The following is a 288,358-nucleotide window of genomic DNA, read 5'->3' on the forward strand; positions in this document are numbered from 1 at the left end:
AAAAATACATTTTAAGAATATTTTTACACTTACCTGTAATACTTACTTCTTAGTATGTCTAATACATGATTTTATTTAAAATGAAATATTTTAATATTGTTTCACTTATGTATAAATATTTTTTTTCTACCAATAAAATCGTAGAATGGTAAGAAATACTTAATATTATTTTTAACATTTTCTCGAACATTTCCTGTAAATTGAACTAATTTTTTTTAAAACTAAGAATCACTTTATAACCTTCCTGGACCATACGTTTTCCCTTCTTTATTTACATTTTCGTTTAGTTACTTTACACAGTTTTTTAAAAATTTTTTTTTTTATTATTCAGTGGAACATCTTTTTTTTTTTTTTGCTTTGGTATATACGATGTTTATCTTTCCTCTGTCCAATATATACAGAACATGAATTCATAGCTTCCTGTTTCATACCTAAAATATTTAATCATTCAAAATTAAAGTCACTAATTGCTGTATCAATAGCCATTCTGAGGCTCGTTTTTAGATAAAAATGTTTCTCTGGCGCATTTCTTTCAAATGATGTTATGTAAACTCCCGTTAGTGATTTGCGTTTTTCCAGATAAGCACCTTGCTAGTATTTTGGATAAAACATCTACTGTTAATTTATTTTTCAGCAGCTCTCAATCAGATTTAGGTTTATTATTTTTGGCAATGCTATGTTGAAAAAAAAAAAAACACCTGATATGAATCCATTGGACATTTATTGTTTCTGTGAGATTCATCCGTGTAAGAACAGTGAAACAAACTTACATAAATTGTAATATTCATATCTTGGGCATTCATATCTTACTAATAGTAAAAAGTATTAGTTGCGAAAATTAAAATAAGGTTTCTTAAATGTTTATTTACTTTTTCGCAGACATTTAAAGGATACAAGCGTATTCAAATGCTTATAACTTCTTTAAAAATAATTTTTCACACAAGCGCCTTTTGTAGGTGATAGAGGGGTCTAGTCTGGACACCGGTCGAGATCGATGTTGGAAAACCAGTCGGGATTCACTTTCCACTTGACAACAGACAGGAGAGCGAGTTTGATCCTTTCAAATTCCGTCGGCGGAAAATGAAGCGGAAATTCCGTGTGGAAGAACCGTTTATTGCATAGCGATCAGTCTGTCTCCCATCTACATTGATCGAGGATCAGGGGAAGTGGGTAGTTTGTTGTCAAAAGTGCTGCTTCGCAAGTGCTTATCACTGAAGATGACAGTAGCCAAAAAAAAAAAAAAAAAAAAAAAAAAAAAAAAAAAAAAAAAAACCCTCACTAGCAACCAGTTCTAGTTAATGGTGACATTTTTCGAAAAATATCCTTAGCTGCACATTTAGTAAAGAGAACAGAAAAAGAAATGGGAAGAGTTAATAGATATTTTAAACGTAGAAGGGAACCGACCTTTCCACAACTGCAGATATGTGAAGAAAAGTAAGGATAATTTTACATAAGATCTTTTGCAAAATGTAAATTTTCTAAAAGGTTACATGTTTGTAATTTATTCGTTAACAGGAATTTTATGTTAAAAATATTTTGACTTAAAAGGTTATGTAACAATGTCAGAAGTAAAATAATTGAAGTATAGCATCGCGTACGCGTGTTTGATATTCCTACTGAATTTGAATAACAAAATTTATAATTTTTAGCAACTGAGGATGATATTAGTGATTTTATTTATTCATGAATTATACCTACCACGTAACTGCAGGTAACCTACGTATTGTAGATATCAATAAGCTGCAAACGTTTGAAATGATGCATTAAGGAACGATTACTAGTGAGTAAAAATATAACAAATTTCTAACAAAAGCAATAGAAAGAATTTTTTTTTAAATTATGTAAGTGTAGGTTAAATAACAAAACATATCATCTCGCATATAAACACATACGCACACACACAAGCACATATATATATATATATATATATTATATAAAATGGAAGAAAAAATTACTTACCAACTGCACGTATGCGAATGGAAGGATTTTCTATTTATGTTATAAGGTATTTTCTCCCTTCTTTATGCATGCTTTCGTGGTGTAACGGTAACACATTCGATGCGTATTGGGGACGTCCAGGTTCGAGTCCCGGGATTGCTCATTTTTCATGTCCCTTGCTTCAAAAGTCCTAATGAACCTACAATAAAAATGAACATTTGGCATTCTACCGTGTCATTAAATGCAATTGTATATACCTGGGTACCATCTACAGCCCCGATGACACCAAAAGATCCAAACTTTCAATTGAATCCTAATTTGATCTTTGTTTTATTGAAAACTACTTGTTGGTAATATAAACTTATGCAGTGAAAGAAATTGCAGTACATATTCCTATTTGTATCCTTTTTAAATCTGAATAAAAAATACACAAAACTGATGTAATATCTAAAAGCAGACTTTATAAAAAAATCTGGTAACTAATTATAAATCATGAATTTATATAATTACAAGTATTTAATTTAACTTGAAATACAATAATTTAACTTGAATTATGCAGGAGATTCTGAAAATTACTGGAAATTGACATTCATATCGGTACAATTCAAACTACTTGAATATTTTTTTTTTTAACTCAAAGCAATTTAATATGAATGTTGAATTTAGGATGTGCATATTTTGATTATATATTATATGTTCTTTAATGTATTTTTATACACAATAAATTAAAATAAAAGTAGAGGGAAGTACATATAGATTTAAAATATAAAATTTAAAAATTGCTCATCAAATCATGAAATTAAGTAAATTAATATAGACATTAGTTTAAAAATTACACTTTTAAATTAAAAATATGCACTCCTACGTGCTACTTCTCCTATGTGAAATAGGAAAACCCCAAATAGATTATTTTCAAAAATTAAATCAAAGAATCGTTTATCTGATAAATCTAAAGCCAGAAGCCTATGTCATACAAATATGAAAATAAGCGAATTATTCCTTATTGCTGTCTTTGATGTGGATGCTCCGGTAAAGCATGGCCTTAATTTACTGATAAGAGTTCATGCTATAGGTTTGGTAAACCGAAATAATCCGATAAAAGTAGAATCGTCAGTATCAAATTTGTTATTTATACCGCGAAACAGTCGAGTTTATCTCAAATCTTGAGAAATTAAAGTATCCATGAAGTGCACTTCCAAAAAAGTATATGTCACCTCCAACATCTGCAATAGATCTAAAACGACAGTCAGAAAGTTAAACGGGAACTACACAGCTAACGGAAAATTTTCCGACGCGTCGAACTCTGTAATGATCGAGACGATGACATGAAACTCGCTCTTTGTCGAGTAGATCACAGAAAACAGCCCGTTCTTCCATCTCGACGATGTCCAGATTAGGACCAGAGTTAAAAACCGTAGAATATTATCATATGAAATTTTTCTTTTCCCAATTTTTGGTCGATTTTTGTAAAAACAGCGTCTGCTGTCCCCTTAAAGAACTCGTCATACATCTGGTGCATTCGGTCAGGGGACCAGCATAAAAATCTTGAATTGTAACGTAGTTGAATATACCTGATAGATGAGTTCAAAAGTTCCCTGAAATAAAAAAAAAGAAAATGTAAAAGGGCAAAAAAACTGAGCAGTTTTGCTATTTCTTTTCTTTTTCTCCTTCTTATATAAACAGCAGTGCACTTTCTCCACAGTTATTCCTTATATTATTTTTCCATAGTTATCTTATATTTTGAAATACTGTTAACTCTCATCTAACAGTTGCGTCAAAACTTTCACAGGTTTATCTTTTGGACAGTTATTTTTTCGTTTCATTCGTTTTTGTAAATATCCAAATATTACCGAAAAAAAAAAAAAAAAAAAAAAAAGCTTTATAAATATTTTTACTTTTCTCTTTGCTATAATTTATCATTAAAAAGTGGCAATAGCATTAAACTTTTATTTTGTACCTGATTTCCAGAAAATTTTACAATTTATTTATAAGAACTAAATTCACTTGAGATTGACATTTACTTCGGAAGTTCTTACTTACCACTTTTATACAACATTTAATGTGTAACTGTTAATATAAGTAGCACTGACTGTGTTTTATTCGGTAAAATTTATGCTTGGATTGTAAGCCTAAATTGTGAAAAGCTTTACTGTAGTTTTAAAATGTTGATATCAGTCAAAATACTAAAAGGAGGAGAGTGTGACATCGAGGTGAGTATTAATTATAAAGGGAAGTTATCTTTTTTTACATGTTTTAATTTTGTGTGTGATGTTTAATGTATTATTTGTACATTAAAGAAATTGCACTTTTGTACTGACATTGAACTACGAAAACAGTTGGGTTTTTTAAGGAGTTGTTGCAGTGAAAATAGTAACTTTTGTATTTTAAACCTGTTAATAAACTGTTGATCTATTAATTAGTTGAATCAGTGGTATAAAATGATTGTGTATGAGTACGCAAAACCGTTAATGTAATAATTCAGTTTTGAATTGTGACCTCGTAAGGGAAGGAAATTAAAATCGTATTGTGAATAATTAATTCATTTTATTAAAAATGCCTTGAAGGAATTATGTGTTTAATTTCATTTTAAAATGTAAAGGCATTGTTGATGTTTTAGCAGTGTTCGCTCGAATTTTTCAGGTTTCTGCCTCTGCTTCAATTAATAGCGTGAAGCAAATAGTTGCTCAACAGCTAAGAATCCCAGTTGATCAGCAAAGACTTGTTTTCAAGGGAAAAACACTTTTAGGTAAGTAATTTTAATCCGAGTTTAAATAATGCTTGTAATAATTATTTTAATTACATGCATGTCCTCCCTTACTTTTTTTAAACCTCTTTCTTGAAAACCAAGAAGGCAAAATTTCTATATATATTTTATTTCTGAAGGGAAGGGCTTGAATGAAGAACATAATATATTAAAAAGCATTACTGTTATTGCATTCTTTATTTCAAAGAATTTATTAATTTCATTAATAATCATCATTCTTACACTGTAGGCTTTCCTATCTGTGCATATATTTTGCATTATTATAAATCAGAGGTTTCCTAAGTAATGTAAACATTGAACAGCCAATAGAAGAAATAATACAAGTGAATGTAAAATTTACTGAAAATAAATAATACCAACCTGTAGTTGTTATACATCTTCCTTTGAGTATAAAAATTAGAAAAGAAATAAAACTAAATCTTGGAGCTGTTTTTGTATTCGTATATATTTTAAAAGATTTAATCCCAAGCTGCCATAAATTATATTGCAGTATATAAATATTTTGTGTATTATCTGTATTTTAGTTACTTTTGGCTGTGAAATATAGTCTTAAGTATGGTTTATAGTTACAAAATAAAAATATGCGAAGTTAAAATATAGTTTTAACTATGTGATATGTAATTGGGCGAGACTGGAGATTATGGTCCAGTCACCAAGTGAAGCGAAATCGCACCAAATCTGGTAACTTCTTGGCTTAAATATGAATTGATGCTTTCTGATCATTTATTGCTCATTCACTGCTTATTACAATTTCTTAAATTTCGTGATAAAATGCTTTACTCCATTTTGCTGCTGTCTTAAAAATGGTATGCGATATGAAAACTTTTAATATTTTTGATCCTATAAAATACATAGTTATTAACTTTCAAATACTTTAGGTAAAGTACAGAATCACCCGCTTATTTGTTTGGTACATTTTACGAGAGTAACAAGAATTGGATTTTTGTCTTTGAAGTCATAAATAATATTTAAAACTTGGAATTTATGCATAATAAAACACATTATTTTTTAAATAAAATGGCAACTTGGCAAGTATCGGTTACCATAAACAACTTGTCTAGCAATGGGTTTACCATAAGTCGTATCGCTCGCAAAAAAAAAAAAAAAAAAAAAAAAAATGCCAAAATCTGTGCAATTGTCTACCAAAGTAGCACCGACCTTTTAAAGTGAAAATAGGTCAACGTGTACATGTATAAAGTCAAGGAAGGCCGCAATGCCATTTTTGTGCAATTCTGGGGTGTTTTTTTGAAGTGAAAATCTGTCAATGTGTACATGGGTACCGAGTTTGCGCAATTCTTAAAAATGCACCAAGCAGTGAGTGATTTTGCTTTTTTCCCTTTTTCGTTGTTTTTCTTGAAGTCCTGTTTTAGATATTTTTGCATGTTTACAGAATTAATTCAAATTTGCAACCATCTAATATGGCGATATGATGAGTTGGCGATTTTCTAAAACGCGCGAAAACAACCAATTTGGCGAGTTGGCAATTTTTAGAAAACGCGCCAAACTGGACCGTAATATCCAGTTTTACCTGTAATTGATTTTTCATCAATAAGTAAATTTTCATGTTTTAATTTCTAAAATTTACTGGAAAAAAATTGAGTGCAGGAATAATTTACATTTGTATGAAATGATTTTATAACGCATTCATTGATGATGATAAACTGAAAAGTGGCTTAACCCATTAACCGCCAAAACTACAAGGAATGTTTCTTTTCTCATGAAAGTAATAACAAATCTTAAATTAAGCATTTATAACATAAATTTATATTGAAAATTTAAAAAAAAAAAAATGCTCTTACTTGTGGAAAAAGTGAGTATTGCTTTCGCGCAACGTCAGCAGAATAAGACTACAGTGAGTAGGATTGTACTCGTGTGATGTTTCTGATGCTAAAGCAAAGTTTAAAGTTTATAAAATGAAACATTTAGCAGTAGTAGCAATAAAAGCTCCCTGAGATTATATGTTGTGCAGACATTGAAGACAATAAAGAGGTTTCAATCTTAACCAATTTATTAACAATATATAAAAAAATAAAAACACAAAGAATAAATTTAAACAATATCAGAGTCTTAGAAAAAATATAATATAACCATCATTTTTAAACTTTCATTCATCAAATAATATTTTACCTGGTCTCCAAAAATACTGGCATTCAATACAAACAAAATGTCCTAAACAGAAATTATGCGGTCTCAAATGAAATTGGCTACACATTTAATAAGTCCATGATCAATGGTCAAGAAAGCGCCTGAAATTTAAATTACGTACTTGAAAGCACTTAAATCCGGCCTAATTCTGCTTACAGTAGTTGAACACGAGGAATCACCGCTAACTTATTTTAAATGCCGCCTTCATGAAGAACATGGATGCCGCCCACGGCAATCACTCACATTGTAGCCTCTGGAACCAAGGAACTTATTCTGGAAAGGTCATCTTGTATACAGGAACCAAGGAACTTATTCAGGAATAGTCATCTTGTGGACAGGAACCAAGGAACTTATTCATGGGACCGCATGCATCCTCCAAAAGGGGGTGGAAACGGCACACGAAAGAGCTAGGAAAGAAGGAAGTAGAAGGGCTGAGCCAGAGCGACGTGAGATACTTATACCAGAAATAGGCATGACGTCATCTCACGGCAACCAATCGGCTATCCGCACGATTCGGCTTTCCAGATGACGTAACATCATGTTTCGTTTTTGCATCTTAATTAGGTTGAAACAGTCCGTTCTCAACACAAACAGTGGCAGTGAAAAAAAGAAGTAGAAGTAACTATTATATCCCATTAAAATAAGAACATTTCAAGGAGGAGAGATGATGCAGTAAAAGGGTTACAATAAGTCATATTTTCCAACAAATGCCCCCCACATCATCATCTCCGACCTGAAATAAAACTGAACACCAGTATCTTTACGAAATTCAAAACAAGAATAAATAAATATCACAATTTCGTTCAATTCAAAAAATTTTAAGAAAATTTTCCTTTGGGAACCTCTTATCCCATTATTCAAAATTTTACCATAACAAGAAAGTCCAACATGTTACAAAACAATACAAAGACATATGTATGATCATACACTCAATACTTTTACCCAGAGCCCTGGTCAATCATACAACATTCTACACTATACAGTTTTACATTTACCGAATATTTATCATAATATGACTTATAACATATTTTCAACTAAACAAAACTCTTAATTTAAATGCACACAAAAACAAGTTTCATAAGAAAATTGTTCCACAAAATCTCATCAGGTTATGCTTTGTCAGCGGTTTTGTCATGGGATCAGCCAGATTATCTTTACTTGGAACATATTTTAAATAAAAAATTTCCCTGTTCAATAGATCACGAATGAAAAATAGTTTTACATCTATATGTTTTGTCCTTGAGTTTTCAATGGCTGATTTTGTAAAACATATAGCAGCCATGTTATCTGCAAACAATATTGGTTATGAAACATAGTTACTTGCAATTCTAAACCAAATGCATTCATCCAAAATGTTTTTAAACCAAACTAATTCTTTTGCTGATTCAGTCATGGAGATAAATTCAGCCTCCATAGTAGACAAACTCAACCCCTTTCTTTAAATGTACGCCAAGATACAGGTGATTCTCCCAACAAAGCTATTTGTCCACCAATAGACACCATATCATCCCTGCTTGAAGCAAAATCCGAATCTGAATATATATTGAGCTTCATTTCCAATCATACCAGTTTAAGTTTGTGTTGTCTGGTATTGGAAACGTATCATGAAAGTTTAAGTAATCCTTCCCAGTGAAACTTACCAGGATTGCTTTGGAACTGAGAAAATATATTAACAGCATAAGCTATATCCGGACGAGTACGATTGCAAAGAAATGAGAGACATCGCAAAACATTTCTATAAGGATAATTCATCAGTTCAGTCGTTTCTTCTTGTGTACTGGGACTTTGAGACTTTGAGTATTTCACACCTTTAACTATTGGAAGGGAAGTAATTTGTATTTTAAAAGACTTGAAACGATCAACTATGTCTTCTATATATAATTGCTGATGAATCAAAACACTATTGTTCTCATATTCAAATTCCACACCCAAAAGCTTTCTTGTTTTACCTAAAATTTTCAAATCAAAATGTGAATTCAGGACTTTTAATATCCTTTTAGCCTGAACTTCACTTTTTCCAAACACAACAATATCATCAACATAAACCAACAGAATGACAAAATCTTTGAAACGATAGACTTAATTACACAACTCAAACTTGATAAACCCTTGGTTACATAGTGTTCTATTCAGCTCGTAGTACCATAATCGCCCACTCTGATGCAGACTATACAAGGCTCTATCTAAACGACACACAAAAGTTTCTTTATCTCGCTCTACAAAACCCTGAGGTTGGGACATGTAAATTTCCTCTGATAAAGGAGCGTAGAGATAGGCACTTTTTTACGTCGCATTGTATATTTGCCCATCCAAGGTGTGCAACTAAAAGAGAGAAAAAGAGCCTTATTACTGAAAAGTTAACTACAGGAGAGTAGGTTTCATCATAGGTATTGTATTTAATTTGCCGATAACCCTGAGCCACTAAACGAGCTTTAAAATGAACAATGTTTCCAAATTCGTCACGTTTAATGTTGAAAATCCACCTGCAACTTAGTGGAGTCTTGTCTTTAGGAACAAGATGCCATACCTTATACTTTCGCATATTGGCCATTTCCTCTTCCATGCCTCTATCCATTTAAGCTTTTCTGTGGATTTCATTGCCTGGTTATAAGTGTTTGGAATTGAAACCTCTAGTCAGCTATCTCGGGTATATGATGTTGAAGGAGTGCCAGTTGGGTCGATTTCACCACTATAAGTATTGCTTCCCTTGAAATCAAACAAGGTAGAATCATACTGAATATTATGTTCAGTGCAATACCTTTCTACATCATTTGGTGATCGTAGTCTTTGATTAGACCCCCTCAAAATAATACACATCCGTACGAGTGCCGTCTGGCCTTGAAACAGGTTTAGGAAGCCAAGTTACTTGTCTCAATGTAGATTGAGTGTCAATGCCAGTTGTAGAAGAAGGTACATTGGTATCGGTTCTTTCCTCTATTTCAGGAAAATAGCCAACTGGAGTATCAGTAGATTGGAACTGTATCCTTTCTTCAGATTCCAAATCAGGAAGGGTGCCCAGTGCAGCTCCACTGCCACTTTTCTGCATTCCAAGTAATTCTTTAAAAGTAGCATTTAAGGTTTCTACTACCTTTTGCTCATTTTCCAACCAAATCTTGTACTCTTTTGTTCGTACACTGTACCCAATCAATCGGCCCTTCGTTGCCTTTGGATCAAGCTTAGAATTTCTTTTAGCCTTTGGAATTCCCACATAGGCAATCGTTCCAAATGCCTTAAGGTGACGTACTGATGGTTTCCGCTTAGTGTACAATTCGAATGGGGTTCTATCTTGGCCCTTATGACAAATTCTATTAAATGAATATGCAAAATACATTATTGCATCTGACCAAAATTCAGGACTCATTCCACTATCATGTAAGATTGCACGTACATTGTTGAGAGCTGTTTGATTGAATCTCTCACAAACTCCATTCTGTTCTGGAGTATATACGTCTGTAAATTCGTGCTTTACACCATTTTTATTACAATATGGCCTGAATTGTTCATTATCATATTCTCGTCCATTATCAGTCCTAAAGTATTTCAACTTAAGGTTCAAAGATCTTTCAGCACGTGCTATATACCTTTCAAATACTTCAAACACCTGACTTTTCTCTACAATGGGGTACACTACTACATAACGAGAATATTCGTCAATAAAGGAAACGAAATAACGTTCACTATTCCTACCTGGAATGTTAATACGGGGTTCGTACGGTCCTTAAAAGTCCTTAATTTTGGCCAAAATGAATATATGGTCCTTAATTTTGCTCATTTGACATTTCTTATCATTTCTAATAATTGCCATTCTATGTGTGAATTGCGATTTCTCATGAATATGGAATTAAAATTGCACGGCTCTTAACCAATCTGTTGGCGGATTTGCGTTGCAAACGATAAAAAAAAAAAAAAAAAAATTAGCTACCCGAACGAAAGTATCGGTGTCTGATTGGCTATTCACCCAATCTTTCGAAACAGGTGTTATCTATAAATTTAGGCAGATTGTGATGAAAGCGTGAAGCCAGAAGTTCTTTAAGAGGCGAAAGTTATGATGAAGGAACTTAATATCTGTGTTTGTTTCAATTAAGCCATAAATTAATTTATCACCTTCTACGGAGTTTATTCTCTTTTGCACATACTATATGTATGGGATATCGGGATTATGAGTTTATTTCTGCAGAGGGTCTGTTATCGATTTCACGAGAAATCTGTTGGCTCCATTTCGATTTTAGGTCACCAAGGGCAAATTCAGTAACGATAGCCGAGAAAAAGTGAAGTTCGGAAATACGTTTAGAAGCTTCAATAGACAATTAAGTATTTGGTTTAAACCTATGTTGTTGATAGTAATGCATAATTTTTGCTAATGGCGATACAATTATTAGTTGAAAATAACTAATTAAAAATTTTTTAATATTTTTAAAGCTGAAAACAACAACTAAAACTAATTTTCCTGAATTAACTAGACGCAAAATTAACTTTCATGAATTATTAAAGTTGGGTAGAAGTTTAACTGAAAATATACATTCCGTATTATATATATATATATATATATATATATATAATATAACAAGCAAGGTAGTACAATACTGCAAGACCAATTTGGTCTGGATAACATTTTGTGCAATATGCTGCAAAATAAGTAAATTAGAAATTGTAGTAAGCTTGCCTAAAGGTTACCAGGAGCTGTGGCTCCAAAAAGTTCAACACGTTTTAAGAAACAATGTCAATTAAGGGTGAGATATATATATATTTATACAGTACAAAGTCCGAGGTCTGGACTCGTCGGGACTTCGGCGATCCCAGATTTGAGATTTTTCCGGATATTGGATTATTTTAAATCTACTAAGATGGCACATAGAAATTATAAAATTGAAAATATGAAATCGTGATTTATGAAATGAAGCATTTATGATTTAAAGGGTATCAAAATTTACAAAAGAAAAGAGCTTAATATTTATATGTTTACTTTATTAAACATTTCTTTCAATGTGAGTTGTTTGATTTGTTTTCTCTGCTAATACTTTAGACTAATACTATAGACATATAATTTCTTGTTCAGTTATTAAGTTCCATCGTTCAAGTCCTGTAATTGCTGTGTCGAGAATTCCAAATAACTTGTCAATCAAAATTTTTTTCTCGTTCAGTAACATCTCTGTTACTTTCTTCACTATCGGTAGCTGTATTTTCTGGATTTAGAACCATACTACAGATTTTGCCCTCCGTTAATTGATTGATGATTGGGCATTGTCATCGCAATGAAAAACTTCTGTTTAACTTCGCTAAATTCTGCCGCCTGTTGCGGCCATGCGAGCTCTGGCGCTGGTTCTGGCTTTATGTGAATAACAAATCAGTTATTCTTAATTCAAATAGCACTAAATATAATCATTTGTCCTATGAGTATCATTAACAAAATCTATTTTTAGCATAAGGAAAGAAATTTCTGCTAAATCTCCCCTTGTCAACATTTTAGCGCATTAAACTTAAATCTGTAATCGGATAATACTCTGTTATTTGACGTCGCTGCATGATTCATCACTCAACTTGTCATCCGTTGATAAACATTCAGTGATGAAAGCAAAATACAATAAATAATGATTCGCGATTTCGGCATCAAGGATATAAAATATTAGTTGGTGTAAAATTAACAAATGTTTCGGTTTGAGATTATGCCAAGCAGATATGCAGCTATGGAGTCAAGTTACTAATCACACAAATTTATGCTAAAATAATTATTTCTTCAATAATGAGATATTTTATTTAGCGCCAAATTGAGATTAAGAATCGGGATTTCCGACATGTTTTTTTATGATGAGGAAAAAATCTAATGCGCGTGCGTAAAGCATACCCCTTCCCTTCAAAAAAGCCCTAAAAAATTGGTTGGTGGTGGCTTTGAGGTCCGGATTTTAGATCATTCCAGATATTGGATGTCCTGATCTCAGACTTTGTACTGTATATATATATATATATATATAATGTTGTATGAACTTAAATCCATTTAGTGCGAATACAAGTTATTATTACTTGCGCAATTGCTGCAAAGTTAGTTAATAATAATTTATTTCCTAAACAGTATTGATTAATTGATTATATTATCTCCTAAGTTTAATTAAAGTAGAATTATTTTAAAAGTGTGCATCCATACTGGTAAGTTATATTTTGAAAGATGTTTTGAAGTAATTTGAAAGCAAAATGTTAATAATGTTTTAACGGGGACTGGAGTTAAATCATCACGAAGAATAATATTACAATTGTAAAAGTAAAAATTAAAACATGTAATTATTGTCATTGATCGGAAATTAGTTGACTTTTCAAGGGGAACAAACCAACTCCCGTTCAATGATCAATAATTGATAAAAATACGTAAATATGAAAGTGTTTCGTCTTTACTCGAGTTATAAGTTAAAGCCAAACCGGCAATTCTAGTCAGGCCAAATATTTCCGCGAATAGTTGTTACTCAAAGAACTTATTCTCATGAAGCATTTTAGTCAATTCAATTTGGAGTAAAAATCAATTACTGTAGAGAAATCCTGTAAAACTCGAGTAACCGTCCCCGACACTATCATCTTTATGTATTTGAGTACTATATTATTTGTAGAAATTAAACATTGGAAATTGTCATTATGAAATCGAAATCAAAGTAAAGTTGAAATAAACATAGAAGATTATAAAAAAGATAAATAATGCAAACTTTGTAAAAACAAATCAAAGAGAACATAAAAATAATATAAAAATAAAATAGAAAATAATATAAATAAGATCAGTGAATGTACATGAAGATATAAAGGCCAGAAAGGTATTAAGTAACTTACATTCTTTCTAGTGGGGGAGTTGGCAATGTGTTCTCTTCGTGTCTGACTCAGAAGTGTAGGGTGTCCGAAAATTCTTAGCGGCAGTAGGGGCTTTGAATTATATCAGTCGGTAAGACTTGGGTGAAGAAATTTATGGTAGTGGGTGGGACTTGGAATTCTTGAGGGATGTATTTTGTGGAGTTCTTATCTGAGAGAGACCGTCTGTTAAGATTTTTTTAAAAATACTAGTGAATGGAAATTAATTAATTTCTGGCTAATTGTCGTGTCGCAATGATTAAGAATTTAAGAAAGGAAAAAGGCATTTTCGCTGTCCAAGAGCTAGTAGACAGTCTAAAGGCAGGAAATAGGCCCATTTTTTTAGTAACAGTATATGTCTGAAGACAATTAGCTTTTTACAATATATACAATTGAGTAATTACACTATATACAAATCTTTCAACTGACAGTCATCCAACTTATACCGCCTTCTCAGGTTTAGGAATAAATTATCATATCCCTATCAGTTAAATGATTTAGAGTGAGTATTTAACGCCTGCTCTTTTAAGGCAATGGTTGATAAATTGAAAGGGAATTAGATTATTTTTGAGAATTTTGATAAGGATCAAAATTTCGCGTTGTAAATCTATTGTATCTGTGCATATAGTTTTAATTCGTTGTATTTGATTAATTATAGTATTGTTAATTACTTTTTTGGATATGTTGGAGTTCCAATTTATTAATTTGTTAGTATTGAAATTGAAGTTTCTTGTTTTGTCAAAAAGTAAAATTTTTTTGTAGTTAATGATTTGAAGATCTAGAAAGTCTATGCTATTTTGTGAATTATTAGTTTTATTAAGTTTAAGACAATTCGGATAAATGTCGGAGTTTTTAATTTTACCAAAATTATTAATTGTAATAAGGTCATCAATAAATCTGTAGGTGTGTTTGTAGTAATTTAACTCTTGTGGTTGTAGATTTTTTTGGAAGTTAAATTCTTTGACAAATAAAAAGATATTACAGATCGAGGTGCTGGAATGTAAGCCCATTGGCAATCCTCTGACTTGTTTGAAAAGTTGATTTTGAAACTTGATGTAGTTATGAAAAAGTGTGCATTTTAGGTAGGTTTTCCATTTGTCAAGAGTCATGATATTGAGTATATTAGGGAAAAGTTTTGGTAGATCAAGTAGACTGGTATAGATTTCTTCTAGAGGAAGTGAGGTATATAAGTTTTCAAAATCATAGCAGTTAATGTTTTGGATGTTAATGGTATGAATGGTATTAATGACAGGAGTGTTATTATGAATGATCCAGCAATAGTTATGATTAGTGTTACAATCATTGAAAATAAATTTACAGATTTTATTAAGTTGAATTGAAAAATAATAGTCTATATTTTTCTTGTAATTATTAGTTCCATTAGCTATAAATCTAAATTTTAATGGTGTTTTATGGAATTTGGGAATCGCATAAAGATTAGTATATATACACATCTTTCAAAATATAACTACCAGTATGGATTCACTCTTTTAAAATAATTCTACTTTAATTAAACTTAGGAGATAATATAATCAATTAATCAATATTGTTTAGGAAATAAATTATATATATATATATATAGTAAAAAATTTATATTTTCACTATTCAAGTATTCACTGTGACAAGTATTCTTATCTTGTCACATGAACAGGCCTCTGTGGAAAGGGGCTTCTCTGTAAATAAAGCAATTGAAATTTAAAATTTAAGTGACTCATCATACATTTTTCAACGCACAGTATTTGATTACATAAAATTTTTTGGAGGTGATCTTAATATCGAAATTAATAAAGAAATGAGATCAGCAGCAGCTTCTGCAAGAAGTGGAGTTTGTTATTTAGAAGTTCAGTATTTAGAAGAACGTTCAGTATTTAGAAGAACAAAAATCTTTAACTAAATCTGAAAATTCAAAGAGGAAAAGAAATATTATTGACGAAGAAATTGATTATATGAAGCAGAAGAAAATTTCTTCAAAGGGACATTAAAGATGTTAATGAAGAAGTAGATGCTTTAGCAGATGAAGCTGAGACCAGCAGGAACATTGATTTGTTTATCAAAGCAAATGAACTTAGAAGAATAGTTAAAGAAAAGGAAATAGACATAAATAAATTAGATGTTAAAATAGCTGAAAAGATTTCAGATTTAAAAAATAGCACAAATATTTTGTATCTTTTATTGTACAGTTTATTATTCTAGTACCTTTCAAAAAACCAAGGAAATAAATTGTATGTTTACAAATCAGTTATTTTAATCTGAAAAATATTTTTACATTGTGATTATAATAGTAGTTGACTGTGTTTAAATAAATATCAAATAAGCTAAATAATAACCATGTTAATTTCTAAAATAGTGACTGTTATTAATGTAAAATACACTTATACATGTTTTTCAAGAGATTATGTTCCTAATTTAATATTATCTACTTCATAACTCGTAGGGAGTTAGTTTAATTTTCAAAATTGTTTTATGGTAAGTATTAAATTGAATTTAATAATAGTGCATAATACACACTTCTGTTAGTTTCTTAAAGTGAAATTACAAGCATGAAGTCGGTTGTATGGATAATTGCTTTATTCTATTCATTTTTTTGTTTGCTGATAGGTCCTTAATTTTTTCTTTGATGGTCCTTAAAAGTCCTTAATTTTCATGTAAGGAAATGTGTACAAACCCTGTAGGTCCCCATACATCAGAAAAAACCCTTTCAAGCAGCCTCTTTACTTGAATACCATTTAAGGGTCTATAGGAGATTCGTTTTTGCTTATTGATTTGGCAATGTTCACAAAACAAATTAGGGGAGTGCTTTAACACAGGAAGACCTTGAACTGAATGTCTCTTACTAGTCCTGACAATAGCACCATAATTTATATGACCAAACCGACCATGCCATAATTCACTATTGTTATGCTGAACTGTGGATGCCTCAAATTTTACAGATTTGCCCCCCTTTTTCACTATTTTCGAGAATATATGATAGTTACTTCCTATCAACTTAGCTTTGTACAAGGTTTCATTTTCATCATCAGTAACTTTAATTTGCCCATTTTTACCATAAAATCTTGCCTCATTGATATCCACCTTAGGTCCAGGTATTAAATTTCGTCTCAGTTCAGATGAGTATAAAACATCTTTAAGCAAAATAACTGTATCCCCAAATTTCATTTTAACAGTACCCTTCCCATGAATTGGAAAAGTTACCCCATCAATAGCTACTAGCATATTCTCATTTTTCACAGGAGAAAAAGTATCGTACAATTCACGATTTTTACAAAAATGATGAGATGCAGCAGTATCAAAAATCCAACTATCATCATTTTCCTCCAAGTTGTTAACATTAGCTTGAGCTATAAAATGGGATTGAGCATGGGAATTATTTTTACCTTTACACAACTTGGGTTTATTCTTACACTTAGGAGATGTTTTATTACTACTAGATACAGCTGAAGAAACAGAAGAAGCAGGCGAGGGTGATCTGGAAAAATTACCTTTCATTCTACAGTATTTTTGAATATGACCTGGACGGCCACATTTATAACACTTTGAGCCCTTTAATCTGCTTAAATTTGGGTTCGCAGTGAGTACTTTGGACTTCTATAGTCTTATTGGAATTTTTATCTATCTCTCTTAAACCAAGACGCATTTCCTCTGCTAGTATTTCAAGTTCAACATTTTTAAATATGAACTTTTCATCTGGCCACCTCAAAACATTCTGAACTACTTGATCATATTTATCTGGAAGGAACCTAAGAAACTGAAAACATATGTATACATCTCTTACAGCCTGATTAATATCAGCTAACTGTGCAGTTACGCGTTTTAATCTAGAAGAAAAGAAACTAATACTTTCATTTGGCTTAATTTTACAATTTAAGAACTCTGAAAACAAGGACATATGTCTAGATCGATAATCTGGCTGGAAGTATTTGGCAAGCGTATTCCATGCCACTACCGGGTCATCAATTTCACTTATCAAGTTTCTATATTCAGGGCTTACATTCATATAAATTAAAGATAATGCCAAATGACTTCTATTTTGATAGTCGGCAATAATTTCTTTTGTAATACCCTTAACATCATTTAAATCAGGACATTTTTCAATACCTTTGATCAAAAGTCATGCATTTTTCTCATTTAAAACAAACTTCATATCTTTAGACCATGTAAAGTAATTACATGCCTCAAGTTTAGCAATATTATGCATAACATTAACTATGCCATATTTGAATTTCAACAAAAACCGCCCCCCCCAATCTCTTAAATTAACTTTAAACTTAAGTTAAATTAACTTTAAACTTCAAAAGTCTTCACTAAAGATAACTCAGGGGCTGGGCCCATAACCAAAATGATGCTAAAGCAAAGTTTAAAGTTTATAAAATGAAACATTTAGCAGTAGTAGCAATAAAAGCTCCCTGAGATTATATGTTGTGCAGACATTGAATACAATAAAGAGGTTTCAAACTTAACCAATTTATTAACAATATATAAAAAAATAAAAACACAAAAAATAAATTTAAACAATATCAGAGTCTTAGAAAAAATATAATATAACCATCATTTTTAAACTTTCATTCATCAAACAATATTTTACCTGGTCTCCAAAAATACTGGCATTCAATACAAACAAAATGTCCTAAACGGAAATTATGCGGTCTCAAATGAAATTGGCTACACATTCAATAAGTCCATGATCAATGGTCAAGAAAGCGTCTGAAATTTAAATTAAGTCCTTGAAAGCACTTAAATCTGGCCTAACTCCGCTTACAGTAGTTGAACACGAGGAATCGCCGCTAACTTATTTTAAATGCCGCCTTCATGAAGAACATGGATGCCGCCCACGGCAATCACTCACATTGTAGCCTCTGGAACCAAGGAACTTATTCTGGAAGGGTCATCTTGTATACAGGAACCAAGGAACTTATTCAGGAATAGTCATCTTGTGGACAGGAACCAAGGAACTTATTCACCGGACTGCATGCATCCTTCAAAAGGGGCTGGAAACCGTACACCCAAGAGCCAGGAAAGCAGGAACTAGAAGGGCTGAGCCAGAGCGACGCGAGATACTTATACCAGAAGTAGGCATGACATCATCTCACGGCAACCAATCGGCTATCGGCTTTCCAGATGACGTAACATCACGTTTCGTTTTTGCATCTTAATTAGGTTGAAACAGTCCGTTTTCAACACAAACAGTGGCAGTGAAGAAAAGTAGTAGAAGTAACTACTATATCCCATTAAAATAAGAACTAAGCCTAGCATTTCAAGGAGAGATGATGCAGTAAAAGTGTTACAATAAGTCATATTTTCCAACAGTTTCTTTTTAATGGAGTGCAGGATTACTTTTTAGCTGTATAACGTTTTATAAATCTACAAATTACTTTACTTGTAATTAATTTAATATTAAAATATACATTGTATTTCGTCTAATTTTTGGAATATGGTATCAAGTAGTTTGACGACATTTTGGTAAGGCGATAAAAGTTACTAGTTAGGACTTTAGTAGTGTACATGGATAAAGTCAGGAGTGTGTGCAATGCCATTTTTGTGCAATTCTGGGATATTTTTTGTAAGTGAAAATAGGTCGACATGTACATGGATGATACTGTGTATGTGCAATTCTTAAAAATGCGGCAAGCAGTTTGCGATTCTGCATTTTCTCCCAATTTCGCACCCAATCTTCGTCATGATTAAGCATTTTTGTTCCATAAAAGTTCTAGTATAAGCGTAATTCGGCTAGCAGATCGTTGGAAAAAATATTTACTTCGTGAAAACAAAATGGCGTCAAAAACAAAACTAGCAGATTGCTGTAGCAGGGTTGGTTGCCAAATTTTCACCAAAAAGTCGCCAAGTTACCATAATCCAAAGATTAACCTGTATTTCTTTTACAAATACAGATTATTTCAACTGAAAGATTCAAGCATGAAGAGCTTGATTACAATCATGATGTAAAGCTACATTACATACTTTGCATCTTTAAACAGTCTGGCTATGATACTCTTTACAACAAAGTCTTTTGTTAGCAACAGACTTTACAATAAAATGTCTACCATCTCCATGCAATGGTTTTTGAATGCTGAATTTACTAGGTCTTTCTGTTGCTGATCTATTTCTGGCTAATTCTGCACTCTCAATAGGAGTTTGCGAAAGGAATAATGCATTCTCGTGTCTGAAATCTAAAAGAGACTTTATATTTCCAGTAGTAAAAAGTGGTGATATTTAGTAAGTTTAGATACGGTATCACCTCATATAATTTATCAGTATTGTCAATTTGACTATTGTCAAATGCAAATTCTGCTTCATATTCCTGTATTGCAAACATGATATCAATTCTCATACAACAGGAACAGAAATGTCCTTATCAAAAGGCCAATATATTTTTTCTTGAGGTAAAGAATGATATCCTGTAAGCAATAATATTCCAATAAATCTTCTCATATAGGCTTCAGATGCAATAAATTTTGGGCTTTTTTTGTTTTTGTTTTTTGCTGAGTGCATATATTTGTCTGTTCAGCGAGAAGAGAGTAAATGTCTAAACCAAAAAGAAAATCGAAAATCTGCGCACTAGTTTTACCTTGTATTTTGCCTTTTATAATTTCTCTTCTATCTTTTTCTTCATGTTCTTCCTAAGACATAACTAACAGTTCCTTTTTTATCCACTTCAAGATTTCAGTCTTCTACTTTTTAAACTTTTTAATATGACTGTAACTGCTTTTAGAAGGCTGAAACTTACTTTTTACTTGAATTTCAACTTCCCCAGCAGTATCATTTGGTAAAATATCATTATAATTATTTAAAACATTGCCATTCCTTTCTTCTTTGTCACTAGCTTCTGCAATTTCTGGGGGAACAACAACAATATCAGTTTCATTCTGGTCATTATTAACATTATCATCATCTGTTTCTTCATCAAAAAAATCTTCTTTTAATGTAAGATACCTCATTCTAGGCAGTTTTAAATAACCAGAGCATCAAAAGGAATGAGTGAAAAAGGAGATTGAGTACTCGTTTCCTGCTGATGTTGCGTCAGCGCAACACCTGTTTTCCCTTCCTTCCCAACACAAATATAAACATCTGACTGATGTAATGTTCTGATAAACGGTGACCTTGACTAAAAATAGATCACTCATAAAGACGGTGATTCTTTCGTTAAATATTTTCAGCAAAAATACCTGGTCGAAAATTTTTCTTAAATTTTGCTTAAAGTATGAGATTAATTGTTATAAACAAAATGATTGTTTAAGGCAAATATTTTTTTACAGAAATAATCTTCATAATATTCCCTACACGAAATCATCTGCTGGTGTAAAATATCTTAGGTAGTTATATTTATATACCCATTTATTTTGACCATTGCATCAACGCAACATCAGCGGCTAATGGGTTAAAATACTGGTGAAGTGCAGAATCGCCCACGTATTGTTTGGCACTTTTTACAAGAGTAAGAAGAATTGGATTTTTGTCAATTTTCTTTGACTTTTTAAGTAAAAATAGGTTGATGTGTACATGGATAAAGTCAAGGGAGTGTGCAATGCCATTTTTTTGCAATTCTGGGATGTTTTTTAAGTGAAAATAGGTCGATGTGTACATGGATACCGAATTTGTGCAATTCTTAAAAACGTTCCAAGCAGTGGGTGATTCTGCACTTAACCCTAAAATACTTCATTATGTGTAGGACGATGCATGCAAGTGTTGTAAATATAAAAGGCAAGTGAATTTGTGCATTTCAAAACAAATCATTTTATTTCTTGCATGTATTCGAAAAGCATTCTAATATAATGTAAATCTTCAGTAGAGGAAAATTCGCATAACATGTGCAAATGTAACAAATACTTTGACTTTCATGATTTAGCATTGAGAAAAGTACAGAGTCATTTTAAAAAATCCAAAGGAATATTTGTATTTTTTTCCATTAAAAAAGATGTGTAACTGCATTTGTACTCTATTAACTTTCATTATAAAGAAAATGAAATTGTATCTGTATGTGCAGATATGGGTACTGCTGCGTTTCTGGCGGCGTTAAAAAAATTGCCAAACTATTGTTGATGCCAGTGATGCGGTAAACCTAACACAATTTACAATTTTGATTTTACACAGTTCACAAGTTCATTTAACACAATTCTCAAGCTCAATTTCTTTTTCACCTGTGAATGTTTTGCAAGAAGGGTTTTTTTTTTTCCCCCCCCCCTATTTACTTGCTATGGATTTCACAATTTGAGGATTGCCCATGGATGGTATGTGATTGATTTATTTCAAACAAGAGGCATCATTCATAGTAAACAGTTGGGCTCGAAAGATCACAATATAAGATTTTGAACAAAATTTTGTTGCAGTGAGATAAAGGATTGCAAAAGCAAAATTGATTCGAAGGCTCCAAAATACCTTTCCTCGCAATCATAGGATTCATTTATTTCTAGTGCCAGGAGATGACATCAATTGAATTTCACAAATTAAAACCTAGCCATAATAATACGACTGTTTGATCGGAATGGTTACATATGGGAGGTTTGTGCAGCAACTTTAATAGCCCGGCCAGCAGTGAAAATCAGCGAAAACGTCAAGCTTGCTAAAGTAGATGAAAGCTTTTTCTCAAGGAAACAGAGTAATGTTGGTCAGGTTCATCCACAACAGTGGGTTTTCAGAAGATTGTATAGAGAGTTCAGTGAATGCTTTTTAGTTGCAGTTCTTGATCAATCGGCAAGAACTGTATTGGCAGTCATTAAGGAAAATGTCATGGAAGGAACAGGTATTTATATGGATTCTTGGAAGGCATACCATTCTTGGAAAACTTGGGCTAGACTGGCGATTACGGTCCAGTTGCCAAGTGAAGCGAAATAATGCCAAATCTGACTTAAATGCGAATTAATGCTTTCCGATTATTTAATGCTCATTTATTGCTTATTGCAATTTCTTAAATTTCGTGATAAAACACTTTACTCCATTTTGCTACTGTCTTAAAAATGGTATATGATATTATGAAAACTTTTAATATTGTTGTCTTATAAAATACATAGTTATTAACTTTCAAATACTTTGGGTAAAGTGCACAATCGCCCACTTATTTGTTTGGCGCTTTTTACAAGAGTAAGGAGAATTGGATTTTTGTCAATTTTCTTTGCCTTTTTAAGTGAAAATAGGTTTGTGTACATATGGATACCGAGTATGTGCAATTCTTAAAAACTCAACAAGCAGTGGTGATTCTGCACTTCCCCCTTTTTCGTTGTTTTTCTTGAAGTACTGTTTTAGATATTTTTGCATGTTTGTTTGCAGGTTGTTTAGATATTTTTGCATGTTTACAGAATTAATTCAAATTCGCAACCATCTAATATGGCGATATGATGAGTTAGCAATTTTCTAAAACGTGCGAAAACAACCGATTTGGTGACTTGGCAATTTTTTGAAAATGCAATAAACTGGACCATAATATCCAGTTTTATCATAAATTGGGTAAATTGTGAGATGTCAGCTTTGAATATTCCATTGTGAACCACAAAATTTACTTTGTTGGTCCAGAAAGCAGATGTCAAGGTCTGTGAAGAAGTGCAAAATCATGCTAGAAATGGCATCGAGGCATGGCTGAACAACACCTTGAATCGTACTGAGTTTTATTTGGTGATAAGTGCATAAAATAACTAACATTTTTTTCTTCAATGTTGGAAGCTATTAAAATTTTTATTTAGCTATCGTTAGTGGCTCCTTGAAACAGATTAAGTACCCATATATGTGTGTATGTATGTGGGATGAGGTTAGGATTAAAATAGAGGAAGGCAGTGGCATTTTAAAGGTATTTAATGTTGAAAGAATAAACATGATTATGGTATGTACAGACTGAAAGGAAGTAAGATAAAAAGTTCTATTCATCATGAAATGGAATTATATCATCAATCAACATCGTCGAGCAGCATAGTTCAGTTACATCCAACGCCACGTCATAACCTCATCGGAATGCAAGACTGTCCATTTCCTCACGCAGCTTGAGGAAGTATCTCGCTACTGTAGCTGTTGCCAGATTTAGGAAGGTGGATGCGTTGTAAGATCGAATGTCCACACGGCCATTCTGCTTTGCCGGGCGTCCTCGCCTGGGGGTTGATCTGAAAAGAAAGAAAAAAAACGAAAAGCAGAGAAAGTGAAAGAAAAATCAATGTCCAGGTGGTGAATGTTAGCTTTGTGCACCACCAGTTCATCTTATCAGTACAGGTTGACGTCATAATGGTGTCTTCATAGCGTATCTTTTGTACTTCGTAATAATCAGAGGGATGAACTGTCTCATAAAGACTGAAGAATTTGGGACGAAGTTTAAGTCCAAGTTTCAGTTCAAGTCGAAGATTCAGTCCAAGTGGAAGTTTCAGTTCAGGCTGGTTTGGCATTTGGTGTCCAAGTTTGTATTTGCAGGCAGGTTTGCGACGTTTCTTATACTGTCGTATATGTGCGTGCTGTAAATGGAGGGAGTTCCGTTGGGCTTCAATACATAATGCAGGCTTTTCATCATCTTGCTGTGTCAGAAATTTCATTGTCTTTGAAGTTCGTTTAAATTTTCTTCGTTTATACTTCCAGGCTTTCTTCTTGCATTTCTTTGGGCGTGAAGCAGATAAAGTGTATGAAACAGTAATTTTTCTTCCAAATATTTCAGCATTCTTTTTTTGTCTCAAAAGCTTCAACTGGAATGTCAGAGACAAGTTGTTTCCTTAGATTATTTTTCTGTTCTTTGGGAATTTCTGAACTGTTAGCAGGTGTTTTCTCGTTTGCTAGATCAGCACATGCTTGTTCAAATTGATTCAGTTTATTTTTCACAGTTTCTTCGGTATTCTGCACGTTTGGATCATTATCGACATCATCATCATCCATCTTCATCAACAACAGCAACATCACCTTGATCAGCATTATTATCACCATCTTCATTAGCTTCATGAGTGCCATCATCATCATCAGCACCATTAGCATTATGAGTGTCGTCATCATCAATATCATGATCTTGATCCATGTTGTCGTCTACGTCATCACCATCTTCATCAACATCATCATCATCATCATGAGCTCCATGATTGTTATCAGCATCATCTTTGTCATCGTCATCAGCCAAATCCAAAGTGTTATCATCTAAATCCAATTCTGAATCTTCATGTGCATCATCATTATTTTTCTTACTTGTTTTCTTCAACAGATTTTCACTTTCTGTCATTTTCTGAAAATCTTCCATAATAGTGTTAACTTCGTGTGATTTGTGAGGAGTAATGATATGTTGAACTTCTTGAAAAATTTCCAATTTTGAGATGTGTGAAAGATCAGGTGGAAATGTGTGATCATGAGTAACATTAGCAACATTAACAAAAAATTGATCATTATTATTGTTGCATAAATGAATACAATCTTTATCAAATGTAAATCGAGTTTGTTGCAAAAAGTCTATTCCAATAATGGAATCATATAGTCTTTCACTACATGGATTTTAGCAGGTAAAATAGTGTTTTGAATTTGAATGTAGTCCTGAAAAAATCCAATGCTTTGAACTGTGTCTCAGCCAAGTCCTGAGAATGTAATTCTGGAAGGATGTAATGGTGGAGAACCAATTTTGCGGTATGCTTGCTCATTAATTAGCGTTGCCTGTGATCCAGTGTCATAGAGAGCAGTTAACCGAGTTCCTTTAAGTTGAATATCAACATGCATAGGATTTTTAGAAAAATTTTGAGCAGAAAGTGTATTTACAGTACTATCAGGTGTAGAACAATTACAGGATTCCATGGTAGAACTACCAGAACGTTTAGGACAGTTGGAATGAATGTGACCGTAATTTTATCAGCTATAACAGAATTTGCCATTAGATTTATTAGGACAAGTATTGCTTTTGTGGCCTTTTAAACCACAGGAATAACATACTAGTTGAGTATCTGATGTACGTTTAGCATCAATTTTAGCATTGGGAAAGGAATTTGTAAATTTCTTTGGGGTATTTTGCTTCGAATATCTTGAATTGTTAAAGAGTTTTTCATAAATCTTCAGTTTTTCTTTAAATTCAGGAATGGATTTACAACCATATAAAATTATTTTTTATTGTTTGGTGAATCAGGAATACCATTTATAACATACTCAATCAAAGAAGAATCATCCATAGAACCTTTGTGTGCAAGGTCTCTCATAGCTAAAAAATATTGTTGGAAGGTTTCAAATTGTTTCATGCAACGAGACTCCATTATTTTATGTAATTGAAGGCTATTAATTTTTTCCGAAAATTCATCTAATAAATGGTGTTTTAATTGTTCCCAATTAGTAATTCCATGAATTGATCTTATTAAAGTTAAAGCTGGACCTGTAAGACATTTTTTAACAAAAATTACTTGGTGTACAGGATTCGTGATCTCATAGAGATTAAAAATATCTTCTATGTCAGAAATAAAAGTTTCAACACTGTAATTATCCCGAGAAGAAAAGGGTTTGATCAAATCAACAATGTCTTTTAAGCCAAAACATTGAAATGGAACAGTCTGTGTTTGCAGGTTAGTTGATACCAATAAATTTGTAGGCGTGCTTTCAAGAGAGATTTTTGCCTCCATTTGTTTACATAAAGATTCATCTGGAGTGTGATTAATAGCTGTTTGGGCGACGCTATGCGTCGAAAGTGAACTTTACACCAAAGTTTCATCTTCACGGTCACTGTAGTCAGCGGAATCTGATTTAATAACGATACATCAGCAAGAATATTGTTAGCACAGTTTTCAGTATCGGTGGAAAATTCTAAATGCAGTACGCTACATATGGCAATTAAATCTGCGAGAGAAAATTCTTTGATAATGTTTTGTTTCGTATCTGCAAAGTTAAATGGTTTGGGAAAACCAGAAAATTGCGTAACCTAGCATGATTCTGACGATCACCATCTGAGCCAAAAACTAAACGATGTAAAAGCTTGATATGCTTTGTACTGGCAGTTTTTAATCACTGTGCGATATTGGGATAATCGTTAAGTGTAGCCATTAGTTATCAGTTTTGTTTTAACCAAATAAGAAATTCCACAAAATATATGTGTTTCGATTTCATCAAATATTATTTATCTGGTTTCAGAAATTATCACAACAAAATATATTCGTAATTTTTCTTATTATTCACAATAATATTAATTCTTCTTAGTATATTACACAATAACTATGAAGCTAAAATGCTAAAAAATCATAAATGAACTTGTGAACATATGATTCAAACAAATGGTAAAATATATTGTCAAACAAATCTTCTTATAAGACTATGTTAAGAATGAAAAATAGAATTTTATGTTCAGATATGATATAAAAATTAATAACTTCTAATAATATTGTACAGTTCTTGGAAAATATAGGCATCACAAGAAATAAGAAGTTTATGCACCAAATTCAAAAACGAAAGTAATTCTTCAAAGTAACTTTTTTAATACATCACAATTCTGTAAATAGTCAGTTATGTATTTTCATCAAAATCAAATAACTTTAGTTTATTCAATTAAATTTCATCAAAACTGTTTAATTAATTATCATCCACATCAAATTCGAAAACGGAAGTGTTAATTCTTCAAAGTAATAATCAATCAAAAATAAAATGAATTTTCATCAAAATCAAATGCCTTTCGTTTCTTCAAATAAAGTTCATAAAAATACGTCATCAAATATTCATAATTTGAAAGAATATTACTTCCTGATTAGCATTACTTCATCAAATAAAATTAGCTCTACTTTATTGTGCTAATTTTATTTGATGAATAATTTGTGCTGACAAATCACAACAACTGAGATCTTGTGATATTATTCCACAGGTATCCAAAGTAGTCCATCATTTATAATTATCCTCGGTATGTTATATGGTAGTCTAGGGGATTTAAAAAGTTGAAGGGAAGAACAGATTTTAGTTCAAGGGGTCGAAAGAGTTCGCGGGGCCGAGCCCCCATGTGGGATGAGGTTAGAATTAAAATAGAGGAAGGCAGTGGCATTTTAAAGGTATTTAATGTTGAAAGAATAAACATGATTATGGTATTACAGAGTGAAAGGAAGTAAAATAAAAAGTTCTATTCATCATGAAACGGAATTATATCATCAATCAACATCGTCGAGCAGCATAGTTCAGTTACATCCAATGCAACGTCATAACCTCATCGGAATGCAAGTATGTCCATTTCCTCACTCAGCTTGAAGAAGTATCTCGCTACTGTAGCTGTTGCCAGATTTAGGAAGGAGGAAGGTGGATGCGTTGTAAGATCGAATGTCATCGCTAGTGGCTCCTTAAAACAGATTAAGTACCCATATATGTGTGTATGTATACACACACATCCATACAACATGAACACATACATTTCTGAATTCGATCCCGATAACAGAAGAGTACCATAATCTGAGTAAGTAAAGGGTTATTACAGTTGCTGGACCTCCATAGCTATCAAGTACAAAACTAGAAATACACTGGTGGGCAAAAATTAAGGACGAGACGGTTTTTTCAATATAACTTTTTACAAAAGCTTTCCAAATCAACACATTTAATACCGTAAGATCCCCAATACGTAAGGACATGAGTAATGTAAGCAACACTTACTAAAAGAGAAATCAGAGGGATAAAAAGAAGCTTTATTGAAAAAGTAGCATGGAGCGCAATGCGACTGAAGGCCGAAACATCCCTGTGATGCGTGTCCAGCAAGAAACATCCGGTCTTTAATAGGGGATATGATCTCCCCTGACTGGCTAGGCAGGTTTCACAGCGTCTGCCCATGCTGAGAATGAGGGTGTCAGTGAGTTGTTGAGGCATTGTTGCCCATTCGTCTTGCAGCGCCAATCGAAGCTCCGGAATCGTTACTGGTGGTAAGGTACGAGCTGCCAAGCATCTGCCTAGAAAATCCCATACATGCTCGATGGGATTGAGATCCGGAGATCGTGCCGGCCAATCCATACGTTCAATATCCTCACTCTCTAAGAGCTGTTCGGCAGCTACTGTGTGATGACGTGCATTGTCTTCCATGAAAAGGAACTGTGGACCCATAGCGCCTCTAAAAAGACGCACATATGGAAGAAGAATCTTGTTACAATAACGGATCCCGTTGACTGAACCTGCGTCGAAGATGTGAAGGTCTGTACGACTACCAAGCATGATGCCTCCCCAAATGAGAACACCGCCACCTCCATACCTGTCCCTTTCAATGATGTTCGAGGGAGGATTGTGGCTTCCCCACTCTCTCCAGATGAGTATGCGATGAGAATCGCTACTCAGACTGAATCTGCTCTCATCTTTAAAGAGTACTCGTCCCCATTCATTGTCTCTCCAATTCCGGTGTTCCCGGCACCACAGAGAACGCCTTCTCCGATGGGCAGGCGTTAGAGGTACACACCGTACAGGGAGTCGTGCAAACAGACCACCACCGTGCAGTCTTCTGGCCACGGTAAAACGCGATATCGGTCGTCCAGTTGTCTGTGTCGTGTGTCTAGCGATTTCTCCCGCTGTCTGCCGTCTGTTTCTTCTGGCCTGTAAGGCAATATACCAGTCATCTGTGGGTGTGGTTCCTCGTGGACGACCACTACTAAACCCCCGGATAGCTGTTCCTGTAGTTTGAAATTGTCTTCAAAGTCGTGAAACGATGCTGTGAGCAATTCCGAACTCTGCAGCCACACATGTCACACTGCGGCCTTCCTCCAACTTCCCAATGATTTGACCTCGGGTAAAAGCATCCAGATGTCATCTAACAGATTGATTATTCGCCATTTCTCGCTGAGGCAGCAACTCAGTGTGATTTTAACTGCTATACGGCGTGCAATCTCTTTGCCAGAAATACTGATCTTACACCGACAACATGCTTTATACTACTCAGACACTCCCCCATTACGTCTACCTGCATATCTGCACATGTGCTACCGTACATCACCTTACTTAATCTCCTGATTGGTCTTTCTGTCCGCTCTGCTTCTTCGTTCAGCTGATATGCTAATTTTTCGACTTCATCCTTAATTTTTGCACACCAGTGTATTTCAAAAATTTTGAAGATTATTGGTCTTATGAGCTGGAGTTTTTCAAATAAAATAAAAAAAAGTCTAATGGAAAAATTAAGTAAGTATATTTTCCAAATTTTTAAATAAATGGTGAGGGATTTTTTTGTAGTTTAGTTCTAATAGAGGATTTAATTATGAATTAAATGACATGTATATAATTTTTTCCATCATTTTTCAATATATTCTGGTCATCAATTCAAAAAAGTAATTGTATCAAAAATATTTTTAATTGTTTCATGGTAATAAACAAAACTCTGTGTTTAAATGAATGTGTACTGAAATAGGTACAAATTAACTTAGCCTGTATTTGTAATTTCTGCTCTGAAGAACACAAACAAATCCTAATTGCAAAGTGGGATTTTTCCTCAAGGGTATGCACCTAAGCTAACCTCATCTTTGAAAATATTTTAAGTTCTTCAAATATAAATCATAGAAATTAACTTACCGTACTGAAACATGGGTAATGTTGCAGATACTGTAACCAGTAAAGAGAAGTTACTTCTTTCTGAAAATGGCTACCATGCGTAATCCCCAAACTGGCAATCAAATATGTAAATTTCAGATGTCACCAAAGGCTTATATGTAGAGGTCACTTTGAGGAAAAAAATACTGAATTTGTTTAATCATACATCTCAGCATTACCAGGGCTTATACAATTAATCCTTAAAAGGTCCTTACGTCTTTTGGAAGTGAGTTTTGGTCCATAAAAATCTTTAATTTCAACGCAAACTGGCAAAAGATTTTACATTCCTGTCTTTTTTTTTTCCTTCTGCCTTTTTGAGTGTGAATTAACATTTTGAAGGAATATTTATGGCAATGCATGGCCAAGTATGTATCTGATATGTTAACTTTTGAATTCTTTCTTATAAATGGTGGATGCTTGAGTTTTAGGCATGAGACCCTGCCTTGATTAAAGCATAAACATTTCAAAATATTTACTTATTTATTTTTTTTGGGTGAATTAAGTGTTCATAAAATTTCTGAAACACTAAAATGCTACTGTAATCATTTAAAAATGAGGTGTTTTATATTTATAAATTGTCTTCTTTTATATTTTTTCATAATAAGAGTTTGTTCCAATGAAATTGTGTCAGAATATTAAAATTTGTATCAGTTTTCTCTTGAAAATTAACTTCTCTTTTCTGATTCCCCCCCCCCCCACGAAAATCGTCTGGCTTTTTGCTTTTACAGTGTTGGTAGGGATATTTTTTCTTTCAGATTTTAGACCTTTTACCTCGGTCTCAAACCAAGAAGGATTATTATTTTGAATGTAAAATTTATAGGCGTACAGTTTCCAGAACAGAGTGATGAAATGGAAGTTGTATTCATGGTATTAAGACATAATGGATATGTAAGAAATTTATGATAAATTTCTCATATTTTGGAGAATTTTTGGAAGAATAGTAAAAGTAAAATTAGCTGAATTTTTGGTAAAAATATATTTATGGGTGCCTCTTCGCGAAAATTGGCAATTTTTGGTGGCACATGGACTCTGAGTTTGCAATTCTTTGACCTTTTTACTTTTCCTTTCCCGCTACATGAAGCCAAAATAACAAGTCGAGGAATTGCCCAAACTCGGTATCTATGTTCATATCAACCTATTTTCATCTTAAAAAAACTTGGAGCATTCCACAAACTTGGCATAGTGCATTCCCTTGACTTTGTCCATGTATATTTTCACTTAAAAAGTCAAAGGAGCAGCCAACAAAAAATATATATAATCTCAATAAACTATGTTTTAAATCAAACAATCAAATAACGTGCAAAAGGAAATTCATCTTAGCACTATACAAAGGAAATAAATATCCACTTACCTTATTTAGAAATTTGCCTATCTTCAGTCAAACAAAATTCTTTAACAGCATCAAAAAACTTCTTAAAATTATCGGAACTAGAATGCGTATACTGGCGTCACCACATAAATTCACAAAGATAAAAGTAAAAAATATCATCTGTAGTGTCAGTATCCTCCGATGTTTGACCGTACATATTTCCTTCCTACAAACAGGACACTTACTACACATAAGTTAATTAATGCTCTTTTCCCCTTTCATTCCAAATTGCACAGAAACTTCAAATTAAGCTTACCACATTCAGCCATTTTACCACCTAAACCGCAAAACAAGCAACGAACTTCCTAACCAGCACAAACCACAAGCCCTTACAAATATTTTCCCATCATTCAAAATTCATCGCAATCATGCAACCAATTACATCATAATAGGATTTCCATAACATCCAACTACTTGGGTTACTATAAATGAAACAACAACTTGGCAACAAATGAAATAACTTTGCGATAATACAAGGAGCACCCTTAAATCTACTCTAACCGAATTTTCTCCTCTTGATCCCAGAAGTCTCTCTCGTAACATGTTTATCTTTCCTTTATTTTATTATCTTTCCACTAGATACAAGCATTGAAGAAATCAAAGAAAGCAAATAATTTGAAAACTATGCCAATTTATTAAATGTTCATCATGTATATCTCAGTATACCATACATACCTCAATGCCTGCACTGAATTTTAAAAATTTCGTCCTAAATTATGTTGTTTGGTGCTTCACTAAATTCTAAAAATTCTACCACACTGGCTCTGATACCTGCCTTGACCTTGCATCATTTCATATTTATTTTTGGGACTCATTTTATTAAAGAAATATAATTAGCAGCTTCTTGTAGTAACTCTAGAATAACAGAAATCTTTAATTAGATTTGAAAATTCTAAAATGAAGAGGAATCCATTGAAAAGAAAATTGATTTTAATGAAGAGAAAGAAAATTTTTCTTCAAAGGTACATTGTTGAAACATTGACAAATTAGTTGATGAAGTAGAGACTAGTGGGAACAAACTAAAAATGCTAGAGCAAAGGAAAATGTAAAGATATTAAAGAGAAGGAAATTGATGTAAATTAGCTAAAATATCTGGAAATATTTCAAATTTAAAAAGAGCCATTACCATTTTGTTATTTTTTCCTTTAATGTATAGTTATACTAGTATTTTAGAACTAGAATCATAAATTATAACTGCTGTAAAATGTTTTTAGTGCTTTTTAATGAATATTTTTTTAGACATTAAAAAACAATTGCAGTGGTAACCATGTAAATCTATTATGACTAAGTGTAGCTAAACTACATAATTTAATTATTTGTATCTAACTGCTTCTTAGATAATTCCTTAGAAGTTATCTCTACATGTTAAAATTAGTTATCTTATTCATTGATCCTTAATGTGGATGTAAGAAAGATACAACACAAAAATCTAAAAACTTGCGTAAAATATTATTCCTTACAACTAATGAAACTTGAAATAATACAAAACAACCTATCACATCTGGTGCTTCGGTGACTTATTGGAACTGTGTATTGAATGCTGTATATTAGCTGGGTTACAACTCCAGCAAATCAGCCTGAAGCTATGACACTAACTGGATCAGACAAAGTGTGGTTAACTTTAAACACTTAACGACCATACAAACATCAGACATGCATGTCTGTTCTGATCAGCGACTGCTTCTAAGCAAGCAGCTGCAGTGGCAACACTGTTATGAGTAACGCTGATTATTATTTTACTTCGCAATTTAACTTATGCTACTTGACATAAAATTTGCGTAAATCTGTGGACTGAGAGGGTATGTGACAAAATAAGGCATAAAAGAAAGAATCAGTGTAAAGCTAACTAATAAGGTTCTTATTTAACACAATAAAGTCTCCCACATTAATAGTAGTAATACTGTAAGTGTTTAGAAGCTGCTAATATGATAGTGCCAAGAGATTTAATAACTTATTTTCACTGCCTTTTACAAAACAATATAGCTGTATGTTGGTGTTCTCAAACTGGAATTGCACGCAGACCGCATGAACAATCTCAAAGCAGTTGATGGGCTAGAAATATTTTTTTAATGAAAAGATATTTTTAACAAATTTGTTAAATAAAAAAAAAAAAAAATACAGATTTGTCAAAACATCCATAAACAGTAATAATAATTACACCAAGAAAAAAAAAATTGTACTATATTTTCTGTCTGAAGGACTAGTATCTAAAGGTCGGTATCTGCAAGAAATTTCTATTGGTTATTCTTGTAATTCAAACATATTGACAGCTAAATATTAAATTTTCAAACTGACATTTATTCAGATAATTTGAATATAGTGAATTAACATTAAATAACTTAAAACTAAAATAAAATACATTACAAAAACTTCTTCAAAGGCATAAAACTTGGAAATAACAACCTATTCTGTTTCTTTTATTTATTATGTTTTTCTTTGATACATGCAGAAAAAAATCATATTTCTATTTAAATAATTATAAACTTTATCTTTTATTACAACTCTCAGCTACAACATCTCATGACATTTTGATCTTGATAAAATTTGGAACTTCAGAGAAAAATTACCAGAAAATAACATTAGTATTTACATAAATTATAAATACTAATTGGCAGTCTTGATTTTATTCCAGGATTCATCAACTTTTGATTACTGAGGAGAAAAAACTGTTCACATGTAAATCTACTCCCAAACAAAGCAATTATTAACTGATGTGAATTTGTTAAGAGTATATTTATCTTTTGATGAGTACAAATAAACATTAATCAAATTTATTCTTTGGATAAGATTTATATCAAAATGTAAACTAATTAGCTCCATTTGTAGGTTTCTTGGGGTATTATACACATTCAGTTTTGGTATTGAAAATAATGCAAAATTGAACTCTAAATCAGCGGTTCTCAACTTTTTGATTAATGCATACCATCTAAACAAAAATTGAAAACTTTTAGTACCACCACTACAAAGTAGTACTACCACCACTCTAGAACAAAGCTCAGATCACATAAATTTACAAGTGTTGGAGAAAAAACTCAATCAGGATGTTGGGGTTTTAATTCTTGAATTTAATAGTTAAAAATATCTTGCTTCTTTACATACCATCTATTCTTCTCTTGTGTACCACCAGTTGATAATCCCTGCTCTAAATCATTAAAATTGTGAACTTCATCAAATTTGCATAATAATAATGCTAATTAATTTATGGGAAATATATTCACAGGCTATGTAAAATTGTTTTGGGGACCACATATGCCTCACAGACCACCAAGTATGAGGTTACTGTGGTATAAGAAGTCTTATTTTATCATTTTCACTAGTCTTTTGCAGCTTAAATTAAAATATTAGAAACTTATTTTCAGAGGCACAGAAAAAAATTAATATGTTTGGATGCAATGCATTTTATATTTTTTAATTAATAGTGCAGTATATAATGTATTGTAATATATAGAATACTTTCTTATTATGTATTTAATTAATTTACTTATTTATTAATTTCTTCTTATTTATTTCATGTTAGAAATGTTGTATGTACTTGCATAAATAATAATTAAACTTAACCATATTTATATTAGTCCATGAATATCATATTTTACTTAATATTTACTATTGTCATGGTTTCACATATTCAATGTGAAACATTGGAACATATTAATTATAAATACTGAGGTAATACTGTAATGCAATTGGGTGCTTTTCTACTTGTAAGTAATATAAATTCCTTTTATAACTAGTAGTAGTAATATTGTGGCATTCAAACTTATCACATATAATGATTACATGTAAATGGAACATGTAAAGCTGATTTTATTGTATGTAAACATTTTTAAAATGTGAGAGTAATTTACCTGAAGGTTTAATTGCTTTAATTTTAGATTCTGAGTTGCTATGTGATTATAACATTGTAGAAGGAAATAAACTGCACTTGTTTATCCGAGAAGATGCTTCAAACACAACTCAACAGCCACCTGCAGATTTTTATGAACAGTTGCAGAAATTTTTAGAAAAACATTTTGCTCCTCAGGACGTTGAAAAAGTTTTAGAAGAATTCCGTAAGGTGAGTTGCTTTCATTTGCTTATTTACTGTATGTGAAATGGCATTTTTATCATTTATAATATTCAGGAATTGCTAAATTAGATTTATTATTTTCTAATATAATGAGACTTTTATTTTATGTTCTAATCAGATATTAAATGACTAAGAGTAGTTTTCACCTATAAGAAATTATATATCCATAATTTATAAAAATAAATCTTTCTTTTAACATAAGAAGTAGTAAGATGCACTGTGCTTGCAAAAGTCATTATCCGGCCTTTATTTTCGCAACAGTTGTTTGTAGGGACATACTAGTTCCAATTAACGAATGTTTTCAATGATGTAAATATTCATATATAAACATTTTAAATTTAGAAATATCAATGTTATAAAAATTACAAAATTTAATCTGTATACCATTTCCCAGTTTATGTATTTATATTTCAGAAATTTTCATAATCACCTGTTAAAAAATTTTAATTTATGCATATTCCATTTCAAAATGGTGAATAATTGATGTCAGTTTTAACTTGCTTTGAAGGGTTGGTTAATAAATAAACTGGAATAATTAGAGAATTAATTTTTTCTCTTTAAATGCTACTGGTTGATATTCCTTTGTGGTTTACAAAGTGTATGTAACAATCTTTAATTTATAACTTTCTTGAAATTGGTAAGCTGACAGAATTTTTACAAGTAATTTATATGTTAGTATTCTCACAAAATTTTAGTGTTTCAGATCAATAGAAAAATATATTAAATTAGAAATATTTTTAATTTTTAATGTTACAAATTCGCCATGTACCAGTGCTAAATGCCAGTCTAGAACAGGGCTATTGTATAAAAGATTCTTACTATTATCATTTTAACTGTGAAATCTGGCTACCATTGAATCATAAAATTTGAGGGAGATCCCACCAAAGCTTCACCAGTGGCTTCGCCGGTATTTTGAAGGAACTGACGTCTCATTTTTTTAAATACAAAATCAGTATTCAACACAGTTTGTTTTTCCACTGCCTGAAAAGACCACCACCAATTTCTGCTCGGCCTACCAATTTTACGAAAAGCTTTGTTTAAAAAATCTGATGTGTATACGCCATGACTTCCTTGTATGAAATACTAAATTATATGCAATTTTCCCTGCATTTCGTTTAAACTTATTTCCTCAAATTTTATTAGAGATATATTTTTCATTCAATTAATTCAGTTCTCACTTCGTGACAAGGCAAAAATACATGAAACCTCAAAATATCATTATTAAAAATTGAAAAATATAAGACACGAATTCAAAGAACAATTTTTACAATTAAAATTAGAGTTTCTACACAAAAACAAGCAATTGGGCCACCGGGCAAGAAGGTAGATTTTTTGGTGCAAAAAGCTGAAACGTTTACTTTTAGTCTCACTCAGCAAAAAGACACTGAAGGTGTAGAAACTGACTTAATTTGTTTTCGATGCTATGCTGAGTCAATATATGGGAAATTTAATACCTTAAATGGTAATTCCAGAATGGATTAAATATCTGTTTCTTGTTCTGTTTTGTTGAGTATAGTTGACCATAGTGTCCATTAATATACATTTGGTTCATGGTAAATTTTTTGTAAATTTGAAAATAATCCACGTTTTCCATTCTGTAATAGGCAAGTCTCAAATTGTAATCATTTCTTTCAAAATGCAGTAGTAACAGTTAAGTTATATCCTTGTTCATAAAAACAAGCTGGCTTTCTGACAATCGATAAAGTTTATATCAGATGAAATGAAGTTATGAGTTTGGTGTTATTCATTTATCCATAATTAATGCTAAATTAATCCGCTTGGTGACAATTTCATGGCCGATGGCATAATACATGAGTACCTATATAATTTAGCAAATAAAATTTCCATTTTGAAAAAAATTACATTGATCAATACTTTTCATGGCAATCTGGATAAATGTTCATCACTGAATTTGATACTGCATTTTTAATTATGTGCAGTATTACGTACAATATTTCGCTCTTCAATTTGTGCAGTTACCCTGAATATGATTTGTAATTTCAAATTGAATGAATATGTATAAAGTTTGTAGGAACATAATAAAAAAGTTATTTTCATAATGTTTATAAAACTGTTTTCTTTTAAATTAAAAAATGAGAAAATGTAAAATCATTTGAATCAAGAAGAAAGGGCAATAATTTATCCTTTTTTCTTGACCTGCTTTTATCTTTACTTGGCTCATTTTGCATCATTTGAAATAGCTATGTAACTGGAAGTATAAGTCTGTGACCAATGGTTGCAAAAATACAGGGCTTGGTAAGGATTTTTAGGGACACCATACATAGCTTATTCTTATTTCTATTATATTAATGAACATGGAAAACTCATTTTAAATTTGTGCTTGATAGTCATAGAAATTGCACTATTCTTACGTGCGTATAGGTTCATAATAGATTGAATGCACATGGAACTGATGATAGCTTGATAAAATATATTTTTTCAAAAGAAAGACTTTACAGTTCTGGAACTTTTCACAGAAGCACTCTTACAGCTCTTCTTAGTATGATCTGCACAATCAGTAATTATCATTTCAAACAACTAAGAACATTAAACACGAAAGAATGCGTATCTTGCCTAGTGATCTCTCAGTACTCTTGAGCTAAACTAAGCTGATGCTCTCTCCGGTCTTGCATAGTTTGCAACTGGCTGCCGATAAATCTCCAGTACTTTCTCGAATTGTTGGAAGGCATATATAGTTACAGTTATGCAGGTATCAGACCAAAATATTGACCAATGGTTGCTAAGTTTGGTAACAAAATTGCCACCTAGCCATTGCCACCTTGGCACTATCTCACCAATTTACCGATATAGCCATTTAGTCAGCGTTAAATGAACCTGCACCTGTAATCTAGATTTTCTGGCTGAGCTTCACATTTTTAAGGCCTGTCATGTTACATATACTTAAATTAACCAATAACTTCACTAAAATTATTTACATATATACGGAATTCACAATATTGCCTCCTTCCAAAGGACTGCATGTTCGGAACGGTATAGTCCCTAACATAGGAAACCATAATTGCAACTAAAAATCAATGCAATAATAGTTTCAATAAATAACATACAACAAATCAAATACTAAATCAGTAAAGAAATGCATGAATTTATTAACTCATTGAAACATGGTCTTAATATATACTATTTCATGTTATACGAGTACTGTCTACTGTGGGCATAGTAAGGAGCTAGCCTGTCATAATGAATAACTTTAAGCTTAGAATTTGATGACTATGGATCTGAGCTATAACTTTGTTCAACCTGTTTAGGACTTTGTATGGACCATCCCAGAGTGACTATAGTTTAGGAGCAAGTCCTTTCTGTCAAGTTAGATTCCATAACCATACCCTGATACCTTCATTGAATTGATGTCCTGTAGCTCTCATGCTGTAAAAAGTTCTGTTCTTCCTGGGACTCTGATTTTGCCTTGAGCTGTGACTTAGTACACGGATTTATCCATCTTTTTATTTGAAACAGAGTTATGTACTCAATGGCAGAATTCAGTTTATTTTCTTTTAAATTGTAATCCAAGTATGCAAGGGTCTGTAATATCTGCTGCATGTGATGCTAGGTGACACTTCAAACATAATGTTTGTTTACATTTTCATCAATGTCAATCTTATCTCCAGTCTAGAGCAGGGGTTCCCAACCCTGTGCCCATAGGAACTATGCCTGCTGATCGTTTAACATGTACCCGCCACTGTACGATCACAATAAAAGTGTTTTAGTTTTGAATAAAATTTTACATGAAAGTTTTCATATTTTTAATGAAAAAGAAATTGTGTCCAACACAGATATCAGCACAAAGCAAAATGCAAAATATTTCCTTTTTTTTATGTGCATGTATTTATTAACTCTATTTAACTATAAATTCATTTTGAAAAAGTAAATGGTAGTTGCTAACCCACAGATATTCTAGAATGTGCTCTTGGAGACAAAGAGGTTGGGGGCCCCTGGTCTAGAGGGTAATGCAGGGCTGCATCCGGGTAAGTTTACCTTGCAGTTGTTGAGCCACATATCTTTATAGCATCGTAACATTGGCTCCATTGTATCGATAGTCATATTGCAAGCAACTGCATTGATATATCCCATGATAATAAGTCCATTACTGCCATCACTTACTGCAGAAATGTGATATACTTTAAAATGGAGCTTATGAATATATGGTAGCCTCTGCCCTCTTCCATGGCCATTAATTAGTTTCCCTTCTCTTTCTTGGAAGCAGCTTTAGTTCCCATGTCTTGGGATATTCTGTAATTTTATTCAGCAGCTGATAGTTTTAAAGGTGGAACAGTTGCTCATCTTATTGTCTCCTGGTCTTCAGCACAGCAGCACTGGTTGCAGCTCTTTAGGGTCAGTTTGTAACCATTGGTATTTTGCCTCAATGAATTGACTTGACTGTTTAAAATGTCTAGACAAGAAGTCAGATGTACTAGTTTGTGGACATGAGCAGCTGTGATTGGGTGGTGAAGAAAAGAAGATAGAAAAAGAAAAAAATAAACAAAGAAGTCTTACATATTTTCCCAGGATTACTTTCCATCATATGTGAAAAGTTTCAGAGAGAACTGAAAATACAAAAGTAGGAAGTTAAAGGTGTCGGAATTGTGTCCAGCTGTCACTATGGATTTTGTCAAGCTGCTAACTTCATTGGCGACAGTGGCAGAAATTGTCATTGATTTGTTGTTTGACAACAGAAACTCTTCAATTTGTTGTTCGACAGCAGAAAATTCTCTTCAGTTGCTCTAGCTTTATTTTCAACCAAGTCTGTTCTTTCCACAGCCTCAAATGTGTTTTCTATTATGGCAATAATTTACCCTTTCTTCTTGACCTGCTTTAATCTTTACTTGGCCCATTTTCATTTCTTCTTTAAATACAGCAAAGACTGTCATCAGTTGTCTTAGTTACTCATCCATCACTCTTGTCACCACCATTCAGTCTCATTTTTGACACAAAAAATTTTTACATGCATAGTGGATTGAATGCACGCAGAACTGATGATAGCAAATTTATTTTCCCAAAAGAAACACTTTACAGTTCCCGAACTTTTCACAAAAGTACTCGTACAGCTGCTCTCAGTGCGACAGAGCGTAGTCAGTAGTTACCATTTTAAACTACTATGTTTAAATACAAGGCAATGCAAAAGCCTCAGCTCGTAAGCCTGCACTGTGATCTCTTAATACTCTCAATACTGTGTGCTAAACTCTGAACTAAACTAATGCTGTCTTTGGTGTTTAGTTCCCCCAGCCTCTGAGAAATTTCCAGTGTCTTCAGTTTCTCGAAATTACTTTAAGACGTACATGGTTATATTTATATAGGGCTGGATATAATTGCAGATATGCAGGGATTGGACCTAAATATCTGCAAGTTCATGATTTTTGGCTATTTCTCATGAAATTTGGCAGCAAAAATCAGTAGTCAAAACCTTTATCAGCTTACCGTTATCTTGCCAATTTGGCAAGATAGCCATTTACCTCATTTTTTCATTCATTCAGTCATTCACCAAACTCTTCATGTTTCATTATACTAGAGATACTCATATTTATGTATAATTTCATTAATTTTATTTACATAATACAAAATTTGTAACACTAGAGATGTCAGCTAACAAAACCATCTTTGTATAAATATGCTTCATAGCTGTAGTTGCTGGTATATAGCCAATATGGAAAGAATTCTTAAATGTAAAATGTAAATTTATAGATCTTAAATGCTTAAAAATTGATATCATTGGGCAATCAAAACGAGCTGTGGTCGAGGCTTTTGTCTGACTTGAAAACATAGCCAGAAAGATGGGCATAATCAGTAATAAGACAAAACAAAATTTATATTTGCATCTAATAAAACTGTTGATTTATCTCCCTTGAAGATAAACAGTTATACCTTTGAAACCGTAAAACAATTTAAATATCTGGACACATTAATCGCTAGTTGCAATGATATAAAAATTGAAACAAAGAATGATATTTATGTCTAATAGATGTTGCTATGGCCTTAAAAAAACAACGTAAAACCAAACTAATCAATGTAAAATCTAAAATAAATTTAATTTAGATTTTAAGTTAGATAAGGCCTTAGAGATTACAATGAAGCCTATTGCCATTTACAGAAGTGAATGTTGGATACTTAACAGAGCAGAGAAAGACCCGATATCAACATTTGAAAGAAAAATCCTAAGAAAGATCTTTGGACCGGTACAACAAAATGGCATGTGTAGAATTCTCTATAATCATGAAGTATATGGAAAGTATGGCACAACTGATGATATTTTGAGAATTATAAAGGCATCTCATATCAGATGGCTGGGCCATGTGTTTAGATATGATGATGCATTCCCAACCAAAAAGATAACCTTTTCGAGAATTGAGGGAGTAAGATGAAAAGGAAGACCACTCTCTAGATGGATAGATGATGTCGAGCAAGATTTAAGAGTAATTGGAGTTAGCCGATGGAAGGTTATTGCACAAAATGGGGTCAGGTGGAGGAAACTTAGAGAGACAGGCTTGGCCTGTGAAATGGCTGTGGAGCTTATGAAGAAGAAGAAATACTTAAAAGGTTTTTATCCGGAAATCTCTTCTCATAAATAATTGCGCTAACAGCAGTTGTGAGGAAAGTTCGCAGTAGTACGAGGGTAAGTTGTAAAATAAGTTTCCTCTGACGACTGTGGTCAGAGTTGTGTATGAAAGTCAAAAAATAGAATGACACATTAAAGTTATGACATACCTTTATTTTTCCACATAGGTACCAAGTACATTGAGACATTTGTCATATCGCTTGATAAGCTTAAAAATGCCCTCCAGGAAAAAATCAGGGCTTTGCATATGGAAGAAGCGTTGAACGGCTATGGGCAAAAGACGACATAGCAGGAAAACGCGCAAGTCACCGATACACCATTGGGTAGAGGTCGCTGCAAATCAAGCAGATGGCGTTGTTGCAGTGCCTGCGCAAAGTGGAGACTAGCCTCTCATTTGAGCCCCGTTAGGTATGGAGAGAAGGTGCATTTTGAATTCGTGGTCAAAGGAGGAAGTGAGAGCGGTTATCCGCTATGAATGGGCATGTGGAGTATCAGGAACAGAAATTCATAACCGCCTCGTGGAAGTCTATGGGCCAGGTGTGATGTTGAAGCAAATGGTGCGGAGATGGTGTCGCACATTCATTGATGGACATCAGCAAGTGGAGGACATACCGAGAGCTGGAGGGACGCACATGTCTACTACAGATGCAAATGTCAGGAAGGTGGATGACATGATTAGAGCGAATCAGCGTATCACCATCGATGAAGTAGCGGAAGAACTTGGAATCTCACATGAGCGAGCTCAAAACATCATCCACGACATTCTTTGATACAGAAAAGTGTCAGCACGATGGGTGCCCTGACAATTGACCTCGACACACAAGGAACAATGCATGGGGGTCAGCCTGGAACATCTTGTGCGTTACCATGAAGATGGCAATGACTTTCTGTTTCGGATTGTGACAGGGGATGAAACGAGGGTCCACCATTTCATGCCAGAATCGAAGGCCGCATCTATGGAGTGGAAACATCCATCATCACCTGTCCGAAAGAAGTTCAAGACAATTCCCTCGGCAGGTAAAGTGCTCCTCACAGTTTTCTGGATTCCCAAGGAGTTTTGTTGCTGGACTTTTTGGAGGTTGGAACCATCAATGCTACACGCTATTGTGACACCCTGTCGAAATTGAAAGAGGCAATTCGGAAAAAGGCGGCCTGCCCTTCTCACATCTGGCGTTCTGCAGTTGGATGACAATGCCAGGCCACATTCGGCGACGGCAACGCAAAACCATATTGCAACTCTTGGTTGGGAGTGCCTACACCATCTGCCATACAGTCCTGATCTTGCACCAAGGGACTTCCATCTGTTTCTGGCTTTGAATAAAAATCTCGGGGGAAGGCACTTTGGAAGCAATACTGAAGTGAAACAAGCCGTTCAAAGCTTCTTCCATATGCAAAGCCCTGATTTTTTCCTGGAGGGCTTTTTGAAGCTTATCAAGCAATATGAAAAATGTCTCAATGTACTTGGTACCTATGTGGAAAAATAAAGGTATGTCATATCTTTAATGTCTCATTCTATTTTTTGACTTTCATACACAACTTTGACCACAGTCGACAGGGGAAACTTATTTTTCAACTTACCTATGTATTAAAATGTTTGGAATTTTATTCTGCTGATTATATTTTAAAATAAACTGCTATAGTTTTAAAAGACCACCCTTCTGTGTCCCAGTTTTGTTTTTCATAATAATATAACAATTCTTTCTTATTAATGTCATCATAATCATAATTTATTTGACATTCGTATATTTTCTTTGAAAAGTTTCAAAACTGTAGAAGATAAACAAGTGTGTAGCTATTGAAATCTCAGTGATTTGTTTGATTACTTTATCCAGTATAAAAAATTTTTTCTTCTGAATTTAGTATCTTTTTATTTTCTCCTGTATCAGTGATCCATTTAAACAGTGTGTTTTTTGTATGTAGCAAAAATATATTGTTATTTAGTAAAAGACAGTGTCATCTTTAATACTTTCAACTTGAAGCAGTATTAAAGTAACTATCTGATCAAAGATCTTAAGTATACTTTTTTAAAATGTTACACACACACGTATATATGTATGAAATAAAAGTAAGTAATATCCAAAGAAAGTGAGTCTTTCATATTTGAATGGTTCTATTAAAGGATTTAGGACTTGTTTAAAATTTAAAAGTTTGATCTATTATGAAGTCATTTCCTTTGCAACCTAAGCAATTTTTGTCTGAATGGCTTGCTTGTAATCATATTTGCAGAATTAATCAAAAAATACTGTAGCATACCCCCTTCCCTCCCCCACGTTCTTGCATTGCTGAACGTGCAAAAGCAATCTGAATTCTATAATTCTGCAGAGATTTTTGTTTATAGCTTTATTTTCTAATATCCTGAATAAGAATATTTATGCATATAATTTCCTAAATATGTATTGGAGGGTTTCATCAGATTGTCTATAATTTTTATTAGAGTAAAGCTAATGACCGTAGATAATTAGCTGAAACGCTTGACATTTTCAATATTAAAAAAAAACTTTTTTATTCTGTTTCAGAATCTTTCTGATCAGTTGAGACATCTCAGTTTGGATGATATTGAACGTATTGCAACCTTCCATTTGGACTCTGACAAAGACCAACATTCTCAGCCATGTGCCGCAGAACCCACCCCGATGCACAACTAGAATATTACACTAAACGATGGCGATTTGGCTATTAAAATTCCATTTTCCATTAGAATTATAGTCTGAAGTATGCTGCTGCTGATTTTTATGTACAAGACTGTTTCCTTTGTCTAGAAATCTAAGACTTTATATATATATGCCTTCTCAGAGTACCTTTTACTAAACTCATTATGTTAGGCGTGTGAAAAGTTTGGTATTCTTGTTCTTCAAAATACTATACTTAAGCTATCATTGTTCTAAGTTTTTGTATTTTTAATGGTGGGATAGTGTATTTATTGTCTGTGTTTGAAAAGAATATAATGATACCATTCAGTGCTAACTCTTTGTGTAATCATTTATAAATATTTTGTTTAAAGATTTTTCCCACCAGGAGAATTGTCTTGTTGCTGTCATTTTATATAGTTATTATTTGCTTGATTTAAAGTTGATTGATGAAGGCATTATAAATTGTTCTAAAGCAAAGTAATACAATGGTAAAAAGTTCTTTATTCTGTGCTTTTTAAAGTTGTATTCAAAATAATAACATTAACGAATGACAGTATTTGTGAAGTAAGTATGTACATATTTGTGTCCTTCAATCCCTGCTGTATTATACCTTAAATTCGTCAGCACATTAAAGATGTCTTAACTTAAATATGTATATGTATATTCTTCTGTTACTTATGCACCTGTCCTGCAGCTGAAAAAGAACACCAACTCAAATACAAATCAGCTTTATTAATTTTAAACAATATATACAATAGTACAGTTTACTGAATTTTTGATACATGCATTATAAAAAACTTGATGATAATGCTAAAATGCTTTAAATATTTAAATTAACTCGTCGACATCTGTAGCATGTTTGCATTTGGTATCTGGAAGGAAATTTTCAGAATTCTTGAAATATCTGAATAGCATTAGTTATCCCTTCTTCATAAATATAAATTTCTTTCTCATTTTTAAAAAATTCTCAAGTTTCTGAATCAAGCTTAGTGAATTTCGTATAGAGCATTACAATATTTTTTCACTGAAGGAAGGATAACATTATATATACAATTCTTGAAAACAGATAACTGCTTTTAAAAGTGGCTTTAAAATCATTATTATCCATATAATGACTGATGATAATGAATTTATTGTTCATTGTTTTCTGATTTTTTAACTTCATTGTCAAAACAGTTTATAAAAAACCAAGTTGAAGTGCATGACGTACAGGAATGTTAGCTACACTGCATACACCATCTTGTGATTAGCACTATTTACAAATGTAAAAACTTGAATGCTTATTTTTCATCACAGTTTCGCACTTAAAGTAAGGTACATTCTTGCAAAAAGTAATCTTTGGCTTTAAGTAAATAATTTCTTGGAAGTTTTTATTATACACTTTCTTTTTCATTCATTTGTAAATTTTCTGTTCTGTCAACTGCATTTTCTTTGTCCAGAACTGGTGTCACACCAACTCTAAGTCTCTGTAAGTAATTATGTGTAACATAAAAATAAGTATATCATCCATAAGGATTTTAATTTATATATATGAAAAAAACTGTGCATGTTATACAAGCTGAAAGACAAATTGGGAGTTATAAAAAGTCATAGGCGATCAAAATATTTGAGGATTCAATAAATTTAACATTTGAAAAGAAAAGAAAAAAAGTTTTTTCTAAGTAAATAAATCTCAAGTTTTTTAAAAAATTAATGCATCATACAATGTTTGCTTTCATAAATTATTAATCTAGGAATGCAAAAAGAATTATAAAGTTAGGACTTTAAAGGTAATTAGCGTTGATATGAACTTTAAGATGCAGAAATTTGGCATTTTTTAAAAATCAATTTATATTCAAAACATTGATTTTGGCTGTGAGTAATGCAATATTAATCAAATATTATAATTACAATTTAAAAATGCATTTATCTGTGTAATGGTAAATCTAAAAAAATAAAACTTGAATGTATAATAAAATTGGATTTCTTTATTAATCACTTTTATCATTTCACTAACATTTCCGAAGCAGCAGTACCATAATGTGTGTTAGATTTTTAGTTATACAAAATGTTATAATGTAATTATAAGAAATGTGCATATTTTTAAAGTGCTAAAGTTTCTTCATTGATAAAGTAGTGTGATTTATAATTTGAAAGATAAAAGATCTTGCATCGCAGGGCAACCACTGTCATTTATATTACATTTCAGATCGTATGAATGATTATGATAACTCGAATTTTTTTAGCATACCTTATCATTTTATTCATAGATCCATACTTTTCAAAATTTAACAAATTTTCTTACTATTATTAAAATTAGTTCATTTCAAAATAGTTGTTTATGGGAGTTATTTATATAAAAATGGGAATTAATGTATGGCTTCTACTCAAACGAAATATTGAATCAACATACTAAATAATGCATTTTAGAAATTTGTTTTCCTGAAAAGCAACGGCATATATGAAATGCAGAAAAAAATTCAGTACTCTTCCTGTTATCGGGACCAGATTTATATTGTGTGTATATACAGGTGCATCAAAAACATGCATACACATTTTAAGCTGTCATAGAAAATATACTTACAAGGTTAAATTTCTGGGAAAAGCAAGGAAAAATCCAGTTAAAAAAAAAAAAAAAAAAAAAAAAAACGTACTTTCTGTTCAAACTGTATGTTCTAAAGTAAATGTTCAAAATGGTAGCCTTTAACAATGATATATTTCTGAGTACGTGTCACAACTGATTCCGTTACATCGCACCGAAGTGTCCAATGGGATTTCTGCTCACACCACTTGAATCTCATCCAAAAGTGTATCAAGGTTACGACACTATACCTCATCTTTTACTGCATCCCATAAAAAAAAAATCGAGTGACCTGAGGTCTGGAGAGAGTGCAGAAAACTCGATTGGTCCCCTCAGTCTTATCTACTGGTCTGGTACATTAGCACTTGCACCACTATCATGCGACTGTTGCTTTGAAATATTTTGTGGTGAACATTGTAACACTTCCATCATTGGAATTGAGAATTCATCACATGTAACCTCGTGAGGTTGTCCTGATCGGCCGTATTGTACGTCACACATTGTTCCATGAACTTCAAATTTTTCTCGTAGACAAATAATTGTTAACCTTGGAGGTGGATCAGTCCTATACTCGTATCTCTATTGTCTTTGAACCACAGCAACATTCTCAAATTTCTGATACTACTTGTTAACATTTAGCCTTGTAAATGTTTCTGTGATAGTTCAAAGTGTGTATAAATTTTTGACGTACCCTTTGCATGCATATATATGTCCATCCATCCATGCATGCATACATGCATATATATATCCAGTCCTGACAAAAGAAGAGCACTAAAAATTCTTAATGTGTGTAACAGTTTTCTGCAAGAGAAATCTGGACAAATTCGGAACCATCTAAAACTGTTTTTCTAGTTACTAAATTTATTTGTTGTGAAACAATACAGGATGAAAATTAAGTTTAAATTTTATGGTTATGTTTCAGTGTTTGAACGAATTGCTCTCTCTTTTATACAAGACAGACTAAAGAATATGGTTTCTGACTGTGTGATGATTATTTTAGGAATGAAAAATCTGATGATGATCTTAATGATCTTTCGCAGTTGAAATAAGAGTCTACATAATTTGCATCACTGCCTTTTCTTCGCCATGAAGGTTCCAAAAATTAATTTTTTGCACTTTTAACACACCGATGCATACTCTTTTTTACTTGGGACAAGCACAGCATCCAGCATGTTTTATTTTGCATAATCTTGATCTGCTGAATGCATGCTTTATCTGCATACCATTTTTAGGCATATTGGAAAAAAAAAAGAAGTGAATAATGACATTGCATAAATTAATCATTAATGATTTTAAGAATGACAAAAATTTGCTTGAAAGCTGTGTGTAAAGTAAAACTTTTATTAATTGTAATGCTTACTGATTAATTATGAGTAATAATATTAGAATAGCTTTTCAAGATATGTGACCACTGCATCACAGTAAAGTGCTCAAGTGACATCACAAAACACTTTAATTTTCACCATTAAGCTGTTTTCCAAAGAATTATATTTGTTTCACAGTGTGGCCTGTTAGCCCTTAAGTATTACGAGAACATCCTGTTTACGAGTAGGCATGTAGGATGAGGCAAAAGTCTCCACACAAATATACAAGCTGTAAACATCTCTAAATGTGTTTAATATAGTTGCCCTGATGAATTCACATATCATCAGAGCAATTGCCAGATATTGACATCACAGCCAATAATATATAATATTGCCCAACATTTCATATATTTTAGCACATGTGTTAGGTATGTAAGAGATTTTTGTTCCACTCTGAATAAAATGCATTTTGGAAGCTCACATATTCATATTTTTATTCTTTGAAATATTAATTTCCTGTTCTTATATATTTATACAAGTCATTTTATTAGAAAAACTAGTATTAATAATAATATTTTAAAAATAATGTAAATTGCAAAATTAAGTAGCAAGCTATTCTTAGATATTTTAATGTTAAGTAGTATAAACAGTAAATTTGTTAATAATATGATTACCTGTTTGAATGTGCCTTCAGTGGTAATCAAGTAGTAAACTGCATAGCAAGGAATCCATACCATCGAACATAAAGCTATGCCCCAGCCCATCATTTGTCCCCACAAAGGATAAGTGTAGACTTTTGCATACACTAATGGTTTGTAATCAATTATTGAGAAAAGGAATATTCCCTGTAATAAAAAAAATATTAATTGCATTCACGAAAAATATCAAAAATGTCCTCCAGAGAAATAGGAAATCATTTGTTCACATGTTTATTGTTGCTTATTCAATATATTTTTTATTAAAGTTTTAAAAATACTGCTTCTTTTTGTATGAAAATTTAAATTCAAAATTTTTCTGTAGAAATTAAGTGATTAAAGATAGATTACAGTAATGAATTTAATACAGTCAAAAGTCTTTAATCTGGACTCGTCGGGACTTCGGCGATTCTGGATTATAGATCATCAATTTAAATCTGGTAAGATGGCATGCAGAAATTATAAAATTAAAAATATGAAACCGGAATTTATGAAATAAAGAGCAATTATGATCTAAAGGTATCAAATGAATTACAAAAAAAAAAAAAAAAAAAAAAAAAAGCTTAATATTTATTTGTTTACTTTATTAACCATTTCTTTCAACCAGAAAACTATTTGATGTGTTTTCATGATATTTATAATGACGAGGAATTTGATTTAAATCATACCAAAGACGGAGTACATTGAGATGAAATACTATATTTAGTAAGGAATTATAAGCCAAATAAAATAAAAACATCTGCCTTGAAGATAAGGATAGTCCTGACAGATCAACTTCCAGTTCATTGCGCGCCACGACGTTCTACTGTACCTGTATTATAGTAATAGATAGATATTATAATAAGTAATTTTCTGAAGAAATATGTTAGAGTAATTTAGTGCTAAGCTTTTTGACAGTACTTTATTTATGGTGGGGAAAACTGGCTAAATGAAACATTACATGGTTTCCCTATCTTTAATTTAAATATGAAACAATTCCTTTATAACATTTTTCATTGTCTGTCATTTAAGGATAAGATATTTTGATACCCTAATCTCATTAGAAATGTTTAAGTGTAGTATAATAAATCAGTCTTAAGTTATAACTGAATGGTGACATACAAAATACGTGAATACGGATATTAATGAAGAGAACATAAGTTTAGTACTTACCATGGTTACAAAAGGAATAAGCACAGTCCATCCAATCTTTAAATACCAGCCTGGTTGGAATCCAAGCATTGCCTGAATATTCTTTGACAGTCGTCCAACACCTGAAACAATGCATATGTTTAAATTATATGTTTTTGATTTCAAATAAGTTTAAAACTTTTGGTTACATTATGCAGACTATTACACATTATATAAGAGAGTTTTATAAAATATACTAAGATCTCATTAATCCCTTGATTCATCAATAAAAATTCAAAAACATATTTTTTATTCTTTATTTTAACTCAGAACTGTAGCGGATGTATTCTGTCGTATTCATATCTGGAAAGAAAAAATCTTGAATGTATTTACTTGGGTGCATGCAATAATTTAGTTCAGTCTTTCGCAGTTAATTGAGTGCATTTAAGAGGTTAAATTATATTTCATTTACAACTGATTCAATATAATATCCATATTACCTAAAGAAAATGCACTGAATTTTTTACGATTACTTATATTAGGGTCATGTTGAAATCCCGAAAGGCTCTAAATATCCTGGTTTTCGTTTGTTTGATTCTGGTAACATAAATATCCAAATAAAGTGGAAAAGCCTTTAAGGGGACTTTCTATGGAAAACTGGTTCATATCCACATATCACACAGCAAAAAATGCCATGATGACAATCCATTCACTAGGATTTAAACCCTGATTGAACTAACAGTGTTAAGCAACTTTAGTAAACTTTAGATCAACCATTAGTAAATCATCTAAATCCTGAACCGTCACTCACTACAATTTGAATGAATTCAACTGTTGATAAATAGTTATTTATAATTTGAATGTATTGAAGAGAATATGAGTACATTTAGTGATTCGTTTAACTGAATATTTCCAATTTTCTAACTGGATAGTAATTTTTATTATCTATACATTGATATCAAAGTTAACTGGAATATAGAAGAAATAATTACATCAAGTATTCATTCTACAAATATATTTTAACAAAACACATTAGTTATTCATAGGTGTTCAAGAAAATTTTATTAGAATACAGCAATTAATAAACTAAAGGAGAAGTTTATTGTTCAGTTTTGATATAAATTCTTCATTAACTATTTTTTTTATTTCACAATAGACTCTAACAATGAATCTCCTTAATCGACAAATTTGGGTATTAATGAATAACATGATGATCCTGTTAGAAAATTATTTTTATTCTTCAGTATTAATCTGAATTTTAATATTTGGAAATTTTTGTTGGTAAAAAATCCCATATGTTATAAAGGATTAATTTTTTATCTAAATGTATTTGTTCTAATCCTTTTAGACATGAAATTGCGCATAAAATTTTTAAATAAATAAGTCAAAGTCAAGTGGTTAAAAAAAACTTCCTTTCTTGTCTAATAAGTGGCATCCTACTGAATGACCCCATTTAATGCTGTTCTGGCTGGTTTTGTAGAGTTTACACAAAATCAATACTAGAAATGTGTATTTCTAATATTGGCTCTAAGAAATAATTCTATGAGAAGAATTAAAATTTAGTTATACTCATTGGTTAGTTTATGTCCTTAATCTCTCAGGCAAACTAGAGATGAAATGCTAAAGTCATGAAATACTGGTACTTCTTCCTGAGCTGTATTTCTGGAGCTGAAAAAGCTCACTGCATGTTAATTTTGTGGAAAATGCATACCAGTTTCTGTCCCCATTGCCAGATGCTGTCACTTACTGTACATTAATTAACAAATGTAATTATGGTGTCAGTTATTGTACATTAATTAGCAGATGTAATTTTATCATTAATGTTTAGCTTCAGAAGGAAGTAAAAAGTCAAAATTAAATTACAGTCAAACCAGATTATGACTTTAAAGTTGTAGAACTCTAAAGGTGCTAACTATGATGCTTTTAAAGAAATTAATTATTATTCTGGTTGCTTAATTCAGTGCAGAGCACATCTAAAACTTTTTTACTGCTATCAAAACTAAAAGTTATTCTTAAACTCCAGAATTTGTTACACCTGAATTGACTGTACCATATGACAAATCATGAGGATTTTTTGCTGTTCTGTAGAGTGCACTCATGGCGATGTAGTGTATGTATGTTTGCCTTGATAATACTATGAAGAAAAAAAAAATTATTTTCTCTACTCTAAGAAATGTTCGGAGGTCACCACTGCTCTGCAATATTCCTAATTCAATTTTTTTCAATATTCTTAATTTAACAATATTCTGAAATTTAATTTTAATATAATTTTTTGCTATGTTTTTGCTAATTTTATAGTGTTTGAAGAATAAAATGACGTCTTCCATATAAATGACAAACATTTATTTAAGCTATGAAGACGTTGAACAACAGAGTAGAAACATGATATTACGCAGCACTTAGCACTTCTCGCTTACACGTGATACTCACCATTGACGTTGGCTAACTACATAGAAAAGTATTACGCAGCAGAGAACTTGCTTATCATGCGCATGCGCTAGGGGAATCAATGGTGGTTGCCAACAGTGTTTCAGTGTTTTTGTTAATTTTTATTCCTAATTAAGAATCAAAAAACATTTTCAACAACTCTCTTGCATTGTAGTCTGATTTCTATGATCTTACTAAAATGCCAACTGTTAAATAAGTTTTTATCCATTTAAGTATTCACACAGTATTTTTTATATGTCACAGTTATATAGTTAATGAAATATTTCCGCTATAATTTATATCAGATCAGGAAAATTGTAACTTTCCAAGTAGAAAAGCTGAAACAAAATTGAATGGATTGGCAATTATCTTTTTCATCAAGTTTAATATATTTTTACAATTTAAAAATGAAATCATTAAAATAATTTTTAAAAACTATAAAAATTTATGACATTTTACTTCTTAATAGTTGAAATAAGCATGTAAATTCATGAAGTCATTTTTGAATAAAATTAAAATTTTCAGTGCTAAAATATAATATAAAACGTAAGCTATATTAATTTAATGAAAATAGTGAACATTATAAGAACAAATAAATGCACATATTATTTCTTACTTCCTAACAAAGATTAATGTTTATATATAATGAATGAATACAACTGGTCACTTACCATATACCCAGGCAATTGCAATAACTTGAAAGAACACTGTAAACAAAAGGGGTATACCACTAGCAGCATAAAAGTCCATTAACTGGAATATGTACATTCCACCCTAGATTTATAATAAAATACATTTTTTAGATGCATTCCAGTGTTAACTGATAAGCAACAGATATGTAAATATTTTTAGTGAATGTATTTAATGCTGATAAATTTCAAATATTAAATTTGAAAAGATAAATTTATACTGTAGCTTATAATTAACAGGTAAAAATATTGCTTCCCTGTATTCAAATATGATGATTGCCTTTACAGAAATACTTGTTTTGGAAGATGCTTCTTTTAGTATATATTAGAACTTTTCAAAATGTTTAATATTTATATAAAAAAATAAAAGTTTGAAAAATAAAGACCTACATACTTAAAATGTATTTCATGTTTTATGGGATATTTTTTATAATAATTAAAAAGAAATAATGTTTCCTATATCATATTTAGAATTTTTACACTTTTCTTTAGACCTGCACATATATATTATTTAATTGAATTGTTAGTTTAGTCAGTCTCAGGAAATAAAGATTACTAATTAATACTAATAAAGTTATAAGCTGTTGAAAATCTTTTATATATATTTTTCAACTGGAATACAGGAAGCTCTTAATTCGAAGGGCCAAAAGAGGTATTTGTGTTAGTGTCATGCATAAAAATTCATAATCACCAAAATTGGCAAAGCCAGTAATAATTTCAGCATTATTTGAAAAAAATTTTATGTCTCACTAGTTGATACTGAACTGAATAATGATCATTGCTTACAACCTCACCAACACACAAAAAAATGTCATAAAAAAAAGCTTAAAGCAATTCATAAGAAACTACTAATTACACAACCACTTAACTACAATAGATTAGCAAATCTTTATGCTCTTCCAAAATTCCATAAATCATCACTCAAATTTAGATTTATAGCAAATGGTACAAATAATTAAAAAAAAGAACATAGATTACATATTTGCAATTAAACTTCAAAAAATCTGTATTTTAATTCATCAACTAGTTAACAAGCAGCACAACTATTGTTAGATTATTTATAATAATGTTCCAGTTCTCAACAAATTTAAAAGTTTTGAAATCAAGAACATTAAGTGCTATGACTTTGAAAACCTTTATACCATTGGGAAAAATTTATACTAGCAGGTGAAAGGAATTCCAATGGGAGTGAACAGTTCTACACAAATATGTCACCTATTTCTTTTTTCTAATAAATATAAATTCCAACTTAGTTTGAATTAGAATGAATTAAAGTTATTTGCAAATACATTCAGATACATTGATGATATTATAACTTTCAATAATAATTCTGCTTTTGAACAATTCAAAATTTAACCAGATAGTTTAACACTTAATAGAACTAATACGAATCAACGTAATATTGAATACCTAGACCTGCTCATAATTAAACACAACAGAATTAAATTATATGATAAAAGGAGGACATTCCAGTTTGAAACTATTAAACTAATAAATTGGAACTCTAATATCTCTAAAAAAGTAGTAGGTAACACTTTTTATAGCCGAATAATTAGAATTAAAAATATATGTACTGAGAAGATTTTAAAAGAAGAAATAAAAAAACTAATTAATGTTCAAGTTAATAATCAGGTCCCAAAAATTTTATTAAATTCTATATTAAAAAGGCAGGCATTAACATTTCTTTTTAATTTTTTAACTCTTTATGGTATGATAATATTACCTTAAACCTTAACTTGAGGGTAATGGAGGATTTTGAAGAGTTAAGGGATTACTTGTAAATATATTTTGTAAAAATGTATATATTATCAATACTGGATTCTTTCCTTTTACTAATAAAGGGCCAATTCTTTTCAAAAGTCTCAATTATACAAAAAATTTCTTACAATAATTCTCTATTTCAATTCATAATTTTCTTTATTTTCCAATTCTAATTCAATTTAAATTTATTCAATTAAATTAAATTATTTGAATTTTTATTTGTTTTGCAAATTCTACTTTCACAACAGTAGCGGTGCATATTTTTTACTTTTTACACTTTTTTACAATGAGTCAAAGTTGGCAACATTTTTGCACACTTATAAGCATTTTACATTTTTGGAATTTACAACATAGGTTTTTACAATAGCTCTCACAGGTAGCAGCTTTACACTCAATATTGTACCAGAGATCTCTATTTTTACAGTTAGCAGTACAATCTACTCAACACAACTAGTTTAGCAAATGCTGGTACAGCTCAGAAATTCAGATATGTATGTAGGACTAGCCTTCTTATTATTTTTATTTTTATATTTAAATTGTTGTATATAGTTTATTTTAGGTTTACATGCATAATTCGTGTTGAGGAAGTTTCCTGTAGGCAAAAGTTTCTAAATTACTTTGGTTTTCTAAAAAAATTGGTTTTCTTTGCAATTAAAATTTCTTAATTAAATTTTAAATTTTAATTTTATTTGCTTTATACAAATAGAAAATTTTATATTTGCTTTATACGAATATAGAATATTTGTTAAATTTAAATGAAATTACAATATACAAGTTCCAATATTTAGTCTTGATTAAGCAATCTGGTGAAATAATATTGAAGAAAAGACTTAAAATGATACTAGTACATATTTTATTATGTACAGCATTTAAACTGAATTGGATTAAGAAACTGGAGAAAATGAACAATGATGTACTTGTATGATGTAGATTCAGTTTTCTAATAATAAATTCAATTTTTGCTCTCTGCTCGTTCTGAACAAACATGTTAATATTCTATTTTTATTGCTGGTAGGAATTCAGTCAAAATCCATCCAAACTCATTTATTTGAAAGCAGATCTCGCAGCAAATACATAAACATACATATATATACAAATATACATGTTATGGAAGAAAGTTATTTTAGGCATAAGGATGAAGCTAAATTTATGATGCATGTCTTTTGTAGCATCTCTGGTGTGTAGGTGGTTTGTTGAAAACTGAAAGATCAGTATTTAAGAGATTCACTAGATTTGTGTTCTTGACTGTTTTCCTGTATTTTATAATACAAATTGATGAGCAATCATTTACACTGCATTTTAATGTTTATGTTTATGTTTTTTTTTTTTTTTTAAATCTGAGCACACTAAAAGTTGTTTTAGATTTTAAGAATCATGTACACATGCTCAACAGATACAAGCATGTATGAATTAGCTGTTATTTTTATTTGTATGTTTAACTCTTTTGTCCCTCTATGCTGATAACGTTATAAGCTGCTTACAGTGAGGAATGAGGTCCCTAAAATATTAATTATTGAATTAGTCTATTTAAGTCATAAATAACATACCTCTGTTACCATCGGTAAGCCTAAAAGGCACAGAATAATGCATACGAAGAGAGAGAACAGCTTCCTTCTTGCCATGAGAAATTTGGGCCATTCGTCTACAATACTGGACACTAAGGCTTCGACAGTACAAAACTGAAATAAAATTAGGTGACATATAATTCTTTTCGTACCTTACACATTACTTAATAACATTTCTGTAAATTCAGTTCTTTTTTGTTAAGGCGATATTTGAAATTTACACATTATAGATTAAGCCAGTGGTATTCAAACTATGGGTGCGACCCTTTGATATTTGGACGGTATATTGGCCTGCATTAGTGTTCCCTACTCTTGCCAGTTATTGAAAGAGTTCCATTTGGGCTTGACCTGTGATGCAACCGTAAAGATTATCCTCTAAAAGAGATAAGCACCTGATGGGGAGAGAACAGACTGAATCGCTTTGCTTCTTGAAGACCAGGGAAGGGGGTTCTGGAGACTGGTCAGTGTCGATGCTAGTAGTCTCTCAGAATTCACGCATTTGCAAAAACACAATATCAAACTGAATAGTAAAAGCACAAGGGAATTCTGCCTTCGTATTGGTCATCCTGATTGTTCAGTGTAGTACGCAACAAATGACGGTGCGACCCTAAATGGATCGCGAAAATTTATAGTGGGATCGCAGAGTGGATAAAAATCATAAAAAATCGAAATTTATGATATATTACTCAGATTGGGGCCGCGATTTTATATATATATTTATTTATTCATTTTTGAGGTGTTTGCATTCTTATGGGGGCGCACTGGCATAAAGTCTGAATATCACTGGCTTAAGCTATTATGTTTGCCAATTTTAACAATTAAGCGCGATGGCCGCTTTGCAAGGAATGCGTTATGCTTTATGTCGTACTTTCTTGTGTTATTCAGAAAAACTGGGATAGGAATTTCACGTTAATTCCCTCTAAAACTGAATCTAAAATTCCCTTATAATTTTCACCACCTGAAAAAATTACTAAAATTTTAAATAGAATTTATAATTTCAAAGTGCTAACATTTGAAAAATGTTACTATTTTGAAATTACTTGACACCTTTTGCCTCTAGCATTACTCTTCATCAAAAATTGCTTTTTGTTCTCTGTTTAGATGTCTAGATGAGTGAAAACTGAAAGATCAGTATTTAAGCAGAGTTTTAGCAAGTTAAATTTTTTTTTGCGTCCATTGTGAGAAAAAGTGCTTACGTCGCGGGAAAAACCAGCTTTTTTGGGAGATATTGAAATCTGAATCATTTTAAACTTCTTTTTTAATGATGATGAATGATTAAATGATGAAGATTAAGCACCTGAACTATTTCGCAAAGATCAGTGCGCGAAGCTAAAGCTGAATCCACAGTGGTTCGAAAAGCGAAAATGCGAGAAGGACAAAATTTCTGCGAACATCAGTTCACACCGGAATAGAAAAGTTTGCTTTAAAAGCTGTCATCTGCGTATCCCAGACGCTGTATCGAAATGGGGAAAAAAAAAAAAAAAAAAACCTACTCGTTTCTCGTTCTCGCTTTGATTTTCAAGCTATCAACGTCACTAAAGTGTTTCCGAAGATCGACAGTCTAACCGTCGCCTTCAACTTGGAAGTCCTTTGTGCTGAAGTGAATTCGTCCAAGGAACGCTTTGGTTTTTACGCCAATATCTGTTTGCAGTGTTTTCCACTTCCTCCGCCTTTACTTTTTTCGTTAAAATGGATCCAGTTTGATCTTATATGTATGCTTACGTGAATATTAAAGTTGATGTCATTTCAAGCACCTGAAATTTACCTAACTAAGATTGCATTACAATGAAGAAATCATAATTGTCAGTTCCATAGTGGAGGAAATAGGAAAAAGAAACATTAAATAATAAAATGCAAACAAATAAACAAGAATAAATATAAACACGGAATTTCAAAAGTACATATAAAAATAAAAATATGAATAAAATAATGAAATAAAATTAAAGATAGAAGAGTTTTTCCTCTCCTGCAGTTCCAGCATTCTCTGATCTTCTGATCAGAGAAATAGCTGTTTCATTTTATTCGAATCGGCACAAAACATATCCACCAGAAATGAATATAGCACCAGATATCTTATTTTTAATTTCAGTTTTCATAATGTCATCGCAATAGCAAGCTATAGATTTTACGATATTGCAATGCATACAGCAATCGTGCAACTAAGCTATATAAATATTCATTTTGACATTCGAGTTTTTAAGATACTTTCCTTTTGGTTTTGTTATGCAACATTTGGGCTTTCCTTACTGCAGTTTTTGAAAAATTTTTAATTGGTGAAGGACAAAATATTTCGCGAAAATTATTAAATACCAATTAAAACATATATGCCTTAACAGAGTATTAATGTTTTTACGAAGATATTTTTGTTGCCACACTCTATTAAGAGAATAAAAGAAACAAATCCGTATTTACCTGACTGTTTATTCCCAGCACTCCTAGCATCAGGAAAAACAATATAGCCCAAACTGGCGATAATGGCAGATGAACAACGACTTCAGGATACGTCAGAAAAGCCAATCCAGGACCTATTGAAATTTAACGTATTTTATTGCATTAGAAATTTAGCTATCTGAATCGTTTAATAAGCTTGAATTAACAACAAGCTTAATGTTACCTAGGTAATATTAAGCTTGTTATTAATTTTCTTGTTTTGAACCTTTTTCATCAATTTAAATAATAAGATAATACAATATGGTATATAAATTTAAGAAACTGTTAAGAACGGCATTGGGATTTATCTATACTATTCAGGAAATATGTAACGTTAATAGAAAGACATATAAATATTAATGAACAGACAACTATGCTCAAAAACTGGTATTCTTTTGTTATCGGGACCGGATTCAGAAATGTATATATGTGAACATATGTATGTGCGTATATGTGTATGAACATACATGCATACATATACACATACATCCATATGTACGTACACACATACATACATTTCTGAATCCGGTCCCGATAACAGTAGAGTACCCCAAAATCTCCCTTTTACTGCAATAAATTCACAAATCTGTAACAACGGGAAGAAAAATTAAAGGCGGTAAGCCACATGGAATGGTTCGACTTCTTAGAGCCAGGGCAATGAGCTGAGCAGCATAGATGATATGTTAAAGAAAGATATTATACCGCGTGGAATGGCAATGCACGCTGAACTGGCAACTCTCTATGCCACGTGGATGATAAACACCTTAATAGCTTAATATGATATAAAAAGAATGAACTATAATTATCTCAAAAGTTCATTACTTAATTTTGGCAAACGTGTGTTTTAAGCTGTATTTTACGAAAATAGTTTTATAAATTTGTTAAATGAAACAGATAATTGCAAATAAAAAAATTAATTAAATGAAATGAAAAGGGGGCAAGCCAATTTTTGAAAGTCCGGTTAGATTGCAGTTCACTTGATGAGGATAGTTGGAGGTTTCCAAAATTAGATTTCTTTTTCTTGAAACAAAACGCTAGCGTGCCGTTTACTCTCTTTCGCTTAATCTTCATGAAAATATCTCAGACGTCACAACACTAACGTCGTTAAAAATAACTACTAACTTAATTTGCCCAACTAAAAACGCTTCTGCCGAAATGTATGCTGCAACTACTAGGAGTACAAATTCTCAGTTACGGCACGCCTGTCTCGTAATATATAGCTTACAGCTAGTATAGTTTGTAACGCACCACTTGGCGACTTGTCAACCAGACGCTATGCATGATTTTGCGTGTGTACAGCATGGAGGTAGGAAAGGGCCTCCATGGTGTACAGAGGTGGTCATTACCTTGTCATTCAACATTTTGCGTTATCGCCCAATGCGTGATTCATAACAAAGGCTCACATCTTCTCACCTGAACTTCTGGAATCAATGTCTGGCAGTGCGTTCATTTATAGCATCCTCCCCAAGTACTTGACATATTCGATGACCTGATGCGTCTGCTGACAAGCCCATGATGTAGGGTTATGCATCAAAAACAATGAAAGAGTTGCTTAGATACTTCCATTTATCTTCGGCTTATCGGACAAGTTGTGATTGCTATGCGCCTAACATGTCTCTATTGTACAAGCTAATTGCACTCACCCATTTGTGAAAGCTAATTGCACTAATCCTCGATTGTTTTTTCGGGACGTTAATTGCTTCGTTTTCCCTCTGTGAGCGCTTCATCAAATGGAGCACCAAAAACGGCAAGTTTTTTTGGGTAATATTATATAACTTCATAGCGAAAACACGTCAGTTGTCTTTTGTAATATTTAAAAAAATAATACAGTAAATTTTAAAAAATGTGTAAAATTCTTTTTGGATGTCACTAATTAAAATTTTCGGGAACGATATAATTAAAAATAACTAAACATGTTACATTTTCGTTTCATTAAGTGAATAAAAGAAATTAAAAAAGTAAATTATACAAGTAGCAGAGTTTAGAAACATGAATTTCAAATCTCTATTTGCTGCTAAAACATGAAATTAATATTTACCGAAATTAAGTTTTATATGCCTCTTAAAACTGATATTCTTTTTTACGGGGGGCAATAATTTCAGTTATAAATTTCAAAAAAAGCTCTTGTAGGAGGAAGATCACTTTGATGAACTGAAACATTCTACATAGAAGCTAAAAAATTACAGTTTGATATACTTTTTCTCCAAAAATTATCACGTTATCAAGATCGTTGCAGCTAGTCAAGCAACTTATTTCAACATCTTCATTACCATAATTCACTAACAAGCTAAACTACATCTAAGTAAAATGTAAATGTTAGTTTCGGATCAATTGCTTCACTACATAATATTTAGTGACTAATGAAAATAACATTACGGATAAAAAATTTCAAGAGAATTTTGATAAAGGATATTTAGCCTAACAGTCTTTTTGAACCACCCAGCATAGGTATGAGACATAAGACAAAAATGTCTGATGTGAATACCACGTGACTTCCTTGTACGGCCTATTAAATTATGTATATTTTAATAGGCCGTACAAGGAATTTCATTAGAGATACATTTCTGATTCAGACAGTTCAGTTTTCACTTCGCGGCAGGGCCAAAATACATAAAAACTCAATTTTCGTTAAAAATTTTAATATACAGAAAAATCTAAAACATCAAATACGGTTAAAAACAGTTTAAAAAAAGCAATTTTTACGCTTAAAATTAGTTTCTACGCAAAACGAGCAATTCGGCCAGCAGACAGAAAGGAAAAATTTTCGGTGCACAAAATTGAAAATTTCTCGTCACACTGTGTAAAAAGACACTGAACATGGTGCACCAGCTGACTTAATTCACTGTTCTGCTTAGAATTTCAAATGTAACGGCCTTTTTAGGCTGATAATTTTACAACTAGTGCATGCAGATTAACTAAAGGCATAAAAACTTTGACCGGGACATAACAACAAAATAATTCAATCTTTTTTAAAGCAAAAAATACACAATTTGCTAATATATAAGAATAAAAAACTAAGCTCACCGAGCCGTGTAACTGAGTGGCAATATATTAATTTATTTATTTATATACGACTGGTGCGGCCGATTGTAATGAAGAAGCGAAGTGCGCAACTACATATTGTAGTAGTTGTAGCAGTCCAATATCAAAATTTCAACGTTCTACGGCTACTCGCTTTTGAGTTATGGGAGATATATACATAGGGAGAAACGTCACGAATAAGTCTCTATTGAACCCATTTTAAAAAAGAGAAACGTCACGAATAAGTCTCTATTAAACCCATTAAAAAAAAAAAAAAAAAGAGAGAGAGAGAGAGAGAGAGAGGGGAAAAAGAGTTCTTTATTCCGTCCATACAGATGTCACGTAAAAATACCGTGCAAATGGATTATAGAGTGGTCAAAATGGATATGTTTGTTTAAATGTGATTCCCGAAATTTTTCGCAAATACAAAACTTCCTTTATTTTGCAAGGAAGTAAAAAAAAGGCCTGTGGAAAGAAAAATACAGCTAAAATTGAATAAGTAAATGTGACGGTTGTACAGACATTTGGTATTTTTGGAAGCAGGCAAGATGACAAATTAACGAAGCCTTCGCCGGGAATCGAACCACGGATCTCTGGAATACCGGCCCAGTGTGCAGAACCACTACACCACGAAGGCACGCTAGGAAAGCGGGAGAAATACCTTATATACTCCCCCTTTTAAAGGGCGACCTGGGGATTTTAGGGCACCCAATCGCCAAATCCTGGATGAGAATCATCATCCAACACCCTTTTATTTCGGGCGGCACTGTAGAGACATTAGGGTTTTTTGGAAGCCGGAGAGATGAAAACGTAACAAAGCCTTCGCCGGGAATGGAATACCGGCCCAGCGTGCAGAACCACTACATCATGAAGGCATGCTAGGAAGGCGGGAGAAATATCTTATACGGTAAAAGAATAAAAATCACTAAAGTTAAATATCTGTTTCTGATGCTAATAATGTTAAGATTCATGTACAATTTTACTCAGAATCAATATAGCTTTTTTTTTTGCAATCTTAGGTATATACTATACATTAAAATTGACAACGGTGTATGATTCAGGAGGAAAACAATATAGGCCTTCGGTCAAACTAAAATAATTATTAAAAAAATGTGCAATCGGTATTCCAGAACATCGACCTTGTCATACGATATTTGTATCCATGATCTGAAAAGTTTCCAGTCTCTTTCAAATTACATAATTAGAATGAGCGAAAGCACGAAAGACAATTTTTCAATATTTTATATTAGCTTTTTTTGCAATCTTAGGTATATACTATACATTAAAATTGACAACTGTATTCAGGAGGGAAAAAATATAGGCCTTCGGTCAAACTAAAATAATTATTAAAAAAATGTGCAATCGGTATTCCAGAACATCGACCTTGTCATACGATATTTGTATCCATGATCTGAAAAGATTCCAGTCTCTTTCATATTACATAATTAGAATGAGCGAAAGCACGAAAGACAATTTTTCAATATTTTATAATCGCTTAGATTTCCTCAAAGAGAGAGACAGCTGCTAGCAAAATGACGTCAAACGGAAATCATACATTTTGACAACTAGCTCAAATAAAGAGGTTATATTACGTCAGACATAGATGAGCAGAGGAACTTGCAATTTCAAGCATAACTGACCTTAATTTAATTTTATTTGAAAAGTGCATAAATAGAAAATGTAAGTGAAAAATGTCTGAATTAATATCCTGAGTATAATCGCAGCACACTCGCTGTTTCGCTTGAAAACATTCACTCATTCGGCATGAAACAGGTTCGCTGACATTTTCTCAGTTCGCTGACACTCGTTTCATTAAACGTTATATATTCAAATAATTATCGCAATGTTATGATGTTATGTTATAATATCTATTTGCGTCATATGGAAAGTAAAATTAGAATTTTTGGCAGAATTATTTATTTAATGGATTAATATTAATATTAACTGAATATGCTTTGTGAAAATGGCTGTAAGAGAAAAGAAAGTAATCCTATTTAAAAATCGTTAATATTTAAAGTAGCAATTTATAAACTTTAAAACTATAGAAAAAGTGCCAATTTCCAAAACAAGTAACAGGAGGAAAGCCTTCTTTAATTATATAGAAATATTCTTTTATTACATATCACTTTTCATTTGAAAGCAAAACATATATAGTTATTCTACTTGAAAAAGTCGGTTAATGAGGGATTCGGGTTGAGTATACGACAACTTTCATTTCCTAATAAATGTTGTCCAATACTCTTCATTTTCTAAAAAGTGTTGTCCAATATTCTTAGCCCCTACACTGATAGATTGCCAATCAGTTTTCTCCGGTATTCATAAATAAATGTTACTTTATCAAGTTTTATTCAATTATGATAGCGATTTTTTCCTTCAGAAGAATGAAAGGTTTAAGAAATAAATTATTAAAAAAAATTTAGGAATGAAGAAATAAATAATTTAAGAAAGTTCTGCAAGTCATCATAGTAATAAAACTGAATATTGATATAATAAATGGATGATGAAAATAAACCACAAAGTCTTAAAAGGTTAAGCTTTTAACGTTCGCCCAAAAAGGCTCTTTTAAGGTTTAGTATGGTTTATCACCAGACTTTATTAATAGAGATGGTCCAGGTGGAACAGCGAAACATAATATAGAATACTAGATGAATATCTATTTACACCAATATGGAAATGTTATATATCTTCTGTGTATTTGCAAAATGGAAAATATATGTAACGCAATTTTCTAAAAATTTTTAATCTTTTAAATTAGCTATATCGTGAATTTATTGCATTTTTATTTAACTAAAACCTATTCAAACATTAAAAAAAAAAAAAAAATCTAAGAGCTGCATCTGCTGAATTTAAACAGTCTGTTTATTAATAGCAGACATTAAATTTGAAACATAAATATTTTACATTTTAACGAATGGCAACAGGTTTGGTTTGGTTTATTTAGTTATGGCAAAACACTTGAAGGATATCTGCCTAAGGAAAGGTATGCGTTCGTGGAGGACATTTTAAGGGAAACTGGCTCGTAAACACGTTACATACAGAGAAAACTACGAAAACGCCCGTGCAGCCAGTCTGTTCTCCAGGATTCGAACCCCGGACTGAACTACCAGTGTTTACCGACTTTACCGTTCGGCCGCTGGTGGGCCCGAATGGCAACAGACTCGGATGAAAAGGACATAATCAAAGCAATTCTTGTATTAAAAATTGTAAAAAAAAATTATTGTATAAAAAAGGTATCGGTTTAGCCTTTTATAATTAATGAAGATTCCTCTTTCACTCTTCAAATACAAACTCTTCTTCAAGTTTTGCATTTTAATAACATTCTTCCAAGCACAAAACAGATACTTTCACGAAAAGGTTCTTTAACGTAGATTATTAATACACTTGAAAAATTTACTCTTGATAGCTAAGAGTAGGTCAGCAATCAACATTCGTAAGAATGAAAAAAAATCAATGAATTTTTATAAAGAATTAAAACAGAATGGGCTGATTTTTAGTTACGTTAACAAAACAATCTTTAATTGTCGAAAATGCTTTTGATTCATGTATCATGCTAAATTTAAGATGTATAAAACTAACCGCAGGTTAAAAAATACAGTATTAAAATTTCAAATATCCGGACTAACTGGGAATCCCACTATACTTGATTATTAAAAAAAAAACCTTATAATGTGGTTTTCTTTGTTTCTAGTAGAAATAAATGTAAATGAGGAAATTTTATATATTTAAAATTAATAACGATTGTAATATTTAAAAAATATTTTCCTAAAGCACAATGTAAAAAAATACTTTTCCGAGAAATAAAAAAATGAGATAAATATTTTAATAAAAAAAATCACAATTTTTCAGATTATCAAATTTTTGCAGTGCTTGTCAGCAGTCAATTTATAACTTTAATGATAAATGTCAAAATGGTCATTTGGTTTGTCGAAATGCATTTTTGATAGGCATGTCATTTGATTTAAGCAGTTGAAGACTATATGTTATATACATTCATGTAAATTAATTTAATATTTTTTTAATATCAACATGTTATTCCATTATCGAAGGAATTTAGAATACATAAATAAATTAAAGATAAGGTTTTTAGTTGGATTGGAAAAGAAAGTAAGCTATTTGGATAACTAGAGTTCCACTGCATTTAAAAATGCACACATATATATAATTTTAGAATGGTGCATAAGTTAAGCCAGCTTAAAGTTTACTGTTTGGCATTAACCAATCTTTAAAGCGCGAAACTACCAAGGATCAACTTAAAAAATTTTCCTTGTTATTCCTCTACATCTGCGGTGGCGACAGTCGTCTGCGCAAAGGACACGAAAGCAGTTGATGGTTCCGATAGCAGCTTGATCTCAAAATAGGATGTCGAAGAATGTGAACGGAAGCATGATAAACTAAAACTCTGAATCTAAATGTATAAAGCACATGTATTTTTTAAATATGAATTCTTCGAAGATGTGTTTTTAATATATACTATTATTTCAACAAGTTAAAATATTCAGAAAATAATGTTTCTTTATTTTTAGTTTTCGTTTGTTTGCTTATTTATGACATCAGATAAAAAAAACTTTCTACAGCTGCCAAAAGTTAAAAAAAGAAGCAATAAAGTGTGTTATGAAAAAAACCCCTACCATTCTCATGTTTAACTTACTTTTAACACGGTGAAGCTGTTATTTTAAATACAGTGGCAAAACAGTGAGTGGAACTGCGTTCACATTGAATTTTATGGTAAAAATTGTGTAAACAGGCTAACTTTGTTATGCCCCGTGCGACACATAAATCTTTTCGGTTATGATTATTGTCTCTACCTAAGGAATGTTACGTACTTTAAAATGTTATGCCAGCACAAAAATGCATATTGTTAACTTATATGTACAGAATGGCTGTTGATGACAATCCTTTGGAAAAATCACATGTAGATCCACAGCTTTATTTGACTAAATCATGAAAATTTTCAAAATTTTTTAAGTTCTTCTCAGCAATGAAAACGAGAAACAAATAAATAAGTGAAGCTTCACCTACACGTTATGTGAGTAAAACTCTCTTTTAAACAGAAACTGGAATGATAACATTCGAGATCAATTAATTTTTAATTACGAAGAATGTCTTATATTTTACGAATAACTGTTTGGTAATGTTTTAATAATATTAAATTTATTCAGTAATAATTGTTTTGACTGAATGCATAAAATGTTAGCATCGAAAAACGAGGCAGATGATTTGCATTATTGTTTCATATGAATAATCATCTTCACGCGGAGTTTTATTATTCATATATTAAAAAAGATATTTAATTCACAATTAAATCCGATTTTCCTGTTGGAGCTGAAGAAAACGAAGGAAGGACGTGCAATTCATGGACTCAACAATATGTTAAGTGTTAATGTCAAGATCGAGAAGTTTGCCCCGAAAAAACGCGTAATTCAATGCTATAGATGTCAAGAATATATGGACATTCGCAACATCTTTGCTCAAATCCTGAGCGATGCTGCAAGTGTGGACAGCACCACAGAAGTAAAGAATGCCCTCTAAAGCCAGAAGAAAATCCTAAGTGCATCTTCTGCTCACTACCGCATGTAAGTTCATACAAGGGTTGCCCCGTGTACAAGAAGCGATATGAAGCAAAGAAGCAGCAGGCGAAGCCAGCAGCTAAGATCCCTACGCCGGCAGATTTTCCGAAATTCATCGAAACAGAGGAAGACAGCAGTAAAACCCAGATGAAACCTCTCTACAGTGATAGAGTAAAGAAAAAATTGGAAAACCCACCCACAGAGTACAAGGATATCATAAACTGGATCCAAGATCCTAAAATCAAAAAATTTCTGAACAGTATGGTCAGTGGCGTAGCTAGGGTGGGGCAAGGGGGACATCTGTCCCCGGGCGCAGCATCCAAGGGGCGCCAAATTGATACTACGAAATTTTTTAATGAAATGTTTTCCATTCTAGGCACATAGAAAGGGGCGCAAATTCTTCAGTTGTCCCCGGGCGCTGGAAACTCTAGCTACGCCGCTGAGTATGGTTGAGCACGTTGAGAAGATCCGCGCTGCAAAAACCACGGCTGAGAAGTTTACTGCCGGGTTCAAAGCAGCCATGACACTGATGAGATTTGCTGAAAGTGAAGAGTAATCACCAGCTTAGAAGCATTTGAGGGAATTTCACTATGTTTATGATTTCTTTTCACTTTTTCAACACACAGGTTTCCCTGTTTACAGCAACAGAGCTCGGGGTCAATACTTGGGTGGGTGACCACCCACGTGACTGGCCTCGACGTATCATCTTTCTTCAACTAGTGAAGATACATCACAGCTTGTACGGCGGCCAGATGCTTGAACCCTCCTTCTCCAAAGTCTACTTGACCAACTCACGTGCATTAGCACATGTTCCTGCTTCACCTTTGTCGGTGCGGTGAGTGAGTGAGTGAGTGAGCGCCACCAAGGAAGACCACTGACCTGGCCTTAGCCTCACAGTGTGTTATCTTCCTGGCAGAAACCATCTACTCTCTGCTCCATCCTGCTCCGGGAACGCAGCCGAATAGACGGCTAAGAGCCTCATATAGTCTACATATAAGCTTGGATGTTGTTGTACGGGGAAAGAGTATCCTGTTAGGAACTACTTAAAATTAAGCAAAGAAGCAATCAAAAGACTGTTAAGAATCGCTGTTAGAATAGACAGAAACTTGTGTTAGATAAAGTAAAGATAGAAGGACTTTGCCTGAAAAATTAACTGCTGTGGATTTTCTGGACTTGCTAAATGTCTACATGCGGGTGCTTATCGTGACACAACCGTCATATCTTTATGGGGCTTCTGTGAAATCGTTGGTCCTGCATGGAGGAAAGTTGTAACCTATTAAATTATTGCACATAGTAAACTTAAAAAAAATAAATAAAAAATAAATAAATAATAAAGAGAGAGATTAAAAGATGATTAAAAAAATCCTAGCGCCCAAACATAATTTAACGCAGTTTACTTTCCATGTGCCTGACTCTTATGTAAGAACATTTAAAAGATTGTGTACCTGTTATCACTAAGATAACAAATTCCTGCATAATTTAGTTCTTTGTGCATACTTAACCTGTAGTTGTTTTACAAATTGAACCATTCACCTACATTTTCTTTCGTAGTACTTGCAGACAGGATAATACATACATAAGTACAAAACTGAATATTAAAGTGAAAAACTAACATGATACTGAGTACAGAAATACAGAAAGCTGATCCCTAATGCCTGCATACATAACACTTAAAATGCATACATAATACATGAAAATTAAAAATAAAACTGATAAGCATAATACATAAAACTGATCATTAAGTACTGCTATGTAGTCTAAATCCTAGCCAAGTACGAACTGACCTTCATAGTACATGCTGAGAAGGAATAAATACAGACTTGAGTACTTTAAAGTGAACATAAACAGAAAAGTACAGCACAATACTCAGTAAAACTGATATCTGATTCCAAACACTTGAATACATAATGCTGATACATAATTACAAAGAGAAACTTACCTACATTAATTCCATAGTTAGTTTTATCACCTTAGAACATGCACATAATTTATACAAAACATAATTAAGCACGTAATGCTGATCACTAGGGAAGAGATTCAAGCATGCAATTGATCACATAAATACAGATATTTCTTCCCTAAGATTTGCATAAAAAGTTGAATATTTATTAAAATTAAGAAGGCAAAAATGCCATACCAATAATAATATCATTCATAAACTTGAGGTGATAACATAAGTTGACCTTGCCCTTCTTGAACCTATTTATCACAAACTTGTAATTTAAATACACGATTAGTAAGTGTAGGAAAAACTCATTGCTGTTGAAGATTTTACTGGCACGATCTGGTCTTGCGAGTCCTAGAGCTGTACATTAATTGCAAAAGTAAACATTATAAAGAATATAGGCAGGTTGTTGCCATAGTCCTAATTATCTAAGTTAGTCTTGGGTTGAGAGGTTCGAGGTGTGTGCCCAGATTGATTTAGTGTGATTTATACATTTTATGATTCAGAGCGCTAAGCACTTGATTATTTCTATTTGGGGACACTTATCGTCGTATTAGAGAATACTTTCTCTGACAATGGCTGATTACCGCTTGTAGCTTTGTATTTGCTGTTTTGTTTGTTCTCATATTTGCCGCCCATTGTGGCCAATAAGCTTGACTTGGCTTTCTTATATGGTACTGTGCCGTGTTTGTGCAGTGGAAGACGTAGTGGTCTGGATCCCCCACCTCTCCACATTGACATCTTTCTGTGTCACTCAGGCTGAATCTATGCAGATAGGTCAGGAATGGGCCATGACCTGTATAAAACTGTGTCTGACTACCACTATTGCAGTTTAACTCTAGCGTTGTTTTTGGGAAGAACATATACGTTCTCCTTCCTGTATCTGCTGTGTCCCATCTGGCTTGCCACCTGTCTATCAGTTGTTTTAGAGTGATCTTTTTGAGATGAGACCTAGGTAATTTATCTGGCAGTTCTGTTCTTGAGACCTCCTTTGCCGCTTCTTTTGCCAGGGTGTCTGCTTCCTCATTGCCTTTAATGCCCACGTGAGCCGGAACCCACGTGAGGCATGGCCTTTCTGATTGTGGAAGACTGAGGAGGATTTTTCTAATTTCTTGGACATACTGGCTTCTACTTTTGTAACCTTTGATTGCGTCAAGGCTAGAGGCAGAATCACTGTAAATAGTAATGTGGAGAAGTCTGTTCCTCTTCACATAATTAATTGCTGCTTTAAGTGCTGCCAGCTCAGCTTGGAATACTGAGTTCCTACTGCCAAGTCTTCTTTTCCATTTATACACAGCTGTATTACGTTTTAGAACGCAGAAGGCACTGCCAGTACCCGTCTCGGTTTTTGAGCCATCTGTAAATATAGCTGTGTGGTTATCTTTTGGTGTCACATAGTGGCCTAGAATACACTTTTTTAGATGTGTTTCAGCCGGATGTCCTTGAGTCACTGGCTTGTGTTTTTCAAAGTCTTCAGCAAAGTGGTGTTGTTCCCATAGAACTCCATCCTCACCTAGCCTTAACACTCTTGCAATTAACGACTCCCTTTCCGCTTGCAGGTCTAGCGGAGGAATTCCTGCTAGAACCTGCAGAGCTGTCGTTGAAGTAGTTCTGTAGCCCTTGCAGATGAGCAAGAGTTGCAGTCTTTGCATGGACAGAAGTAATCTACGCATGCTTACGTTGAGTGTATTTCCCCAGATCGCTACGCCGTAGAGAACAATTCTTTCTGTTATTGCTTGGTACCACCTCTTAAGCACCCATGGTGGTGCTCCCCACTGCAGTCCTGTTGTGCGTAGCATTGTGTTTGTGAGTGCGATACATCTTTTCCTGAGTTCTTTTAAGTGGGGAATCCAAGAGAGATTATTGTTGAGGATAAATCCTAGGTATTTTATGTTTGAAGAGCATTTTATTGAGCTACCGTTGAGTCTAATGGTAGGATTTCTTTTCATTACTCTTTTACGCCCTATAAATAGCATGGTAGTTTTTTCTGCTGAGATCGTAAGTTTATGTGTTTGTGCCCACTCTAAGAACCTATTTAGTGCATTTTGTGTAATTTTCTCGATATTCTTTCTTCCCGAAGTTACTAGAAGGAAATCATCCGCAAAAGCCTGCAGATGTATTTCGCTCTCCATCTCAAAAATTTGGAACGCTGAATTAGCTACTAGGTTCCACAGGGTTGGCCCTAGACAGGAACCCTGTGGACAGCCTTTCTCCAGTTTATGCTGGATTATTCCATCGTTTGTAGTTACTTGGACTTGTCTGTCTTCAAGGTAGCTCCTTATCAACTTTAAGATCTGAATTGGGCAGTTGATTGAATCTAATTCTTTTGTTACATCAGGCCACCAGACATTATCGAAGGCTCCCTTTATGTCAATAGATATTACTATTGAGTGATTGTCTTCCTCTCTGTTCTTTTTCAGCACTTTCAGGAGATCTGCTACTGCCTGTTCCGTAGATATTCCTTCACGGAAGCCATACTGTTTTTTATTAATTACTGAACTTTTATTCAGGAAATAATTTAGCCTCATTAGAATGATTTTTTCTAGAACTTTGCTAATTGTGGGAAGGAGACTTACCGGGCGGTAGGAGGTCGGATCCGAGGGATCTTTCCCCTTTTTGTGAAACAGAGCGATCTCTGCCAGCTTCATATCTTTCGGAAAGTGTCCTACTTTCCAGCATGCTTTGCAGACTGAGTGGATCAGCTCTGGAAACTCATTATGCAATGCCTTGAGTATTATATTGTCTAGGCCATCCGGCCCCGGTGCCTTTTTCCTTGCCAAACCATTTATGACTAGGTCTATCTCCTCTATTGTTGGTGGGAGATAGTCTCCATTTATGGAAGACCAGAATTTTTCCTGAAATTGCGTCCTTATTAATGTATGCGTTTCTGAGTCATTGGCGGGATCATCTGAAGGAAAAACCGTTTTCAGTATTACCGAAAGAATATTTCTTGTATTTGGTGCGTCAGGGGCCACATTCGCAGTCAATTGAGTCGGTCTAAAGACCTTACCTGCGGCGATTTTTTGTATTTTCCCAAAAATTTCCGGTATTCTACTACAGTGTTCCTGCCAGGAGTCGGATTTGGCCTTTATTATCTGTAGTTTGTATTGCGCAAGTGCCTTCTTGTACGTCTGCATTTTTTGGTCCCTTTGTATGGAATCTGTTTCTGACTGTGCCAGTCTTCTGAGCGCCCGAACTCTGCTTCTGTTTGCCGTTAGTTTGTCATTCCACCAGGAAAGTTCTTTCTTCTGGCTGGGTGTTTTTTTCTTATACGTTTGTTTTGCTGCACTTGTTAAGGTTCCAATTAAATGCCTGTAGGCATCATCCAGTCCGTCTATGGTGTTGCTTGCTTGGAAGTTGAAAATCAATTGACCTACATAAGGACGAAGCAAATTAAGGAACTTCTGATGTCCTCCATAAGCTGTCTTGAACCTCTGTTTCAGAGTATAAGTTAACTGAGCGCCCATTAGATAGCTGATTATTCTGTGGTCGCTCAGAGAGGGAATGTCCATAACATGCCATTCCGACATTTGATTTGCTAATTGGGAAGATACCATGGTTAAATCCGGCCAACCTTCCGCCCTTATAGTGCGAAAGGTGGGCGGTGAGTCTGACGTGTTTATGATGCTTAATCTGTTTGTCATTGCATATTCTAAAACCATTTTGCCTCTTACGTTTTCCACTCGCGCCCCCCATAAGGGACTTGAAGCATTGAAATCACCTGCTAATAAGATTTGGTTGTTCCCTTTTCTGACGACAGTGCTGATTTCTATTAATAGTGGATCTAATTCCTCACTTGGTGGAAAGTACACATTAGTAATTTGAAGGTGTCCCGTAGTTGTCTCTAGTTTAATGGTAACTGAGTGTTGCGTCTGAGATGTAAGGAGGGGAGATAGCGGACCATTATAAATTATGACAGCCTGTTGAGAGGTTGTAAATCACCTTAATTTTTAATTCTTCCCAACGCCTTAGGGCATATCTCCAACAGAGACGGTTAAAGTAGCAGAGGCTACTAAATGCCGCCTAACCATTCGATTTCGATTTTTTTCACAATTAATAAATAACTTAAGTGAATACAGGTCGAAACACCTTCAGAGAATTAATAATGTTTCTTTTTGTTTGATTAAAAATGTAGGTCATATTACTAAGGTCAGGCATAAGATATTTTGGCCTTTTAGATTACACTTTTCTTTTTAATGAGTTTAATTGAACTGCCTATCTTTTCTCCACACTATATTTGACTGTAATATACATGTAAACGTTCTAAATGCTTATATACATTTGCTTGTATGTATGCAAATTTCGTATCTATTTATACACTGCCCTACCAGAGTGAAGGAACAGAGTATTTTTGAAGGCTCATCATTACAAAAATATCAGTAACATTTAAATTAACAGTTTATATGCATGATAGTAAAAGTTTAAGAAAATATATGCAAAAACTTTTATTTTATAGAAAGGAATAGGAGTTCCAGAAAATAGGCAAAATTTGTAAGTTTTTTAGAGTGTTGATCTTCAATTGTTATTAGCAATTTTGTTGATAGCATCTATGAGAGTCTATCAATGTCCAGAAGTCGTTTGCCCGGTTTGTTGAAGTGGCGGGCGATCGGACGGATGGAAATAGGGATGTCAGAAGCTGATGCTGCTAGACGTCTCAAAGTCTCTCGTAGTGTTGTCTACAGATTATGGAATCAGTTTGAATTCGAGGATTCTGTGTCTAGAAGACATGTTCCAGGCAGACCTAACGTTACAACACCTGCGGGAGACCGTTATTTAGCTCTTTCGGCCCAAAGAAGGAGTAATATTACTGTGCCTCAGCTCAAGGCAGATCACTGAGTGGCAACAGGAACAAGAATCTCAGCTACTACAGTGCGCAGACGCATGCAGAATACAGGGCTGTTTGCAAGACGACCAGTCGTTTGTGTCCGGTTGACCCAAGGAAACAGAGGTGCCCGTGAACATGTCTCCTGGACAAGTCAACAATGGGAGTCTGCTCTCTTCATAGACGAGTCTAGGTTCACATCGGAGAGTGATTCAGGTCGTCAGCTGATTTGGAGGGAACAACGTACCAGATACAACCAATCCCACAATTGGAAAGACACAGTTACAGGGATGGTGGAATAATGGTTTGGGCTGTTATCTCTCTTGGTGGAGAGATACCAGCCAAACCATAAACCATGGAAGAACTTTGACCGGTGCGGAATATCGAGACGAGATCCTTGATCAATATGTTCGCCCATATGCCGCTGCTAATGGTCCTGGATTTTTTCTGACGGACGACAACCGCACCGGGTTACTGAAGAATATCCTGAGGGTCACAGTATGGAGCGGATGAAATGGCCAGCTCAATCCCCAGCCCTGAATCAGATAGAGCATCTTTGGGACTACTTTGGGAGTTAGGTTGCTGCTTTAAGTTCTCTTCCAAGGTCGTTAGATGAGCTTGAACGAGGATTACTCCATGTCTAATCTTTGCTTCTAATTTCACTAATCGACAACTTAATTGACAGCACGGAACGTCGCTGCCGCAAATGTATTGCAGCTAGGGTGGACACATTCTTCCTAAAAAAATTGGATATACTGTTTCTCCAAGGCTGGATTTCTCTGCCAAAAGTGCAATTTTTTATTGTATTTCGTGTTTGGTTTGAACTTTAGAAACATTTTCTGTCGCATTTATTAAAGAACTGTTTAGTGAACATGTCCTCTAAATTTCTGGTTTCTATTTTGCTTCATTCTCAAATTAGACACAAAAAAAACATACTGTTCCTTAACTTTTGGAGGGCAGTGTATTTTTGCAGAGCCTGTAGCTTATTCCACAACAAAATTTGTGTATGAATTAATACAATGTTTTCTGCCTATGCATAACTTACTGCATTATCTGTAATATTAAATGATGACGAGTCTGTTTGTGGCAAACGATGGCAGTCAAGCCTCCAAGTTTAGTACAAAGCGATCTGAAAGCAAGCAGTGGCAACATTGTTCGAAATAAAACACTTTTATTATTTACACTGATTTAAAGAAAAATACATTTAAATCAGGCGATGTCTAATTAGAAATATTAAATATTTTTATGAAATAACGCTAACTAGACACATTAAAATCATTATATATTTTATTTGGTTTATGATAACTATTTTAGGGGGCTAGCAGCGCAAGCAGCTAATATCTATACAAATTAAAATTAAAAAAGTGCTTATCCATTAAAAAATTCCGATCATATAACTCTAATAATTTCTATCCTTGTTGGCTAAAATAAATTACCTTTCAGACTAGAGCAATTACAATTACATGTTGCTTATTTACTAGTTTACTTTCTTTGAATGACATGGAGAAGTAATTATCGATCAAAACATTCATAATTAATTAACAATTGCTTTACTTGTGGGAAAAAGAAATAATATGTAGTTATAATTTTATATATAATTTTATAATATAACTTTTTTTTATTTGAAAGTGAAATAAAACACAGAAGAAGAGTGAAAGTTAAAATCAAAATTAAAATTAAAAAAAAAAAGAAAAAGAAAAGAAAAGAGGTGGTAGAAAGCATAGAGTTATAATATTATTATTTGAAAAGTATTTTGAAAAATTAATATCAAGATAGTTAAAAAATTTCTCATTCAAATATTTTCCTCACAAGAAAAATAATCAATGAGGTAAGAGTTAAAATTAGGAAGAAATTGACATTAGCAAATTACTGAATGACAGTATACGTCAAAATACAATATACGAACATATCAAAAATCACATGCTGAGATGAATGTTGATTTTTTGCAGCTATTTTCGCGTAACCGTATAAATGAATTCTTTGGTATTACTCTTTATTAGAATACATTTTCATAATTTTTATCATTTTGTTAAAATTTTAAATTATTGCAATTAAAATTTAAAATTATTCCGTATAAATAATCACCAAAAACTGATTTAAGAAACCGAGGCTACGTAATTTCTTATTTTATTGAACTGGGCTTCTATGGTTTAGACCAGAGGTCCCCAACCTTTTTGTGCCTAAGAGCACATTCTAGAATATCCGTTGGACGGCGGGCCCCATTTACTTTTTCATGGTGAATTTATAGTTGGATATTACGTGCACATAAAAAAAGAGATCGGTCGCAGTTCGCTTTGTGCTGGTATCTGTGCTGGACGTAATTTCTATTTCATTAAAAATGAGAAAACTTTCACATTAAATTTTATTGAGAACTAAAACATTTTTTATTATGATCACACAGCGGCGGGCACGCTTAAACGATCGGCGGGCGCATTTGCGAAGACACCAGGCATTTCCCAATTCTGACGACTAGATCCATATTGGTTTCAATAGAGCACTCGTAGATTAGGCTTTTCATATGGCCCCACAGAAAAAACTCCAAACCCGAGAGCCATATATAAAAGCGAAACTCGAAAGTAAATGGGAATTTTATATAGTATTAATTTCTTTTTAAGGTTAGCCGCTATGTATATTATTATTATTATTAAGAAATAAATTTCTTCTCTTGATAAAGAGGTCAATTTTGTTGAAGTTTTAAGAACTCAAATTTCTCTAAACAAATTCATTTGCTGAATTCATTAACTGCAGACTTAACTTTTATTAAAATAGTAGCTTCGACTCAAAGTTAAAAAATTCTACTCTTAGCCTGGAGTTCATTGCAAACAGTATGACATTATGCATTTTCAATAATAATCTGAAACAAGTCAGTGCAGGACTGTTATTTCATTTGCAATCAATGCCGGTAGGAACCTGACTATTGTTTACTTTCAAAATTTGAAGGTGTGTTTCTTTAGAAACTTAACACCTACAATAAAACTTTAAGGAGCAGCAGTTTGTTACACTGTGCAATAAAATCCCGACTATTCGAATTTCCATTAACCGATGTGTTGCATCTTAACTCTGGACTACCATCACTGTTACATCTAAACTCAGGACTTTCAGCGCCATTACATCAAAACTCTAGAATAATCTGAACAAAAAATGTAAATAGAACTCTATTTTGCATTGAACTAGAACTAGAACAAGAGCTAAAAAGATTGTTATGAAGGAAAGCGCGTAATGTTCATGTAAACGTAATCTAATAATTATATATAAATGTAATATATATTCTTCTTGTGTATTTACTAAAAGTGGCAGTGTGAATTATTTGACCAATCTTTGAATTAGGATTTCTGTTCGGCCACCTGCAAGATAGAAAAAAGTAAGAGATTTCTTTTTGCCTTCAGAATTCTGTTGGAGAACTACACGGTATTCTGCATAACCGACGCGGAATTGTAAAGATCGCTTTCCTTATAAATACAAAATTCTTTGGCCTGAATATCATACCGTAGTACATAAAAACAAGCATGATTGTTCATGCAATTTGTCTCAAAGTAGAAGAGGACTATTGCGCTTATTTCCAATTTCAATCATTAGGAAGCTCCGAATGTAGATTTACTGTGTTAATTAAGCTTATGGCATAACGAATTTTAATACCTTAACACATATTGCCATATTAATTAGTGCTGATTTCACCTGTAAATTTTTATGAAAAAAATTATTCTAAAAAATTACAATTTAAATAAAAAATATGCTTTACGTTAAAAAATAAAACTTAAATTTACAAACCTGATTATTTATCTATTAATTTAGCTATTTTTTGATAATTGTGATTCCTACACATTTTCGTTACATAAATATGCTTAAAAATTATATCACAAAAATTAAAAGGACCTGTTTTATTCAACACCGTCTCTCTTCTTCCAAAAAGTGTAACTACTTTCTATTTTGCCTAAAATTTCAATTACCTGAGATCGCATCAGTTCACATTACCTCAGAATGGGATTTTACTGATCCGGTACGAGTAATCATCAGTTAATGAAATGTCATAGCAAAAATCAACAAACATCCTAACAATTCATACAAATATCAGAAATGATTCTTACCTGACTTGACAACATCCGCCACTTCGATACTTTGCACCTTGGCCATGTAGCCGAGCACTGAAAATATAACCAGTCCTGCCAGAATACTGGTCAAAGGGTTCACAATGCAAAGTATGATAGAATCTCTATAAATAAAATCAAACATAAAGAAATTTCTAATCTACTCACGGAAATAATTTCTTAATACCTTCCTTCTATATTCAGAAATCTGTATTGTGAAATTATCCGTTGTACTTCGAAATGCTGCTAGACGTCGTTGTCTGTGGCTTTCAAGAACTACTAGTCGGAATATTTGAAGAAGTAACTTGAAGAATGTAAGCACTCATAACTTTATTTTCATTGGCGACATATGCACAATTTTCCACATCTTCCTAATATATAAACTATGGATGTTTTAGATAGCATAGCTGCGACAGTGATTAAAAACACATAAGTGTTTTTAAAATGGATGAGAATCAAGTTTTCATACAAGATCAAATTAATCTTTACGCATCTCTGTTTTATCGACTTTAACATTTTTATTACTCGTATATACTTTGGTTTCAATATTTTTACTTATTCTATTAGATTTAGGCATTATTACTATTATTATTATTGCTACTGCAAAGTTTACATATATAGTCCCTTAAATATTCATGCGTGATCTCTCTCCGTACAGTTGTAGTTTTAAAACAATTAGCAGCGCTAAAACTGAAAATACACTCTGACACACACACACACACACACACACAAAAAAAAAAAAATATATATATATATATATATATATATATATATATGAACCCAGAGGGAAATCAACTACTATAATTAAACTTAACATGTATGTACTGTATGAGGAGATAAACAAATGATTACAAATTCAGAACAAAAGATTGTTTTGTTAAGAAGTTATGGCATGAAAAAGGTTACAAATTAGTAAGTAATATAGCCACCTCTGGCAGCCTAAAGATGAAACACGGTGTGGCATCGAATCAAGTAGGTCAGCTAAGAGCGCCTGAGGAAGATCATACCATAATCTTTCCAACTGGGCAGATAATTCATCAATATTCCGGAATGACTGCAGTTGCCTTCCAAACGTGTCCCAAACGTGCTCTATTAGAGAGAGGCCTGGTGACCTGGCAGGCCACGAAAGTACGTCATATTCTTGAAGAAATTGTTGGAATAGTCGCGCAGTATGTGGAAGAGCATTGTCTTTCTGATAAAGAGCACCTGGGCGACTTGCTGGCAAAGGCATTACAACTGGCGTTAAAATGTCATCCACGTAACTGCGAACCGTTATAGTGCATTGAAGGATGAACAGAGGTGATCTGTGTTCCACTAAACCGCTCCCCACACAGTCACATCTTGTGTGATAGCTGTGTGCCGCTCGACAACAAATGCTGGAGCAGACCGCTGGCCTGGCCGCCTCCACACGCGTGTGCATTGCTCATCAGCACGAGATTGAATCTGAATTCATCACTGGAGATCAGACGCCTCTAGGCGGGCCCACTCCAGCTTGCCGAGTTCGGCAAAAATTCAGTCAACACTGCCAGTGATGTGGCGTCAATGGTAGGCATCTTAATGGACGTCGGCAGCATATACCAGCGTAGGCCAGTTATCTCCGAATACTATGCATTGATACCACCGGATGCCTGCAAAGTGGCAAATGGCGTCGAAGCGATGCAAGCGACGTTGTTGGTGCGACGTTGTTTATGATTGCACGATCCTCGCGCTTATTTGTGTTCCTGGGACGCTCTGATCCTCCGGCCGCCCGTTACATCTCAGAAGCATCTCTAGTCACAATACCTTCCATCTAAGTCGTCAGATTCGTTTGAACAGTGCTATGGCACGGGCAATCATGCTTTTAAACTCTGCCAGTTGCGCATCTCATATGCTCATAGAGTACTTACCCTTGTTTCAATGGCGTTGAAAATTTAAATCATTTGCCTATCTCCTGCCGAGTTTCGTGAATGTGACTCGATTTCTTCTGGATGCATTTTTTTTTTTTTTTTTTTTTTTTTTTTTTTTTTTTTCGTGTGTGTGTGTGTGATATAGTGTATAACCAGTTATAACTAACCTTCACAAGTGGAAACGAGGAGCATTGGAACTAAAATATTTAAAGCACCAGCCCTAGTTAAAAATGGAAAAAATGTTAAAAAACAAAATGAAGAAGAAATCTGCAATCAATGTACGTTGAAATAAATAATTAATTTCTTCAACATAGCATACACCTAAAATATGTGGATATCAACTAAATATTCCTGCTTCACCTCCACTGAAAAATATTCCAACCTCCAACATATTTTATTTTTGTACTTTAATTTTCCAATAAGTCAGGATTAATTAAAGATTACGCATTTACATAATTATTAAATGTTTATATAAACAAAATCAGAAAAATTTGCCCCCCCCAAAAAAAAGGGGGGTTAAGGAAAAAACTCCCGTTTTTGAACCACTTGTGGTATAAAATAAGATAATAGATGTTAAATTGAGCATCGGGATTAGCAAATGGTAATGAGAATAAAGTAATATACTTCATTTAAGGCATCATTAAGAGACGCTGGCTTATTCTTATAAAAATGTTTTGATTTTTTACGTTTGTTTATTTTGTATAATACATAGTTGGTTTATAATCATAGGTTTCTCACACGTATCTCTTACTAATTCATATTTCATTTTTATACTTGGAAGCCTTAGGGTTTGCTAGTGTAAAGCAAACAACTAAATGCTAAGAAACATGGATCAAATATAGCAAATATTTTGTTCAAGCCATTTAAACTTATCAATTTTACCTACAACTAAGAAGTTGGAAGTCTTTTACGATCTACTACAAATGTGACCTTAAATAGTGTTAATACAGACGATGCGAGGTCTAAAACAGCCATACCTTTCTTCACGATTGAAATAACAACAATTATTGTCTTTCATTCAAAGCCTAAGACCTAGTAAATCGTTTAGTGATTGAAAATGATTACTTTTCTTTTATACGACTCTTGTCAGGACGGTTACAGCCGAAAACATCGAGGAGAAAACAACGCTGGGCAAAAACGTCGTGTTACAGAACATCATGGGAAAAAATAAAGCGGTTCAAAGACTTCGCAGTTTAAAAACATCGTCGTCGAAAACATCGTGGTAAAAAATAAAGTACTACATATCATCGCATGACGATAATATCGCACACATGCGTTTTTCAAATCCCATACTGACATAGTATGTAACTAACTTTCATCGTAACTAACAAATCGACATCCAAAACATAGATTGCACGCTATACATGAAAATGTCAACGACACTTTAAGAATAAACGGAAACAAAATAAAATATAATTTTCACTGAAAATATCAGATTAACAAAAGTGAAAGAAAATACTTTGATAATTAACTAAGCAACTTTTACAGGGGTAACCTTATGCGGTTATTTATCTTCCTAAGTATTTTTAGACTATATTTTTATAAAAATTATCAATCAATAAAACTTTATGAAAAAAAGGTTAATTTATTATTGACCTTTGTTAATTAACTATGTAAATTTAAAATTCTATTACGTTCTAAAAATTGTGTTAATTTTTCACTCATTTTCATGTTTTGAATGCGAAAGTTTCCTTCTTATTTTTTCAGCAAAAATTTATTAGTTCATTCAAAAATATGAAATATGGAAGTAAAAAAGTCCTTTTTCCTTTCTTGTGCTCCAAAATCATTATGAAAACATGCATTTACAACTTTTAAAACCTGAAAACGCATGTTTGCGATGTTATAGTCACGCGATGATTTGTAGGTACTTTATTTTTTACCACGATATTTTCGACGACGATGTTTTTAAACTGCGAAGTTTTTGAATCGCTTTATTTTCGACCACGATATTTTGTACCACGATGTTTTAAAACCGATGTTTTCTCTTTGCCTTCTTTTCCTTGTATCACAACGTTTTCGCCTTGCGTTGTTTTCTCAGCGACGTTTTCGTCCGCGATGTTTTCGGCAGACACCGTCAGGACCTTATCAAGCTATCGAAGAAAGATTTTGCACTGAGACAGCCACTTGCAATTCAAAGACGATCACATTAAAATATTAATCATCGAATTTTCTGTTTTTAAATTTTAGCCTTTACCAAGAAAAATATTTCTCTTGATATAAATGAAATTTAATGAAGTAATTAAATTTAAACTGCCCAGATTCAGTTCTCTCATCCCTAATGTTTTTCAGCATAATTTTTAATCTTAAATTTTACTTGATCTGAATTATCTTAATTTACTGTAAGTACTTCTAGACATTTAATGGAGATTTCGCCAACGTTTAATCATTTAATATTTATACTTTATTTTATTTTAATCAATAAATGATATACATTAATAAGTTTAGCTACGCCAAATTATGTAAATGAGTTATTAATGTTATTTTTATCAAATTTTAAAAGCACTTAAAAGCTTTCCTTTCCTACTCATTTTTCTCAGTCTAAAAATGTAAGAAAATTAACATTTAAACTATATTAAAACTATTGACCAAAGAAGATAAAATTTAGAATATCTAATTAAATATTAGTATATTTTACATCATAATTTAAATATGAATAGTACAATAACGCATCCTATAGTAAATTAAAGTCAACTTAAAATTCTTTTGAAATGGCGTTGAAGCACAGGGCAGAAATCTCCCGTGCTTTACATATTTCAAGTTTGAAAGCTAGGATATACTTTCTTTTTTTTATTTCAATTATTATACGCTTTTAATTTATTTATATTTCTATTTAGAATGAAATGCTACAGATGTCTGTAGAAGTCACTGAACTCGCAAAAGCATCGTTTGCAAATATCTCTTTGCAAAAAAGCAAATTCCGAATTCTAATTCAAAGTAATTTCTTATCAGTTTTGGCACTTTGGATCTCATCTCAAATGTTAATTAGAAATCAAATCAAAAGAAATTTTTTCATCTCACGGCATGATCTCGTATTACGGATAACTTTACTTCACAATTGCATTTGGCAATATAATAGTAATTTAAATTCAGAAAATAAATTTACTTTGCAAATTTTTACCTCAGGTAGTTAAGATTCACTCATAAACATTATAAAAATGACTGAGGTTTTAAATATTTACCTGTAAAAATTGTGATGGAACTTGTTGTAGCTACCCAGATTAATCACTGATCCAAAGCCAATTCCAAATGTAAAGAATACTTGAGTTCCAGCAGCAACCCATACCTTCCAAAGATACATATATATATATGTAAGGTAGAAAATATATAACTACGAATCATACATTAAATTAGCAATAGCCTCTTAATTACTCTTTTTAATTTGGGCACTTCCCCCTCTGTATTACCAAAATAGTAATAGTTCTTTCGAAATTGCGTCATATCTGAAAACTAATTCCGCATTATGTCATACCGACCTTCTGCATTGCATTTAGTTCTTAGTCAATCCGCTTAAAGACAAGTTTTACTATAAATACCACTGCAATCCAACTACACTCTCTCTTTCGAGCTTCTTTCTTGCTCTAGCTTCCATGTGCCGCTCGGGTCGCTGTATCATTCATCGTTTGAAGATGGGCTAAGTTTTAAAATTATGGGGTACATACTGCACCCATCATTTTACATGAAGCACATATTGTGTCTCCGAACTGCTTTATTCATTGATACAATTATGTCGATAAAGCAATTTGGTTACGTCTGTCTGCCAGTCCATCATTTCCATCTATACGCCTCTGTCAGTCTATATGCGCAGTTTGGGACTCAGCAAGTCATTCATACCATCAAATCATTAGATATATAGAGCAAAATGTTCAGGTAAATAATAATATAAAAATAAGGAATATTATCATATTTAAAAAAAGCCACAGTACGCATTTCAAGTTTCATGTTGAACATAGCTAAATGTATAACGTGAGAAATATTTAGATTCACTGAGAAATAGTTAATATATTTATTAAATAAACGTGGCATTAAGTAATAAAAATGTTCGTTATCTACTCATAGTCTCTGAACCTGCCAAATAGCCGAAGAACGTATGCAAGACAGTTAATTGTTTGAAAGCACATTTATAGACATTATGTTGATAGCAATATCATTAGACGTATAATCTCGAGTTTATTTAATATTACACTGCAGAAAAAGTAGCCAACAATGTTTTGTCTAAGTTAGAACAGTAAAGGGATAACAAAATATATAGTTTACATACCTTAGGCTCACATAATTTAGTAAAATCTGGAGTGATGAAGAAAAGTAATCCATCCAAGGCTCCATCCAAAGTCAGCCCTCTAATTAATAGCACTGTCAGAATTACGTATGGAAAGAGAGCTGTCACGTATATAATCTAAATTCAAACCAGGTAGAATACCAAAAAAAACGTTTAAATAAAATGGTATATGTGGTCAAAAATAGTTTAATTAAAAAGTAATGGATAAAATAAAATAATATTTAATACTGGTAACGGAAGAGAAAATTGTGGGGAAAATATTGATGCTCCTGGAAAGAAACTATTTTTATCTCTCGAAATGGAAGAAAGTACAAAGGAGCTTTAAAAGAAAGTTAGTTCTATTTTTAAGAAGCTAGCAGTAAATGAAACAAAATATGAAGAAACAGAAAACAAAAAGTTAGGAAAGAAACAATGTTCGCAAACTCCGAAGCGAAACATATAATAAGTTTCTATTTTGATGGGAAGAATACATGAAAAAATAATAATCAAAATAAATTCTAATACATCGTTAAATAAATTCTTACAATAAAAATATATCGTAATAAAATCTCGTAATCTAAATCGCAATCTAAATACGTCGTAAATAAATTATTTACATCAAACACAGTGCCACTTCTAACAATGCATCTGATATATTTATAAATTCCCTTTAAGAAGTTAAAAAGAATAATTTGCCTCTTAAGATATTTTCATTTTAATAGTACTCTAATATTGATTCATGTATAGCAGAAATTCAAATATCCAAACTAATTCGAATTGTAGGTTTTTCAAATATTCGAAAAACAGGACGACTTCCTTTTACCCTTAATTTGACTCTATTTTTATCCGTCAGTTTGACTAGTATTTGCTGTAGAAAAGCAAGATAATTTTATTTCACCAAAAACTTAAACAATTAAAACAATGCAATATTTTTATTTCCGTAAAATATAATGAAAAATATACTATTTCCCGAAAAAACTAAACAAGAAATTTCCTTTGTGCCCAAACACAGTTCGTTTTATTTGAATTAAAATCGAATAAAAATACTTTTTTTTATTTATGAATGTCTTAGAAGTAAATATATGATTTTATATTTATTTTTAATGTCAGTAAAAAAAGGAGTTTTTTTAATCTTTCAAAAATAAAATGCATAATCTAACTTACCTAAAAATATATTAAGATATAATGTATTATTATTTTCACGTCAAGTAATAAAATAAACAATGCAAATAAAACATAGCTCCTTAAATATGTATTATGAAAATGTATATAAAGAATGTATATATTAAATTTTTATATTATTTTATATGTATTACATTATTTTTTAATATTATTACTTTACCATCAATAAAAAACTAAATACATGTAAACTGAATTAAAAATATTACATTTAAAGTTATTTAAAACAAACAATTCGAATACTTGAATTTAGGTATAATCTGCAGTCCGGATTACTGAGTTCTGTAACGTTTTCAATAGTTTCATCCTTATGAAACTTTTTAATTTTAATAAAACAATTTTTATGAATTATTTTCACGCTATTCTAGCACAAATTCTGATAGCCATAGTTTTTGTTTGTTTGTTTGTTTTGTTTTAACGATTAGCTCTGCTACAAGTCGCAGGAAAGGATACATGAAAAAACGAAGTCCTTGATTCATGAACGTAACTGGGACTAACAAATGCATAAGTTAAGACATCTGCCAAAAATTTAGTCTGATTAAAAAATCCGCTGAGGTAACGCTCGAAAGAATATTATTTATATAGGCCTTTTGCTTGTAACCATACTCATTTAAAAATGCATTGTTAAGCATTTTGTATATTTGTAAATAATTTTAGTGATATTATATGTGAAACTGTGGTACCTTTTGTATAATGTAACATGAAAAGTCTGAAGAGAGCGAAGCTCTGCCAAAAAGCAAGATTACGGGGACAACTCTATTTAATAATGAGGTAAATGGTTGTGAGATAACGTTAAGCTGGTAATGGTTTTGTCGACTAATTTGTGTCGCCACATTTTGCGAAAAATCACCAAAGTCGCCAAATCTGGTGACCATCTAACAAAATTTTGGTCCGGTCTCTGTATAACTGTAATTGGTATATTAATTGAATAACTACGATTGATCCTTATATGTAACTGTAACCGTATCGGGCCCTTATATGTAACTTTAATCGTATATGCCTTCCAGTAATTTCGAGGAATGGAAGGTACTAGAGATTTCTCGGTGGCCGGCGGTAACTATGTAAAACCGGAGAGAGCAGCAGTTCCCAGTTTTTAATTCAGAGCTAACTTGAGTTGAGAGATAATGCGATTGAGTGTTGAGAGATAATGCCAGCTTCGCTCTTTGGGATTAATAATCTGTTGCGCTGTGTTGTGTTTAACGTGATAAGTAGTTTGAAAAGGTAATTATTGATTATACTCTGTCATACTAAGAATAGCTATACGAGTACTTTTGTAGTTCTAGAACTGTAAAGTGTTTCTTTTGGGAAATTAAATTGTATCCAGCTATCATCGGTTCTGTGAGCATTAAATCCACTACGAGCCCGTACACACGCAACAGATTATTAATCCCGTTGCTGAACTGAAATAATTGATGCATGTAAATAAGAATTAAAAGATAAAATGAAAGGAAAATTTGTATGCATTATAAATTTTATTACTGAAATATGAATACAAATACCTTTAAAAAAAGCACTTTTACAGTCCTGGCGCCTTCTATAGTTATGAGTTTAAAGAACATAAGTGATGAAGCTTTGCGAAAAGGCACCTTCTGTCTTTACTGCTGAAGGTGCCAAGCTTCTCGCACCCAATGGTTCATAGGCGCGCTTTTAAGAGACTAGATCAAAATCATATGGAATGCCCGTCAATAAGCATAAGATGCGTAATTTTGCCACGAAGAAAACTGCCATAACCTAACTGATAAATAGTTCAAAACAGAACGACTTTTATCAGAAACTACATTTATTCTTCAATCCTTTATGTAGAGTTTCTTTCTCTCTTTCATTCTATTTTTTAAAAATTATTTTAATTATATAAGATTACGAATTGGGACGATGAATCGCAAATAGTATTCAGCTGGGAAATGTTTCTTCGATTGCAATGAAATTTAAGGCAAAATTTCACCACAACAGTTACTTTCTTCAAAACAAGCAACTGCCTGATTCTAAAATCTCAAATCTTCTCCATTTTCTTTTCAAAAAATTCTTCCAGTTGATCAGCAACGCAGAATACTTGCAAAATTTGAATACTGTACATCTACCTTTAGAAATGTTTTTTTTTTTTTAAAGAACGCTTATAATCATTTATAAGGGACAACTGTCAAATTTCTATAAAAATTGTAATTTTCCTTCGATACTGTAAAATACTGGGAAGTTCGTATACTGGAAAATTTTCGAGTTCTTTGGTCAGGTCAGTCTTTGCATGTATCTCATTTGTAGCATCAAATTCGTTTCTAATGTGTACAAAATTAGAAAATTTTCGTTGGTCAAGGTTGTTGCAGCTGAAAGATCCAAATTTGATAGTTCAGTACTACTATTTTTCATAAATTTACAGCTTTTATCAAATATTTATTTACCTTTCCACTCTGATGAAGTCCCTTCCATATGATGAAATAAACAAAAATCCAGGCTACAATAAGATAAAGGGCAAGCTCCCAACGAATTATTCCAAGTGTTTCAATTCCACTAGTTATTCCAAGTACGCGTCGTCTGAAACGAGAAAATTTTAATGTAAGGAGGAATATATAAATATTTATCAATGATTTTAGTTACATCATCGCGTGAAAGAACAAAAACATAATCCTTGTATCTTACTGTTCAGTATAAATACTAATACTAACAGCAACAGCAAGAAGAATATAGAAATAAAATTATCTGAAAGAATAATAAATATTTACGTAATAAGCATTTGATAAAGTAACCCTAAATATTTGCATTGTGAATATTCACTAAAATAATAATAAATACTTCATACTAAATAATGAATAATAAATCTATAATAAATATTTATAGGTAATCGTAAAAAGGAAAAAGAAAGCTTCTCAGCACAGCCTTCAGTTTAGCGTATGCTTTTAGCCATTCACGAACTGATGTTCCTGTTCCAGTACTTTAGACGATGTTTACCTCCTTGCGTGAAATACTTCGTTTTATTAGATTTATTAATTTAAAAACCATTACAATCTATTCTAATATATTCATAGTAAAAAATTTAGGACAATTTTGAATCGCAAACAAATATTTCACCAGAAAGGGGAAAAAACCTCCTAACCTACCCTACACATCTACCAAATTTCCAGAAACTGTTACTTGCTCCAAAGACTAGTGCGCGAATTCCAACTCAAGCAGCCTATCAAGTACTATTTGGTTGTAACGAAAGTTTTCCGTCAAAAAACGTTATTAATGAAGTTTTAGGGGGGGGGAAATAAAAGCACGAAAGCAGTACCATTAATGCGAGTAGCAACCACCACCGAAATTTATAATTTTCTGCCAACGTTTTGGTAGTTTTTTAAAGCCTTTGGCCAGAAACGTGGTGGCTGCATATCCAAAACACATCAACCTCATTTCGGATTGCATATTTCACAAGTGCACATCAGCGTAGCCACTGAGGGAGAGGTTTCGAAAATAGACCAATGAGCTTCTATCGCTCTTGTGATGCTAAAATTTCGTGCATGTGAGCGTAAGTTTACGTTTTAATTTGCATTTGTTTCGCAGTTATAAATGTATGGCGTAATAGTAGAAAATATCGTAGTTCTTTCGTTTTTATAAGTTTAATTAATCGCTGACATTTCGCTTTCGCGATTTTTATCACGCATTAATGTGTTTGGATTGATGTTTACGGCGTATTATCGCTCTTTACATCGAAAAAAATGACTCAAGCTACAATTACCATCGAATATTACGTATTTACTAACATCTGTGGATTAAGAGAATTTAAGCGTATATATATATATATATTTTAATTGAGCTGAGAAGGACTGGAAGTGTTACAATGAATCTAGTGTTTTCTTATTTCAGTGCTTGCATTCTTTTGGTTTTTAAAGTAAGATTCAGAATACATATTGTGTTTAATCTGATTATATCCATTGTTAATATTAAAAGTTATATGTGAATAAACTGAATATATTTGTTGTGAATAAGATAAATTCATTCTGTTTGATGAGTATTTCTTGTGCAAAAAGTACATTTAAGAATGGGCAGTTATTAAATGTGAAATTTAACACACTAAATGAATACGAATGCCAATTAGTAAAGTTCACTTTGAATAAAATTCTGCATTGGCTATTATTATAGAACATCTTTTTCATATAGACTGCAATAAAAAGTGATGACTTCTATTTACATACATAATTGGTGTAAATATTTTTCTCACATGCATACTTTTATGCAAAAATAGCATTTGGGCTCAGATGTTTATCACATATTTCTTTTTTCATTTTATTTACCACTTATTAAATAATATTTCACATAAATACTTTTGCGGAGTATCCAACATGTGTTTGTATTTATTTCAAATTCTTTCAACCAGGTAGTGAAATCTTCACAATTGCTTATATTTGATCTAACTTCGCAATGAAAATTTTCAGAAGAAATCGACGATGCATTTGTACAGAAAATTACGTGACAAAATATTTTCAACCATCTTGCTTGAATCTTAAAGCACGCGAAAGGTCATGTGACATGACAGAAATATTATTGTATTCCCATTGGTCCATCCTAGAAGCCACTCCCTCGGTGGCTACACAGATGTGCTCTTGTGAAATATGCTTTCGGATTTCCTGTGCAGAATGGAAGATAGCACCAGCAAGATGTAGCTGCAGGTGTGAAAAAAGGTAAAAGTCCGAAGGAGCGATGTCGGGGCTATCATCATCATAATAGGGCCACAGCCCTGATCCTCTTAGCCGGCACAAGCCGGCCATATAATCAAAAAATGGGACAGGTCAGAAAAAAATAAAGAATAATAATGAAAAAACATATAAAAGTCCAAAATCTGAGTCTCAGTGCCGAATTCCAATTCTATCTTTGTTCGTATTTATAATCTTCATTATTGTCTCTGCAAAATCTTTCAAATTTAAATAGTTCCTTTTAAAACCTTCTTTGAAATTCTTTCTATATTTCTCTCTTGCACTCCGGTAAAGCGTACATTCATCGTCAAAGTGACTCGCGTCCCCAAACGTATCACGTATTAAGCATTTATCATTATTCTGTAGATGGAACCGATTAAAATAAGCCGGAAAACGCCCATGATTAGTCAGTACCTGATTTATATCAACATTATTTATAATATTCATCTTCTTGTTTAACTTAATATTTTTCATTAACTCTTTTTTCTTATTAGACGACTCCCAGCGAAAACTTCATTTTGTATAAATCCAGTTTTCCATTTCAGCAATGGTCTTTTTTCTTGAAATCTTGGATATCAAAATTATCGGTCCCATTCCTAAGTGCCGCCATTTTAGCAAGGGTGTCCGTCTTTTCATTTCCGACAATTCCACTGCTTTCACCCAGTGTACTTTAACTGGGCACTGATTAAAATAATAATAGTTGAATTTAAAATTTAAAAGAAAGATAGTAGCCAGAAACTCGGTTCAACTCGGTTAGAATCTTGATATCTTCGGCTATATCTCTTTAGTTTAGATTAGTTTTAGTTTGCTTCTTAGCCTCTTACGTTCAAGCCCGAATGTCGACTTTTATTGTACACTCCAAGACGGAGTTCTGTTAAATCTTATTTGAATAATAAAGAGTTATTTACCCTTCTGTCTTGTTGTTTCTTGTCACACGAACTCAAGCGATTATTCGTTTATTAACATTTACATTCGTTTATTAAATTTGTAACTTAGCATTTACAAAGTGAGGAACTTTGCAGTTATATTGAGAATACCTTATATTGAACTATTAACTCTATTGAATCATTACAATTCTATTGATTATGTTTGAAACAACTACACAGTGGCGATATTACTACTAACCGTGGTTATTCATTCTTCCAAATTAAATACCATTTAGCATGAATAGGAAACAGACGTATAATAGAATGTCATTCACTTACACCCTCTTCTGGGGAGAGACACAGGGATGAGACCTTAAAAACACCAATAGTCCTTTTATCTTATAAGGTATTTCTCCCGCCTTCTTAACGAGCCTTTGTGGTGTAGTGGTCTGCACGCTCAGCGCGTAATTGAGAGGTCGGCGGTTCGATTCCCGGCAAAGGCGTTGTATATTTTTCATCTTGCCTGATTCCAAAAAATATCTAATGTCTCTACAATGGCGCCCGAACTAAAAGGGTGTTGGGTGATGATTCTCCTCACCCAGGATTTGGCGATTGGGTCCCCTAAAAACCCCAGTCTCCCTTTCAAAGGGGGAGTATATGAGGTATTTCTCCCGTCTTCCTAGCGTGCCTTCGTGGTGTAGTGGTTCTGCACACTGGGCCGGTATCCAAAGGTCAGTGGTTCGATTCCCGGCGAAGGCAATTGCTCATTTTTCATCTTAACTGCTTCCAAAAATACCTTATGTCTCTACAACCACTTTATCTTAAAAACACCGATAGTCTTCAGCTGGATATGCCTAAACATTGCACTGACTAGGTCACTATGGCAGGCAAGTATACATCATACCAACATCTTATTTCAGTGTCCTTTGTGGTCACTGTATACAGGATGATTAAAAAAAAATTACAAATATACAAGCTACGAACCCTTGGTGACCGCACGCTTCAGTGAATCGAAATGAAATTCGAAATATATGGATTCCAAAGTGTTTAGTACTTTTTGTTACCAAACGAATTACTAGTGTGTCTTTGCAACAATAGATGGCGTTGCTGCCTGATGATCCAATTCTGGTTGCTATGGTAACGAACTTTCAACTCATAACTTATGTGATTTGTATTCTATTCCTTTTTTTTTTTTTTTTAATTGCTACAGTGCTAAGAGTGAAGTGAGCTGTGTCGTCACGTAGACGGCATTCCTTCTATTTGAAAGTGTTATGTAAAATAAATAACTGATATTACAGTCCGCTTACCTTTGTTTTTGTGAACTTATTCTTAACATTCTTGGTCCGTGCGACCGCAGAGAAGAGTTAGCGAGCTTTGGATATGATCTGATTTATTCAAATATTAGCAAGTTAAATCACTTTCGATTTGTGGATTAATAATCAGCTTAGTGTACTTTCGATTCGGTTTGTGGATTATGCGTGTGGCATCTGTGGTGAAATCAGTTTCGATTTGTGGAATATTCCCGTGGCATGGTGTAGCGTAGAAACCTCAACATAGGGGTGAGTACGTTCCAATATTTCATCTTCTTTTGCTAGAGTTGTTAGTATAATATTTATTGTTATTCATAATGGCTGATTTGAAACCAGTTTTAACTAAAAAGAAGGTTCTAAAAAGCAATAGGCTAGTGTAGATAACAATACGAATATTTCTAAATGTCAGAAGTTTCAATATTTAAAGGCTTCTTGTAAAAAAAAGGCTCTGTCTATTATTGAATCAATTCCTATTTCTGATGCTAATTATGATATAGCGTTGCAACTTTTACAGGAACGTTATTCTAATAAAAGAGAATTGACTAATGCATTAATCCGTAAAATGTTTAATTTGCCAAATGTTTCTGATTCAGATCAAGCTATTTTACATTGTGTTTATGTAGTGAATGAATGTGTACGCTCTTTGAGAACTCTTAAGCTAGAAGTTTCTGATCTTTCTGATGTTCTTTTTGTTTAACTGATAACTGAGAAATTAGATAAAAACATAAAATTTTGGTGGGAAAGAACTTTGAAAAAAGATGAATTAGATACTTTAGATAATTTACTCGAGTTTCTAAAAGACCACGCTAGAACCCTTCAGAATAGTAGAAACCAATCTAAAGATTTTAGGAAATTTTCTAATTCCAAAGTAACTTTAGTGTTCAGTAAAAACAGTTGTATAATGTGCAAGGAAGATCATTCTCTTCACAAATGTGGTAAGTTTTTAAATTTAAGTGTCCAAAAAAGAATCGAATTTGTTAAGAAACACAAACTTTGTTTTAATTGTTTATCTTCTCAGCCTCATTTAGTGAAAAACTGTCGTAGTTTACATAAATGTATGACGTGTAAGTTAACTCATCATACTGTTCTTCATTTTGATCGAAATATCAAAACTAGTGAAAATGAGAAACCAAAACAAACGTCCTCACTCTTCCCAGAGCCGAAGTGTTCTTACCTAAGAATGAAGTCGTTACAAATGCCACAACATGTACAGGACAATTTCTAAACGTGTATTGATGTGTACTGCTGATGTGTACTGTTATTCTAAAGGTGAAGCAAAACGTGTATTGATGTGTACTGCTCTCATTAAAGTTAGTGATTCCAATGGTAAAGCCATCTCTTGCAGGGCTTTACTAGACTGTGGCAGTGAAGCCAGCTTTATAAGTGAAGAGTGTGTCAGAAAACTAGAGTTAGGTAGATTCAACAAAAAAATTGAAGTGTCGTACCTTGGTTCGTTCAACACTGTAACAAGTGCAGAAGTGGAATTAATCTTTACCCCGCACTTTGAGTCAAATTCCAAATTTCGAACATATGCATTCGTGATTCCAAGGATAACTTCAGATGTGCCTAACGTGTCGCTTCCTTCTAAAATTGCGAATCATTTTGACGATCTAGTCTTAGATGATCCTAAGTTCTATGAAAGAAAACCTATAGATATTTTATTAGGTGTAAATGTATTTTTTACTATGCTTAAGGGAGACATCATAAAGAGAGGAGAATCATTACCCTTTGCAATTTGTTCTCAGTGGGGTTGAATCATTTCCGGAAACACTATTACTGATGATTCGAATCTAACTAACACTTTTACAGTGAATAATCTTCAGTTGAATACAAACGAATAAGTTGAATGATTTTGGTCTTTAGACTCCATTCCTGAAGTCAAACGTATTTCAAGTGAAGATAAAAAATGTGAAGAGTTCTTTAAAACAAGACACTTCCGTGATCAAAATGGTCGTTATGTAGTAAAACTTCCATTTAAAGATAACCCTTCAAGGTTGGGTAATTCTAAAGATCTTGGTTTACAAAGATTTAAATCTTTAGAGAGAAATCTCTTAAGATCTCCTGATACATATGATATGTATAAACATTTCATGAAGGAATACTTGGATCTCGGGCACATGGAACCAGTCCGTAGTTCAGAGTTCCCAAGTCAGGCATACTACATGCCACATCATGCAGTAATTAAGGAATCTAGCTCTACGAGTAAAATACGTGTGGTATTTAATGCTACTAGTAAGTCTTCATCGGGACTATCTCTTAACGACATATTGATGACAGGTCCCAGAATACAACAAGAGCTGTTTCCAGTTTTGGTCAAATTCAGATGTTACCCAGTAGTTGTCACAGCTGATATCATGAAAATTTTTAGACAAATTCTAGTTAATGAAGAGGATAGAAACTTTCAAAGGATATTTTGGCGGGACATTCCAAGTGATCCTATTCAAGAATTTCGACTTAATACTGTCATATACGGCACTGCCTCGGCTCCATATTTGGCTACTCTATTGTTGCAACGCCATCTATTGTTGCATCTATTGTTGCAGAATAACTATCCTTTAGCTTGGAAGGCTGTACTTCAAAATGTTTTTGAAGATGATTGTTTGGTAGGTGCTCAAAACACTGAAGAGTGCAAAAATCTAGTAAATCAACTCTTGCAAATGTTAGAACGTGGAGGATTTCTTCTGCGTAAATGGTCATCCAATGACTTGTCAGTGTTAGAGAATATACCCCAGGAGTTGAGAAATGATTCTGAGGCTATGAAAATTCAAGACGATAGCTCAATCAAAGTTTTAGGAATTAATTGGAACCCCCGTGAAGACTACTTTAACTTTTCCGTATCCATTTCTGGTGAAAAGTTTAAATACTCTAAAAGAGATATACTTTCTGGTTTAGCGAAAATATTTGACCCATTCGGTTGGCTTGCTCCTTGTATTATTTATGTCAAAATCTTGATACAAGACATGTGGAAACTCCATTTATCGTGGGATGAACCTATTAGTGATGAGATTGCTAACAAATGGAAGATTTTCCGAAATGATTTACATCTTATTCAACAATTAAAAATACCGAGATTTGTTTTGATTCCTGACGTGAACTATATTGATATCTGTGCTTTTTGTGATGCCTCCGAGAAAGGCTACTGTACAGCACTTTTCGACTGATCATGTTTCGACTTGGCGAAGGTAGGAAAGTGCTGAGCAAGACCAGTAATGTATTTCAAATTATGAAACTTGATCATTTCCAGGGTTTGTTATATCCGCTACATGTGGTATGCACAGTGCATACGAACAAGAAAGTAGCTAAACATGCTGCTACTTAATAGTAAAGAAAAACGAATGAGGAAATGGATTGTGCAGTCATTTTTGGATACGAAAAAGGTTTTTAAATATTAAAAAAAGAAAAACGAATGCTGCAGTCGAAATTTATTTTCCAAATAAAAATTAAAGCCAAAATACTGCTTGTTAGATTAAATGCATCAGAATGTTGAAAAGTGTTTGTAAACAGCGTTTAAGAAGTACTCCTGAAGAGAACAGCACTTATTAAATCATCGTATCACTTTCTATCAATTATCTCAAACTTCATTTCATAAGAAAGCTAATGATCTTATTTACGATCATTAGCTTATGATCTTATTTACACTTTCTAAATTTGTGATCTTATTTACGATCGCAAACACACCATTCAGCAATTAGTTTAATTTCATATTCTGCAGGTCCAATGTGTTTTCCAATTTTATTTTGGTTGACGATGAATGCATCCATACTTTACAGTCTCTTCAATATTCAATAAATTTCATGAGATAATTCAAATTTTATCATAAAACAGGTTTTCTATCATACAAAATATCAATCTTCTGACACACTTAAAGTAGATTAGGCTAAGTATTTTGACTTAACTTCAGTTTATGATTAAAAACATTGCAACCGCATCATAAGCTGAAGTATTATAACTTCAGCTTATAACGCGGTTGCAAAATGTAACCCCAACGTAGGGCGAGGAACAATGTATACTAAACAAAATTATTATAAGTTTAATGAAAGCATTAATGCAAATGTAATTGTTATAATTTTAATGAAAACATTAATGGAAAAGCATATCTTTATTAACAAAAAGAAGAAGAGGAAAAAATTCAACATTACGTAAATTGAAACTTAGAAATCATTTTGAAATTTAACAATAAGGATAAAATCCAAAATAAAATGTGACAAATGATAGGCTTTTCAAGGTCAAGAAAAGTGGAAAAACAAAGGTTTAAAGGGGACAATGGAAAGCAGAGAAATTTTTGAGAAAAGAATACAGAATTCCAGAGTAACTAAACGTGGGGTAAATTGAAACGTAGCGCGCAGAAGAGAATTGCAGAAATTATTAAGAACTAAAGAAAAATTAAAGAAAAAATAGCAAAAATTATCCATGCATCTCCTTTTACAGATTTTAGTTGCAATGAGGACTGTAATCATAGCAACAAAAACTTCCTTGTACTAATCTGTCTCCGACTGCGGTACTGCTACAGGCACTAGGAAGTGTTATTAAATATAAATATATCAGATCAGAGGTTCTCAATCTTTTAAAATTTTGTACCTTATAGACAAAAATATATGTACCAAAAGGGGTGCCATTTTAGAGTCATTTAAATTAAAATTTTTTAAAAAATTCTACCACCAAAATGAATGTAATATACCTTTAGTGGTACATGTACCATAGTTTGAGAAACTCTGCATTAGATCAATGGTTCTCGAGCACTTTTTTAATTTGTGTCACATTATACTTAATATATTTTCTACTCATGGCAAACTTCTTTAAATTTTCTCTTGTTTTCCCATGATAATGAGAATAATATTTTCTTTCACAACACATTTCCGCAATTTAGCTGTGCACTTTTTAACCATCACTATACTAGACGATAACATAGCACATGCGCAAGACAGATTATAACAAATCATACAGCGCACTGAAATGATACTCGTGTATGACGTTACATCGCTTCTCATTTGCAATTGTTCAGTAAAAACCTAACATTATTATTTAAGTTTTGGACACACGTTTTAGTTCATAGAAATAAAAAGTAAGAAAAAATTGATATGCAATTTCTGAATACATTTAGATACTGAATATCAAGTATGCAACGGCAGAAAATTCAGCTGGATGTGAGTATTCCCAAGACAGGACATGAAAAAAACAATAGTAATAATAGTAACTACACGGAATTCTTTCCTTCCAAAATGGTTAAATTTTTGCTTGACCATTTGATCATAGAATTAAAATATCTGATAAAAATTTAATATCTGATGAAATTCTTCATTTTCGAACTGCAAAGAATGTTATGATATGGTCCTCTATATCATGTATTCCGTAAAATCTTTGTGAAGGATTATTTAACAGCTCAGTGGCCTACTTTTAAGTCCTTAATTGCTCCCACGTATACAAACTAGCCTGTTATTAAAAGCGTCGAGATTCGGAAGGATCGAATTTCTCAAGACGGCTTTATGTAGCCAAACGCGAATTATTTTTGACTGTATGTATATAAAGTAATGCATTTCCTTTCCTTACCGAACAAAGTTATGGGAATTTTTTAAGCGGCAGTCGTGAACATGGATCCTAACATCGTCCTCATTCGCGGAATTATAGGACAATTTAAGTGCAAGATTTGCACGCATTTATTCACCTATTTCATGTTGTGTAAACGAGTTAGTTAATGAAGTATTTTTAAATTTATCTTTTTAGTTGCTTTAAATTTAAGAATTGACACTAAATGCTCGCTATTTGTACTTTGTAAAAAGCAGTTCTGATCAAAATGAGATGTCAGAAAGCCTTCCTAATTTCTTATGAATAAAGTTTATAAAGAAATAAAGAAATAAAGTTCTTATGAATAATGCATCAGATTTTGCTGTCTGCGTGAAAGCGCCAAAACTCATCTAATATTTAAAAAAAGTTAGACACTTCGGGAAATTTAAAAAAAAAAAAAAAATTGTTTTCCCATAAGACTTTCAGTACTAATGCTATATATAATGAAGCATGAACGGAAACAAGTCAAAGGTGTGACACGAATCGCATATTTTCACTAAATCACAAAACAGCTATATATTAGTTGTCGTAAAAATAGCGATGTATCTATTTCAAGAAATTTTATTTTAAAGAATGTTTGTTTAAAGGATGATATATTAAAGCGACAAGTGATAAATTATTTCTGTTGACTTCCACACATCCTAAAAAAAAAACGTAAAATTATCATTAACAAATATACTATTCTAAGCGGGCATTTCTTTATATCACCGAATATTACTGACATTTAAGGATTAAAATTATTAAAAATTTAATCTAGCTAGAAATAACACATAGGTTGTATTAGAACCAAAATCATTCTTGACAGAAAAATTCGACGAAGTGTTAATAATGCTGGCAACTCCAAGAATGCATATAAACAATTGAAGCTTGCATATAAACTATTGAAGACGATGGATATTGATCCAAAGTATCCAAAAACGATACATATAACAACGGAAACTCTTATCGATAGTTAACTTACTCCCAAAATTCAACGACTGCAGATGTGTCCCTGTTAAGTCCAGTCACATTTTTGACGACCAAGGTGGCATTGCTCCCGATGAGACGAATGTCCTGGCAGCCTTCGGTGTTCCAATAACTATTGCAATGCTGCCAAGGCAGAAGCGCCGTGAAGGACGCAACGAAATAAAAGCAGACCCAGGTGACAATCACGATAAAATAGATGTTGTACAAGGCTACAATAGTCATCGACGCATATCCAATACCTGAAACGACAAGATTCATTTTAAACATAAAAGTCATTTCAAAATTTCTACTTTTGTATACGGGTTAAAATTTCTTTCTGTAAATACTAACAAGGAATGGAGCACTTCATCATGTGACGTAAATATTCTGTATCCTAAGCTTTCAGCTGAAAATTATTTTTAGAAATCAAAATGTTCAAAATTTAGAAATCAGCAGTTGAAACTCTTTTCCGAAATTAAATTATTCAAAGTTTAATAACTCAAATGACCCATTCATAGAGAAAATATCTCAATTGCAGTGTGATTTTAATAACCATAAATTTTAAAAGTAAAATAAATCGAAAATTTGAAGCTAGTGCATATCTAAATTATGCCTGATATTGATATATATGATTAGAACAAATCCAAATTTATTTTAAAAAAATGTTTATTTCTTTGAAAATTATTTATATTTATTAACAATAAAATTTTCTTGACAGTATTTGTCTGTTCTTTTGAAGGAAAGTTTTCGCTCTTTAATAAAACATGTATGCTTTTTAATCGATGAGGATTTAATTTTTGTATTATGCAGAGTCACAGTTACTTACCTTTGAAAATTGGTACCAATTTCCAAATACCTATGCCTCCTAAACTGAGATATTGTCCCAGAGATACTTCCATGACAAAAGAGGGACCAGCTAGCAATACCAGACATATCAAGTACGGAAGGAGAAAAGCTCCTGAAATGATATTAAATATTCAAAGATTTAAATATTTTGGTTATGAAAATAAAAATATCAGAAAATGTTACACAATTGAAAAGCAAAAAATAAACCAGAAAATTGCAAATAACCTTTAAGAAAAGTTGAAACCTTACAATGGCGAAGACTGCTAGAAAATATTCTAAGGCAAAGGTTGCCAAATTGTGTTACGCGTATCTCTTGGGGGTACATGAAGACTTTGCCAGACGCACGCGAAAAACTAATCAGTAATAGCGGAAAATAACAATGTTTAATTACTTTATAAATGATGATAAAAAGTAAAATATTCAGAAATCTTATTTCATATGGGACTAAGGAAGAGTGAAACAATTTCACTATTCCGTTATGTGACTGTTACTGACGGAACCGCATTCAAAAACAATATAATAAGTTGTCGCAAACTCTGCCCACATCTGTCAGGTAACTCGATTTCGTAATGCATCATATACAGCAGCTCTCTTCCCTGCTGTCACAACGTATTGTATACCCTACGAATTGTAGCAGCTAACTATATTTTCAGCAATGAGTGACTTATCAAATAAGTTATTTAGCTCTCTTTCATGTGATATTCAAATAAGTTTGAGTGTGGAGTTTTGTTTTAAATTCGTATTATTTAAAAGCTGTTAAATATACAGCGCTGTTTGTATGATAATGGATAAATAGTTACTTAGTAGATCTTTGCACATAGCAGAAATTACTTGTTGTATTATCAATGTTTTTTTTTCAAAATATAAAACAAGTCTGATAAAACTCCATATTGTTTTGAAAAATAAGTAAACTTAGTTTAGCATTACAGAATAGTTCCGTTTTCATAACGCCTAACAAAATTATGCCCTAAAAGTTTAATTTTGGGGAATCATGCATTAAAGAAAATCAGACCGAAGACACACCACAAATTCTTGCCAGAAAAATGAGTTTCAAGAATCAAATGAAATCAAAGAAACATAATAACCAACTTAAAAAGCCTCCAAAGGTTGTTAAAATATCGCCTTGCCCAAACCAACTGAGAAGGGCAGTTGGATTTCAGATCCTTTCAATGACGATTTCTCAAATTATCGTTTTCTGAAAAAGAACGACTTATAAAATTCTGACTTTATTCGTCGCAGTTTATTAATTTCATGGCATTAAAATGATATCATGATGAGATATATTGCTAAAATACTGGGGGGGGGCTGAGGGAGTCATATGTTCTCTATAAATCTAAAGCCTCCTTAAGGAGTATGGGAAAGAAAAAAGATTATTCTGAGGAATCATATATTAAAAGATGATAGTCTTTTTAATAACTATACTAATAGATTTCTGAAAAGGATATATATATAATAACATAAATGTTTAATTACTTCTTTAATAAAATACATAATATTATTTTTTATAAGCTAACGTCATTCACAGGATTTAATGATGCAGTAGATTAAACATAGATCAGTCAAAAACACTCATTAAAATATAATAAATTTTAAGTTAAACTTATTGAGGGAGAGGGAAAATAATACAATATGATATCAAAGATGCAGGGAGCTGAAACATTTTTAATATTATATCATTTCCTTTCAGCGCGAAATTAATGTAAAGATTTCTTCAAGATCACTTCTTTAGAGAAAATATGTTAGTTAATTATTAAGTTCCATTAATATTAGAAACCCCTTTATCTTAAATATTAAATTATTTTATATTTGTTTTTTTCAAGTTTTTATGCTATATCATTTAACATTCGTATGCATTTCTGAGTACAGTAAGTGAATATACAGATTCTGAGGGAATTTATTTAATATTATGGTACGTAATTAAAACCATATTTGTAAAAGCATTTTGATAGAAGAAAATAATATGCACACAATTAAAATAAGCCTGAAAATTTCTAAAATGTGGTGAAAGATAAAGTTTTCCAGCTGCAGAGGAAATATTAATGTAATTTACGAAAAGGTACTATAAAGATCTGATTTTGATTTAGTTTGTTTAGTTCTACAGACCTGTTATTCAGCATCTTTTTTGTCGCTGAACGTACTGAAAATGATAGACTTTTTAATTTGCCCCAGTAACATACATTTATATTGAATTTTTTTTTAATTATTTTTTCTGAATGTTTTCGCTGCTGATGATTAAAACAAATTTTAACAGAAATATGGTTCTTTCTATAATTATAAACTAAAACTGAATGAAAAGATAACTAACAACATTATTAATTACTACATTTAGTACTACTACAAGTTGCCCTAGCCAAAAACCGGTGACTGAGAGTTCCTTTCTCTCTACAATAGGTGGCGCTGTATTCTAACTTAACAGCGATAGGCCTTACGCAGAGATAGAGCTTGAAACAGTATTTTAAGCACTGTGCTCCAATTAATTTGTATTATAATTTGTTAAAATGGGATAACAAACCGTTATCTTTTTTAACAAGTTTTGTAAAAGCTTTTCATTGTTTGAATGCTACGGTTTCCAACAACTATACGAACATTTAAAACATCTTGCTTTCTCTAATGTGTAAATGTCACGAAGTTTAAAGATCTCGACAAATTCACAAAATGAACAACAAAAATATTAAAGATTTTTTATTACTATTCATTAAAATTCAGTCTGTTTGTTATGGGCTATAAAGCGTGGGAGAGGGCACAGAATGTGTAAAAATTATATTTTGTACTATTAGAGCAACTTACCTCCACCATTCTCATAGCAGAGATAAGGAAACCTCCATACGTTTCCAAGACCGACGGCATAGTTGATGACACTGATAAGGAAATCCAGCTTGCCGCTCCACTGACCTCTCACTTCATCATTTTTTACCGAGTTGTCCGAGCTGGACGATGTGGAGATGTCTACGACCGAACTCGTCTTTCTTTTTGAAATGCAAACCGGTCCATTAGATGCTGGTGTATGTCCGTTGGTGGCGATGCCACTTTTTGTGTCACCCAGAGACTGGGGGCATGTTTGGGTTGTATTGGCCATCGTGGCTTGAAGTCCTTCACCAAAGAATTTAAGGAAACAGGAAACACCGATTCGACATCAAATTTACAACGCTTAGAAAATCCTATAAAATTCACACAGAAATGTTAGAAGTGCATTAACTCTCTATACTGCTTAGAGATGAACTTATAAAAAATCTATAGTCAACCCCCCCCCAAATAAACACAACTTTCACATTATTGCTATTATTTATTTATATTTATTCAAACTTATTATGTTGCACTTACAGATAAATATCCCGGTAATATATTTTAAACTCACTATTAGGAAATAACAAAACCGCGGAAAAAGCACATAACGAAGAGAATCCATTTTTCCATTTGTCGTAGCATTAGTTTAGTTTCTCGCTGATATTATGTTCTTGGTCCCCCCCCCAGACACATATTCAGTTTTTTTCGTCAAAACCTACATATTCTCATCTGTATTTCTAGAGGGCATGCAGACAATCACAGATGTAAAATATTTCTCAGTTATTTTAGTACAGTTCTAGGTTTAAAATTATTAACGGGGAAAACGCTACTTCTGTCATGTAGCGCCTGGAACTTAGTAGCCACTATATGAGAGGAGTACGTATTAAGAAAAAAAAAAAAAAAAAACTAGCGTGATGTTTACTAGTTATCCCTATAATTTCTGTAGCCAAGTTAATAGAGGAATCCAAAAAAGATAGATAGACTGCAGTACATAAACAAAAGTAAAAATCTGATGTGTACACCACATGACTTTCTTGTATTATTATACGCATTTATTAAATTATACGCATTTTTTCTTGCATTTCATTTAAACGTATTGGAGTGAATTAAATCTACTTTGCCGACAGCACATAAACCACAGTAGAATAAATGTATTCTTTAAAATTCATTCTATTTGTTTATCATAGCGACATTCTGGCGCTAGGTTCACTTAACAGTATTATATTTCGTTCATATTATAACTCAGAATGCAAAAAATTTACATCATTTAAAGAATTATCTAATCGTTGCCACATGTTCTATTCAAATACTATAATAAAGCTAAAATGATGTATAAAAAATTAAGCAAACAAAACAAAAAAGAAACAGTTTTTCACAGATGATTGAGTATTTCTCATTCAATTAATTCAGTTCTCATTTCGCGAAAAGGCAAAAATACATAAAAACTCAAAGTATCTGTATTAAAAATTACGAAGTAAATCTTAAACACTTATTTCCTGGAAAAAATTCCAGAAAGGATTAAGCATGATTTAATTCGCAATAATAAATGAAGGCATTATCTTTGTTGTTGCAAGCTAAGTTTCTCTAGATTGGCAACAAATCCACTATCCCTCTGTTTCAAATGTAAACAAGCAATGGCCGCCATGAAGAAACGTATTAGGCTTAGCGGCACTTAAACAACTTTAAAATTGTTGATAATTCTAAAAATATTGCATAGAGATTTACTAAAGGCATAAAAACCTTAACCGGAAGATAAGAACAACATAATTCAATAATTTTTAAAGCCAAAAATGTACAATTTACAGACATATAAGAGTAAAGAAACTGAGATCACTGAGCCGGGTAACAGAGTGGATATATATATAAATATATTTATATACGTTTGGTGCGGCCGATTGCAACCAAAATACGAGGTGCACATCTACATGTTATAGCAGTCCTATATAAAAAATTTCAACGTTCTGAGGCTACTCGTTTTTGAGTTATGCGAGACACGTACGTACGCACGTACGTACACACGTTCGTACAGACGCCAAGAAAAATTCTCTTCAGAATTCATTTTAAAACAGTTTTCTAATTTTTTTGAAGGAAAAGAGTATTTTATTCTGTCCTTACGTACAGATATCACGCAAAAACATCGTTAAATAGCATTCGATAGCGGTCAAAATGGATATTTTCATTGAAATATGCTGCCTGAAACTTTTCGCGATTACAATACTTTCTTTTTACTTAGTACAAGGAAGTAAAAATGAAACAAAACAAATATAAATAAAACAAAAGAAAATAATAATAATAAACAAATTAGTAACTATAACAGTAAAACAAAACCAAAAAATTAAGTCTTAAAAGGAGCAAATTTAAACTTAAGGAGTATAAATAGAACAAAAAACTTAAGTCGGTTTTGTCGGAAGATAATTGAGCTTTTCTTCCTTGATGTGTAAAATCCGTATCATGGTTGAAAAAAATATACTCAAAATGTTTTAATTCACTGATTTTATTATGCCTAATTTTTTTATGATGAATTTAGCCCTACATTTGATTTAGAAGTTTCTTGAAAATACTACTGGTTATTAAACAGGGTTCATAGCCACATTTTAGTTAAAAAAATAAGCACCTATAAGCACTTTTCAAGCACATTTTAAGGAAAAAATAAGCACCTGTCTAATTATATATTACACAACTGCATAACCTTAAAAGAAAAATTAGACTTGTAATTTAAAATATAAGCAATGCAATATTTATTAAAAAAATTACCTCAACCATGGAAAACAATTAAACTTTTTTTTTTTTTTTTTAATTTTAAATGACAGTTCAATTTACAGAATTAGTTTACAATGAGAGAAAAAAAAAACTATGCAGAACTAAACTATATTACAAGATTTAATGATGAAATTTCAATTCAAAATATAGAAAATAAATAATAATAAGCCATACCAATTGTATTCGTTTGGCACGTAATAAAAAATACAATTTATTTTTTCACTCATATTAATATTTAAATAATTTAACTTAAATCAAAATTCTGAACAATTTCTAAATTTTCATTGCATAACTGTTTTCCCTTAACATATATTCCAAGCAAAGTAATTTAAGTAAAAAAGAGGCACATTTCTGAAATCAGAAGACGGGAAATTGCTTCATGCAGTCTCCTTTAACAGTAAAAGCTTAACTAACTCGCATACTCGGAAATTGCCAAATATTCCGGATAGTAACGGGAAAAAGAGGAGTGGGGGGAGGGAGAGATTGTAGCCGTTCTTTAGATTTCTCGGCTAAATAAATGATTTTGACATTTCGATATGTGCATCATCAGACCAACGGAACTGAGAAATATTCCACTTAGAAAGCACAGAAAAGTGTTCATAAACAAATCTTTATTATAATCTTTATATCATAAACAAATTCATAAACAATCTTTTAAGTGTTCATAAACAAATCTCAGACGAAACATCAAAATTAATTATCTCTACAAAATACCGCAAAATGTTATTGCGCAATACGTGCGGCGTAAGTCTTCCACATGTGATATTACGCAATTGGAATCAACAGCTGCCGTTATTCGGAGAATAAAGAACTAAATAAAGGAAAAGAAAGACCTACTAATTTGGGGTGTTTCTGATTCTAATTTTCAACAGACTGCGTTAAATTTCCGGAATAAAATCAATCTTCGCTTAGGTTGGGTAGACCGCAAAAACTTTCAGTCCTATTCAATCCAGATTGGACAGTTGGGGGGGGGGAGGATCCGCTGCTTCAATATTAGAGATTTTGCGGAGAAAGTGGAGAACCTCCCAACCTCCGTACTGTATAATGTATTGGGGGAGGGGAAAGAAATTATTTTGATTATTCGATTACCTTCCTTTTATTTAAGCCAATATTATTCCCTAGAAAGCTAATCTGTGTAAAAACACACCCATTTTTGGAAGTTTATCTACACTTCAACTATATTATTATAAATATTCATGCATATACTGATAATATAAGCATAACGATCATAATAAACACGAATATGAACTGACCACGCGGAACGAGAATGCAAATTATTAAAATCTTGATAGAAATTCAAACGTGTGTAGTATTTGGGTGGGAGGAAAAGAATACCGAATGTAACGGAATTTTCTACCATTTTCGCAATTCTTTGACCAATAGAACGACGTGCACCTGCCTGTACTCTCGCGCGCACCGTAGGTTACGGTAATGCAGAGAAAGGGGGGGGGAAGCAATTTCCGGGAGTATGATTCACCATCTGACATTGCATATAAGGAAGAAAAGTTGTTTATTTAGTTTCGGCTTCGGTACCGGAGGAAAAAAATGCACGCTCATTAACAAAAACAAAAAAAAAAAAAAAAAAAAAAAACACTAAAAGCAAAAAATAAGCACTAAAAACAAAAAAATAAGGGCTTAAAGAAAAAGTAAGCACCTATAAGGGCCTTTATATTTTATTTTCAAATATAAGGACTTATAAGCACTTGTAAGGACCGCTACGAACCCTGTTAAACAAATAAACTGAAACTCCCGATGTACTGGACCACGTCCCATTCAGGTGCGCAAAAATATGAAAAACTTTTTAATATATGGAAGCTAATTAATGAGATCCCCGGTTAAGAATAAGATAAATTTGAGATAACACTGTAATAATTCATATAAAGTCTGAAGCATCATACATCAGCAGGATATTCAATTAATTCTTTTTTGATGTGAACATTTAAATCTCTGTGTAAAGTCCTTTTAAACCTATTTTAAGAAAATCTGCTTTGACTTTCCTTACATACCATAAAAGCAAACCTTAAGCGTATGTCGCGTATGAAACTGCCATTGTTTTGAAGTAAAATGAATTACTGTCGCCACCGCAATTTTTAAAAAAGTTTATTTATTTTTAAGAATTAACTTTAATCGAAAATAAATTTTGTTGAACTAAGTGAAGCTTTCACACTTCTGTTTTTCTCTCGAATACCAAGAATGCCCTCTAAATCTTGATATCTCTATTTCGGAATGCGTAGAGAGCATTATTCGACCCAGATACAAAATCCATTTTCTGCTTATTCAAATTGTTAAAAACTTCAAGTAAGATGACTGGTAGCTACATCCGGCTAAAAAAATAATATCTTCGTTTTGATGATGCAAATGACGGAACAAATGCCTGATTTAAATATAAGAAACCATTTGTACTTCCTCGAGAAAAGGCCTACTTTCGAAACATTAATCTCTTTGCCAATGAGTATGCCATACTATTCATTTCCTCGCGACCAGCTTTATCTCGAATCGTACAGGGATAGAGTTAAGAATTAAATGCCACTTAAATGAGAAAGAGTTAAAAATTAAATGCCAATAATTATTTAATGCCAGCACTGAGATTAGCGCCAGATATAAGATATGATTCATCATCTAGTATGATGAGTTTCCGCTTTCTTCCAGAAGGAATTAATTGCCTATATATTTTAAAGCAAATTCTTTTTCTCGAATTTCTTGAAGTGTTTTGCGTTTTGCAAAATTTGAAGCCCACATCTTACTTATAAGATGAACATTTGATTTGGATACCTTCAGTTTTCGAGGAACTTGATGGTCTGTCGACGGATTTCTACCTAACCGTTTTTATAATTTTTTTTTTAATTTCCAAACAGTTGACTCATGTAAATATGCCCGTCTTCTTCATACTGTTGATAAATCAATAAATCTTTCTATTAGTGTTTCATTATTTTAGTAGTGTTTAAATTTAGCGGTTCTGCTTCTTTTGGCACCACAATTATAAAAATGTATTATTTCGGTTTTAATAGCTAATGTTAAAGAAGACGCCATTTCAGAAAGAGCATTTAATAGAAAATGTCTATTTTTTCAAAGAAATAAACCGCTGTTATCATGGCAGGTGGAAAAAAGGTGCACATTTATCTCAAGCCGCTCATAACTGACCAGTGTGTTATCTCACTTTTATTCTGGATGTTCTTTAATTCACCGCGCTACTTTTTTTGAGGGAGGAAGGCAGTATGCATTACTTCAAACGGAAGCCAGAAATTTAATGTTTTTGCTTACTTACACTTTATTTCAACAAAGATTATGCTTTCACTATTGAAAATTCTTTTTCTTAATTTAATTTGTTCTTTATTTTTGTAAGTTGCTTTCTGACTTTACAGACATATATTCAACTCATTAAATGCATAATGCACAGCTTTATGCCCCCCCCAAAAAAAACAACTAGTTGTCTTGAAATGCAGCCTGGCATGTACTGGTCCTTGAAACCGAAATTATTTGTTGTAATTATTCCGAATAGCAATTTAGAACGCTCTGGTTAGGGACACCTGATTGCAATTACTCTGAGTAGCAAATCAGACTGTTTGGTAACATGTTTTAACTTTTTCTGCTACTTTTGGATCATTTAGTGTGTGTATATGCATCTTTTTTGTCAGAAAAGTTCCTGATTTTTTTTTTTTTTTTTAATTTCTGAGTTTGCATACTAAAAATGAACATATGTTGCTTTTATGTTACCTGGTATGTATTCTTACTTGACATTACCTTGGCCATGTTTCGACGCAAACTTACTAGGTGGTAGGGCTGTGCTTAACAACACCAGAGCTGGTCACTCGTCTATAGCACATACCAGTGCAAACATAAAGCGTGTAAGGCAATTATTGCATGAAGACCGTCGTGTAATTGTGCATATCAGAACAACTGAATTTGAATCGTGTTGTGTGTCATAAGATTTTAAGCGAAGACTTAGGGAAAATGAACCTTAATGCAAGAATCGTCCTTCATTCACTAACAGACGAACAGAAAGACGAAGAATTTCTGCTAAAGTATTGGATACAGCCAGACGTGATCCCAAATTTCTGTCAAAGATTATTGTGATTTTTTTCTTGTTTTCGAGAGTGAAAAGGTGATTGAAAGGAAAGCTTCATTAAGATTATTGCAGATATCCGAGCTGCGACAAATGAGCTTGAAAGCATCGCAGTAAAAGATTTTCCTGCTTGCTCCTAAGACCTCCAAAACGTTGGCAGTTGTGTACAGATAGCCAAGGGGACTACTTTGATTGCAGCTGGGATCATTACTCGATGAATGCAATTTTCTATATTTTACGACCTTTGTCCTGGAACGTTTCTGAGAAAGGATGTATGTTTAAGTTATTCCAACCGTTTTCCATTTAAAATAAAAAACGCTGAAGTAAAAAAATTTCAGCTTCTTTGTTTTTGAAATCAATTGTTTCATCCATTGTTCAAATAAATTTATATCATAAATTAAATGCTGAGAATCTAACAAGTGTCTGATAATTTGCTAAAATAATAAGGTTTAACTTTTCTAGAGACAGTAGTATAATTTTTTAGTCATACTATGTCTCATAGAAACCTAGCAATCACTTTTAGAATCCTAAGATCCTTGCATCTTGTTTCATAGATGCAGATTTAGACAATACCCTTAAGCGTGCACATTTCAGAAAGAAGAAGGGGTAAAAAATAAAAACCTTTTACGCTTAATTTATTTTAATCATTATTTTAATTTTCAGCTATTTTAATTTTAATCTGAGACTGTTTACTTACAAATACAGCTGTCTCTTGCGTTAACTTCTTTCGTCTCTCTCTCTCTCTCTTATCATTTGCTAACTCCATTCTACGATGCCACTTATCTTAAAATGTCAACCCTCACCTACCTTTATTTTTTACAAAACCTTACCTTCTCACAGCGAAGTTAACTTCTTTCTTTCCCCTTCCCCATTTCAAAGGTCAAGTTGGTTCGAAGTAGTTATCCAAGAAGCGTACGTCGGAAATGATTCTAAAATAAACGCTTAAAGAAAGTAATAAAAACTCAAAAAGCTGAAAGACTCTAATGGCATCTTAATGATTGCCCGCCTAGAATCTAGGGCCACTGCCAAGGATACGACACCTTCAGCGTAACTGGACAAACATCAGTGAGTTTAAAAAAAAAAACCTGCACCATCCACAACTTGAGTTACCTATCTGCATTGGATGCAACCCAGTTGCCTCCTCGTGAGTAGGTGCTAGGACAGTGGCGCATGCCTGAGTTCGTACTCTACTAACGTTTCGGTTCCGCAAGTAAGTCTCAAACAGAAAACACCGCTTAGACGAAAGGCCAAAAAAAGATCTCCAAGGTCGCGTAGATGCGAAAGAGCATAGTGGCGGCCCTATTCTGGTTTGCGATGAAGGGCGAATTATATCTGTCAGTCCATCGAGTAATGATATTTCGCGGAAACGCGGCAGGTTTATGAGGTAGGTGCACGGGCAGGCTGACGTATGTGATACAATGAAACAGAATGAACTAGTAAGAAATTATTAACAATAATATTTCCAAACCAATCTGTATTAAGATAATATGCTGTTTTAACCACAAAAGTCACGAAGCAAAGAAAAAGTAATTACTGACTGCCTTAATTAAGATTAATAAGCAGTCTATAGGGCTGCATTTAGTGATGAAATGAATTATTTCAATTTGAAAAAATCACAAATAAATTAAATGACTGACATTAGAAACATCTTTTATTTAACAATAATAATGATGCAAATATTCACAAAATTATTAGTTTGATATATCATAAATCAAATGCATTTTATATATCATCAATTAAACACATTATTAAAAAGTAGTACTATAACAAGTTTTATACTTAGATAGGTAATTTTAGTAGAATTATAACTGTTGTATTTTTCACTGTAATGTAGTGCGGGACAAATTTTAAGAGAACGCTATGCCGAAAAAGTAAGAATACAGGGATAAGTGCATTTAATATTGAGTAAATTGGTATCTCGGGGCCGATTGAAAACTATAAAAACTCGCAGAGAGAGTATCTGCACCCAGTTGCTTAGTTGTTGTTGTTTCGAGCTATTTAGTTCCGCGCGAAATGGGATACCCGAGTTAACTTCCTCTTTAGATTCGCTTTGCATTACGTTGTTTCACATTCTTACTAGTTTGAAGTGTAACTACTGATTATACTGTGTGATACTGTGAACACTTGTAAAAATATTCCTGTAGAAAAATTATAAAGTTTTGAAATATTTCTTATGATAAAAATACATTTTTATTAAACTATTAACGGACTTGTGCATTCAATTTATTACGAACCCGTTCGCACGCAAGAATATTGTTACAAATTTTGCACTTAGATAGGTAATTTTAGTGGAATTATAAGTAAATTTGTTGTATTTCTCTTGTATAATGTAATATGCAAAAATCTAAAGAGACGAGCTATCCTGAAAAGGTAAGAATATAGGGGCAAGTACATTTATCATTGAGTAAATGGGCATCTCGGTAATTTGGCAAGAAATCGCCAAAAATGGCCAAACTTGGTGATCATTTGACGACATTTTAGTCCGATCCCTTTACCTCAGTGTCTGTATCCTAATTTGGGTGCCTTCGTTGTGACAGGTTATTGTACTTGAATAAATGTAATTGATCACTATTTTAGCTGTAACCGTAATTCAACGTTCATATTGCCTTCCAGTAATTTCGAGAAGCAGAAGGTACTAGAAATATCTCAGCGGCCGGGTGAAAACTATATAAGACCAGAGAGAGCATCTGCTCTCAGTTGTTGTTGTTGCGAGTTGTTAGTTTGGTATGAATTGAAATATCTCCGGGTTAGCTTTCTCTTTAAATGCGCTTTACTCTACGTTGTGTTTAAAGTTATTAGTAGTTTGAAGTGTAACTACTGATTGTACTCTGTGGTACAGTGAACAGCTGTGTGCGTATTTCTGTGGAACATTCTAGACTACTGATTGTACTCTGTGGTACTGTGAACAGCTGTGTGCGTATTTCTATGGAAAATTCCAGAACTTTGAAGTGTTTCTTTTGATAAAATAAATTTTATTAACCTATATAATTGGATTCGTACCAATCTATTACGAACCCGTACGCTAGCATCAATATCAAGATTTAACCTGTTAAGAAAGTGTATTGATCAAACGGAAAACAACCATGCCAATGTAAAATTTTAAATTACGCAAAAGAGCAACCTAATTTGGGCGTGTGTTTATGAACAAAATTTATTGATTTCCAGTGCACACAGACAAAGACACCTCTTCTTCAGAAGAGCGAAAATTTTTAAAAAAAATTTTCTTGCTTCTGAAGTATCAAAAAGTGCCTTCTTAAAATAAAAAAAAAAATAAAAAAACGCCCCCCCCCCTCTCCGCTTTTGAAGGAACCTGATCCTGATCGCCTTCGAAATGTGTTTATAGATTTGAGATTATTATATTTGTTCAGTAGGTATAATTTGCAATGATTTTATGTCATTCGGGAAATAGGCTTTATGTCAAGCTGCATGGAAAATAAGTATCATGCGCGATAATAACACTTGCCAAGTCGCGTAGATGATAAATGATAAAATAACGCAATGCAACTTAATGTCATAATACAATGGTACAAAAAATTTAAAAATTTTATTAAAGACATTTCTAACTTCAAAAACTTGTACACTATGAGTATTCAAGTAAATATATATTAATATATTCTTATCCAGCAAAGTTTACAGGTTTTATTTTAGTTACACATTTACCTGGAATCTGGAAAAAGATGAAATTAACACTTTTTTAATAATATTATGGCTAGTTAATGGTATAATTAAAAAAGGGCGCATTATCTCGTTATCACATAGCGAGGAAAGCTATGTGATAACGAGATTATATTACTATTGTTAACAATGGCGAATTAATATATTTCTCAACAAAGGGATATATATTCACATTATTATTATTACTAATAAAAGTTCCCATTTTTTTATAATTTTATAAAAGATTTTACTTTATTTTTTTACTTCCTTGTACGAAGTAAAAAAAAAAAAAAAAGTATTGTAATCGCAAAAAATTTCGGGTATCATATTTCAACGAAAAAATTCATTTTGACCTCTATTGAATGTAATTTAACGATGTTTTTGCTTGACATCTGTACGTAAGGATAGACTAAAGGACTCTTTTCCCCCCCAAAAAAATTATAAAACTGATTTAAAATGAATTCTGAAGCGATTTTTTTCGTGGCTTCTGTACGTACGTATCTTCCATAACTCAAAGCCTTAGAACGTTGAAATTTTGTACATACGACTGCTATAACATGCAGATGTGCACCTCCCATTTTGGTTGCAATCGGCTGCACTAAAATTATATAAATAAATATAAATATATATATATATATATATAATGTTGTATGAACTTAAATCCATTTAGTGCGAATACAAGTTATTATTACTTGCGCAATTGCTGCAAAGTTAGTTAATAATAATTTATTTCCTAAACAGTATTGATTAATTAATGTAATGATTAATAATTCTTCAGTAATGATTAATAATACATATACAGTAATGATTAATAATAATACAATAACAGTAATGATTAATAATTCTTCGTGATGATTTAACTCCAGTCCCCGTTAAAACATTATTAACATTTTGCTTTCAAATTACTTCAAAACATCTTTCAAAATATAACTTACCAGTATGGATGCACACTTTTAAAATAATTCTACTTTAATTAAACTTAGGAGATAATATAATCAATTAATCAATACTGTTTAGGAAATAAATTATTATATATATATATATATCCACTCTGTTACTCGGCTCAGTGAACTCAGTTCTTTATTCTTATATGTTTGTAAATTGTGCATTTTTTGCTTTAAAATGATTGAATTATGTTGTTCTGGTTAAGATTTTTATACCTTTAGTTAACCTGCATGCAATAATTGTGGAATTATCAACAATCTAAAAGTTTTTTTAAGTGCGGCTAAGCCTAATTTCTGATTATCATGGCAGCCATGTTTGTTTGCATTTAAAACTTAGCAGATAGTGGATTTGTTGCCAATCTAGAGAAGCTAAGTTTATGCGCTATCGACGAAGTAGATTTAATTCAAAATTCGTTAATTGTTACTTCAATAAGTTTAAATGAAATGCAGGAAAATTGCGTATAATTTAATATTCCTTAAAAGGAAGTCATGTGGTGTACACATCAGATTTTTCTGTTATGTAAGCACATGCATTTAAGTATACGCGTTACATAAGAATCATAAGAAAGAGACTAATTTTGGTATGATGTGCTTTAGAAAGATTTATCATGAGTATTTTATTACCTTTAGGGTAGAAAAAGAGAGACCTTCCTTGTGAGAGGTGGATGAAGCTTCATAGGATAGCTCTGTCGTCGTCAGCAGTACTGATTATATATTATGGCCGTGGCGTATTTAAATCACAACACTGTGGCTGTTTTCTTAATTATTGATTTTTTAATTTACAAAGGAAAGACTCGTCACTGAATATCCTAAAGGATACAGCTTTGTTATAGAGCAGGATCCTTCGTGAAAACGTAGGATGAAAGCGAATTTCTGCGGATCATATACTGCGATTGAAACCGTCTGTGGAGGCCATCTTTATATCATTTTTTTAAAAGCTGAGGATTTAAATATTGCACAGACTTAACAGTCACAAAAAATCCTTAACCAGGATACGAACTTGAGTCCAAAGCCCTCAAGATTAGTCAACTATCGCTAACCACTGTATCATTTCAGACGACATCTCTCTAAGCGGAAAAAACGAAAGAAAAATAAAACTTTAAAAAGTCATGTAACTTGAATTATTTTGGGGCAAACAACATGGAACTTGCGCAAGATTAACCCCTTCTCCGTGTCTGATATTAATCCACATTCTATAGCTACAGTGAACTCTCTTGTAGTCTGGGCTGACATCAGCTGTCTATTTCTTTTAGCAATATTGCTAAATAGCGATCCCGAGAGTCTGCTGGGCACATTTTAGAACTTAAGCCGATTGTATGCATCATTAGTGGATTTGACATCCAAGTTATAGACATGACTCTTTTGGCTACTTTTAGATCTTTACACACTTGTGTCAGCTTCTGTCTTTTTTCATTCTCCCAATCACGCCCCATTTCTTGCAGGCCGTCAAATGCCCTCTCAGTGACATGTTTCACCTTTCAGACGAAAAGCTTTTACTAACTGACTAACTGTACAATCCTTATGACCAACTGTAGAATCCTTAAGAATAGGATTTAAAGCATCCTCTTGCATTCATTTCCGCAAGTACCCAAAGAAAGAGAGCAAAAATGCTCATATATTTGCAGGTAAATCTCATTGGACTACGCGATTACATTGATCTTGAGCTAACAACCAACCACCTTTCAATTGTGGTTGCTCACTTTATTGAATTAACAAGACGTAGTTTTTTATTCGTTTTCACTCAATTTTCTTGTCAATGTGTTCTGTTGTTGTTTTGCAAATGCTCACTCGTTTGACCTATAGTCAGCACAAGCCCTCACGGCAAGGAGCGCAAGTTTACGCCAATCCTTAGCGCCTTACAGGTAACACTGCGATTTAGCTCATTTCACCCCCCCCCCCCAATTTTGGATGGAGAGCACTCCGGGGGACGGGTCCGAGGGTCTCCCACCCTTCTTCTCCTACCACCAACCTCTCGAGAGGACTTTCGACTCGCCGCTTATTTAGAGTGCCCCCCCAGGCCGCACGGACTCTATACATTTACAAACATCCAAACGTTCTCCGGGATTTGAGCCCGAGCTCTTCGCCACGGCAGTCAGCGACGCTAACCACTATACCGGTTCGGCGGCCAGTATATTCTAGATTCCGAATACTCTCTCGCATTATTAAACGGTTTGGTTTCCAATTTTCCTCGCAAACAGTAACTGCTTCATGAAATTCAACTTTACGTAGTAGTGATTTCTCAGCAACGTCTTCAAATAACCAATTTTTCGACACAAATAATCTATTTTCCAGAAGAGCTCCACTGATTTAACCGACTTCCTTTTCCAAATGCATGCAAGATGCAGCTGATGATATGTAAATCCATTTTTAATGAATTAATATGGTAATCCTATCTCCTTTTTTATTTGAAAACCGACAGTTCTATTTCCTTGTTATTGGTACATCTTGCTCTGTGAATTTTTTGAATTTGCAGTCTCTCGAATTGTCTAACCAGCATGCGTCTAACTTTTTGCTTACTATGCTTCGTCGCTCAGAAAACATTTTGCTCACAACAGGCCAAGAAAATTTTCATAAAAAAGAAGTACTTTTATCTTGAGTTTATAAATTGATCCGCATACGTTTTGCAAATGCTCTACTGCGTATAATTTTTTAAAACATTCCTCCATAAGCCTAAATAAATACATAGTTGACACAATGGATCATTCAGTCATTTGTCTCCAAAATATTTGTGACAACATAAAAAGTAAGAGCTACGATATTAATTTGTAAATGAAAGGCATAGGGTTGCAGTTTTACGCGTTTGATTTTCAGTTTCTTAATAATTTCAAAAAAGTAAATTTAGACATGTATTTATTTAAATTATAATTACCGCAAACAACGTCTGAATTTTTCAACTAAAAAGGCAGTAATCGACTTTTCATTATTTTTGACTACAAAGGGAAACGTGGGAGGGATCTTAGCTTTACATGAACGCATTCTAAAAATTTTCTCTAACGCACTTTAAAAAAATCTGATGTGGACACCGCATGACTTACTTGTATGGCCTATTATGTTATACAAATTTCATTAGAGATATATTTCTCATTTGGTTAATTCAGTTTATATGGTATATCTCCCGCCTTCTTAGCATGCCTTCGCAGTGTAGTGGTCAGCACGCTGGGTGTGTATTCCAGAGGTCTGTGGTTCGATTCCCGGTGAAGATGTTGCTCATTTTTCATCACTCCTACTATAAAAATATCCTAATCATTCTGCAAGTTCTCACTTCGCGGCAAAGCAAAAATACTATTAAAACATCTTCATTATGAATTGTAAAATACAGAAAAACACAAAATGACAAATGAAGTTAAAACAGTTACAAAATTTTACAATTAAAATTAGAGTTTCTACGCACAAACTAGCAATTCGGCCAAATGGCAAAAAGGCAGATTTTTCGGTGTACAAAACTGAAAGTTTACTTTTGGTCCCACTAGGCAAAAAACATGGAAGCTGCAAAACTGACTTAATTCACTGTTTTACTGAGTTTCAAATGTAAAGAAATGGTGGTTCGTTAGGCTTACTCGCCACTTAAATATTTAAATAGTTGACAATCTACAACTATTGCATGTAGATTAACAAAAGGCATAAAAATCTTAACCAGAAAATAAAACCACATAACTGAATCACTTTTAAAGCAAAAAATGCGCAATTTACCAACATATAATAATAAAAAATCTAAGTCACAGAACTAGGTAACAGTGTGGGAATATAATATATACGTATATATATTTTTACATATACGATTGGTGTAGCCGATTGCAAAGAAAAAGGGAGGTGCAAAACCACATGCTCTAACAATCTCATATACAAAATTTCAACTTTCTACGGCTACTCGTTCTTGAGTTATGCGAGATACATACATAGGTACGCACGTACGTACAGACGTCAAGAAAAATGTCTTTTGAATTCATTTTACAATCCTTATTGGCAAAAATAGTCTTTTATTCTGTGTGTACGTACAAATGTGGTTTACAGCGGTTTAAATGGGTATTTTCGTTGAAATATGATACCCGAAATTTTTCGCGATTACAATACTTCCTTCACTTTCGTACAAAAAAGTAGTTATAAAAATTCAATCTGAGATTGGCGTTGGCTTCATAAATATTCAACGTATTTCGAAAGGAAATGATACAAGGTCTTTCTTTATCAAGGCACAAGAATATTACGCAAAATCATGCTACATGGATAGTTTAAACTTACTTAACGTATGTAATATCATTTATGGAAAAGAAGACATTTGTTTATTTATTTTTACGCAATTTAAGATAGTTGTAGTGGGTTAAAATCAAAAGAATTCTTCGGTTAAAGATATTTTCCTGTGGGAACATTTCTAATGCTCGAAGAACCTTTTTGGGTTCCTTTCTGTTTATTTTTTCTTTCTACAGTCCTTTAGCAAAAATCGTGAATAAGGATTTCTTCAATAACGACTGTGATAGAACGAGCCACTTGCCTTTCAACATTTTATCGAAATATGAAAGTTCAGTTACAAACTTTTTAGAACTTAAACAACATTGAAAGGAATGGAAGAGAGGTAAGGGGGATTTCTAAATATTCGCGAACTGCTTTTTGCCAGAAAGAACTTTTGCAGCAAATGTTTCATCATTCAGTCTAAAACTTTTCACTTAAATTCAAGCTCTATCATATAAAGACGTATTATAATCCATAATGCAAAATTTGAAGATTATGGTCCTTTGACATTAATATAAATTTAGGATTGCAACATTCAAATCTTCTGAACCTTGGAAAAATTCGAGATACGAAAGCTCCAGTCTTCGCGCTTTTTCCGTCATTCGAAACTTTAGAATAATAATTTAGAAAATAGTTACATATGTTAACTCAAAACTTTAGAAAAATCTGTTTTTGACGCCCATTAAAAACGTTGAATAAAAAATTAAAGAGACTGTTACAGTTTCAATGGTGCCCGTACTTCTAATATTATTTCATTGCGGCTGCGAGTGTCACACTGCAAGTGCGCTTTTATTAACTCTTAAAGAAGCAATTTTTTTTTTTTTTTTTTTTTTTTTTTTTTTTTTTTTTATACTTCTAAATTTCATGCAGAGAATTTACAGTTTGTGTTTATGTATGCTATAACCCTCTGACCGACAAGGCCGTGTACATACGGCCTAGAATATTTTTTCTGACGTCTTAAAAATATATATATGTGTGTGAATCTTGAAACATGTACAAGAAATTAAGGCAATATACTAAAAGTGTATAAATCCAGATATACTGTACCAGGGGCATTTTGGCATTAAAATCAATAAAATACATTTTGGCATTAAAATCAATAAAATGCATTTTGGCATTAAAATCAATATAATGTCAGTTTTGGAAAATTCTGGCATTCTCAGCAAAACCTCGTGCCAGCTGAAGAGTTAACTCTTCAAATAATCTTTCTTCCCTTTCCCCACTTGCTTTGATTTGAAAAGATTCTTGAAAAAAAAATGTAAAAATTTTGAGCTGTTCCTTAAATATTTTTTGTAGACGTTTTAATCATGCGTTTCACTTGCTAACTTTTTTTTCTATCTTAATGATACAAGCAGATTTTTTAGAAACGATAGTGTTAGTTTTGTTTTTCATTAAATACAAATTTGAAACTTTATTTTAATTAAAAATTTTTATATACCAGTTTCTTTTAGTTATTTTTGTTTATGAAAAATTCGAAAGATCTGAGAACGTTTTAGGATTCATCCCTCCTCTAATAATAATATAAAAGAAACCCAGTTTTCGGAAACTTTTGTTCATTAATAAAGTTATCCAATAGTCCACAGAACACCTTATATAGGGTGCTCGAAAAGGCTTACAAGGACTGACAATACTGATCCTCAATGCATATTTAACAGTATAAAGTTATCTCAAAATTAATCTCAAACTCAAGTTATCTCAAAGAATTTTATAGAAAGGCTTTAACGCTGTAGGTGGTAAAGTTTCGTAAACACAAAATGTAAACATAAACATTCTAATTTTTATATGTTCTGTAGACAGTAAAAAGTTAATATTCACTATACTTTAATAAATTAAATATCCGTAATAAAAAAGTCTTCCATTTTGAAGCCCAAAATTTGTAAATTACTATCTTAAATTACTCCTGAAATCTTGTTAACTATCAAAATTTCGCATTTTCCACAGCAATTAAGAAAAGACAGCAAAAGCTGCAGCGTTTTTTAGAGATGAATGGTTTTTCGACATTATTAACTTTATTAACATTATTAACTTCAACAACGTTATTAACCAAAGTAAAACAACATTATTAACTTTACAGGTAGTCCCATGAAACCGTTCACTGATCATATCGTCATATGAAAACTATTAATATCACATGTCATCTTCCACACGTTAAGATATGGAACTTTTTGTATTTAACTTGCTAAAAGATAGCGAATAATATTAATCGAACTTTACGCTTTCAGTTCGTTCTAAATAAAATATTTTACATTCTTTAAATACTGGGGCGTAGTTTTTAAGTTAACCTTCTTTTAGTACTTACATACCGACTTCCTTTAAGGTTATTACAAATGTTAAATTAAAATATTCATACTAAGATCAGAGTGCGATTTCTTTTTAATTTTATGATCTCTATATTTAAAAATATTTTAAATATTTTCTCGATAAACGTTCCCAGGTAATAAACTATAATCTGCCCCTTTTCAACTAACCACTTTTTTTGTGAAAGAGAAAAGAAAAGAAATTTTGTTATTGGAAATTTGTTGTTGTTGTGACTTATCTTACTTGTCTGACAGTAACATGAGAGCAAGCCCACGAAATTTTTCGTGCCAAGGAGAGCAAAATTGCGCTTGTCTTTGGCTAGAGCCTTAAGCACCATATAGGTGACAGTATGACTTCGCTCGATTCCGCCCCCAATTTTAAAGAAGAGTACCTCCTCTACGCACTATATCGTCTGAGCGGTCTGATTGGAAATACAAATCTAGAGTAGTTGTTTAAGGCATAAGACTTATAGTCACCCATTTCGAACAATCTATAGACATTGCACACATTATTAAACCATTATTTTTTTCTCTTTAATTTCTTAATGTGCACTTAAGCACAATGAGTACTTTTAGAAATTTCCAGAAACGTGCACTTTAAATCTTAAAAAGTCACTAGCAAATTAGAATAACTCATGGTCCTAATATAATCACCCAACGCCCTTTTTCTCTGCAAAACATAAAAAAAAAGAATTTCTAGTACAAAGTAATCAAATGTTTAAATAATTTTATCAGCATATCTATATGAACATAAATTTATTAATTATGGAAAATATTTTAATTTTAACAAAAAAGTCACCATTACAATATTTGGAGTAAAATAATAGAAGAGCAATGAAGGATAGTTTTACCCATATTATTTATATCTAATGTGAATACTCTGAATATTTTCATTATGTTATGTTTGATCTTTGCCTCATGTTTCGTAAATGTAATTGTTTCACTTCTAACATCTGATTCTTTCAAAAGGATCGACTAATTCTGACCAATAAAAATATTTCTCTGTTGCGTGTTGAGCGAGGCTATTCGAAAACTTTTCTCTGGTTAGGGATAAAAAAGCTGTGTATTGAAGAACATAATATAATGAAATAAAAGCGATTTACAAAAGTACATTAAGTAAAAATTAAATAAAAGCATAGTTTGAATTGGACGAGAGCAAAATTTTCCAAACTGTGCATATTTGTACACGTTTCACATATTTCCGTTACCTCAAAAATTCATTCAGAATACAAAATGGTGAATGTTCTCGCAGCTATTTCCCCTATGAGTCAACGTTTGCTTGGGGAGGCGAACTGCCAAAGAAATAAATTACATCGATAAAAAACAACTTAAAGCAGTGCCTAACGGGTAAGGCGAACGTCCTCAATTTAGAACTTCCGTTTCCCATATTATCTGAATGGAAAGGGTCGCTTTAATGGAAGAGTATTCTTCAACAGATAGAAAGATAGTTTCTTCTTAGGGTACATACATTAAAATATAAATGGCAGGTCAAATCGAAAATTTAGTATAATTTATTTTAATTCAAATATTCATCCATCAGGAAAACTGTGTAAATCGCCAAAAATATATTGAGTTAGTACTAAGGAACAATGAAAAATCAGGCAGTCTTATTCACCTTCATATTTCACTTCATTATTTAAGACACTTGGGGGAAAAAAAGGGGGATCCATCATCACTTTTTCTTTTACTCAAGTTTTTACCTAAAAGAGGCTATTATATTCTCGAAATGGGATTTTGCGTAGAATCACTATAAATGAGTCGTTTCACTTTTCATTGGAGCGTGTTGCCCTTCGGCAAAATGCAAAATATTTATCATTCAAATTGAATCTGTCTGATGGGGTTTAACAAATTAAGCTGTTTTAAAGCAATAGACACTTTTTACTTGCTTGTAGGAGGTAAGGAAGTACTATAATCATGAAAAATTTCGGTTATCGGATTTTAACGGAAATATCCATTTCGACCATTCCCAAATGCATTTTAACAATTTTTTCGTAACCTCTGTATTCACAAAAAGAATAAAGGATTCTTTATTCCAATGAGCCCACCAGCGGCCGAGCGGTAAAGTCGCTGAACACTGGTAGTTCACGTCCGAGGTTTGAATTCCGCGAACGGTCTGGCTGCATTAGCGTTTTCGTGGCTTTCCCCATGTGGTAACGTGTATACGAGCCAGTTTCTTTCAGATTCCTCCACGAAGGCATCCCTTCCCTCAGGCAGATAGCCCTCCAGAGATTTGCCATGGACAAATACCTATACTCTTTATTCCAATATGGATAGTAAAATGGATTCAATATGGATTTTTTCGTGACGTCTGTGCGTACGTACCTATGTATGTACCGCGTATAATTAAAAAACAATTAGCTGTAGAAAGTTGACATTTTTTATATGAGATTGCCATTACATCTACATGTACCCTTATTGCTTATACCCTTTCTTATTGCAAGGGGCAGTACCAAAAGTATATATTAATATGCATGATATAACAAAGTACGATAGCTGCTTTAAGAATAATTGACGACCTCAAAATGAACTATTCTAGATTTGGTGCTCACCCCCTAAATTTATCTGTTCTCCCAAATTCGAGATCCTTCTATGTTATGCAACAATCTAAAATTAACCAATCACAGATTCACTGTACTTATACACCAGACTTAGTATAAATACTCTTGGCACAATAAACTACGTCTTTTTGTTCCTTTTACTGAGTGCTGCTCTGCCAACACCGCGCTGCTTTGCTTCTCAGATGCCTACGTCTTACTTTTAAAATCAGTGTGGTGTACATAGAATTAACATACTTCATTACGATTGGATAAATATCTATTAAGATGGCGTCATCCGTTCCTTTCAACTCAGCCAGCACGACTACGCATCAAAATTATTACATATATATATATATATAAATTATGTTTATTGATAACTTCACAACAGCAAACTGGGTACGACGGTTATTTTACATATCTTTTCGGAAATGTAATAGCTATAGTAAGTACCTAGATCCTGAGTTTTTTTTTTTTTTTTTTAAATATCTTCTGATTACTAAATATTTGGTGCATTCCCTAATGCATTCTAATATTCTTAAGTTGATTATCTTGTTAGAACACTTTCTTTCATTTCTATCATGTTGCAGACAGAAATCTTAATATTGTTAATGTGACTGTGGCACCGACATGATAATGTCTTGACATATCTCGTGTCTTGTTATACGAGGAAAGTTTCTTCATAATAATGGAAAATTTTTGTCGTAATTGAGGAATTTTGAGTAGACATTTAATGTACTCATTTGTAATTTGTGTGATTGTTTGTAATTTGTGTGAGCTGGCCAACTTGAAACTAAAATGCTCTGGGTTTCCTTTTCCCCCACATTTGCGCTTGTCTCAGTTCCTCAGGTTTCGTGCAAAGCAGTATGTGAGGAACGTGGTCGGATAAAAATATGGTAATAAGTAAGCTGTAGGAGATTGAATCATAGGTGAGAATTTTAAAGAAGTTGAAAAGCCTTGTGCCTACTTTTCCTCTTCCTACTTAACCTGCCATTTCTTTAAATGTAATTTTTCTATGTATATTTCTTCTTTAAATGTATATTTCGCAGTCGATTTTGGGAATGGGACATTGAATAATGGTAGTGACGGATATCGAGCAACATTTATATTGCATAGAAAGTAATTCAACAATTAGACTTTGTAAGGTATTTTCTACATCCTTACCGCCTGCCTTCTTAGTGTAATTAGAAGCACGTGCAGCTAGCAATCGGGAGGTCCAGAGTTCGAATCCTACGAAAGTACAGTTGATTGTATCACCTGAATAAAGTAATTCTCCCGTCTTCTTAGCGTGGCTTCGTGTTGTAGTGGTCTGCACGCTGGGCGCGCATCCCAGAGGTCCTTGGTTGGATTCCCGGCGAGGGCATTGCTTATTTTTCATGAATCTTGCTTCCAAATAACCTAATGCCTCTACAGTGGCGCCCGATCTAAAAGGGTGATGGATGATGATCCTCCAGACCCAGGATTTGGCGATTGGGTCCCCTAAAACCCCAGTCGCCTTTTAAAAATATAAGGTAATTCTTTCGCCTTCTTAGAGTGCCTACGTGGTGTGGTGGTCTGCACGCTGGGCGCGTATTCCAGAGGTCCGTAGTTCGATTCCCGGCAAAGGCGTTGCTCATTTTTCATCACTCCTGCTTCCAAACTATCTTAATGTCTCTACAACCTTTCCCGCTCTGAAATAAAATGCTTAATGGTATCTATAGTGGGGTTCGGGCTAAAAAAGTAGTGGACAATAATTCGTCATCACCAGGATTTGGCGATTGGGAGTCTCCTCCCTATTCTCTTTTTAAGTGGGGAAGAATGCAAGGTATTTTCTTCTTCCTTACCGCATGCCTTAGCTGCTTAATTGGCTAGCAATAGAAAGGCCCGGAGCTCAAGGGCATTGCTGATTTTTCATGTTTCCTTCTTCAAACAGACCCAATGCCTCTACAACTCTGCATAATTTAATGTTCAAATATGAACACTAAGTATGTTGAAATTTTCAAAATTTTCGACGTTTGCTACTGTTTATTGTTTTCTTTTATTGGTTATGAAGTTCTCATATAGAACACCATAAAATGTACCTCATCATTTCTGAAAGTATGTTCAGATATTTAAGATTTCATCAATCATGCCTGAATAAATGGAGTTCATCTACCCTCCTGTTTTCGGGAAGATAGTTTCACTTTCGCGGAATAGCTCCAATAACATTTGATAGTTAGAAGATAGGAGATGATCTTGATTGTAAAAAATAATAATAATAAAAAAAAGAATTTTCATTCGTCTTCCACATATAATCAACAACATATTGAACTTGTCAACATATCCTTTCAAAGTTTGGAACTTTGGGAAAAAAAACCCGCCCATCTATCGAAATGATAAGATGTGAATGCTGATGATCTAAATTAAGCTACCCATTCCGGTTTTAACGAGTTGAATGCAAACCAGGAAATGAGATTTCCTCAAACTGAACAATGGGAGTGTATTAATTACAGTTCTGTTTACTGATAACCCATTAAGAGTTAGATAACTGGAAATTTTAAGAAATCAAAATAATCTTAATACCATCTAACGTAAAATAGAAAGAAAAAAAATGAGCTACGTCTTATCTACAGGCAACATACCGTTTTGCTTGTGCTTTCAACTTTCAATCATGACTTCATAAATTTACGATCAATAATCAATCATACTTCATTCATATAAAAGTGATGGCTTACGATTAAAATCTGTTTTTCTGAATCAAACTTTCAAAGACAGTTTTATACGGCAAATAATTTTTTAATTTTGATCCGCAAAATCAAATTACAATTTTAATATAAATTTTTTTTAGCAGAAATTTTTAGTGAAAAATGAGCAACGCCACTGACTTCTGGAATACGCGCCCAGCGTGCTGACCACTATACTAAGAAGGCGAAAGAAATACCTCATAATCTTAGCAATATCAACATAAAAAATAAATTCTCAGGATATGTTAAATAAATGAAAGTCGCATTTAATATATCAGAGTTTATTATTAATTCTTGAGTATTTTATAATTAAAAAACAGATAATCCAATAAGAAAAGCTTCCATATAGAGTAAGATGCCAATTTAAAAAAAATTTAAATTGTAACTAACGTAGACAAATTAAAGGATTTCTCGATTTTGTCCATGTACGTCTATGTATGTATGTCTATATACGAAAAAACTAAGAAAGTAAAGTTTACTACTTTAAGATACTGTTCACATGCAGTATCATAGTGTACGCAATATTATAATAAACATAAGAAATACAGGTGGCTAAGAAACAAAGGTGTTCGTCATCATTTTTGTGATTATGATTGCAGATCAGAGCTAACTGCTAACCCATTATAAACAAAATGCGTTCAAGAAAACCGAAAACCGTTACCGTACTTCAGTAGATATTCATAAAACAATGACAGATTACTCATGTACTTAGTTATTTGGATTACGGAAAAACAAACGAAGTCCCTCTGCCTAAGCGGGGAAAGCCTTCGTTTACTACTTATGAAGAAAACCTGGCTCACATTTACGCCACACATGGAGAAAACTACGAAAACTTCTCTACAGCCAATCCCTTTGTTGGAATTGGAGTCCGGATCAAAATAACAGCGTTCAGCGATCTTACCGCTCAGCCGCTAATACTATTACGAACCTGAACAATTAAATTAAGAATTCAAGTCCAATCAAAGAACTTATATACACGCTCCACAAGAAGAAAAAAAAAGGGGGGAGGAGTGCAGATATATATCTCCCATTCTTCTGGGCCGATCGACGAAATTTAACCCTTTCCGGCACGCTACCTTTTAAAGTCGGAGTTTTGATATATATATATATATATATATATATATAAGTAGGCAGTCTAATTACGCCTAGAGGAGAACACAAGTAAAATTTTGTGAAGATAGCACTGATCGTTTTAATTCTGTGGGTGTACCCAAAGTGGCGCACTGATTGAATAGAGCTTTCGAAAAGAGTGCTGAAACGAGCATTGTTGTCGATGAACTGAACGATGAGATGCGGAGAAACAAAGAATACAGACCCTAAGTTGTCCTAGATTATCGGTGAGCCCGGTCTGGGCACACCTAGGGTTCGCCGTTTGATTTTAAGCAAGATTTCAAGGTAAAAATTTAAAACTAATATAGAATAAGGAGATTAGCATACAGCCAAAAAAATAACATAGAAATTTCTTTTCAAACAATTCCTTTTATACCCTAAAAAAAATCTGGAAGATTTCTTTGAAAAATGAGGGTCTTAAAAAACTAAACAATGACTAAAATATATATGGACTGGTTTGTGGGTAGCTGCCATCTACTATAAATAAAGAAGGTTCAGACTAACCTATAAATCCTTTTTCATTCAATTTTTCTGTGCGTACAGAAGGAAATTTTTAGGTGTGTCCAGACCGAATACACTGTGCCGGACACACTTATGTTTTCCATGCCTTGAAAGCGCAACTATATATATATTAGATTTATATATAGCTTTGTTCATACATAGGTATTTTGACCCAAAATCAGTCTTTTCTGAAACGACATGCCGATTCTTTTCCATATTTTGATTCTAAAGCTCAAATTATGCTAAAGTGCAAAGTTTTGTAGACATTTTAGTTTAATCAATATTAATTTAATTGGATATATATTTATTAATATCTCATTTTTTATTAAACTTATATGATTCCTTCTTATTTTTTAGTAATTTTCATACATTTTTTTTAAAATGTTTGAATTATAATGTGCGAAATTTTTACTATGACCTTAAAGTAGATGTATTTTTAGGCATACCTGCAAAAAATTAAAATTTTTTATTAAAAATTTCCCAAGATGTACGTGAATTTATATATTGGTGCGTTTTGAAATTTGGCGTATTTGTTACAAGCGATAATAACGCCAAATGTGATTTACGCATTTTATTAAAATTATTTGAAAGAACGAGCGATGCGTCTTTTTCCGCTCATGCACAATGAAAGGGAAAGGAAAATAGGTTGCCATAAATTAAGAATTTTGCCAATTCTTGAGGCAAACAGAAAATCTGCGCCATGATAAATTTTTAAATTTCTCGGTAAATTTCGCACTAAGTTTTATAAAATTTAATATATAGGTATAACTTCAGTCGTAGAACCGAAGTAGTTATATCATTTCAGAAAAAGTTTGATTTTGTGTCAGAATACCTAGTTAGAACAATGTTACAATCAAGTTTAATATATATTCTAAGTCGCGCTTTCGAGACATCAAAAATGCAAGTTAATTAACCCATTAAGAGTTAGATAACTGGAAATTTTAAGAAATCAAAATAATCTTAATACCATCTAACGTAAAATAGAAAGAAAAAAAATGAGCTACGTCTTATCTACAGGCAACATACCGTTTTGCTTGTGCTTTCAACTTTCAATCATGACTTCATAAATTTACGATCAATAATCAATCATACTTCATTCATATAAAAGTGATGGCTTACGATTAAAATCTGTTTTTCTGAATCAAACTTTCAAAGACAGTTTTATACGGCAAATAATTTTTTAATTTTGATCCGCAAAATCAAATTACAATTTTAATATAAATTTTTTTTAGCAGAAATTTTTAGTGAAAAATGAGCAACGCCACTGACTTCTGGAATACGCGCCCAGCGTGCTGACCACTACACTAAGAAGGCGAAAGAAATACCTCATAATCTTAGCAATATCAACATAAAAAATAAATTCTCAGGATATGTTAAATAAATCAATCGGCAAAGTAGAACGGAGGATATAGAACTGTTCCTTTTTTGTGTGTTTGTGCAGAGTATAATTATTATTAATAAATTTCCTACATACTAGTTGCCACACTGAAAATATTTTTTAATGAACCAAACGCACATTTTGATAACGGAATTTAAAATTAATTGCATAGTTGGCTTTTGACGCATTCATATGCTGCAGCTGGAAAGTGACTTAGTAACTAAATGTTTAGTTCTTGATTCACTTAAACTGAATTCCACAATGATTCACTAAAGTAGTTATGGCTGTCGAAATATACAATGAACTGCCTATTGAATCACAGACTATCGAACTTTTTTTTTACAAACTATAGCCTACAGTTCTATACTAAACAAATAGCCTACAGTTCAATAGCCTACGATGGGAATGAAGAGTTGCATAGATGTTATATTAGTTATCCCAACGGAAATACAAATAAGTTTTCTTTAAAAAAACCTTCTGCGAAGATACTTTCGCAAGCAGAAAGGTCCTCGAATAATTTTCATTTATTAATAAATAGATAACCAAAGGGAATAGTTTCAAGTATAAGGTGTCAGGTACAGTTTTAGGCAGTCCCAAAAGTCTGATGGTAATTGCTCCTGATGATCTCGGGTACCAGATACAAAGCAAAACTGGTACTTTTAATACAAATTACTCTCGAAGGGTAGATTATCATAAGAACTCTCTCATTCAATCAGATCTCAAAACACTGCAAAAGTATGTATATTGCAAAGAGGTTTACTAAGAGCAAATTTTTAGGTAAAAAGTATTAACACGATCTATTCGTGGCATAGCATATCATGGATGGCGCCAAATGACTTACACAGGAAAAAGTTCATCAGACTTTCTAGACCATTTGATGATTTTTTTCAGTAGCTTGCATGAAAAAAAACTGAGATAAGAAACCGGGGTTCCGGTAATCATCTGAAAAACATACATAAGATTTTCTCTTTACGATGATAACTTGTTTCAGTGCATAGTTCTTGAAATTCCTTCTATATGCACTGAAATCATTTGCTATGCAAGATCTGTTTTTTGTGTGTGTCGCACTGTTACATTTTATTTCATCCCGATACCAGATGCCTAACACTAGGGTTCACGGTTTAGCACTACGGATTGAAATTAGTTTTCGGTATCGCATTTTATAGTTTTAGTTAAAAGCGTGTTTAATACTATATATCAGGGGTCCCCAACCTTTTTGTCCCTAAGAGCACATTCTAGAATATTTGCTGGACGGCGGGCACCATTTACTCTTTCAAGGTGACTTTATAGTTGGATAGAGTTAATAATACACGCACATAAAAAAAGAGAGAGAGAGAGAGATCGGTAGCATGTCGAGTTGTACTCGTATCTGTGTTAGACGAAATTTCTATTTCATTTAAAATGAGAAAACTTTCACATAGAATTTTATTGAAAACTAAAACATTTTTACTGTAATGGCACAGTGGCGGGCACACGTTAAATGATCGGCGGATGCCGTGGTGCCTGCGAGCCCAGTGTTGGGAACCCCTGATCTGTATAGTATGTTTAATAAAATTTTATATTTTCGCCTGTACATATATAAAAATAAATTATGATTATTACTTGAGTTATATATGCTATTAAAATTTTTTAAGATTAAATTCAAGAATGGTGGTATCACGTTCATCAAACTGAAAATAACTCTCTCGGAAAAATTTCAAAGGTTACCATCAAAAGCAAAAGAGAGCTGCTGTATAGTAAGAGCCTCGGATCACGAAAGCCTCTTACCTTGAGCAAATCGGTTAAAAAACAAACTATCTGAACAGAAAACGTTTCGAAAACGTGACGAACATCTCAAGTTAAAAATCAAAATTAAAAGTCGGTAATAAATGATTTTCAAAGGTCTTTGATCAAAGGTGTTGGTTTTCGAAGTGTCAAAGGTGTTTCAAAGGTTTTTAAAGGTTTTGATTTTCAAGGGATTCTTAAAGATGTCTGTTTCATAGGTTATGTACCTATGAAACATGTACTGACAGAAAACATCGTTTTAATATTTTTCATTTATGAACAAAGACTGGCAGCATGTGACTTAAGGGGTTCATGAATTCAGCCTGAATGAAAATTATGCCCAGATTGAAGACTGTAATAATTAAAATGTTATTGTCATCAATATATCTCTAGGCAAAGTCATAGGATACGAAGTTAAAGATGAGGAGGATTTGTCAGAGGACCATAAAAATGGTCCTATTAAGAAAATGCTGAAACAATTTCAGAAGATGCAACAAAAGGTGAAACTAGAAGAAATATCTTCAGAGAAGAAAAAAAGAAGAAAGTAAAGATGATCGATCCTAGTTCTTTGATACAGTAAATTTGTCCTAAACAAGTGAAGGCGAAAAATTTGTAACAATAACATCCTAATAAAGCAATAGTAATCTACAGCATAAGCAATTTTAGTGACAATACGATGTTTCACTTTTAGAAACAATTTAAAACGTAATAACGTTTAAATAACGTAATAACGTTAGCAATAAACTGAAAAAATTGCACTGGGCAAATAAATTGTAAGTGGAATGAAGACCAGTAGTCTGAAGCAGAGGGCCGCTAAAAGACAAAGAATAAAAAATACCTCAGAAGTATAGTTATTTGACGTTTTTATGAAATGGGAACCCTCATCCAAACAGTAACATCTTTTCCTTTTTTCTTCCTCATCACTTTCCATCGATATCGTCCACTCGTCTTTCGTACAGGTATGGTAAAACTAAATTAGGTTTTTCGTTTATTTTATTTGTTTCGTATTGTGCTTATCTTCTTGGTCTTAGATTCAATGATTTCCATTATGATGAATTATGGATTTTTATGATGAATTTATGATTAAATTACTGTTGTAAAGTTTAAATAAGCAATCCTTTGTAATCCACGAATGAAGGAATTAATGTTTCATGAATTCCTGTGGAAAAAAAAATAACTTCGCTTTACAAACATTTCGGATAATAAACGGCTATTAGGTGGGAGTTACATTTGAAGAGTCAGGTTTCATTGTAATACATGATTTGATCTTCAAAATGCGATAACTAATAAACCTGAACGGCGTTCCTAAAGAAGAAATTCAAAACGGGAATGTATCAGTAACAATAAAAATGAAACTAAAGAATCACGTACTGCAAATACCCTGAGCTTTCGCGAATTCTTGGGCGAATCATCAGTTTCCCACATTATCCGTCAATAACATCCTCCTCTGTGGAAAGAAAAAAAAAGTACTTCTGGAACTGGTGTTTGCAGAAATGAAAAAATTGTGCATTTTGGAAGAAATTCAAGACTTTTGACGTAGTGGATTTCTAAGGCTTGTAATGAAGTTAAGAGCTTAAAATTAATTCATGTCTGAAAAAAACTGCTCCCGTTATTGCAACGAAAAAAAACTGTCGATTTTGAGGTGACAGCACTGATTTTGTAGAATCATTTCTGATATTCAAGGTTTTCAAAATGTAAGTATAAAAACACAGGAGGAGAGGTTGAAGATAAACGAGAACAATGAAGGTCACTGTATCTTTTTTCACCCACAAACGTTTTGTATGCTTTGATTAAATAGGCGTCAGTAAAAGAGCGCGGAGAAAAAGTAAAGATGAGGATGAAAGAGCAAGGTTGAGCTCTGCGGAATGCAGAAGCAAGGACTGCATGGGTCAACAAACTCAATTCGAACTAGGCGACGCCATGGCCTCGCAGAGTACTCGCCATGTAATAGGAAAGAACGTAGTTTTTCTTTGTAAAAGTACATACGAAAGTTTACAGAAATAAAAATACATAAACATATATAAGTTTTTTTTTTTTTTTTTTATTTTAAACTTTGTTTTAAATAACATTCAGTGCATCATTCTCTTAAAGACTGTAAAGAGTTCATTTTTACAATATATTTGACAATTTTCATATTATACGCCCTTTTTATGCTAATTTCACATATCCACATTTCAATTAACACGTGAAATCAGAAGTTATGTGTATGAAATTCACATAATACAATTAGGAAACTAGAAGTGTTTATAACATTTTGCATTGTTTTTGTTAGTCTAGAACATCTAGAAGTGTTTATAATATTTTGTATTTTTTGTATTTAAAGCATTAGATTTTCTTTTTGTTGCATTTATAACAATACAACAAAACATTATCTCTTATATACAAAATGTTAACAAAAATTTCGTTTTCGAAAAAATTCTGGTAATAATATTTCCCATGAAATTATATCTGCATATCAACTGAATAACCCTTAGTGTCTGGCGAGACGAATCTGAAAAAAACATGTGGCAAAGCTCACAAATTAATTGTGAACTAGCAGTGACTGCTGTCGTTTCTTTTTTCAGCCAGGATAATGAACTTAGCAGAAAGTAGAATATTAAAAAGAAATTTACATTGTTGTTAGACCAGTCTTACCATTCTGCATCGATGCACGCGTTGTAATAGACTACATGTTAGTTGGTTCTCCTTCGCAGAAGTTTTTTTCCATCGTAGGCTAGCAAATATAATAAAGCATATCAACTGTAAAGAGTGAGGTGGAAAAGTAATTTAAGTATTCTGCTTTACATTCACCAATCGATTTCCTCAAAACTGCGTCCTTTCTTGTGCATCGTTAAAAAAGAATTACTTGTCGATAAAAGTCAGTTTTGTGAGATGCCTATTATATATGACTGTCAGATTTTAATATGTTCAACAGGTAAGACAGACTTCACAGTATTTCTGAATCAAAAGCATTATTTAAGGTTGTTAACAGAAGGCATTTTTAACTTACGAAGTGCAACGTTGCCGGTTCAATGAATTGATGCCCGAAAGCACATGACATAATAAGCACTGAACGTGGAAAGAATCTCTGAAAGAGAAATCGGAGGCAAGGTTAAGGAAAAAGGACCAAAGCCAAGAGTAATCAGACAGATGACCCAGTGCATGACGTGAGTTGAAAAATGACCATCGGTTATGCGATGATCAAGTAGAATATAATACAAAATACTAGAAAAATTCAAGATGCTACATATAAAATACAACCCATGAGAATACATACAAATACAAAATCCATACAATGTCGTATTTCTAATTATTCTTTTTTGAATAATCTTTCAGATTCGTGCTTTCAGGGAGGTGGTTATGATATGTACTTCCGAAATGAAAAATTTACTGCATGTTAAACGTGTTCAACTAAACATATAAAAACTTTTTTCAGCAAATTTTTTAAATTATAAAATTTTTCAATAATCAAAATGAAACTAAATATATATTTTTTTGTCTAATCATATGATAAGAAAACGTAAACTTGAACTGAATTTTACGTTTCCACACAGAAAATAATTCTTCATTATAAAGTATACATTACATCGGAATGGTAAACTTATTATAAGACAGAAGTTAAGCTCTAGAAATCTTACATGGAATCTACATTGAATAGAATGTTCCCTCCAGTTTTACTTAGAGCTGGTGAAGGAACAGAATTCCGAGCTACATTATTTGAATAATTTTGAATATTTTATACGACATGACTCGCATTCGATTGTGTGCACAGGAACTCGAAACACCTGTGCAACGTGCGGAAAAAATAACTTAATGGCCAAGCACGCGCCTCGGTAGGTTGACTTGATATGTTAAGTTATCAGACGAATGCTTGCGATCACACATTCGTGGAGCAATGCATCATCATCCAGTATTTAGAACTGCGCTTATACTCGAACTCCATCGGGATTTAACAGGAATGGAAGAAGAAATCAAAATATAAAAAAAAATAAGCATAACTAGGTTGTATCGTTCCCCCCCCCGGTAAACTGTAATACAATAAAGGATTTTATTTATTTACCTACTAACGGAAGTACCCGATGCCAGTTAAGTTAGATTGATAGTAATGCATCTAACAACAGAGAGAACGATACCGCTGTAATCCCTCTCTAATAACGATACAAAAATACGATTCATAGACATACATTTTTCACTGTGATGCGATATGGAACCCACATAAAAAAATTTCAACAGAAAAAATAGGCTAATTCTCTCTCATTATATCAGCAATAATGGAACGCAGTTTTTAATGATTTTCATCTTCTAATTAAATGGTCCTAAAAGCTCAAGTTCGATCCAATATTTCACCTACATTTAATTTTAGTCGATTAAATGTCGCAAAAAAGTTATCAAACAAACACACAAACGGACATTCTTCTTTATATGTATAGATTTTGTAAAACTTGCAAATTTTTAATCAACAAACTCTACGATTTGAAAGCGAGCAGTAGCAACACTTTTCGAAAGAAAGCATTTCTATCTCCAACTGTTGCCAGACTCCAGCCTGAGTCTGTTGCCACTCAGAAAAATGAGTGAGAAAATTAGCACTTTCAGAGTTTTTAATTAGTGTTTCAGCTGATTAAAAACGTGCGAAGATGGAAATAGTCGAAATGGCTTCCCACGACTTTTTGGAACCGGGATTAATGTATTTAATGTTTGGCACCACTGCGAAAAAAGCGGGTAAAAATTATCTTTTTTCCGAGTTTTTAATTAATATCTCTTATTTTATTTTATTTATTTATTTATTTATTTATTTTATTTATTTATTTATTTATTTATTTGTATTTTATTATTATTATTTATATTTTTTATTTTATTTTATTTTTATTTTATTTTATTTTATTTATTTATTTTTTTTTTATTTATTTATTTATTTTTTTTTGGGGGGGGGGAGTGGATTTCGACCTTTTCCAGGACTCAGAAAAGAATTGTAGAAAGTTTGGTGACGATAACTATAGTAGTGACTTAGTTATTAGAGGACAAACAAACAGACTTGCTTATTTATATATAAATATAGATAGATCTTGCCTATTATATTTATTTCAACAAAACCTATGAAGTTAAAATAAATTTTTTATATAACATAAAATATAAAACACAGTATTTGCCTGATCACACTTTAACAGTTTCCAGTAATTCCTTTCCTTGTTTTCTTGCAATCAAATCAAGGTTATGATTAGTTATATGATGATTTGGGGCGCTTAAAACCTGGAGCTCTAGGCTAGGACTTGTATGCCTAAACGATAATCAGGTCCTGCCTGGGGGTATGTTTAATTTAGGAAAAAAGAAATAAAAATATAGTTTTTTTCCCTACCTTAATACATAGTAACCAAACTGCTGTTATCTAAAAAAATTACATCTCTACAAGAAAAGCACTTCCTATAAGCAACAGACAAATCTTAGCATTTCTCAAATCTTGAAATCTAATCGTGAAATTTTGAGCATCAAAGCTAACCAGACCACATGTAGCCCACGGGCTGCGAATTTAATACAGACCAGGGGTTTTCAACCAAGGCGGAATTCCTCCTTAAGGGGAGAATTTGATCTAAATAATAGGTTAATCATTATTTAATTAATAGGTTAATCATCGGTTCATTATTTAATTTTAGTCTACGAGTATAAAAAATGACTACTTTTATTCAAGTTTTCGCATTTATCAACATTTTCTATATTTCTTGTTGTTTAATTAATAAAACACCCTAAAATAATTTTAAATCTAAATAAATGTATGAAATCGCATTTGTAGCGATTTCTTTTCATCGTGAAAGATATAATATGCATTTTTCAAGTTTTAGAAAGGATGGGAAGAATGAACTTCCAAGAGTGGTGAAAGTTAAGTATAGGCAAAAGAAGATTGCGGACCCTTAATATAGATGCTCTAAGACAAGAGCCCGATATAAATTCCTAAAATACTACTCAGCCTCTAAAATTCTATGGAATGTGTGCCAACGATGTATTTGGCACTTTCATGTTGTCCGTACTGATAAGAAAGTGTGGCCATCAGGGTGTTGAAAAAACCCTACTTCTATTGCCATAACTAAATGAACTATTCATTCAGGAAATAAGACTTATCTGCAGATATCGAAACTACTTTTCATTATTTGAGGTTTACTATTCATTATTTGAGGTTTATATTGAAATATGTTATCTGATGTTCTACTAATAATAAACATTGCTTTTGATCAAAAAGGTGGAAAATAATTGTGACTGTTTCTATCACCAACTTTCGCGAAAAAATATTCATAAACCCACAACTGTGAAATATATCTACATACCAAATTACATTGCTCTGTCATGTATCAAACGGTACAGTGAAGGTGACATATAAAAAAGTTACGACAAAATAAACAGGATTTTTAAGATATAATGCGCGGCGTAATATATACTTAAATTATATAACAAATTATTCCAGATTCATAAGTAGCGATAAATAGATAATGGAGGCAGATATTGTGCCAGATAAAAGTGTTTATTTTAACATATTTTGAATAAACCTCATAATTAACTATATTCCCAATGAGAGACCAGACAACGGGAACTCAAAGGATATTTTATTCGAATGAACGTACACGATGCGTGGTAACAAACATTTTACAGAAATGTAAAACTCTTTTTGAATGGAAAATCAATGATTAGCATTGCATTTATCAAATCACGGTACTAAAATTTCTCCACCTAAATTTTGATAAATTCTTTTGAACGCACTGGATAAGATGTTTACAATAATGCCTATGACTTGCTTGAAAATTATTAAAAATTATCCAAGAATGTAGAATATGGTCCACTCCATACTAGGAGCAGCAAAAAATTTTTGATACATGATTTCAGCAGAATGAGGTATATACCCCTACATATCTGAAAACCTACATAACAATGTTTCACTAATAGCGAGAGCTAACTAAGCTTTCCTAACGTGGGTTCACCATTGCGCGAATGAACGCAGTTAAATAATTCGAAGTATGTTCTAATTCCGGAAAATGAGGAAAATGCATCAAGATTTCGGGTGTTTTTTTTTTCTTCCCTTTTTTGATAACTAGTTTATTTTCTTTTAAATAAAAGTTCTCCGCGAAAGCATTATTTTCATTGACAGACAACCATCGCGTGCTTTGCCTTATCAACTACCAAATTAACCATTTATTTCAACTGATTTTTGGCTTGAAATGTTTGAAGCGGGGAAGCTTTCATAAAGCAGTAAGAACAATGTTTTTAACTAATCAGAAAAAATGTAGCAGATGAAAAATATTCTTATAATTCAAACATTTATCTTCAACCCTCAAATATATACTCAGCAGATTCAATATTTTGATGGAATGGAAGCAAAAATGGCAGCAAATTTTAAACTTATTATTCAACGTTCCAGTATTTCAGTGCTATATAATCTTTTCTGCACAAATCAGAGTACAATGAATTTACCAATTGCATTTAAGTTTACGTTTTCCATTCAATTTTCTCGAGTCTCTGAGTTATGGCGTTTTCGGCATATAAAGCACGAAAGGAAGGTTTCAAAGTTGATTGTGTAGTCCTCCTTTACGCACTCTTGCACTTTTATTGTTTTCAAAAAATCTGTTGCATTCTTCTGTTAAGCTTAATTACGTGAGAACAACTTAATTATCATAACATGTTGCGTTGAATAATAATTTTCATCTTGCTTATTTATATATATATCGAGAGATATATTAATGTCTTAGCTGTGCAGCCTAGTTAGGGTTGCATTCAAAGACACGTAAAGTCATCGAGAGCATTCGAGGTTCGAATCCCGCGAACGGGCTGGCTGCATGGGTGTTTTCGCGGTTTTCCCATGTGTAACGTGTATACGAGCCAGTTTCCCTTAGAAAGTCCTCCACGAAGGCATCCCTCCCCTTAGGCAGATAGCCCTCGTGTGCTTTGCCATAATTAAATACACCAACCCTAGCTTGAGGAGGGTACAAGCAGCTGTCCAAAGTATACAATTAATTTTAATTAAACTGTCTAAACTGGATATCCCAACATAACGTATCTTTATTGTCGAAATTCAAATTTAATCCTCATTTATCAGGTTTAATAATTCCTGGTGACTAAAAGCTCAGTCAGTGAAATTCTGCAACGGCGAAAACATAGCTGAAGCAGAAAACAATTTTCACTGTACAATACTTTGGGAGGTTACCGAAAAAGCTATCTGTTCTTTAAAACAGAGAACCAAGAATGATGATACACTGTTGATTTAGGTGCAATAATTTTGTTCACAAGCTAATTTTAGTAATTTCACAATATACCATCAATTAAAATATGACCTCGGACGACTAATAACCCATCGAAAATCATCAGGTAGAAGTTTTTAATCCGTACCAATTTAGGGATTAAGTTTCTATAGTTAGTCTCAAGAAAAAAACCTTGAGAAAAATGATTTACGTTATAAAACAAAATATGCTAGAAAATTTAATACATAAATGTTTAAGTTATAAAATATAATATGCTACCAAATTTAATATGTTATAAAACAAAATATTACAAAAATATGTTTTAATTTTTTAATGTTAACAAACTTAATATTAGCAATTTTAATATATTAATTATAGCATCATAAACGTTTTAATATTTTGCGTTGCTACACTTGAGACCGTCTCTGGAACCCCATAAAAAATTTTCATTTGCCTGAATAACGCGCATCAGCTGAACTGTATTACATTAACTACACTGCAAGTAAAATAATTCAAAACAGCAACACACCACGAAGATAAATGTTCATACCGAGGCGAAGATTATGCAGTAGAAAACCGGAAAGGCTAGACCATTTGTACTACATCCTGGAAAACCCTCCAGTTATATTATGAATGACTCATTTGCATTTCTTTGAGAGTTGTCTGCCAGCCGCTAACGATGTCAAAAGTCATTTCAAGGATGGATTCCAAAACGCTTTATATCACACTGTCATCATTTGATGTCTCTCATTCACACTGATTTAGTCTCAAGTCGGGTTCTCACACCGATTTAGTCTCATTCACACCGATTTAGATATAATACAGCAAAATTTTATGACTCATCAAATCATATAAAAACAAATATCGAAATTTATTCAAATTTCTAATTTATCTTATAATAATGAAGACTTTTGGAACGAAATCCGGATTTAATATTTAGGGTTATAAACATTGAAGTCTTCCGAATACTCCAACCGAAAAAGAAAGGCTGCTGCGTAATTAATAAAACTCACTTTCAAAACTAATTATAATATTTATCCTGCAAATAATGTTTACTTTAGTATACATACAACTGAAAAAAGAGGAAAAAATCTGAAAGTAAATGAAAAATACGCCCTAAGGGGCATTTTTTTTTTTAAATTTATTTACACATACATATACTTTTCCAAAGCCGTTTCGTGAGCATTTAGGCTAATGCCCTTTTGAACTAAAATATTTAAAAACAGCATATCTTTAGAATCACTGACAGACAGTCTGGTGCGCTGGAGATAAAAGTGTTTTATTACCTACAGTGTTGCCCCTGCTCGCTTTGAAATGGTTGAGTTATTCAAAAATTCGCTAAAAGTTTTATAAAAATGAAACAGATAGTAAAACGTATTCGAAATAAAAAATTCAGGCTCCCAGGCGCCCATGTTCGGGTGGAGGACGTCGTTATTCAAAATTCGATGGCTCTAGGTACCGTTGTTTTTTCACATGCATACTTAATTTCTTTAAATATAATGCATACTTAATTTCTTACATACAAACATGCATACTTAATTTCTTACATACAAACATGCATACTTAATTTCTTTAAATATAATGCAAGGCGATAATATTTGGTGGCAACAATTTAAGTCATATCTTTATATCTTCGCGGTGTTTATAATGATTCGACGCAAAATGCCATTACGAAACTAATAGCCTTTCTGGGCTATAGCCCACTTGAGCTAATATTCTTGTGTTAGTATATACCAATGCCATATATAAATTATGTCAAACTTTTTAAAAACAAAACTTTCTAATATTTAGAGTAAAAATATATTGCTTTTGAACGTAAAATAGTAATAGTATCCAGATTTTTTTTGAAAAACATGTAAGATGATGAAAAATTACTTCACCATCCTAAGCAAAAGGTAGCAGACAACCTCTTGTTAAGATGATGAAGTAACAAGAGGTACCAAGTGAATTACTAATCAATACAATTCCTTAATACAACCATGATTTCCTAACAGAAGTTAGAGCTAAACCTATGAATGTTAATCTATATTTTTACATTTTGAAACGTAGAGTACAAGCAAATCTTCGTTCCAAATACCAAGAACTGATGACCATGCACACTTCAAATGATGAAAGTATAAGTACACAAGCTAGATCCGGTGCTTAAAAATCGGATACTGAGAAATTTTTCGCTAGAAAAAGAGATTCGTGACAACAAACGTTAATCAGAAAAATAAAAAATATGTACAAAGCATTGCTTAGTTATATGATTAGAACAGTATTTAAATATTCTGATTCACATAGCTCAGTGCCATAGTGAAGAATTAGTAATCACTTTTACGAAACATAAAATTAATATTTTTTATCCTTTTTCTTTTATATCATGACACTTTACTGAAAATATTATAATATAAATTTCTTGTTTAACATATCTTCTTCTTGTAATATAATAAAAAATATATAATTCAAATATAAATTGCTTGAAAATACACTCATTTTGAAAAATACATTCGAGAGGTTCAGGTTCGAGTCCCGGCGAAGGCACTGCTCATTTTTCATGTACTTCTGCTTAAAAAAGGAAACTAATGACTGTACAGTGGCTCTCGAACTAAAAGGTGGTTGACAATAATGCGTCAGCACCAGAATTTGGCGATTAGATCCCTAAATCGACTGTCGCCCTTTAAAAAGAGGGTATATACGGCATTTATTCCCTCCTTTCTGCACGCTTTCGTGATGTAATTGTAGCACACTCGGCGCGTATTCGGGAGGTCCAGGTTTGAGCCTCGGTGAGGGCACTGCTAATTTTTTATATATTTCTGCTTCAAAAGCACCTAATGACTCTACAACACTATTAATTACTGGCACATAGTTAATCTGAGAAAACATTTTCCTAGCCTCTTTTTGTAAACAAGAAATCATCTCATGATGCGTAGGATTTATTTTTTATAAATTACGCTAGCAATCAGAATTCATTGATATGAAGATTACTCATTAATCAATTGAGAATGCGCGTCAATAAATCATCAATTCTACGTAGATGCCAATAAGAAAAGAGTCAGAGATATGTTTCAATTAAAATACAATAATAAACAATTAGAAAGAAGTATTACTAATTCAAATGATATTTAAAAACTATAGCCGTCTGCAATTAGAGCCGGCGCTTTCCTTTTCGCCGCTTGGTGTACGGATACTAAATTCTGTCATCACTCTGCCACCTAAAGACTGCATCTGTCCTGACGGTTACATACACAAAATAAAATGCTTTCAGCCTCCACAAAAATAAATTATTTATATAAATAAGTAATAAGAATTTTATTTCTTTATCTACGACAAATTATCCCCTCACAGCTGAAATACCTGTTAGCATTTGCATACTGAAATATTCATAGCATTATCGACCTCAGTTTCATATTACGATGATGAATATATTAAAAATAAAATTTTTCTAGCTTTAATATGCGATTAAAATAATTGCCAGTCAGTTGCATGAAGAATAAGAAAACTGGGAAATAATGGGTACATATATCCGTATCTCTACATATTTTGAAAATTACCTACAGTTATAATTAAATAAATTCAACACTTGATGCATGCAATTTAACCTCACGGCGGATAAAAAGTGTTTCTGTGTTAGAACTCGTTTTGAATTTCTTTTAAAACCACCGAACAGCTTGAGTCAGTCACAGATAATGTGTTGAACAGTAGAATTAGAACACGCTTGACCCAGTTTTTAGAAACTAAACATAACTGGGAAGTTATCTAGAAATAACACTGATTTTTTCATTAAGAAAGAAACTAAGAAAATCTTATGATAGGGTTTTTATTAATATAAAAATTTCTGTTTGTTAGTTCAGTTACCTCTTTTGCAAAACTACGACTTAAAAAATATAATTAATAACTTATTCTTGTTATTTTTCAATCCATTACAAACTCTGTCGAAGAAATATTTATTTTTGAAATAAGAAATTCTTCCATGGAACCAATTAATATTAAAATTTCTCCTAATAACGTTAATATCAGAAAATAATTTGTCTATTTTAAATAATGAACTGCACCGAAAGCGAAACATTTGTATTACAAATCCTTTACGAATCAATGCTCACTAAATTAGGTTATTCTATTTATTTTTTACGAAAAAGAAAGTAAGAAAAGAGGCAAGTACACATAACCGGAAAAAAGAAACAAAAGTACCGGCAAAAGAAAAAGTACTCTTTTTACTTACAGTGCTCTAAAAACTTGGCAATGTTAGTTATTCCCAATCACACAAATTAAAACGTTCATAAATAATTATTTGCACATACAAGTTTAATTTTAAAATACGGAAAACTCAAAAGTTACGTTCTTCTAAACAAAACGTTTACTCTTGAAGCACAACAAGCTAGAAGCTCAATTCGTCCGCCACTACCTTTGAACACACATTCGCTGTATTTTAAAAGTAACAGCGACCTCTGTTGGTAGCTGAAGGAAATGTACTTGTTTACGAAGGTTGGGGCTCTTAGTCTTTTTCCGCTTTATCAGAGAAAAGAGATCCGGGGATAATAAGTATTTATGGTTTCGCTTAGTACAAACTAATTGAGGATGCGCACGTTATTTTGATTATAGCATTTTCAAACATTTTTCGTGTACTCTTTTTAAAACGATAAATTAGTTTAAGCCTTTAACTATTTATAGTTAACTCTCGGTTACCGGGGGATGGATTAAAGCGGTCCGATCTAAAATATAATTTTGTTTATTGAAAACGATAGAAAAATTGTTACTGCAAATCACCAAAATAAAGCAAAATTTTGCCGGAAATACAGAAAGCAGAAAAAAAAAAAAAATGGATGGGGATAACAGTAGTAATAGCAGATGACGTTACAGTATTTAGGTACTGTTTTTATCCTCAAGTAATTTAATTGTATATAATTTGGAATATATAAGTATTGTTAAATTATCCGTTATAAATAAATTACAAAATCCTGAAACTAAATTAAGTGCACAGCCATTAAATCTTCGTTCTCTCACTAGACTCCTACAGAATTGCAAAAAACGTACTACAAACAAAAACATTGTGTTTTCTGTTTGGAGTGCGTTTATTTTGTTTTAAGCGTTGACTTAATTTACTTAACCAAATGAGTTTAATCTCGAAACTAAGCTGCTTAAAGATGCATGTAAATTTGTAAGGTATTTTATTCCTCCCGCATGCCTTCGAGGTGTAATTGAAAACAACGTCCGGCTAGTATCGGGAGGTCCAGAGTTCGGCGATGGCAACGCGGATTCTGCATATTTCCCGGCTTCAAATAAATTCTAAATAACTGTAGACTGGCCTCCGAACTAAAAGGTGATAACGGTAATTCATCACCATTAGAATTTGGTGATTAAGTTCCTTCCTCCTCAATTGCTCTTTAAGTAGGAAGAATGTGTTTTCCCCTTCCTCCTTACTACGTGATTTGGTGGTGTAAGTGGAAAACACGTCTGGTTAGCGATCGGAAGGTAGGTCTTCGGAGGAGGTAACCATTTTTAGAGACCATTAGGTTTTCAGAGACCTAACGGTCTCTAAAAAGGGTTAATAGTATTTATCTGTTAATTAAAATATATGGGTTAACCTTTTCCTGTATTTTATTAATTGCTGTTGGACTAATCGTGATTTTGGGGGGAAACTACGTACGTCATCTTTGGTATTACCTCGGTTAATCGGGAGTCTCCTGTGTCTATGTTTTATATCAAGGATAGCCATCTTCTGATAACCTCAGAGCAGTGGTCTCAAACAGAGCAATGGTCTCAAACTACCTTCGAGCAGTGGTCCCAGGGCCGCTCCTAGGCCATTGGCTTCCCGCGTACTTTTCTAAGATTGTAGCCCTAAATGCTCAGTGATTAATAAAATTTTTATTCCATACTAAATACTTACACAAAACAAATTGTATAAAAGTACTTTTATATGACAAGTACTTACAATGAATTTAATGAATTTAAAATATTTAGGCATGGTACCGCAAGAGTCCGGCCGCCCTAATTTTGGCCACCCGCGTACTTTTATGCGCTGCACCCCCGTTTGGAACGGCACTGAGTGGCTCGACATGTGTGCGACTGATATTGAATGAAAAAGAGACAGAATGCATGACGTGGGGCTTTGTCTTCGGCACTGTATGCTTGTATGGCAGGCTACGTGACTGGGGTAAGGAAAGAGAACTTCTCAAGTTGTTACAATCAGCAAATTTAGTTTGCTTTATTAATTTTTTGAATTAAGTGTTATTTGATGTGTGCGTTGATCTGCTGTAGACATTTGTAGGTGGATTCGAGTCATATTTAATGAGTTAATATTTGAATTTAATTTTGTTGTTCAAGATACATTACTGAGTTGATCCATACAAATACAAATACTATGCGCTACTATTAATTTCATTCGTATTTAAAAGTACTTAAAGATAAATAAAAGCTCTCCGTAACTACGCGGGATTTTTCTTGGTATAAAAATATAAGAAAATAAAAAAATAAAATTAACTAAACAATATAAAATTTAGAATAGTCATTAAATATTACATCAGAACCGAATTACAAATAGTTCATATAGAGTGAATTAAATTCAGTCTGTACTGTCTGTTCAGAGACAAACTAGTGTACAATTTGTAAATCTTGTTTATTTGTGCTTGCTTATATTTGAATGTTTGCTTTTGAACGCATTAAAAATGTAGCCATTCAAAATTTCTTACAGAGGCTGTTCACATATTTTTAGACGATGTATATTGTATTCATAAAACTAAATTATATAAAATTCTTGTGTTTTAAATGTTCTATTTGACATCCCTTATTCTGAACTATCTTTTCGACACCGCAATTTCCAGGATAATAATACCTTTTGAAGTGGCAGAAGAGGTATTCTATCCCATTCCTCCAAAACAGCTTTCCAGAGTCCTGTTAGGGTTTTGGGACAACGCTTGGATAATGCAGTTTTTAAAAGTCCGAAAGCACAAAAATCCATAGGTGACACATCGGGAGATTTAGTAGGTATATCAGCAAAGGGTATGGCCTTGATATCAGTTTTTTGTTCCATTTCTTTTAGGAAATTTACAGTGGATTTTGATGTGTGACTGCTAGCTTTGTCCTGATGGAGTGTCACAGATGAATGGCACTGTGGGTTATTTCATTCATAAAAATTGGCGATAAAATATGTTCCTCATAGTATTTGGAGTTAATCTTGACATTTTTTTGCACTCTCTTTATTTTTAACTTGTCATTATAAGAAAAACCAGCAACAATCATGAATCCCTTACAAAAACTTTCTTTCGATTCTTTGAACCATGTACTTAAATTTTTTTCTCCCCTTTTATGATAATAAATGGCTCTTTTTTTGTTACAATCATTTAAATACACCCATGCTTCATCTATTGTGACATTTGTTTTCCATTTTTCTTTGGATAAGTGTTTCTCATATAGAATTCTGCAGCGTGTCCTGCGTTGAGCGATATGCTTTGGAAGAAGACGATGCACATTGCGTTTTTTTCGCTTTCTTAAGATTTAAATAAACGTTTATCATTTTGTTTACAGTGAACACCGAGCATTTTAATGATTTTGCAACTGTCCTTTGACTAGGGGGATTTTCTTTTAACATAAACAACCGTACCTTTGCAATAGTCGAAGATGTCCGTTTTTTCCTTGGATGCTTGTTTGTAATTTTTGTCCCAATTGAGGCTCCAATTTGACGTTTTTTTCCTTTCTTGTTGATGATATTACCTATCCACACTTTAGATATCACAAAACCATGATTCTCACATCGTTTTCGGATAACGGAGTATGCATATTTCTCTTCGGAAAGAGTGTAAATGTAGCCTTCGAACCACTGCTTTGTTAAATTCGTCATTTTTAATAAAAACAAAACTTTCAAGCCACAGACGATAATTTTGACTTTTAAAAACATATTACAATTGTAATTATTTTTTTTGCAGCAAGCGATTTTTTATTACCGCTTACCAAAATCGTCTAAAAAATGTGCGAACAGCCTCTGTACAAGTACCAATCTTTAGATTTCAGATAGAAAATAAATACAAATTTTGAGCATTGCCTTTGCGTTATTGCAGTTAGTATTGTACATGTATTTTTGGTAAATATTTAGTAAACGAAATATAAAATTTAGGTAAAACTTTCTTTTATTTGAATTTTTTTTTGTTAAAAAAAAATCTGATGTGGACACCACATTACTTCCTTATACGGCCTATTAAATCATGCACATTTTTTGCAGTTCATCTAAACATATTTCCTCGAATTTCCTTAGAGATATATTTCTCATTTACTCAACACAGCTCACTTCACAGGAAAACAAAAATACTTAAAAACTCAAAGAATCTTCTTTTAAAACTGTCAAATACAGAAAAACCTAGGACACCAAATACAGTTAAGAATTTTTTTTCCCCCCAAACTAAGTTTCTGCACGAAAACAAGCAATTAGGATAGGTCAGGGGGCAGGATGACAAAATTTTTGGTTTTCAAAACTGAAAGTTAACTTTTGATCCCACAGGGAGAAAATACACTGAAGTTGGTGCACCATCTGACTTAATTCACTATTCTACTAAGAGTTTCGAATGTAAACAATCATTTTTAAATCATAGTAATTCGATTATTTTTTAAAGCGGAAAACGCGCAATTTACCGACTAATTCTGGATACAGAAAAGCAAGGATTTTTGAAGAATAGAGATTTCAATTGATTCAATGTTCCTCCCCCTTGACGAAGTGGCATTGAACTTGAATGAATTCCTCTTCCTGTTATGTTCATTTTTCTTTAAATTTCATTAATTTTTTTAAATGGGGTTTTGCTTGTTTAAAAAGTTTTGGGTTTTAGCATTTTAAAAATTTTTTGTTGCATTTATAAGATTATTTAAAATTTATTAATTATGAATTTCAATTTTTGGTCTTTGTGAAAAATTAGTTCTAAATTTTTTACTTATTGTCTTCAATGATAATTTTTCAGCAGCTTAATGCGTGAAAATACTAGACATGTTTATATTTTATTTTTAAAAAATGTTTTGTAATTATCTATATATATATACATTTGGTGCGGTAAATTAGAACGAAAAAAAAAGGGGGTTGCACAACTACATGTTGTAGCAGTCCTATATACAAAATTTCAATGTTTCACTGCTACTCGTTTCTGAGTATCTCTTCTGAATGCATTTTAAATCCATTTTGTAAGTCGTTTTGACGAAAAAATTTCTTTATTCTGTCCGTACGTGTAGATGTCAAGCAAAAACATCTTTCAGATGGATTCGAGAGCGGTCAAAATGGGTATTTTCGTTGGTATATGATATCCGAAATTTTTTACGATTTCACGATTAAGAGCACTGCCCTAAAGGGCCAGTTTAAATTGTCAGTTTAACAAGTTATTTAGGAATAAACCCTGAAATAAAATACAATAGTTATTTCAAGATTTTTCTGACATTAATTTCGAATAAAATTTGTACGAAGATAATCCTAAGATGGTAAGAGATATGAAAATATGGACAAATTCGAAAATATGTTAAATAATAATAATTTTTTTTTAACCTGTAATGTTTCTCTTATTTTGCATAACAAATTAATTTAAGTTTTGGTACCTTTCCTGAACCTCTCATTTTCCCCTCGCATTTCCTCGCCAGGATGCAAATTTAAGTGAAGTGAATATAAAGTCAGACGAATCCTGTAGTTTATTCAGAGCGTGATTTCGCTAGCCAGGTCACTTTACTAATTTGTCCTTGCTGTTACGCTTTTTAGGTCATTTAATAAGTACATCGCCTGGTAGGTTGTTGAGTCAGCCTAGTTAGCCTTAAATTAAATTGTTAATCCAGCGCTACTCTTCATCTTTGGAATTATTGTGTAACTGTTCTTAAGTTGCAGCTTAAGTCGTCGGTGTTATTGTAAGCACGAAGTTAGTGCAATTTGTGTTAAGAGTTCGACGAATATTAAAGGTTTATTTTACCCTTCTTCTGTGCTGGTATTCTTGTACGCCTGTGCGAGAAGTAGCCAGATTTTCTCGTAAGCTCATTTTAACTTTATGGCAGCAAAATGAGTGAGATCTTACAAACTCATTTTAACTTTATGGCAGCTCATTTTAACTTTATGGCAGCAAAATGAGTGAGATCTTACACACTTAGCACTATTCCATCAGCTGAGGGTTCACTGTTTTATGTCACGGGACTGATCTTGAAGTATTGTCTCATTTTCATTTAGTTTTAAATTGATTAGATTCTGCAAAATCTGATTTTCTGTCATAAAGCCTTTCATTATATAATTCTTAAACTATAATTGTTTTCCATCTTCGCAAAGGTGAGTGCGAATAATTCATGTGCATTTTAAAGAATAATTTTAACTTTAAAATTTCGGAAGTCACAAAATTTGCTAAAATAAATTTTATTTCTATCTAAGAGATTTTATTTCCAAAAAACGTTGGAATGATAATTAATAATTTCTTCGAGTGTTACTATATTTCCATTTTCTAACCACTGTAAGAATTCACAGTGCTTAGAAACTGCAAATATATTAAATTTTAGCTAAAATTTATTTATATTTTCCCTTCAGAAAGTTTTCTAAAGTTGCCAGTTATGAGCTTCTGCGGGACTTTCAGTTTCGCAAGAAAATAAAATTAATGATAACGAATGGGGAAAATGTAAAGTTCTAGAACTGAAAAATCATGCTATTAATTTATACAACAAACTAGAACTTCTTTTTTCTCTCGGATTTCCAAGCTAGTACCCAAATAAATGACAGGCTAGAGGCAGGAGTTTAAACTTAATTTCTCGTCCATATAACATAAGAGAAACAAATTATGCTTTTTGTTTATAATTACTACTCGTAATGTACAAGTAACTCAGACTAAACATTAATTAATTATTGCATAAATTTGTTTGAAGACAATACGTTGATGGAATGAAACACGGTGAATTCACAGTGCTGGAGTTGATACTGCTGCCATTCTGTGCGTGGAAACTCCGATTGTGAAGTTCAGCCACAGATTTTTTTTTTCCTGTTCAGCAACCGTAGCGAAATTACTTCCAGTTTTTAAAGATCTACCTATAAATCTACAACGTGATTTAATGAGTATTACAAGTTTTGGTAATCCAGCGCATATACAACGCTAGCATGGGATGAAACTGTAGCTTGCCGATAATTCAAAGGTCAGTGAGAGTGGTTACAAAAATATTAACAAAAAAGAAAAAAAGAAAATGACAGAAAATACGAAAAGGAAAAAAAAGGGAAAGAATTCTTTGAATTTATGCCGCGTGAGTTCAACCGAATCTGCGAAACGTTCTTCATTTTCTTCAGATTTTTCTACGTTTAGATTTATAGCGTGGCATTATGTTAATCCTTCCTTATTTTCTTTCAGTCGAAGGGTTAAATTATAGTCACTTTAGTGAAACAGAGCCGCTGCTGTTGCAAGATTTTAAAATTTACATAAAATGCTTCTGTTTAAATTTCTACAAATGTGAATTAGGTTATTTTGGTTTAACATATAAGCTGCTTTTTTAAAAAAAAGTTAACAAAATTATTCTGATATTTTCATTAATTTTTCATTGATTTTTATTAATTTTGTTCGAGCATATTCTTGCTCATCGAGTGTCATTAAATTTTTCCTACTTACGAAATAATTAATTTATTCATCAACTAAAGCGGTTAATAATATTTTATTTTATAATTCATTCGCAAATTGATAATTTTTCTTCTTATATTGGATTTTAAAAATGTAGCGCCATTTTTTCAGTGGCTATTATTAATATTTAATGTATTACTAATTATAATTTTGAATTACTGTTAGAAATTTTGAATCATTATGAGAATGACGGAAATGTGAAAGATGAAAAAAAAAAAATAGTTTTTAAGATAGAAAATAATGTAAAAATTATTTTTCGAGTAATCATACAGAAAACCTTAAATGTTGTAATGCTGATTATTGTTGCAAAGAATATAACAAAATTAAAGATAAGAAATTGAGTGATTATAATAAAACTGAACACGCTAATATAATAAAAAAGTGAAATGTATAAAAAATAGTAATTTGAAATTATAGTGACTGAATGTTATAATTATATAATAAATACTAGATTGTAAGGAATAGGGTGTTTCATACTGATTGGGACAATAAGAAAGTACATTTGTAAATGCTGTAATTATTTTATTTTGATAAATCAAATTTACAGCGAAACTATAGCTATCCAAGTTTCTATAGATGCTCTGTGAGTGTTCCTCCGGTTAACAAATATCAGTGCGGTATTCCAGTTCCTGCCACAAACGTAATAGAATATCTTTTGTTAATGATTCGAGAATTTCAGTTATACGCTGCTTCAGTGCCTGTATGCCCTGGGGAATTGGGGGCATGAACACTTTGTCTTTAACAACTCCCATGGAAAAAAATAACAGGATCTGGGGATCTCGGTGGCCAACAAAGCAATGGCATATCGTTTGACCTAGTAAAGCCTCCGTAACATGCGCCACACCGCTACATGAAGCACAACTGAGTTCAGAGCTTGTACGACGTGTTGATTTTGTAGGACTTCATAAAAACACTTCACAAGATTTTTCAATCACTTCGGTTTTGGCTGTTGTTAGTCTTGCGCTAGTTTTTTTACACAAGCAACCCATGTCCTGAAACTGCTCTACCCACCGCTCGATGCTACGGCGATGCAGTGGCTCTTTACTAAATTTCGTGCGAAAATGTCTTTGAACAAAGATGTTGTGGCGTATTCCAAAACACAATACGCTTTCTCCTGCATGGATGGAGGCACTCCTAATTATTTTGATTAACAGTGCCTCTAGCGGCGATTTCGTAATCGGAAAATTTTTCGATGTCGCCAGATAAAACTTATCTAATTGTAATTTTAGAATTAATTTGTCTCGACTTTTACAGAATGTGTACTAAAATATTCTTTTTGTCCCATTAAGCATGTTGGAGGAAGTACTGGTTCAGAATCAAAGTCCTATTTTTAAGTCTGAATAAGTGTTCCTTTCATACAGAAAGGTTGAAGGTTACATTTTTTTAAGCATGAAAGTAATGTTTTTGCAGATTTTTTTTAATCATAGAATATTACAAATGGGGAACTTAAAGGCTCAGTTGAACAAAAAACGGAAGCATTTTCAAGTAACTGCTCAAGATGACGAGTGGTTTAAGCTGAATCGGTTTTAATGGCGTTTTTGTACCAATTACAACCATATGTGGGGTCAGGAAACAAAGTTGTAAAAAAATCACTAAAATATTGTAATAAATAGTTTGATGTTTTCATTAAGATTAACATTGATTTTTTTTTATTTACCTCAAGTGGACCTGATGATGACGAGCAATTGAGCTGCAATTCTTTTTTTGTGTGTGTGTGTTTTTTCATCGAATGGAACTAATTGGTCGGTGGGGAAATAATAAAATTTGAAAAAACTTTTTTCCCCCTTTTTCATTCCACCCTACTGTACATATCCAACCGATGTGGTCTTCGTATTTTCTATGTATACGATATTGATACTCAACAAATACTAAACAAGGTTTCCCAGTTCTAGTTGAAAGCAGTTCAACAGGCTCCATCACGAATTACTAAGAATTTGCTTTTTTAAAAGCAAAAAGTGGGATTACTTCAAACCACACTCAGACCGCAAAACAAGTAACAGCTTAATTTGCGTCATCACACAGACGCGAGCTAAACTATTATTTTTTCAGAATGTAACCTCACAGAATATAACGACAGTGTTCAAAATGTGACGATCACCATTCTGGTGTGATAACTAACTAGTGGTTGATAATGAACTAGAGGGATTTTTAAAAAGGTAAATTTGTCTCTGATCCCTTCCCACCCTTTCCCTGAAATTTAGAAGAAGGGGGAGTAGGCGATCTGCAAAAGATAAATGTCCGTTTACTTCACGAATTTTTGGTTGTTTCCTAGGTCCACGTACGTTCGGACCACGTAACCGAGAAAAGTAGGTAACAGCAGATGACACTTCAGAACCAGTATTTTAATACAGAAGGAGACAGCATAAAAAATGACATTAGTACACAACTAACATTTGTGCTCTAATTATTTTGACCCTTTGCTCATATTTATAGCCAAGTTCTTGAGAACTTTATTAAAAATAGGCTTTAAACATTGTAGAGTCATTAAGTATTTTTGAAAGCAGAAGAGATGAAAAATGAGCAACGCCTTCACCGAGAATCGAACCACGGACCTGTGGAATACGAGCCCAGCGTGCTGACCACTACACTACGAAGGCACGCTAAGAAGGCGGGAGAAATACCTTATAACAAAAAAAATCATGCACTGAATATATCAGGAAATAAAATTCAATTCAATTTCTAAAGTAATGAGGAAACTCCATTTACATCAGAAACTAGACACAAAATACCACAAGTATATTTATGAATTTTTGAAATATTAATTTATGAATGTAAACACGTTTTTATGTTTGTATTAAATTAAAGGATTTTTAATTATATTTAAATAAACGTAGAATCAGCTTCATTCTAATGGAGAAATCTACATGTATTTATGTTCAAATGCGATAACTACTGTTTGCATGAATTAAAAAAAATTATGAGGAACGTAGGATTAACAAGAACTTTACTTTCTTCAGTAACTATGAGAGAATGATTTTTTTCCAAAATTTCTGCATGGCAACAAGACCTTACCGATGCTAGTTGTGAACAAGGTAAATGAAGATGATTCTTCATTACGACCGGTTTCTTTAGCGTGATCCTGTGTTGTAATATAATATTTCCATAATAAAATATTTACAATTTTCTTCATGGACAAACAGTTACAGATAATATAAAAGCCATACTGTGTGATAGTAGGCATACTAATATTTAAATCATAAGTTGTTTTGAGACATTTTATACTTCAATATTTGATGAATTACTGGTATCCATTTTTTTAATAGTTTCAAAGCAGCAGACTCTATACATAAAAAAAATCACAAAAATCTGAAAGGTTTCAGATTTTAAATTACGTTCGAAGGGGCTTTTATTAACGTTTTGTGTGTTACCTTTATTTATTAAATATTATGTTCTACGTACTCAAACCATAAAATTCAGTTCAACAGCAATATCGCAAAAAGATTTTAAAATGAGTATATCTTTAGAATTTCCGATACAGAGTCTCGCGCGCTGGAGATAAAAATGTTTTTTCTGCACAACGTTGCCATTGCTCGCTTTGAAATCCTTGAGTTTGTTAATCAAAAATTCGTTGAAGTGTTACAAAATATGAAATCGATAAAAAACAAATTTCAAATTCAAATTAGAGCTTCCACATGCCCATATTCTACGGAAGATTACGTTATTCAAATTTTGATGGCTCTAGATACCTTTGTTTTATCACAATGTGAGAAACATACATACATTCATGCAGATTCTTCATTATTTAATTTCTTTAAATATAATACAGGGCGATAATATTTGGAGGCAAAAACTTGAAAAGTGAAACAACGCTTATCCTGAATCGACGTAAAACGCCAAAACGAAATTAATAGTTCTCTGGGAAAATTGCCCCTTTGGACTAATAAAACGCGAGCAAGCACGGAAAAATAGTTAATCGCGCTTAGCGAAAAGTATTTTTTAATTATGTTTGACGCGAATTTTATAAAAACGTTTAACAATTTTCCTAATTCACTGCAAATGGAAGGTAAATTCAACTGCATTCTAATGAGATGGTCTGTGTATATTCATACTCAGATGCGGTAATAACCATTAACATAAAGTTATGGAACACTTGCGGAACAAATTGTCACGAAGCCACCAATTTAGTCCACATTAGTAAATGAGAAACAGCCTTATTTTGTCTTTCAAGAGGTCTTCTTCGAAACCCATCTAGAAGCCACAAGGTCAGGCGATTCAAAGAAAAACAAATTACTAGGAAATGTTGAAAATTTCTGAAAACATTCAAAAGCGAAGTAACGAGCAGCAATAAAAATTAATAGACACACTTCAAAATAAACGGTATTGGCAATTCTAAAATAATTTTAATATTTCAGATTCTGACGTTTAGCCATTTAAACACTGCTCTTATGCTGCTCTGTCTTCTAATTCACTGGAAAATATCCGATTTTTCAAAACCTTTAGAAATAGAATTGTGAATCGTGTGAACGTTGAAGCATTCAAAAATGATTGTTTCAAAATATTCATTGTCATGAGAGCTTTATGAGCAGGTAAATTGTTGCTCAAAAAGAAACAATTTCTTGGCAGCTTCCGTCTTCGGTTTCCTTTCAACGCCTCTTTTAGAGGCACAGTAAATTACAGTAATATTCTGTCTTAATTGTTTGGTCCTTTTGAAAGTAAGCAATTATGAAAATAGTTTACTAAAATAAAATAAAATCATAATATAAAAAAAATCTTAAGGTTTCATATTTTAACGGTCGCCCAAAAGGGTTTGTTAAGCTCTCGCTGAGCTCGCAGTCTAACAGTCTCTGTTGTTACACTTACTGTTCTAACCATCTATTTTTTAAAATCTTTTTAGCTTTATTGTTAAGCACAATTTTCTCTGCACTTACGCCGTATACAATTCAACAATAAATTTACAAACATCTTAAAAGCACCAATGCAGTTTACGTTTAGAATTTCCGATGCAGCTTTAAGTACTGGTATACACTTTTATTTATTATTTAGCCCAGAAGGGTTGTCAATTTTCGTTTTGGCATTTTGCGTAGAAAACTTTAAATGCCCGATTTACTTTTAAAATTGTTGCCACCAAATATTATCGCCCTGTGTTATATTTAAAGAAATTAAGTAATGAAGAATCTGCATAAAAGCATGTAGGTTTCTCGCATTGTGGTAAAACAACAGTACCTAGACCCATCAAATTTTGAATAACGTACGTTTTCACCCGAATATGGGCATCTGGAAGCCCAAATTTGGAATTTGTTTTTATTTTCGATTTCATATTTTGTAACACTTAACGATTTTTTGATAAACAAACTCAACGATTTCAAAGCGAGCAATAGCAACACTCTAAGGAAAAAAACAAACATTTTTATTTCCAGCGCGTGTTGCTATGTTGCTGTTGAAAAGAATTTTATGATTTAAGAGTAAAGAGCATGATATTTAATAAATAAAGATAGCACACGTTAAAAAAGTCCCTTTGGACGTAATGTAAAATCTGGAGGCTTTCAGTTTTTTTTCCCAAGTCTTTTCTCAGTTTTTTATATCGATGCTCAGTTTTCCTACTGAGATGGATTTACGAAACTTTTTTTTTTTTTTTGTCTTTTTATTATCAACGTTTTGTGTGTTTGTTTTAATTATTAAATATCACGTTCTTGGCATTTACGCCACTAAAATTCGATTCAACGGCAAAATCACAAAACATTTCAAAACAGCATATCTTCAGAATTTCCGATAGACAGTCAGTCTCGCGAGATGGAATTTTTTTTTTTTAAACTTTTTTGTACGAAGTACTTGTTCGGCCTGTTATTTTATCTTAATTGAGGAAGATTATGTTCGATTTTCGTTATAAAATTTACTTGCCTTTATCGATGCTAAATAGAAAAGAATTTCATTATTTTGATAGCTTAATGTCACTGTCTTTTATTAAAAAAGAAATTTTTTTCGAAGATGTATTGTTATATACAAGTCACTTGTAAAAGTTCAAAGATTTTAATGTTTGCTTCCAAGACACTGAAAATTTGGATGTGCCAAAATGGCTAAGAACCGCCGAACTGCGATATATCGGACCTTGATATTATATGATACAAAACGAGTTGATTGCATTGAAGGAGGATATTCAAGCACGTCGTATTTAAAACACATGGCTAGGCTACGTTTTCGAATTTAAATGTCATCTTCTAGATATATTCCAAATAAAAACTGTTATATAACGAACAATTACTTGCTTTTTCTTCTTCTTACCCAGAAGCAAGCACGCAGTAGTTCAAGTAGATACGAAGAACTTTACTTTACTTTGGATACTTTATTACGGAGAACAAAAAGCAGGTTAAATATTGTTATTTTGAATTGAAGTAAAGAATTTTATGATAAATATTAGACTAAAATGAATCAATACAACAAACATAACATTAATTAAAATAGAACTTTCGTACAGTTAGAATTTGCGATTTTGTTTCTGAAAACTTGTTTATATTTGCAAAATTAAAATAATAATAATTATACAAAAAAAAAAAAAAAAAAAAAAAAAAACCTAAATATAAATGTAATGTACTATTTTTATAAAACTCTTGGTTTAATTCTTATCTTTCGGTTATTTATGTGCAGTTATTTGTATTTATTATGGAGTATGCTTTAGCTTAGGGATTTTAAACCCGTGGCTCGCGGGCCACGAGTGGCCCGCTGAAGGCATTTTAATGGCCCCAGATTTGAATTTGAAGAAAAATTGAAGAATTTTAAGAAATTTTGATTTTAATAAAAATTTCCTTGACAGCTTTTAGTCGTAAAAAAACCATTTTTTCTCTTATTTTTGATACTCAAAACATTTTATTGACATGTCTGATATTACTTGAGATAAAATTTTCTCAAAATGACGAATTTTTCAAAAATTTCACTTATCTTTAATTTTAAAAATTAAAAATAAAATAAAAATCTCAGTTCCATTAAAAAAAGTAGACTGTTATCTGTAACAGATTTGTAACGGGTGTCAATCTTTCTTCAATTCTTCGCTTACCTTGAGCTAGAATGTTCCAGGTAACCTCAGCCTAGTTAAAGGTGCCGCATGAGTTTAGTGATGAAAAATGGTTGAGAGACATTGTATTTCTTTTCGATATTACAGGTCATCTCAATGGTTTGAACTACCGCTTACTGGGAAAAGATCTACTTGTTCATAATCTTTATTACTTTGTGAAAGCTTTTGAGACAAAATTAATCCTGTGGGAAAGTCAGTTGCTAAATAACAGTTTCCAAAATTGATGGAAGGTGCGAAGAACTCTACAACATAGAATTCAAATAATTAAATGCAACGCATTTGAAATTTTAAAGAGGAATTCAAAGGCAGATTTTCCAATTTCCGTGAAAATGAAATTTTTATGAGAATATCCTCCTTGCCATTTTCAGTAGACGTTGGAAGTGTTCCACCTGAACTTCAATTAGAATTTGTAGATTTTCAGATGACTCTGCAGTAAAATGCAAGTTTTTTGAAAAATCTATATTAATTGATTTTTATTCGAAGTACGTGTCCAAATACAAGTATCCAGGGATTCGTAAACATGCACTCTTCATGTCTTCTATCTTTGGCAGTACCTACATATGTGAAAAGCATTTTAGTAAAATGAAAATCCTAAAATCGAAAACAAGAACACGGCTGACAGACATTTAAAGGAAACTTTACGAATCGCAATAACACAGATTAAAAACTAAAGTAATTACCATCTCCCATCAGTAATATAGTTTATTTTTCTGTCTTTTTTTTTTATTGTAAATGCATTTTGTAAGATCGTTCTGTACAATCATCTTTATAATTTTTTTCATAGATAAAAAAAGTTTCAAAACATTTTAATTCGATTTTCATTTGACTTTTTGGAGCCAATGTATATATGCATAGAAATCTGTAACACTATCTCTTCGCTTAGAATCAAATGTAGTCTTGCAAAGCGAACCTCGCTTTTTTAAAATAATTTTCTGACTACACTACTTTTTTGACAGACATGCGGCCCGCGGATCTTTGTGAATTTATTGGTGTGGCTCTCAGGCGTGAAAGTTGAAGTCCTCTACTATAGCTTATAGAGAAAAATGTAAAGAATTGATGAAGAAAATCATTGTTATAAAAAAGGATCGATGGGTAAAAAAAAGGGGGGGAGGGAATGAATCCCTGATCTATAGTCTGCTGCTTTAAACCTATTAAAAAACAGAACACGAGCAATTAATCAAATTTTAAAGTACAAAATGTACCAAAACAGTTTATGATTTGAAATTATTACGAATTTTTCACATAGATAGATCGATTGTTTCAGTGAGATCTTCTCAGCTACAGATTTTGACTTTGAGAAAGGATTAGACATTCATCCAACTTTGTTGAAACGGTTGAATTGACATAAAGTTAAATGGTCATGTTGGGGAAGCCTTTTGTGTGTTCTCAGATGAGAAACTAAGCTTACAAAGGAAATATAGACTTTCTGACAATGCCTCTGTCTATCAGGCAGAGTTAGTGGCTCTGCGAGAGGCATTATATTGGTTTATTTCTAATTCTGCGTTAGATCCTGAAGAAATCTATAGTAACTGCGTAAGCGCAATTGTTTCAATGACGGATGTCTGTCCAAGTAACGATCTAATTAAACAGATAAAAGATATGCTCATTTTTCTTAGCGCTTTGAGAGATATTAAACTCTTTTGGACGAAGAGTCATATTGGTACCATTGGTAACGAGTTAGCAGATAAATTGGCAATGGCTGCCACTGAAAATCAAATTATTGATTTTGAAGTAAAGACTTCCTTTGATAGTTTGAAACCCTTGTTGAAAAGAAAAAGTTTGATTCTATGGCAAACAAAGTGGAGCGACCCAGATTCTAAAGGACGATTCACATATAATTTAATCTCAACTATAAGTGAGAGAAGATGCCTAAGTGACAAGTATATAAACCAAGCTTTAACTATTCATGGACACTTTCCCTTTTCTTATAATAAGTTTTCGATTAAAAATTGTGCCTGTCCATGTGGCATGAGTAATGTCGATATTGAGCACCTGTTGTTTAGATGCTCTTCTATGAAAAATATTGTTCTAAGATTTATACCAAATATTGCTAAATTTAATACTCTAAAGGATCTAAGTAAAAATACAGTCACTAAATTGAAATTGTCAAATTTCATAAAATATGTATCTGTAAATGAAATGAATTTATGTATTGATTGTGTTTAAAATTTCCCTGTCTGTTTAAAAGAAACTAGGATGTTTATGATAGTCTGTTATTTTATTTCTTTGTATACGTAAGTAACATATTTTTATGCATGCAAGTAACGTGTTATATTTTACAAAATATGTAATAATGTGCTTTTGTTGGTGTAGCTGGTAAATCTCACCAGCTCCTAGACTTCATATTTCATAGTTCATATTTTAGTTGTTTATTCTATTTCAAGTCATTTCAGGTAGTATGGTGGTAGTCCTACTGCTTAATTGGCCTGATTTAGGCCTTGTTTTAGATCTCAATGTTTCTTTAATTAAATAGCTCCACTAAGCCATTAGAGCCTGTTAAGCTTCTAATGGCGGTACAGGAAGTTCGACGAGTCATATCTTCTTGAAGCATCAGTAACATATTTGTTGCCTAACATTTATTTTCCAGTAACTTTCAAGCACCACAAGATTAAGTGGATGGAAAATGTAACATGAAATACTTTCATAGCGAAGCTGAAAACTTTGCAGTGAAACCTTTACAGAAACGTTTGAACTTAAGACCGAATTATACCCAAATAATTTTATTCTAATCAATTGCTTGCTTGGATTCTCGCATCTAACAAAATTACATAACTAACGTGTGTAATGAGTAAAATTCTAGGAAAAGAAATAGCTGAGAGCAATTAATCAAAAATGACGCATTGCAGCAAATACAGTGAAAATAGAAAAGAGAATAACTGTGTAGTAATAGTAAAAAAAAGACTAAACTTTCACAATTTTAAGAGAATTAAAAAAATCAATGATTGAAAGCATATGTTACATATAATATGCATATGAAATTTTCATTGATGGATAAATTTAATCTTACATGTAGTTAACACAAAATAGCAATCATAAATTAGAACTGTAGCGTTGTGACCACGGCTAGTTGTAAAATTGTTAAACAAAACTGGTAAAATTTAAACCAGACAAACTTTAACATTTAACAAAAGGAATTTAAACACAAGCACTACATAAAGTTACATGATAAAACTAACAAGAAGTAACATAAAGAAATATTACTCAAAATGAAAATAAAAAGTTCATGTTTATAGTTCTCTGCCGAAACTCAAACTAAACAGTTCGAGCGTAGATGTTTTGAAATAGCGTCCGATAAGGTGGCGCTGCAGTACATGAGGCTGTTTGCTAGCGTTCGTTACAGACCCCCCCCCCTCGGGCTCTGACGACGTCTCGGCAAAGAGTCCGTGTTCGATAGTTCAATTTTGCAAGGTCTGCCTCTTTTCCTTATGGAAGTTACAGGACCTAGGTCTTTCGATGGAGGCAGTTTATATGGTCTCATCATATTGGTATGATAAGTACCTAACACTTCATCAGGAGTATCAGGATCTGCAATGTCATATGTTGTAGGAGATCTGTTAGTAATCACTAGATACGGACCTTCGCGTTTAGGCATAAATTTTTTACTTTTTTGTGCATTTACTGACTGGATGTATAGTTATCCATACTTTGTCACCAGGCTGATAGTAAGTTTGTCTACGTCTTCTATCAAAGTATTCCTTTCTTTTATCTTGTTTTTGTTCGACACGCTCCCTGATTTGAGGTGTCAAACGAGCGAATTCTTTCAGATACGGCGTAATTTCGGAAAAAGTTGTCGTTTTCAATAAGTGCTCTTAAATCGTGATTAACGTCATCCGTCGTCCTAAGTTCTCTTCCGAATTGCAAATAAGCAGCGGTATGACCTGTAGTGTCACATATTGCTGTATTCATGGCAAAACGAATCATGAGCAGTTTTTCTTCCCAAGTATCATGAGCATCACCGACTAGTATAGCTAGTTTCGGTTTTAAATCTCTGTTCTTTCGTTCGGAGGGATTCGCTTGAGGGTGATAAACAGGAACAAGTTCTTGTTTAATACCAAGTAAGTTACAGGTTTGCTGCATTACCGCACTAACAAATTGTGTGCCATTATCACTAATCAACCTTCTGGGTAAACCATAACGTAAAAAAACTTCTTCAATTAAGATTTTTGCACAATTTTTCGCAGTGGCTTCTTCCAAGGCGAAGAGCTCTATCCATTTCGTACTGGTGTCTTCAATAAGAAAAATCCATTTTTTTCCAGTTGGAGTTTCTGGAAGTGGGCCAAAAAGGTCTATAGCAAGTGTTTCAAACCTATGTGCATACACAGGTGTTCGAAGTAATTCAGCAGGTTTTTGGTTATTTGGTTTATACCGATTGCACTCAGCACAATTTTTCACGTATTCTGAGATATATTTTCTCATACCAGGAAAGTAATACCTGGAGGCAATCTTATGGTACGTGCCTTCAGCTCCACAATGCCCTGCAGTGGGGGAATCGTGATACTGCTGTAGGACTCGTTCTCGCACTTGACAAGGGACAACTAACTGAGCCTCTTCAGAGTCTGTCTCGGAAGAGTAACGATACAAAACTCCTTGATTCATGAGATATCCTCTACTAGTCCAATTTACATAATTTTCATCTTTTTTGCCACTCTCAAAACACTCTATAATCTTCCTTACATCATCATCTTTCATTTGTTCCTCACGAGTGTCTTTAGATTTCCGGGATGGTAAATCTATAGCAACAGCATTTAAATCACAAACAAAGTCATTATTTGCATAAGATGGTCTAGAAAGAAGATCTGCTATAACATTGGATTTGGCCTGGAGTGTAGAAATTTTTGGATGATATGACTGGATTTGAAGGGCCCATCGAGCCAAACGACCAGATGGTAATTTAATACTCATTAGCCATTTAAGACTTTGATGGTCAGATGCAATTATTATTTCTTGGTTTTCTATATAACCGCGAAACTTCTCAAGAGCCCAAATTACTGCAAGAGCTTCTCTTTCGGGAGTTGAATAATTTCTTTCTGCTGAGCTTAGCAATCGACTTGCATACTCAATCACACGTTCCTCTGGGCCTTCTCCTTGGATAAGGACTGCTCCTAAAGCATAATTACTGGCATCTGTCTTAATGATGAACGGTTTATTTCCGTCAGGTTGAGATAACACAGGCGGTGAAATCAACCTTTTTTCAACTCTTCAAATGCTTTTTGTTCGGTTTCACCTCATGTCCACTGTTTATTCTTTTTGGTTAAGTCACTAAGGGGTCTAGCAACTTCTGAAAACTTAGGGACATATCTTCGGAACCAGGAAGACGCCTGTAGAAAAGACTGAACTTCCTTTACGCATGTTGGTTTAGGAATTTTCTGAATAGAAGATACTTTCTCGGCACCTACCTCTACACCATCTTCTGTAATCCAATGACCTAAATACTTTACTCTGTCACAAACAAAATGGCATGACAAGCCAAATCTATCGGGACGTCATTTTGGAAAAACATATACGTTTGTTTCGGGGCACCATGGGCGCAAAATTTGTGTTTATGGGTGACAACGCCCGTCCTCACCGTGCAAACATCGTAAGCGAATGCTTTCAATCGGAGGATATCACCCGTATGGACTGACCAGCATTCTCACCGGACTTGAATCCAGTAGAGCACATGCGAGACATACTTGGCCGACGAGGTGCAGCCCGTCAACCTCCTCCTACATGTCTGCCGGAATTTCGGAGAGCATTGCTTTTTGAGTGGTGTAATATCCCCCAAGATCAGACCGATAATTTGATTTTCAGCATAAAGGACTGTATTGCATCGTCTGGGAGACATACAATGTCTGGGACACAAACAATCATACCAACCATGTAATACTGGTTTTTTGTAAATAGTTTTTTTTTTAATTTGCTCCAGGGAGAAAAAATCGCTAACTTTTTTAATAATATCAAATATATAGCATCTTTTTTTGCTCTTTTCCTTTTGTTTAACAAATAAGCTTTACAAATAAGTCAAATTTGCTTTGCTACTAACTCTTCCTTTGCCTGATTTTGCATTATCCTTAATTTATGGACATGAGTGTACATTCGATAGAGTTTATATCTGGACACCAAGTTGAGAGACATTATAGGTATTTTGGAAGCAGGAAAGATGAAAAATTAACAAAGCCTTCGCCGGGAATTGAACCGCGGACTTCTGGATAGCGGCCCAGCACGCAGAATCATTACTTCACAAAGACACGCTAGGGAGGCGTAAGAAATACCTTATAAAGTGCTCAAGAATATTTAGTAGCAACCAGTCATAACATAATACTCATTGTCTTGGTAGATTTCGAAATTATTTTTCACTTTAGCCTTTTGTAATAAATTTATGAAAAGTTTAATAGGCTAATAACTTTTCCTCTGTCACTTTACTCTATGAACACTAAATTCAGGTTTCAAAATTCATATTTGGCTCTTTTGCATGTAAAACCAGATGAAACACATAAAATTATCTTTTCTCAATAAGTATTATGTTATTTCGGTATTCGGAATTCAACTTTTATTTTCATAAATGTTGAGAAAAGGTGCTGAAATTATTTTACTAACAAGCACTTTTAACTTGACAATTATACTTAGAATACCGGAATTTTTTAACAAGCTTTGAATTAATAATGCATTACATTAATGCATTATTAATCTTCTGCTTAATGTTTGAGTCTTGGATTAATTTAAACGACATTATATTGCTTTTCATAGGACATTTTAAAAATACTCCTAAATTTTAAAAATACTCCTAAATTTAAAAAATACTCCTAAATTTTCTTTGATCTTGATTTCTGGCATGCTTCGAATATTTAATTACATCAGAATCTGGCAAATACCATAATCGAACTGTTTTTAACAAATTTTCGAATAGATTTAGATTTATCTAATTGCAAATTAAGAATAAATTGACGAATTTCCAATCATTGAAGAAGACATGAGAATAAAATATTTAAAGTACCACATTTTCTAAGAAATTATTGAATAATTTAAGAAGACGACTTTTCAAACATTGTTTACTGTGTATTGAAGTAATGTAATCTCATTAAATACAAATGGTGTGTTTATTACATATTATAACCAAAACTATCATGAGCAAAAGACTCACTTGGTCTTTATTTAAATAGTTTTAATTAACAAAACACAATTAAGATAAAGCATTACAATTAAGGGCGTTATAATTACACATTTAAGTTACAAAGTAAATCTCGGGGCACACCATGCTCAGTCCATAATGCCCGTACATCGACTAACGGCTATAGTCTTTGCTGGCCGTTGTTTTCCCCGGCGGCCGCTAGGTGGCGCTCATTGAGCCGAGGGGTTAAAATATGATATTTTTTTTTTTTAAGTCTGAGTAGTGTTTCATCATTTTGTGACATGTTTTACCGCTTTAAAATCTTTGAGCTGAATATTTTAAGATTGGAAAAATATTTATTGTCAGAAGAAAACTATGTGAATTCTTACTTCGCTTGAAAATTTCAGTTTATTGCATTTAAGGTTTTGGAAACAGTTTACAGAAATCGCAAGTGTTAAAACATTTCATGAGATACTGTAACTACTTGAAAAATTACGGGTAAAGATCTAGCCGTTGCACTAGCTGTTGTTCTCTTCCATAGCTGCCGAACAGACATTCATATACATCATACACAGAGCCGGGACAAGGGTGAGGCAAGTGTCTCCCTTGCCTCAGGTGAATCATTAGAAGGGGGGCCAAACTTGCTACACGATTTCGAAAATTACTTTAATTATGTTTTTAAATTTGTCAGTTATTATCAGGGAAAATAAGCTTCGGAAAATTTAAATTAATAAAACAATAGGAAGAATTGCAAGAAAACCTGGAAATTAATGTAATGTGTATTCGATGTTATTTCTTATTTATCAAAAAAGGAATTTTTAGCATTTTCATTTGAAAGTTGTAAATAATTGGCTATATTATTTTTCTGAATTTATAAAGCTACTATTAAAAAATACGTTAAGAATTATGGTATAATTTATGCTATAAGAATTATGATATTTTGATTTAATACAGTTACTTTCGTTTAATACAAATATAGCTATTTTGATATATAGAGAGAGGCGCGCATTTACCTTTTTGCCTCAAGTGAAAAAATATCTTGGCGCGGCTCTGATAATTTAATATTGGTTGCCTATTGTAGCGTGTATAATTGTCAAGAAAAAGTTGGTTGTAGCGCCTCATTTCACAAATTAGAATTTCTACATATTTTTATTTTTGAAATTGAGATTGAGTTTTAAAAATTTAGCATATTATATATTAACATTCCAAATAATTATAAAGCTATTGCATGCTTTATTTTACTACAGAATACTGGATATTTTTTTAGCTTTTCCTATGCTGTAAGGAAATTTGTAACGACTTCTTTTAGAAAATAATATTTTTAATCTGAACTAATAGAAAATTTCAAACAAGAAATTTTCTCTTGCAATTTTTATTCTTTTTATTGGTGTAAATAAGTAAAAAATATTAAAATATTTAAAAACGAATTTTTGAAAGTTTTGTTTAATTTCTATAAAGGAATTCTTTTTCAATTATATTACATAATACATCATAGTGATAAACACTTTTGACTCCTTAAAAATTGTTATACATTTAATTCTAATATTAAAATTGTATTTGACCGTAATAATTAATTTTGCTTGTATTTTAAAGTGATTATTTTTTTAATTTATTTTTAGTTCTGCATAAGATTTTTTTTTATTTACTGTTAATTTGATTTATTAGCCCAAAAGGAGCGGTAGCCTAGAAAGGCTGTTAGTTTCGAAGCGGCATTTTGCGCTGTTTTACTATAAATGTCCGTGTCTCCTTGCAGATTGTTGTTACCAAATATTATCGCCCTGTATTATATGTAAATAAATTAAATAATGAAGAATATCCATGAATACATGTATGTTTCTCGCACTGTGGCAAAAACGACAGTAGCTAGAGCCATCAAATTTTGAATAATGTAATCCTCCTCCCGAACACAGGCATCTGGACGGCCGAATTTCGAATTTGTTTTAATCTATTTCATATTTTGTAAAACTTTAATGAATTTTTGATTAACAAACTCAAAGAGTTCAGAGCACTGTACGGAAAATAACAGTTTTATATCCAGTGCGAAAATTCTAAAGATATGCTGTTTTCAAATGTATGTGGTTTACGGGGGAAGAACATGATATTCAATAAGTGCAGGTAACACACTAAACTTTAAAAAAAGTTCCCTTTGGGCGTAATATAAAATCTGAGTGCTTCTAGATTTTATTTTATCTTTTATTTTTTTGCCCTTCATTACGTCAGAAAATTTTATGCTTCGAATTTTGTGAATTATTAAAATAACTAATCCCCTTTAATGTTAATAATTTAATGATCATATAATCAAATAAATATGATTGTTTTGGAATGTTATTATAGTTTGGAAAATCACTGCCTGAAAATGTTCATTAAATTAAAAAAAAAAAAAAAAATATCACATCTTGCTTAATTTTACCTTATTTATTTCAAAGTATCACGTACTATCAATCTTATTTAATTTTACGTTATTTTTACGCAAAATTAAGTTCATAAATTTTGTGCTTAGAGTTTTTACCGTTTTACCAAAGTAAAGATGTTTGTACAAGAATTACACGTGAAAAAAATGCGCGAAATGCAGTAAAAAGTGCTTTAATGAGATATATTAGATCCTATTTGAAAAAAACTGAGGCTTTCATAATCTCATCACTATACAACGTATCACATTTAATAATTAAAAAGAGTTATGTGATACAAACGTCATAGATTTCAGTGTTAAAGTAAACCAGATCGTCCTACTCTTTCTTGCCGACATGTCGGTGACGCGCGCCCCGCCCACTGGGTTAGTCTATCTCTTATAAGGTCCATGCGCTGCATAGGCCATGCAAAAAAGAAAGAAAAGGAAAGATCTAGATATGACGCAATGCAGAGAAGTTATTAGGAGTTTTAGAATATAGAGCAAGAATTAATGTTTTATTGTTAGTTTAAATGATAATTTTGATTCACATATTTTTATCTTACATATATATACACGTTTCGAGAGCATTTGGGCTAAAATATTTAAAAACAGCATATCTTTAGAATCTTCCGATAGACTGTAATAAAATGTAAAATATAGAAAGCCTGAAATGGTACGATATTTGATGTTCTCATTCAGAACACTTACAGAAGAGGAAAAGTGCCTGAAATGGCACGATATTTTTTGCCACTTTCGCAAAGCCTGAATTGGGAAAGTTCGAAATGGGATATTACGATAATTAATGCTAATTAATTTACGAGAACTGTATTTGTGGGTCATGTAAAATTGCTTGCGCCCCACCAGTATAAAACCACTTTATTAGTGGAAAATAAGGATTTGTGAATCGCAGATTCAGTTTTTTCCTTTTTTCGATATGAAAGAGCCTGAACACTCAAGCCTCAGATTTTGAGATTTTTTTCACTTATTTACTTTCTATTCATAATAAAATTTTCGATGATAGCCAACACTTCAAAGGTAAAAGAAGAGTAGCAGGTTAACTTAATCAAGTGTAAGTAAATCTTTCCATACCCCATAAAATAAAACGTCAAGAACTCCAGGCACGAAATGGTATATACTTATATCACATACTCATCTCTTGAGTAAACACACCTGCTATTGTTTAACGTACTATTTTAATTGTTCAGCTGTCCTGAAAGAATGAACATCACATCTCATTTAAGAATGTGCTTTATGTAGAAAGTGCAAGTGGATGATTAATGAGTTGTAATTTTATTTATAAATGCTTACAAATAATATAAAACACCTTTATATTAAGATAATGAATAATCTCTTTAATTTTACTGATTTAGAAATTTTATAAATATGTTCATTTATCAGTTTATATTAATTTATCTGAAATCTGTTATTGGGAGATTGAAGAATTTAGCCGTTTCAATAGAAGAAATATGTTAGCTATTATTTTATACATTTACCTTTAGCTTCATTCGCATTTGGTACCAAATACTGTGAGTTATCAAGCTATTATTTTATACACTGGAATTAGATTTTAAAACAGGAAACAAATCGTCTGCATCCTCTTGTCAATTTTTCAGTAAACGTAAATCATTTTTCGCTTTTTAATGTACAACTTAGCCGTTCGCTCGGCTAGCTCGGAGCGCTCGCATGAAACTATCAAGCTTAATTCACTAAAAATATTTAATATTTTCAATTATATATGTCTTGTATTAAATGCATATTTATCTAAATAAAGATTAAAAATAAAAGAAAGACTGCATCTATTGCTTTTAAATTAGTTTGCCACTCAATAACAGACTTGGTCTGCCCTTCTAACTTCCTTGTAACAGACATTAAATTTGAATGATAAATATCTTACGTTTTGCCGAATGGCAACAGAATCGAACGCCAAAGATAACAGCGTATAGTTTTAAAGGGTGTTGCCACTTCTTGCTTTAATCGCTGGCTATGTTAATCAAAAATTTGTTAAATTCGTATAAAGAATGAAATAAATTTGAAATTCAAAATTGGGGCTTCGAGGTGCACATGTTCCGGTAAAGGAATCAAAGTATGACCTTACAAGAGCCTTTAAGTTATAGTATCGTTCCTCTGTGAGTTCTATTTTCAAACCTTATTATTCATTAAATAATTTTTGTCTATCCTATGTATTCATTCCCTATGAAAATTTTGCACCGTGCAATATTTCTTTGCGATTTCCATAGATTTTTGAGTTAGAAAACATTTTAAATATTTTTCATTTCATTTTGTATACGAATATACAAATAAAAATAAAAGAGAACACTTAAAGAAATAAACACTCGTTAAGTACAAAATACAATTACTCACATAAACTGAAATGTAAATGGACTGCTATGGGGTCCCTACGTTCGTGGTGTCGTTGGAGAAGTGTCCAGCAGGCTTATGCGTTAAGACGGCTTTGCAAGAATTGAGCGGTCTTAATCACTCAGCCATTTGTAGCGTAGAAGTTATAAAGAATTCGCAAGTTCACCATTTAAGCCAAAAAATAATCTTGTTAGGATATATGTAATTAAGAATGATAGTGAAATAGAAGAAGATTTTAATACAATACTTCAAAGACATATTGATTGCCATATTTTTTACCGTGTTAGTCGGCATCTGAATGATTTACGACTCTTAGATTATTAATCTTATGAAAACAAATTTTGAGTGGTGATTATATGTAATCAACAGTTGCCTAAACCTCAACATTTTGCCATCAATGTTTTTTGCACATCAGCGCGCTACAGGAATTTTCAGCAATTTTGCATAAGATGCAATAATACGGAAACCTTGAGTCACGTGATTGTCAGTTGCAAGACAGTCAACAATAAAATCACGCAAGAAGACGAATGCTCTTTATTATTTTTACTTCCTTGTACGAAGTAAAAAGCAAGTATTGTAATCGCGAAAAGTTTCAGGCAGCATATTTCAATGAAAATATCCATTTTGACCGCTATCGAATGCAATTTAACGATGTTTTTACGTAAGGACAGAATAAAAGACTCGTTTCCTCCAAAAAAATTACAAAACTGCTTTAAAATGAATTCTCAAAAGAATTTTTCGCGGCGTCTGTACGAACGTATGTACGTACGTACGTATCTCGGATAACTCAAAGACGAGTAGCCTCAGAACGTTGAAATTTTGTATATAGAACTGCTATAACATGTATATGTGCACCTCGTATTTTGGTTGCAATCGGCCGCACCAAACGTATATAAATATATTTATATACATATCCACTCTGTTACCCGGCTCGGTAATCTCAGTTTCTTTACTCTTATATGTTTGAAAATTGTACATTTTTTGCTTTAAAAATGATTGAATTATGTTGTTTTTATATTCCGGTTAAGGTTTTTATGCCTTTTGTAAGTCTGTGTGCAATATTTTTAGAATTATCAACAATTTTAAAGTTGTTTAAGTGCCGCTAAGCCTTTTTTTTACGGTGGCCATTGATTGTTTACATTTGAAACAGCAGAATAGTGGATTTGTTGCCAATCTAGAGAAATATGTGTTAAAGGTCACTTTGCATAGGAAATATTCCACAACGTTTTCAAATTTTATTTAAAAAAATTAAAATTTGGAAACCGTTTTATATAATTATTTTAAAAAAATGACAAATCTGCATATTTGCTTATTTTTTAAGAATTTGTACACATTAAAGTGTACAAAAAGGAAAACACCTCTTCCAGTCTGCCTTCAGGATTTATAAAATTACTAATTACAAAATTTATAGTAATTATAAAAGTGAAAAAACATCATATTTTTGTTTTAAATTTTCTTTTGAGGCAAATATTTTCAATCTTTTTCTCTTGAAATCGAAACTGAAGATTATTTACTTAAAGTAAAGCAAGAAAATATCTGGAAATTTTCATGCGTGTAATGTGTAAGAAAGTTAACACGCATCCTCCTTTAAAATTGACAAGCTATTAAAAAAACCATTCTGAAATAAATCTCTTCATTAAATAATGAAGAATCTGTGTGTATGTATGTAGGTAGGTAGGTTCTTTACACTGTGGATAAACGGCAGCATATAGAGCCAACATATTTTTTAACTCATATAGTTCTTAACCAGAGCATGTGCACTTCACAGCCGGAATTTTGAATTTAAACTTACTTTATGTTTATGCAAACAATGAATAAATTATGAAAATTATTTATTTTATGTTTTGTGCAAACTTAAGGAAATTTTCTTTGACAAACTGGTTATTTTGAGAGTAATTTGTTGCCACTGGACAAAATGTAAAATATTTACGTTTCAAATTTGATCAACAAACATAGCAAATTAAAAAAAAAATTTCAGATTTGATCTATTACTGATTAACAAACTAAGCGATTTGAAAGCAATATTATGTAGTTCTTTATCTCTATAGTTATCATTTACTAGCAGGACCCGTGAAATTATACCACCTGGACCTTAAAATCGTTATTATCCCAAAAGGTCTATTTATCTCGAAACACGATTTTGCTTCGTCCATTGTAAATGCGTTGTTTCACTTTTTATTCGAGTTTGTTGCCATTCTGCAAAATGTATCTTTTAAATTGAATCTGTCTGTTATTAAAGAACAAACTAAACTATTTAAAAGTAACAGATACAGTTTTTAAGAATATTAGTTTTTGATGTATCGAAATATATATTACATTCATGATATATTTAATTAAAAATATTAAATATTTTTATGGAATTACTTTATATATTTCTTCGTTTTTCCAGTACATAGAAGATATTTAGCCTTCCCATGTTAGTCTAAATGTTGTAGAGACATTAGGTTATTTCGAAACCGGAGAGATGAAAAATGAGCCACGCCTTCGCAGGGACTCGAACCACGGGCATCTCGAATACGCGCCGAGCGTGCTGACCTCTACACTACGAAGGAATGCTAAGAAGGCGGAAGAAATACCTTATAATGTATATTCATCTAGTATCCAATAAAATATTTCGCTGTTCCATCCGAGCCATCTGTATTAATAAACTCTATTACTGATAAACCATCATTAAAAATAGAATCTTATATCTACAGACTTAATTATCTTCTAACCATGCCGCTTGCTTTGTTTAATTCTAATTTCATATTTTAGGACGAAAATATGAAATTATGAGTTTTTCAGAGTTTGTATAATTTGAAAATTTACTTTTATCGACAAAGAAAATGTAAATTTTCAATTTTTATTTGAAAATGGGTAACAAAAGCTTATTTAAGCTTATACTTAGGCAGCTAGATTCCATATAGAATCAACAAAGAAAATAAATGAACATTGAACGTACTGATGGAATCATACAAAAACAAAATAAACAAAGAAAACAAATGAATCTTGAATATACACTGCAAGGGGGGGGCAGTGACAGTTCTATATTTCCCGTTCTTCTGGGCCGATTGACGAAATTCAAATTGCGTTTTTCATATCTCGAAAGCACGACTTAGGATATGTATTCGATTTATATATAGCACTGTTCTAATAAAGGTATTTTGACACAAAATCGGACTTTTCCGAAATGACATGTCATTTTTTTCCATATTTCGATTCTACGACACAAATTACGCCAAACTGCCAAGTTTTGTAAAAATCGCAAGTGTAGTTCTTAAAAAAAATCAGTTCTGAAAATATTAGCTCCTCCATGTTAATTCAATTTGGTATGTATTTACTAATATCTTTTTTTTTTATTACACTTACTGGATTCCTTCCATCACAGAGCGAAATTTAGGTTCATTCCAAATAAAATTCAGTCGTTTTTTGATTTATTTTTAAAATTTGTATTTTAAAATAAATTTTATAAATTTTTCGAAAAAACATTTTGAATTATAACCTATAAAACTTTTACCATCATCTTAAAGTAGATGTATTTCTAAGCACACCTGCAAAAAATTAGAACTTATTCAAAATTTCCGAAAATATACGTGAATTGATATATTGGCGCGTTTTGAAATTTGGCGTAATTGTTGAAAGCGATAGTAACATCTAATGTGATTTACGCACTTTGTTAAAATTACTTGAACGTAGGAACGATGTAACTTTTTCCCTTCTCATGCTAAAAATGGAAAGGAAAATAGGTTGCCATATATTAAGAAGTTCGCTAAATGAATTATTCTTGGCGGAGACTGAAAAAAATACTCCAAGATAAATTTTTAAATTTCTCCGTAAATTTCGCACCAAATTTTACATAATTTAATATTTTGGCATAATTTGTGTCGTAGAATCGAAATATGAAAAAAATGGCTCGTCATTTCGGAAAAAGTCCGATTTTGAGTCAAAATACCTATATTAGAACAAAGCTATATATAAATTTAATATATATATTATAAGTCGAGCTTTCGAGATATTAATAATGAAAAAAAAACAATCCTTATATAACCTATTTTCCTTTCCATTGTCGTATTATTATCAAGAACTGATTATCATGCACTAGACTTAAGATATAAAATTTATTGATCATGTTAGCAATTTTCAACCATGGTATGAAGTTTCAGCCAGGATACTTCTACTTAACTGCAGCAGTGTCACATCCGACTGCAAATAAGGCAATGATAACCCAGATTGCTTCATACCAAACTAGCCAACAGAGACGCAATAATGGCTATCTCGACGCAAAACAACGGAAATTGCAAGGACATTTTTTTTTTCTTTGCTGCTGTATCAGACAGCAGTTTAGATTGAATAATTTCGGATCAATAAAGCTGTTTTCCAGATCAAGGATGTAATTTAAATGAGCGGCACTAGAATAACACATCGCACATCTATTTCAAGGTCTATTATTCTCACCACCGGATTTGGAGAAGAATGTTAACAATATTTCCAGGAAAATACTTGCAAAGTGATCACAGCTGGTAGTCATTAAATAAATCATCTTTTCCTCTTAGGGTCATCTGCAGATTTAACAGAAGAGATTAACGCTGTCAAAAATGTGTATTAATATTACGGCTTTTTTGATGGCATTACTAAATGAGCTTTAATTATTTCGAGGTGTAAAAGAAAATAATATTTTATTATATCAAAAATTTGAATGTGCAATAGACTGTATAAAAAGTAAAAAATCTGAAAGGTTTCAGAAAACGGTCGCCCAAAAGTTTAAAATGGTTTAAAGTAGAGAGTATAGAAAGAGGAAAAAAACATTTAGATTAACATAGGAACGTTCTATATCTTTTTACATTAGTGTATGAAAAAGGTTGAAAAAATATGCAACATCATTCTATAAAAATACTGAAAATTTTTAACTGCATACATCATTAATTAAATGCATTTTTATTTCAGTTAATTAGGTTAAAAAATGAAGCTTTCATTTTCATATTACACCCAAAGGGGCTTTTTTTTTTTTTAACGTTTTGGTGTTACCTTTATTTACTAAATATCCTGTTCTTTGCACTTAAACCATAAAATTCAATTCAACAGCAATATCATAAAATATTTAAAAACGACATTTATTTAGGATTTCCAGTACACAGTCTCGTGCGCTGGAGATAAAAATGATTTTTTTTTTAATGTTAACTCTTAAGTATTTTTTAACTGATCGCTTTGAAATCGTTGAGTTTGTTAATCGAAAATTCGTTCAAGTTTTACAAAACATGAAATAAATAATAAAACCAAGTTTCAAACTTGGACTTTCAGATGCCCATATTCGAGTAGAGGACTACGTTATTCAAAATTTTATGTTCCTAGGTACCGTTGTTTTTTCCCAGTGCGAGAAACATACATACATTCATGCAAGATTCTTCATTAAATTTCTTTAAATATAATGCAGGGCTCTAATATCTGGTGGCGACAATTTGAATAGTGAAACGCCGTTTTATAGCGAACGGCGCAAAATGACAAAACGAAATTAAAAGCCCTTCTGGGCAAATTGCCCCTTTGGGTTAAAAATAATATTCTAGAGAACTACATCGTTTGCTTTTAAATAGCTTACGTTGTTAATCCATAACAGACAGGTTAAATTTAAAAGGTAAATATCTTACATTTTTCCGAATGGCAACATACTGAAATGAAAAGTGAAATAAGGCATTTACAGTGGAAGGCATTTAAAGCAATCAACGTAAAATCGTGTTTCGAGACTAACAGTCTTTTGGGGACAAAAAAAAAAAAAAAAAAAAAAAAAAAAATCTGAATGGCTTCAGATTTTAACACCAGATACAGTTTGTTGATGTTATTTATGCTGTCACTGAGTTCGCAGTTTACCAATCTAATCTTGGACTCACTTTTTATTTATTTATTATTGTCTTTTTATTTTGATTTATTAAACATCACTTTTTACTCACTTACACCACATAAAATTCCAGAGCAAAATCACAAAATATTTAAGAACAGTATTATATCTTTAGAATTTCAGAATGTTAATTGTTGCCATGTATTATTTTTCGTATTTGCTGTATTACTTATTTAAAAATAATACATGACGATAACATTTTATGACAGCCTATTTTTATTTGAAAAGTGATACGGATAAAAAGTGAGGATCGATACTAATATTACTTTCTGTGCTAATAATACAGGGTGTCCCAAAACGACCGCATAAACTCTGCACAGCTAGATTCCTCGTTGGAAGTAGTACATAAAAACTGCCCAAAGAAGCGTTCCTGTAGGATCCATAGTTTATGAGAAAAATACGAAAAACAAAGTATGACGTCACTGCCGGTGCACGGGGGAAAAAAAACACTTTATTGGACATATCAGCAACAGTATTGGCATATCTTTCCAGACGATAATGTTTAAAACGTCCGCAGAAATATCAGGCCGGCATACTCGGGGATCGCCTGCTTGGACAATATCTGTTACCTGAACGGCTCTCGGGACAGTCGCATTTGGTGTTTCTCAATGAGGTCTTAACCGAGTTCCTCGATGACATACCATTAGCGGCAATACAGGGACTTTGGTTCCAGCACGATGGGGCTCCGGCGCATTTCTGTGCTCCAGTACGTGGTTGGCTGGATATGGAAATCCCCGGCCGCTGGTTCGGACGCGGGGGTCCGGTTCTATGGCCGCCACGTTCGCCAGATCTTACACCGTCGGATTTTTTCCTATGGGGCTATCTCAAGGAACTGGTGTATCGAGACGTAGTGACAACACCAATGGACTTAGTTGCTCATCTGCATGCTGCTTGTACTTCGGTGGACCCCGCGATGCTGCAATGTGTGATGACAGCCATTCCATGGCGTGCTCAAGCCTGTCTCGACATCCACGGCGGACACTTTGAACATCTGCTTTAAATTGTGCATATACTGCTGTTGATATGTTCAATAAAGTGTTTTTTCTTACACCGTCAGTGACGTCATACTTTGTTTTTCGTATTTTTCTCGTCAACTATGGATCGTACAGGAACGCTTCTTTGGGCAGTTTTTATGTACTCCCAACGAGGAATCTAGCTGTGCAGAGTTTATGCGGTCGTTTTGGGACACTCTGTATTTAGAGTACAGAATAAATATCAGTTAAGGAAATTATGGAATAAATATCGGTTAACTAAAGAAGAGACGAATCCGAATTCTTAAAGATTCTGGAATTTTTCTACTGTTTCAAATAAGCCTGATGTGAAAAATAAAAAGACAAATTAATTAGTTAAAAGTTTTGAGATAGCTAAAGCAATACTTGGCACCTGAGCTTTTAGTTAAAAGTTTTGATACCTGAGTTTAATGAAAACAAATTTTATAATATAGATTTTTAAAATATACCTAAATTTATAAAAAAATTAACTTTAATACACGATGTGCGTAATTAAAAATATTAAAACTCAAAGTTTATTTTCTCGACATAATTTGAAGCGAAAAACGTTGGAATTATCAGTTATTAGTTAATAGTTCCAACTCCCACAATCGTGGCTGAGTAATTCAAATAACTGTTTAAAAATTGGGTTAGTTTAAGTTGTTTGAATATGGTAAAGCCCACTAATGCGATGATGCCTTCGTGTAGAGTTTTTAAAGAGAAACTCGTTTGTAATCATGTTATACGAGTATATTGCGATCGAACTCCCGGTATTCAGCAGTCTTAACCACTCGCTGGAGCCAAATATGTAGGGACGCTTTCAGCTGTACAATGCATTCTCGATTATCCGGGCTAATGCGGCGGAAGAAGTCACGGATGATTGTAAAACAAGGATAATACAAAATATCAATTTTCATGCAAATTGTATGAGTTTTTTATTCCAAAGGGGCTTTGTTCCTGAGGGATTATTGTTTTGGTTTTGCAGTTTTGCGTCGAATAACTCTGAATGTCCGTTTCAGTTTTCAAACTGTTGCCACCGAATATTTCGCCCTGTATTATATTTGAAGGAATTAAATAATGGCGAATCTGAATAAATGTATGTGTTTCTCGCATTATGATAAAACAACGGTACCCAGAGCTATCCAATTTTGAATGACGTAATCCTACTGCGAATATGGGCATCTGAAAGTCCAAATTTGAAATTTGGAATTTGTTTTATTATCTATTTCATATTTTGTAAAACTTTAACGAATTTTTGATTAACAAACTCAAGGATTTCAAAGCGAACCATGGCAACGTTGTACAGAAAAAACATTTTTATCTTCAGGACGTGAGATTGTGTATCGAAAATTCTAAAGATACGCTCAATTTAAAATTATTTTGCGATATTGCTCTTGAACTGAATTTTATGGTTTAAGTGCGAAGAACGTGATATTTAATAAATAAAGGTAACACGCAAAATGTTTAAAAAACGACCCTTTGGACGTAATTTAAAATCTGAAAACTTTCAGATTTTCATTTTAAAATTTTAAACATATCTCTCATTTGAAAGCGTAAAATCAACATTGCAACTTTCTATCTGTTTTAAAGTTTCTTTTTTTAAAGTAGTAATTTTACTTTGTTTTAGAACACGTTTAAATGTTTGAGGAATTTCACTTCGTATTTTTCGAAGACGAAGTCCAACAGATTTGCAACAGGACTCATTACTCTTTCGGGACTAATATAATGTCAGTATCTTCTTCAGTTGCATTTTCAGTGTCACTCGCTTCATCTTCTGCTTTTGTGACGTTTAAAACGATTTTCCGCATTACTCAAGCATTGAAAACCCAACTCGCCATCGAACCATTCCTCGATATTTTTCCGATCAACATTTTCCAAGAATTTTACATTTTCATTTTTTTTTTTTTCCTTACAACTTCAATTACTGCCTCGCCTTCTTTAGAATTAGATAAATCTCACATTTCTACACTACGAAGAATATTTTTCTATGCTCGTACCAGATTGGTTTTACTTTCGACGAAGCTTTTGCTACTCTTATACGGCATTCAATGCAGCCAACGTTTTCCAGAATTTCCCTAAATAATCATCTTCCTCAGCAAAAGTTGGGAGAAGGAACACTAAACCATGCGTGAGAACCACCAAGCACGGATAATCAACAAACCCGATATTTCGCAGTTGGATAATCGAGAGTACACTGCATATGGATAGTTTTCATTTTTGGCTTTTCCCTTTACATATGTCGCTTATGAAAAATCAACCATTTCATGAATAAATAATATAAAAATATCTAATGTGGACACCACATGACTGCTTTGTACGGCCTAAATTACACACTTTTTTTTTTTGGCATTCATTTTAACTTATTTCCTCGAATTTCATTCGGGATATATTTCGCATTCAATTCAGCTCTCACTTCGCGGTAAGTCAAAAATGGTTAAAACTCAAAGCATCTTCATTAAAAATTGGAAAATACAGAAAAACCTAAAACATTAAATACAGTTAAAAAGTAATTTTTACAATTAATATTAGAGTTTCTATGCAAAAACAAGCAAGTCCGCCAGCAACGGGTAGGAAGACAGCTTTTTCGGTGCACAAACTTTAAAGTTAAATTTTGGTTCCACTGTGCAAAAATGTACTGAAGTTGATGCACCAACTGACTTATAAGAGTTTTAAACGTAAACAAATGGTGGCCATGTAAGGCCTAGAGCCACTTAAACTTTTAAAGTGTTGTTATTACATGTAGATTTAACTAAAGGTATAAAAAGCTAAACCGGAACATAAGAACAACATAATTAAATTACACTCTTAGACAAAAAAAAAAAAAAAAAAAAAAAAAAAAAAAAAAGCGCACCAAGAAGGAGTTATCCGAATGGAACAAAAATCGGTAGAAGTGATGTACATGTACAGAAAAACAAACGATTACAGTTTGAGAAAAACTGGATGATTTATTGAAGCGATAGTGCTTCACAAAGGGAAAAAGTCAGTAACCCTTTTGTCCACCTCTGTCCCTTATGCAAGTAGTTATTCGGCTTGGCATCGATTGATAGAGGTTACGGATGCCCTCCTGAGGGATATCGTGCCAAATTCTGTCCAACTGGCGCATTAAATCGTCAACATCCCGAGGTGGTTGGAGGGCCCTGCCCATAATGCTCCAAAAGTGCTCAATAGGAGAGAGATTCGGTTACCTTGTTGGCCAAGGTAATGTTCGGCAAGCAGTAAGGCAAGCAGTAGAAACATGTGCAGTGTGGGGGCAGGCATTATCTTGCTGAAATGTAAGCCCAGGGTGGTGTGACATGAAGGTCAACACAATGAGCCTTAGAACTTCGTCGACGTACCACTGTGCTGTAAGATTGCGACGGATGACACCCAAAGGGGTCCTACTATGAAATGAAATGGCACCCCAGACCATCACTCCTGGTTGTCGGCCTGTCTGCCGGAAGACAGTCAAATTGGTATCACATCGCTGTCCGGGGCGTCTCCAGACTCGCTTTCGCTGGTTATCGGGGCTCAGTTCAAAGCGGGACTCATCACTGAAGACTATTCTACTCCAGTCAGTGACGTTCCAGTGCGAACGAGCCCGACACCATTGCAAATGGACTTGACGTTGTACAGAGGTCAATGGTAGTCCGCGCAAGGGGCGCGTCACTGAAGCACTAGTTGCAGGTACAATCGATGATAATGATGCATCTGGGCCTGTGAGTGCCTCTCTGATGATTGCTCGGTCTTCTCGTTCTATCGTTTCTCTAGGCCTACCGCTTCCTTCTTGACGCTGTGTGCGGCCATGGTTCACCCATTCCTGCCAACATCGTCTATCCTAACTACACGACCTCTCTCAAGTTCTGACATCTGCGCATATCGTTCGCGCTCCTGTATGCGAGGCATAGTTACTGTCTACCAGAGTACAAGGAATGAAATTCGTGAAGATTTTATGACCTGGAATCGTAATTTCTCCTCTTAAATATCCTGTCAGTTGCGCAGATCAGATGCGCCGTAGCGACAACCGTTCATTCATTGGCAGCCGAAATGTAAAATTTTGCATTTTACGTCGAAACCTGTATACATATCAATTTGTGTCCAATTTGCATTATATCTTCTCGGTGCGTCGTGGTGCGTCGTTTTTTTTTTTTTTGTCTTTTAAAGCAAAAAATGCGGAATCTTCCAACATAGAAAACTGAGCTAAGCGAGCCGGGTAACAGAGTAGTTTATGTGCGACAGATTGCAACCAAAAAGGGAGGCGCATAATTAAATATTTTAGCAGTCCCATTTATATAAAATTTCAACGTTCTACAGCGATTCATTTGAGTTATGCGAGATACAGACATCAACGTTCTACAGCTACTCATTTGAGATACAGACATCACGAAAAATTCTTTTCTGTATCCATTTTACAATCTGTTTTGGGAAAAAAATGCTTTTTATTCTGTAAGATGTCACGCAGAAACATCGTTCAAATGGATGTTAAAGAGGCCTAAATGGGTATGTTCGTCGAAATATGATACCCGAAATTTTTCGCGATTACAATACTTTCTTTACTTCTCACAAAGAAATATTTTAATATCGAAAATCATGAAGATTTGTTCATAATTATGTGTGGAAATAAAATTTATACTAAAATAGGAAATAGAACATACGATATTTATAAGCATAATTCAAGCATCTGAAATTTAACCATGAAATAAAAAAATAAAATATATGCATAGTTAAAATATTGTATCATTAAGGTGGTCTACTACAGCAGCATTACAATACTAAAAATTTTTTTACACGCAGAATCGCTAATTAAGAAACTATGTTGCGTGCAATTTGGCAGAAATATAAAGCAATAGGTCAGTTTTCGAATCACAATGTTAGAATCAGGTTTGAAATGAAATTTACTTAAATATTATATTTTAAAAAAATTAGTTTGAAATACGTAATTTTAATGTGTAGTTTGGAAAGCCATCAATAGATGGCGCTACGAGTTAAAATTTAACATTGTAATCTTATTTCTGCAAAAATTCACGAAGTAATTGATTTTGATATCAGTTATAAATCATATTTTTTTCTAAATAATATTTAGAAGCGTTTCATATATTCCTTTATACACAGTTTTCACTAAACATTGTCAGCTGTCAGCAGAATGACATTTACGGCAACCCTATTGCATTGCTATTCCGCACTCGTTTTGTTTACATTTATTTGTACTGTGGTCAGTTTGCAAAAAATATGCGAAAATATCAAGGACGACCGAAAAAACATCCTGGTTTTAATAAAAGATCCAGAATTCAGCGTAAACGTCGAGCTCAAGAAAAAAATATGAAATTAAATTCCCGAGATGTGGAAGATTCCGAACAAGCGGATGTTTTCGAAAGGTGAGAAATAATTTATTCTTTATATCGACTACCCCGTGTTTATGATTTCGTAGTAAGTTAATTCCGAAGTAAAATATGCGTATTTTTTTTATTGAAGGTCAGAAATTATTGATACAACTGCATCTGTGTCAAAGGAGAATCATTGCCCGGATGATTTTTTTACAAAGTAAGTTTTTTTTTTTTTTTTTTTTTTTTTTTTTTTGTATATGTGTGTATGAGGGGATGCTAATAATTGTTCAATTCTGTTATAAGAATTTATTCCTTATTTCACACTAAATTGTTGGGAAATATTGAAAGGGTAAATTCCAATTCACAAGGAATTGCTGAAATAATTGAATCTTTTCAAAAGTATGAGCATGTTCTTGCGATCTAAATTGAATTCACCATCATTACATGTATTATTGGAAATTTTATAGTCATATGTTTGCTACGAAATGCTTTGTCAGTTACCTATGGTATATTTTAACAGGTGTATGCACATTTATTCATGTGCTCGCTGTTCAACTTGCTTTTTTTTATTATGTCATTTACTTGGATGTTAAAACTTTCTTTTAGCGTTGGAACATTTTATGATCATTTAGTAAAATTTATATATAAATATATATTATTGCTTGTTTATTTATGGTTCTGTGTATTTGTCATGTATGCATGTTGTGAAGTGTAGTTTTTGAAAAATATGTCACAAATGTTAAATTCCACCAAAAGCTGAATTGAATTGATATTGGGATGCAGGTAATTAGAAAATATCTGCTGTGTATTTTGAGCGTAAACCAAACTAGTGCCAAGAATGGGACCAATACGCTCAGGCTTGCTTAGCCTTTTTGCCATTGTCCAAATTGAATTATCTCCAGTATAAAGGGAGTGAATGCTTTCTCTGTATAACATTAAAATATCCGTCTGATCAAAAATCTACCAATAAGAAACTTTTCATATGTTATGTGACAGACTTTCTGCAAACAGAAGTCCTCAGCTCTGTTCTTGTACATGTTTTTTAATTGTGGTTCAGATGTGTACTTCTCAAAGGAATTCTTCTCATAGGAAGATTATCTGAACATTTAAAAACTATATTCTGCTTTTAGGGGCCTAATATTTTATGCCCCTAAAATTAATATTGAAATTTCTAAAATGTTGAAAAATATGTCATCTGGATTCTGTACAAAAAATATAATCCCCTTTTTCATTTCTGCATTTGCAATTCCTGCATTTTCTTTATTCCTACATTTTTTAATTGGAAGGAATTTCATTCGCAGAGCCCTCTAATTTATTCTTACAAATCATGTAGTAATGTACCATTTTAGATAGATATAAATAACACATTTTGTAATTTTTCTAAACTGTGGTTATACAGCATGATATAATAGCTACACAGGGTATGGCGAAACAGTATACAGCAATATCTGTCGCACTGTCTGAGATGGGTGGTAGTCATACATAGCTTAATGCTTAAATTTGTTATGTGTTATTTATTTATTCATGTTTTTTTTTTTTTTTTTTTTAATTATGTTATAGCAGTTTATTTCTTTCATTCTTAGGTCCGGAAGTGAAAAATTTGACTTTTCTATGCCAGAAGTTACAGCTAATGTTCCTAAGACAAACCAGGCTTTCCTGAGGTAAGTTGGTTTATTTTTAAAATAGATATTAGCTGTGCATGATATTACAGTTACTTAATTATGGTTAACTAATTATGTATTAATTTAGAAGTCAAGCAACCAAAATCAGCGTTATATTTTCAAATAGTGAATATTTCAAAATATGATGCTGATTTTTGTTGCTTGACTCTCAAATTAATACTTGGTCGGTGTGTTATTGTATCTTAATTAAACTAATTATGGTTCTTTTCTTCTCAGTTCTGATCTGGACATTTCAGTTATTGACTCTGACGTAGAAGGTAGAAATACAAGCTCTCTTTTGGGGTAAATATGTATTTCTCTATGCCAAAATTAAAATGTCATCATTTATGTTTTTCTTTTATGGTGTTACATTATGTTGTTTACATACTGATAGCTATTAAAACTGTTAAATATAATATTGTAGCTATCAAAAAGAGGGGGATGAATTTGATTTGTACCAAATTTGGACGTTTTGCATGAAAGAACTTGAAAATAAAAGATTTTTTTAAAAATATATTCATTGAAATCAGTGAAATTTTCAGTCGGGACACTGAAGCAAATGAAAATATTTTGGGGTTTGATTCTTTTGATGGGAGCCTCATCAATAAGCCTACTATCTTTTTTAAATATTGCTTCTTTTTCATTGTTTTCATGATGTTTTATGTTCCCTTCATGAAAGAGATTTTTAATAATTTAAATTTTGTTAATAAAATATAACAAAATGAAATCTGTGATTATGTGGCTGTTATTTTTTCCATATATATATTTATTTGAGGAAAACCACAAATTTTATTATTTTACAGAATTTTTAAGAAAAATATAAGGATAAAATTTTTTAAATAATTCTGATTACTACCTTTGCTTTCCTCTCATAATGTGCCTCAAATTAGAGCAATTAGACAACAAATTTAAGTCGTGATCTTTTTTTTCCAAGTTTTTTTTTTTAGGCTTAGGAGTATAAATTGCTTATCCCCACAAGACAGTGCATCTTCTTAGTATGCAATCCTAAGGCTCCGTTCACATGATGGTATAAATGTCATAGACGCATAATCATAAGGCACAAAATGTGGGAGTTCCATTCACACCTGCGAGAGAGGGTCTAAGCCATAGCCAATTAGAGAAGCTAAATTTGTGCATGCATGTATGTGTCTACAGCTTTCTCTCTCAATAGGTTTTATGTATATGCTCTGATTGGCCGACTCTTATATCAAGTCGGCACAAAGTTGAAAACTTCAAGCTTAATGCCCAAACTAGTTTTTGTGACATAGTAAGGTCTGACTACAAAGCGTTGTTAGTTGGGAATTATGACATTTATACAACGGCTTGAATAGAGCCTTAGAAAGCCATTTGGTAACTGAGTTATCCACCATGAAAGAGTTATTCTTGCCCCTCTGAATTCAGTGTTTACTGGAACACGAACATTTTATACTCAGGTGTAGAGGCCCTTCATGTGAAACCTCCGGCACACAAAGTAGTGACTGATATTGCACGAGCAAATGACACTGCGAGCATGGAAGCAGCAGTTGTGAAGATGACTCATCTTCTTGTAGTAATATACTGGTAATCCAGTGTATTATTATTGTTAATTTATTTGCTATCTGTTGCCTAAATTTCCTAAACCTAATTGCGAATGGTCTGCCTGCATGGGCGTTTTCATGGTTTTCCCCGTGTATATGAGCCATTTCCCTTAGAAAGTCCTCCATGAAAGCATTCCTCCTCTTAGGAAGATCAAGTGCTTTGCTGTCATCAAATAAGCCAAATTTAAACCTAATTTGTAATATTTATATATATTAATTATATATATGTATATATATTGTATATATATATATTTTAGCTTGGAGTCTGAGCCTCTTCAGGAGAACCTTAATGATGAATTTCTGTGTCCTGATTCACCTTTAATTATCGAAAGGGAAGATCGACGAAAGGCAAATCCATTACCATCTGGCAGAACAATTTGCAATATGTCTTTTGTAATAGTGCAGGCTAGGACATTAGAGCAACATTCCCTAAATTGTAAATTTGGAGGATCATTTATTTTTAACAAAGTGATTCGACGTGGTCTTGTCACTACATATAACTATGTATGTGATAAAATTTTATGTGGGGAAATGGCAACAATTTGTTCTGATATGGAGAAAAGCAGCCTAAATCAGCTTGCAGTATTAGGTGCGTTATCTACTGGCAGTGGATTTTCACAAGAGGAGGAAAAGTTTAGCATCATGGAAATTCCGTATATGAGCAACTCGACCTTTGCTTCTTGTGAGCGAACTACTGGCAAAATAATACAGGGATGTGCACAGGAAACTATGTGTGCTGCTATAGAAGAGGAGAAAAGGCAGGCAGAACTTCGCAATGATAAAGATAATGATGGTTATCACTGTATAACTGTCATTGTTGATGGAGGTTGGTGTAAAAGAAGCTATGGGCATGGTTACAATGCTTCAAGTGGCATATCTGTTATTATAGGCATGGTCACCCAGAAAATTTTGTTTGTTGGAATTCGCAACAAAGTGTGCCTTATATGCAGTGCTATTGAAGATGGCAAGATGCCAAATAAAGTGCACCTTTGTTGGCGAAATTGGAATGGGCCTTCTACAGGTATGGAAAGCAGTGCCATTGTGGAAGGTCTGAATTATCTCCAGTGTGTTCACAAAATACGTTGTACTCGACTTGTTGGAGATGGAGATGCTAACACAATGGCCAAAGTGAAAGAAAGCGTTTCATATGGAGGACGGGTGATCAAAGTAGAATGTGCTAACCATGCTGTTCGAAGATATCGCAGAGCTCTTGAGAAACTTCAGCAAAATACTGCGCGCTTCCCAGGGGCTAAAGGAATTGCTGCCCGTAAATTGCTGAAAATTAAAATGCCACTGTTAGTCAGAGGTGCTAGAGTAGCTATAAAAGCTCATGCTTTACCTAGCCATTATCAGCACACACAAGAAGCTATTGATGCATTAGTATCTGCTTGAGAAATGAGCCACATCATATATTTGGCAAGCATGATGCTTGTAGTGCTTTTTGTGCAAAGAAAGGTGCAGAGTTGGACAGCACATACAATGAAATTTTTTCCTCGGGTATGTTGCAAGCTATTGAAGCAGAAGTGGGAAGAGTACTGATATCGTGTATGCCATATGGTTTTATTGAATTTTTTACTGATTTCTGCATTATTAATGAGCAATTTTTTCCAGTTTATTGTTTCTGAGATCACAAACTTGGAATATATATTCGAAAGTAGTGGTTCCTCTCACTGCTGCTGAAGAATGTGACCTTGATTTCTTCAAACACCTTAAAATGCTTGCTCATAACGATTTCCTGCAGAAGCAAAAATGAGCATCCAGAGATGAAAGTTTCCAAACTCTTCAAAGCAAGCGGATAGCATTGAACAGCAACCTGGGGATGATGAAAGTCATAAAATCTGGTGACCCGACAGGCAAGAAAATTTAAATGATGATAGCTGCTATAAGCCGATCGGCGGAAGTTCAGATTCCGGCAATGAGCCAAGAAGAAATAAAACTATTTGTCACCAGCCAGAAAGAGTAAGGAAAGTGTCTGCTAACATGAGAATGAAGGTTTTTGATGCTGCAAAAAAGCTGATGGAAATAGAAATGCCAGTACCCAGCCTGACATTCCCCCCCCCCCCGGGGGTTGACGTAGAGAACTCTGCGAAGCTACTGGCTAGGATCTGTATCTAGGCAGTCTCGGATTCTGCTACACCAAACAAGTGGCTTGCATTAATCCTATCACAATTCAGGACTCCTGATTCAGCTGGAAGGACATCCATACAATGATATTTGAGAAGAAGACATACAAAATTGAGTATTGTGGAAAGATGATTGCTTATATCTTGAACGTGGATGATCCACTTGTCTACAAAACTCATAACCATTCTAAAAAATAAGGACATCAAATTTCAGTGCATCCTGCTCTCACAAGAGAGAAAGGTGATCATTAGAAGCCTTCCCAGCTCCACATGTTAATGCTGCCTCATGTTGCATAATATAATAATACACACACTGGCCAATCAATAAGAAACCTTTCAGATTTTCATCTGAATGCATGCTAGGGATGAAATATCCAAATTTTTTCTATGATGTGGATTATACTTGGTTAAAATGCCAGTATAAGTAAGGTGTAAGAGTGCTTTTCATGATGAATGAAGTAAAATGGGGAAAAAAGGCGGCAGATCGTTCACCATTTGAAAAAGGGGCTTATTGTTGGTGCACATTTAGTGGGGGCATCGATTTCGAATCCTTCTCTAAAAAATGTAACTGCAGTTCGAGCATAGTTTTCAAAGACAGTGATCGGCGGTATCTCCGATGAATTGTATGGCAGAACACGGATTCAACTATCACAAATCGTCAACCAAGGCTCTTCCCAACAAATTTCAGCTAGAACTATGCGCAGCGAATTGCAGAGGGATAGGAATGCATAGTTTTGGTGCCTGTAAGAAAATCACTCAGTTCTGCCGACATGCAAGACTTCATTTTCAGTGGTGTCGAGAAAAGACACTGGACATCTGAGGATTGGAAATGGGTAATGTGGTGGGATATTACATTATGTATTACATATTAAACATAAGTTATGGGTTACCTCATAACTACAGAAGGTTCCTGTTCGCTGCCAGAAAAGGTTGAAGTAATCTGCAATGGAAATTACCGACAATACATGAGCTTTGTTCATTTATGGGCATGATAAAATTTTATCGATGCTTTTTGAAAAATGCTGCAGAAACTCAAGGAGTCATACACGAAATGTTAAAGGGTGATAAAAAAAGATCATTGTAAAGTTCCATGCACAGATGAAGGTGTTTAGTGTATTTAATTATGGCAAAGCACACTAGGGCTATCTGCCTAAGAGAAGGGATGCCTTCGTGGAGGACTTTCTAAGGGAAACTGGCTCATATACACGTTACACATGGGGAAAACCACGAAAACGCCCATGCAGCCAGTACGTTCGCGGGATTCGAACCTCGGACCGAACTACCAGTGTTCAGCGATTTTACCGCTCTGCCGCTGGTAGGCCTGCACAGATGAAGGAATTCACCAGTTTGAGAAGTGCAAATCTGATTTAGTCAATGGTGCCCTTTTGTGTTTCCCAATGGATTACCCTTTGTGTGCAGATACATCAGACTTTCCTATAGGATCAGTATTGCAGCAATTGGAAGAACAAGAACAAGACTGAAAACCTATTGTGTTCTACTCTAAAACATTAAATAATGCACAGAAGGTTTATAGTACCTATGACAGAGAATTCTTAGGAATATATCTTTCTGTCAAGCATTTTAAACATGTATCGGAAGGACGCAAATTCATCATACTTACTGATCACAAGCCACTGTCATATGCATAGAAGCAAAAGAATGGGAAGGCATAACCCAGACAACAACACCAACTTCAGTATATATCGGAATTTTCAACTGATATTCAGCATATTGATGCCAAAGAAAATTTAGTTGCAGTTGAAGTAGTCTCAGTTACTGGCTATGAAGCAGTAGCAGATGCTCAAGAATATAATGAAGAATTGCAACATTTAATGACAGGTAGTGCTTCACTGAAATTTAAATCATCTACATTAGCATTTTGGAAAACATTAAGATGTGACAGCTCAACAACCAGTATCAGGCCTTTTATTTCAAAGCAATTTAGACAACAAATGTTTCATCAAATTCATAATTTTGCTCCTCTGGTATCAGGACAACTGTCAACGAGATGACTGAAAAATTTATCTTTCCAAATATAAAGAAAGAAATTCACGAATAGACTTAAAGTCCTGTTAATTGTCAAAGGAGCAAAGTCAACAGGCATACAAAATCTAAAATAGCCGAGTTCCAAGCACCTCATGCTAGATTAAGTATTGTGCAAGTTGACCTGATTGGGCCATTACCACCATCTGCTGGTAGGACGTATTATCTGACATTTATTGACCATTTTTCCTGTTAGGGAGAAGTAGTTTCTTTACCAGATATCACAAGAGAAATGGTTGTCAAAGCATTTTACAATCATTGGATTAGCAGATTTGTTGTGCCTAGTTCCATAATCTCAGATCAAGGAAGACAGTTTGAGTCGCAGCCTTTCAAGAGCCTTGCAAAAGTATGTGGTGCTAAAGTTTTACGTTCCACTCCATACCACCCACATTGCAGTGGGAAAATTGAGCAGTTTCTCAGAACTTAAAAAAATGCAATAAAGGCTCACAGCAACATCAGATGGACAGAAATCCTTCTAGGATTCAGAGTTGCAATATGTCCTGATACTAATCACTCTGTAGCTCAAATGGTATATTTTATGCAAATAAGGTTACCATGTGAGTTTTTCGACTACCTACCACTAAAACTAAACCTGAACCATTTGTAACAAATTTACTGTCTTTTATGGATCAGCACCAGTTTATCAACTGCTAACAAACATAAAATATTTATGCATAAAGACTTGAGATCATGTTCTCATGTGTTTGTGAGAACTGATCGTGTGAAAAAGGCACTTGAATTTGCTTATTGAGGGACCATTTTTTTTGTGGTGAAAAAATATGATAAATATTTCCGAGTCTTAATTAAGGACAGACAAGTTAACATTTCATTGACAGACTGAAACCAGCTTATTTGTTACTTTCGAACAAATTACTAGAAACGGTGACTAAAAATAAAAAACCATTTCACATTTCATGTACCCAAAATTCTGATATTGTACCTAACGTCAAATCTATTATTCTAGATGGTATGAAAATCAGAAAATGTGTTAGATTTAAGGACTAATGTTTTGTATATTTTGCTATACTTCATCATCTTCTAAATATTAGTAAATATATATCTGCATTAGTGATAATCAGCTGTGAGCACATAGTGCACCATCTGCAACTCATTTGGGTATAAACTATGCTAGTGATTATAATGTCCTTGCTTTTTCCCATATGCCATATGTTGCATGAAATTTTGTTATATGAATCTAGCTTCCTGTGAGGAATTTCTGTGATCTTTCTAGTATGTATGGTCAAGAATTAGGCTTGTGATATACTGTCATGATTTTGCCCACATGTTCCCTGAATATACTACCATTTCCTTAGGAAGACTTCCAAGAAGAATACTGTTGTGAGTTCTAAGCCTAACTATGGTTTGGAACTGTTTATAATGAATTATTGGGATTCTGCACATGTAATGTGGATGCAATTCTATTTCCATTTAGAAGATTTTCTGCAAAGGCAATGCTTTAGCTGTGAGATAATTCTGTTTTGGAAATAAAACTGATATTTATTTAGATTTGTGGTATTTATAAGGCAGTTTATCAATAGCAGGTAGCATCTTGCCTCTTTGCTTTGATCAGGGCCTGTGCAACCAGTGGTAGTCAAAGTTTTATAATTTAGCAGAGGGCACTGAGCAGCAAAATTTAGAGGCAAAAAAATGTTCAGAACTTACGAAGACATCAGCCAGCAGAATTTAGGATATGCAGAGATTGCACTGAGTGGCAATAGTGCCATATGTTACATTTGCTATCTGCATTATTAATTTGTGAAACAATTTCAGCTGCTTGAAAATGCATTTTTCTGTTAGAAATTTGTATTTCTTGCAATTTCTTTTTTTTTGGGGGGGGTCGAGAATATGGTGTTAAAAATATTTTATCATTTTCTTTTTTTTTTTCTTTTCAGGTGAAAATTTTGTGCATGATTTGGCTTTCATTGAGACGTCTCTGGGTCAGGAGTTACTAAGGAAGAGAAACTTACATGCAGGTTGAAGGATGCAGTGTCAAATGTATAAGGAATATAAAAGATGCTGTATATTAGTATAAGTTTGAATAACCATAATAAAAAAATTTCTTGAAAATTGTGTTTTTTCTGCGAGTTATTAAAATTGGAAATAATTAATTACAATATTTATGAAAATTTTCGAAAATAAAAATACAAGTAGTATTTAAAAAGTACTGCAAAACTCATTTTTAAGTAGAAAAATTATTCTCAGATGAAATTCTTTATGCAAAAGGATTCGATTATGCAAAAGGACTTTTTTAGTATTTGAAAGGTTCATTTGAACCCAACAACTGAAACTAACGTATCCCCAGTTTATTGATACCAACCATTTTGTTGGTATCAATGAACCCACTACTTTCTAAAAGCATTTCTGTCAATTACTAAGGGCTAATGAACAAGTGTTGAATTCTCAAGATGAATGTTGCCGAAACAGAAAAAAGTGTACTTCAGAACATTCTGCAGTAGCTCAAACAAAGTCACGGACCTCATCTATACTGTAGTCAGAGAGAAATTATTCCCCTTCCTTTTCTTTCAAAAGCTGAGTTTCCAAGCGCACAACGGGAGGCCGTTGCTAAAAGCTGTGGAACCAGTTTTATAGCTATTTTTAGCAACTTGTGAGCTGTTTTTCAGATAACACAGTAAATCTCGGGGAGGGGGAATTTGAAATCATGATCACTGCCGGTACGGCAGAATTTACGTACAGCAAAATTGTAAAATTCAGCGAAGCATCAAGCAATAAAATTTTAGAATTTTGTGGGAAGGGCACTTGACAACAGAATTTATTGCGTACAAAATCAGCAAAATGCATAGCGCCGTACCTGATTCATGATACAGCAGTATTCATTACCAATAGCAAACTTGTTTGAGGATAAGTTCGAAAAAATGTTTTCTAGTTGTTACCTAAAATCGGTAAACAATAATCTTTGAAAGATTATTCGATTATATCGTTACTAATATGGTAAAAATTTGAAAAGCAATCAGAAGCCGTATCTCTAGGGTCTTCAAGTCACGATTTGTTTTTATTTGTTCGAATATGATATATCTCTCTTCCTACAAATATGTATCTTCGTACGTATAAAGTATCAAAAATAATAAAAGTAATTAATAAATTTTCTCTAGTTGCCCTGAAAACTACATCTGAATATAAAGATAAGAAAGACATCAGTAAATTGCTGTTGTTATTTGCTGATCATAATGGTAATCAACCGAACATGATCACATATACCGTCTTCAAAACTTTGATTTTTATCAAGCTTCATATAAATACTAGGTTTTTGTTAGTCACGTAATTTGACATCCTAAATTTAAGATGACAGATGAAATAATGACTAGTTCTGAATTAGCTCACTCAGGAAGTAAAATTTTCTCCTTCCCGTCAATATAGCATATTTATAGCTCCCAATGATGGCGATCACTAACTAAATATGTTATGGATTAGAACCCTATTGCACTCCATAAGTTTTTCTTTATTCGCTTTATGTGCATGCATGCATGCTTGGTTGTGGAAGAAATTAAAAAGCCCCCCCCTTTTTTTTTTACTTAGGTTATTCGAATGTATACGCCAGACATTTATTTGTTGAACTGTAGTTATAATTTGGAACGTGGTGCTAGAGCCGTTGGAGCCGAACCGAACGTCAGTTTGTTTAGAATTATAGAGTTTGATTACGCCAAAGCAGGTGAATTTGGAAAACACCAAAATCGGTCATGCATCCAACTCGTTATCGAGGCTTGAACTCCGGATGAACTACCAGTGTTCGGCGGCTCGCTTGCTAGAACTGCGTTAGGCTCTTTGAATGTAGCAAAGCCACGAGGGTTACCTTCTTAAGATGGCAGGCCTTCGTGGAGTCATTTTCTGAAGGCTTAGATTAGGTTATTATGGCAAAGCACAGTAGGATGCCTTCATGTTGAACTTTCTTAGAGAAATTGACAACCCATACACGTTACACATACAGAAAATTATGAAAACGTCCATGCAGCCGGCCCGTTAGCCTTTATTCGAATCCAGGTCGAAACTACCAGTGTTCAGCGATTTAATTCCTCTACCGCGGGAGGGCCTAATTGCTGAAGGGAACTGGCTTGTATTCATGTTACACACGGTGAAAACAAACAATGCAACCAGCTGATTCGTCTGGCATCGAACCCAAACCAGTTCGAACTTCCAGTATTCAGTAGTTTTAACCACTCGGCCACTGGTGGCGTGTGGTAGGAGCCACAGATAATGTACTGAGTAGCAAAAATCCCTAATAGTGGCCCTGGTTACTAGTAGGATTGTAAGTATATTGGTAATCATCCAATCTACAGCAAGGAAATTTCGGAGCTTAATTGTAAAGTCAAATGCGACATTCCGATAAACGTGGTATATGTAGAGATGGAAAAATTTATTATTTAAAATACTTGTATTTATTAGTAAACATTTTATAAAATTTATTCTTAATTTAGCGTTTAAGAATTCTAAGAGAGTTATCTGAGTATTTTTTCCTCCTTTGGTAATCCAATAAAATTGAGTAAATTTATGTTCTGTAATATCTTTGCGTGTTATATACATAGTTATTTTTTTTTTTTTTTTTATTTTTTTTTTTTTTTTCTTTCAAAGTTAGACAAGTTTACACAAACAATATAGGTCGAAAAGGGAGCTGGTCTGCGCCCGGTGAGCCTGTCGGCAGCGTCGCAAAGCGTAATTTGACTAACGAAAAGATCATGCTTTGGATCTGGTGATCTGGATAGTCACTTGTGTTGAAAAATAAATTTATTTCAACAACATAGGCCAAAAATTTAGTTGATCTGCGCCCGTGAGTCCGTCGGCAGCATCGTAAAGCGTAATTTGACTAACAAAAAGATCATTCTTTTGTATTTGGTGGGATTGCCGTGGTATTAATCACAAATAGTATATGGAAAAAGGTAAAACCCTTGACAGTAAAGGATACAACGAGATGCTAGTGCATGTTGACGCTGCTATCAAGGAAAAGAGTCGAATTGAGTTCCGGCGCAGAAAGGTAACGTTCCATCAAGATAATACCATACGTGTCTGCATTCACCGGCTAGCCTCTGAACGGACTCGAAAGGGATCTTTCACCACATCCACCATATAACCCCGACATCGCACGTTCGGACTTTCAGCTACATCTTGCTGGTCCTATCTTCACTTCTGCACAAGACGTCCGAAATGAGGTTGACCTGTGTTTGGACTCGGGCCACCAAGTTTCCGAGCCGAAGGTTTTGAAAAACTACCAAAAAATTGGCAGAAAAGCATAGATTTTTGGTAGTGATTACTATCCGCACTAAAGGTACTGACTGCTTTTTTTTCATAACTTTATGAAGAACTTTCGTGCTTAAAATTTTCGTTACAACCATTAAATTCTGTAATTTATGAATTCCTTCCCACTTCTCATGTATTTATCAACTGTTCTTTATGAACCTGATATTCCTACAATTATCAGCTGTACTTTATAAATCTGATATGTAGAAACGCAATTTGATTTTATGCATTTCAGTATCAAGTGAAATCTTTAAACTAATCGTTCATTATAACACTTTATGTTGTTTTCATTCAAAGCTGAACTCAGATAATGTGCCGAGGTTGAACTACCAGTAATAGGCGACTTTAGCGCTCGCCCGCTAGAATTTAGAGAGGAACTGAGTGCTAGAATTAGGTTAGGCTCTTTGAATATAGCAAAGCCACGAGGTGGCAGATAGCAGATGCTTTCGTGGAGGAAGTTTCTGAAGGCTTAGTTTAGTTTATAGCAAAGCTCCCCATACACGTTACACACGGGGAAGATTATGAAAACGCCCATGTAGCCAGCCCGTTCGCCTTGATTCGAACCCAGGTCGGAACTACCAGTGTTCAGCGATTTAACCGCTCGGCCGCGGGTGAGCCTAATTGCTGAAGGAAACTGGGTCGTATTCATGTTGCACAACAGGAAAACAAACCATGCAGCCAGCTGGTTCGCCTGGGATCGAACCGAAACCAGGTCGAACTTCCAGTAATCAATATTCTTAATCACTCAGCCACTGGCGGCGCGTGGCAGAAGTAAGAGCCACAGATATTGTAGTGAGCAGCAAAAACCTCTAATACTGGCTCTGGTTACTAGTAGAATTATATATTGGTAATAATCCAATCTACAGCAATGAAATTTCGGAGCATAATTGTGAAGTTAAATACGACACTCCGATAAACGTGATAAAGATGAAAAATTTTTTAAAAAAGGAAACTTACTATGCAAATACATGTATTCATTAGTAAACATTTTATAAAATTTATTCTTAATTTAGCGTTTATGAATTCTCAGAGAATTATCTCATCGAATTATTTTTTTCTCCTCTGGTAATCCAATATAATTGATTAAATTTATGTGCTGTTAATATCTTTGCCTGTTATGTACATAGTTTTTTTTTTTTTTTTTTTTTTTTTTTTTTTTTTTTTTTTTTCCGTTCAAAGTTAGATAAAACTGAACGTACGTTACACTGAAATTACTTTGTCTAGAAAGTAAGCGCTTGAGTAGAAACAGATGTTGGGTTTTATTCTTAGAAGACATGAGATCGCTTTCTGTAAAGTAATGTTATAAAATTTTGAATTTGAAATAATCGTACTTCGTTTTTAGTAGCGCAGAATGATAAAGATTTAATGAGAATATAGCAAAGCATCTTTTTAGAGACGCTGTTATAATTTTGCTATTTTATTTTTTTATGGTAGGTCAAGGAAAAAGGCAGGCTGCTAAATACGGTAACAGCACATTACTCTGTTTCATATATAGCGAATCCGCTCTGAAATGAGGCACGAAGCGGTAAAGTAGCTGAACACCAGTATTTCGGTCCGAGTTTCGAATCCCGCGAAGGGACTGGTTGCGCTTTCGTGGTTTTACCCTGTGTAACGTGTCCAGGAGCCAATTTCCCTTAGAAAGTCTTCCACGAAGGCATCCTTTCCCTTAGGCAGATAGATCGTACCGGTGTTTATTTTATCAACAGTACTGGTTATTTTTAAAAATGATCATCCTAGAAAGGTGATTGCCAAAAAGTATTCACTTCGCATATTTATACGTTATGCATGAATATACTCTTTTTAGTCAATCTAATATATATAAATTACTAATGCTTTAAAAAAATTCAATTTTCAATATTCTGTTTCCTATTTGTTCCTGTTCAATGAAACAGATTCATACACAGCAAATCCAAATGCATCGCTACAGGAAGATGATAAACCAGCACAGTACGTAATTACAGTTACATCCGGAAAAGAGTAGATATACATATAAATACATAATATATATATACGGTATACAACGATATACAATATATATATATATTATCGTTTTTTAGGATGTATCTATAATATGTATCATTTTACTTTATTAAAATATAATATTCAATTTTGTAATTTAGGAATTTCTTCTCCCTTATCATGTATTATCAGCTTGTACTTTATAAACCTGATACCCCTTCAATTATCAGCTGTATTTTATAAACCTGAAACATAGAAACGCAATTTGATTTTATGCATTTCAGTATCAAGTGAAATATTAAAACTGATTGTTCATTATAACACTTTATGTATTCATTCAAAGCGGATCTCAGATAATGTGCCGCAAATTATTTCCACACTAAGTTTTTTGTGCAAATAATACGTCCTGCTAGTGTTTTTGTAATAAAATGCATGTTATTAATTGATTTCGAATTTTCGTTGCATCTTGATATTGCTGCCAAAAGATATTCAATCAACAATAGTATCTTTTACTACGTTTATGTGTGTGGATACATAGACCATTTCTCCGTGTACTAGAAAAATTTGATAATGATTTATCCACTTTTGAAGTAAAAAAATAATAGTTAGGAGTGTTATACGATTTTATAATACAAGTAAAAAATATATATAAAGCTCTGAAAAGTGCTAACACATATTTATGGAATATTATGGATGGTAATTTATGAAATATTATGGATGGATGAGTAAATGGAATATTATGTGCGTGCTATATATGTATACACATATCATCAAGTATAAAATCATTTATATATAATTTTTATGTCGCGATGAAATTTGTTTTCTTCCGCAAAATAACGGCAAATTATGAAACATTACGCAACATTGAAAAGCGTGATGAACAAATTTTGCGAAAAGAAATAGCGACTGCTGCACGTATCTCACAGATATCTTTCATTCAACACAAAGGTGAAAAAGTTCTATTCCTGTTCAAAACATACCCTGCAGTCTGAGTCACAGACGGAAGAAATGACAGCAGGTCTTTTGTTCAACTGAGGGGATGTGTTTTATGGCTTACTCACTTTCCCGCCAAACAAGTACAGAGGAAGGAAGCGTCGTTGCCATAGTAACCAGGCTGTAGGTAGTCTTACAGATTTGAGTCTTTATCGCTCAACGTTCGTAGCGCCATCTGTTATTAAAAATCGACATGAGAAAGGGGTATTAAACGCTCTTAAAGACATAAAGTAAGAAATTTGAACTAATATTTCATAAAGAGGTTTTTTTTTTTTTTTTTTTTTTTTTTTTAGTTTCGCCGATAAAGCCAAAGTGGCAAACCTGTACGTCCCTTCTGTTTCACATCTCATAGTTAAGACGAGTCTAATGATAATGCTCGAAGTTCTTAATTACTTCCTGTGTGTTCTAATTAGGTTTTTTTCAACTATTTTTTATAAATTCACTCACATCTTAATTCATTAGATTATCTGTTTAAAGGAAAACATTTTGATTTAAAATTCTTCGCTGAAGTATTTTGTTTTTTTCACTTTCTTTTTCAATTTTAATAAATTGAATTATCTTTTTATAAAACAGAGCTCTCTTTTTTTAACTCTTTTCTAATTATTCTAAATATAAATTATTTTTTTCCCTTGCTTTGGGGAAGGGTTAGAATTTTAAGGTGAACTATTATAATTAAAATACATTGAAACGGTTCATCGGCTAATTCTGGATACAGAAAGGCAAGGATTTTTGTAGAAGAGAAAATTCAACTGATTCCAATGTTCCTTCCCACCCCCCTGATGAAGTCGATTGAATTTCTCTTCTGTTTTTGTTCATTTTTCTTTAAATTTCATTAATTTTTTGAAATAGAGTTTTGCTTGTTTGATGTGTTTTGGTTTTAACATTTTTAAATTCTTTGTTGCAATTATTTGAAATTTATTAATTATGAATTTCAATTTTTGGTCTTTGTGAAATATTAGTTCTAAATTTCTTACTTTATGTCTTTAATGATAACTTTTTCTGCAGCCTAATGCGCGAAAATGCTAGGCATGTTTATATTTGGTTTTCAAAAGAATTGTTTTGTAATTATGTAAAATATTGTATAATATACATAGTAAAATCTGTATAGTAAAATACTGCATTCCTTAAAATATTTAATTTTAAGAATTGTTTCATGAATTATTTAATGAAACACAGTATCATAATCTTCTTTTTTAAATTAAGTACCCTTAGTTTTCACTCGTAAATTACCGTAAAAATGCTTGAGCTATGCAAACAAATGAGGGCAATTAATCCCAGACTTTTTTTTTCAAAGTAATTCCCAAATATACTCTAAGTTTTCATTGAAATTCCTTAGGATGTTTAAGAAATCTATTTTCCAGCAGTTCGAAAAGAAATCCTTAAAAACTCAATCCACTAAATGCGTAAAGTACACAAAGAAAGCGCAAAGTTCGGAAGAAAGTTAAACCTTGTGTCAGTTACAAAACCGAAACACAGACTCAAAACTAAGTTTGGAACACAAATCAGGTTAAGGCAGAGAAAAGGAACAATGGAAAGGTTTCCTTTCAACTAATGCAAACAGGTTGCAACATAATGGAACATTTATTTCTACGAGAGGCGAAAATAAAATGTAACAGAAGGTTGCACAGCTGAAGCGAGAGGAGGGGGCAAACTGAAAAAAACAAAATCAACGAATATCAGCAGCATATATTGTAAAGAGCAACTTATAAGACGTCCTGCTGCGAATTGTATTACAAGAGGTGGATTTAGATATTGCATTGCGACTTTCTGTGAAAAATAATTAATAAATTACATCAGAATGATATATTATTATTATTATTACTATCATGAAATAGTTAATGATTTAACTCAATAGTTACAGAAGACCGTCAATGGAGCAGCCGCATAATCATTACAACTTTCGGCAATATATGCTTTATAGATGGATACCATCTACTATCTGCTACACCAAGCCATGGAGGTGTTTGGACAAGGACCTTTATCTGACCACCAAGCCAAGGAGTTGAGAACATGTGGGTGTCCTGAGTAGAACAGTGAGTTTACTTTAAACTATGTCCAATGAAATTGTGGAAGATATGACAAAAATGGGAAGGGTTTAATTGCCCTTTATTCTTAACAGTTGACAGCTGCTCTCGCACTTCGGGATACCAAGATCAGTGCTTGTGATCTGAATGTCAAAAAATAAGAACTACAAACTAACTGAATTTAAAAATAAGAGCTAAATTCAAATACTTTACTAAGACTAGTAACACTAAGATTGGCCTTTTAGACTTTTACCGTATGTAATACGCAGAATGCGGGAAAACTACAATACGTCTTCAATATGAAGAGGACTAAATTTCTGGCCTTAAAGGAGGACAGCAACTGACTGAAAAGCGCGCGTGAAGTAAGGTGGCGAGAAATCCCTCTATCTTCTTGGCTAAAAGCCACAACTTAAATACTTAGCAGTTTGCAAGCTCAATTTGCATACTAAAACTAACCGCGTATATTCTGGCCGAAAGTGGAAAATAAGAGGGGACACAGTTTTACATTACGGAATGTGTACAAAGAATTATATAAAACACATACACAATTATAACAGTAATACAATTTTGAGATGTGTACTGGTACAGTTGATACAGATAAATGGAGTTAAAATATAACAAAATAGACATCAAAAGAAAATTTTTAAATATATAAAAATAAAAGTAAACCAAAGAAAGCGGGAGGAAACTTCGAATTTTGGCCAATACTGCCTAGAATTAATTATAAATAGAAAATTAGAAAAAGTCTAAATAGATATAATAACAAAGCAAAGTGTCTTTAGTTCTTTGAAAAGAAGTCCATGATTTCATAAGTTCGTATAAAGTTCATACGAGCGAAAGTCTACGTATAAATGGGAACTTGAAGGTAAGACTATAAAAGTCACATGAATAGTTCATATGTTCTTAATAGGATTAAAAGTTTGTAAATCCCAGTGGCCAAAATATGTCGAAATCATAAAAATTTAAAATGTAAAGGATTAGAAATGTTCAAGATCCTTTAAGGATTTTTTCACAGTCCTTGATGAATGTTGTTCCATGGAGATGTTGATCATGTAGGAGATATTCCATCGTAGAGAAAGGTACATCCATAAAAAGTTGTGGGAAATAGAAAATGTTAGCATAGGAAGGCATTCCATAAGGATTGATTGTGAATAATGATGTGTTTAAATGACAGTAAGATTGTCATATTTATTAGAATTTACCTGATAGCTTGCAGTATGTCCTTTTTGTGGAGATTGACCATTCTTTAGAATAAATTTTCATTGGGAGTAAGGCCTTCCTTTAGAACTTATGAAATAGAAATCATGAAGACATATTTAAGAGGAAATAAGATTTTCGCAATTGGTTGAAAGACAATTTATAAGGGATTGCAGTTTATATCGTAAGATATTGCTTTTAAGTCGTTGTTTTATTCAAAGGGGAGTTGACAGGTTGGTATATGGTCTTGTATAAAATTCTTTTGTAATTTGACAGTTAAATAAGTAATGGTCTATTGTGCCTATTTTTCTGCAAATACAAAGATTCAATAGTTACAGAAAAGTTTAAAAATTATAAAAATAATAGAGCAAATATAATTAAGAAAAACAAGCCAATGTAAAAACTAACATTATGCACAAAACGCAATCTTAAATTGGCGTATATTTGGAATAAAACTGTTGACTCAAAGACGATAAAATGTAAGTTTATATTCTTCAAAAGAGTGAAAAGTTGCAAACGCGGGAGAAGCAACAACAAATTTATAAGAAAATCGATAGGAATGTAGCGCCATCTGTCGAGAAAAATCAGTAATGAGACGTGAACAATCTAAGATAACAGATATGAGAAAATATATTGAAGAACTGGATTGGAATTAATGTCATTAACTTTAAAAATGTATTTTCTTTACTTAATTAACCGCATTAATTCCAATCCAGTTCTTTCAGATTTCTAATATTTTACATATTTCCCCATTAATTATCGATTTTATCAACAGTTGGAGCTACGATCGTTTGTCTTGTCAACCTCCTCCATTTTCAAGAAGAGGTTTCATTGTCAGATGTTCCGAGAATAGAAGTTAGAGCTTTTATTTAAAATCTGTATTTAGTTTGTTTTTCACCTAACTAACCACTTGTTCGGCTAACCGCCTAAAATAGTTATTACAAAAACGAAAAAAATATATATAATGATTTTAATGAGTCCAGCTAGTGTCATTTAATCAGCAAATTGGATGACTCCAAAGTGGTATGCGAGGAGTATACATGCATACATACATAAAGATTCTTTGTTATTTAATAATGGAGTTAGAGCAAATATCTAATAGCTTGTGAGATCTCCTAAATATTCTTTAGATTTAAAATGAAAATTTATTATAAATAATAAGGCCGTCTATCTTGCTTTCTCCTAAGCAGTAATGTGGTAGGTGGTACTACGATCAATCACTTATTTGACAAACACTTCCGAAACACATTTTCGAAAAGAAAAGGTATCAGAACACTTTCGAAAACCAGAAATCACAGAAGTATGACCCTAGTTTTTGTTACATAGTGCTGCATGCTTACGGAATCGTAATATATTGAATGCACACGGGTTCAATGATAGGATAATAAAATTTATTGTATCAAAAGAATCACTTCAGAGTTCTGGAATGTTCCACAAAAACACTGTTACAGCTCTTTACAGTATATTAGAACATAATCAGTAGTTACCCTTGAAACTACTAGGAACGTTAAACACAACCGAATGCAAAGCACATCTAAAAGGCGAACCTCTCCAAAGTCGCTCTGAGCTAACAACTACAACTGTTCCCAGTCTTATACAGGGTGATTCTAGGATCATGGGACAAACTTGGAGGGGAGGTTAAGAGTACTAAAACATGTATTTTTTTGTATAGGAATGTAGGATTCAAAGTGACGTGTTAAGGCACGAACGCAAAAAAATGACACGGAAGGGAAAATGTGTTTTATTTACAAAATCAACTCAAAGTGCTTCTTGGTAACAATACAGTATTCACAAAAAAGTGTTCAAATTTGCGACCATTAACAGTAATGCGAACTACAGCTCTGATTGGCTGACAATACAGAGGGTAGAGAGCAGTAGTAAGTCGGGCAAACGATACATCGGCGGAAGAATGCCATCCGCAATTAGGATTTCGAGCGTGGTGGGTGAATTTATGCATAGTTAAAAGGTTGACATGCATATAATGCACGAAACTGCTAGTGAGAACGGCAGCGCAGCGCTACAGTTGTACCAGGAACGGTTTCCGAACAGAAGTACGCCGAAGCATAGAATGTTCGAGAATTTGCATCGGTCCCTGTCTCAAAACGGGTCATTTGCCGCCAATCTTGACTGTAGGAATGGAACAAGAACTGTACAACAAACTCGCATCAAAGACTCTGTCTTGAACATTGTGGATGAAACACCCAAGTATAAGTGCTATTGCACGTCTTCTGTATGTCGTTTACACCCATACCATCTGCAGAGAGTGCAAGCCTTACAAGCAATAGATTACTCTCTGCGCTTTGATTTCTGTCGTTGGTTCTTGCAGTAGTGTACAATGCAGACAGATTTCCCATCGGATGTGCTATTCATGGACGAGGCAACTTTCACACAGGATGGCGCCTTTAACATGCACAACAGCCACTTGTGGGTAACTGATGATCCACACGCCACACGTCCACATGCATTCAAATCCGCTTCTCTGTGAATCTGTGGATGGGTATTGTTCATAGGTAGGAAGTATGGCGCATAGGCCCATACCTCCTATCTGCATGTCTCAATGGCCCATGTTATCGTATTTTTCTGCGAGATGTTTTACCGGAATTGCTTCAGGATGTTCCGGCTGTCGTTCGTGATCGCAAGTGGTTCCAGCATCATGGTGCTCCAGCGCATTAAGATCTGGTTGTCCGGAATTACTTCGATGCGAATTCTGTGGGGCGATGGATTGGGCGTGTTGGGCCAATCTGATGGAACCCCGTTTGCCAGATTTATCGAGCGGGGATTTCTTTTCATGGGGGCATCTAAAGGGCGTCATTTAGCCTTGACTCAACCAGAAAGCTCATTGTACGGCTATCCGTTTCGGCTGCAAGCGCGAGCGAAATACCTGTTATTTTGCAAAGTATTCTCCTATCCCTTTCTACGACGCCACCAAGCATGTATTAAACTGTGTAAGCTGTTGATGGTCTCAGTTTTGAACATTTCTTAGCCCTCCACGTTTGTCCTCTTATCGTAAAATCACCGTTGTATAATTTTTAGCCGGCTGCCGGTTTTGCGTGCTGTACTGTAGTGTAAATGTATTTTAAGCTAGGTCTATCTAGCCTAGGGGATGGAATGCATTCGTGGAGGACTTTCTAAGAGAAACTGGCTCGTATGCAGGCTACCTATGGGAAAAGTACGAAAACACCTATGCAGCCAGCCCGCTTCCCGGGGTTCGAACCCAGGTCAGAAATACCACTGTTCAGCAACTTTACCACTGTTCAGGACTTTACCACTCGGCCGCTGTTAGGCGAGCCTTTAATGATTTGCCTCGGAACACATGAATTCTTAGAAATTCTGGTAACGAATATTATATTTGAAGAAAATGAAGCTCACGTATCTTATTTTGAGATAATCATTGCTAGTCTCTTTTAAGTATGAGTTTACGTTCCAGAAAATAATGCTAATTCTTTCCATGAAATATCATCACAATCCCAAATGCGAAGCAAATATCTAATGACACTATAAATAACAAGAAATTTATTTCCGACTCTGCATAAAAGTCATCCAACTATCCGATTGAATATGAAAATATTGATTGTCTAGGATTTTTTAACAGTATTGCGAAACTACATTTTTAGCTTGGATAAAATCTTCATGATAATGATAAATATTATATGCATTCCAAGAAGTCAATATATAGTCTATTATTACGTCTTCCGAACAAATAACAAGGAATGATTTTATCACCACCAAAAATAACAAAATTCTTATGCAAAAGGTTATTATAATACATACATAATTCATTTTATGCGCTCTGTTTCTCATGCCATATATTTAATACTAATTTTTTTATTGGAGGAATTATTCTCATAATCTACCCTAGCGTACTTTAAAAAAATTTCTATGCTTTTACCTTGCACTTTCTTTAGAAACTGAGCCCCCCATTCTTTTATTGAAATAAAAGCAGAGTTATCCTGGTACTTTTTTGCGTGATCTCTTCATTAGGCTCTCATTAATCCAAATAAGAAAGTTCCATTTCCGATATATTCATATCATTGAAATTGAACACTCTGTGAACTAAAATTAAATTAGTTACTGAGAGTTAAGAAAGGTAAAACTAGATTTTAGCAAGATGTTCTTTCGTTTTCCGGAAATTTCTGTAACTTCCAGATCTGTCGAAATCAGAGCTATTATTTGTGCAATTTAATTAACGTTTTCCTTTGAAAGACAATTACAGATTCGTCACTGGCGACATTGAGCTCTTCAGTAATAAAGACACAGTATCTAATGTTAATCAGTTCATTATTTTACATTTTTCTCATATTAAAAGAACTTTTTCTGCTTTCATTTTCGAGCAACTGCATGTTTAACGGCATTAAAAACATTAAAACAATTCGAAACAACTAGCTTTTTGTTGTTGCCAAAAACAAATCTAAAGTACAGTGTTGCCAGTCCAGTTTCTTATTAAAGGAAATGTATTATTAATTATACTTAAAGCTGATAAAATTTGCATTTATCCAGTAAATGTGAATAACATTTAAATAATAATAATAATAACATTTGGGAAACAAATATTATAAAATATACATTTTAGAATAATTATACAATTCCGTTGTTACCACAAAAAGTTTTGCTGACGGTATTAAATTCCTTAATAATAAAAAGAGATGTTAACTGACCTTAATCAGTTTTTTACTTAATAACATCTTTCTTAGAATAACAAAATGTATTCTATTTTTGTTACTGTATACTCTTAGTACAATCTACACCAAAAAAAGGGGGGGAGGAGCACTTCTATATCTCCTGTTCTAATGATCGGGTTGACGATATCTAATTTGCGTTTTTCATGTCTCGAAAGCGCGACTTAGGATATATATTAGATTTATATATATATAGTACTGTTCTAATATAGGTATTTTGACATAAAATCGGACGTTTTCTGAAATGAATACCTATGTTTTTTCATATTTCGATTTTACGACTCAAACAATACCAAAGTACCAAGCTGTGTAAAAACTGCACGAGCAGTTTTTAAAAAAATTAGTTTTCAAATTTTAGCTCCTCAGTGCTAATTTAATTTGGTATATACTTATTAGTATCACTCTTTTATTAAACTTACTTCACTCCTTCTTTCACGACTCGAAATTTAGGTTCAATCAAAAAAAAAAAAAAAAAAAAAAAAAAAAAAAAAAAATCGCAGATATTCAGAGCTGAATTCGGAGCATCGAGATCTCCATCTTAGCTTCGCTCTTTAGATGCGCTCTTTATTGCATTTTGTTTAATTTCTTATTAGCTCAATGGCAACTACTGATTGTATTCTGTGATAATGTGAAAAGCTGTACGACTATTTTTGTGGAAAGTTCCAGAACTCTGAAGTGTTTCTTTTGGTAACATAAATGTTATCAAGCTATCATCTGTTCTGTGTGCATACAATATATTACGAACGTATACGCACGCAACAGTACGTATTACGCAGCTATGGTATGTTACACAGTGAGTTACGGTACACAAATATTCTTACATTCACAGTCTCTGAGGCAGAAAATGTTTTTGTGACTACCAGAAGCGATTTCATTAGAAAGAGGAAATTAAACAATGGAATAAAATTTAATGTTATTTTATTTTGATTAAAAAAATTTTTTTAGTCTCCGACTAAGAATAAAGAAAAAAAATTAATCATTCAGTTTTATTGTTGTGTGGTAAAGTGGTTATTTTGATCTAACCAATTATTTTTATTTTAAGAAACGTTTCTTTGACTTCTGATTTCAACTTGCTCTCAGAATGCAAATATAAATGAGTTCGGAAATAGTATTTAAGTAGCAGATTTTAAGAGTTCGCAGTAGAATAGTTAGTTCCCAATTTATGACGCGTGTTTGAAAACAACTCTATAGCCGAATATTTTGTGCTAGCTCCTTACGTTAGATTATATTGATATTCTTGGCTCGGCTATGCTGCCGATTAAGTAGGCTAGAATAAATAGGAGCTAGTCGTGTAGCTAAAATTTTATTCATTGTGATTCTACACTGCGAAAAAAAAAATGGGACAGTTCTATATCTCCCTTTCAACTGGGCCGATTAACGAAATTCAAATAGCGTTTTTCATGTCTCGCAAGCGCGTCTTAGGATATACTATATTACATTTCTATATAGCGATTGTTCTAATATAGGTATTTTGTCACAAAATCGAACTTTTTCTGAAATGATATGCCAATTTTTTCCCATATTTCGATTCTACGACTCAAATTATGCCAAACTGCCAAATTTTGTAAAATTCGCAAGAGTCGTTTTTAAAAAATTAGCTTTCAAAACTTTAGTTCCTCAGTGTTATTGAATTTGATATATATTTATTAATATCTCTTTTTTATTAAATTTGCTTCATTCCTTCTTCCAGAATTCGAAATCTAAGCTTAATCCAAATACAATTCGCACATTTTTTATGATTTGCTTTTTAAATATGTATTTTAAAATATTTTTTATAAATTTTTTGGAAAAAATTTTGTTTCATAATATATAAAATTTTTAACATCGTCTTAAAGTAGATGTATTTCTAGGCACACCTACGAAAAATTAGACTTTTTTATTCAAAATTTTCTAAGACATACATGAATACGCCAAGATAAATTTTTGAATTTCTTCGTAAATTGCGCACCAAATTTTACAAAATTTAATATTTAAGCATAATTTGAGTCGTAGAATCGAAATATGGAAAACAATTGGCATGTCATTTCAGAAAAAGTTCGATTTTTGTGTCAGAATACCTATATTAGAATAATGCTATGTATAAATCTAACATATATTGGAGCGTTTTGAAATTTGGCATCTTTGTTTTGAGCGATAACAACGCCGGACGATAATACGCACTTATTAAAGATTAAATTAAAATTATTTGAAAGTATGAACGATGACGTTCTTTCCGATCGTCTACAGTGAAAGAAAGAAAAGGAAAAGAGGTTGCTATAAATTAAGAAGTTCGCCAAGTAAATTATTCTTGGTGAAAAACTGAAAAAATACGCTAAGATAAATTTTTGAATTTCTTCGTAAATTGCGTACCAAATTTTACAAAATTTAATATATAAGCATAATTTGAGTCGTAGAATCGAAATATGGAAAACAATTGGCATGTCATTTCAGAAAAAGTTCGACTTTTTGTGTCAGAATACCTATATTAAAATAATGCTATGTATAAATCTAACATATATCCTAAGTCGCGCTTTCGAAACAGGAAAAACGTAATTTGCATTTCACCAATTGACTCAGAAGAATGGGAGATACAGAACTGTTCTCCCCCTTTTTTTTGCACAGAGTACATACCATTTTGTCTTCAAGTTACTTAGTCACAAGTGATGGTTAATTTGTGAGCACCGAGTAAGTGTATGTTTTGTTCCGTTTAGTGAACATAAGAAGGTTGTTATAAACTTCGTCTGCAGTCATCTGTTCTTTCAAGACATAGCGAGAATTCGCTACTTTATCTTTCAATAGGGTCTACAGTTTATGCTCCCAAAAGGAACAAGAAGACTCTGCAGTGTATTATGGTTTATCTCATGTCTAATATTAGCGTAAATTTTATCGTCAAGTCTACGAATTTTATGGCGGTTAAGAGTCAAGGTTTGCGCTTGTCCTTAGGCCTCGGGCATTTTGTAGCTTGAATGTTAAAACAGTTTGACATTTTTTTATCCAGAAACGGAGCGGATAGGGGAAATAATGATATGAAAAGGGGAGACAAAAGACCTCTAGAGAACGAGTAGCCATGCAAGAAATGTTTAGTAGAGGGATACGTAAGCACAAAACTTCTTTTGTATCAGACGATCAGGAATCAAGTAAGCGTATCAATGATTTCAAATGATCATGCATAGCCGCATATTTAACTGATGTTTCCGAACTCCGAAACAAGTTAAATGAAAGTCTAACATGTAAATCACTGGAATGTGTCGGCATATTCCAATTCCAAAACACCGTGGAAAACGACGATAAGAAAAGTTACTCAATATCATGCTACACGCAAAACAAGATCATTGATATCGAGTTTTTCAGGTTTTGATTAATATTTAATGCGATCATGAGGTAGATTTGCTGTTATAATAAAAGTATTAATTTATATTTTTATAAATTAACTATCACTTTCGGAATAGCTTTTGGTTCCAACAAAACTAAAAATATCTTCAAAAAACTGTAATTTGGAAACTTCAGATTACAGCCAAACAAATAGAAAAGTTTAGTATTAAAATTCAAGAAATTAAAAATACTAAAATATACGAACGTATGAGATTTAAAAGAAACTGAAATGTGATCTTGGTATACAAATTTCAGTTTAATACTTAAAACTATTTCGAGCTAAGCAGAACTTTAGATCTTCTAGTTTCAGAATTAGTCCTAAAAATTAAAAATATAGAATATAAAATCTCATATTTAAAATGAGCTTTCAAAATAGAAAAGCTTAGTGGGAAGGGCTATGATATAGACTAGTACTTAGTATATGTTCACTTTGAAATACATCTAACTTAGTATAAGTTCTGGTTGGACGCGAAAATGTTTGTTTGGATTACGATATCGTTTGGAACACGACTTGAAATCGATGAGTTATGACTGCACGCATTGCCCTTTTTTACCTCTTTCGGGTAAATGCTACGACTTCCAATGGGCATTAGTACGCCTGGTGCTACCATTCAGTTAACAACTCGCGCTATAACTCTAAATTTTTAAGTGATTTTATGGTTTTTTTGCCTAACTTTTTTTTTTTTTTTTTTTTGAGTTTTCGGAAAGTTAATGAGAAGAGCGAAGCAACGAAGAAAATTGTTAGGATCACCATGGAGGTTAAAAAAAAGAGATTATAATGAATATGAAGATGAATGTAAATGAAATATAATATGAAAATGAATATAAGAATATGAAGATGAATATAAAAATATGAAGATGACATCCATATCTGGAGCTTAGCTATTGCCAAGCTCGATGGTTTCATTAAATGGGCTAACGTTGCGCGCGCAGGGGGTGGAACTGATTCTTAAACAAAGTTCCGAGACGTTAGAATATGCTGAAAAATTGCTTTTGATCTGGATAGCAGAAAGAAATTTACGAACAAAATCAAGTGCTTCATTTATGCCCAGTATATATTTAAGCATCTTCATCTGTATTTTATTATATTCATCAGTGTTATAATAATAACATTAGGATTTTTTAAAAGAGCCAATTAATTATTTTCGCTTTATTTCTTACTGGAAAATTTCGTCTAGCATATGGCCAAGGATGTGGAACGGATTAATGATTCACATCGCATTCTCGCTGTAAATCTCGCCAAATTAAGTCCAAGTGGATATTTATTAATTAAAAAAAAGACTTGATTATTCAAGATGTAACTATATATTTATTTCAATGGATCGTTTTCTCATGAGGATTGCAACAAATATATCTGCTCTAAGGTAATACCTTGGATTATTTTAATTGCTTAACTGCCTTTAATTTGCCAGATCTGCAAATTAAAAGCAATAAACAAGCTTTATGTTCCTTTGAAATATTTGAAAATTTTAATTTAGAATTGTCTGATGCTGCGGTACCCGTGCTAGTTACCCGTCAGTAAACAAAAATATTATTACAATTAATTTAATATAAACGTCTTTTTCTACTGCATATGATTAGCTTCATTACGGCAAAGCATGAATGGTATATCCTATGAAAAGGAAATGTCTTCGTGAAGGTCTTTCTAAGGGAAACTCGTTCGTATTCGGATCACCACGAAATCTCCCACGTAGCCAGCCCATTTGTAGGAATCTGAAACCCTTTAAGAAACGTGTATATCTTCACTCACCATTTATATAATTTTAAGTATTTTGTATTAATATTTTTATTACATATTATTATGTAATTTGTTTTATGTAATATTATATAGTTTATGTTATTATGTATCCATAGTGTGCTATTATGTATGTTTGTACATTATTATGTATTATATTTTGTATAATTTTTATTATGCATTCTGTGTAATTTTTTTCCCCTTTATTTCACATGTATTGTATCATACAGTGGATGGACAAAAATATGGAAACACCTTGTGAAATGCATGTTTGAAAAGAAAGATTGATTTTAATGAAATATGTAGGTGACGCTGGCGTTTTTGACTACTGACGCCACCTATACAACTTCGTAAATGTGCTAAACAGTTCAATTGTTGTCGGAGTACTGTTATGTGAGGTTGTCATTGCATTATGTCAGAGTTAACAGACTTCGAACGTGGGCAAATTGTTGGAGCACGTATGGTAGGTGCTTCCGTAAGCAAGGTAGCTGAGGTGTTTAGTGTTTCAAGAGGTACTGTATCGAAGATTTATTCCGCATATTTGAAAAGCGGAAAAACATCATCTGCTAAATCACAGCGCGGACGAAAGTGTGTCCTGAGTGATCATGACAGACGATCATTAAGGGCAATTGTGACGAAAAATAAGAAGACCGCAGCTGCAAAAGTTACTGCTGAAATGAATGTTGTGTTACCGAACCCTGTGAGTACCAAAACAATTAGAAAGGAGCTTCATAAACAGGGAATTGCTGGCCGTGCTGCAATTGAGAAGCCACTCATCAGTGATGCTAATGCCCGTAACAGGAAAAGGTGGTGTTTAAGTCATAAAGCCTGGACTATAGAGCAGTGGAAGCGAGTAATATGGTCTGACGAGTCTTCTTTCACATTGTTTCCCACTTCTGGCCGAGTTTACGTCTGGAGAACGCCATCTCAAGCCTGTAATACAGACTGCTTGTTGCCAAGAGTGAAACATGGCGGGGGTTCTGTTATGGTTTGGGCAGCCATATCGTGGTTCTCTGCTAGCCCCATGATAACTGTGTCAAGGCACATGACTGCCAAGACTTATGTGAACATTTTGGCCGATCAAGTTCATCCCATGGTACAAACATTGTTCCCCGATGGTGATGGTGTCTTTCAAGACGACAAAGCCCCTGTTCACACAGCTCACATTGTCCAGGACTGGTTTTCTGAGCACGAGGATGAGTTGTCCCATCTTCCCTGGCCACCATAGTCACCAGACCTGAATGTTATCGAACCTTTGTGGTCTACATTGGAACGGAAAGTGCGTTCTCGTTATCCACCGCCAACATCGTTATCTGAACTTGCCACCGTTTTGCAGGAAGAATGGTATAATATTCCCTTGGCAAACATACAGGAACTGTATTTATCCATTCCGAGAAGACTGCAAGCTGTTTTGGATGCCAACGGGTTTCCTACACCATATTAAGCAAAGAAACATGTTTTTTTAAAGGTGTTTCCATATTTTTGTCCAACCCCTGTAGTTGCTATGCACGTTCAAATTTGTTCTTAAGTACACTTTTATGTTAGTTTCCAATACTCATTTGTATATTTCTTGATGCTAGGTAAATATCGAAAACAAGCACGATAATGTTCTATTAAAAATTATGCGTAATGATAAGAGCCGTTATTGGACAATGTAGACAGTTAATGATATTGATAACGATGATTATGTTCAATATATAATACCGTTGTCGTGAAGCGCTGCAAAATCTATGCATGTAATTTTTTGTTATTTTATTATTTTTCTTCTTATGTTTATTTATCTCTTTTTTTGTTTTTCAATAAAATTTTCCATTGGGCTGACATTCAATTCCGCACAACTCGACCTAGGATATTCTTTTACTGACTACAGAAAATGACATTGCAAAGAAAATAAACGTAAAAATAGCCATGAAAAGATTTTCTGAAGTCAAAACGTGTTTTAGATAGGTTAACTTTTCATACTGTATAAATTCTAGCTAAGAAAAACAGTATTGTTCATTGTATATTAAAAAACAGGCAAGATAAACAACTCATTTCTATATTTTTAGTTTTTTCTTCGTGTGAGATGTTTTATAATTCTACTTAAGAAAGGTTCTAAATTTTAACTTGCTAGGATATACAACAACTATAAATCCGGCCTTGCGCTGATGGCTATATATCAAGTATTTTTGATACAATAAAAGGCAAATAATGATTCTTTCTTTTCACCAGAAGATGTATTTAAAATACTCAAATGTTAAACTAAAAAATAACAAAACGTATGCAAAGTCAAATATTACATGGTTCGTAAACAATACCTGACGTTCCTATTCATTATAATGAGCTTAATAAAAAGAATAAATGATGTATGTTAAAATAATGATAATTATTGTTAATGCAATATTTCTTGTTCCATGATGTTATCAATTCCTTATCCTTTATTTTTAGTAACCATAACACAGAAGACTGTAGTTCGATTCTTTGAACATGAAATAAATTATGTAAAATGATAAAAAATACATTATAATCGTTTACCATTTATTAAAAACAATGGGCATTTGTAGATTACTGCGATTCAAAGACGATATTAATCTCAGATAAACTAGACTACACTTAAGTCGACAAACTTATACTCAGACTACTTCAAAGTCGACGAAGAAAAGCCGTCTTAGAATGGAAGAAATGTAGCATAAAAACCTGTTCTGGACACAATAGCCAGCGGTTACGGGAAGGGGGAAGGAAAAGAAAAAGATGTAGCCAAAAGTGAAAGCGAAAGTAAAACTAAAATGTGTCAAGGAGGAAATAGTCAAATTTCCTAAATACAGAAAAATTATTTAGATTTAAAGGGAAAAACAGCAAATAAGATGAATAATAAATGAATAAATTTCCAGAAAAGATTCCAATTAATTTTGGGCAGGAATTTTAGATATTTATTACTAATGATAAAGTAACAAAAATACTTAACATAACTGCTAATCTTGAGATAAGAAAATTCAGGACGTTCTCACTCGAAAACAGGAAGCTTTCGAAAGTTTGTGGGCTGTGCGGAGATGCCATTTCAAAAGAAATCCAAACAGAGTTTCACTTCACACTGACGAGCCAAAACATTATGACCATCCCTTCATTTTTCAATGAACTCGTCTGGATGAGGTGACGGCGCGTGCTTAACTGGGAATGGTATTTAACTGCTGCTAGAGAAGGTAAGGAATCAGTGCAACTATGCTCCGCTCACTTCTGTTATATGCCTCAACTACTACGCCCACGATATTCTGTTAGCTTCAAGACACGGAGGAAGGAGGAGACTACAGCCGTAGCACCTACGAGGAGAAAGTTATGCCAAAGTGTTTATGCTACAGACGTGCTAAATTTCTTTTACGATGCGAAAGTTATGCTTCAGATACGTTAAATCGCTATTTTACTCAAGTTATGCCACTGTTACATGCTGCCACATTGGATGTCATTCAGCACTTGAAGTGCGCAGTTTTGTTCCAACATTTGGATTTGTTTTTCACTTTTAGGATACCCACTAAGGATAGATGCAGATAGGTAAAGACTTCGGTGTCATCATAACATCGCGGACGAAAACGTCGCAGAGAAAACAACGCAAGGCGAAAACGTCGCGCTTCAAAACATCGTGGGAGAAAACATTGCAAAGAGAAAACATCGCAGTTCTAAAACATCGTGGTACAAAACATCGTCGTCGAAAATAAAGCGGTTCAAAAACTTCGCAGTTTAAAAACATCGTCGTCGAAAATATCGTGGTAAAAAATAAAGTATCTACAAATCATCGCGTGACGATAATATCGCAGACATGCTTTTTTCAGACTTTAATAATTGTAAATAGATATTCCGATAATAATTTGTGAGCGCAAGAGAGAAATAAGGATAATTTGTTTTTCATATTTTATATTAACTAATAAATTTTTGCTGAGAAAATAAGAAGGAAACTTAAGCATAGAAAATTACTATGCTTAAGTAATGCAACTTATAGCACTTAATAGAATTTTAAACCGACATAGTTTACCAACAAAGACCATTAATAAATCATTTTTTATAAAGTTTTTACTGGTAATTTTTCATAAAAATTATAATCTATAAGTTGCATTTAATTTTCTATGCTTATGCTTCCTTCTTACTTTTTCAGCAAAAATTTATTAGTTAATAAAAAAAATGTGAAAGTAAAAATTATCCTTCTTTACATCTTGCGCTCACAAATTATTATGGGAATATCTATTTACAGTTATTAAAGCCTGACAAAAGCATGTCTGCGATGTTGTCGTCATGCGATGATTTGTAGATACTTTATTTTTTACCACGATATTTTCGACGACGATGTTTTCAAACTGCGAAGTTTTTGAACCGCTTTATTTTCGACGACGATGTTTTGTACCACGATGTTTTAGAACTGCGATGTTTTCTCCCACGATGTTTTGTAGCACGACGTTTTCGCCTTGCGTTGTTTTCTCTGCGACGTTTTCGTCCGCGATGTTTTTGCCGCGATGTTTTCGGCTGTAACCAAAGACTTCAGGGTCGTATACCTATTAAATAAGCGAAGACCTATGACCTATGTAAGGAATCATTCTTGCACTTAATTTTGCAAGCGATGGAAAAGGCTGCTCATCTAAGCGAATTTGATAGGGAACAAATTGCTTTTACAAAGAACAAAAGGCCCGAAGACTTGGAACGAGTATCTCCGGAACTGCACGACTGGTAGGCTGTTTACGAGCTGTCGTTGTTAGTATTTATGCAAAGTGGATAAATAACATTGAAACAGCCGTAGACGCCAAGGTGTTGGGCGTCCACGCTTCATCAAAGAAAAAACCTCGGGGACTTTCCCGCTTGGTACAAAATCGGCGCCAGACAGTGGCTCAGCTGACAGCCCAATACAGGTCCAAATGCAAATGTTACGGAACATACCGTTCAACGGACGCTGTTTGGTATGGGACTGCGCAGCAGTCGTCCCACTCGTCTGCCTCTATTGACCAGTGAGAGAACATCAAAACTGGACCACGGGTAAGTGGAAGACAGTTGCCTGGTCGGATGAATCCCGGTTTCTCATTCATCCCGTAGATGGTCGAGTCAGGATACGCAGTTTTCCAGTCCCTGTGCAAAAAGCCATACACAGACTGGTGTTGGCGATATTATACTTTGAGGAAAGCTGTCATGGGCGGCTCTGGGACCCTCAGTTGTGGTAGAACAGACCATGAAAACTGCGAACTAGCTGAACATAAATACGGATCAGTTGCAGCCATACATGGCGTCTGTCTTCCCATATAGAAATGGAATCATCCAGCAGGACAACACCCCATATCGCAAGGCTCGAGCTGTGTTAGAGTAGTTCGAGAAGCATTAGAATAAATTCCAGTTAATATCCTGGTCACCTAACTCTCGGATCTTAATCTAATAGAACACATTTGGGGTACGATGGAGCGGTAGCTCAGAGCTCATACACCACTATGTCAGGATATTTCAACTCTGCACAACCGCTGTTAGAAAATTCGGTACAACTTGCCTCCAGTCATCTATCAGGAACTTGTGGCATCCATGCCAAGATGAGTTGCAACTGTTTTGCAGGCAAAAGGTCGCGAAACGCGTTATTTAGTAGGTGGTCATATAATGTTTTTGCTCTTCAATGTATGACGCATGACTCAGGTTAAAAGGTATTTCTTCCGTCTTCTTCGCATGTCTTCGTGGTGTGGTGGTCTGCACGCTGGGCGCGTAGTCCATAGGTCCGCGGTTAGATTCTCGGCGAAGGCGTTGCTAATTTTTCAATTCTCCTGCTTCCAAAAAGATACCTAATGTCTCTATAGAGACGCCGGAACTAAAAAGGATGTTGGATGATGATTCTCCACACCCAGGATTTGGTGACTGCGTCCCCTAAAAACCCCAGTTGCCCTTTAAAAGGGAGAGTGTATAAAGTATTTCTCCTGCCTTCTTGGCATGTCTTCGTGGTGTGGTGGTCTGCACGCTGGGCGCGTATTCCAGAGGTCCGCGGTTCGGTTCCCGGCGAAGGCGTTGCACATTTTTCAACTTGCCTGCTTCCGAAAAAATACCTAATGTCTCTACAAGGTTACTGAACTTGTGCAAAACTTAGCAACAAATACACGACTATACAACCACGAAATTATTAAAAAGGGCTAACTCTGCAGAAAGGTGATGCATGTGAAAGTTTCAACATCATGACTTATGAGGGTTCGTCAGGACACACAAAATGCGAAGAGTCAGCGTGCATAATGCAAGGTAGTTTAGAATGAAGAAAGGAAAGCGTATTTCCAGGCATTTTTCTTTAAGCGAACCTGAGATTGTACGCGCAGTATAACTAAAAAAAAAAAAAAATCAGGGTTAATGTATAGATGATGGAATAATTAGTAAGCTTGAGGAATAATTAGTAGTTTGACGTCTGTCGCTTAATAGTTTGGAATTTATAAAAGTGCTGTTTGACGAGCTTGGAAAGCCTACCAAACGTCAAATAAGCTGTAAGAAAGGTTATTAATGGTCTGCCAAGGAAAATAACGATGATTAATGACCGAAATATAGCTCTGTGGGCGAAATGAGATCGAAACCACACAGCAGGCAACATTGCTCAGCAGCTGAGCATGGCAACCAGGCGTCATGTGTCTCAGTTTACTGTGGCTAGACGACTTCATAAAAGTGGCCTATTTGGCTACCATCCTGAATGCTGCATACCATTGACAGTAGGTCATCGGCGGCATCGTTTGCAGTGGTGTGGATAACACAAAGATGGGATACCTCATTAAAGATGTCTTGTTCTTTTTACCGATGACAATCGTTTCAGTTTGACCAATTCTGGACGTCATTTGATACAGGAAGGGATGGTCCTCGCGTGCTAGGGAGGAAATATGATGGACGGACGGGCGGAACTCTATGTTTCCAATCAGAGGTTCATTCAGCGGAGGCCGTTACTCTGATGAAGCTATCCTCCCCAATGTGCATCTCTTCTGAGGCGCTATTGGATCCACCTTTGTTTTTACGGATCACCTATGCATGCCCACACAGGACTCATGCTGTTGAGGAACTCCTAGGAAGTGAAAATATCCACAGAATGGATCGACGTACGAGCCCCCCCCCCTTCATTCATTTTACAAGAATTTCTCAGACCAAATAAATAGGAAAATCCTTCCTTCAGTCTTCTGCTTCTTTTGATGTTTCCTCCACTGCATTAACTGTGTTTTGGAGTATTAGTCGCTGTTGGTTTACTTGTTGATATTTCGAAACATCGTTCGTCATCCAAGATAATTTTCGTTTGGAAAATATGTTCGTGAACCAATTTGTACGTGGTCCAAGGTTTCATTGCATTTCATCTTCTCGTATTCGGCCCTGCGCATACCCAGTTCTCAGATTGCTGTCCTTCACTTAATAATAGAATCTTTATATTTCAAATTTAATCATTCTGCAGCTGCTTGTCAAACTGAAAGATTTAAAAGCAATAAACGCACATTTTATCAATTTAAAATTTAATTAATTTTAATAGTATGTTTAATTCATATAAATTTAACTATATTTAATTTATAATATATCCGGTTCTTAATATATTTTATTATTAACACCGTTATTGTAATCAAAAGATGTTTTCAAGGCCATATATTGCGTACCTGGCACAGATTCATTTGGATTTATTATTTTTTTAACAAATAAAAGTGAGCATTTCCTTATTATTATTATATTACAACACATTATAAGTCCGTGAAAAATTATACATAATATCGACAAAATAATATCGTAAATATTTTATTTATTTATAAATCAATAATTTTTATATGATCAATAATGTTATTAAAAAGAGCGTTTCTTTCTTACAATGAATGTTTTCCCTCTAAAGGAAAAGTAAAATAGTGCTCATATTAAGGCAAGTCAATCAAACTCAAATCGTTGACATCGGTTATTCTGGAAAATAGATATATGACTGTACATCTTATCGATACTCTGATGCCTCATACCTTATCACCAAGTAAACTTTCGATAACTAATGAAAAAAGTACACTCTTTCCTATTGGTGAATTCTTTCAAAGGAAAAGTAAAATAATGAAAGAACTGAAGTAAATTTTTAGTAGTCACTTTCCATTTATTGGCATCGATTGTTCTCGAAAGATAAAGAGAAGTGCTGCCTGTTTTATCGATACAAGGATGTCTCAATCTCTATCGCTAAGAAAACTTTCAATAGTAAACAACAGTCAATAATTGGCGTATGTTCACACTCCTCAGTCTAGTCTACAGTACAGAATACACATTTCGCTCCGCCAAAAGAAAGGAAAATATTATCAACTAATTCAATACATTTCTGTTAAATGAAATGCTGAAAAGCTGAAATGTAACTGGTAAGACAATAATTAACAAGTTGAACTAAGCAACGATTGATGAGACATAATTGACTAATGAACTAAAAATCCCATTTTTGCTAAATTTTCAAAACGCATTTATGTCCTTTAAATGCCTGATGCTGCCTGCAAAGTCTCTGCATCGAAGAGAATTCGAATCGACGACTTTTCGTACTTTTTAGCCAGGTACATCGTTTTTCTGTAATATTCTGTAAGCCGAAAAGGTGTAAAACGAAGAAATAATCACTGTTTATTATTGTTGCAAACATTTCTGATCGCTTTTTGATCCAAAAAATAACTTATCGAATCTCACGAAATAATGAATTAAAAAAAAATCTTTGAATGTTTCAGATTTCAATGGTCGCCCAAAAGGATTTGTTATGTTTTTTTACGCTCTCGCTGAGATCGCAGTGTACCAGTCTGCTGTTACACTCATTCTATTAATCTTTTTTTTAACCCAAAGTGCATTAGCCCAGAAGGGCTAGTAATTTCAAAACGGCATTTTGCGTCTATTCACTTTTCAAACTGTTGCCAAAAAATATTATTGCCCAATTATTATATTTAAAGAAACTAAATAACGAAGAATTGCATAAATGCCTGAATAACTTAGTCCTCCAATCAAACATGGGCACTTGAAAGGCCGAATTTTGAATTTCGAATTTGTTTTATTATCTATTTAAAATTCTGTAAAACTTTCACGAATTTTTGATTAACAAACTCAATGATTTCAAAGCGAGCATTGGCAACACTGTACTGAAAAGAACATTTTTATCTTTAGCGAGCGAGACTGTGTATCGGAAGTTCTAAATGCTGTTTTTAAATATTTTGTTATATATCGAAAAACATGATATTTAATAAATAAAGGTGATACACAAAAACGTTAAAAAACGCCCTTTTGCATGTAATATAAACTCTCAAAGCTTTTAGATTTTATTTATTTATTATTTTTTTCTTTTAGCCTTATTAGCATAATCTAATTAACCGGAATTTAACTAACCTTAATAATTTAAGCATCATTTTCTTCGTACAGATCCTTCATTACTTAATTTAAATATAATACAGAGCGACAATGTTTGGTAGTAATAGTTTGAAAAGTGATATGCCGTTTTTAGTCGTTCAACATTTCGAGATGCCGTTTCCAAACTAATATTCCAACTTCTTGGCTAATAAGTAAATAAATAAAAGACATGAAAACGCTGAGCAATATATTTCGTACAATTACCGCCTTTGCTTTTGATCAGAATCATTTTCTAACGTTCTCATTCATCACTGTGGATTCTTCTATACACATACTTTTCTTTTCAACATTCACAGCAGATTCCCAAGCCTTTAAAAAATTGGATGTCTACGTAATTGAAAATTGAGTAACTTTCTAAAGATCACGCGATTCTGCGTGAACTGTTTCCTGCCCCTTCTTCAAGGTCCTTAAGTACTTTTCATAATGAAAACTTGAAACGAAAATTTCCGCCTACGCATACTGTGTTTTCTACCGCACACATTGAAATGACTACTCATGCGATATAGGTATTGTTGAGTTTTAACTCACTCTCGAAGAGATTTACATTCGCAGCTCCCAAAGATAAATTGAGAGAAAAATTGCTATCTTGTATTGCATTGCGTGCTGTTACGCCTGTAGTATTCTTGAGAGAAAAATGAATGTCCTTCGAATTAGTTTCATCACCTAAACGCATGTTTTTGAATTTTCTTTTCATATCGTACGCAAACTGTGTATTGATTTACTGATAAGGAAAACGTAGTTGCTTCTGTGAGAAACAACGAATTTGTTTTGAAACCAGATCCATATAGCTAATAGAATAGAGTATGTAGTGTCGTCTACAAAAATAGTTATACCAGATTCGCAAAGACTAAAAGATTAGGTGATTATACATTCTTGTAATGTTTAGGTATTTAATTTAGGTTATTTAATAATGTCGAAACTAAAAAATGTTATCCTCGTGGAAGACTTAAGATAAGATAAGAGATACTGATCTGTATTGGCGCTCCTCATGATGAAATTCACGGAAATGCCCATGCAGCATGTGGGAAAACAAATCCTGAATGAGTTTATCAGCGGTCGAGAGGTAAAATCACTTAACACTGGTAGTTCAGCCCGGGTCAAATCCCAACGAACGATCCAAAGAACTGCACGAGACTTTTTTTTTTTTTTTTTTTTCTATGTGTAACATGGATACTATCCAGTTTGCCTTGAAAAGCCCTCCATGAAGGAGTCTTCCCCTCAGGCAGATAGCCCTTAAATGCTTTACCATAAGGATCCAAATAATTCAATTGCCCACCAGCTGCCGAGCGGTCGCTGAACACTGGTAGTTCGATTCGGGATTCAAATCCCGGCGAACGGGCTGGCTGCAGGGCGTTTTCAAGGTTTTCCCCATACCATACAGTGTCCTTTAAAAAGTCCTACACAAAGACTATCCTTCCCCTTAGGCAGAATGATTACAGACTGCGAAACTACAGTTATTTGGCTACTTTTGCCACTGGACAATAATGGACATATTAAAAACGTTTTGATAAGAACTATAGCATTATTTGAAATTTTCATTTCAAGCATATCTAAGCATTCGTTTAAATTAGTAAGAAAATAATTCTATTCGTTTAAGAGATTCACATAAATATTCAGAATATTAGCAGTTATAATTGCTTTATTTCTCTTAGCATGAAAAGGTCTGGTAAAAGTATTAATGGTAATTTCGGTATAATGTAAATAATTTAATATAATAAAGTATATATATTTTATGCATTGTAAGTAACTGTATATCTCCGGTATAATGTAAATAATTTAATATAATAAAGTTTATATATTTTATGCATTGTAAGTAACTGTATATCTCCGGTATAATGTAAATAACAATAATCTATACTTTGGTAATATTTAAACCAGCGTACTTAAAAAAAAAATCTGATTCGGACAGCGCATGATTTTCTTGTAGGGCTTATTAAATTGTGCTCAGAGTAGTATTCACCATTCTGCTGCCCATCAGCGGCGGAACGGTAAAGTCGCTGAACACTGGTAGTACGTTCCGAGGTTCGCATCCCGCGAATGGGCTGGCTGTATGGGCGTTTTTGTGGTTTTCTCCGTGTGTAACGTGTATACGAGCCAGTTTGCCTTAGAAGGTCCTCCACGAAGGCGTATGGGACAGGAGCCGTGGGCGTTTGGAACAGGAGAAGAATAGAAGCTCTAGAAAATACACTATGATCAATGCTTCTTGGTTTGTTATAAGTTCTGTAATTCACTGAGACATTGGCACACCAAATATTTTTTATGACTATATTTCAACGTATTCGCACCACTTCTTTGATTATATGTCTACCTCCCCCTATCCAGAAATCGGGGCTATTGCTAATTATGATCCTATAATTGACTGTATTCTCAAGATGATACATCATAATGCCAAATGGTTGCTCTCCTCGTATTGAATCTGACTATTTTTCTGATTCTGACTTTAATATTTTATTTGAAAATATAGGACTTGTATTTCAACAAGCAATTTGTACACTTGTACATATAGGTTACGTAAATTCACTGAATACCTACGTTCACGCATGGTGCAGCGGAGAGCTGAACGCCTCCAGCCTGTCTTGCGCTTCACTTTTAACATTACAGTGGCCTCCGTCATCATTTCTAAACACACGAATAAAAAATCTTATTGCGTTATAGGCTCGTTCTACGAACAAGATCCAAGATCCAATTACAAAATTCGGAATCTTATTATTTTATAATTTCTCTTGTTTAAAATGCATACCATTCAAACTTTTTTTTATTAGTTTCCTGTAGTCAATTTTGAGATATTAGTTCAATCTGTTCTTTGATTGTCAAAGTTCCGTTTCGATGATTAAAAATGGGAATGCAATGGGGCGAAACGTCTATGGAAATTTGTGAGCTTATAAATAAAGCGTTTTAAAGATAAGTGTCAGTAAGATAGATTGCGCCCGCCGCCCAACTGGTATAGTGGTTAGAGTCACTGACTGCCGTGCCGAAGGGCCCAAGTTCGAATCCCGGAGAAGGCACGGGCATTTGTAAACGTATAGTGTCGGTGCGGCATGGCGGCACTCTAAACATGCGGTGAGCCGAAAATCCTCTCGTGTGGTTTGGTGGAAGGGAAGAGGGGTGGGAGACCCTAGGACCCGACCCCCGGGGTAATAAAAGTGTGAATCTGGTATTTAATTCATAACGGGATCTATTAACCTTGTGCAACTGTAAATTTTGTAGTTAATTAAGAATGTGCTCTGTTAACCCTTTTGCAAAGTAACGTCTAGAAACTTTTTAGTAAAATGAATCTTCAGCCATTTCCAACAAACAGGAAATTTAACTGCTAAGTAAGGCATAACAAATAGCTGTATTTAACATCCTAGCATCGAAAATGTATTGTATTATATGTAAAAATGTCTATGTAAAACAGTATATATATGTGGCACTGCAACCTTTTGGAGAATTGTTAAAAATGCCATCCTGCCTTCTAGCTGTAACCACGGATAGCAGATATTGGATGGCATCTGCCAACATGATAATTAAACCGAGAGACTCGTTAAGTCCTAGGGTCGGTGGTCATATTGGTAATGTTTCCGGGCTGCTCTTCATCAAAATTGGGGACGGAACTGAGCTAAATTGCACTGTCACCTGTAAGGTGCTCGAGGTTGTGGCTAACGGCAAGCGTAATCTTGCGCTCCTTGCCACGAGGAATTTCGTGAGCTTGGGCTGACTACTTCAGACAAGTGAGCATAAGTAACAACAACAAGAAGATATATTGCAAAAATGAAAAAGGAAGTCATTCAGCAGTACAGGACGTATTAAAAGATTTTAAGCCAAAAACAGCATCGAAAATAAATCAGAGCAAAGATTTTTACTGATTCTCGAGAATGTTGAATCGTACGAGAAGTAAAGATAAACTAGCCGCCCAACCGGATAGTGGTTAGTGACTCTGACCGCCGTAAGTGTTCGGGTTCGAATTCCGGATGATGCATGAAGGCATGCATGTTTGTAAATGTATACTTTCCGCCATAGAGGAACTCTAAATATGCGGCGAGACAGAAGACGTCTCGAGAGGTTAATGGTAGGGTCTTGTGTATTGTAGAAGCAAATGAAGAATAACGAGATTCTGAATTACCATATGAATTAAATTGATAAGAAAGAGAGTTTTAAAACTAGATAATGTATTAAACAAAACTTACTTTTAAGATTAACTAAACTTCATGCAAAGAACGAGATTTTAATTGCCATATGCCTTCTTTATCCACCGAAGCTCTGGAATAAAAAATAAAGGTGTCAAGTGAATATGATGGCAATGATATCAATAAGAGGTAATTCCTCCGGAGAAATATTTTCGAATTTTATTTTTGTTAGAGAAAACGAAGCAGGGACTTTGAAGAGCAGTCAGTTTGAACTTTGGCAGTTTTTTTTCCGAAATACAATCTCCAGATCAAAGTTCCAATATTGTAATACTACTACAAGTTTTCCTCTAATTTGCTGTATTCCTCTAAATTGTTTGGCTAATCGTGAGAAGAGTTTTTTTAAATAAAATGTCACTTAAGATCTGCAAATGTACTGTTGCGTTCTACGGGTTCGTGGATTTGGAGTAATTGATGACAACACTCGATGAAGCATCAAAACGCAACTTATTCGTCAATATTTCATAGAATTGCCAAAGACGCGTTAGAGTCGTCGGAAAATTACGATAAACACACTGAAACAATCAGCAACACAGCCTTTAGACTATCAGGCTATAACGGTGAAGACAGCTTCACACCAAAGCACTGAAGTGCAGCTCCCGACTCGGTCGATAGCTCTCAAGCTAATCTCTTTGCTCAAAACACTCAAGATACAACTCCAGGTACTCTTCAAGATAAATTCGACACACTACTACTCCGCGTACAGCAGGGTTTATATAGTTTTCTACCTGCCTTCGAGAATATTCTGGGGAAAACCGGTAAGAATTCGTTCTAGAATGTTCTCGCTCCGTCTATGCAGGGATGGGCAAACTTTTTCAGTCGCAGGCCAAAAATCGAAAAAAAAAAAAAAAAAAAGTTTGGCGGGCCAAGATAAAATTTAAAAAACAATATAAAAGTATTACAATTTAAATATGTTAATGAGATGAATGAAATTGCGATTTCATTTTTAAAAGTTCCTTATATTGCGGTTCCAAGTGAAATGTACTGATTCTAAGGAACGAGGCTAAATGCTCATCTGTCAGTCTACTTCTAAAATAATTCTTTCTAAAGTTTTCGATAATGATTTGTAAAACTCTAACTTTGCCATATTTAGAAACAACTGCTTGAGATGATTGTTAGATTGCAACTCAATTAATTCAAGCTGCAATTCTGACCTCACCGTTTCAAAATTTACATTGAAAAGCATGGTAAAAATATCCATTTCTGTTTGAATGGAACTGAAATCTGCTTTCGAACTCAAAACTTTTTCAAGCCATCTTCATAATTCTTAAACTTCTCTTCATTTACTGAGGGTATTGAATTTATCCTGAGGGTATGAATGCGACAAGTTGTTCTTAGCCAGCTGCCCACCAAACAGATTAAGTTTTAGTTTAAAAGCTTTGAGATGGGCCCAGATGTCGTCGATAAATTGATTTTCCCCTTGAATCTGACATTCAAGTGACAAAGAAGATCTGTGAAAAATGCAAAGTCCGAAAGCCATTTTGTATCTTCTTAGATTTTGCAATCCGTAAAACACTGTTTCACATGGAAGAACGACACAATGTCGTCTTTCGGCTGTCAAACTCGCTCAAGAACACATCCTGCACTAAGCCACCTTACTTTCGCGTAATACAGTACTCCAGAGTATTCAGATTCCATGGAGTGAAGAAAATCTCGAAATCGCCTGTAAGCCCACGAGATCGAATAGTATTTAGAAGCTTCACGACTGCATCAGGCATGGGTTTCATATTCAATGCAGATTTACACGGAGCATCTTGAAACAATATAAAAAAATAAAATAAAAAAAAAAAAAAACTTTGTTCCCGGGATAGTTTTGATTAAAGAATTCAAGAAATCCAGATTTTTTTCGTGTTATATTTGGTCCTCCATCGGTCGCAATATTATATAGATTTGTTATAGGCACTTTCAAAGTTAAAAGCCCTTCCTGAAATCCACGAAAAATTCACTTTACTGATTGAAAGCTGCCTGTGCTTGCTATTTCTGTCGATTTATGTTTTGTAGAACAAAAATAGAGAAAGTAAAAAGATCACGAGTCCTTTGAAAAAAGGGAAGGAAAAAAATAATCTTTAAACAAAGAAAATGAGTTGGATATATAATATATAAATATATATTTCTTTTAATTTTCCTCAAACCGGCATATTAAAATTGTATCCATGGGCCGCATAGAACCGTCCGGCGGGCCGGAGTTGGCCCGCCGGAAGTACGACTAAAAAACTAAACTACGGCTCGCGGGTCGTAGTCTGCCCATTCCTGGTCTATGGCATATCACCAGTTTTGTCTCCAGATGTCGCCAAGTAGGCGATTTCGCTCCAAATCTGGCAACCCTGCGTTTTCCTGCAATTTTCTGGTAACACTAAACCCGCTTTGTGGGGAAGCTATCTTACCGCAGCTGGGCATTTCTTAACTGTATATTTTTGAATTAAAGATAGAAAGAATTAAATATTTGAGATAAAGAAATCTTTATCGGCTGTCTACATAACCAGCAACTGCAATGGAGTAGACCTCTACTATGTGAATGATAGTTTAGCAGACAGAAAAGCAGACAAAATAACATTCAAATTTTACTTCGGGGAGAAAAATAACATAGAGTTTTAATTAATTTCCCTATTTAACATTTTTAGTTATTTGAAACAAAAACTCAGGTATCGTTCCGAGCAGTATACTGTTTTTCTGTTCCTTTGCGAACTCATACGTTCTTGGATTCTAGTTCCTGAAATGTGGAACTCTATGGAACTCTAATTCCAACAAACATGATTACATGGGCGTCTGTTATTCATGAAAATTTTATATCTTTTTAGCATTTTAGCTGTCAATGTACGTTTCTCCATTGCTAAATTAAACTGAAAGTGGGATTTTATTTCACAGACATTATAGCACGGATCAACTAATGAACATAAAGGCAGATTCATCTGTCAAATACTTCTAATTTTGGATATATTGCGTTCTTTAGTTTAAAAAAAAAAAAAAATGTTCTAAGTCTTAATTTTATCAGATCCTCTAGTGTTTGATCAGCTGTTGATCAGAGAAATCTTAGAGCCATTTTTGTTGTTTTTGTTGACGTTCATTAAAATTTTTTTAAGGATAAGTGGAGACTAGAGCTATCATCGGACCTTTATCACAACTCCTCGATTGCGGCAAGTTAACGCAAATGTAAACAAATACAAGATGAAAGGATTTGTGCATAACCCGTTGAAATGCTTAAGCAACAGCGTGCCGTGTCTTGTCGACATGTGGTAGTTTTGCTGATATTTTATTTCAATAATGATGTTATTAAAGCATTTTGGCCCTTTGCCGAAGCCAATCAGTTTTTCGATATCCCACCGTGAGGTCGTAATCTCAGCGAAACAGTAGGGGAAGTTCTGCAAAGAGGTCATCCCGCCGTTAAATTAAATAAATGATTCAAAGCAAATGAGCTGATAGGCGCAGATGTTTACGAACTCTTACAACAGATTAGACAGTTGTGCGCATGAACTTTCGGATGATTCTGGAAGCATGTTCGGTAATTATCTCTTCATAATCTGTTTCTTACAAAGTGCGTTCCCGCGCACAGAGTGAAATTTAATGCATTTGTAAGCAGGATTGTTAGATAGCACTTAATGGAATACATCACGTAACGCTTTACAGTTACGAAACATATACACGATTTCTATTGTTTGTAGCGGTAATAGTAAATTATTCTCCAGTTAAAAATATAGTTTGGTATCCAATTTTATTTACCAGCGAATTGTTTTAATTTTAATAAAAGATCGATATTTGCGATTTTATTATTAAATGTATAAAAAATCCCAAAATAAAATTAAACTTAAAATTGATATCATAAATATGACATAGAGTTAGTGTTATATAATGTTTCTACGCACAGATTTTAAAATGACTAAAGCAACTGTTTGCAATAAATATTACCCTAGATGGCACCACCTTAGTACTTGAAAAGAAAATTTTTGCATGTTCTTTACTATCTCTTTATTCCGCCACCTTTATTAATTACTTTTATTCACCATTTATATAATTTTTATTCATCCATTATGTTCAGTAAAAGTTTATTAATTCGATAATTTTGTTGTAATACTTGTTGGACTGCCTTGCTCAAGGCTTAATTTCTAAAATTAGATTTTCCGGAAATCTACGGACAACCATCGGAAAAAATGATTGAAAGTAAATAAATAAAACAATACGTTATCAATAATGAAAATAAATGAAATAAAAATATATGAATAAAAATAATTGATTAGTTAATGGTAATTAATTAAAATACTAGAACATTTATTTGGGGCTCCGCCTGGAATTACAATTACATCCAAAATATAATGAATGCCGGAGCCAGACTTTACTGAATTCACGACCAGTATAATATACAGTTTTAAAGGACAGTAAACTGCAAATTCCCTTCTCCAAGCACACCAATGAAAGAAAAAGTAAAACAGTTGAAATGTCGAGTATAGAAAGAATGTTAGAAATGATATAAGAACAGGGAAGAAAATTTTAAGCAAGAAGCATAGATGTGAAAACAAATACAGAAGAGTCAAATACTCTCTGACTACGATCCCCTGTCGATATAATTATAGCAGGATGTGCAAAAGGGAAAATTACCCACAAATTCGAGATTTTGTAAGCTGAGAATAAACGTAAGGTTCTTACAAGTAATCATTTTCAACACTGTATTGGATTATACAGGTCCGCACCTGCTCTTTCCGCGAGAAGCCACTAATTTAGGACCTGTTTGAGCCGTTATCTTAAGCATTAGTTTAGGCCTCCTGTCATTTGTCCCTCAGTTAGGAACGTAAAGAATGAACTTCATCATCTTATTGTAAATCGCGGATAACTGATATCGCTCATACCGAATCAGCTGATAAGACAGCACGACGAGGGTAAAACCACGAAAAATTTACCCGTTCTCAAACAAGATCTTGTAAATTTATAGTACTTCCTGGAAGCTAAGAGTGACACGTGGGTGAAGCTTTTCTTTCCTTCAACGCTGCAGTTTCTATAATGCGTTTGTTTTCCAAAGAAAGAGAAAATTCGTAACAAAATATACAAAGCTCTAACGTGCTGTGTGTCCATCAATTATTTGACGCTGCAATCTATTTTTAACGAAGTCTTCTTTCAAGCATGCACACACTTTATTCTAAAATGTTGCTGTTGTTGTGACTAATCTCGCTCGTCTGATATCAGAGCAAACCCAATCAATTCATTGCGGCAAGGAGGCAAGATTGCGCCTGTCGTTTACAAGAGCCTTGGGCATCATACAGATGACAATATGATTTTGCTCAGTTTCGCTCCCCATTTTGAAGGAACACCCCGAAGGTCTCGAACCTATCTTTTCCTACCACTAACCTCTCGAGACAGCTTTCGGCTCACCGCATATTTCGAGTGCCCCATGCCGTACAGACACTATACATTTACAAACATCCATGCCTTCTCCGGGTTTCGAACCCAAGTCCTTCGGTACGGCGGTCAGAGTCACTAACCACTGTCCCGGTTGGGCGAGTTATTCGGAAATAGAAGATATTACTCAGAAAATTGTCTCTAGGGATGATAGAATAAACGATTATTTGCCTAAAATGCTATTAGAGATATACCAACTGCATATCGTCAGCATGGATATTAGTAATTAATTTGTGCCTGAAGCTGAAAATTCTCTCTGCATTTTAAGAAGTCAAATCAGATGCTTCTTGTTCAGGAGCAAATAAATGTGGGCTTGTTCTCCCTCCTTGACAAATCATTATACGATATGAGATGTATCTACTTCATTGCCGAGTTCTATACTTATATGTTTAAACTGATAATTTGCACGAAAATATCCTCTTATATTCATACCATTAAATAATTAACAATGCACTACCGTTTTTCTTACGTCACCTCTGAAGAGCACACACTTTATTGTTTCAAGAACATTCTAAATGCTTTTCATAATTAATGCCCTTGAGGATTGATATTGCCCTTGCCGACATTCAGTCTTACCCTTGACATTAAGTTATACCCTTGACGATGGGAACATGAATAACACCCATGAATATGGTAATAAACTCTTTTAAAAAGCAAGTAGGGAAATCATGAGTATCATGTGTTGTTTCCTCACTCAAGGTTATGAAACAAATGTTGGCGACTAGCACATGAAGCTAGGCCAAAGGACAAGGTTGTTAGCAACATAAAAGCTAAATTTAGAATTACTAGAAATACAGAGAAGCATTGCTCCAATTTTTTATCAGCCCTTCCGGTGATTTCTACAGATATGTGTAACTAAAAGGAGAAGTTGGGGGGGGGACTAGTTAAGGGTACTACTAACCTTTACAAACGCAAATTTAATTAATTTAATTTTTCTTAAAATGAGGAGTACTTTATATTAAATTATAATGTTTAGCAGAAACAGTTCAAATTTAAATAACTGTAAATTGAAGAAAATAAAGACTAAATGTTAAATTTGATGAAAATTTGTCAGTTGCTGAAATATAATTCTAAGCAACAAGAAGAATATACTTTTTTTCGTATTCCTATATTAGTATCATCCACTTCTCAAATACTAATAACTATAATATAGCCTTGACAGGAAATTTATGTGCTTTAGAACTACATAAACATACTAAGTTTAATAGAAGGAATTTTTGGCTTTAGAACCTACAAGCAAGCAAATATATATATATATATATATGTAATTCATAATAATTTATAATAAGAAAACTTTCCATATACCATCTCCAAGGAACACAAAAATTTAATTTAAAACCATTAATGAAAAAAACACGGTATGTGTATATGTATATATATAGAGGGAGAGAGAGAGAAAAGAAGTAGTCAACGAGGTAAGAAGAAAGTATATATATATATATATATATATATATATATACACAACCGTGTGTACTAAAGTCCTTTATTTTCCAAACTGTTTGCCATAGATATATATTTCCAGTTACAAAAATGTTTTAAGTGACGCAGAGATTCATGTTTTAGAATTTTAAATTTAAAAAAAAATCAGTTTTGTAAATATTACGAAACCCAGTTTTTTACATATTTCCCCGGTCCCTATACTTACGTTAAGAAAATTGTTACAACGATTATAAAAATCACAAAACAAAAACTGTGGCTCTGTGCGAGAAAAAATGACAGAGATATTTATTATAAGGTTGGGCATCATATTCAGAGGCCGTACACAAACTGAACTGCGAAGTGTTTGCCTTTGTATTTAATTAAAAATGAAATATCAGTTTACGTAAAAATTTCTGATGTTAATAGATTAAAGAACGAGCATTTCTAAGCATGATCAGTGCAATTTTTATTCTAACAAGGAAATACAATTCGCGAAATCTTACAGCATTGTTGCTCTAGTAAACACTGGCAAGCTTTATTATTGTCATATCTATTAAAAGAAAAACTTTGTATATTTTCTAGATTAGAATTTTAAAGTTATAAAACCACCTGAGAATATTAACAACGTATCTCTTTCAAAAACTATAAATTATTTGTGCGAAAATTCTTTCGGTGTAGCAGTTACAATCTGCTCTACATATAATAAAAAAAAGGTCAGTCTGTGTGTGTGTCCTTTGTTCGTGCTACGTGTAAGCTAATAGACCCAGAGCTACGAAATTTGGTACATAGGTGCATCTAGACAAGAGCCAGTGACCTCGAAGCAAGTTTTTCAAAATTATAATCAGATTTTTTTTATTTTATCTTTTTTGATGAAATCGCATCATTTTGAATATTTTCATTCTTTTATAAAAGTAGTTTTTGGCAACAGTTTTTCATTGAATGCTTTGTATACTGGACAGCTGACTGCTGAAAATCAGCACTGTTGCCACTTGAAAAAATGAGAGCGATAATTCTGTGCAGTTTTTAAATTTAATGTTTCTCTTGGATACTGGACGTTTATCGAAAGAAGGCAGCGGGAAGTTGGTTAATTTCCTTATTAGGATATTAAAATTTGTATTAAGGGATATCGCTTATTTCACTGCAATGTTTTATATGTAATACATTTCTATTGATTTTTTTAAGGGGCAATTTGCCCTGAAGGACTATTAATTTCGTTTTGGCATTTTGCGTCGAAAACTTTAAAAGGCTGTATCATTTTTCAAATCGTTGCCACCATATATTATCGCCCTGTCTTATATTTAAAGAAATAATGAAGAATCTGCATAAATGTATGTATGTTTTTCGCAGTGTGATAAAACACCGGTACCTACAGCCATCAAAATTTGAATAACGTAATTTTCCATGGAATATGGGCATATGGAAGCCCTAATTTGAATTTGAAATTTGTTTTATTATAGATTTCAGATTTTGTAATACTTAAACGAATTTTTGATTGAAAAACTAAATGAAAAAACTGCACAAGGAAAAAAAAAACATTTTTATCTCCAGCGCGCGAGACTAGTATCGGAAATTCTAAAGATATCCTCATCTAAAATTAATTTGTGATACTGCTGTTGAACTGAATTTTATAGTTATGAGTGCGTAGAATATGATATTTAATACATAAAGGTAACACACAAAACTTAAAAAAAGGCCCCTTTGGCCCTGTTTGGTTTAAAATCTGAAACCTCTGCGTAGCGGCTGGTATTAAATATTCTAATAACTTATTTATTTTAGTTTGCCTTCAAATTTGAATTTTTACTGTTTGAATTAATTATTTTTATGCAAGAATCAACTAATTAAACGTGATTTTTTTATCATTTTCCTTTTCTGTACAAGAATTGTTTCACTGATGTCAGCCATATTTTGATATGTATGCAAGATTTTTGTTGCACACATAAGCTTTGCAAGAAAAGCTTTAACTTCTATTTTCTTATTTTCTCAATCAATCACTTCTTTTTAATCAGTTCTGTCATTGAAATGACATAATATTACGATCACAATTTTTTAAGAGCCAAATATATTTCAACTTCAAAAAAAAAAAAAAAAAAAAAAAAAAAAAAAAAAAAAGTTAATCCTATTATTCTGCTTCCATTCAGACTGTCATCAATTAGAACAAAATACAGCTAGCAATTTTTAAAAATATATTCTCAATTAAGTATTAAGTATTTTTTTTCTTTCCTGTGTATTCTCATTTCATGTGCAAAACAATCAGTATATGTAAAAGATGTAAATTACTAACCCAAAGAAGTTAAGAACAGTCATAAATAGACGACAATTGAATACTATGTGAATTTAAAGCAAAGTATTTCTAATGATTATTTTCTGTCCGAGAGAATATTTTATTGAGACGATAATTTTTAATTTGTAGCTGTAATTTGATAGTTCATCGCGTTGTTACGAATTTTGTACATATATAAATAACTTTAATGAAATTATATGTGAAATTGTGGCATTTCTTTCTGCGTAATCTAACATAAAAATCTAAAAAGACGATGCTGTGCTGGAAAAATAAGAATACGGGGGCAAGTCTATTTGACTTTGAATAAATGGCTATCTTATTAAATTGGCAAGATATCACCAAGACAGCGACGGATTTGGCGATAAAAATTGGTCGACAATTTTGGCGAGAAATAGACAAAATTTGCGAAATTTAAATTTAGCGACATTTTGGACCGGCCGTTGTACAACTATAGTGGATATTGTAATTCAATAACTGTGATTGATCCTGTATGTAGCTGTAATTGTATCCGGCCCTCATACGGATTCCAGTAATTTCGAGAAGTACTAGAGATTTCTTGGCAGCTGGGAGAAAACTATAGGACACTGTAGACAGCATGAGTTTCAAGGTAGTTGTTGTTTAGTTCAGCATGGTTCGGAGTACTAAGATATCTCCGTGTTAGCTTCGCTATTTAGATGCGCTGTGCATGGCATTGTGTTTAACGTTCTTAATAGTTTGAAGTTAACTACTGATTGTACTTTTTGATACTGCGAAAGAGTTGTAACAAATATTTTTCTGGAAAACTCTAAAACTGCGAAGTGCTTTTTGCGGTAAAATAAATTTCATCAAGCTATGATCAATTCTGTGAGCATTCAATCTCTTAGGAGCCCGTACGCACGCAACAATATTTTTGAGTTTCTTTTCGTGTTGCTTTATTTTCCAAGGAGATAATCCTTGGGAGATAATTCCAAAGATTATTTTCCAAGAAGATAAGGCAGCTCAGGAAGTAATTCAAAAACAGAAGGAAGGAGGCTTCAGTAAGAAAGAAAACATAGTTAAACAACAAAGGAAAAGTAATCAAACAGGGTAGACGTCTCGTTTCATATAAATGTTTCATATTTCTATCCAAAAGGCAAGAGCAAAGTATTTCACTTGTCGGCGATGTGTGACCAAGAGATCCAAAAGAAAATTTAAAAGTTTGAAGTCCCAAAGGAATATCTAATAGTGAAACGAACTGGACTTTTGCAGCTAATCGAAAGCGGAAAAGAGTGCCCCAGAAATTACACATTACAGACAAAAAATGCACCTTTCTGAGCATACTGAACATTCGGAAATTAGTATTCGACGGCCTTACAATGACTGCTAAATTTTGAAGCGGTAAAATCTAACTTTCTGAGTATCAAGTAGCCCTATCTGACTGTGCGGAATAACTTTGCAGAAAGTATCAGCAAAGTTAGTATGACAACACCATGATATTCACTTTTCATTCCAAATTCCGATGACTGGTAGAGGCATTCAAATTAATTCAATTTATCAGAGTACTTTGTTTTCCCTTTGTCGCCCTCTTTCGGCAGGGAAGAACAAAATAGTGAACACGAAAGTGAACACGGCAAAAAGAGAACGAGAAACGGAAATTGCGTTACGTTAGAAAAGACCGTTAGCTTCCTCTTGATGTAATTTTTAAAACACGTTAAATTTTCAAAGACTTTTTACAAGTGTCATTGTTTGCTTCCAAAGGGGCGCTTTTTAAACATTTTCTGTGTTACCTTTAATTATTAAATATCATGTTCTTCGCACTTAAACCATAAAATTAAGTTCAAAAGCAATATCCCAAAATGATTTTAAATTGAGAGTATCTTTAGAATTTCCGATACAGAGACTCACGCATTGGAGATAAGAATGTTTTTTTCTGTACAACGTTGCCATGGCTCGCTTTGAAATCCATGAATTTGTTAATCAAAAATTCGTTAAAGTTTTACAAATATGAAATCGATCATAAAACAAATTCCATATATTTGGGCTACCAGATGTCCATATTCGCAGTTGGATTACGTTATTCAAAATTGTATGGCTCTAGGTACCGTTGTTTTATCACAATGCGAGAAACATACATACATTTATGCAGATTCTTCATTATTTAATTTCTTCAAATATAATACAGGGCGATAATATTTATGGCAACAGTTTGAACAGTGTAAAGGACATTCAGAGTGATTCGACGCAAAATCGCAAAACGAAAACAATAGTCCCTCAAGGACCAAAGCCCCTTTGGTCTCGAAATGGCTACCCTACCTGTCGTTTCCACCTAGATCTTAACTATTTAAATTCAAATTCAGAATATGACAACTCGCAGTTGACGTTGCAATGCTGAGAAAGCAAGCGCACACAAAAATAAATGTGTGCAAATAATTCTATCCAGTTATAACGCAGGTGGAAAAATATTTAGGTTAGGTTCATTAAGGCAAAGCAACTCAAGGCTATTTGCTTATGGGAGGTAATGTCTTCGTAGGACTTTGTAAGAGAAACTGGTTCATACGGATTCGAGCCTGGGTCAAACTACCAGTGTTCAGAGACTTTAGCGCTCGGCCGCTGGTAACCCGAATGAAGCATTTAAAAGTGAAATTATTCAAAAGTGTTGAATCGTCTGCACATTTAAAAAATTTTAAAATAAGTATACATTATATATCTTACGCACATATACCAACTCTCAAGGCTTTTCAACACATCTCTCGGTCTTTAAGTAAATGACAGAATCTCCCAGTTTTTAATTTTTAACCTTTACTGAGGAAATATTTCTCAGAAATAAAAACTTAAATTGCGCAAGCTCCATTCCCTAAAATTTAGTAATCTTCAGCAAAGGCTTTTCTTAATAAGTTTCATTTGATCTTTTTCTTATAATTTTTTTATATTCGTTTCCTTATTAATATTTTATTTATGTTCAAGTTTTATAATTAAATTCTGTTTGATCTGAATTTAATCCAATATAATCATTTGTACAACTCTTTATGAATATTAAGTAATGTTTAATCAATAAATATTTGTCTTTTGTTAGTCCAAAGCGGCTTTGTGCCTGAGGGATTATTGTTTTCGTTTTGCGATTTTGCGTCGAATCACTCTGAATGTCCGTTTTACTTTTCAAACTGTTGCCGCCAAATATGATCTCCCTGTGTTATATTTGAAGAAATTAAATAATAAAGAATCTGCAAAAATGTATGTATGTTTCTCGTATTGTGATAAAAAAAACAATACCTAGAGCCATCCAATTTTGAATGACGTAATCCTACTGCGAATATGGGCACCTGGAAGCACAAATTTGGAATTTGTTTTATGACCGATTTCATATTTTGTAAAACTTTAACGAATTTTTGATTAAAAAACTCAAGAATTTCAAAGTGAGCAATGGCAACGTTGTACAGAAAAACAAATTTTGTCTCCAGCGGGCGAGACTGTGTATCGGAAATTTTAAAGATATGCTCAATTTAAAATTATTTTGCGATATTGCTCTTGAACTAATTTTTATGGTTTAAGTGTAAAGAAAATTATCTATATATATGTAAAAGGAAGAGTCTGTCTGTGTGTATCTTCGTTCGTGCTGCGCGTAAGCTAATAGACCCAGGGCTACGAAAATTTGGTATATAGGTGCATGTAGACAAAAGCCAGGGCACCTCGAAGCGATTTTGAAAAAATTCGAATGAGTTTTTTTTTTGTTTGTTTGTTTTGTTTTGTTGTATGTTTTTTGATGAAATCGCATCAAGTTAATAATTCAGCAGCAACAATGGCAACAGTGTTGATATCAGCAACAATGGCACGCAGCCATTGTTGCTGATATCAACACCGTTGCCACTCGGAAAAATGAGGGCGATAATTCTGGGCAGTTTTTAAATTTAATATTTGTCTTGGATACCGGACGTTTGTCGAGAGAAGGCAACGGAAAGTTGGTTAATTTATTTATTAGGATAATTAATATTTGTATTAAGGAATATTGCTTATTTCATTGTAATTTTTTTATATGTGATACATTTTTATTCATTTTTTTTTTCGGTAAAGTTGTTCTGCAGAGTAAAATTTTGTACAGTTTTTAAATTTAATGTCTGGTGTTCCTTTTAGGTCAGGGATGTCAAACTCATAGGTACACTTGGGCCAAACAAACAAGGTTTAACTTTAGGCGGGCCGCAAAAAAAAAAAAAAAAAAAAAAAAAAAAAATCAATATTCATAGAAACGTAGATTTATTTCGAATAATACAATAATAAACATATATATATATATATATATTTATATAGAAAAGAACAAGAAAAATTTAATGTTTACGTCCTGATACTTGACATCTCTTCTCTACTATTATCTTTCCTATTTCGGGAGAAATTTTGTTTGCAGTGATAACTTTCAACGCTGACCCAAGGTGAGCATCATTAATACGGTTTCTAATAGGAGACTTATTACCTTTCATGACTGAAAATAACTGCTCGCACCGATAAGTGCTACCAAACATGGAAATGATTTCATATACGAATTTTCGAGTATTTTCAAACCTGGCTGGTAAATATTTGTAAAATTCAGGCACGCCCACTTCAATGAATTTTGCTTTCAAATTTGAGTTGCATTGAATCTCGATCACCTCCATTTGCATATGGCTGGGTACTGAGTCAATACTTATTGAGAAAATCGAAAAAACCAAAAAAAAATTTGTCTTCGAGGGAACTAAAATCATTAAACCTCGTTTCAAATTCAGTTGTTAAATTTGCAATTTTTTCTGCGTATTTTTGATACGAACAAGAATCATCTAAACTTGATTTGTTCATGCTGCACGTCGGGAAGTGCGTCAAATCTTCATTTTAAGTTGTTTTTCTCAAAGAACTAGTTGACATTTGAATGCTTTAATTATGTCAAACATGTTCGTAATGATCTGATATTTTCCTTGTAACGATAAATTTAAATCGGTTAAGTGTTTGGTTATATCAACCAAGAAAGATAAATCTTGTATCCATATTGGATCGTAAAACAAACTTACGTCTTGATTTTTCGTTTTTAAAAACTGACATATTTCTTCTTTCAAATCCCAGAATTGTTTGAGAATCTTGAAGCAAGATAACCAACGTACCTCGGTATAGTAGGACAAACCCGAATATTCACTATCTAACTCACTTAAGAAAGCAGTGAATTGACGCTGATTTAAACCTCGAGATCTTATAAAATTTATAAAAATTTTATAAAAATTTTATATATGACAAAACATTCTCCATATTTATTACTTTCGTGCATAGAACTTCTTGATGTATAATACAATGCATATGATGAATGTTTGAATGCGTGAATTTCACTAAATTTTTTTCTTAGTAATGCTACGAAGCCCTTGTTTTTCCCGGTCATTGATGGAGCGCCATCTGTAGCTACAGAATTTAATTTTGCCAACGGTAGATTGTATTTCTGAAGAAGTCCAAAAACACAAATAAATATATCTTCTCCTGTGGTAGTACCAGGCATCGGTATTAGTTCCAGTAATTCCTCAAAAATGTTAAAATTCTTGTCACAAGAACGAAGAAACACTGCTAATTGAGCTTTGCCACTAATGTCCATGCTCTCATCACAGGCAATGGAGAAACTTTCGAAACTAGATGATTTTGCTTTGATCTGATCACTTAAATTCGCGGCTAAATCAGTAACTCTTTCCGCAACTGTATTTCGAGACAATGAAATTGATTGAAAAGCCTTCACATTTCCAGGACAAACAATTTCTCCAGCTTTCATTAGGCATTCCTTGATGAAATCACCGTCAGTAAAAGGTGTCGAATGTTTAGCTATCAACTCGGACAAGACGTAGCTTGCATGTACCGCCGCTTCAGTTTCTTGCAATACTTTAGTAAACATGGACTGTTGCGTTTTCACTCCTAACTTGAGCTCTTTCAACTTTTCTTCTCTCATTAATCTTTCGTAATTGTTATATTTCGATTTGTGTTGTTCGTAATGACGTTTAATATTATATAACTTTGGTACATTAATAGTATTATTACATATCAAGCAGATTATTTTATCTTTTATTTCACAGCAAAAATATTCTAATTCCCATTTTACTTGGAATATTCTATGTTCGTCAGCGATTTTTTGTTTAATTTTACTACCACTTGGTTTTGATATAGACATACTGAATACAAAGGGCTGGAATAAACACGGTTAACGTTAAAAAGTTAACAAAAATTTGATCTTTCCACAAGAGATAAATCAAAATGCTGAAATATTTCTTCAAAAATATTCTAACAATATCACAAAATGTCAAGCGTTTAGCAAAAATCAATTTAAAACAGAGAAACTAATTCTATCTCAAAGCGAAATCGCTACAAATCAAGCACAGCATTAAGTAAACAAACAGTTCGCTAGAACTACAGCTACTACTGAGATGAGTTGTTTGTTCTCGGCTTTTATAAGCTTTATAATTAATTTCTCGAATATACTGGAAACATCTATAAATATCTGGATTTTTGTGGATGGCAACAGCAATTACGAGATATTTATTTATTAGGTATTAAATGCACGCGCTGTTCTATTTTTAACCTTCGAACGCAGCTGTCTTTTCAAAAATCGTCTGCGTTGTTAAGGCAACATGAAGCAAATCTAATTACAATTCTAAATAAAAAAACTAAATAAATAAATAACTATGAAACCCGTAACAATATGAATTAAGTAATAATTAATAATAAAGCAAAGTGGCATGTACCAATATATCGTACAAAACTATGATTAGAAAACTGAGACCATGAGTTCGGCCACATTCGGCTATCGGGGGATGCGTACAAGTTCTGAGTGCACGTGTCCCCCAAAAGCCGAAGGTAGCTGAACGCAAGCTACTCACACGCATTTGTAATTTAAGTAGTGTGTGTATCAGCTCGCTGTGAGCAATCTAACAACACTGAATAAATTATCGTTAATTACTTAGCACTAAACATTTCATTTTTTCTTCGTCGATATGTTATTTTATTATTATATATTATTATTTGCCTATATATTGGCCGGGCCGCAAAAATATTTGTTGTAAGCCGCATGCGGTCCGCGGGCCGCGAGTTTGACATCCTTGCTTTAGGCATTTTTCCGATACGTTTGAAAAGACAGACGAAGGCTGGCCGCGTAGCGGTTAGTATTTAATAAATAAAGGTAGCACACAAAATGTTGAAAAAACGCCTCTTTGGACGTAATTTAAAATTTGAAACCTTTCAGATTCTCTCTTTTATTTATGTACGTTCCGTTGTTTAAAAATAGTGGACTGTAAATTGACTTCATATTACTTCAGTATAGAACCCAAAAAACCTCAGAGTCATAACGTTGACCGAAACTTCTTTATTGACTTTCAAATAGTAAGTTAGTTGAGGAACGGCGAAGACCACACAAACTCCGACTTCAGTGGCGGCTTACAAACACAAACTCAGAAGAACTTCTGCTTAGTTGAAACTCCAGTAATTCACAGCAACCTCAAAGCTATAAACGCGAGCTTTAAAAACCTAACAAATTTGCGTCTGCGCCGCTCCTCGGTACAAAGAAAGAAATACAATTTGCATAACATCGAACATACCCCCAGCCTTGAAGTCCCAAGGGCGTTCAAACAATAAATTTAAACTGTTGAACTGCATAAACCTGAAAAATAAAAATTTAAGTCTCTAAATCAGGAATTAAATGGCAAAGCGCATAGCTTTGCTATAGGTCGTTTTATTTCACCATTAGACGTGCGTAAACTCACCACTCGAACTTTCTCATCCAGACCAGGATACACTTTAATACTTCTACCTAATTTCCAACGTAGCGGAGGTAGATTTTCGTTCTTAATAAGAACCATATCACCAATCTTCAGGTCTTGTTGTAATGTGCACCACTTGGGTCTCTGCTGCAATCTAGATAAATACTCACTGCTCCATCGATTCCAGAAATGTTGAAATAACCTTTGCACGTTCCTCCAACGGTCACTGCAGCTCATGATTTCTTGAATTTGGTTAGATTCTGGAATAGCGCTTAAAGCCGCTCCGGTTAAAAAGTGTCCTGGTGTTATCGCCTCCAAGTCGCTACAATCACTTGAAGCTAGTACCAAAGGCCTAGAATTAAGTTCGGATTCAATTTGGGTTATTAATGTCAAAAATTCCTCGTGTGTTAAAATAAGTGTTCCTAAACATCTTTTTAAGTGATGTTTCATAGACTTGATACCCACTTCCCAAAGCCCTCCAAAATGAGGGGCAGAGGGAGGATTAAATAACCATTTAATATTTTCTGAAGAAATATAACCCTGTAGCTGTTCATCACGTTGAACAATAGGAAAAGCTTTCCTTAATTTTTTATTAGCTCCTATAAAATTCGTTACACAATCACTGTGAATTTCACACGGTTTGCCTCTACGAGCTATAAACCGCTTAAGTGTCGCGAGGAATGATTTTGTTGAAAGATCTCCAACTAATTCTAAGTGTATTGCTCTTGTAGTAAAACAAATAAATAGACATACGTAACACTTAAAGATTTTGACTCCTCTACCAGGACGATATTTAACGTTAAATGGTCCTGCTAAATCAATCCCTACACGAGAAAAAGCTCTACTTTGAGTAACTCTTGAAGCAGGTAAATCTGCCATTAGCTGAGTTGCAGTTTGCGCTCTAACTCTACGGCAGATAACACATTGGTTTATACACTTTCTTATAATATCTCTAGCATTCACAATCCAAAATCTATGTCGTATGACAGAAGTGAGTAGCTGCGTACCTGCTTGAAGATACGTGTCATGATAATACTTAATAATTAAACGCGTAACATTGTGATTCTTAGGTAAAATCATAGGATGTTTCTGATTATTTGAAAGTGTAGAGTTTCTGAGCCTTCCGCCTACACGCATTACTCCCGCGGAATCCAAGAAAGGACTTAAAGACAGTAATTTACTTGATGTCTTCGAGGGTTTACCAGAGTCTAAACAGAATAATTCTTCTGGAAATTCGGCTCTTTGCACAATCCTAACAATCATAGAAGTAACTTCACAGAATTCTTCAGTAGATAAATAACCCCTTATATGCTCTGTAGCTAACTTACTACAATTATTTCTAAATCTTAAACACCACGCTAACACTCGACATAACTTTAACCATGATGAAAATTTTGAAAACACACTAGGCTCTTCAAATTTGGAAACATTTGAACTGAAACTCTTTTTCAATTCCTTCAACATAACCTCACCCTCTAATTCTACACTTAAATTTTGCTGTACATGAATTAGGGATTCGTTTAACCCCTGCGGTCCCTTCATCCATAATTCACATTGTAGGAATTCTGATGGAATAAAACCTCTGGTCCCACAGTCTGCAGGATTTTCTTTCCCAGCAACATAATTCCATTGAATACCTGGAACAGCTTCCTGGATTTTTGCAACTCGATTTGCCACAAAAGGTAGCCAACGGCGAGGTTCGGACGAAACCCATGCCAATGTAACCCGCGAGTCTGTCCATGCGTAAATATTGTTAATAGGCAGTTCTATGCCTGATAATACTGCATGTAAGAGGTTGGTTAAAAGTAACGCAGCACACAACTCTAGTCTCGGAAGAGACTGGGTTTTTAAGGGCGCTACTCTGGTTTTCGATGTCAGAAGGCTGACTTTGACTGACGAATCAAGGTTGATTGTTCGGAGATAGATGAATGCACAATAAGCCTTTTCTGAAGCGTTGCAGAAAGCATGGATTTCTATAACTACTGCCTTCGGACTCAAGACATACCTCGAAAATTGTAAGCTTGAAAGTAAGGGTAATTCTAGATAGAAACGCTTCCATTTTCTACTTATTCTCTTATCAACGAGTTCATCCCAACCCAGCTGTAAGTTCCATAACTCTTGTAATAATATTTTCGCGTATATTTTTGTTGGCGCTAACCATCCCATTCGATCAAAGATTTTGGCTACTTCTGATAAAATAGTCCTCTTAGTAAACTCTTTATCACTTATGCATACCGAAAAATGAAACGTATCACTAGAGTTGTTCCAATTAATTCCCAATACTTTTATTTCTTGTCACTGTTTATTTCAAGAGAAATACTGGATTCTCGTAAGCACTCGGGAATATTCTCTAAAATAGCTGAATTGTTTGAAATCCACTTCCTTAAGCGAAACCCACCCCTTTTCATCACTTCATTCAACTGCTGAACTAGAACATTAGCTTCCTCTTCACTTTATGCTCCTGAAAACAAATCATCAACATAAAAATCACGAAGGGCAATTTTTGATGCTAAAGGAAATCTCACTTGTTCATCTAATGCAACGTGTTTCATTACTCTAGTAGACAAATATGGCGCACAGGCAGTCCCATATGTAACTGTCACTAATCTAAATGTACTCAAGGGCTCACTAGGACTATCCCTGCAAAGCATTCGTTGCCAATTTGTATCTTCTGGGTGGACACGAATTTGTCTGAACATCTTCTCTACATCGGCACATACTGCAATTTTGTGAGTTCTAAACCGTAGAAGAATTGGAAACAGCTCTTGTAATGTGTAAAATGTTGGATCTGCTAACATTAAATCATTATATTCCTCAACGTACTTCTTATCCAATGTAAAATGCGGCAAAGTTCCAATAATTCTATTGATGATAAATACTGGTGTTTTAAATGACACTTTCGCCGGAAAATGCGGAACGACGTTTATTTCCGTAATTCCATTAGTTTTCGTATCCAAAAACCCTAAACATGAAATAAAAACTTTGGCATTTCTTCTTGCTAACCCTAGCCTTTGTACACAATCTTCTGAAATCAGGCTTGCTTGACTGCCAGGGTCAAGGAGGGCTCTACACATTTGGTATTCACCCGATGAATCCAATAACAGCCGTACATAATAAAACTTCACTCTGAAAATTAAAGTCTGAAACACAGGATTTAATTACTGGACTAGAACTTGCGATATTCTCCCCTGACCCAGCTGATTGAGCGCGAGGTTCTGGCCCAGGGAAAAATGGCTTAGCCGTTACTGATAATTCATTCGAACTGTTCGTAACTCTTTTACATGCCTTTGGTTCATTTTGAACTCTTTCGAAATGCAGTAGTGTGTGATGATTTTTAAAGCACTTTTTACATTTATGTGTACTTCTACACTCGAAAACTTTATGATTTGAAACCAAACAATTAAAACAAACATTATTTCTCTTGACAAAATTAACACGTTCCTGAACATTCATATTTAAAAACTTATTACATTTAAAAACTGAATGACCGGCTTTACAATACGTACACTGCGCGCGAATCTGTGAAGCCAATGAAGTTAATTTGTCTTTTGTAACTTGTTTTTTAACACCTTGCGGTTTACCTGCTTGCAAGGTTCTGGCATGAGATTTCAAGAACTCTAGCAGATTATTAAGTGTTGGTATTTCCTCACTCTTTAATGTTCTTTCCCACCATCCTCTCGTCGAAGAATCCAATTTAAACTGTACTATTAACATTAAAATAGTATCCGCGAATTGCTCCACTTTGAATCCTAGATTTTCAAACGAACATACACACTCTCTTACAGTGTCTACTAACGCTAATATCTGACTAGGAATTCAGCTTGTAAATTTGATAAATACAAGATTTTCTTTAATAACGATGAAAGTAATTCTCTCTTATGTGAAAATCTTTGACACAATAAATGCCACGCTATTTCGAAATTCCTGTCACAAATAGTTAAAGCTTGAACAATCCGCAAAGCATCTCCTTTTAAAGAACCCTTTAAATATTGAAAACTTTATTGAACCCTTTAAATATTGAAAACTTAGCTTTTGTGCACCTGATAAACGGTCATTATCCACTATCGCCGTTTTAATAAATCAAAAAATGATAACCATTCTTCAGTACTGCCACTAAATACAGGAAGAGTTAGCTTAGGTAAGTGTATACTCGCTATTTCACAGGATTTAGTTTCCACAGTAATGTCTTTAACATTCTTAACTCTGGTTAGCATTAAATTTAACTCATCAACAGTATCTTGTATGACCTGCTGTTCTTCTATAAATACATCAATATCTTTTTCTTCACACACTACAAATATGTTACTAAAAATATCCGAAAGTTCGGTCATTAAATTATTTAATCTAGATTTAAAAAGTTCTAATTGATCAACATCAGCAGAATCGTAAGTCACTGTAATTTTCTCTTTCAGTTTACTTAACTTAGCTTTAGCTACACGCTTTTGAGTCTTAAGCGTTGTAAATTCCATTATCTAATAAGAAAGATAAAAAAACACACTGACTCACCAAATTTACTGCGTCTCCGGCTCGACGGACCAAAAAACATGTACGTTCCGTTGTTTAAAAATAGTGGACTGTAAATTGACTTCATATTACTTCAGTATAGAACCCAAAAAACCTCAGAGTCATAACGTTGACCGAAACTTCTTTATTGACTTTCAAATAATAAGTTAGTTGAGGAACGGCGAAGACCACACAAACTTCGACTTCAGTGGCGGCTTACCAACACAAACTCAGAAGAACTTCTGCTTAGTTGAAACTCCAGTAATTCACAGCAACCTCAAAGCTCTAAACGCGAGCTTTAAAAACCTAACAAATTTGCGTCTGCGCCGCTCCTCGGTACAAAGAAAGAAATACAATTTGCATAACATCGAACAATTTATTTTATTTGTTTAATCAATATATGGTACATTAATAAGTTTATCTACATAAATACTATGTACATTAAATATTAGTTTTATTTTGATTGTATTTAAAACTACCTTAACAAAAATTACTTTAATAAATAAAAAAAAGCTATCCTTCCTTACTTCGAATTTTCTAGGTATAAAAGTATAAGAAAATTACAAAATGAAATTAACCAAAGAACATGAAAATTTAAAATATCTAATCCACTCTTGACATATTTTACATTTGAATCACATTAAAAATAGTTCAGTAACTTTAATCATAAATATAAAGTGAGTTTAAGTCAATCTGGAGTTCCTTCGAAACAGTCCACCATGCAGAGTGTTTCGGAAGCTCCGGAAGTTTTTTTATTCCAGGGATGGCAGTTATGCTCCTGTTTCATATGAGGTACACTCGATAAAAATCTAAACCTAAATATGATGTAATATTTGTGCAATGACGAAACGTGATGAAATGATATCGTCTTTGTTTGGAAGTATAAAAAGAAAAGAGAACAAACAGAAGATATTATTTTTGATTTTTGATAGGCTGTTTAATGTTATCGGTCAGATATGTATGATAATACTGAAAATATCAAGCATCTTTCGTTGACTGAGTACTACACAAAAGAAGGGATAATGCCAACAAATAATCATGAGCGCATTGTTGCCCTGTATGATGATGCATGTACTGATAGAAGCATAGGCCAGCACCACTGTAGTACCACAAGAAATAGAGGTATTGCTGAATGTACTTAACTATTAATCTCCAACCCCAATTTTGAGGAAGAATACCCCGGGGGCAGTCCGAGGGTCTCTTATCCCTCTTCTCTTACCAACAACCTCTCGAGAGGACATTCGGTTAGCCGTGTATTTTGAATACCCCTATGCCACACGGACACTATACGCGTACAAACACCCATGCCTTATCCGTAATTCCAACTCGAGCCCATCGATACTATAGATAGCGTCACTAACCATTATACGGGCTGAGTGGCTCTCTGGTGATACAGCCCTTTCCTATGCTGTAACAAAGCGAGTTACGATGTTTAGGCAGAAGAGAACTTCATTCGAAGATAATCCAAGACTAAACCACAAAGACCACTGAAGAAAGGTGTGCTAAATTCGAAAAATATGTTACGTAAAATAGTCGAGCGACATTTTTTTAGTAGTTACGTAAATGAGTACCAGTGTTGGATACCTGGAAAAAAATCCAACATGAAAACTTGGGACATCGAAAGTGTGCGCAGGATAAAATCCCAGAAATCTGATTCCAGAAATAATGAAATATCGGGTTGAAAGTTCTCAAAGGCCTTCTCTTTGTGATAAATGCCGATAAAAAATTGCATTCACGTTAAGAGACAGCAGCTAAAACATGACTTCACACTATGACGTAGAAGCGAAATAAGAAATGAATGATCCACAAATAGCGTGGATCTTCGTTAGTTCGCAATCCAGAAATCTTCCGGTAAATTCTTGGGCACCAGCTTTAAGAATGAAGACAAACCATTGCTTATAGATCATACATCACATAATACCACCCATAATAGGTATTTATCATGCTAGCCTCTTGTCTCAATTCCACAAACTAGCCATAAAGGTAAAATGCTAAGAAAAAATCAACAAAAAGTGTTACTTTTGCACGACAGTGCTCCAACATATATATTTCCCAGACTGTTATGCAGCGATGCGAATCTCAGTTTCTTACCTATCTCCTATCTTCACTAGACTCGGCTCCCATTGGAAGCAGCGCTGGTGTTTCCTTATAGAATTCAAGGACCAATGAGGAATTCTTTGGAGTTTATAGACCAATGATGTGTGGCAGAGCTGTCTTTCTGTGTCAAAACCCTAGTGAAAACATAACTGTCTTTTTGTATATTTTCATGGTGTTAATTATAGCAACTGTAATCATTTGAACCATGTTATTTAGAAACTGTTTGATGACTATGATAAAAGCTTTCTGTTGGAATCCGATACTGCTGTTAAATGCAGTGAAATAGAAAGGAGTTGAAAACTGAAAAAGTAATTTCAAGTACTAAGTTTTATTAGCCCAAATATGTTAGCCTTTAAAGTTATTGAACATCTGCCGTACTTGACGTTAACATCATTGATGTCTTCGTTTACTTTGTGAAGACTGTTGGTGTGTAGTACTGGAAGAAGGGATACTTCCGATTTTTCATTACCGAAGTCAACCATGATTTAATGTATTTTACAGATACAAAGTATTACTGGTAAAAAGCACTGGCTATTATTAATACCATCGACTAGTTTTATGTATTATAAGCAAGGCGGAAAAATTTAAAAACATTTTAAAATCTCCTATGATTCTTCACCTTTCTGTCACTTTTTAGTTACATTAGATTTAAAAATGTCATCCTGTTTACTGTTTTACGGAATACAGAAGTTTTCAGAAGATATTAAAGAGTTAAAAATATTGGAAAAGGCTGAGAAACTGTAACATTTTCATGAGTATGCAATAAGTACTTTTTGAATCTTGTTTTTATCAGGAGAAGTCTGAGAGTTAAATTTTTTTATTAAACATACACTTCTGTTCTTTTAAAATGGAACAGCTGTAAGGAGCATAGATGCATTTTTTAGTTTTTCAAAATATGTAAAGTAAGCAGTTAGGTTATGAGGATAATGGAGTAGTGCGGGTAATATACAATGGCCAAATGAGAACAAGAGACAATGGACTAGTGAGGGCAATATACGATGGAATAATGAGAACGAGAGACAATGGGCCAGTTTATGGACCAATGAGATTGAAAAGCTAAATGATTAGCCTTTCATTTCTATTGGTCTATAAATTCCGAAATTATGCAAATGAGAGCTCAAAACGTGCGTATAATTATAAATTAGCTTTGATTCGCTTGTTAGCTCGTCGTTGTTAATTTAGCATCTATATCGTACAAGAGTAAAGACGTTGACAAAATTGTGTTCATTTTGGCATATTTTAATACAGGGTCCTGTTGGATTTAACGGATGAGTTGGCAAGAGAACCTACTGAAAATTGCAATTTAAAATATATTCCTATTCTCTGGCCTATAGATCGTTAAAAAATAGATTTTGGGAATCTTATCAGAAATGGCAAGAAGAAAGGAGTATTTATGAACTGGGGCAGACTTGCATTTGTTTATTTGCACAGTATTTATTAATATCACCGGATTAAATACCTTTAAAATACATCATTTGTATCTAAATAATAACGTCTATTTTTGCTAACCTTCACCAGGATACAAGTGAGTTAAGATAGTAATGCTCGCAGCTGTACTTGCTCTCGTCCAGCTCTACTAAGATCGTATTCTGGCATTAGCCATTTTGCTAACCCAAGCTAAATGGTGAACAATTAGAAAATTTAGCCTACGTTTAGTTAGGCCAGTTTATAAATCTATTTAAATTTGGAAAATAACAGAAAACATATGACGGAGTTTAATTTGTACTCATAACCTGTGATTTTTTAAGTACAAACTTTAAATAAAATTTATTAAGAATCTTCTTAGGACTTTGTAATGCTCTTTCAGACGGAGCAATAACTCGCTTGTCAGTCTAAATAGAGTTTAGAGGGACATTGTTAGATTTACAAAAGAAAGAAATCCTACATATTTTTCTGTTATTTATAGCATAGGTTATTATTCCTTATAGTGTCATTTTAATCGTGATTTTGTGTTAACATTCATTGTCTGTTGGATTTGTATTGACGTACACCTTGTATTCCCCTTAAAAAAGGACAGTTCTGTATCTCCTGTTCTACTGGGCAGATTGACGAAACTTAACTAGCGTTTTTCATGTCCCGAAACCGCAACTTAGGATATATCTGGTTGTAACGAAAGTTTTCCGCTAAAAACGTTCTTAATAAAGTTACAAAAAAAATGAAAGCATGATCTTTAGTGCGGGTAGTAGTCACCACCCAAATCTATGATTTTCTGTCAACGTTTTGGTAGTTTTTCAAAGACTTCGGCCCAGAAACTTGATGGCCGAGAGTCCAAAAAACGGTTCAACCTCAGTTCGGATGTTCTGTGCAGAATGTAAGATAACACCGACAAAATGTAGCTGCAAACCTGAAAAAAGTTAAGTCCGAAGAAGCGATGTTGGGGAAATATGGCAGATGTGACAAAAGATCCCATTCGAGTCCGTACAGAGTCCATGCGGTGAATGCAGACACATATGTTCTTGCATTGTCTTGATGGAACATTACCTTTCTGCGACGGAACTCAGTTCGTTTTTCCTTCATAGCAGCGTCAACACAGACTAGCTTTTCGCTGTACGCCTTACTGTTGAGGGTTTTACCTTTTTAGAGATACTCTTTGTGGATAATAACACGGCAATCCCCACAGATACAAAACGTGACCTTTTTTTTTTTTTAGTCAAATTCCGCTTTGCCACGCTGCCCTTACCGGCAGCAGACCAGTTCCCTTTTCGGCTTGTGTTGTTGAAATAAATTCATTTTTCATCACAAATGATGAACCAGTCAGAATGTTGTTCTTGCGTATTAAAAATACAAATTAAAAAATAAATCAGAAAATATCTTTGAATTGGTTTTGGATCGAATCTAAATTTCTACATTTACATGCTGTCGAATCGCCAACTTCTTCTAACTTACCAAGCCTCACGGATTGGAGGAAACGGCGTTCGCCAAAGTCCTGATTTCCTTTCTTCTTGCTTAAAAGCAAGATTGCTGTCGTTTGGAATTACAGCTGGTGTTCTTCTGCATCTATTAGGCCTAACGTGAAGATGTTTGTTTACTTCCGATGCGTTTAAATTTGTTTATATTTTTACTTTTAGTCCGTGCTCCTAATTAATGTAACTGTGCTTTGGTAAGTACTCACTTTTGTTTTATATTTTACAACTTTAAAACTAGTTGCAGAAAGATTAGCGTGAAAAATTCGTAACAAAAATTTCCTATGTTATATGTTTTCGAATGATGCATAATTGAAAATATTGATTATGCAGCTGCTATTGAGTACAATAATCTGACAATGAGTACATCTATGATTGTTATTATATATTTTACATATATTTACACGCATTTTTTTATTGAAATATGATAAAGTAGATTTTTTATTATAGCGACTGTTAGAAGGATTTGATTATAGCGACTGTGTTTATCAGGAGTGCAGACGATTTTAAGAGAGTCTTTTATATCAAAATCGTAAAAAACAACCTTATATTTAGCGTAGGTATAATGAAACACTCAATCGATTTCGAGGGCAGCTAAAGGTCCCTCCTCATCAGGAGAAAGAAATACATAGAAAGAAGAAAATAGGAATCACAGAAACACGTGGTGCTTATCAGCACTGCACGTGGTTATAACTAGATTTTTAATCAGAGTTACACTGCCTACTTTTACTGAGCCAGGCTGTCTGATCAAGCATAAAGAAATATTAGCGAAGTTAAAATAGGGAGCGAGGGGCAAATGCACATTACGCTCAAAATCTGAACTTCAAATAATGGAAAGCAACCACTGAACGGACTTTTATACCCTCTGGTAGTACCAAGTGCGAGGAGGTAACGCCATCTATCGGCAAAAATAATTGAATTAAGACAGTAGAACTTTAAAGGCATTAGGAAGGATTGGATTGGACTTCAAATCATTAACTAAACTTTCTAAATCTTTGTGAATGTGAAAAGCCTCAAGAAAATCCAATTCGCCTACGGAAGAAGCCTTTTGAATGATTTTTGTAGACCCAAAATCAAAATTATGGTTAAAAGTCCAGCTATGATACGCTATTGAAGACTTGTTAATTTCCCCTTTTTTGACATAAGATTCATGTTCCTTGATACGAAACTTCAACGCTCTTTTTGTTTGGCCAATATATCTTAAACCACACTGACATGATATACTATAAATTCCCCAAGAATTCAAGACAGAAACGCAATCTTTTAGAATCGAAGGGTGAATTTTATTAATAGGGGAGAAACCGACTTGAAAATTGAATTTCTGGAGAATCCGTGCAATTTTATAGCTAACAGAAGGATAAAATGGAAGCATGACAAGGTCATTGATATTATTTCTAACAGTGGAATGTCTTCTTTGATGGGAATCTGAAAATTTTTTGACGGCTTTATCAATAATCACGGGAGAAAATCCACGGTCAATCGCAACTGCTCTCAAATAATTAAGTTCATTGGTAAGCAAAGATTCAGAGGAACAAACTTTTAGCGCGCGGAAAACATAATAGTAAAAAGAAGCCATTTTTTGCTTAACAGGGTGGCATGACTTGGCATGGGGTGGTAAACAAACTGCAAAGGGTTTACGGTACACAGTGGTGCTAAAATCGGTTTCATTGCGGATTATAAGAATATCGAGGAAGGGGAGGGAATTGTTGGATTCAATTTCAAGAGTGAATTGGATGGCTGGATCAATTGAATTCATAATAGATAGAATATCGGATAAATCCTCTTTATAACCGTCAAAAAGTGCGAAAGTGTCGTCAACATACCGAATCCAAAGACGAAAAGATAATTTATCAAATAATTTCATCTCAAAATAGTGCATATAAATGTCAGCAAGTACCGGACTGAGAGGATTACCCATAGCCAATCCTTCAACTTGACGAAAATATGCATTTTGGAAAACAAAGTGGGTTTGACTTAGAGAAACTTTAGTAAGCGAAGTCAAACCCACTTTCTCTAAGTTCTCTAAGTCAAACCCACTTTGTTTTCCAAAATGCATATTTTCGTCAAGTTGAAGGATTGGCTATGGGTAATCCTCTCAGTCCGGTACTTGCTGACATTTATATGCACTATTTTGAGATGAAATTATTTGATAAATTATCTTTTCGTCTTTGGATTCGGTATGTTGACGACACTTTCGCACTTTTTGACGGTTATAAAGAGGATTTATCCGATATTCTATCTATTATGAATTCAATTGATCCAGCCATCCAATTCACTCTTGAAATTGAATCCAACAATTCCCTCCCCTTCCTCGATATTCTTATAATCCGCAATGAAACCGATTTTAGCACCACTGTGTACCGTAAACCCTTTGCAGTTTGTTTACCACCCCATGCCAAGTCATGCCACCCTGTTAAGCAAAAAATGGCTTCTTTTTACTATTATGTTTTCCGCGCGCTAAAAGTTTGTTCCTCTGAATCTTTGCTTACCAATGAACTTAATTATTTGAGAGCAGTTGCGATTGACCGTGGATTTTCTCCTGTGATTATTGATAAAGCCGTCAAAAAATTTTCAGATTCCCATCAAAGAAGACATTCCACTGTTAGAAATAATATCAATGACCTTGTCATGCTTCCATTTTATCCTTCTGTTAGCTATAAAATTGCACGGATTCTCCAGAAATTCAATTTTCAAGTCGGTTTCTCCCCTATTAATAAAATTCACCCTTCGATTCTAAAAGATTGCGTTTCTGTCTTGAATTCTTGGGGAATTTATAGTATATCATGTCAGTGTGGTTTAAGATATATTGGCCAAACAAAAAGAGCGTTGAAGTTTCGTATCAAGGAACATGAATCTTATGTCAAAAAAGGGGAAATTAACAAGTCTTCAATAGCGTATCATAGCTGGACTTTTAACCATAATTTTGATTTTGGGTCTACAAAAATCATTCAAAAGGCTTCTTCCGTAGGCGAATTGGATTTTCTTGAGGCTTTTCACATTCACAAAGATTTAGAAAGTTTAGTTAATGATTTGAAGTCCAATCCAATCCTTCCTAATGCCTTTAAAGTTCTACTGTCTTAATTCAATTATTTTTGCCGATAGATGGCGTTACCTCCTCGCACTTGGTACTACCAGAGGGTATAAAAATCCGTTCAGTGGTTGCTTTCCATTATTTGCCAAGGGTCACTTTTAGGCCCAATTTTGTTCAACATTTTTATAAATGACATACCAAAATCACCTAGTATCACTCTTGCACTTTATGCAGATGATACGGCCATCCTAGCTCAACACAAACGCCTTGAAAACTTGGTCCAAATCATTCAGAGTTATCTCTCTAGCCTTGAGCACTGGCTCATCACTTGGAAAATAAAAATTAATGTTGCTAAATGTGCTGCTATGATATTCAAACGTAGCCCCCTCCCGTACCCTTCCATTAATATTAAATTCTTTGATGACTATGTTCCCTGGTCAAATTCTTACAAGTACCTAGGAGTTGTACTTGATTCAAAATTAACCTGGCGCCTTCACATTGAAAATGTTCTCAACAAAGCGAAAGGTGCTAGAGCCCAACTTTACCCATTTTTAGCTCGAAAGAGCAATCTGTCAATTAAAAACAAAATCCTTCTCTATACATCCATTATAAGACCTGTCTTTATGTATGCATGTACAATCTGGGGTACTGCTGCAAAAACTCATGTGAAAAAACTTCAATCTTTTCAAAGTAAAACCTTACGTATGGCCCTGAATGCAGCCTGGTACGTCCGTACAGATGTGATTCATTCGGACCTAAATATTAAACCTGTAGATTATCATATTAAAAAACTTAGTCAAAATTTATTCCTCAAAATTGAACAGATTGATAACCGAGCACTTCAGCAGATTCCAGCATACGATCCTGCTATTCGCAGCTCACAGAAGAGACCAAGAGCCGTGATTGGCCGAGAGTTTGGCATCTATCCGCCATCTAAAAGGGCAAGACACGCCCTCTCAACTTCAGATTGTCGTCGTATCCCTCGTGAGAGTAGCACGTCGCTTGCGAGTGCTCGTTCCACCAGATCCGGTTCTTCGATTTCATCACCCTGTCCTAGGCCTAATCGCCGCGCTTGCGTGGCCACGTGCCCAGAGATTTCGAGTTTTGACTATCGTACATGTAAGACGTGCATCTGCTCGCTCCTGATTTTGTGATATTAGAACTCTTCTTTTATTATACCTGATCAGAGTGCATGCCGCTGTAACAGTAGGCCGGCATTGCAATAGACTCTGATTGCTTTCCCCGTTGCTATATTCTCTGCCATCCGCTCCACCATGGATCGAATGATTGATTTTATTGCCGCTGAGATTACCAACTTAGAATGCGTTGAAGAAGCTGATGGATCTCTCTCATCTAAAGATGCACGAGACCTTAAATTCCTTCGTCGTCTCAAACTTTTCATCGACAGAGAATTGAATGCTGATCGTTCTTCTACTTCTCTTCCCAAACCAAACATAGCTCCTAAGGTTAATGACAACGATTCTTCAATAACTGGTATCAACAAAACTAATGCCAGACGAGCCAGCAGCCCTGCGCGCTCAGATGAAGAGCAATCGAAAAAATATAAAGCATTGGATGAAGACAGCTCCGATACGGACTCAGGTCCTAAAGGAGATATTACTAGAAGACCAAGAAAACCCTCTCGAAAGCCTACCCTGACGAATTCCTCTGATTCGACAGCTGAGCCGACCACGGAAACAACTTCTGATAATATGGATACAGCCCCAGAAGTACAGGTCGCAGATCCGGCTACTGAAACACCAAAAAATAACGTCATGGACACTTCTCCCAGTCCGCAACCAATGCTGACGCTACCATCGACCAATCCTAACACGAGCTCAAGAAAACCACCGCCTATCATGGTTAAAGATGAAAGATTCAAATTTTCAGAAGTTAAAGAACTCCTCATCGGTTATAATCTGCAGGCTGAAAAGGATTACTTTGGTCAATTAATTCAGAGTGGATTTAAAATCCAATCCAAATCCCCTGCGCTTTATAAACAAATCGTACAGGTCTTCAAAGACAAAGGTATTCGATATCACTGCTTCGAATTGCCTGAAAACAAATATGTTAAGGCTGTTATTAGACATCTCCCCAATGACACGGACGAAAGCGAAATTGCTGAGTATTTAACTCAAAAAGGTTATAGCATCATCAGAGTGAATCAACTCAAACGAAGACGAGACGGAAAAGTCATAAATATGCCTCTCTTCTTGATCACCCTGGATCGTAAGGAAAAAAGTAAAAATATCTTCGACGAAGAATTCATCCTAGGAATGAGGATTAAAGTAGAAAGATACCGAGGTAGAGCTGGACCCCTGCAGTGTTTTCGCTGCCAGGGATTTCACCATGCTCAGACACATTGCCACCATGAACCTCGGTGCGTTAAGTGTGGAGACGCTCATCAATCGTTTTTATGTAAAAAAGACAAGAATACTCCCCCTACGTGTGCGAATTGTAAGATGACTGGACACACTGCGAACTTTCGTGGTTGTGAAAAGTTTCCAAAGCCTAAAGCTCAGGTTCAGCCATCATTTTATGCAGATCGAGTAATTAGTAACAAATCCTACTCGCAAGCCTTAGCCAGTGGACTTGCCCCTGAAGCGGTAAGCGAAGCTAAAACCATTCTACATGAACTTAAAAGCTTTGTCGCAATTATTCAAAATTCTGGACTTCCCCTGCTCTTCAAGCAACTAACCCAAGAAAAAAACGCTCTACCTCAAGAAAATGTGATCTCAGATAATGGGCCAACACACTAATAAGGCAAATTTAATCCGCTTCATGGTGTGGAATTCAAATAGTCTCCGCAATAAAATCTCAGAACTGCAAGAATTTCTGTACGAGCACGATATTGACTTCGCGCTCATTACTGAGACACATGCTCAAAGATGTTACAGTCTGAATATCTCCAACTACAGAATCTATCGCTGTGATAGAACTAGCCATCGAGGCGGAGGTGTCGCCATCTATGTGAAGAGAAATTTACCATCTTGCCTAGTTAAAGAGTGTAAAGACTTTGGTTGCGAGCTGATTACAGTGTGCATTACCCGTCCGGTGTACAAAAATATTTATTTCAGTGCTTTTTATAATCCACCGCATAATGTGTTAACTTATAACCTACTAGACTCAATCCTTCCTCCTGATACTCCTACGATCCTGGCAGGAGACCTAAATGCCAAGAGCATCGCATGGAATTGCCGTAAAGGAAATACAAACGGTAAAACTCTACAAAATTACATTTTAAGCCATCCTGTTGTTATTTACACACCGGACGAATACACTTATCGCCCGGACAGAATAGAATATTCCGACATTCTGGATGTTGTTTTGTCCACCACAACTATCCCTATCACGCTTGAAGTATTGCACGAACTATCCTCGGATCACTTACCGATCATTGCTACTTTAGGAGTGAACAAAAGTAATACTGCTTCCACTAGGAAAATTACTGACTGGCAGCGCTATGAACTCTTCATGAAAGACAGTGTTCTTGATGTCAGAAATTTGATCTGTGTTGATAACATCGACTCTGCAGTATCCTCATTTACCTCAAAAATTCAAAGGGCTATTGAAAATGCTAGTGATACAGTTGTAAATACAAACACGCTCTTCCGACTGCCGCCTAAAATACGTCAAATGATGAGGCATAGAAATCGCCTCAGAAAAATTTACAACCTTACCTGGGATCCTGTCGCCAAAAGGGCGATAAATCGCCTAAACCGGGACATCAAAACTGCTGTGAAGCAACACAAGGACGAACTCTGGTGTGAAAAAATGTGCAACTTAGATTTCCGTGACGGATCTCTTTGGACTTTAATAAAAAACCTCAAAGCAAATTTTGTTACCAATCGTCCCATCTTCCATAACGGAGTTGTTGCCCTTTCAAATGAAGATAAAGCAAATGTTTTCGCCTCGCATTTGGAACTACAATTTACGCCAAATGATTGGCCTGTGGACAGAAACTTTGAACTTTTCACCCTTACTCATGTGAAAGATTGGCTAAATGCCCCCACAGCACGAAATATTCCCAAATTTGCTACCCCTGTAGAAGTGTCTCAAATTATTAAAAAACTCAAATCACGCAAAGCTCCCGGAAATGATGGCATTTCAAATACTGCAGTTAAAATGTTACCTCCCTGTGCAGTAGCGAATTTCACTAGCATTTTAAATGCGTGTTTATTTAACTCCTACTTTCCACAGCAGTGGAAAAGTGCAAAAATTATTTTAATTCCTAAACCTGGAAAGGACCACACGAAACCAGATGGCTATCGACCTATTAGTCTCCTGCCTGTGCTCGGAAAAATTTATGAGCGCATTATTCTCTCACGTATGCAATCCTATCTAAACATGTTGCCTCCGGAACAATTTGGTTTCCGCCAGCACCTTTCTACTACGAAGCAGTTGTTACGCATTACTGACTTTTGTGGCTCTGCTTTGCATAACAAACAAAGTGTTGCTCTCCTCATGTTGGACGTGGCGAAAGCCTTCGACCGCGTCTGGCATGAGGGGCTCATATCCAAATTAATTACTGCTAACGTGGACCGAGAAATGATCTTGACAATTCACTCCTTCATTACAAACCGGACTTTTTGTGTTTGTGTGAACGGTGCTATCTCCTCGTCTAGAAATATCCATAGCGGTATTCCGCAAGGGTCAGTTCTAGGACCTTATATGTATCTATTTTATGCTGCTGACTTTCCTCAAGCATCTCAAAATAACGCTATTTTGGCCTGTTATGCAGACGACACTGCCCTGGCAGTAAAGTCTGTTAATATGAATCACGCCATCAAAAAACTACAAGATGTCATTCCTAGCATCGAACGATGGTGCGCGCAATGGAAAGTCCAAATAAACGCAGCCAAATCTCAACTTCTCCTCATACGCAGAAATAAAAGGAACACACCTGTCAAAAGAGGACTTTATCTATTTAACGAAATTGTTCCAATTGTTCCCCATGCCAAGTACCTCGGAGTGATTATAAATGATCGCTTAACGTGGACTAACCATATAAATTACGTCAGGGATAAGGCCTTACAAATTATCAAATGTCTCTTCCCAATTATTGGTAAATACTCCACTCTCGACCTGGGAAAAAAGCGGCTCATCTACATGTCTGCGATCAGACCGATCATGACTTACGCCTCCCCAGCGTGGGCCGCCCTGACCAAAACTGACCTCAATAAATTATGTGTTGTGCAGAACCGCTATCTCAGGATTATTACGAATGCTCATTATTTCGTGACAAATAAGTGTCTACAAGATGACCTCAAGATCGACCACTTAGATAAGTTCATCGCAAAGCAAAATCGGAATTTCTTCAGAGAAGCCCAGGACTGCAATCATATGCGTCAATTTAACCTCTTTGAATATGAAATATTGCACGAAGACAGGCACCTTAGACCATTTACTGCATTTATCCTCAATGAAAATCAGAACTTTCCAACCTAAGTTTTTACCCTGTGTTTACTTGGAAAACTGAAATGCTTAAAGTTAAGCAGCCACTATCGGGGTCAAGGCACGGGAGGGTGACCTCCCACGGGCCTACGAACTAAAGTCTTCTACTGCTTACTGTAGATCTCTCACTGCTCCTATTGGTTTCAAATTTCTTTTATTTTATTTAATTTAACTTTTAGTTTACTGGAAAGTATGTTTTTATGTCTCTGCAATTGAATATTTTGTAAATAGCAAATTCTCATGATTTTCGCATACACGTCTCAACAGCCAATCAAAAGACCTTTACTAAGAGATATCTTTGACTGCTTCTGCTGGACTCCCTGCGGAATTTTACTTTTGTATATAGTCTTTCTAGTTGTGAGAAAAATGCACTTTGATGAGTTTATGCACTGAATATTTGTAAAAATGCACACTGTACCTGAAACTCGGACCAGCATCTCTCCAGCCTACCAGACACCGCTATAGCCTCACGTGACAAAGTAGTCACACCTTCTTTCATTTTGCATCCTGTCCTCCGGACACACTCAAGCATTTGCTATACCTGCAATGTACTTTTTAATTCATGACAGCCGGTATACAGCTTGCTATCAGCAAGCTACACACGGCAATAGTGGGAAAAGGAAAGGAAAGGAATCTCAACTTCAGTTCCAGCCCCCGCGCCATGAAGGAAGGACGTCTCTTCAGCGAGCTGCCATATAATTGCTTATTTCATCCTCTGCTACTACTATCAAGATCTTCAAGCAAAGTTATCAATCTGTTTACTTAAGAATCACATCTCCCGCAGATTTCAAATCTGCCTATGAATATTTTCATTGCGATCTCAATAATTATTTGCACTCTCCAACACAAGCCACATGCCAATGAGCCTATTAATCGTAAAATCTTTCCTATCCACTTTTTGCTTTAGTGTTTGTACTGTGTATAAAAAATTATAAAAAACCAAAAAAAGTATAAAATATAAAATACAAAAAAATTTTAAAAACCTAAAAACTTATAAAAAGATTATGATACTTAAGTTTTTATTTCTCATCTCTATCCCTAAACATTCTTGAGCCTGTGGCTCCCTCTAGTGTGCATCAAGTAAATCACTTATGCAAAATTTTTCCTATTTCTGCTCGCTTTTAGTAATTCTGATGTGGAGGTAGATGGTTTTAAACCATAGGAACTCCGAAATTTTTAAATCATTGGCATTGGCTTTCCATTATTTGAAGTTCAGATTTTGAGCGTAATGTGCATTTGCCCCTCGCTCCCTATTTTAACTTCGCTAATATTTCTTTATGCTTGATCAGACAGCCTGGCTCAGTAAAAGTAGGCGGCCAGTGTAACTCTGATTAAAAATCTAGTTACAACCACGTGCAGTGCTGATAAGCACCACGTGTTTCTGTGATTCCTATTTTCTTCTTTCTATGTATTTCTTTCTCTTGATGAGGAGGGACCTTTAGCTGCCCTCGAAATCGATTGAGTGTTTCATTATACCTACGCTAAATATAAGGTTGTTTTTTACGATTTTGATTGTCACATTAGCGTGTTTCTCTTCTAGTCTAATCTTTTATATATTTTATGTATTATAAACTATTTCCGTAACATTTTCACGGGTTTTTAAAGAATTATCTCAATTTTCAACATTTTTACTTTTGGTGATATTTGCACTTGAATTTCTCATGCTGTGTTTACATTCTGAACATATTAATTATGTAATGAGTGTATATGAATGGAACTCCTTTCCTAAACTTACTTTAAGTCTCGGCGTTGATTTATAACTGTCATATATTCATGAGGTGTATCTGAAGTATGGCATGTTTGAAATACCATCATATTGTTTGTGTGCATGATTGGGTTTTGAAACTGTGCATTTTGACCTCTTAGTTATTATATGAATAACAAGCGTTACTAGTTGAAAAATATTGATATTATTTCCATTTGAAGACATATTTAAATTATTTTCATTAAAGCGAACTTTTCGAAAAATGAATTGTTTAGTGTGCCTTTCACTAAATGCATATATTTTAAGTCTAGAATTTTTTTAAGGTTTACTCGTTTTTTAGTTCAAATTGGAAGTTTGGCCTAACGGGAAGGTGGATTGTTTACTTCTAAGCTTTGCAAGTTTTGCACCAGAGTCAAGACGTTTTACCTTTTGAAAATTTGCGATTTTAATTCTGCGTTTTTGACTAGAGTTCTTAATTATTGTATTTCGACGGTTCTGAACAGTTTTAATGTGTTGTGCATGTTTTAATGACCGTTAAAGAACTTGAAAAAGTTTTATTCGTACTTTTGGGAACTTTAGGATTTAATTGATATAGAAATCGGATATTATTATAAGAAACAGTATCGTACGCAATTTTGGTCTTCTGAATAAAAATTTGCTCAGTACTCATTTGCTTTATTACAGTATTTGTGATAAAAATATATATTGCGGAGGAAAACTATGCTCGAAGTGGGTGTATGAAACTAATATTGTAAAATATATTCATATTGATTGAGGATTGCAACTCCAACTTTGCTCTCGAGAACCGGATTTTTATTTGGTTCTAGAATTTGTATTGTACAGAAATTTGTATTTATATTTGATTATATCGAAAATTATGAATTCGAAATTGATGAGCTAATTTCTCTCACTCAACTCTGTTTGAAACAAACACATTTTGTTTTCCAAAATAAATATTACAAGCAAACTGAGGGATTAGCCATGGGAAGCCCCCTCAGTCCCATCCTGGCTGATATCTACATGCATTATTATGAATCAAAATTGTTTGAAACTTTAAACTTCATGGTTCCGCTACGTAAATGATACTTTTACTCTGTTTGAAGGTAATAAAGATGATTTAAATCAAGTTCTTTCAACAATAAATTCTATTGATCCTGCTATTCAGTTCACTTTTGAACTTGAGACTTGCAATTCTCTTCAGTTTCTCGACATTCTGGTCACACGTAACACATCCAACTTCAGTACTACGGTTTACCGTAAACCTTCATCGGTTTGCCTTCCACCACACTTTAAATCATGTCATCCGACTAAACAAAAGTTAGCTTCATTTTATTCCTATGTTTTCCGTGCTCTTCAAGTTTGCTCCTCCAATCTAGCCCTTGATGAAGAACTAAATTATTTAAAAGCAATATTGGCAGGGGCTTTTCACCCAACATTATTAATCAAGCAGTTAAAAAATTCTCATCTCAACACACTAAAAGGCACACTCTTGTTTTAGGAGATTATAAAAATTCTGTTGTCATTCCCTTCTTTCTATCAATTAGCTATAAAGTTGCACATATTTTGCAGAAATTTAACTTTCGGGTTGTTTATTCTCCCATCAATAAAATTTCGAGTTCCATACTCAAGGACTCCATTCCGGATATGAATTCCTGGGGTATTTATAGGATTCCTTGCCAGTGTGGTTTAATTTACATTGGCCAAACTAAGAGAGCCTTAAAATTTCGCGTCAAGGAACATGAGGCATATGTTAGAAGAAAAGGAAACACAGAAGTCTTCTGTTGCTCAACATTGTTGGTCCGAAAATCACACTTTCAATTTGTCTGCTGCCAAAATTATTCAAAAAACATCTTCCATTGGAGAACTGGATTTTCTAGAGGCATTTCACATTCATAAAAATCTTTCTGTTCTAGTTGATTGTATTTCCAATCCAAATTTGCCTTCAGCCTTTAAAGAAATTATGTTTTAGATCTGATTTCACCAACAGATGGCGCCACTTGCTTATTCTTGTCCAGGCTTTCTTATCTTATCTAATCATTATTTCCTATCTAGTTCATTTGCGGTTTTGCAGCTGAGGATGGTGGTTCGGTAAAACCATCGAAACTAGTCCTGTGAAAATTTTGTAAATATAACGCTGATTTTTGTTGTTTTACTTCTGAATTAGTATTTATTCGGCGTGTTATTGTGTCTTAAATAATATATTTTCAATAGTTATAGAATTGTATGGAACTGTAAAAAAAATTAGAAATACGAGAATAGAGAAATTCCTAACAAGGTACTGGATAAAATCACTGCATTAGTGCTAGAACAAAATATAAAAATTATTGAAGCTGATTTAGTACAGACACCTCTTAAAGATATTAATTTAATTAGGGATAACTTGGGAAAAAATCTTTAAGAAGATGAATTTGAAGAGAATGACTGAGAAAGAGCAAAAGTGGAAAAGGAGGAAAATAAGGAAGATCAAAGAAGAGAATTAACTAATTATAAAGCCAATTAGTCCGGATGTGGATGAATTTGGTGAAAGTTTTAGTTCGCTTTCTCCAGTAGAGATTAAAGCTAGTGGATATGTAAAAAAAGAACATAGATTTAATTGTAAAATGTGGGGAAAATGAAGATGTTGCAAATTTAGACAGAGGGATAGAGAATAAAGATTGATTAAAATTAGAAGCAACAAATTTATCAGGCTTAAAATTATTACTGATAATGTTGCTAGGGAAGTGGAAGATGATAGAATTCTGGGAGCTCTGAAGAACGATTGCGAATGTGAGGATAATTATATTTAATGTTTATTTAAAAAAAACTGGTATAAACGAGCAAGAACAGGTCTCGCACATAAGTTTCCAAGGGGAAAAGAAGTGCCAGTCCGAGGTCCTTAAATGTGAAAGATTTTTGTTAGACTAGAAATCATACGCTGCTAAAACTTTCGTACAACCTAAAAGATATACTAATTGTAGCATGTTTGGACACATCAAGAAATTCTACAGAAACCTCTTAATATGCTCTGCTTGTTAAGATAATCATAGAAGAAATGACTGCAGAAATAAGGAATTATTTTGTAGTTGTAGGCTTAATAATGAGAAGTATAAAAATAAATTATATGATAAATATTTGACGATCTCTTTACTTTTGAACTTCACTGTTTTTATCTAGCGGGTTCCTAGGTAGTTTTATATTGTTCAGTAGTTTTTTCCCTGGTGATCGTTTAAGAAGGTAAAGATTATTCAGAAGATTTAGTATAGCGGTTCTCTCCTTGTCTCCCGGGGTGAGTATCTTTGATTTTATTATATACAAAATTAATTTTAGAATTTGCAGTCTTGGTGATTTTATTAAATATAAGTCGGGTTTTGCGCTTATAAAGAAGAGTTCTGATTTTATTATATTTAGCTATTGCGAGTGTAAGTTTGGTACTTTGAGATTATTCCGTCGACCATTTTCGCCAAATCCGATATTATCGCCAAAAGGTAGCTTCTGCCCCAATAACCGCAAATAACGGTGCAATCCTTGACTATGCAAGTTAGTTTGCTTTAGCTGCAAAATGATTCAAATTTGGAATTTTCCTAGCACCGAAGAGAGTGCAGTGGTATATTTTTAAGCGTATGGAATCATTTCTTCTAAGAAAATATACGTTAATAGCCGCGATATGGCGTTGTATATCAAAATTGATTAGCAATGGCGATGCAATGTAAAGGGGTGCGATAAACGAGTAGCTATTTGAAAAGGCACGTGGTTGGAAGGTTCGAAACTCCCATTTCTGACTGTCATCCAGTTTATTTACTGCTGGCGCAAGAATTAACATTAATTGAATGGAGAGAAAAACAGCTAGATTTAACAGGAAAGACAATTGTGGATTGGAACAATTACATGAGGAAAGTGGGCACTCATAGCCATCTACAACGTGATTCGAAACAAATAGGAAGTCCGAACAAAATTGTAGAGATAGATGAGAGCCTTTCTACAAAGTGCAAAAACCAAGTCGGTCGTATCATTCCAGAACACTAGATATTTGTAGGACTCTGCAGACAGACTAACGAGTGTTTCATTGCAAAGGTTCCCAATAGAAATGCAGTAACTCTAATGGCTGAAATTTGGAGCAACATTGCACAATGAACTGCAGTTTTGTCAGACTGGTAGAAAAGCCACAAATTTGATGAATTGGAAGCAGCGGGATTCCAACACTTTAAAGTGAATCACCGATATAATTTTGTGGATCCTGAAACTGGTACACATACACAAAATATGCAGCATGATTCTAAATTGTTTTTACAAATTAAGAAAAGTGATAGTATTCATCCAGATGAGCAATAATTACCATAGAACATAGGGTTGCATTTCACTCTGAGATGCAGAAAGGAGGCATATTGGAATTCCAACCTGAACTTACAACAGTTTTGGGAGAGTGAATGAACGAGACCAAAAGTTACGCAATCAATTTAGTGAAAAACTTATAGAGAGTGCACAAAACGGATAAAACCGAAAACTTGGCGTTCGAGTGTTCATTCGAGCTCAGATTTTGACGGCAAACACTGAAATGCACATCTTTTGTTCCCAAGGTCTTCAACCTGGCGAAAGGGGCTTCAAGTACAATGAGCGCAGCACAGTAAGTCCAGGAGAACCGGATAGAAGATGGCGAAGGGGGAAAAAAAACTGCTACCTTGGATAGTATCAAACCTACCTTGAGTTGGAGTTAGTTGATAATATTCAGCCCTTGATTAGATAATTAACTTGTTGCAATCGTTTGCGAGGTTGAGACCTTGCGAACCAAAGATGTGCATTTGAGTATTTGCCATCAAAGTCTGAGCTCGAATTAACACTCGGCCCACCAGCGGCCGAGCGGCAATGTGGCTGAATACTGGTAGTTCGGTCCGAGGTTCGAATCCCGCGAACGGGCTGGCTGCATGGGCGTTTTCGTGGTTTTCCCCATGTGTAACGTGTATACGAGCCAGTTTCCCTTAGAAAGTCCTCCACGAAGGCATCCCTCCCCTTAGGCAGATAGCCCTCGAGGCTTTGCCATAATCACACACACACACACGAATTAACACTCGAACGCCAAGTTTTCGGTTTTATCCTTTTTTGTGCACTCTCTGTAAGTTTTTAACTAAACTGCGCAACTTTTAGTCTCGTTCATTCGCTCTCCTAACACTGTTTAAGTTCAGGTTGGAATTCTAATATTCCTCTTTTCTGCCTCTCAGAGTAGAATGCGACCCTATGTGCTACGGTAATTATTGCTCACCTGGATGGGTACTATCACCCCTCTTAATTTGTAAAAACAATTTAGAATCACCCTGTAGAACGATTGTGGTGTTTGGCAAAATAGAGAAGCAAGAAACACCGTGGAACTACCCGAAAACACTTGGCTTAAAAGCTATCAAGGATTTTTGGCAGTCGAAATGATTTATAATAATATATATATATGGTTAGATTCAAGAATAATTCAATGTGTAATTATAAAAAAAATACAGGTTTTTACTTTGTTGTGATTCTTTTTATTATGTATTATTACACTTACTTTTTTGTTCTTATTTTATTATTATTATTATTATTTCATAAATTGAATATGTTTAGAATGTTTATTTTGGAAATCGCTTTTCATTATGATGGCACCTTTGGTGCAAAGGAATGCAAAGGGTGCGAATTTTTGCGAGCGTTTACAGGTCGACGAGATAATCTCAAAGTACCTTGATGGTATATTGGTTAGTTTAAATTGTGATGATTTTAAATTGTAATTTAAATCACTGTAATGCAGCAACATTGTCGGCTGTCTGGGATTGAAATTATCATGAAAGTGGTTCTAGATGTTATAGCACCACAGGAGTCCTACTATATTGGCAATAAAATCGCACATCTAAAAAAAAATTCATGGAGAGTTATAAATGCAGAATTAGGGCGGATCGTGTACCATAGTCGTATCTCCGTCAAATAAACAAGACCTGTTCTAGGCTAAATATTTATCTTTACATACAACTATGTACAGATTACAATTTAGAAATACTTTAAAATACATTTTCACTTCAGTAGAGCGCGAAAGCCAGCGTCCGCTCTTTTCTTTTTCACATCTCAATCTCTCCTTACTCCCACCTGCGACCAGGAGGGAAAGTCCACTCCCCTTTTCCGGCCGAGGCGAGCAGAGGGTTCTCTTTTCCTTCTTTTAGGGCGGGTGACCGACCAAGTGGTCCTCAGAGAAGGGAAACGTTACAACCGCCATTGTGATTATTAATCTTAAGTTTGAAATTGATATAGATGTTGTTCGGGACGAAATAGCAGCATTGGCTGTTTTTGTGAAGGGAAAAACATTAAGTATGGTTATCTGTATATTTCTCACCTGTAGAAGATTTAAACTTGCATCTTAAAAGTTTAGGCGAGATATTTACATATGTTACCGGCTAAGTTTGAAATCCAGCATTCTAAAGAATGCCTAAGTATTGTATATAATGCCTAAAACTAGCCGGCAATGTATGAAACGATTTATATTTCACAAATTTCCTAGGCATTCTATAGGGCGCACCCGGCCGAGCGGTAAAGTCGCTGAACACTGGTAGTTCTGTTCGAGGTTCGAATCCCGCGAACGGGCTGGCTGCATGGGTGTTTTCGTGGTTTTCCCCATGTGTAACGTGTATACAAGCCAGTTTCCCTTAGAAAGTCCTCCACGAAGGCTTCCCTTCCCTTAGGCAGATAGCCCTCGAGGCTTTGCCGTAATTGAATAACCTAACCTAACTTAACCTAGGCATTCTATAGAATTCTATAGAACAAACCGGCAAAGTAGGAAATACATTTTCGATTCGTTTCGAAGAACCCAACTACTTACCAGAAGTTAATAAATGATGTAAAAAAGCCAAAACGACTACTAAGAAGGAACCACGTGATTATTGTTGAATCGCTAGGATGTAGTGTTTGTGGAAAACAAAATTACATTCATTTATCCTGTTAAAGAAAGCGTCAGTACTACAGTAGACGTTCGTTTTTACGAACTCGTAGGGACTACGAAAACAGTTCGTTAAATCGAGAGTTCGTAATTTAGAAAGGCATCGGAAATTGTTAGTATTTCACATTTTAATGTTTTCGAGACAGGTTAGTTATACTATTCCATGCTTTTATTTATGTATTAGGAATTATTTTTAATAGTATTACTACTTAATAAATGATATTCATTCTATTAAACAAACAAGAAATATGAAATATTTGTAAAACGTACCTTTATTAAGTCATTGAGCAACAAAGTAATCACTTATCTTTGTCTGTTTTAAAACAACATATTGTACAATGCAAGACTCCATCTTCTCTATATTTGTTAGCATTTCACAATTATCACTGGCCTCAAAAAATCGTCTAAGTTCTGTCAAGTATTCAGCAGCTTGTTTTAAAGTCGGTCTTGCTGTTACTTCATTTTCTTCTTCTTCTTCTTCTGGATCTGAAAGTCTCTCATTCTCGTTGATTATGCTGCTAATAATATCGTGATCCGATATTTCCTCCGTGCAGATGACATTACAATCCACATTTAAAAAATCCTCGAATGAAAGTTCTGGCAACTGTGGATTTCTACGGCGAAGTTCATGCATGAGAACCTCATCTTCGTCGTGAGATCTATTGTCATGGATTTCTTCAGTTACGTCCGTTTCTTTAATAAAACCTGCATGTCGAAAGGCTTTAGAAATTGTTTCATCTAAAACATAATTCCATGCACTGATTGATAAATGCATTGCACCAAGAATATCAATCTGATAAGGTTGTTCCCTTTCCAAGCCAAGGATTACTCTTTGCAAGAGCACTGTCTTATATTTTCGCTTGAAACTATTGATTATCCCCTGATCCATTGGCTGTAAAACTGCAATTGCATTTGGTGAGACATATTCCACACGGATTGCCTGAAGCCCAGTGACTTCCATGTGTGCAGTACAATTGTCCACGATTAGGAGAACTTTGCGCTTCTCTGCTGAAAAACGGTTATCTAAATCTCTCAACCATTTTTCGTAGATGTTGCCAGTCATCCAGGCCTTATTATTAGCATAATATACAGCAGGAATCTTCTGAACATTTTTGAAACACCTTGGTTTCAGATATTTTCCAATAAAGAGCAGAGGCAATTTTTGTGACCCAGTCATGTTGGCTGCAATCAAAACTGTAAGTCTCTCTTTAGCTTTATTACCTCCAACACATTTATCTCCTTTGTAAGCTAATGTTCTTTCTGGCAAAATCCTAAAAAACAAAGCCGTTTCGTCCGCATTAAAAACGTCATCTGCAGCGTATTCAGAAAGAAGCAATTTCAACTTTTCTTCTTTCCATTCATTTGCTGATGACGTGTCTACTGTTGCACTTTCACCACACACTTTCCGGAAACTCAAACCATTCCGAAATTTAAATTTCTGTAACCAACCATCCGATGCTTTAAAATCTTTGATGTTTAATTTGGAAGCAAAAAAGTGTGCTTGTTCTTTAAGTACATTTCCATCAATTGGAATGTTTAAGCTTCTCATCTTTCGAAACCAAACAAGCAAAGCCCTTTCCAAATTTGGGTGTTTTGATTCTCGAAAATATTTTCGAGAGGAGGGTCCACATTCATCGTTTCCGTTTTTAGCTCCAAAGATCTTCTCTCTTGCCTTTAAAATCGTCGATAAACTATTTTTAGGAATTCCATATTTCTGAGCAATTTGTGTCTTGCTTAATATTTTTTCGTCAACTTCTTTTAAAATCTTCTTCTTTATTTCAACCGCTAAACAAATTCGTTTCTTCATTTGCGACATAGCTCTAAGAATCTTACTTAACAAAAACTGGCCCAATCTCCCTCTCGACTAACGAGACTTCACTGATTGAGTTGTCCAGATCAAATGACTATGACATTACAAAAAGCAACAACTCTCTTTTAGAAGCAACCCAAACCCCTTTAACACGAATGATCTCACCCCCACCCAACAACATCAGGCTGATGCTCTTCTGAGAGCCTCCCACAACAAACAACACCATAAATTTGTCCTAATTCCCCCTCTTCTCCGCCCCCTCCTTACTTACTGTACTTCTTCAAATGTTTCGCACTTGCTGCCTCAAATTAGTTGGAGATTTTATTTGACCTTCACACTTCGTCCCAATGAAACACGCAGAAGTATGAAAACTGAGTTCGCAAAAAAGAGATTTTCCCGATTTGTAGTTTGTAAATAAGAGCGCAAAATTACATTACATCTATGGGAGTGTATTCGGGACCATTCGCTAGTTCGTCAAATCGAGAGTGTTCGTAAAAAAGAGGTTCGCGAAAACGAACGTCTACTGTATATAGCATTACTTCATGGAGGCTGAATTATTTCTTGTACTTCAAGAAAACTCACTTGGCGTCAAGTACTGCACGCAGACGACGTGACAGAAATGCTGAAAGAACTTTCAACCAAAAAATGTTGCACGTAATGATATTGGAACTCTACAACCACCTTTGCCAGAAAAAAAAACAAAGGTATTAACACATTGTACGCCGGCCCCGCGAAAACACGGGTTTCGAAGTCTTCGTTTCAGCGCTAGCTCTGCGATAATGCAACATTCTTTTATTTGGAGATTAATTTTTATCATATTTTTCCATTATGAGGAAAACAGTGAAATGGACAAAAAAAAAAAAAAAAAAAAAGTTTTGTTTCTTTTAAATTGCACATTGTTCAATGTATATAGATTATATGTTGAGTTCAATGGCAACACTATAAAATATAAAAAATTTTTACATGCTGTTGCACTTTTATGGATCGAGGAATATACAAGTACTTAAGATGTATCGAATGTTTGTGTGGAACAAACTTCTGTATTAGTTCCTACACCTCGCACATCAAAATATGATCACCCTCAGAGACTATCGGGTGATATGAAGAAGCACACCGCTACTTGAATTATTGGACCTGGGAATAAAAACCGATATGTACGACGTCCATGCAGATTTGCTCTGCTAGCAAAAAAAGAAGCGATAGTAGCTTTATGTGTTTTCTATGCCTAGTACCTTTACATCTTGGAAAATGTTTTGAAAACTACCTGAATATTCATTCTTTAAAGTAACAAAATAACATGTAAAATAAAAAAAATGGAACACTAAATTATTAAAATAAAGAATAAAAACTTAAAAAATTTTAGGAACTAGTCCTATGCATCTAAACCCAGCGGCCGTTTGGAGCAAATGTAACAGACAGCCTCCGGTGAATTTTTTTTGGTACATTTCACGTACTATATTTGTTATCCAAACAGTACGTTGCAATTTATTTATTAATGAGGAGCTCGTAAAAATATTGTGAGTAAAATTAAATGATACTGAACTCCTAAATTTCGTAAAGACAATTAAAATTAAGGCTCTGCAAGAAAATATTTCTTGATTTAAACAATCACAAAATACTACAGTTTGCTAAAGCTTCAAGAATGTTCTGCTAAAATCGTCTGATAAAGAACTGAAAAATGTGCATTGCCTCTTGAATAGCAAAGAACTTCCGAACTTCCTTTGTAAGACATTTTCATAAACGGTTTCTTGAGTCCCAAAGAATTGTTCTTGTAAGCAATTGAACATAAAGGATTCATTATGCATTATCGGAAATGACCTAATGCTTTGAATAGTATTCTGTGATCATTGGGAAAAGAAGATACAGATTAGTTGGTTTATATGCATAGATAATGACTCTTCTGATAGCGTGATATGATACAGAATCAGGTCAAAAGTATAAATGGATACTCAACTGAGCGGAAGTATAGTCATTTGAGCTGCTTTTCTACTCAAGAGAAGACTAAATATCATCTTTCTGTTTAAAAAAAAATGTATACCGTTCTGCTAAAATATATTTCCCACAAACGAAAGAGTTTATAATGAGAAAAAAAAAATATCAAGGGCATTCACCATACTGTGTTTCAAAATACACAGGAAAAAATCATATGTAATTGATCTGAATATAATCTTGCCAGGCTGTGGTGAAACTTTCTCAGAGAAATTGCTTGCAAATTTATAGGCAGTTCCCTGAAGCAGAGCTACTCTGTGATAAGAACATTTTTAGTGATACTGTATTAAATAGGATGAAAAATTGTTATGATGCAATTAAAAGTAAAGGAAAACTTTTTCTTTCTTTCTTTTTGTCCTTATTTCTTTCGAATTTAAATGTTTATTTTTTAACAACTAACTAATGGACAAGTAATTTTATCAAAAATTTTATTTTCCCGTGCTAAGAATTATAATAATCTGTGTTAAACTAATGAAAACTGAGAGATAATTTTACGAATGCATTTTTTATTGCTGCTGTATTTCTCTAGTCTTTTCCTTTCATATTTTTCTTTCTAAATCTTGAGTAAACTTTCAAATTTGTCCTACACTGCAGATTTTTTCAAGCACCTCGCAGGAAACCTTTGCCGAGGTGTTTATTATTTTCAGTAAGCGTATTAAGCATCTTGATAAAGCCGTTTTCGAGAAATTGTTACAAGCCACGTGCCCAAGCGATTTGGTGTAATAAATGCATAATTACGTTCTAAAGTCATCTGTTTATAAAATAAGAGCATAAGTTTTCTCTTAGCGATAATTTATGATAAAATAATATGAAATAATATCGCAGCAAGTTTTCCTCTGTCATTTATTTATTACTGTTTTTAGCTCAAATGTATGATTTTATGTTCTATATCGTGAATTCTTACGGAATAATTCTTAAACTATTTTGCTTAAAATTGTTTTAGAGAATAAACTAGAATCAGAGAACGAAAATTTGAATATAATTCTTTTGTTATTTTTATATTTGAAATTTTTAAAAATATTTTTAAATTTAATTTAATGTTTAATATTTAAGAGTAAATTATTGCAATGTTAAATTGCGTTTTTTGGGTCTGTAAATAAAAATATATTACGCAAAATGATATCACTGTGTTGCCACCAAATGTTGTCGCAAAAGTTGCCACCAAATGTTGTCGCAAAAGTTGCCACCAAATGGCATCGCTATATTATATCTAAATAAATAATATAGCGATATTAATTAATAATTCTTTAGGTATATTATATCTAAAGAAATAATATAGCGAGTATAAAGAAATGTATGAAAACATAAGAAAAAAGATGCCTGCACAAAATGTTATCGCTATAAATTATTTTTAAAGAATATAGCAAATGTAAAAATATTCTTTTGTTATTTTTATGTTTATGGCAAATTTTAATACTCTATCGGAACTCTAAAGATATGCGGTTTTTAAATATTGTATGATTTTATTTTTGAACTTTATGTGCTATAAGTAAATAGAAAATGATGTTTAATAATAATTCAGATAGGAAAAAAATTATGTAGATCATCTTGTTAAGAAAAGTGAATATTGACTTTAAAAAAAATTAAAATAAAATAAAATAAAAAAATAAATAAATAAATAAATAAATAAATAATAAAAACTTCAAAAAAAAAATAGAAAAATGTTTGGTAATACTTAACTCTATCAGGAATTCTAAAGATAAACTGTTTTTAAATTTTTGTGATTTTGCTGTTAAATTTTATGTGACGTAAGTGCGAAGAAAGAGCTTTTTAATAATAAAGTAAAAAGAGAAAACAATGCTGTATTAGCAGAAGGAGTCCAAAAGTAAATTGGTAATCTGTGAGCCTCAGTAAGGGCATAAAAACCCTTAAGAAATGCTGTCGGACGACGTTAAAAATCTGAATCCTTTTAGACTTTTTTGGGGAGAGGGAGAGATGTGAGTATTCCTTTTATAAATCTAATAAATCCATTAGCATATAATCATTATATCTTGGTTGTTTTAATATTAAAAAGAAATCTTAATTTAAGTAAAATGTAAGTTTCTTCATTATTTACTATTTAGTTAATTACTTTTTTAAGTGATGATGTTTTGATTCGAGTTTATGACCGTCGGACTTAACGCAATATACAGTCACGCGACCCTCCTTTCTTCTGCCTTTAAGATAAAGGAATTTCAGCATTCTCCCAGGGATAAATAGAAGGGCTAGCTCATTTCTTTGTTCGACTCCTCGCCGACGCGAGCCTAATGGGGGGACGTAAGCAGGACTAAAGAGAAGGGCTAGCTCATAGAGCGTTTCCCCCTGAAACAGGCAGTGAGGAGTGATGACGTAGCAATGATGGCACTGAGCGCGGAGATGCAATTGACAACATAGAAATTAGCGTTTTAAATTTGAAGAATCAGCGTTTAAAATGAGATGTGTGTGAAAGGTAGCTATAATTTGGAAGAGACAATGTTACTGCAGTATGCATTTTACACTGAACATTACAAAATTTAATAGTACTTGCTCAATTTTAAAATAATAGATAAAATGCGCTACTCTTAGCATAAAGTTCCTTTTTTTATTTGCAGGGATTCTTTTTTCTTTAAATGCCTGTTTGTTTCTAATCATTTCTTTATCTGCATGTTAACTAAGAGAACTGTACTACTGCTAAGATAACTATAATAACAGCTATTTAAAATTAATCAAAATAATAACCTTAAATTGGCATAGTTTTAAACGTGTATGGTTATATATGGCAAAATTTCTGCTAATCTAAGTTTGAGTTTCAGCCTAATTGTAAATTTTACATTAGGATATTTTTCTCCCGATTCATTATAATAACATATATTTTTTAAAAAATAATTTTGTAACTTAGGCTTACATCAATATTTCATTTAAATAAATACATGTAAGATTGTTATCTTAATTTAGACAAAACAACTTTATTCACAGTACCTAAAATAATTATTTAATTTTTCAAAAGTGGGGGTTAAGGGGGCAGGTCTTCTTATGACAATTACTTATATTATACTTTATATATATTTTATCTAGAATGCTAAGCTAGCACAAAATCGAATCAATAATAACAGAGGATACAATAAAAATAACTGTAACAATATCTTAACAGAATTAGTTCTCATTTGAAATATGCTTTACGCTATTAACTTCTAAAATGCAATCTAAAAATATTTCAAATCAAAACATATTATATATACTTACTTTTTGTCTCTCGTTTCCCTTGACCATTAAATAATTTGGTTTTAGTTTGTGACACAATTTAATTCTCTTTAATAATATCAACATTTAAAACAGTTCCATCTTCTAAAACAAATCCTTTATGTAAAAAGTGGTTTCTCAGTAATTTGAGCCCACCAGAGGCCGAGCGGTAAAGTCGCTGAACACTGGTAGTTCGGTCCGAATCCCGCGAACGGGCTGGCTGCATGGGCGTTTTCGTGGTTTTCCCCATGTGTAACGTGTATACGAGCCAGTTTCCCTTAGAAAGTCCTCCACGAAGGCATCCCTCCCCTTAGGCAGATAGCCCTAGTGTGCTTTGTCATAATTAAATACACCAACACTCAGTAATTTGAGGCAGTGCGCTAAATCTGCAAAAACCCATATTTTTTTCGTTTGGAATACTGGATTTGGAAAATGAGAACTATTAATCGAAATCTGTAACTCTTTCCACAAAGTAGTAGATCCTCCTAAATCAGACACTATTGCTTTCACTTCTACTCTAGATGATTGAATATGTCTTATGAGTGAAACAAGAAGTTCTTTCTTCATTGGAGTGTTAAAATCAAAAAATATTGGTTGTTTCCACTGCGAAATGAGACCTCTTATTAAAACAAATTGCACTTTTTTGAAAAGGACCGATTTTGGTCCAGTTTAGAGTCATAGCAGAGTTTAGAATCTATGTGCATTTCGTCGAAACTGAGAACGCATATTTTTTCTACAGAATTCAAATATTGGCATCTTTCCTTCATTACAGCAAGAACATCACTCTGAATTCTTGGACTACATGAAAATTTAGTGCAGTCCTAAATATCAGCATATAAATGTGCTAGTGCTAGGTAAAGGAATTCCCATTTTTTCTTTCCAAAAATCGTAGCTTTTAGATGACAGAGCTCTTATGACAATGCAACGTGAAATATCTTCACTAGTCCACCGGATTTTTTCCTTCTTTTCTAGCAATGCGTTAATCTGCGTCTTTATAAAAATATGCTTTAGACGTTTTTCCAAATTCTCCGATCTGTTCTGTTTTTTCCTAAATTTCGCTGTTTGGGATTTTAATTTCTGAATTTCCGATACAAATTTCTTTCTAAATGTCGTCCACCTTCTTTGTCGCTGAGCAAACATTCTAAAATCTTTCTTTTCTCTATTTGTCAATATTTTATTACAATTTTCTAAGGATATTATTTTGTTTTTCAAATTATCAATACATTCTTATTTATCTTTACACTTAGGGCACTCAGGGATATTGTCACATAGGGCATTGTCACTTGTGAGTTTTATTTCAAAATCATTCACATTTGATTTATTATTGTCAGCTTCAATTTCGTTCTCGGCCTCAAAATAAATTTTCTTTGGGCTTAATTCATGTAGTCTTTCAAAAGCACTCTGCATTAGTTTTTTCAAATGTCTCCGATTTCTTGGTGTTATTTTGTTTACTGCACACGATAAATTTACTTTCGGCACAGCATTGCATTTCAACAGTTTCTTTTGCGGCAATCCAAGCAAGCGATTTCTCATGTTATCTTCATAATCACTGCACAGAAAATGTTCGCTGCAAATTCTTGCTTTTTTCACATTAATAGAATCCTGTCTTCGAAATTTATGTATCCATTCTTTCGTCAAAAGCAAATTGTCCTTGGGGAAAGCATGAAATACAATATCTCTTCCTTTCGTATTTCTATAAGTGTTACGGCACGTTGCTACAGCACAAGAAGCCATATTACATAAAGGATACTTTAAATATAGAATTTAAAAGGAAAACTGACTAAAACTATACATACACAAATTATTTTAAATATTTGCATTATTAGAAAACAAATATGTATGATTAAAATGAATTTGGGATATGCGATCTCCAAAAAATCGTCTCGCAACTGAATGAAACTACAGTTTTAAAGGCGCGAAATCAGAGCAGGTGCAACAGAGATACGTCAGATTACTCCCAGTTCCCCCCCCCCCTCTATGAGACTCGCGTCGGCGAGGAGTCGAACAAAGGAATGACCTAGCCCTTCTATTTATCCCTGGGACGTAAGAGGCAATAATCTGACGTCACTGTGATGCCACCTGTCCTGATTTCCCGCGTTTTCCCGCGTTTAAAACAGTAGTTTCATTGAGCTGCGATACGATTTTCTAGAGGTTACATATCATAATTAATTTTAATAATATATATATATATCTGTTTTCTAATAATGTATATATTTAAAATAATTTATATATATGTAATTTTAGTCAGTTTTTATTTTAAATTCTATATTGTAAAGTATCGTTTACGTAATATGGCTTTTTGCGCTGCAGTAACGTGCCGTAGCACTTACAGAAGTATGAAAGGATGAGATATTTTATTTCATGGGACCAAAGGATCCAAATGAGAGTTTGCTTTTGACGAAAGAATGGATACACAAATGTCAAAGAGAAGATTCTATTAATGTGAAGAGCGGAAAAATCTGCAGCGAACATTTTCTATGCAGTGTTTATGAAGATATGAAAAATCGCTTGTTTGGATAGCCACAAAAAGAAACTGTTGAAATGGAATGCTTGCCGAAAATAAATTATGATGACAATAATAAATCGAAATTGATGATGACAATAATAAATCAAATTTTAATGATTTTGAAATAAAACTCCCAAATCAAAATGTAGATCATCCTGAATGTTTAAGGATAAACAAGGATGCATTGATAATTTGAAGAACAAAATAATATCCTTAGAAAATTGTATTAAATTGTATTAAAGTATTGAAAAATAGAGAAAAGAAAAATATTAGAATGTTTGTTCAGCGACAAAGAAGGTGGACGGCATCTAGACAGAAATTAGTATCAGAAATTAAAATCTCAAATAGCGAAATTTGGGGGTTGAGCACAAATCGGAGAATTTGGAAAAATGTCTAAAGCCAATTTTTATAAAGACGCAGATTAATGCATTACTGAAAAAGAAGAAAAAATCAGGTGGACTAATAAAAATATTTCACGTTGCATCGTCATAAGAGCTCTGTCATCTTAAAGATATGATTTTTGGAAAGAAAAAAAATTAAGAAAAAATTTGGAATATCTTTACCTAGTATTATCAAATTAAAGAAATGGTGTTTATTTTATTTTTTAGTGTTTTTTAAATTTTAGTGTGGTCCAAGAATTCAAAGTAATGTTCTTACTCTAAAGAAGGAAAGAGGCGAATATTTGTATTCTGTAGAAAAAATATGCGTTCTCAGTTTCGACGAAATGCACATAGATTGAAAACTCTGCTATGACTCTAAACTGGACTAAGTTGGTTCTTTTCAAAATGTGCAGTTTGTTTTAATCAGATGTCTCATTTCGCGCTCTGCCTCAAATTACTGAAAAACCGCGTTTTAGATAGAGGATTTGTTTTAGAAGATGTAACTGTTTTAAATTTTGATATTATTAAAGAGGTTTTAAATAGAGATTGAGAAGAAATAAAATTGTGTCACAAACTAAAACCAAATTATTTAATGGTCAAGGGAAGTGAGAGACAAAAAGTCGCTCCAGAGAAAGCATTATTTTCAAAAAGTATCGCAAAAGGTATACTATACCCCACAGAAAATCAAAAAGCATCTGACTTCTATGAGTTAATCTATAATATCTTCGGTATTATGAATAGTACCAAAATAATACCAACAATAATAACAAGTATTTAACAAACTAATTTTGTTAAGTACTTGTTATTCTTATTGTATCCTTTGTAACTAATTATTGATTAGATTTTGTGCTAGATTAGCATTCTAGATAAAATATAATAGTGTAAAACATCAAAGTAATTGGCATAAAAAGACCTGCTTCCTTTACTCACACTTTTGAAAAATTAAATAACTGTTTTAGGTACTCTGAATAAAGCTATTTCGTCAAAATTAAGGTAACAATCTTATATACATTTATTTAATTGTAATATAGATATAAGTATAAATTACAAAATTATTTAAAAAATATCTATTATATTGAATCGGAAGAGAATTATAACAATGTAAAATTTACAATTATGCAAAAAATCAAACGTAGGTTAGCAGAAATGTTGCCATATATGTCATATATGTTTAAACCTACGTCAATGTAAAGTCGTTTTTTGAGTAAATTTAAATAGCTACTATTATAGTTATCTTAGAAGCAGTATAAAAATTCTCTCAGTTAGCATGCAAATAAAGAAATGATTAGAAATAAACGTGCATGAAATAAAAAAACCCGCAAATAAAAAAAAAAAAAATAATAATTAAAAAAAAAAACACGGAACTTTATGTTAAAAGAGTAGCACATTTTATCTATTATTTTAAAATTAAGTAAGCATTATTAAATTTTTGAATGGTTCAGTCTAAATTGCATAAAGCAGTAACATTGCCTCTTCCAAATTATAGCTATCTTTCACGCACAGCTCATTTCAAACGCTGGTTCAAAAACGCTAATTTCCAAGCTGTGAATTATATTGGCGCGCTCAGTGTCATCATGGCTACGTCATCACTTCTCACTTTCTGCTTCAGGAGGAAAAGCTCTATGAGCTAGCCCTTCTCTTCTAAGTCCTGGCATTCTCCCTTCTTCTCCGTCTCGCACAAAGGCGGACAGCGGGTGTGCTTGTAACTGAATACTACCTTATTCCTCCCCACTTCCAAGTCACTTTTAGTGTCCTTTCCGCTGCAGCGAAATGGAAGAAGAGAATAGCCGCTTTTCCCCCCAAGCGTTTGAAGAGACTGCAGCATCAGTCTATGATCCCCCAGGCAGTTTGACATCAGTTGCTCCAGACAACGTGTCTGTTTTCCCTTCCCTGCAAGACCCTGAAGGAAATGAGGATTTTCACATAAGAGTAAGTCAACTGTACAATACTTGTATTGATATTGCGAGCACTAGAAGAGGGGGAAGGAGACTTATTCCCCAAAGCCTCTTTACACTGCTTAGAAAACATTTAGACGAATTAAAATTACTTGCCTTGAGAAACGCAAAGGATATCCAAATGACTGTTCCTCTCACAGAAACATCCTCAGTTCCTACCCAAGGTAATCCTCCTCTACATGACATCGCAACGTGCAAAGGGAATAACAGTGACGGAAACGCAAACGCAGACGTCTGTTATTGCAATGGAAAAGAAACCTTTGCCGAAATCGTGGCCAGACAACCGAAGGAACGCAACCCGGCTATCCTGATATACCCTAAAAATGATACCATAGGTCTCATTAACGATAAACTCAATGAACTCATCCCCTTAAAGAACATTAAAGCAAAAATAAACAAGATTGCTCCGATTAAAAATGTAGGAATTGCCATCTGTTGTAATTCTGAAGAAGAGCTAAAGAAGGTGTCAGATGCACTGAACGATACAGCGGATGCTAAATCCCTCTTTGTTATTAAGACTCTAAATTCAAGATCGCCCAAAGTATCTATTAACAATATTCCTAAAGATACTCCTCCAGAACTCATAATAGAAGAACTTGTTGATCAGATCAACATTGAAAAAGAAGGGATCTCCGCTCTCTTCAAGGTAAAAGGAAGACTTCCTAATACTGTAAAATGGATTTTTGAGTGTAATTCTTCAACCTCCAAGACATGCACGGAACACAGGAATATTACTCATAACTGGAATGTTTTTCCTATTGCAGAGTTCTTTGGCGTCAAACGATGCTTCCACTTTCAAAACTTTACGCATTCTCAGTACAAGTGCAAATTTAAATCTTATTGTGAATTCTGTGGAGGCAATCAATAAAAGATTGCAGAGCCGAGATACCTAACTGCATAAACTGCAGATTGTACAACAACGCAAATGGCACAAACATTAATTACAAGCATGCAGCATATGCACCTCAGTGCCCTCTGTACAAAAGAGAAACCGAAAAAATTAAAGCTATCACAAATTATCAAATAGTCTAAATTATACTTCATTTCGATTCATCAACGCAATTTTACCTTTGATTTACCCAGTTACTCTTCTCTTTTTCTCATTTTTCATATTGCAAAGTATAATTATGGATGCCTCATTTTCCACAAATCCTTCAATGCTAATCAAAACTTCACAGATTCTCAAGAACCTTAACTGCCTTCAGTGTAATCTTAGGAGATGCAAGGAAGCCACATCTTGTGCAGTTCGTCTCAGAATCCGATTACGATATCTTACTTATCCAGGAGCCATACAGCGTGAAATTAGAGATAAGAGGGTTTCCATTATCATGGAATATTTTATATAAAAACTTAAGCAAAGATTTTCCAGTCCAGAAACAAAACCCCAGAGCATGCATTGTCGTAACGAGCAAACAACTAGACCCTACTGTATGCAAAATTGATAGAGACATTATATCTATCTCAATTAATTCAGGTACAGTACAACTATGCATTTCTTCTTGCTACTGTTCGCCCGCAGAAGAAATTGAAAGAAATCTTATACACCTTGACAATATAATTCAGAGTGCTCCGACTGCACATCACTTTATCGGTGGGGATATGAATGCCCACTGCGTGCAATGAGGATATCCATAATCAGTTTCTAGAGGCGAACAAGTAGAAGATTTCATAGCTGCCAACTCTCTCGTCCTTCACAACGACACCGTACAATGGCCTACCTTTGAAACATGCTCAGGTAAAGGATGGCCTGACCTGACCCTTCAAGCACAAATGCCAGCACCTTTCTTAAGAACTGGAAGATACTGGACGAGGAAAATAATTCGGATCATAAGTTCATTCACTTTGAGATTGATCTCACTTTTTCTAGTACCAGCACGAAAAGTTTTCACATAACTGAATCTGGCATCAAGAAATTTAAATACCTCCTTGCTAAAGAAAAAAACTTCCATTTTGAACGCCATAAACTACTGCAGGGATCGCAACCAATTAAATGAAATCTCAAGTAACTTTTTCTCAGTCATACAAAGAATCCCCTTAAAAATGTGTTAAGACAGAGCTTTAAAATTAGAGCTCCAAGAAATAAATTCACTGCAAATTGGTGGACAAAAGAGTTGAGGGCAGAGAGGAACAAAACTAAAGCCTTAAGGAGGAAAATAAAATCTACACTGGACGACAATTCTAGGAATGCTGCATGCGTAAGATACAACAAGCAAAGAAGGATTTACAAAAAGAAAATTATGGAAGCTAAATTAACCTCGTGGAAAAAATTTGTTCTCAAAATAAAGATACGTATGGCATCCTCCATAAATTGGCAACTAGGAAATTCTTCGTTCCCACAAAAATTACGCTTCTCAGCAAAGATCACGCAAGCAACAACAAGAGTATTCCTGATACCCAGATTCTATCGCAAGAAGTAGCAAACAAAATCCTTGACGCTATCTTCATGGATGACAATTCAGAAGATGACACACCCGAGCAGAGAGAGATTAGACTTTCCAATTTCTCACAGAATGGCTCAGAAGACTTCCCCTTCAGTCTACAAGAAATTAATAATATTATCAAGAACCTCAACAATAAGAAAGCCCCGAGCCCCAACTCTATAAACAATAAAATTCTAAAAAATATGCACAATCATGACCCAAGAATCCTTCTTAATTTCTTCAATAAATGCTTAGAATTGTCGACCTTTCCCGATAACATGAAGAAAGGACAAATCATACTTTTCGAGAAGAAGGATAGGTACCCCGAAGATCCTTCTGCATTTCGGCCTATAAATTTGCTGCCTGCCATAGGAAAAGTTCTAGAAAGACTTATTGCCGGGCGGTTGAGATATCACTTTATCAAAAATCAAACAATCAGTAAACACCAATACGGATTCAAAACCAACTCAAGCGCTATTCATGCAGTTGATACAATACTGAAGCAAATCCAACATAATTAAATCGAAAGGTGAACATAGTGCACTTATTTGTGTTGATTTAAAAAATGCCTTCGACTCAATATGGTGACCTTCAGTATTACATGCACTTAATAAAGCCAACTGTCCCTCTAATCTTCTCAATATTCTCATTCATTACTTTCATAATAGAGAAAGCATATTCATTCATAACAACATGATAACCAGCAAAAAATTTACTAGAGGATGTCCCCCAAGGATCCTGCTTGAGTGCTGATTTCTGGGCCCTCACCTTTAATGACGTCTTAAAATATGAATTTCCCGATCATACGAAGATCTTCGCGTTTGCGGATGACACTGCGTTGGTTGTTAGTGGTAGGACTAGAGACATCCTCGAAAAGAATGTGAACGGTTCTCTCAAACAGCTTAAATAGAATGCCAGAGGTGAAACTCTGCATTTCGCAAGTGAAGTCCAAGGAATACTTTTTAACAAGCCAGGCCAAAAGCTCTTAAGCCCACCTTCAACCTGGATGGAAAGAAAATTAAGATTACTCATGTCCTGAAGTTTCTGGTATCCACATAGATAACCAACTTAATTTTATGTACCATATCATGGAGACTCAGAAAAAGACAAATCAAATCGCTTATAATTTCAGAAAAATGCAAGGTAGTAACTGGGGACTTCGTCCTCATATTCAAAAAATTTTATTTTTAACAGTAATTTCAAGTATAGTGAATTATGGGGCTGCAATCTGGGCGGAGACTATGACAGAAAGGAAGAAGAAGAAAAGGAAACTTTTCGCCATTCAGAGACCTTTTCTCCTGAGCATTTGCAAAGCCTATAGAATGACAGCTAATTCCTCTCTATGTGTTCTTACTGAGATTCCTCCCCTTCATTTAATTGCGACGAAGGATTCAATAAAAGCCAGAGTACTCCAGTTGAAAGAAGATGCTTACCTGAACGGCACCACCTTTTCTGCCTCAAAGTATGAGTCTCCAGCCATACCATTGACCTACCATCCTGCAAAGTATTGTAATTTAATTATCAATACGGACGCTTCAGCAATCAGTAGTAAAGAATGTCCACGAGCATTTACAGACGGCTCTAAAATTCATGGAGAAGTGGGCGCAGCATCAATAATCTATTCTTCTTTCTCTATTCCAACAATATGGCAAGGAAAATTATCTCCAGAAAATTCCGTTTATCAAGCTGAGCTGTCAGCAATTCAATCTGCAGTAAATAAAGCTATATCAAATAATTTCAGGACAATAGCTATCTATTCAGGCAGTCAATCTGCATTATATGCCCTGAAGGACAGAAACAATAAGAGCCAACTGGTTCAGGATATTCAAAATACTATAAGTGCCCACCCAGAAATCCAGTTTATTCTCAATTGGGTGAAAGCCCACAACGGAAACGACGGCAATGAGGCAGCTGACCTCCTTACAAAGGATGCAACGACTAACATCAACAGTGAGGTAATTCATGTCCCGTGGCCCAAGTCCCATTTAAAATTTACACTGAATGCAATTGTCGACTTAAAGTGGCAAGAAGAGTGGGATTCTGCATTGCAAGGCAGAAGAGTCCACAATTTTTTCTCAAAACCTGACAAAGAGGCCCTACACTATGACCATGTTCTGAATCAGTATATCACAGGGCACGGTCCTTTCCCCACCTACTTCCATGACAGAGGCATGTGCCCCACGGATCTCTGCATATGTGGCGAAAGGGGTGACCCTGATCATTACATTTTTGACTGTAATCTAACAGATGGCAAACATCTGATCATGCCTAACAACAATCTAATACCATTTAAGAAATATGCAATAAAGAACAGACACCTTAGGGCCAAAATCAGAGACGTTCTTATACATATCCAAAGACTCGGACTGGATATTTGTCATATCTAAAGCTTATTCATGTCCATATGTTACTATACCATACCTTTTTTTTATTATTTTATTTTTTTTTAATTTTTATTTTTTATTTTTCATTATTTATTTTATTTTTTATTTATTATTTTTTTATTTCATTTTAATGTTCAAACTGTTGCATTTATCTACGCAATGCTGATGGACGGGAGCTCCAAAGACTTGCTTATTGCACCTTCCGCCTTAGAAAAGACATTTATTCTTACATTTCTGCTTTTGGAAGCATCAGTTGTTGAACTTTTCAAGGACAGTCTTTTCTCAACATGATTTGTGTACACTATTAATACCAGAACTCGTTTATCTCAGAAAGTCCTCTCAAGCGGTTGATGGTAAAAAAAAGAGGGGCGGGAGAACCTCGGACCACCCCCGGGGTGTGCTCCCTCAAAATTGGGGTGGAAAGTTTAACAGTTAGCTAGGTTCAGCAATACCTCAATTACCTGTGGTACTACGGAGGTGCTGGCCTAGCTTCTACCTGTACCTGTTTGCAGCACGCCCAATATCAGCTCATAAGGTGCGTCAACGGTTGCAGCAGCATGGACTATCAGCAGGGTGACCATTACTTCGGCTTCCCTTGACAATGCAGTACAAAGAGAGACGAGGACTCTGGTGCTCCAAACGACAAAGCTGGGTACAGGAGTAGCACAATGTCGCCTTCTCAAACGAGTCTCGGTTCTACGTGCAGTATTCTGATGGCCGTATATATGTCTGGAGTGTCCGAGGATACCGCACATCGCCTGCTTTCATTCGATATCGGCATAGGGGCCCTGCACCTAGTGGGATAGTTTGGGAAGCCATTGGATACACAACACGCATATCTCTAGTTCGGATCGACAGTAATTTCAACGCATATGGGTACATTTCTGACATCTTACGCCCAGTGGTTGTGCCCTATCTTCGAGGCCCCTAAACGCCATGTTCCAACAAGATAATACAAGACCACATGTTGCACGTCATGTTCTGATCTTCCTCTGTACACAGAGTATTCGATTGGTGTCCTGGCATGCACAGTCTCCAGATCTTTCACCCGTGGAAAACCCTCTGGTCATGTGTTGCTGAGAGACTGGCCCGCCACCCCTCTCCAGCTAATACGGTTGATGGAATGGGGCATAGACCTGAAGCAGCATAGAATAAATTTCCCATTCATGTCATCCAAACCCAGTTTGACTCCATGCCTAATCCCACATAGCACAAAAACATCCTTGGGATATCCCGAGGATGTTGCTCGCGGGATATGCGCACATCCTCAGGACATCCCGGAATATCCCGTGAACCTCCTAAACACCTCCTCCCGAGTGCTTAATGTCACATCCCGGGATATCCTCAGGACATCCTAACTAAGTCCCATTGACAGCGTGCGGGATGTTATTAGGATATGAACTCCTACTTACTACATCCTCAGGACATCCCGGGATATCCCACTAACCTCCTAAACACATCCCATTACATCCTAAAAACATCCTATCTATGTCCCATCGACAGCGTAAGGGATGTTATTAGGATTTAAAGTCCTACTTACTACATCCTCAGGACATCCCGTAATAACCCAGTTTCCTTCTAAACTCATCCTCCCTAGTGTTTAATGTCACATTCCAGTATATCCTTAGGACATCCTATCTAGGTCCCACCGACAGCGTATGGGATGTTATCAGGATTTGAAATACTAGTTACAATATCCCTTTAACCTCTTAAATACATACTCTTAACTGCTTAATGTTACATCCCAGTATATCCCCAGAAATCTTCTTTATATTCCAGTGAAAGTGTGTGAAGGTGTTGTGATAACCTGAAACTTGCTTATTTCCCACAGACAGTCTCAGGTCCTCCATCTGTGGTTACTATGGAAAAATAAGAAATGTTAAGAATATTTATACAATTTATTTTCTAATTTGAATTTCAATTTATTTAATAATTTGTAAATATATCTAAAACTGAGCAAGAGACTTGAAATGAATTATTAATACAAAATATTATAAGAGAAAATTTTGCTTTAAAGTATTAAAAATCTTTTGATCATTTTTAACCATTCAATAGCCCAAAACTGAATTCTTCGATATATTCATAATTAAATTATTCTACAAATTCAGTTCTGACTTTAGTTAATTTGTATTCAAAATTCAATAATAAAATTAAGCATTTGATAACCTTTCAGTAGTGGACCAGATGTGTGTAAATTTTGAAATTCTGAACTTAAGTCGGTTATGTTGATTGAATCATTATTCATGGCTACAATATGATTAAACAGTTCATGAGTTCGTCTTGCTATTTGTTGTAATGGAGCGGAAGATTTTCTAATCAATTTTTTAATAGAAGATATATAGCTTTCAAATTTAAATGCACTGTAATTATCTAACGGCCCAAACATTTTTACATCTTCGCAAATATGCAGTAGGCCGTGAACATTATGAGCCATATACTGTTTTTCATAATAAAGCCCAAAATTTACTACGAAGAGTTTTAATAGAGACTGTGCGTATTCATCAATTGCCGTCTGATTCTGTATTTTACATAAGAGTCTAATCGAAATATGAAGTAGTAAAAAATGATCATGTAGCTTTTTGTTAAATTAAAAAATAAATAAATAAAAATAAGTGGGCTAGTGTACAGTAAAAATTGACGGTATTTTGTAGCTTTCCAGTGTTTCAATTCTTTTAGAGTTGGTTCCTTGGTTTTCTTGCAAATTCAATTGGTACATAAGGCTTTAAAAACTGGTCATTAAAAAAAAAAAAAAAAAAAAAAAAAAAAAAAAAAAAATAGTTCAACATTTTTATGTGGTAATCGTGCTTGTAAGGTGCCTCCGCCTATCCTAATAGTAATCATTTTTTGTACTACTCCTAAGCACACAAGGGACATAAAGTCTAACGGAATATTTATTAGTTCTATATTTGGAATATTCCTTAAAATGGGATAATCGTTTTGGTAATCGTCATCAGTCAGTTCTTCTTGAGACATAAAAGTTCATATTTCGAATCACAGTTTGAAATGGAACTTAAAGAATATTTGCTAGCGCGAAAATTCGACACAGTCCTTTTTCATAATTAAATACTACTTCATCTTCTGAAGAATCCGATAATATACGTTGATTTATTCTGCTGTAAATCCGTCTTTTAGATATCTGAGATAATTTTTTTTAGTTCTGATCATTTTTGTAGAATAAAGGAAACATTTAAAAACTTACTTTTCACACTCTGTCAATGTAACGCTTGCAAGCGTCAGCTAGTCAGTTCGTAACTGAAAGAGAATTTGGAACGACGGCTATTAACGTTTAGCAGAATCGCTGAATTCTGGAAATCAGAAAGTAAGTACGTGTACTTTCCACTTTGTGGGGTTCTTCAAGGATATCACTATTACGGAGCAATTAAAACCGTTGGGGGCGTTTTGCGACTTTGTTGTGAAGGGGGAAGGGATGTGAAGGGATGTTTCCCTTGTAGGGGGATACAAAAGAAGGGAAGGTCTGACACATAAATCTGCCACGTTAACAAAAGAGAAATCTTCTTGGGGCATCGGCTACAGAAAAAGTGCTCAGAGGTGTTACATTCTGAGCGGAGCTCGGTTTCTCAAAAGCAAAGAAAATTTGAGAAGCAGTTTTACGACCAATGATAATGATGATCAAAACTTTAAGATTTTCAACTTCAATTGTTATTTATAGCATAAAATAAAGTAATAAAACTGCTGAGTTTAAAGAACGCGTTTAATTTAAGAATTAAATCATTTTAATTTAAAGTTTGAACATCTTTTTAATCCGTTATCTAATTTTGAGTTTTCATAAAAACATTTAACTTTGTGTTATATACCTTGAAGAAACGTGCTTACTGCATTTTCTGGATGTTACAAATAAATTAATAAAGCAGCAATTATAGTTAAATTATGAGGAGTCATGTAGCATTGTCGGCATAACGTAAAGACTGCAGAGCGCTGGATATATTTTTTTCGCGCTTTGTTTAGCAAAGACCGAATATTTGTATGGTTAAAGAGGTAGCAAAGTGAGGTTTGAGGAGAGTAAGAACTTAATGTTAGTTCTTCCCATTCTCAAACCTTATTTTCCTATTACAGAGAGGTAAAAAATAAGTTACTTCTTACCTCAGTCGCTTTGAAAAACTAATTCTCATTATTAAAGAACTTACCAGAAAATGAACGAAGAAACTGCAATGAATTTTTTAGCCCAATAAAATTATTCTTCTGTTTATAAATTCAAATTAAAGCAAGTTAAACCTCGTACAGACTAGTTTTTAACTGCGTCTGTAAACTAAAATTTCGTTTGTTAAAAAAAAAATATTGTTACTTATTACTGCACAGCACTAAACATCATTCATTACTAATATAACAGTGTAACAGATCAAAAAGTATTTTTTTTCTTTTGCAGTTTCAAAGTATAGTTATTTCTATGCTAAGAACTATCGATGAATTTAATAGAATACTTTTATAACTTGATATTTCTGATTAGTGCCTTAGAGACGGGTAAGTGATTATATTGACCGATTGCCGTACAGAAGGGCTCAAGTTCG

At 33.5% G+C, this 288,358-nt stretch overlaps 3 protein-coding genes across 5 annotated transcripts; 2 read left to right on the forward strand and 1 right to left on the reverse strand.

Annotated features, from left to right (window-relative positions):
• Nucleotides 1–3,861: 3,861 nt before the first annotated feature.
• On the forward strand, nt 3,862–46,696 carry LOC118182152 (ubiquitin-like protein 4A). Its single transcript, XM_085813411.1, has 4 exons — nt 3,862–4,148; nt 4,579–4,684; nt 35,348–35,529; nt 44,626–46,696. Exons 1-4 carry the CDS (start codon nt 4,101–4,103, stop codon nt 44,752–44,754), a joined length of 465 nt encoding a protein of 154 aa, XP_085669537.1. The 5' UTR covers nt 3,862–4,100; the 3' UTR covers nt 44,755–46,696.
• LOC118182150 (sodium- and chloride-dependent GABA transporter 1-like) lies at nt 45,452–143,529 on the reverse strand. Of its 2 annotated transcripts, XM_035351462.2 has the most exons (14): nt 143,339–143,529; nt 103,015–103,385; nt 100,208–100,339; nt 99,398–99,641; nt 88,434–88,566; nt 84,865–84,999; nt 83,786–83,889; nt 78,721–78,845; nt 59,263–59,375; nt 56,833–56,964; nt 53,507–53,609; nt 50,451–50,551; nt 49,278–49,448; nt 45,452–46,205 (listed from the first exon to the last, which is right to left on the reverse strand). In XM_035351462.2, the coding sequence occupies exons 2-14, from the start codon at nt 103,301–103,303 to the stop codon at nt 46,113–46,115; spliced, it is 1,875 nt and encodes a 624-aa protein (XP_035207353.1). In that variant the 5' UTR covers nt 103,304–103,385; nt 143,339–143,529; the 3' UTR covers nt 45,452–46,112. The 2 variants fall into 2 exon arrangements, with proteins under 2 accessions (XP_035207353.1, XP_035207354.1); XM_035351463.2 differs by lacking the exon at nt 103,015–103,385.
• Nucleotides 143,530–181,130: 37,601 nt separating this feature from the next.
• On the forward strand, nt 181,131–191,179 carry LOC146998106 (uncharacterized). Of its 2 annotated transcripts, XM_085813409.1 has the most exons (5): nt 181,131–181,759; nt 181,857–181,925; nt 183,292–183,369; nt 183,607–183,672; nt 191,005–191,179. In XM_085813409.1, exons 1-5 carry the CDS (start codon nt 181,614–181,616, stop codon nt 191,006–191,008), a joined length of 363 nt encoding a protein of 120 aa, XP_085669535.1. In that variant the 5' UTR covers nt 181,131–181,613; the 3' UTR covers nt 191,009–191,179. The 2 variants fall into 2 exon arrangements, with proteins under 2 accessions (XP_085669535.1, XP_085669536.1); XM_085813410.1 differs by lacking the exon at nt 181,857–181,925.
• Nucleotides 191,180–288,358: the final 97,179 nt, after the last annotated feature.

The sequence above is a fragment of the Stegodyphus dumicola genome, chromosome 3 (genome assembly GCF_044657685.1).
Source record: "Stegodyphus dumicola isolate Sdum_Otavi_A_Nest chromosome 3, ASM4465768v1".
NCBI classification, from domain to species: Eukaryota; Metazoa; Arthropoda; class Arachnida; order Araneae; family Eresidae; genus Stegodyphus; species Stegodyphus dumicola.

Coding starts and splice junctions, on each gene's coding strand:
- LOC118182152 (XM_085813411.1), top strand. CDS start 4,101: ATGTTGATATCAGTCAAAATACTAAAAGGAGGAGAGTGTGACATCGAG. Junction 4,149..4,578: donor GAGGAGAGTGTGACATCGAG/GTGAGTATTAAT, acceptor CGAATTTTTCAG/GTTTCTGCCTCTGCTTCAAT. Junction 35,530..44,625: donor TTTTAGAAGAATTCCGTAAG/GTGAGTTGCTTT, acceptor ATTCTGTTTCAG/AATCTTTCTGATCAGTTGAG.
- LOC118182150 (XM_035351462.2), bottom strand. CDS start 103,303: ATGGCCAATACAACCCAAACATGCCCCCAGTCTCTGGGTGACACAAAA. Junction 59,376..78,720: donor GGCGGATGTTGTCAAGTCAG/GTAAGAATCATT, acceptor AAATTTCAATAG/GTCCTGGATTGGCTTTTCTG. Junction 53,610..56,832: donor GCTTACCGATGGTAACAGAG/GTATGTTATTTA, acceptor TTATAAATCTAG/GGTGGAATGTACATATTCCA.
- LOC146998106 (XM_085813409.1), top strand. CDS start 181,614: ATGCGAAAATATCAAGGACGACCGAAAAAACATCCTGGTTTTAATAAA. Junction 181,760..181,856: donor CAAGCGGATGTTTTCGAAAG/GTGAGAAATAAT, acceptor TTTTTATTGAAG/GTCAGAAATTATTGATACAA. Junction 181,926..183,291: donor CCGGATGATTTTTTTACAAA/GTAAGTTTTTTT, acceptor TTTCATTCTTAG/GTCCGGAAGTGAAAAATTTG.